Here is a 257,185-nt window from a genome sequence, read left to right on the forward strand (position 1 = left end):
GGGAGAGAGAAGAGGGATTTAGAGAGAGAGAGAGAGAGAGAGAAGAGGGATTTAGAGAGAGAGAGAGAGAGAGAGAGAGAGAGAGAGAGAGAGAGAGAGAGAGAGAGAGAGAGAGAGAGAGAGAGAGAGAGAGAGAGAGAGAGAATAAATCCTCAGATCTAGAGCTCGGTTTTTAAATCCTCTGATTTAAAAACAACAGTTTGTTGTGGTGAGGGTGAGGCTGGTACTTTCACTGGGTGATGAGCTAGCAGGAATTCCAGCCTTTGTCTGAGAAAATGATGCCTGCATGGTATTTCTCTATGAAGGTACGATTGATCTGGCCTTTATGATTTGACCTTATCTAGCATTCGTAAAATGAACTTTTTGGCCCACCTGTAAATGTAGTTTTAACTGAAAAATCTCTAATTGGAAATGGGGCTATAGCCGGACGTTGAGGTCAGGAATGGAGGCTCCTGATTGGCTGTAAGAGCAGACTAGACTGTAATGTGTTATAGGCTCCTGAGTCACCACAGCTCTCATTAGCCACATTAGGAAAAGATATTGCTCCACCGCTGCTTTCCCCCAGGCACCTCCGCAAATGGCACCAGGAATTATCTTCACATTTTATGCTTTTAAATGACCAGCCGTTCTTACTGGTGGTCTGGATCCAGCATGTGTGAATCTGGATTTGAGTGGAATGGGTAACACGGAGAGTCGGGACTCTCTGCTTCCCCAAAAAGCAGATTTAGCCCTCCCTTATAGTGGTTCGGGGTTAATTAAATTGGCAAGCCATTTACACACCAATTATTGACTCCATTGAGTGCTGAGTCATTGTGAGGCCCAGAGAGTCACTCTACCTCCTGGACAATGGCCACCCTCTCCCAGTCAACAGGAGGCTAATGCCAACACATGGGCTTTGTCCCAAATGGCACCCCTACTCCCTATATACAGTGGGGAGAACAAGTATTAGATACGCTGCCGATTTTGCAGGTTTTCCTACTTACAAAGCATGTAGAGGTCTGTAATTGTTATCATAGGTACACTTCAACTGTGAGAGACGGAATCTAAAACAAAAATCCAGAAAATCACATTGTATGATTTTTAAGTAATTAATTTGCATTTTATTGCATGACATAAGTATTTGATACATCAGAAAAGCAGAACTTAATATTTGGTACAGAAACCTTTGTTTGCAATTACAGAGATCATATGTTTCTTGTAGGTCTTGACCAGGTTTGCACACACTGCAGCAGGGATTTTGGCCCACTCCTCCATACAGACCTTCTCCAGATCCTTCAGGTTTCGGGGCTGTCGCTGGGCAATACGGACTTTCAGCTCCCTCCAAAGATTTTCTATTGGGTTCAGGTCTGGAGACTGGCTAGGCCACTCCAGGACCTTTAGATGCTTCTTACGGAGCCACTCCTTAGTTGCCCTGGCTGTGTGTTTCGGGTCGTTGTCATGCTGGAAGACCCAGCCATGACCCATCTTCAATGCTCTTACTGAGGGAAGGAGGTTGTTGGCCAAGATCTCGCGATACATGGCCCCATCCATCCTCCCCTCAATACGGTGCGGTCATCCTGTCCCCTTTGCAGAAAAGCATCCCCAAAGAATGATGTTTCCACCTCCATGCTTCACGGTTGGGATGGTGTTCTTGGGGTTGTACTCATTCTTCCTCTTCCTCCAAACACGGCGAGTGGAGTTTAGACCAAAAAGCTCTATTTTTGTCTCATCAGACCACATGACCTTGTACCATTCCTCCTCTGGATCATCCAGATGGTCATTGGCAAACTTCAGACAGGCCTGGACATGCGCTGGCTTGAGCAGGGGGACCTTGCGTGCGCTGCAGGATTTTAATTCATGACGGCGTAGTGTGTTACTAATGGTTTTCTTTGAGACTGTGGTCCCAGCTCTCTTTAGGTCATTGACCAGGTCCTGCCGTGTAGTTCTGGGCTGATCCCTCACCTTCCTCATGATCATTGATGCCCCACGAGGTGAAATCTTGCATGATTGATCGTCATCTTGAACTTCTTCCATTTTCTAATAATTGCGCCAACAGTTGTTGCCTTCTCACCAAGCTGCTTGCCTATTGTCCTGTAGCCCATCCCAGCCATGTGCAGGTCTACAATTTTATCTCTGATGTCCTTACACAGCTCTCTGGTCTTGGCCATTGTGGAGAGGTTGGAGTCTGTTTGATTGAGTGTGTGGACAGGTGTCTTTTATACCGGTAATGAGTTCAAACAGGTGCAGTTAATACAGGTAATGAGTGGAGAACAGGAGGGCTTCTTAAAGAAAAACTAACAGGTCTGTGAGAGCCAGAATTCTTACTAGTTGGTAGGTGATCAAATACTTATGTCATGCAATAAAATGCAAATTAATTACTTAAAAATCATACAATGTGATTTTCTGGATTTTTGTTTTAGATTCCGTCTCTCACAGTTGAAGTGTACCTATGATAAAAATTACAGACCTCTACATGCTTTGTAAGTAGGAAAACCTGCAAAATCGGCAGTGTATCAAATACTTGTTCTCCCCACTGTAGTGCACTACTTTTGACCAGAGCCCTAATGCGTCCCAAATGGTACCCTATTCCCAATATAGTGCAATACTTTTGACCAGAGCACTATGGACCCTGGTCAAATAATGCACTATATAGGGCATACTGTACAGTAGGGTGTCATTTGGGACTCAACCAGGATGTTGGATTCTGTGGAGCTAGCGGCGTTAGCATAGCTGTATCTGTCCAGTGACAGACAGAGAGAGGGTGTTTGACAGGCGACGTCAGGTCAGGGCAGCAAATAAATGTTTGAATGTGAGAGAGAGCACACGTAAAGAGCAAAGACAGACAAGCAGACAGGCTGACACCACCAGGGTAATGGACCTGCCAGAGGCTCTCCTCTGTTCTTCTCTCACAACACCTCACATACACACACAGGAACGGCCAAGCAGGCACACACACACACACGGACAGATATGCATGAATGAACACATGCACAAACACACACACGTAGGCACACACACACATTATTAACGGTTCGTAACGAGCTGCACTCATTCGAAAACAGATACCTGAGAGAGAGAGAGAGAGAGTCAGAGAGTGAAAAAAGATAGCTAGAGAGAAGGAGACAGAAGCTGAGGCGAGGGCTGAATTTACTGGAGTTCTGGAGGGGGCTCTGAGATGCACCTCTGCTTTAGAGAGGGCTGGTAATCTCTACTGTCAGCCCTCAGCTACAGGCTGTAATTTGATAAATCGCAGGCCTAAGATGAAGTGAAATTAGGTTTGGCAGCGCAGGGGCCTCCTATCCTCTGAAACAGATCATCTGATCCCTTTTTTATAGCACATTAAATATTGAGAGACCTGTTCTGCTGCTGCAGCTCAAATTAAGAGATGCCTCACTAACGATTTGTGCTGCCACAAGAAAGAGTGCCATGTTGTCACCGAGCGACAGGGGACATGTGGGACCTTAGGTGGAGAGGGTAATAAAAAATGATCTGAAGTACAAGTTATTTTGAACGCCTGTCAAAATATCTCCAGAGCACCAGACATATTCGTCACTCTGTATTGACGTCAGTGTCAACGCATTGGCAGACCAGGTAATGCACAGTTCAGACGCCAAATTTATGGCGAGTCGAACTGAATAGAAATGAATAGCAGGCTGGCACGGTTAGAGCTTTGCTTGACGTACAGATGTAGGATCTTAATTTGAGCCAGTTTGCTACAGCAGGAAAATAATCCTGTAGCAACAGGAAATGTGAATTATTATGTGGACTATAATGAATGAAAAACAATTTTAGGAGTTGATACATTTTTCATTAGGGCAAATCAAGTCTGACATTTTAAAGTGTAAATTCCTAACTTTAGAAGCCTTTTTAAACCTTAAATACACTACAAGTTTGCATTTCCTGCTATCCAGGAAAATTCTCAGCAACAAAAGACTGATCAAATTAAGATCCTACATCTGTACCGATTGGTTTCATGCAACATTTTAGTAATTTAGCAGACGCTCTTATCCAGAGCGACTTAATGCATACATTCTTTTTTTATACTGGCCCCCCGTGGGAATCGAACCCACAACCCTGGCGTTGCCAACGCCATGCTCTACCAACTGAGCTACATCCCTGCCAGCCATTCCCTCCCCTACCCTGGATGACGCTGGGCCAATTGTGCGCGGCCGACTACGACAAAGCCTGGATACGAACCAGGATCTCTAGTGGCACAGCTAGCACTGCGATGCAGTGCCTTAGACCACTGCGCCACTCGGGAGGTGCTAAACACTGCAGCAGACTTCCCCGTTGGTTTTGGGTTGAATTCAGGCATAACAGCGACCTGTTACAGAAGTCAACCACCTGCGAATCAGAGACCATGATTGTGCTTCCGTTGTGGTTGAGAGATAGACAACCAACTTTTGGGACTTGTACATATGTAGGATCTTAATTTGAGCCAGTTTGCTACAGCAGGAAAATAATCCTGCAGCAACAAGAAATTCGAATTATTATGTGGATTATAATTAATGAATTATTTTTAGTAGGGGTTGATACATGTTTTGTTACGGGAAATCAAGTCTGACATTTTTAAGTGGAAAATGCAAACTTTGGAAGCCTTTTTAAACCTCAAATACACTCCAAGTTTGCATTTCTTGCTGTGCAAGATATTCTCAGCAACAAAAGAGTAATTATTTGGATGCAATTAACATATGTTAATATGCATGTCCATTTATCCCGACAGTGGACGAACGGCTCTGGCGCACTGTATGAAACAGAGGCTTCACCCGCACCACGCCCAAAGAGCAGTGGTTTCAGACGGCACTATACCCTCTCTTCCCAAGAGAAAGTGATATATTTTTTATTTTGGAAGTATTAGACGTTTCCCCTCAAGGATGGTCTCTCTCTCTCTCTCTCTCTCTCTCTCTCTCTCTCTCTCTCTCTCTCTCTCTCTCTCTCTCTCTCTCTCTCTCTCTCTCTCTCTCTCTCTCTCTCTCTCTCTCTCTCTCTCTCTCTCTCACTCACTCACTCACTCACTCACTCACTCACTCACCAGGGTAGAGAGACTAAGTTCTGTCGCCTCTTAGAACAAGAGATGAAAGCTTCTCAAGGCCCTGTTCTTATTACATAGGAAAAGCTATCTGACACCAGGATATATCTTATTCTCTCTCTCTCCCCCTCTTTCTCTCTCTCACACACATGCATGCACACATACACACAACATTGCGTATCATTTATCAGTGTAACAAAAATCATTTCACGCCACTGTAGATACACACCACCCACCTTGCTCTTCTTTAATCTTGACTTTTTCTTAAATTACCTTTAGAAATCCCACACCTCCCACACAGCACATCTCTTTGAAAGATTGCCATATCCATGTGATCACTGTCTGATTTGTCCATACATGTTATTTTCTGTGTACAGCATCCATATGTTATGTTCTACAGTACATGTCTCTGATGTATTTCTCCAACATACTGGCTTTGAATGATGAAAAGGACACAGTATCATCTACCATACAGATGATCAGTAGAGCACTGAGTTAGTACCAGCAAACAGGAACACCAACATTTCATCAGAAGGACAGGTCTACATCATTCATTGGAACTGTAAAACAGCATGATTATTTTGTGTCAGTTGCTGTGATTTTATACCACCACCAAAGTGTGAACACAATACACCTGAGTGTTTGGGTTTCTCATGGTATAGCAACGAAAACATCTGTTCAGAGACACTAATCACGCCTGCCAAGGCATTCTACAGCACCAACCAAAGAGAGATGCTGTTCCAATAATAAGCGTTCACAAGACTTTTGGCACTGCCTCAGTAGTCAACAAACAACGGCAGAGAGGGAGAGAGAGAAAAACACAGCACATTTCCTCACACACCTGTTAGGTCAGACTGCATGAGAAGATGTCTCTGCCATGTCCGGGATCTGAGCTAGACTTTGTATTATGATTATACACTACCCAGTTAGCACATAACGTTCTGAAAACCACTTGTTTCTTAGAGCTTGGTGAGAGTGTGGTTGTCCTATGATTATTTTGCATACAACCCTCCCACAACGTTCTGGGAATGGTGCAAGATACCCACCTAGCCCATAATGTTCTGAGAACGTTCGTCTGTGGGAATTTCAGTATTCAGTATAACGTTTTCTGCAGGTTTCCTCATGGTTCTATTTAAAGTCATGTTCTCAGAACATTAAGAAAACTTTCCATAAAAACCACAAGAAAACATTAGTAACGTTTAAAGCTGGGACAGAGAGAATGAAAAACAGCTTCTATCTCAAGGGCATCTGACTGTTAATTAGCCATCAGTAGCACATTAGAGGCTGCTGCTGCCTATTGAAATCACTGGCCACTTTAAGAAATGGAACACTGTCAGAGCTAGAAGCACAAGCATTTCGCTACACCCGCTATAACATCTGCTAAACACGTGTATGTGACAAATACAATTTGATTTAATTTGAAGAACATTCTAAGGATGTTATTTAAAAACATATACATTTCATTCTCTGCATCAACAAAACGTTCTCTATCCTCTATCTTGTTAAGTGTGATCAGGTGTGTTGGCTGCACCCAGTAATTAGCCACACCTGATCAGTAATTGGCCACACCTGATCTTAATGTGCTTGTTTCCTATGGAATTTCCTTGTTGTTTCCCATAGTCTGTTTGAATAGACAAAAATGAACAGCTTTGTATGAATAAAAAAAACATGGCATGCTAGCTCAATCATGGTGGTGCAGTGGACTGATTCCATGGCTAGAGAACAAAATATCATATCATGACTAATGCCTTAGCAACTCAATTTTCATGTGTCCTATCTGTGCTTGGAGTTTGAAACAGTTAACCTAAGCTAGCAGAGTTATTAAATGTCTTATTGAAACATGTTCTCAGAACGTTATTTAGTTACCTTAAAATGACCTATAATTTTTGTTCTTAGAACGTTAATAAAACCTCCCAGGAAAACTTTCAGGGAACCATAATCAAATGTTTTTAGAACCTCCCCATGCAACCTAAAAATGTATGTTCCCAGGACAAGCGAAATCTTCCATTCCGGTCAGGAAACGTATGGCTTCGTTCCCAGAACCAATGGGAAACCAAAAACGTATGTTCCCACAATTTCCAAGGAACCAAATGTGCTAGCTGGGTATCATCTCTCCAGACAGAGGCTAATTAAAGACATGTTCCAGAACTTTGGCGACGAGTAACTTAAGTATTTTTTAAACCTCCCACTTTGGATGTGTCAATGTGTGGATCATACATGCATAATCTATGAGCAAAATGACCTTTCTACCTCAATTGACCACAACATTCCTCGTTTGAAAGTGACTGTTTACTGGAAGCTGTGCGGCACCATTTTCCCTACATTTTCCCACACATGGGCCAGCCCCCTAGGAAAATCAAGATCCAGCCAATGAGCTTTAGCCCCTCACCATTTGAGTGACAGCTAGCAAGATGCACACACAGCAGAGCAAGATATAGAGAGAGAGCAATTACATGGTGCACATATCTGCACATACAGTATGTGACTTAGTTGTGACTCAGCGGCAATACCTCAATTAGGATCTCAATAAGGCCGGCACCACGGGAATAGGAGTGAACCACAAGCATCTAAAAATGCTGCGATGAATCATTTTCCTTAATGAACTCTTCATTGTTTCTACGTCTCCCTTGACACTGCAGTGATTTTCTCAGAGGGCTGCTCCAAAGCAGTGCATTGTACACAGGGCTAGGATAAAGGCAGTCTCTTGTAGGACACTTTAGTGACTGTCTGCTTAGCTATGCCATGTTGACCCTGGGTAGAGATGCAATGTCGAGGGAGGAGGGAACAATAGCACAGTCACAGCTGCTTTAATTGCACTCGTCTATGTCATAACTCACCTCTCATACAAACACACACACACACACACACACACAGAAATACCCATTTGTACACACATGTATGTACACACACGCATACTCACCCACACTCTCTCTCACACACACACACACCAGCAGACAATGGAAATGCTGAAAGGGCCTGCCAACTCCGATAGCTTTCACATAATGCCTGTAGTATCCAACATCAATCCTGCCACTGATAGGAATGCAATATAATCAGAATCAAAGGGGGGGATTAAACATTTGTGAAATAACCATATCATGATGTACAGTGCCTTCGGAAAGTATTCAGACCCCTTGACTTTTTCCACATTGTGTTAGGTTACAGCCTTATTCTAAAATTGATTAAATTGTTTTTTCCCCTCATCAATACCCCATAATGACAAAGCAAAAACTGGTTTTTAGAAATGTTTGCAAATTTTTTTTTTTTTTTTTATGGAAATATACATTTACATTAGTATTCAGACACTTTACTCAGTACTTTATTGAAGCACCTTTGGTAGCAATTACAGCCTGGAGTCAACCTGGTGAAGCTGGTTGAGAGAATGCCAAGAGCGTGCAAAGCTGTTTGGAAGGTGAACCTTCGCCCCAGTCTGAGGTCCTGAGCGCTCTCGAGCAGGATTTAATCAAGGATCTCTCTGTACTTTGCTCTGTTCATCTTTGCCTCTCGATCCTGACTAGTCTCCCACTCCCTGCTTCTGAAAAACATCCCCACAGCATGATGCTGCCACCACCATGCTTCACCATAGGGATGGTGCCAGGTTTCCTCCAGACGTGACGCTGGGCATTCAGGCCAAAGAGTTCAATCTTGGTTTCATCAGACCAGAGAATCTTGTTTCTCATGGTCTGAGAGTCTTTAGGTGCCTTTTGGCAAACTCAAAGCGGGCTGTCATGTGCCTTTTATTGAGGAGTGGCTTCCGTCTGGCCACTCTACCATAAAGGCCTAATTGGTTGAGTGCTGCAGAGATGTTTGTCCTTCTGGAAGGTTCTCCCATCTCCACAGAGGAACTCTAGAGCTCTGTCAGAGTGACCATCGGTTTCTTGGTCACCTCCCTGACCAAGGCCCATCTCCCCCGATTGCTCAGTTTGGCCGTGCGGCCAGCTCTAGGAAGAGTCTTGGTGGTTCCAAACTTCTTCCATTTAAGAATGATGGAGGCAACTGTGTTCTTGGGGACCGTCAATGCTGCAGAAATGTTTTGGTACCCTTCCCCAGATCTGTGCCTCAACACAATCCAGGCAGAGTTGCAAAGAAAAGCCTTATGTCAGACTGGCCAATAAAAAGAAAAGATTAAGATGGGCAGTCTGAGATATGGCTATTTCTTTGCAACTCTGCCTAGAAGGTCAGCATCCCGGAGTCGCCTCTTCACTGTTGACGTTGAGACTGGTGTTTTGTGGGTACTATTTAATGAAGCTGCCAGTTGAGGACCTGTAAGGCGCCTGTTTCTCAAACTAGACACTCAAATGTATCTGTCCTCTTGCTCAGTTGTGCACCGGGGCCTCCCACTCCTCTTTCTATTCTGGTTAGAGCCAGTTTGCGCTGATCTGTGAAGGGAGTAGTACACAGCGTTGTACAAGATCTTCAGTTTCTTGGCAATTTCTCGCATGTAATAGCCTTCATTTCTCAGAACAAGAATAGACTGATGAGTTTCAGAAGAAAGTTATTTGTTTCTGGCCATTTTGAGCCTGTAATCGAACCCACAATTGCTGATGCTCCAGATACTCAACTAGTCTCAAGAAGGCCAGTTTTATTGCTTCTTTAATCAGCACAAAAGTTTTCAGCTGTGCTAACATAATTGCAAAATGGTTTTCTAATACTCAATTAGCCTTTTAAAATGATAAACTTGGATTAGCAAACACAACGTGCCATTGGAACACAGGACTGATGGTTGCTGATAATGGGCCTCTGTAACCTATGTAGATATTCCATAAAAAATCAGCCGTTTCCAGCTACAATAGCCATTTACAACGTTAACAATGTCTACACTGTATTTCTGATCAATTTGATGTTATTTAATGGACAAGAAAATAAATTGCTTTTCTTTCGAAAGCAAGGACATTTCTAAGTGACCCCAAACTTTTGAACGGTAGTATATATACAGTTGAAGTCGGAAGTTTACATACACCTTAGCCAAATACATTTAAACTCAGTTTTTCACAATTCCTGACATTTAATCCTAGTAAAAATTCCCTGTCTTAGGTCAGTTAGGATCACCACTATATTTTAAGAATGTGAAATGTCAGAATAATAGTAGAGAGAATGATTTATTTTGTCTTTTATTTCTTTCATCACATTCCCAGTGGGTCAGACATTTACATACACTCAATTAGTATTTGGTAGCATTTCCTTTAAATTGTTTAACTTGGGTCAAACGTTTCGGGTAGCCTTCCACAAGCTTCCCACAATAAGTTGGGTGAATTTTGGCCCATTCCTCCTGACAGAGCTGGTGTAACTGAGTCAGTTTTGCAGGCCTCCTTACTTGCACACTCTTTTTCAGTTCTGCCCACAAATGTTCTATAGGATTGAGGTCAGGGCTTTGTGATGGCCACTCCAATACCTTGACTTTGTTGTCCTTAAGCCATTTTGCCACAACTTTGGAAGTATCCTTGTCCATTTGGAAGACCCATTTGCGACCAAGCTTTAACTTCCTGACTGATGTCTTGAGATGTTGCTTCAATATATCCACATCATTTTCCTTCCTCATGATGCAATCTATTTTGTGAAGTGCACCAGTCCCTCCTGCAGCAAAGCACCCCCACATCATGATGCTGCCACCCCCGTGCTTCACGGTTGGGATGGTGTTCTTCAGCTTGCAATTAACCCCCTTTTTCCTCCAAACATAACGATGGTCATTATGGCCAGTTATATTTTTGTTTCATCAGACCAGAGGACATTTCTCCAAAAAGTACGATCTTTGTCCCCATGTGCAGTTGCAAACCGTAGTCTGGCTTTTTTAAGGCGGTTTTGGAGCAGTGGCTTCTTCTTTGCTGAGCGGCCTTTCAGGTTATGTTGATATAGGACTTGTTTTACTGTGGAGATACTTTTGTACCTGTTTCCTCCAGCATCATCACAAGGTCCTTTGCCGTTGTTCTGGGATTTATTTGCACTTTTCGCACCAAAGTATGTTCATCTCTAGGAGACAGAACACGTCTCCTTCCTAAGCGGTATGATGGCTGCGTGGTCCCATGGTGTTTATACTTGCGTACTATTGTTTATACAGATGAACGTGGTACTGTCAGGCGTTTTTTAAATTGCTCCCAAGGATGAACCAGACTTGTGGAGGTCTACAGTTTTTTTTCTGAGGTCTTGGCTGATTTCTTTTGATTTTCCCATGATGTCAAGCAAAGAGGCACTGAGTTTGAAGGTAGGCCTTGAAATACATCCACAGGTACACCTCCAATTGACTCAAATGATGTCAATTAGCCTATCAGAAGCTTCCAAAGCCATGACATCATTTTTCTGGAATTTTCCAAGCTGTTTAAAGGCACAGTCAACTTAGTGTATGTAAACTTCTGACCCACTGGAATTGTGACACAGTGAATTATAAGTGAAATAATCTGTCTGTAAAGAATTGTTGGAAAAATTACTTGTGTCATGCACAAAGTAGATGTCCTAACCGACTTGCCAAAACTATAGTTTGTTAACAAGACATTTGTGGAGTGGTTGAAAAACTAGTTTTAATGACTCCAAACTAAGAGTATGTAAACTTCCGACTTCAATTGTATGTGTATGTGTATGTGTATGTATATATATTTGCGAGAAGAAAAAAAAACATGGGGGATTGGAAGTTATGCAGACAATTACATTGATGGAAGTTACAATCTATCTGCAATATTAAAGCTGATCTACCCCCAATAAATAAATAAATAAAAAAGATACAGTATGTTCCAGAAACACTTTACTGCTCTTCAAATGAAACCCAAACATTTTGTATCGGTGCCTCAAACACACAGAGAATACACACAAGTCCAGTGAGTTGGATGGGGAGTCATTGCGTCCCCTTCTCTCTTCTTCACAGGTGCTGCAAGGGGCTAGTGCTTCATTTGAACATCATTGACATCTGGGTTGTTAAATGGGTACAATCATTTAGCTTGAAGGGCTGCATAGAAAATGGCACATTAACATGTAGTAAAACTTGTCCCAGTAATCATTAATTAGCTTGCCCTTTCAAAAAGGGGAGCCAGGCCTGTGTTCTAGGGAAGATATACTAATTGTCTAGGAGTGGTACAAAAGGCTTTTTAATATACTAGAGCTGGAGAGGGAGATCTTCTGTTGTAGTGGAATTGTAACATACACTATGAGTAGCATAAAAGTACATTACGGAAATAGTTGTGATACTCATTATTAGGGCCAGGAGCTTTTCCTGATCACATGATCTGACCTGGAAATACTCAGGCCCCCATAGGCTATAACATGTGTTTAGGAAAAAGTTCAAAAGATGGAAATAGATGTCATAATTCTGGTGTTGTAAAACAACTAATGGTTCAGCCAGGTTTGAAAGTAGTACTTTGGGAAGGCAGGCATCAGCATTACTTATTTTCCCAGCTTACTGTCTGGCAGATGCACTAACACCATCAAAGCTGACAGGAGGCCCATCTTGGTATTTGATAGAGTAGTCGTCTGTTTGCACAAACTCGAATGGTCGGTCGGATGGGTACCTCAATCTGCACAGATAGCTAGAGGGATGAATTAAACGTCTAGACAAATGAATCAAACAGAAACAGGAGAGAGAGGTATCACCTTTAGGTTTTAATCAATCCAGAGGCCATTCTGAAAACAGTAAGGGATGGACTTCTATGGATCTGACTGATGGGGAAGGAGGGGATGGGGATATGGAGGGAAATGGGGATAGGGAGGGGAATGGGGATAGGGAGGGGGATGGGGATAGGGAGGGGAATGGGGATAGGGAGGGGGATGGCGATAGGGAGGGGAATGGGGATAGGGAGGGGAATGGGGATAGGGAGGGGAATGGGGATAGGGAGGGGGATGGGGAGGGTATGGGGATGGGGGGGATGGGGGGGTGGGGGGGCAAGTCATGAGTTATGCCATGGAACCGATAACTATTCCATCTGGAACTCAGCAGCTCATGTCATTGGAGGGAAGTTTAGTGTATCCGTATACTACTATCCCTATACTACTATTCAAATTGTTGAAATTATGTCATAACAATGTTATTTCAACCAGTTTGTGGTTGTAATGATGTCATTTCAACCAATTTTCTCCACTGGGATACTATACTGATCTGCCCCAACCATTGGTACTGATAATAGACCTGAACTATATTGTGTGTTTAGGTTTTATGGCTCAGTGTTAGTGTAATAATCTGCAGTTATTATGTTCCTTCTGAAAGTGAAATAAATAGATCCAAAATGGGGATTTAACAAGATATCAGAAGTTACGCTCACCAACAATTACATATGTAATGTATGTTCTGAATTAAACTAATAACATTAGGAGTATAAAAACCTGCATGTAGGCTAAAGGTTTAAACTAGAAATTCAAATCAGTTAAGGGAATCATATAAACTACTGTGACAACAAAATAACAAAAATAATGTGACAAACAGTAAGGAGAAGACATTGGTGTTGATTTCTAATAATAAAGAGATTATGAAATAAAATAAAAATAAAAAAGTTAAGCAGAAAAAAAAATAAAGAAAAATAAAACATAATACCTGGAGCTCAGCTATAAAATGAATGTCATGTCTTTGACAGGGAGGTGTGTGAGAGATGCATGTGTCTCATAGGGAGGACTGCGCAGTATGTACACATTTAATTCTGACGGATCAACAGGAACTAAGACAGGCTTAGTCTTTGTTTTCAGTAACATGCATGTTGGTCTCCGGAGAAACATTTTTAAAGCAAAAAGAAGGACAGACTAAAGAAATATGTACAAAAATACAGAACACTTTACAAAATGTTGTCTCACGTACTCCAAACCAGTCTTTCTTCTCGACTTATTTACAGCTTTGATAGCTTTGAACACTATTCTCATAGAATCTATAATTGCTTAACACTAGAAAAGCAGAGAGCGTCATGTGGACTCAAAATGAATTTACATTTTGTATTACTATCTTAAAGATTCTAAGTATTTGCAGGACATGACTAGAAAAAAAGCAACCACATCATATACAATAGGATAAGGAAATAATGATTTAAAAAGTTAACAAAGAGAGCTGCGAGTGATAACAAAACGAAATACAGTGAGTTCGGAAAGTATTCAGACCCCTTTATTTTTCCAAATTTTGTTACGTTACAGCCTTATTCAAAAATGATTAAATTGTTTTTTTCCTCATCAATCTACACACAATACCCCCAAAAAATGGAAATATCACATTTACCTAAGTATTCTGACCCTTAACTCAGTACTTTGTTGAAGCACCTTTGGCAGCGATTACACCCCCGAGTCTTCTTGGGTATGACTCTAAGCTTGGCACACCTGTATTTGGGGAGTTTCTACCATTCTTCTCTGCAGATCCTCTCAAGTTCTGTCAGGTTGGATGGGGAGCGTCGCTGCACAGCTATTTACAGGTCTCTCCAGAGATGTTCGATTGGGTTCAAGTCCAGGCTCTGGCTGGGCCAATCAAGGACATTCAGAGACTTGTCCCGAAGCCACTCATGCATTGTCTTGGCTGTGTGCTTAGGGTCGTTGTCCTGTTGGAAGGTGAACCTTAGCCCCAGTCTGAGGTCCTGAGTGCTATGGAGCAGGTTTTCATCAAAGATCTCTCTGTACTTTGCTCCGTTCATCTTTCCCTCGATACTGACTAGTCTCCCAGTCCCTGCTGCTGAAAAAACATCTCCACAGCATGACGCTACCACCACCATGCTTCACCGTAGGGATGGTGCCAGGTTTCCTCCAGACGTGAAGCTGGGCATTCAGGCCATAGAGTTCAATCTGGGTTTCATCAGAGCAGAGAATCTTGTTTCTCATGGTCTGAGAGTCTTTAGGTGCCTTTTGGCAAACTCCAAGTGGGCTGTCATGTGCCTTTTACTGAGGAGTGGCTTCTGTCTGGCCACTCTAACATAAAGGCCTGATTGGTGGAGTGCTGCAGAGATGGTTGTCTTTCTGGAAGGTTCTCCCATCTCCACAGAGGAACTCTGGAGATCTGTCAGAGTGACCATCGGGTTCTCGGTCACCTGCCTGAACAAGGCCCATCTCCCACAATTCATCAGTTTTGCCGGGTAGCCAGCTCAAGGAAGAGTCTTGGTGGTTCCAAACTTCTTCCATTTAAGAATGATGAAGGCCACTGTGTTCTTGGGGACTTTCAATGCTGCAGAAACGTTTTGGTACCCTTACTCGGATCTGTGCCTCGACACAATCCTGTCTCGGAGCTCTACCACAGGTGGACTCCAATCAAGTTGTAAAAACATCTCAAGAATGATCAATGGAAACAGGATGCACCTGAGCTCAATTTCGAGTTTCATAACAAAGGGTCTGAATACTTACAGTACCAGTCAAAGGTTTGGACACACCTACTCATTCAAGGGTTTTTCTTAATTTTTACAATTTTCTACATTGCAGAATAATAGTGAAGACATCAAAACTATGAAATATAACATATGGAATCATGTAGTAACCAACAAAGTATTAAACATATCAAAATATATTTTATATTTGAGATTCTTCAAAGTAGCCACCCTTTCCCTTGATGACAGCTTTGCACACTCTTGGCATTCTCTCAACCAGCTTCATGAGGTAGTCAGCTGGAATGCATTTTATTAACAGGTGTGCCTTCTTAAAAGTCAAATAGTGGAATTTCTTTCCTTCTTAATGCGTTTGAGCCAATCAGTTGTGTTGTGACAAGGTAGGGGTGATATACAGAAGATAGCCCTATTTGGTAAAAGACCAAGTCCATATTATGGCAACAACAGCTCAAATAAGCAAAGAGAAACGACAGTCCATCATTACTTTAAGACATGAAGGTCAGTCAATCTGGAAAATCTCAAGAACTTTTAAAGTTTCTTCACGTGCAGTCGCAAAAACCATCAAGCGCTATGATGAAGCTAGCTCTGCTGCAGAGGATAAGTTCATTAGAGTTACCAGCCTCAGAAATTGCAGCCCAAATAAATGCTTCACAGAGTTCGAGTAAAGACACATCTCAACATCAACTGTTCAGAGGAATCAGGCCTTCATGGTCGAATTGCTGCAAAGAAACCACTACTAAAGGACACCAATAAGAAGAAGATACTTGCTTGGGCCAAGAAACATGAGCAATGGACATTAGACTTGTGGAAATCTGTCCTTTGGTCTGATGAGTCCAAATTTGAGATTTTTGGTTCCAACCGCTGTGTCTTTGTGAGACGCAGTGTAGGTAAACGGATGATCTCCACATGTGTGGTTCCCACCGTGAAGCATAGAGGAGGAGGTATGGTGGTGTGGGGGTGCTTTGGTGGTTACACTGTCTGTGATTTATTTAGAATTCAAGGCACACTTAACCAGCATGGCTACCACAGCATTCTGCAGCGATATGCCATCCCATCTGGTTTGCGCTTAGTGGGACTATCATTTGTTTTTCAACAGGACAATGACCCATAACACACCTCCAGGCTGCTTAAGGGCTATTTGACCAAGAAGGAGAGTGATGGAGTGCTGCATCAGATTACCTGGCCTCCCCAATTTAGACGGTTTGGGATGACTTGGACCGCAGAGTGAAGGAAAGCAGCCAACAAGTGCCTAGCATATGTGGGAAGTCCTTTAAGACTGTTGGAAAAGCATTCCAGGTGAAGCTGGTTGAGAGAATGCCAAGAGTGTGCAAAGCTGTCATCGAGGTGGCTTACTTTGAAGAATCTAAAATCTAAAATACATTTTCATTTGTTTAACACTTTTTTGGTTACTACATGATTCCATATGTGTAATTTCAGTTTTGATGTCTTCACTATTATTCTACAATATAGAAAATAGTAAAAATAAAGAAAAACCGTTGAATGAGTAGGTGTGTCCAAACTTTTGACTGGTACTGTATGTAAATAGGTTATTTCTGTTTTTTATTTGTAATACATTTGCAAAAATGTCTAAAAATCTATTTTTGCTTTGTCATTATGGGGTATTGTGTGTAGATTGAAATAATTTTATCCATTTTAAAATAAGGCTGTAACGTAACAAAATGTGGAAAAAGTGAAGGGGTCAGAATACTTCCCGAATGCACTGTAAGCTTTTCTTTAATTAAAGACAAGGGAACAGACATCTAAACTAATTCAAGTGACATTGAAGTTCACAAGTTCCCACATATCCAATGTGGTGTCATGGCACATTTTTCCCCCTCATTTATGATCCTCAACCATTACGACAGTTACCATGGAAACAACACTTGCTGGAATGTTCCATCTTGTTGTCATGGCGAGGTACAGTGCCAACCAGTTTCAGTAAAAAACACCCCCTCACTCCCTTCTTACTCTGAAGGCATTCGGGTGAGTTAGAGTTACTCATTTGTCCACAAAAAATACAATCCCCTCTATACAATGTTCTTTGTAGCATTCTCGTTCAACCTCTCCATGTAATTCCGGAGCTCTTGCGAGTCCCCCAGCTCGATGTCCGGACACACCCACTTAATGTCGGTGGTCTGTCCGAGTGCCAGCGGGCTCAGAACTGGGCATCCGTTACTGGGCTTGATGTTGGCGAAGGTGGTAAATTTGACCCTCTTCCTCTTGGTGGTGGGTGAGTTGATTGACTCGTTCCTGCCTCCTGGGCAGCCTCCCTGGGCACTGCCCTTCAGAACACCTCCGTTCAGCAACTGGCTGCCCTCTTCCAGGGTGCTGCCCAGCTCGTCCTGCTGCTGCTGCAGACACAGGCCCTCCTCTTGGCCAAGCCACACCCAGTCGTGGGCATGGGGCATTGCCTCGGGGGCCTCCAGGGGCAGCTCTTTGTGGCGGTACTTGAGGGCGTAGGAGATGCAATTGATGAGGAAGACCAGGATGGCCAGGCAGAAGACCCCCAGCAGGGCGTACATACCGATCTCCAAGTCAGTGAGACTGCGGCGTGACGACAACAGATCCTCGTCCGTGCTGCGGCCTCGCGGCAGCTCCTCCTGGGCAGGGAACTCAGAGAACCCCCCAGGGACTCCTCCGTCAGCCGACAGCCTGTCTCCATTGGGCCTCACCGGGACAGGCGCCTTGATTGTGGTGGCCCCCCGGTTCATGATCCCAGCCTCAATGTCAGAGATGGAGCCTCCGTAGTGGGGCGGGTCTGGTCGTGTTTTGCCTCCAGGGTGGCTGTACGGCTCCTCAGAGCGGCTAAACCTAACGCAGACATTTCCCACCCCGGCTGCCAGAATGGTGCGTCGCTTCGTCTTCTGGCAGATCTCTGATGATGTCATCTCCAAACGCACCAGTAACCCCTGACCTTCGCCGTTTGCCACGATGACCGGCCACTTCCACTCCGCGCTTCGCCTTACCGACACCACCTGCTCGTCCAATGAGGTGGCTGTGAGCACAAAGTGGGCGGGGTCGTAGTGGTCCAGAGGGGTCATGGAGCCATCGCTGAACTGAAGCCAGGCACTGATGAGGGACTCCTGAGGACACACACACACACAAACACACACATGCACACACAAAGACATCAGTGTTCTTCTATCATAAGGGTAAACTCCAAAACACCCTGTCTGAGCAGTGCTTCAACAAAACCAATCACCACCCACATGTCCACTCTATAACACCAACTCCCCATGGGACACATAACTACTGCAGGTATAAAAGGAATGCATGCTTCCCTGTCATAATATAAACTGTTACTATGTTACTACACAGAGGAAACCGGTATCAGCAGGAGTCTAATCTTTTCATCTTCATCAAGAGAGAAAAAGAAAGAAAGAGTGAGTGTAGAAGTAAAGAGAGAGAGAGAACCCCTGCAGATGTAAAGATATGTTTAATTAGCCCGTTTTAAAAGCAGAGGAGAACTTCAGATGAGAAGGAGTACTCTGCAGCTGTTCCTCTGAAAATATGTCATAGTTTCAGAAGCAGACCTCTTCATTGAGATTAGATCAATAATTTGACATTAGAAACACATCATATTCACTATAAAGGATCAAATGGCAGCCAATGTGACTCCACCTATTCCGGGTGAGAAAGTTACAGTTTAGCCTTACCGATTGCTTACATATCTCATATAATTCCCATATACCATTTCTATCTATGGGTGAACATATGATATATTTTGTGCAGTAGGTTGCTGAGGCATGTGTGTGTGGTAACCTGTTTGAGTTTCTGCATGACTTCCTGTGTGGTTGTCGTGGCGACGATGGCCCTGTTGCTCCCTGGGCTGAGCTGGAGGGACAGAGAGAGGCCAGAGACCAGCTGCACTCCCAGCTCTGTCACGCTCACTTTGTCATCCAGAACCCTGACCATCCGCTCAGCCAGGATCGAGTCAGACAGAGGAGACATCACCTGCAACATCATACACACACATTAGTGTACACACAGACACATACAGACCCCCCCCCCCCCCCTTGTATATATTCACATCACCTACACAAGCATTCACACTGAAGCCATTATGATTAATGATGGACAGGGAAGAGCTGGAGATGGGTTGCTGGAGATGTAAGCATGTAAATGTGTGTGATGTGTGATGAGAAGGGAAGCACTCCCATCTGCTCCCATTATGCCTGAGTCTCCTCTCCACCCTTATCCTCTTCTCCACCACCAGCCTCCACACAGACTGGAATGTTCCCCAATGCTGGAAGGGGGCTCAGAGTGAAAAAGTTTGGGAACCCCTGCTGTACAGGACCACAGGCTGGCCAACACACTTCCCCTCTACAGCACCGTACTGTTAGAGCTGCACAGCTGCATGCTCACCACACTGGTAAACACACTGGGAACACACAGGGCCAGCCGTGCAGATCTGTGTACTGTGGCACCTCTAGGGCTGGGTCAAAAGTATACATATGCTGTCATGATTATATAGGTAGAAATACCTTGTTGTTACCTTGGTGCTTTTAGGTCTCTTTAGGACTATTTTATTATCTAAGTGGGTACATTGTGTCACTGGTCAGATTAAGCCAAAAGCTTTATCCTAAAATCCAGCAGAACACCTACCACCACATTCTCATCCAATGTCTTTTAATCTACTCTAGAAGAAAGTGAAATAAAATAAGCATTAAATAAAAGTAACTAACCAAGTAAAGAGGCGGACATTATCTAAATTGGGATTTTGGCAATTACTCTATTTCCCCAGAGTCAGATGAACTCGTGGATACCATTTTTATGTCTCTGTGTCCAGTATGAAGGAAGTTAGAGGTGGTTTCACAAGCCAATTCTAACTAGCATTAGCGCAATGACTAGAAGTATATGGGTATCTGCTAGCATGCTATGACTTCCAGTCATTGCGCTAACGCTAGTTAGCATTGGCTTGCGAAACTACCTCTAACTTCCTCAATATCCTCAAGATTATCTCAATATGAAATAATATCTGGGTAACAATTAAGTAACTTACTGTGTTGGGAAAACTGAAAACTACCCATTATTGGCAGAGAAGTTTGGAACTCTCTTTCTTATTGGTTTAATAACTAATTTACTGCCTGGGGATGTCACCAGGCAGGCCAAAACTCCATCCCACCAAAACAGGCTGACATTTCAGGCGGTCTTTTCAAACAGCTCTTACACTAAAAGGGCATGATCATAATTTTCACAATTTCACAGTATTATTCCAACCTCATAGTGTGGAAATATATATAAAACACAGGAAAATCACATTTTTGACTGCACTGGGCCTTTAATTGCATCTGTTGGTGACATTGTAAAGACATGAATAGCAAAACAATGAACCAATCAATGCTGCATTTGAAGCTTTCAGTAAGCTTTCCCCTGCAGTAGTTACTAATGGAAGTGTTAGGTCTTTGGGAAAAGCAGTGATTGTGCCTCTTAAAGCTAATAACCGGTTTGTCTGAGGTAGAGTGATTTATCAATTTAGCGGCAGCTCAAACAGCAGGGCAGGCAGAGATGTATCTGACACATGAAATGGGTTGGATCTTTGGTTACCGTGGAGACCCAGGGCCATCTACTCCCCTTTCATCAGCATTCACTTTGATAGTTTGATTCCAAGACCCTCCATGCCAATTGCAGTGATTGCTCTGCTTTTTATCGAAATGTAATTCCAGACAATTGAAGACCCTCTTGCTTGTAGATGGATCTAAAATCACTCCAGTGAAGCAAGAGGCAATTTTGCTATCAAATAAAACTTCACAGCCTCTCTAACAGCATTGTTAATACTGAGGCTGCTGCATGTGGGTTTCTCTGAGTGCAGTGTGTGTGCGCTTCAGGGGGGAGAGGAAAAAATTAATGAAGAGAGATGGAAAAGCATAGTGTGTTCTGTTTTGTGTGTTTCTATGCATGTGAGTGATCAGCATATGAAGGAGGGGAGGATTAAAACATTGTATTTTTTTTACTTTGAGTGTTTATGTGTGTGTGCGTGTGTGTGTGTGCGTGTGTGTGTGTGTGTGTGTGCGTGCGTGTGTGTGTGGTGTGTGTGCATGCATATGCATACATGTGTGTTTCTCTGTGTGTGAGTGTGTGTATGTAATAAGCCACCTATAATAGCAGGACAGGGCAGGGACATGATGGCTTTGTAGCAGAGTGAATGATCACAGGGTAAACAACTTTGACTTCATAAAGTTCCTCTCCACTGTTATTGAGTCATAGTCATTCTCAAACCATCCAAAATAACACACAAATATAGGGACAACACAGTGCAACGATTTATATCATTTCCATCCATTTCCCAATATGATATCTTTGCTCTGTGTTTCTGTCTGTGGGCCAGTGTCTCCACTGGAAATGAGAAATGGTTCTCAACTGACCAACCTGGGTAACGTAAAGGTAATACACCAACGTACACCAACAACACACTGTAACTCACCAATGAGGAGAGGATATGTATGTCCATGGATCAGGCCTTGCAAGAGCTGTTGTGTTGTTGGGGAAAAACCTTGATCGATTGTATTTTACACCGTAAGAGGGCACCCCTCCTCTCCCTCTAGAGGAGCCTGCTGTTAGTAATCATCTACATGGGATGGGGGGTGTCTGGTGGTGTGTGTGAGAACACGCACTCTGAGACTTAGCAGCCTTTATTGGGCGTGCCGCAGGCTCACGTTGCTTTGTCAGTCCCTGATTGGCTAAGTGTTTGTGCTGTGCCGAGATCGATTCTGTAACCTTTTTTAAAAGCCTCACTCGCAAAGAGCCTCCGTTTACTTTGTGTTTTTACAATCGTTCTTCTTCCACTACCCATCCTCTATTATTTTGTCCAAGCAGGCGCTCTCTTTCTCTCACTCTCTCTTAATCATAAGGTTTCTCTCTGTCCCTAGCTCTCTCACACACACTAATGCTCTCATTACCACTCTTTCACCCCACCATCTCTGTCTCTCCCCCTTTCAATCACACTCTCTCGCCATTTCACTCACACTCAAATGTTCAGACTGCTGTATCACTCTTTAATCACTTCTCTCTCATTCCCTCCATCTCCCTCTCCCTCTCTGTCGCACCTGTAGTTTGGCTGTGCCAGTGCTGAGGCCCATCAGGACCTGTCCCTCCAGTAGATGGGCCACACGTTGGTCCTCCACCCTCAGTAAATCCTGGACCAGGTCAGTGACATCCACCTGCCAATCACTGCCCAGCAAGAAGTCCTGTTGGCCATGTCCATCAACTCCCAGGGCCACAAAGTGTGTGAGGACGCGCACCGTGGTGCTCTGGTACTGAGGGACACAGCCACTCTCTGTCTTCTCACTGTCCCTGTCATCACCATCATCCACACTCACCCTCTCATACCTGGAAAAAAATAAGGAAAAAAAACAGAAGCAGAATAAAAGGAGCATTTAAGTAGGAAAATGTAAATCAAATCAACAGTTTACTGCAGTTAACACAGACATATTTGGACGTGGGTATTCGTTAACTCCGAAGCAACAGATCTAATCATCTCAATGCAACCTAATTTCTGACTAAAAATATGTTCACATGCAAGGTCAAACTGTTATTTGATATTTTGAGAAACGTCTGTATTTTATATATCAAATAGTTCTCTACTCTATTCTATTCCTCCATTACTCTTACTTCTCTGTCTCTATCTTCACCTCCATTCTTTACCAGTGTTTGAATTGAACGAGGTATTGAAACCCTGTTACTTTTCCTACTAGCACTGGCTTTGCTGATAGCTACTTTATTGAGGGAAAATGTACTTAGTACGACTGTGATATGTTGTTGTCTCACCTAGCTATCTTAAGATGAATGCACTAGTTGTATGTCGCTCTGGATAAGAGCGTCTGCTAAATTACCAAAATGTAAATCTATTGGGACCCAGTGTTCTTCATCTACTGTGATTAGCAGCAGTAGGATGAGGTAAAGTACAGACCAGGGAGAGGCAGCCCTGTTCAGCCCAGTGACAGACAGAGCGTGGCCCAGGGAATCTAACCTCCTGTAAACGGCGGAGCACTGTGACAGACCGTCAACAAAGAGGCTATGGCCATTACCCTGACGCCACTCAACTCCATTCTCTCTAAACTCTCTACCTCCCATTCTCTCGCTCTACTTCTACCTTATGTGTTTTCTCATTCAAGTCTCTTTCTCACTTTCACTGAATTCATTCTCTTTAAAAACAACTCTCTCTCTCTTTCTCTACTCCCGCCCTCCCTTCCTCTCTGTGCTCTGGGCCAGGTCAGGTGGCCAGGGGAAGTGTGACACTGACAGCTTCCATTAGGTTAATGAGGTGTGGCCGTCCAGGCAGAAAAACAGGCTGACAGGTTAACATGCTGGAGCTGCCTGGCTTAGAGGCCCGGGCCCTCCATGCCTCCCCCACCACCCCATTCACCGGCGTGACGAACATGGCAGCCTAACTCAGGTGACATTAGCGGCGGGCAGCAGAAAAATTAAGAAAAGTAGGCGAGGTGTGTTCTCACGGACGGCCGTCAGGTCAGATAAGGTCTGGCAGTGTAATAAGCTCGCTTCCAGAAGCACGATATGACTCGACTGGCTCTCTCACCTCTCCTACCCACTGGACTAAAGCGCACAGGGGCAGATGTGTTAGAGCGCCCCCTGGTGGCCTGGCTACTGAAAAATCGATAGAACACATGCCTCAAGCTAAAAAACATATGCATCAAGCTAGGACATCATATTTCCTAGAAAAACTGTCCTTTCTATAACAACGAGAGAAAATGAAAGACAGACTCCAACTCTAGTCTTCTCTCTCTGTCTTCCTTGTTCAGACATGCCGTTGCCACCAATCAATCTCGCCTTCACGACAAACAGGAACAAGGTTGACTGCCTTTGTAAGGACATTTACAGAATGTTGAGGAGATGAGAACAGAATTGTCAGACGTGTTAGTCTTGCGTCTGGCTGACAGTAAGTGAGTCACAGAGAGAAGTGACTGAGAGTCACAACAATAATTGAAAGTCACATTCTTAAGCTGCTCACACCCCCTCAGAGAGAGCACCTGAGTCACCGGCGTCACCTGGGTATCCAGAGAACAGCGGTGGCAATAGAGAGGGAGCGTAATACCGGACAGACAGGTGTAGGCGTCATGATTAAGACATTAGCATCATCACAGTTATTCTAAACGTCCAGATGAGGATGGACTTATATGTGGGCAGACTGGTACATTAGGTTCCAAGGCAACTTCAAAAATAAGTGGTAAATATATGGGAGGTGATGGTACAACCACCTTAATTAACATGATGTTTGAAGATGATCCTTGAATGTTAGTTTTTTACTCTGCACTGCAATTATTGTGAACATCTGTTTCCCAAGCAGTATGAACCAGGTAACACATCTCACTGTCTGGTAAAACCACACACCTCTTGTTGCCGGTCGCCATTGGAACCCTCCAGCCTTTGATCTGGCTGAGCTCTGGGTCGGCCACGTCGATGAGCAGGGGGAGGCGTGGCATCCACACACTCATCTCCAGCTGGGCACTGAGGTAGCTGTAGGTGAAGTTGAGCACCATCCTCATCCTCCCTCTCGTCTCCTTCCCATTCACAAACACATAGTCACAACGATCCGACACCTGGGGGGGGGGATAGGAAAACATGTTATTAAGAGAAAGACAAAAGCAACTAAGTTCAACATGTAGGCTAATGCTTTATGAAAGAATAGGATGCAACATTACGTATTTTTCTTTTAAGGGCCAAGAGTTACAGCAAATTATTTCTATGCAAATATTAGTCATGCAAGTTTGTACAGCCAGAGGAATGTATTTATTTTATTCTTATATCCTTCAAAAGAAAATCTGCCATTTCTAAAGATTTTAAATCTCTCCCTCTGCTCTGTAATGATTTCGATGATAGACTTGGCATTTTTTGACCATGCCCTTGAAGTCTCTATTCAAGTGTGTGTGTGTGTGTGTGTGCGTGTGCGTGTGTGTGCAGCCAGATCGCTCAAGATTTACTTCGAAATTGGACGTCTGGGGCAACAGTGAGCACCATCAAGTTGTCTTGGGTTTTGCTAGGGCTTAGTGGACGGGGGTGGTGGATGGGCGTAATCCCATGACTCCCATGACTCTGGATCCGAAGATCGCGTTTTCAATCCCAGAGGAATACCTTTTTTTTTTTTTCCTATCCCAAACCTTTACCCTTAACTTAATCATTTGTTATGAATGCCTAAACTTTATGTTTTAACGTTATCCAAACCTTAACCCTTAAATTTAAAATACTTCAAAGTTTGACGTTTGGAGAAATGGATCGATGCTGTAGCTCCCTCTCCCTCTCTCTCGCACCTGTAGTTTGGCTGTGCCAGTGCTGAGGCCCATCAGGACCTGTCCCTCCAGTAGATGGGCCACACGTTGGTCCTCCACCCTCAGGGGGGCCAGTATGAAAACGTATGCACTCACTAACTGTAAGTCGCTCTGGATAAGAGTGTCTGCTAAATGACTAAAATGTAAATGTGTAAAAAACACTTCAAACCATGAGATAATGTTGGTGGATGTGTTTAACTATTCTTGTGAGGACCAGAAGTCCCTACAAGAATAGTAAACAAACAAAAATTTTACCAACTGGGGACATTTTGTTAGTCCCCATGAGGTCAAATGCTATTTTTAGGGGGTTTAGGGTTAAGGTTAGAATTAGTGTTAGGGTTAGAATTACGTCAAGGGTTAGGGTTAGGAGCTAGGGTTAGTTTTAGTGTTAGGGTTAGGAGCTAGGGTTAGGTTTAGGGTTAGGGTTAGGTTTTTGGGTTAAGGTTAGGGTTAAGGTTAGGGTTAGGGGAAGAGTAGGCATTAGGTTTAGGATTAGGGGTTAGGGATTTTGAATGGGACTGAATTGTGTGTCCCCACAAGGTTAGCTGTACAAGACTGTGTGTGTGTGTGTTTGTGTGTGTGTGTGTGTGTGTGTGTGTGTGTGTGTGTGTGTGTGTGTGTGTGTATACTGACAATGCCAGTGTGGAGAAATGGGCTGAAAATGATCTCATCAGATGGAGCAGAGAAAGACACAAATCCCAAATGCCAATCAAGAAACAAAACCTTAGCTTCAAGCCACTCCTCTTCACGATTGGCTGAATCCGCCTCGTCTCCTCCAATCAGCTCCAAAGCCTCTTACATACATTACCTTCAGAAAGTATTCACAACCCTTGACTCTTTTTCCACATTTTGTTGTGTTACAGCCTGAATTTCAAATGGATTAAATTGAGATTCTGTATCACTGGCCTACACACAATACCCAATAATGTCAAAGTGGAATTATGTTTTTCAAAATTTGTACAAATTAATAAAAAATGAAAAGATGAAATGTCTTGAGCCAATAAGTATTCAACCACTTTGTTATGGCAAGCCTAAATGAGTTCAGGACAAAAATTTTGCTTAACAAGTCACATAATAAGTTGCAGGGACTCACTCTGTGTGCAATAATAGTGTTTAACACCCTAAGGCCGATGTCCACGTCCCTGTGGAAATTAACTAGCATAATAAAAAATTCCCCTGAAAAATCTGTCAGTTTAAGCTAGAGATATCTGTTTTTTTGCATTGGATGCTTCTCAATCCACCGCATCCGCCTATGTCGCACTTCCGCATCTGGTGAAAGGTGACAGAGCTAGAGGTGAAAGGTGACAGAGCTAGAGCGATGTTTGTCAGACCATGAGACATCCCGAAAATCGGTCTTCTCACAAAATCGTCTATAGCGTCCGAATGATTTGACCTACAAACTAATGACCCCTCTATGGAAATATCAGACTCTCACGAACACGATGGTGTTTTCCGTTTTGCTCTACGACCACACAAGCGTCTTGGAACTTGTCTGAAGTCGATACAGTCGATCTTCCAACTTCTTTCTGTAGCGTCCAAACAGTTTGGACTACACACTAATATGACCCCTCTGTGTAAAGGTGAAACTCTCACGAACGCGTACATTTTGGTTCTTTAGGATGCCCACAGGCCTCACAAGATTAGCCTGAAGGTCCCCCAGTACCAGTTTAAAAAATTAATGGAAGTACAGTGCATTCGGAAAGTATTCAGACCTCTTGAATTTCTCCACATTTTGTTACGTTACAGCCTTATTCTAAAATGGATTAAATTGTTTTTTTCCCTCATCAATCTACACACAATACCGCATAATGACAAAGCAAAAACAGGTTTTTAGAAATGTTTGCAAATGTATAAAAAAAAAACTGAAATATCACATTTACATAAGTATTCAGACCTTTTACTCAGTACTTTGTTGAAGCACCTTTCGCAGCAATTACAGCCTCGAGTCTTCTTGGCAATTCTGCATTGTCTTGGCTGTGTGCTTAGGGTCATTGTCCTGTTGGAAGGTGAACCTTCACCCCAGCCTAAGGTCCTAAGTGCTCTGGAGCAGGTTTTCATCAAGGATCACTCTGTACTTTGCTCCGTTCATCTCTCCCTGGAAAAACATCCCCACAGCATGATGCTGCCACCACCATGATTCACCGTAGGGGGATGGTGCCAGGTTTCCACCAGACGTGACGCTTGGCATTCAGGCCAACGAGTTCAACATTGGTTCCATCAAACCAGAGAATCTTGTTTCTCATGGTCTGAGAGGTCCTTTAGGTGCCTTTTTGGCAAACTCCAAATGGGCTGTCATGTGTCTTTTACTGAGGAGTGGCTTCCGTCTGGCCACTCTACCATAAAGGTCTGATTGGTGGAGTGCTGCAGAGATGGTTGTCTTTCTGGAAGGTTCTCCCATCTCCACGGAGGAACTCTGGAGCTCTGTCAGAGTGACCATCGGGTTCTTGGTCACCTCCCTGACCAAGGGGTTAAATACATGTAAAAAAATATATACTAATAATAATAATAATATTTCCTGATCTTTCTTATATCTCTCTGATATAGAACAGACACTTCAGAACAAACTTCTCTTTCATTTTTTGTGGGAACTATCTGTTGTTCCGTGTAGTGAATCTGTTAAATAGGTTTTCATGGGATAATAGCAGTAAGGCCAAATAAAATGTTCATAAAATAATATTTTTATATACAGTGGGGGAAAAAAGTATTTAGTCAGCCACCAATTGTGCAAGTTCTCCCAATTAAAAAGATGAGAGAGGCCTGTAATTTTCATCATAGGTACACGTCAACTATGACAGACAAAATGAGAAAAAAAAATCCAGAAAATCACATTGTAGGATTTTTAATGAATTTATTTGCAAATTATGGTGGAAAATAAGTATTTGGTCAATAACAAAAGTTTCTCAATACTTTGTTATATACCCTTTGTTAGCAATGACACAGGTCAAACGTTTTCTGTAAGTCTTCACAAGGTTTTCACACACTGTTGCTGGTATTTTGGCCCATTCCTCCATGCAGATCTCCTCTAGAGCAGTGATGTTTTGGGGCTGTCGCTGGGCAACACGGACTTTCAACTCCCTCCAAAGATTTTCTATGGGGTTGAGATCTGGAGACTGGCTAGGCCACTCCAGGACCTTGAAATGCTTCTTACGAAGCCACTCCTTCGTTGCCCGGGCGGTGTGTTTGGGATCATTGTCATGCTGAAAGACCCAGCCACGTTTCATCTTCAATGCCCTTGCTGATGGAAGGAGGTTTTCACTCAAAATCTCACGATACATGGTCCCATTCATTCTTTCCTTTACACGGATCAGTCGTTCTGGTCCCTTTGCAGAAAAACAGCCCCAAAGCATGATGTTTCCACCCCCATGCTTCACAGTAGGTATGGTGTCCTTTGGATGCAACTCAGCATTCTTTGTCCTCCAAACACGACGAGTTGAGTTTTACCAAAAAGTTCTATTTTGGTTTCATCTGACCATATGACATTCTCCCAATCCTCTTCTGGATCATCCAAATGCACTCTAACAAACTTCAGACGGGCCTGGACATGTACTGGCTTAAGCAGGGGGACACGTCTGGCACTGCAGGATTTGAGTCCCTGGCGGCGTAGTGTGTTACTGATGGTAGGCTTTGTTACTTTGGTCCCAGCTCTCTGCAGGTCATTCACTAGGTCCCCCCGTGTGGTTCTGGGATTTTTGCTCACTGTTCTTGTGATCATTTTGACCCCACGGGGTGAGATCTTGCATGGAGCCCCAGATCGAGGGAGATTATCAGTGGTCTTGTATGTCTTCCATTTCCTAATAATTGCTCCCACAGTTGATTTCTTCAAACCAAGCTGCTTACCTATTGCAGATTCAATCTTCCCAGCCTGGTGCAGGTCTACAATTTTGTTTCTGGTGTCCTTTGACAGCTCTTTGGTCTTGGCCATAGTGGAGTTTGGAGTGTGACTGTTTGAGGTTGTGGACAGGTGTCTTTTATACTGATAACAAGGGTAGGTAACAACACATCTGCCACACTGATCCTCAACACGGGGGCCCCTCAGGGGTGCGTGCTCAGTCCCCTCCTGTACTCTCTGTTCACCCATGACTGCATGGCCAGGCACGACTCCAACACCATCATTAAGTTTGCCGACGACACAACAGTGGTAGGCCTGATCACCGACAACGATGAGACAGCCTATAGGGAGGAGGTCAGAGATCTGGCCGTGTGGTGCCAGGACAACAACCTCTCCCTCAACGTGACCAAGACAAAGGAGATGATTGTGGACTACAGGAAAAAAAAGAGGACTGAGCACGCCCCCATTCTCATCGACGGGGCTGTAGTGGAACAGGTTGAGAGCTTCAAGTTCCTTGGTGTCCACATCACCAACGAACTATCATGGTCCAAACACACCAAGACAGTCGTGAAGAGGGCACGACAAAGCCTATTCCCCCTCAGGAGACTAAAAAGATTTGGCATGGGTCCTCAGATCCTCAAAAATTCTACAGCTGCACCATAGAGAGCATCCTGACTGGTTGCATCACCGCCTGGTATGGCAACTGCTTGGCCTCTGACCGCAAGGCACTACAGAGGGTAGTGCGTACGGCCCAGTACATCACTGGGGCAAAGCTCCCTGCCATCCAGGACCTCTATACCAGGCGGTGTCAGAGGAAGGCCCTCAAAATTGTCAAAGACTCCAGCCACCCTAGTCATAGACTGTTCTCTCTGCTACCGCACGGCAAGCGGTACCGGAGTGCCAAGTCTAGGTCCAAAAGACTTCTCAACAGCTTCTACCCCCAAGCCATAAGACTCCTGAACAGCTAATCATGGCTACCCGGACTATTTGCACTGCCCCCCCACCCCATCCTTTTTACGCTGCTGCTACTCTGTTAAGTATTTATGCATAGTCACTTTAACTCTACCCACATGTACATATTACCTCAACTACCTCAACTAGCCGGTGCCCCCGCACATTGACTATGCAACGGTACCCCCCTGTATATATAGCCTCCCTACTGTCACTTTATTTTACTGTATATATAGCCTCCCTACTGTCACTTTATTTTACTTCTGCTCTTTTTTTCTCAACACTTTTTTGTTGTTGTTTTATTCTTACTTTTTTGTTTAAAATAAATGCACTGTTGGTTAAGGGCTGTAAGTAAGCATTTCACTGTAATGTCTGCACCTGTTGTATTCGGCGCATGTGACCAATAAAATTTGATTTGATTTGATTTGAAGTTCAAACAGGTGCCATTAATACAGGTAACGAGTGGAGGACAGAGGAGCCTCTTAAAGAAGAAGTTACAGGTCTGTGAGAGCCAGAAATCTTGCTTGTTTGTAGGTGACCAAATACTTATTTTCCACCATAATTTGCAAATAAATTCATTAAAAATCCTACAATGTGATTTTCTGGATTTTTTTTCTCAATTTGTCTGTCATAGTTGACGTGTACCTATGATGAAAATTACAGGCCTCTCTCATCATTTTAAGTGGGAGAACTTGCACAATTGGTGGCTGACTAAATACTTTTTTTCCCCACTGTATATTTTCTTATACTTCAAGGGGTCGTAATATTCAACATCAAATAACAAAAGGATAATTTGCATGACTTCCTTAAAACAATTCCATATAGCTTAGTAGAAACCCTCCCCCAGCGTAGACAGGGCTTAGACTGTAATGGGTTAACATGATTTTTGAAAGACAATAAGAACAATAACCTAAAACACAATGCCAAATCTACACTGGAGTTGTTTACCAAGAAGCCAGTGAACGTTCCTGAGTGGCTGAGTTACAGTTTTGACTTAAATCTACTTGAAAATCTGAAAATGGTTGTCTAGCAATGATCAACAACCAATTTGACAGAGCTTGAAAAATAATAATGGGCAAATGTTGCACAATCCAGGTATGGAAAGCTCTTAGAGACTTACCCAGAAAGACTCACAGCTATAATCACTGTCAAAGGTGTTTCTAAAAAGTACTGACTCATGGGGTGTGAATACTTATGTAAATGAGATATTTCTGTATTTCATTTTCAATAAATTTGCTACAATTTATAAAACATGTTTTCACATTGTGACTGTGGGGGATTGTGTGTAGATGGATGAGAAGAAAAAAAAACAATTTAATCAATTTTGAATTTAGGCTGGAATAAGTCAAGGGGTATGAATACTTCCTGAAGGCACTGTATGTGGCCACTGAACCACAGATGGACCAATGGCATCGCAGGGTTATATCACTTGATCAGGCATGTCTTCTTTCACAGAAGCCTGGGAGGACACATTTTGTTTTAGCGTCTCCATATTCAACAGCTTGTCAAAGCCTTCTACTAATAATAACAACCATTTTCCATTCATCTGAAGCTTTGGATGGCGTGATAATGAACATGGGCATCACTGTTTATCTCAGCATTAACCCACAGTTTGGATGTGCAATTAGTCTTTTATAAAACTAGTCAAAAGCAGACTCTCATCACTCTTCGCTGGACGTGTCTTGGCAGTTTGTCTACAAATTATTTCAGACCACCCACTTCTAATAGCACCAATCTGACAGCTCTCTGTGTCTCTCTCTTCTCTCACTCTCCTTCTTTCTCTCGCTCTCTCTTCTCTCTGCTTCTCTTCTCAGTCTTCTATCTTCATTTAACTGTCATAAAAGCAGGCTGTGCCTCAGAACCTACATTAACCTGGGTGAAGCTTCTCCTACAGCTTTTCTTTGTCAGCCTGTTTCTTCCTACACAGCCTTTCAATCCACTACTACTGTACTGTACAGTAATGGATGAACTTTGAAGAATTCGCCCTCCCTCTATATCTGTACGTGACTGTATGACTCTTTTCTCAAGGAAGGAAGTACTGAGAGACTGAGGCTTTGTCTCAAATGGTATCCTATTCCCTTTAGAGTGCACAACCTTTGAACAGGGCCTATCAAAAGTAGTGCATTATACACAGTACCAGTCAAAAGTTTTGGACACACCTACTCATTCAAGGGTTTTTCTTTATTTTTACTATTTTCTACATTGTAGAATAATAGTAAAGACATCAAAACTATTAAATAACACATATGGAATCATGTAGTAACCAAAAAAGTGTTAAACAAATCAAGATATATTTTATATTAGAGATTCTTCAAATAGCCACCCTTTGCGTTGATGACTGCTTTGCACACTCTTGGCATTCTCTCAACCAGCTTCACCTGGAATGCTTTTCCGACAGTCTTGAAGGAGTTCCGACATATGCTGAGCACATGTTGACTGCTTTTCCTTCTCTCTGACGTCCGACTCATCCCAAACCATCTCAATTGGGGGGATTGTGGAGGCCAGGTATTCTGATGCAGCACTCCATCACTCTCCTTCTTGGTAAAATAGCCCTTATACAGCCTGGAGGTGTGTTGGGTCATTGTCCTGTTGAAAAACTAATGATAATCCCACTAAGCTCAAACCAGATGGGATGGCGTATCGCTGCAGAATGCTGTGGTAGCCATGCTGGTTAAGTGTGCCTTGAAATATAAATAAATCACAGACAGTGTCACCAGCAAAGCTCCCCCCACACCATAACACCTCCTCCTCCATGCTTTATGGTGGGAACTACACATGCGAAGATCATCCGTTCACCCACACCGCGTCTCACAAAGACACGGCAGTTGGAACCAAAATCTCCAATTTGGACTGCAGACCAAAGAACACATTTCCACCAGCCTAATGTCCACTGCTCGTGTTTCTTGGCCCAAGCAAGTCTCTTCCTCTTATTGGTGTCCTTTAGTAGTGGTTTCTTTGCAGCAATTCGACCATGAAGGCCTGATTCACACACTCCCCTCTGTACAGCTGATGTTGAGATTTGTCTGTTACTTGAACTCTGTGAAGCATTTATTTGGGCTGAAATTTATGAGGCTGGTAACTCTATTGAACTTATCCTCTGCAGCAGAGGTAACTCTGGGTCTTCCATTCCTGTGCCGGTCCTCATGAGAGCCAGTTTCACCATGGCGCTTGATGGTTTTTGCGACTACACTTGAAGAAACTTTCAAAGTTCTTGAAATGTTCTGTATTGATTGACCTTCGTGTCTTAAAGTAATGATGGACTGTCATTTCTCTTTGCTTATTTGAGCTGTTCTTGCCATAATATGGACTTGGTATTTTACCAAATAGGGCCATCTTTTGTATATCCCCACTACTTTGTCACAACACAACTGATTGGCTCAAACGCATTAAGAAGGAAAGAAATTCCACAAATTAACTTTTAAGAAGGCACACCTGTTAAATGCATTCCAGGTGACTACCTCATGAAGCTGGTTGAGAGAATGCCAAGAGTGTGCAAAGCTGTCATCAAGGCAATGGGTGGCTATTTGAAGATTCTCAAATATAAAATATATTTTGATTTGTGGATAAGTTAATTAGAGTTAACTGCACCTCAGATTGCAGCCCAAATAAAACCTTCACAGAGTTCAAGTAACAGACACATCTCAACATCAACTGTTCAGAGGACACTGTGTGAATCAGGCCTTCATGGTTGAATTGCTGCAAAGAAACCACTACTAAAGGACACCAATAATAATAAGAGACTTCCTTGGGCCAAGAAACACGAGCAATGGACATTAGACCGGTGGAATTTCTGGTTCCAACCGCCGTGTCTTTGTGAGATGTCTCCGCATGCGTGGTTCCCACCGTGAAGCATGGAGGAGGAGGTGTGATGGTGTGGTGTGCTTTGCTGGTGACACTGTCAGTGGTTTACTTAGAATTCAAGGCTACCACACCATTTTGCAGCGACACACCATCCCATCTGGTTTGTGCTTTGTGGGACTATCATTTGTTTTTCCACAGGACAATGACCCATAACACACCTCCAGGCTGTGTAAGGGCTATTTTATTGAGAAGGAGAGTGATGGAATGCTGCATCAGATGACCTGGCCTCCACAGTCACCCGCCCTCAAATCAACTGAGATGGTTTGGTATGAGTTGGACCACAGAGTGAAGGAAAATCAGCCAACAAGTGCTCAGCATATGTGGGAACTCCTTCAAGACTGTTGGAAAAGCATTCCTCATGAAGCTGATTGAGAGAATGCCAAGAGCGTTCAAAGCGGTCATCAAGGCAAAGGGTGGCTACTTTGAAGAATCTCAAATATAAAATACGTTTTGATTTGTTTTGTTTTGGTTACTGAATGATTCCATATGTGTTATTTCATAGTTTTTATGTCTTCATTATTATTCTACAATATAGAAAATAGTAAAAATAAAGAAAAACCCTTGAATGAGTAGGTGTGTCCAAACTTTTGACTGGTACTGTATATGTCCCTCCAGACTTTGACACAGAATGTTCCACATCAAGTAACAAATGTAGACATTGTCATCACATTGATTTTCTCTGTAATTGTTGACATGGATATGTGAAGAAAATGATTTATTTTCCAGTATTCTTTGGCTAGAAGAGAATAGATACAATTAACATAATGCTTTGTTATAATTGTTAATAATTAAATTACCAACACGTGCTTGGAGAGAAGATGTGCATATGCATGTACTATACGTTGTGTTTTAGTAAGCTAGTGAAGAACCAAGTCTATGGTGAAGATCCGTCTCCGACAGAGAATATGTCTTTTCCAATGCTTTACAGTTTATAACAAAATGTCTCAGGCTGCTCTTGTGAAAATTACCATAGAAGGTTACTCAACTGGTTGGTAAGGATGACTCACTAGTTTATTATTGAGGAAAAGGTTGACAACATCCGCTACTCATTCACTCAGCCTATTGAGTCCACTGGTCTCACTCACACAGAACTATCTTATGCCTTGACCTCTTTCTCCCCTCTCGCTCCAGATGACATCCTGCGACTAGCGAGGTCTGGCCGCCCGACAACCTGCCCGCTCAACCCCATCCCCTCCTTCCTTCTCCAGACCATCTCTGGAGACCTTCTCCCATTCCTCACTTCCCTCATCAACTCATCCCTGACCACTGGCAGCATCCCCCTGACTTCAAAATGGCCTGGGTTGCTCCCCTCCTCAAGAAACCAACACTCTACTCATCTGACATCAAAACCTATAGACCTGTATCCCCTCTCTCTGATCAACTTTCTCGTTATCTCTCTTAGAACGATCTTCTTGACCCTAACCAGTCAGGCTTCAAGATGGGTCATTCAACGGAGACTGCTCTTCTCTGTGTCACGGAGGCTCTCCGCACTGCCAAAGCTGACTCTCTCTCCTCTGTTCTGATCCTCCTAGATCTATCCGCTGCCTTCGACATTGTGAACCATCAGATCCTCCTCTCCACCCTCTCAGGGCTGGGCGTCTCAGGCTATGCACACTCTTTGATTGCATCCTATCTGGCAGGCCACTCCTAACAGGTGACGTGGAGAGGATCTGTGTCTACACCACGTATTCTCACTACTGGTGTCCCCCAGGGCTCGGTTCTAGGCCCTCTTCTCTCTATACACCAAGTCACTTGGCTCCGTCATATCCTCACATGGTCTCTCCTATCATTGCTATGCGGATGACACTCAACTACTTTTCTCCTTCCCTCCTTCTGACACCCAGGTGGCGACACGCATCTCTGCGTGCCTGGCAGATATTTCAACTTGGATGTCAGACCACAACCTCAAGCTCAACCTCGACAAGACGGAACTGCTCTTCCTCCCGGGGAAGGCCTGCCCGCTCAAAGACCTCTCCATCATGGTTGACAACTCCACAGTGTCGCCCTCCCAGAGTGCAAAGAACCTTGGCGTGACCCTGGACAACACCCTGTCGTTCATGCTCTACAACATCTATAGAGTACGACTCTACCTCACACAGGAAGCGGCGCAGATCCTAATCCAGACACTCGTCCTCTCCCTTCTCGACTACTGCAACTCGTTGTTGGCTGGGCTCCCCGTTTGCGCCATCAATCCCTGCAACCTATCCAGAACACGACAGCCCGCCTGGTTTTCAACCTTCCCAAGTTCTCTCATGTCACCCCGCTCCTCCGCACATTCCACTGGCTTCCAGTCGAAGCTCGTATCCACTACAAGACCATGGTGCTTACCTACGGAACAGCAAGAGGTTCTGCCCCTCCCTACCTTCAGGCTATGCTCAAACCCTACACCCCAACCTGAGCACTCCGTTCTGCCACCACATGTCACTTGGCCCTCCCACCACTATGGGAGGGCAGCTCCTGCTCAGCCCAATCCAAGTTATTCTCTGTCCTGGCACCCCAATGGTGGAACCAGCTTCCCCCTGAAGCTAGGACAGCAGAGTCCCTGCCCATCTTCCGAAAACATCTGAAACCCTTCAAACAGTATCTTAAGTAATCCTCCTCCTTACCTCACCAGATCCTTTTTCCAATCAGAGGAAAAGGGCCCCTTAACACACTGGCATGACCTTTGACCTTTCTGAGCTGTGAGACAGCCAATAGGGAAGTCACAGTCCTCAGTAACGACACTGGGTGCAATTACGGTTGACCACGGCTGCTTTCACAATGCTCGTCAGAAAAGAAAGCCAGAAGGCATACAAAAATAGACTGGAGAGAGGGCACAGACACTCCCCAATCAACGCTGCTGGGGAGCTAATATGAGAAATGCTTAATACAGTGCCTTGCAAAAGTATTCATCCTCCTTGGCGTTTTTCCTATTTTGTTGCATTACAACCTGTAATTTAAATGGATTTTTATTTAGATTTCATGTAATGGACATACACAAAATAGTCCAAATTGGTGAAGTGAAATGTTTGTAGAAAAATTATAGAAAATAAATAACGGAAAAGTGGTGACTTCATAGGTATTCACACCCTTTGCTATGAAGCCCCTAAATAAGATCTGATGCAACCAATTACCTTCAGAAGTCATATAATTAGTTAAATAAAGTCCACCTGTGTGCAATCTAAATGTCACATGATCTGTCACATGATCTCAGTATATACAGTGGGGGAAAAAAGTATTTAGTCAGCCACCAATTGTGCAAGTTCTCCCACTTAAAAAGATGAGAGAGGCCTGTAATTTTCATCATAGGTACACGTCAACTATGACAGACAAAATGAGAGAAAAAAAATCCAGAAAATCACATTGTAGGATTTTTTATGAATTTATTTGCAAATTATGGTGGAAAATAAGTATTTGGTCAATAACAAAAGTTTCTCAATACTTTGTTATATACCCTTTGTTGGCAATGACACAGGTCAAACGTTTTATGTAACTCTTCACAAGGTTTTCACACACTGTTGCTGGTATTTTGGCCCATTCTTTCATGCAGATCTCCTCTAGAGCAGTGATGTTTTGGGGCTGTCGCTGGGCAACACGGACTTTCAACTCCCTCCAAAGATTTTCTATGGGGTTGAGATCTGGAGACTGGCTAGGCCACTCCAGGACCTTGAAATGCTTCTTACGAAGCCACTCCTTCATTGCCCGGGCGGTGTATTTGGGATCATTGTCATGCTGAAAGACCCAGCCACGTTTCATCTTCAATGCCCTTGCTGATGGAAGGAGGTTTTCACTCAAAATCTCACAAAACATGGCCCCATTCATTCTTTCCTTTACACGGATCAGTCGTCCTGGTCCCTTTGCAGAAAAACAGCCCCAAAGCATGATGTTTCCACCCCCATGCTTCACAGTAGGTATGGTGTTCTTTGGATGGAACTCAGCATTCTTTGTCCTCCAAACACGACGAGTTGAGTTTTTTAAACCAAAAAGTTATATTTTGGTTTCATCTGACCATATGACATTCTCCCAATCCTCTTCTGGATCATCCAAATGCACTCTAGCAAACTTCAGACGGGCCTGGACATGTACTGGCTTAAGCAGGGGGACACGTCTCCCACTACAGGATTTGAGTCCCTGGCGGCGTAGTGTGTTACTGATGGTAGGCTTTGTTACTTTGGTCCCAGCTCTCTGCCGGTCATTCACTAGGTCCCCCCGTGTGGTTCTGGGATTTTTGCTCACCGTTCTTGTGATCATTTTGACCCCAAGGGGTGAGATCTTGCGTGGAGCCCCAGATCGAGGGAGATTATCAGTGGTCTTGTATGTCTTCCATTTCCTAATAATTGCTCCCACAGTTGATTTATTCAAACCAAGCTGCTTACCTATTGCAGATTCAGTCTTCCCAGCCTGATGCAGGTCTACAATTCTGTTTCTGGTGTCCTTTGACAGCTCTTTGGTCTTGGCCATAGTGGAGTTTGGAGTGTGACTGTTTGAGGTTGTGGACAGGTGTCTTTTATACTGATAACAATTTCAAACAGGTGCCATTAATACAGGTAACGAGTGGAGGACAGAGGAGCCTCTTAAAGAAGAAGTTACAGGTCTGTGAGAGCCAGAAATCTTGCTTGTTTGTAGGTGACCAAATACTTATTTTCCACCATAATTTGCAAATAAATTCATTAAAAATCCTACAATGTGATTTCCTGGATTTTTTTTTCTCATTTTGTCTGTCATAGTTGACGTGTACCTATGATGAAAATTACAGGCCTCTCTCATCTTTTTAAGTGGGAGAACTTGCACAATTGGTGGCTGACTAAATACTTTTTTTCCCCACTGTATACACCTGTTCTGAAAGGCCCCAGTGTCTGCAACACCACTAAGCAAGGGGCACCACCAAGCAAGCGGCATCATGAAGACCAAGGAGCTCTCCAAACAGGTCAGCCCCGCCCCCCCCCCCCCCCAGGGATGTACATGATGGGGTGCTCCTCCCCATCGTGTCTCTGGGACAGAACGGCCCCTAGTCCCGTATCACATGCATCCGTCTGGACCACCATCGGCACCTGGAAATCGGGCGTTAAGAGAATCGGATGGGAGCACAGCGCTTCCTTCAGACGGCTGAACGCCGCGTCTGTCTCGTCCGTCCATTTCACTGTTTTTGGGAGGCGGGCCCTGGTTAGATCGGTAAGGGGGGAAGCTATAGCCGCAAAGTTGGGGATAAACCGGCTATAGTATCCTGCCAGTCCCAGGAAGGACTTGACCTGTGTCTTGGTGCGTGGAACGGGCCAGTCACGTACCGCGTGAACCTTCCTCTCCTGGGGCTTGACATTCCCCTGTCCGATCAAATACCCCAGGTACTCCACCTCCTCGAACCCTAGCTTGCATTTCTTGGGGTTTACGGTCAACCCGGCTTGTCTGAGCACGTCCAGCACCGCCTGGAGGCGCGTCAGGTGCTCCTCCCAACCTTGGCTGTGGATGATGATATCATTCAGATAGGCCGCTGCGTACTGCTGGTAAAGTCAAAGCACTCTGTTCATCAGTCGCTGGAATGTGGGCGGGGCACCTGGTACTGGTACAGACCGTCTGGTGTCGAGAACACCGTCTTCTCCCGGGAGGAGGCTGCTAATGGTACCTGCCAATATCCTTTGTTCAGGTCAAGGGTGCTGATGTACCAGGCCTTTTCCAATCGGTCGATTAGCTCGTCCATCCTCGGCATGGGGTAGGCGTCGAATATGCTTATGTCGTTCACACCCCGGAAATCATTACAGAAGCGGAGGCTACCGTCCGATTTGGGCACCAACACGATGGGGCTGCACCATGCACTGTGGGACTCTTCAACGACCCCCATCCTCAGCATAGCCTCAGCATAGCCTCCACTTCACGGCCTTCCGTCGGCCCTCCTTAAGTCGATACGGCCTCTTCCTTACCGTTTCCCCGGGCCGGGTACGGATGTGGTGTTCAATGAGGGTCGTGCGGCCCGGCTTCTCTGAGAATACCGCCGTGTTCCAATCGACAAGCTCCCGGAGCTCTTGCTTCTGGGCCGGGTCGAGGTCCTCACTGCTCGGGACCACCACTGGTACCGTTGGCGTCCTGGATCCCGACCATAACATGGCCAAGGCTGTCCTCTCGTGCCACTTCTTCAACAGGTTCAACGACCACCTCGTATGGTCCGTGCCATGTTGCCAGGAACATACTTTCGGTCGTGGGGATCAACACCCTGTCTCCCACCTGGAATTCTCAGGACTGGGCTCCCCGATTGTAGACCTGGGCTTGGGCGCGTTGGGCCTTCTCCATATGTTCCCTCACGACTGGCCATATGGCTGTCATCCGCTCCCGCATCGTCTCCACGTGCTCTACCACGCTGCATAAGGGGGTCGGTTGGGCTTCCCACACCTCCATGGCGAGGTCCAGTATGCCACGTGGCCTCCTCCCATAGAGGAGTTCAAACGGGGAAAACCCATTGGAGGATTTGGGTACTTCTCGGATTGAGAACATCAGGTGGGGTAGCAGCTGGTCCCAGTTCTTCCCGTCCTGCTCGATGACCTTCCGCAGCATCTGTTTGAGCGTTTTGTTAAAGCGCTCGACGAGCCCATCCGTCTGCGGGTGAAAAGGTCCGGATCTGCTTGATCTGCATGAGGGCACACAACTCTTTCATGAGGCGGGACATAAACTCTGTATTTTGGTCTGTCAGGATCTCTTTCGGGATGCCCATCCGGCTAAAGAGGTGGAACAGCTCGTAGGAGAATGGCCTCAGGATACCGGGTGGCATAGTCTACTATTACCAAGCTGTACCTGTGTCCTCGTGCAGTCTTTACCAGGGGTCCCACTATGTCCATCGCAATGCATTCAAAGGGCACCCCGATGATCGGTAGGGGGACCAGATGCTTTCGGGGCAGTGAGTTGACACTCCGGGCAGCTGCGACAGTAGTCTTCCATGGCCCTCCTCATCCCGGGCCAGTGGAACCAGGCGGTGATCCGTTCCCGGGTCTTCTCCATTCCCAGGTGCGCCCCCAACTAGTGGGTGTGGGCCAGCTGAAGAACGGTTTCTACGTACCGTCGGGGCAGCAACAATACCTCTCGAAGTTCCCCCTGTTGGCGCGACACCTGATACAAAAGGTTATCCTTAATTTGGAAATCTCCAGTCACTAACCCCCGGAAGTAGCTGTCCATCCACCGCCATCACTTGGTCTGCGACAGCTTTCAAATTCGGATCCTCCCACTGGGCCGTCCCGAATTGGCCCCTCAGTTGGCCCCCAACGGGGGTCTTGACTGGGCCCTCGAAATTGAGAAGGGGAAGGCTGGGCTCCTCCTCTAGTGGTTCCCCAGGGGGTTCGGGTTCCGGCTCCCCCTCCGACTCCGACTCTGACTCCGACTCCGGACCCGTAGAGTCAGGTTGGTTAACCGGTGGCGCCCCCCCCCCGCTTCGGCCGGATCGTATCTTTTTTTTCAACTCGTGCCCCCATAGGGCCGCGAACAGTGGACAATCCTGTCCCACTAGGATAGGTACTGGCAGCTCTGGTACTGCACCCACCATCATCTGGCAGCTCCCTTGTGGTGTCATGATGTTGGTCCATACGGTGGGATACCGCTTTGTGTCACCGTGAACACAGGAAATGGACATCTCCCTACCCCGTTCAGTCTCCTGGTTCAGCAGGCTCGTGGTTACAAGCATAACCATGTTTCCGGAGTCTAATAGCGCTTCCGTGTCATGTCCGTCAACCTTCACCGTGACCATGGGTGCAGTTGATTCATGGTGCGCCCAACAGGAGGTGACATAGTTCACGGCGTGACCCACCTGGCCTCCGGTGCTAGCTGATGGCATCGACTCCTCTCGAGCAGGGCAATTCCAGGCAATGTGCCCCTGGGCGCCACACTCAAAACACCTCCGTTGGTCTCCATCTACCTGGGGTCGTCGGTGGCGGGTCGGCCCTTCCCCAGCCGTCTCTCCACGAGTTTGCGGTCCCTTGGCCCTGCCGACTGATTAGGGGTACACCACGGTGTGGTTGTCCTTCCATCCCCTCGCACAGGTCGCCGACTCGTCCCGGCTCCCCCTCAGTAGGGCCTGAGTGTTCTGATGCTTCTCCACTGCTTCCAGGAGGCCCTCCAAGGTCTGGGGCGCGCATAGGCTCGCTGCCCTCTTCATGCCGTGGGGTAGCACCCGTACGAAGCGATCCAGGACCACTTTATTGAGGAGGGAGAGGGTGGATACGTCGGTTAGGAGCCATGCCCTGGTGACGCGCAGAAGGTCGCTCATCTGGGCTCGGGGGGATGCGTCGGGTACGAACCTCCAGTCATGGAACCGTTGAGCCCGAAGGGCCAGGCTGTACCCGTAGCGGCTGAATATCTCCCGTTTGAGTCTGTCGTAGTTAGCCACCTGTTCGCCTTTTGGGCATTCCCAGAGAGGAACGGGGCCAGCAGACTTGCCCACTTCGGCCTTGGCCATCCTTCCCGTAGCGCTGTCCGTTCAAACGTACAGAGGTATGTTTCAATGTCATCGTCTTCCGTTAGCTTGATTAAAAACTGGTTGTGATGGGATTCAGGAGATGCTCCTCCTTGCAGCTTCCTGACTTCCTCCACGAGGCAGACGTTTTGTAGTCGCTGTTCCTCCAGCGTTCGTTCCTGAACCGCCTGTTGTGCTTGTTGGGCCCGGACGAACTGAGCTATCAACTCGTCCATGCTGATGCTGTGTAAACGTCAACCCTGATCTGACCACGTTATCCAGATGCCCGCATTCTCCACCACTTGTGGCAGATCAAGGGGTTGGGTCAAGACGTTTACACAGATCAGACACGGACAGAGTATGAGTATCTCGGTTTCAGGGTGTTTATTAATAAAATAATCAAAAGAAAATGTTAGGTCTCCCCCATGAGACCCTCTCCAGGATACCATCTCCAACTACACGGAAGTTACCGTACTTCCCCCAGTCCTCTCCCATGTGCTGCCCTTCTGGCAGCTTAATGGGCCTTGCACAGCTGGTGAGCAATCCGCCCTTAATTACTCACCAGCTCCCAATCAGCCCCAATTAGTCCTGTCCGGGGAGCCCGTCGAGACCTGGCACGTCCAGTAGATGGAAACACCGCCTCATGATGTATACTCCATCTGTTACCAGGCCTCGACGAGTCTCCCCCTGGTGGCTGACCTGATGTATGCCACAATACGTACATTTACACTTTCAAATACTTTGAACGTTTGCTTGAGCCTGCCTGGAGGGACAGGTGGGCCAGGTTGCACTTTTTCCATTGGGTTTATTGTAACAGGCAAGCTCAATCAAGCACAGATATACTATTTGAAATGATTTCAAATAGTATTTGAACCCAAGTCTGGTAGACACAACCAAATGTGTTGTTTATTCTGTATTGTACTGTAGGGCACAGCTTTCACTCATCAAGGCCACGCTACAGATGTCAGATCTTAATATGACCCATTTCATCGCAGGAGGAAAATAATCCTGCAGCAGGAGGATTTGAATAAATATTGAAAATGTATAATTGCCGCCAGGGGACAGCTGGAAGCGGTGTTTGTAGACTATACAATGCAGTACCGTACCTAGGGGGCTATGGTGTGGGGAAGGCTCTGCAAACCAACCAACCTCATAAATCAAGTATTCTCATGGCTTGTTAAAGCTTTGTGAGCTGCTGTAGGGCAGTGGTCTGAGCAGCACACTTCAGCTATGAGCATCATGAGTTCGCGCCCAGTGCTGGGCTATTGTTTTGACACTTTGTATGAATGGAAACTAATGTTGGTGTAGCATCCTGTTATTATGTAACAGGTAGGCAGGTAGGCTGCTGCCTACCTGCCTCCAAAAGGCAACTACCCTAGTAGGTAGCACTTTTCCAGTAGGTTACTGCCGTTTGGGACGGGATTTGAAGGCAGTATTACGTGATAACGCATTCACATTCCACCAAGCGGAAGACGTTTGTAGCCACATTGTAGCCCCTGTAGCAGCGTGAGCAACTATTTCAGTAAACAAATATCCCAAAATGGAAATATTTGACACGAATAATAAGTAAGCAAGTAACAGAATTGATCTCCTCAGTACCTGTTAATGAATGAAGTTGACACCGACCTACGTTATAGGCTCCTCCTTACGCATATTGCTTGGTCTGCTGCTCCATCGTTGTGGACATTACCGGTAAGCTTGTATGCATGATATCATACAGGCAAAATCTATTTTATTTCTATAAGCTATTTCACTGACTGTTTAAGAATGATTCATAGCCAGAATAGTGGTGTTTCACTGTGAAGCTAATATTGTATTACAGCTACTGTTTTTTTCTAATGAGTAGGCTTGCATTGTGATTAATTCATACAGCTATCACACCCGTGCACATTATTAAATGACACCGATGTTCAAGATAACATGGTTTTATATTGGTTGATAACTAATATGTGACTAGTTTCAGGAAACTAGGTGTATGTCACGTGTCACTATTTCACAGGAGAGGCATTTGAACGTAAACATTTAAACAAAAAATCTAAATGTGGTTTTGGGCAGAAAGTTAAAGTGTACTGTTAGTTAGCTAGCTAGCTAGCTAACGTTACGTGTATGATCTATGTAGTAATATTATTAGTATCTCAGAGCCATTTGCATTGCTAGTTATAGCCTAATGTTAGCTAGCTAGCTAGTTGGTTAACTTTAGCTACCTTCAGATTCATGCAGGGTAGTAACGTTATAAATTGGGATTATGGTTCATTGTTTAGCTAGCTAGCTAGTTACATTTCTAAACAAAAAACTCCACTATGCAAGTAACCATTTCACTGTACCATTTACACCTTCTGTATCCTGTGCATGTGACAAATAAACTTTGATTTCATTTGATATAGTGTGTGCTTACCAGAGACGGTAATGTGAAGAACAACATAACCTCCACCAAAGTCAAATTAGGATATAACATTAGGCCAACGAGACAGCGTCCAAGTTCTAAAATTCTCCAGTAGAATGTCCTGCTTTTATTTAGTCACACTCACAACTGTAAGCTATTTTCTGTAATTAGCTTGTCATTAACTTGTAAATAATGATCTTGTTGTGAGTTTATTCTCCTGTAATAATGAACACAAATGAGCTCAAGTTAAGACGTTGTAAGCTATATGAAATGGTCATTATTTAAACTGGCTAGCCAGCTAACGTAACGTTAGCTAGCTAGCTAACAAGCTAGAAACAAACTAAAACATTGTTTAGAAAGTTGCTTTTAGTTGCCTGGTTTGCTAGACATATACTAAATTCATTTGTAAATGGATGGGTTTATTGTTGTTAAAATACACCAGTTATGCTATTTTGGTCCACCAGGTTGCTGATGTCATGCAGCCTGTCGTTTTTGTGTTTATACTTTTTCATAACGACAACGACAAGTTTGATGTCGGACAACAATAGAATGTTCATGATGTCACTACGACAACTGTCTACAGATATGTTGATAGATGTAGTATAAACCAGCCTTTAATCTTGAAATCTTTGGTTGTTTAGTACACTACCGTACTCACTCTGTTTAGCACATGGCCTCAGATGTATCCTTAAAGAGATGGGTGGGGCTAAGGCTTAAGAGGGTGTGAACGATGCTGAAATGATGTAGACAAAGTAGAGCTCTCCAGTAGGTGTAACAAAACATTCAAGGGCCATTTTCTCAAAAGTGGGGTTACAAGTTTATCAACTTTCAAAGCAGAATTACTCTCCCATTGTTCCTCAACTGTAGTGTATGATATACCATTTTATAGTCTGTACTTTTAAAGGGAAAAAAAACACAATTTCAAATTTTGCTACATTAGACCGAACCGAGCCGGTTGGTCACATATTGAAAGGTGGTATGATGCAACCTAAATAGATTAGAAGTTCTAGGCTACTTCATTTTAATGCAAGCTAAATGCATTGGATACAAAACAAATACTGGCATGTGATAAAGGATAACATGTCCAATATAATTATACTGTGTAAATGCATATCAAACAGGAATAAATATTCAATGAAATTAATACAGCATTGTAATATTATCGATGCCTTTCTCTCTCCCTGCAGGGGATTAGACAGATGAACTGCAGTCACCGGATGCTCAAGCCTCAAAACCAGAACATGTGGAGACATCAACAATTGTAATTTTGAATAAATGTTAACATTTTTATTTATTTTCCTGTATTTGTGCATGAGTCCTTAGAACACAGTCCATTGTGCAAAATAAGTAATTCCCAAGTGAGGGACATCAAGGAGATTAACCTCCAACATTCATAAGATTGTTCAGTACATGAGGGCAAAATTTGTCATGACAGTCACTGTTTTATACACAGGAGAGAAGTTTACAAGTTTTTGTTCCAGCCCTTCACTAACACCTTATTCAATTAATTGTGGTCTAAACTGAAAACTTGCACACAGTGCAATGTCTGTATTTTAGAATGAGCTTCATAAATTACAATGTCCTGACAAATCTGCATGATAAACAATAACATGGGCAAATCTATTTATATCTAACATTGTGATGTTGCACACTCCAGAATAATATCCTGGGATATGGTGATTCTCCTGGTGGCTGGGAGGTTCACAACAAGTTATTTACATCTGCAGGGTGTCAGGGTGGGATGTCCTTCAACCTGGAACAAGCAGAGACAAGGGGGGAGAAATTAACCTCACTGCTCAAATTTCAGTGCTGGTTCAAGTTGCTGAAGCCACAACTACTTTTATTAATGTGCAATAATTTGTTAACAGTTTTTATATTATTAGGCTTGGTCAAGTTGTTTACAGTAGAATAACTTAGACTCTAATTTTAACTAGTAACACCAACCTCAATGGTGCAACACAATAGGGGAAGGGAGAGTGGCAAGAGAAAGTTAGCTAACGTTAGCTAGGTAAACAGACACTGCAGGCAGCTAGCGAGCAAAACAGACTCATCAACAGAATGCACAAATAACTTGGCTGGCTAGCAAGATTGAACAGAACACAGCTGGCTGCATTTACTATGTTTTTCGTCAGATGTCTTACCTTCAAACGAGTTGGGCAGGACTATTTTCTCTTGCCAAGCCAATGCTAAGGAGTGAAACACAATCAGGTGCCCACTTTAGTCCCTGAAAACAAATGAAAAAAACAGATTTTCTACATGTCTTTAGCTGGCTAGCAAGTTCACCAATTAATGATTTAACTGTCCGGGTCTTCACAATTGACACATTGCTGAATCTAAGATTAGTTAGTTTAGTTCTTAATCTTTAAACAGTCGATAAGTAGGAGAGTGCCTGCTAGCTAGCTATCGCGTCCGACGGGCTGATAAACACCAGTTACTCAACATTTGAATTCACAATTCACATTAAAGTAATTTGTTGAACATTTGAACATAATTTGATGAATAAATAAATGTTATACTTACATTTCACGTTATTCCTTATTCTTCTGGAAAATGTGCTACATTAATTCAGAATCCTTTAAAAAATTTGCTGCGCCGGAAGGTGTTTTGGGATTGCCTCCCCAGCTAAGGATACATGGGATTGGGAGATTACATTTTTGACGTGCTGCCTAGAAATTCTGCCGACCGCGTTTACTACATGCAGCGCTCATGTAACAGTGTTGCTTTCGTCCCTCTCCTTACCCCCACCTGGGGTTGAACCAGGGACCCTCTGAACACATCAACAACTGCCTCCCACGAAGCATCGTTACCTATCGCTCCACAAAAGCCACGGCCCTTGCAGAGCAAGCAAAACAAATTATTAAAGGTCTCAACGCAAGTGATGTCACCGACTGGATGTTACTAACGCACACCACTAACTAGCTAGCCATTTCACACCAGTTACACTCACCCCCCTTTGACCTCCTCCTTCTCCGCAGCAACCGAGCAGAGTCCAACTGAGTGATCCAGGTCAACAGCATTAATGTAACAGTGTTGCTTCCGCCTCTCTCCTCGCCCCCAAACTGGGCTTGAACGAGGGACCCTCTGAACAAATTAACAACAGTCACCCTTGAAGAACCATTAGCTACCTATCGTTCCACGAAAGCCACAGCCCTTGCAGAGCAAGGGAAACAACTACTTCAAGGTCTCAGAGCGAGTGATCCGCACCTCTAACTAGCTAGCCATTTCACACTGGTTACACCCACTACATGCTACGCCCACTACGCATCACTTACTACATGCACTGCCATTGAGGCTGCTAGCTAGCTAGGACACCGGCACACAGTGTCGCTTGCCCCCGCCTGCTGTACACTGCTTTCCCACAGTTATTGCAACGTTACGGTGAGTGTAATCGCTGGTAGTGCCACGCAAGAGTTTGGTTGGCTACACTAGCTAGCTAATTCCCTCGCCGTAACATTAACAGAACTGCTGGAAAGCAGTGCTCGGCAGGTGGGGGCAAAGGACACTGTGTACCGGTGACCCCTAACTAGCTAGCAGCCTCCTTCTTCTGTGTTTTTTTTTTGGCGGTTGTCATCCAACGTTAATTACCGCCACCTACTGTGCTGGAGTGTGGGCCAGAGAAAGCTAACAAAATGTTTAATGCAACATGCAACAATTTCAAACATTTTACTGGGTTACAGTTCGTAGAAGGAAATCAGTCAATTTAAATCAATTCATTAGGCCCTAATCTATGGATTTTAAATGACTGGGTGCAGCCATGTGTTGGCCTGGTAGGGCATTGGCCCACCCACTGGCGAGCCAGGCCCAGCTAATCAGAATGAGTTTTTCCCCACAAAAGGGCTTCATTTCAGACAGAAATACTCCTCAGTTTCATCAGCTGTCCGGGAGGCTGGTCTCTTCACTCGCAGGTGAAGAAGCCGGATGTGGAGGTCCTGGGCTGGCATGGTTACAATTGGTCTGCGGTTGTGATGCCAGTTGGACGTACTGCCAAATTCTCTAAAACGATGTTAGAGGTGGCTTTTCATAGAGAAATTAACATTAAATTATCTGGCAACAGCTCTGTTGGACATTCCTGCAGTCAACATGCCAATTGCACGCTCCCTCAAAACTCGAGACATCTATGGCATTGTGTTGTGTGACAAAACAGCACATTTTAGGATGGCCTTTTATTGTCCCCAGCACAAGGTGCACCTGTGTAATGACCATGCTGTTTAGTCAGCTTCTTGATATATCGCACCTGTCAGGTGGATGGATTATCTTGGCAAAGGAGAAATGCTCACTAACTGGGATGTGTATACAAAATTTGAAAGAAATAAGCTTTTTGTCTGTATGGAACATTTCTCTGATCTTTTATTTCAGCTCATGAAACATGGGACCAACACTATACATGTTGCGTTTATATTTTGGTTCAGTATATTTGGCAAGAGAGAACATCATTTTGATAGCAAGCCCTGATCCCAATGACTAGACTGCCCCCGCATAGAGAGAAAGAGAACTGCTCATTTTCAGCCACTCACGACGCTCATTTGAATTGATGCATCGGGAAAATTCTCTGCGACAAAAGAGTGATCAAGTTAAGATCCGACATCTGTATATGGCCTTGTGCCTGTAAAGGATGAGAGACTAAAAAGGCATTATTGTCATACTGTATGTACTGTACTTGAACTCAAGTCCTATGTTGGGCTGAAAAGGATGTGTTCCACCTAGTCTATCTCCTCAAGGTTTTCTCTAAAGGTGTTCAAGGTTTCCTCTCAAGGTTGCAGCCTGTATAGTGTACACTCACCTTGACCACCTCTTCATCGGTCGACCGACACTCTACTGACTCTGTTACATCCGTAACTGTGCCATCTGTTCCTACGGTGACCACCTTTACTGGCACGGCAACCGTCCTCCCGGTGAGCACAGCTGTATTCAGAATCTCAGTGTCCTGAGCAGAAGAAGAGAAGAGGAGTTCAGAGTTAAGTTCTACTGAAGAGAGCAATCACACTGACATGCAGATGTGTTGTTTACTGTACATATTGCAATATAAGCTAAGCTCACATTGTCATCTAATTGGAATTATAAACTGGGTGGTTCGAGCCCTGAATGCTGATTGGCTGACGGCCGTGGTCTATCAGACTGTATACCACAGGTATGACAAAACATTTATTTTTACTGCTCTAATTATGTTGGTAACCAGTTTATTATAGCAATAAGGCACCTTGGGGGTTTGTGATATATGGCCAATATACCACGGCTAAGGGCTGTGTCCAGGCAATCTGCGTTGCGTCGTGCTTAAGAACAGCCCTTAGGCATGGTATATTGGCCATATACCACACCTCCTCGGGCGTTATTGCTTAATTAGCCTGCAACTGTCATAGAATTCAATAAATGAGTCAATATGTTCAATAAATGTTTGCACATCTGCTGTACATCCTCATTTCCCTGTGAATAGAGCACCAGCGATCCAGTCGAATCCCTATACAGTAGTTAAAGTTTCATTAACACCCCAGATTGCCAGTCTCTAATGATACAATATATCATGAACATTGTAATCATAGATACTGCAAATTACTGCTTTCTTTAAATGACGACAACAGTGATGATACGATAGTGTAATCTTGACGCTGTGACCCAGACGAAGCAGAAGGAAGATAATTAGATGAATTAATCTACTCGTAATCCCCCCGGCTCTGTGTTTGCTGCCATCATGTATAGGCGCACACACATACACACATGCAAGCACGCACACAGACACACACCCACATGCAGGAACCCACACAGACACACACACACAGACAGACAGACAGACACACACACGCTGTGTCACTTTGTTACTTCCGTTGACCCACTCCTTTTGCGCAAAAAATATAACATTATTTAATGCTCTGCTGTGGATAACGGAATTTCAGATCTGTCTTTCCCAGTCTCTCTATCTCTCCCTGCTGATTCCTCACTCCAGGATCCAGTCATTTTCCCTCTCTATCATTTCACCTCTAATGGTCTTTAATGGGAAGTAAATATATTGGTTCACCTCACTGAATTCAAACTGATGATTAGTAAGATCAAATATTATTAGCCTCCAAAGCTCTCCCCATAAAATAACTCAAAAGTATTGTTTCTCTTTGATTCCGATATTATGCTGATGTGAGTCAGATGAGCAGCCAGGGCCGGGTGTGCAAACACATTGATGAGAACTAGTCTGACATGAGCATATTTTAATTGCATAATGAGCCATTGATACCTGCATAATCAGCCTGATTAGTAGTAATAACTTTTTATTGGTTAGGGTGTTGGAGCTTGTGTGTATTATTGCAGTGACAAGGGGAAGTACAGAAAGTCTCTGTCCAGACATGTTCTAGCTTTTCTGGTTATTAATATTTCTAAAGAAAGTAGGCAAAGGGCAACAGTCGAGTCTCAGTTCCTGACAAGCTAGGCTAGACTCTGTGGAACTAGGGTAAGGAGAGATGTTGGACTCAACATCGAGGTCGTGGTGAGGACAACAGTTGAAGAGAGAAGAAACCTTTGGGAGGGGGGCCAGAGAGGCCCACCTAAAAACACTCTAACTGAAGTCTGATCTCACACACACACACACACACTTCCCCGACCATGAAAGTTCTGGGCTCAGGCCGGGCCAAGACAATACCAATAAGTGGAACACACTCAGTTCATGCCCAACAACAGAGAATGACTGTCTATCTTAGACATACAAGGAGATGACTCCGCCTAGTTGTAAATATGTGCTTGTGTGACTTGTATGTTGTGTTATGCAGCTGCGACATCCTGTTGGGTGTAATAAATCTAGTTTAAGCTTTCCTTGTAGTCCGTCTGGATTTGTCCCAGAACTTAGAACCTCACAACAGTGCCTGATAGTCTAACAAGGAGTTATCCACACTGTTTCATTTACTGTCAAAATATCAATTTAACCGGACCTGGGAAATGGCTCCGATAAAAATGGGTGGAGGAACCACCCTCCCTAGTAAATTAAAATCTAGGGAAGACAGTTAATTCAAAGCAATAGTTAAATTTTTTGACAAAGGCGATACTTTGAACTGTCAGTCAAAACATCCATTCAGGAGCTTTTGAAATTAACAATGGTTTTCAGCTATGGAAGATTTTCACCTACAGTATGAGACATCCCCCACAATGGGTTTGTTTGTGCTATGACATAATCATAGAATCAGTACTATTACATGATCCCTCTATGTAACCCATCCATGAACCTAGATACAGTATAATATGTTTCTCTAAGTCCATTGGAAACCAATTAGAGTAACAGCCCACAAGGGCAATACTGAAGCGGTTGTCTGTTTGTTGACAGGTTAGTTGAACTTCTGAGCGATAATCCAGATCCCATCTTCATGGATTCAGGGAGGGAAAGCGGAGAAGAATCAAATTAAATCAAATCAAATTGTATTTGTCACATGCTTCGTAAACAACAGGTGTAGACTAAGAGTGAAATGTTTACTTACGAGCCCTTCCCAACAATGCAGAGAGAAAGAAAATAGAGAAATAATAGAAAAGTAAAACACGTAATAATAAAAGTAATAATAAATACACAATGAGTCACGATAACTTTGCTATATACACGGGTTACCAGTACAGAGTCAATGAAGAAGCAGTTAATTAAGAAGAAGCAGTTAATCATATAACAATGCCCATATTGAACGCTCCAACGTATACGCTGAGTCATCAACATCAGAGCAGATTTACTGTTTGCCACGAAGGCTTTCTATACCCTGACTAGACTATCCTGTTGCACTATTCCATTGCATTACATCTATATCGCCTAATAATGTTTTCATTCTCTTTCAACTGTGAAGATAATAACTGCAATAATGAATTAAGTCTCAAATGCTCATCTGAGATCAGGTATAATTTAATGGATTGTAACAGCAATATTGTCAAATCAAATCAAATGTTATTTGTCACATGCTTCGTAAACAACAGGTATAGTATAACAGTGAAATGCTTACTTACAGGCCCTTCCCAACAATGCAGAGAGAAAAAAAAGAGAAATAATTGAAAAATTGAAAAATTATAACACAAGGAATAAATACACAATGAGTAACAATAACTTGGCTATATACACGGAGTACCAGTATCGAGTCGATGTACAGGGGTACAAGGTAATTGAGGTAGATATGTACATATATGTAGGGATAAAGTGACTAGGCAACAGGACAGATAATAAACAGTAGCATATGTGATGAGTCAAAAGAGTTAGTGCAAAAAGGGTCAATGCAGATAGTTCGGTTAGCTATTGGTTAACTATTTAACTAACTATAGTGAGCTCCAAAAGTATTGGGACAGTGACACAGTTTTTGTGGCTCTGTATTCCAGCACTTTGGATTTGAAACGATACAATGACTATGAGGTTAAAGTGCAGACTGTCAGCTTTAATTTGAGGGGTATTTTCATACATATCGGATGAACCGTTTAGAAATGACAGCACTTTTACATTGTCCCCCCATTTTAGGGGACCATAGTATTGGGACAAATGCACTTATATGTGTATTATTAAAGTAGTCAAAATGTTAGTATTTGGTCCCATATTCCTAGCACACAATGATTACATCAAGCTTGTGACTACAAACTTATTGGATGCATTTGCTATTTGTTTTGGTTGTGTTTCAGATTATTTTGTGCCCAATAGCAATTAATGGTAAATAATGTATCGTTTCATTTTGTGGTCACTTTTCTTGTAAATAACAATAGAATATGTTTCTAAACACTTCCACATTAATGTGGATGCTACCATGATTACGGATAATCCTGAATGAAACGTGAATAATGATGAGTGAGAAAGTTACAGACACACAAATATCACACCCCCAAGACATTTTAACCTCTTACCATTACAAAAACAGTGGAGGTTAGCATTTTTTGGGGGGTATGATATTTGTGTGTCTGTAACTTTCTCACTCATCATTTCTCACTGCATGCTAGGAATATGGGACCACATACTAATCTTTTGATTACTTTAATACACATAAGTGAATTTGTCCCAATACTTTTGGTCCCCTAAAATGGGGGGGACTATGTACTAAATGGTTCACCCGATATGGATGAAAATACCCTCAAATTAAAGATGACAGTCTGCAATTTAACCTCATAGTCATTGTATCATTTCAAATCCAAAGTGTTGGAGTACAGAGCCAAAACAACAACACAATTGTCAAAGTCCCAATACTTTTGGAGTTCATTGTATTTAGCAGTCTTATGGCTTGGGGGTAGGAGCTGATCAGGGTCCTGTTGGTTCCAGACTTGGTGTATCGGTACCGTTTGCCATGCGGTAGCAGAGAGAACAATCTATGACTTGGGTGGCTGGAGATTTTAGGGCCTTCCTCTGACACTGCCTAGTATAGAGGTCCTGGATGGTAGGGAGCGCGGCCCCAGTGATGTTCTGGGCCGTACGCGCTACCCTCTGTAGCGCCTTGTCGTCGGATGCCAAGCAGTTGCCATACCAAGCAGTGATGCAACCAGTCAAGATGCTCTCAATGGTGCAGCTGTAGAATCTTCTGAGGGCCCATGCCACATTTTTTGGGCCTCCTAAGGGGGAAGAGGCGATGTCGTGCCCTCTTCATGACTGTGTTGATGTGTGTGGACCATGATAATTCCTTAGTGATGTGGACACCGAGGAAAACCACAATCATCTTTTTTGTCTTGCTGACATTGAGGGAGAGGTTGTTGTCCGAGCACCACACTGCCAGGTCTCTGACCTCCTCCCTGTAGGCTGTCTTATCGTCGTCACTGATCAGGCCTACCACCGCCATGTCGTCAGCAAACTTAATGATGCTGTTGGAGTCGTGCGCGGCCACGCAGTCGTGGGTGAACAGGGAGTACAGGAGGGGACTAACCTCGCACTCCTGAGGGGCCCCTGTGCTGAGGGTCAGCATGACGGATGTGTTGTTGCTTACCCTCACCACCTGGGGGCGGCCTGTCAGGAAGTCCAGGATCCAGTTGCAGAGGGAGGTGTTTAATCCCAGGGTCCTTAGCTTAGTGATGAGCTTGGAGGGCACTATGGTGTTGAACGCTGTAGTCAATGAACAGAATTTTCACGTAGGTGTTCCTTTTGTCCAGATGGGAAAGGGCAGTGTGGAGTGCAATAGAGATTGCATCATCTGTGGATCTGTTGGGGCAGTATGCGAGTTGGAGTGGGTCCAGGGTGTCTGGGATGACGGTGTTGATGTGAGCCATGACCAGCCTTTCAAAGCATTTCATGGCCACAGATGCGAGTGCTACAGGGCGATAGTCATTTAGTCAGGTTACATTGGTGTTCTTGGGCACACAGACTTGGTCAGGGAGAGGTTGAAAATGTCAGTGAAGGCACTTGCCATGCTCTGAGTACGCGTCATGGTAATCCGTCTAAATAAATGTTAACCTGTTTACAGGTCTTTCTAACATTCGCTACGGAGAGTGTGATCACACAGCCATCTGGAATAGCTGGTGCTCTCATGCATGGTTCAGTGTTGCTAGCCTCGAAGCGAGCATAGAATGTATTTAGCTTGTTTGGCAGGCTCGCGTCACTGGTAGCTTGCGGCTTGGTTTCCCTTTGTAATCCATGATAGTTTGCAAGCCCTGTCACATCCGACAAATGTCAGAGCCAGTGTAGTAGGATTAGATCTTTGTCCTGTATTGACGCTTTGCCTGTTTGATGGTTCGTCAAAGGGCGTAGTGGGATTTCTTATTAGCGTCGGATTAGCGTACTGCTCCTTGAAAATGGCAGCTCTAGCCTTTAGTTCAGAACACAGCCAAGTTATCTTAATTCAGTGTATCCCCATGAGGTGTTTCACGTCCTGATTCATTCTGGGTCACGCCCCAAATAAATAACCATAATAAAACCACTTCATGCATGCTGTGCAGTTGGCTCATGCACATTATGTCCCCATGGTGATTTATATAGGTAAGGCTCTTGACTCCACACTGTTAAAATTAAGTGCTTTGTAACACCAAACTAGAAGCAACTGAGCTCCCACCAACGTCAAGGAGACGAAACATTAACTTTGCTGGAGTATTGAAACATCATCCTGAGATGTTTTAAAACATTCATTACATGGTGTGTTGTAACACCACTTAATTACTGCAGTGAGCTAAATCAGGGTCACACAGTGTTTCTTGGCAGTCTTAAACAAATCTACTTTGAAATCAAAGTATACACCTCACACACATGGTTATGGGCTTAGAAAAAAGAAGACACCTGTACTATGTCAGATATAGAGTTGAAATGTATAACATTTTTAGTTTGCATCCCATTATGACACTTTATATACATCACAGAAGACCAAAATATAACAAAACCGTTTGACATAGAAACAACCAATTTTCTGCGGGTTTTTTTTAATACTGTTTATTAATTTTGAAAATATGAAACAAAAGTATAACACTCCACCCATGAAGGCACTAGTCATATGACTGCAGGAAAGGGCTACTCAAGTGTTGAGCAACACCTTGCCAGGGACTGGGAGCACTACCGGAAAAGTTAGAAAATACTATTTTGGTGTTCCGAGTTATCATCAATTCATATTTAGGCTATAAACTGTTTGCATATCATAACCATTTGCTTGTATGAGAGACATGGTCTGGAAACATATATATTTTTATTTTGTGTTTTGATGCTGCCTTTTACATGCACTGAAACCCCAAAACACTCTCTTGAAAACACCAATATTCCGATTGAACAACCACTTTGGGTGTTTCAGAATACTTCTATTCTGTTTTAAAACACCTTCTGTTTATCATAACATTTACCATTGGTTTACATTCAAACACCCTCCAAACACCAGATTTCAGGTTAGGCATGCTACTTTTCATTGTTTCATTACACAATAATGGTGTTTTGAGTCTTTCTATTTTTACAGTGCAGGCTCTTACTATAGAGCAGAGATCATCAACTAGATTCAGCCGCGGGCCGATTCCTGAGCAGATGGTCGGTGGGCCGGAACATAATTACAAATCATTTGTAGACTGCAATTTCACTGCAAGAATCCCAAACAGATATACAGTGGGGGAAAAAAGTATTTAGTCAGCCACCAATTGTGCAAGTTCTCCCACTTAAAAAGATGAGAGAGGCCTGTAATTTTCATCATAGGTACACGTCAACTATGACAGACAAAATGAGAAAAAAAAATCCAGAAAATCACATTGTAGGATTTTTAATGAATATATTTGCAAATTATGGTGGAAAATAAGTATTTGGTCAATAACAAAAGTTTCTCAATACTTTGTTATATACCCTTTGTTAGCAATGACACAGGTCAAACGTTTTCTGTAAGTCTTCACAAGGTTTTCACACACTGTTGCTGGTATTTTGGCCCATTCCTCCATGCAGATCTCCTCTAGAGCAGTGATGTTTTGGGGCTGTCGCTGGGCAACACGGACTTTCAACTCCCTCCAAAGATTTTCTATGGGGTTGAGATCTGGAGACTGGCTAGGCCACTCCAGGACCTTGAAATGCTTCTTACGAAGCCACTCCTTCGTTGCCCGGGTGGTGTGTTTGGGATCATTGTCATGCTGAAAGACCCAGCCACGTTTCATCTTCAATGCCCTTGCTGATGGAAGGAGGTTTTCACTCAAAATCTCACGATACATGGCCCCATTCATTCTTTCCTTTACACGGATCAGTCGTCCTGGTCCCTTTGCAGAAAAACAGCCCCAAAGCATGATGTTTCCACCCCCATGCTTCACAGTAGGTATGGTGTTCTTTGGATGCAACTCAGCATTCTTTGTCCTCCAAACACGACGAGTTGAGTTTTTACCAAAAAGTTCTATTTTGGTTTCATCTGACCATATGACATTCTCCCAATCCTCTTCTGGATCATCCAAATGCACTCTAGCAAACTTCAGATGGGCCTGGACATGTACTGGCTTAAGCAGGGGGACACGTCTGGTACTGCAGGATTTGAGTCCCTGGCGGCGTAGTGTGTTACTGATGGTAGGCTTTGTTACTTTGGTCCCAGCTCTCTGCAGGTCATTCACTTGGTCCCCCCGTGTGGTTCTGGGATTTTTGCTCACCGTTCTTGTGATCATTTTGACCCCACAGGGTGAGATCTTGCGTGAAGCCCCAGATCTAGGGAGATTATCAGTGGTCTTGTATGTCTTCCATTTCCTAATAATTGCTCCCACAGTTGATTTCTTCAAACCAAGCTGCTTACCTATTGCAGAATCAGTCTTCCCAGCCTAGTGCAGGTGTACAATTTTGTTTCTGGTGTCCTTTGACAGCTCTTTGGTCTTGGCCATAGTGGAGTTTGGAGTGTGACTGTTTGAGGTTGTGGACAGGTGTCTTTTATACTGATAACAAGTTCAAACAGGTGCCATTAATACAGGTAACGAGTGGAGGACAGAGGAGCCTCTTAAAGAAGAAGTTACAGGTCTGTGAGAGCCAGAAATCTTGCTTGTTTGTAGGTGACCAAATACTTATTTTCCACCATAATTTGCTAATAAATTCATAAAAAATCCTACAATGTGATTTTCTGGATTTTTTTCCCTCAATTTGTCTGTCATAGTTGACGTGTACCTATGATGAAAATTACAGGCCTCTCTCATCTTTTTAAGTGGGAGAACTTGCACAATTGGTGGCTGACTAAATACTTTTTCCCCCCACTGTAATATTTTACTCAAATGTCAAACCTTGCTTGCATTTGTATATGATCATATGTATCTCTCTGTTATGCGTGGGAATACTTGGGAACAGATTTCCAAAATAAAAATCACTTAGAGCTGATTTCCTTGTGTGTCCAACAATGAAAATGCAAAAAAATTAAACATTTTTATTTATTTATTTTTGCTCATAAAACTTGGGGGGGGGGGCAAAATAAAACCACACGTGGGCCAAATTCGGGCCGCCTGTTGGGGAATCCTGCCCTAGAGGTAGTGTGCACGAATTCAAGAGTAGTATCAGTGTGTGTTTGTGTGTGTGAGTCTGTTTCAGAAAGCTGTAAGAGTGTGCTTATGTCTTCAGAAGAGGTGTGAGTGTGTTTAAGAACGGCTGAAGTGTGAATGACGGGGTCTGAGGCAGAGTGTGTGTTTCGACTCCCTTAGCATTCAGCTCTGCCTCCGTGAGGGCTCAATCTCCTTGCCTATCTGGTGGCCTTGGGGGTGTGAAATTAAGTGAGATTTGCTGTGACAGTGGGAGTTATGTGGGTTGCATGTGAATCAGTCTGGCTCGTCCTCGACTCTCCCCCTGTTCCCCCTCTCCTCCCTGGGGCCTGACCCTGCCGCCTGGGCCCTCCTGCGGCTGAGTGGCTGGTGGGCAGCATGCCTCATTCATGGCGCCTGGTATGACGCTCTGGCCCAGCAGTTGGTAAACACTCTGGTCCCCAGGCTCGTGTCTGATTAGCCTAAGCAATCCACTGCATCCAACCTCCTACTAACATACAGACAGACACACACTGATCATACCATACACAAACACCCTCCTCATTCCCCCCACACACAAACCCATCATCACCCACACACTCGGTTTGAGGAGCGAACCATATAGCATGTCCCAGCCCAGCATGAGAGGCTTGCCTCCTCACACACAAGTTTATCTTAGCCTGCACACTGAGAGGAAAGAGAGAAAGAGAGAGGAAGGGGGAGGAGGGAGGGAATCGATAAAAGGCCATTACACCTCTGAGCGGTTGGGGGGGTAGGACGGCTGATAGGGAGGTGGATGATTCGTTTGTAAGGACCAACCACGGCTCTGATATACGTAGTAGGCCTCAAGCTCAAGGACGGACACAGCTAGAAGGGCTTTAAAACACTCATACCCCGGGTGAACCATCCCAGGGTCCACCAACACTTCTGCCTTGCTAGCGCACGTGACCGCCCTCCTGAAGCATCTTAACTGTCGATGCCACGTGAAAAGCTTCACTGGCGCAAGTGGGGACACTTCAGGCTGAGAAGTAAGTTTCACACATCCCCATGTGTTACACATGCACAAACACACACACACACACACACATCAGGATGAGGAAGAAGGGTATTGATCTGTGCGCTTGGCTCCCTTTAAGCAGTGGGCTGTGTGTGTGCGTGCGTGATGATGGCAGGCATGCTTTAGACACACAGCCTCACTGACAGTCAAAATGAGATGACACACAGCGCTCACACAAATTTACACCACTCACACAGGAAGATGGGTATCGACCAGAGGAGTCTTAGGGACAGGGAAAAGACTGCCCAACTGCTGTTGAACCATTAAGGGGGTCAAAGGTCAACAAGAGAGCTCTCAGTGTCCGGAGGAGCAGGGTAATAACAGGCTTGTATTATTGCTTTGTCATTGTGTTATTGTTAGGCCTCCTACTGTGGAATGACTCTGACCTCCTTGTGGTTAATCTGACATTGGGGATCAGGAGAGCTGATCCTGGATCTGTGGTAAGGAGCTAAAGGTATAGCTCAGCCTGATACTATTCTCCAGGGCCAATCTCAATGTCTTCAGTATGCTTTAGTGTCCCTAACGTTAGTCAACTGGGGCCGTTCATATCCAGGCTTACTTTAGAGTTTATCTATGTCCATGACTCTGTCTGAATAGCCCTGCATTATTCATTGACTAGATACTATAATCCATGGAGACTCACAGCTCTGCATTGCTTCTTGACGAGCATTGCTTCTTGATGGATAGGATGCTAAGGTAAACTTTCCACTACCCAGAGGTCCCATGGTGGTCCACTTGTTCACCTGCATATCATTTTGTATCATTCCTCCAATTCATTTAAAATTGAAAATGAAATTTCATGGTCAGGTCACGTCAAGAAAAATGCAGGGCACTAAAATTACCAATTCAAAACCAAGTGCTTCAGGTAATTCAAATTCACAATGATCAAATAAAAAATAAAATGTTTTACCTTCTTCTATTCTGCACACATTCATTCACAATGACATTCTCACATAGCCTACACATTCACACACCTCTAACCTATGGCAATAACTGAAAGCTGAGGAGAGAGGAAAAAGTCTGTTTTCTGTATCTCCACACACCCCAGAGAAATAAACAGTGTTTCCAACCAGTAAGTCCAATACATTCTGAGAATGTTATCTTTTTAATGGTTATGGACAGGGATGGAGGCGGCATGCTCTGTTCATTATGTATCAGACACAGCAATGTATGGAGTAGAGCAGGAGGCTGGAAATGCATTGGCTGATAAATGGAATGACAAGAACCACATGTCAGCCAGGGAAAAGGCAGGAAAATGGCATTTCATCAACGACATCACTCACAAAGAACCGTTCTAGGGAAGGAAAGAGTAGGCTACTTGAATCATCAGTTTTCATAACAGTCTACATCAAATCAAATGTTATTTGTCACATGGTTCATAAACAACAGGGGTAGACTAATAGTGAAATGCTTACTTACGGGCCAATCCCAACAATAAAGAGATATATATTTTTTTATAATAGAAAAATAATAACAGGAGGAATAAATATATATACAGTGCATTCGGAAAGTATTAAGACCCCTTGACTTTTTCCACATTTTGTTATGTTACAGCCTTGTTCTAAAATGGATTAAATAAAAAATGTTCCTCATCAAAAACAGGTTAAAAATAAAAAACATAAATACCTTATTTACATAAGTATTCAGACCCTTTGCTATGAGACTCAAAATTGAGCTCAGATGCATCCTGTTTCCATTGATCATCCTTGAGATGTTCCTACAACTTGATTGGAGTCCACCTGTGGTAAATTCAATTGGTTTGACATGATTTCGAAAAGCACACACCTGTCTATATAAGGTCCCACAGTTGACAGAGAATGTCAGAGCAAAAACCAAGCCATGAGGTCGAAGGAATTGTCCGTAGAGTTCCGAGACAGGATTGTGTCGAGGCACAGATCTGAGGAAGGGTACCAAAAAATATCTGCAGCATCGAAGGTCCCCAAGAAAAAGTGGCCTCCATCATTCTTAAATGGAAGAAGTTTGGAACCACCAAGACTCTTCCTAGAGCTGGCCGCCCGGCCAAACTGAGCAATCGGGGAGATGGGACATTGGTCAGGGAGGTGACCAAGAACCCGATTGTCACTCTGACAGAGCTCCAGAGTTCCTCTGTGGAGATGGGAGAACCTTCCAGAATGAAAACCATCTCTGCAGCACTCCACCAATCAGGCCTTTATGGTAGAGTGGCCAGACGGAAGCCACTCTCAGTAAAAGGCACATGACAGCCCGCTTGAGTTGCTAAAAGGCACCTAAAGGACTTTCAGACAATGAGAAACCAAGATTGAACTCTTTGGCCTGAATGCCAAGCGTCACACCTGGAGGAAAACTGGCACCATCCCTACGGTGAAGCATGGTGGTGGCAGCATTATACTGTGGGGATGTTTTTCAGCGGCAGGGACTGGAAGACTAGTCAGGATCGAGGGAAAGATGAACGGAGCAAAGTACAGAGAGATGCTTGATAAAAACCTGCTTCAGAGCACTCAGGACCTTAGACTGGGGCAAAGATTCACCTTCCAACAGGACAACGACCCTAAGCACACAGTCAAGACAACACAGGAGTGGCTTCGGGACAAGTCTCTGAATGTCCTTGAGGGGCCCAGCCAGATCCTGGACTTGAACCCGATCGAACATGTCTGGAGAGACCTGAAAATAGCTGTGCAGTGACGCACAACCTCCAACCAGAGCTTGGGAGGATCTGCAGAGAGGAATGGGAGAAACTCCCCAAATACAGGTGTGCCAAGCTTGTAGAGTCACACCCAAGAAGACTCAAGGCTGTAATCGCTACCAAAGGTGCTTCAACAAAGTACTGAGTAAAAGGTCTGAATACTTATGTAAATGTAATATTTCAGTGTTTTATACTTTAAAAAATTGCTAACATTTCTAAAAACCAGTTTTTGCTTTGTCATTATGGGGTATTGTTTGTAGATTGATGAGGGGGAAAAAAACTATGTAATCAATTTTAGAATAAGGCTTTAATGTAACAAAATGTGGAAAAAGTCAAATGCACTGTACACAGGGTACCAGTACCGAGTTAATGTACAGGGGTACAAGGTAATTGAGGTAGATACTATAGATTGTAGGTTCTATCAATGTAATTGTTTGAATCATTTCTATTCCCCCTTATTTTTATTTTTATTTCTCTATACTTTTTCCCCCTACCCTAATTGGAGTAAACTAATGGACAACAATACTTTTACTGCTACTTACAGCTATTTCGCTCACATCTACGGTACCTGTAGTTAAATAATTAGACATATATTCCTAATTTCCTATTTTTTCAAGTGCTCGATTTTCCCCCACAGCAGCCAATCCACCATTCATTCTGATCTTAACTCTAACTCTCCGATTTCCACAGATTAACCCATCTTTCCCAGTATAATGCCATTTTGCTATTTCCTTTTGGAATACATCCCTCCATTTTACTGTGGAGTCTTACGAGGGTCCTGAACCTCCCTATTTGTAACATTTCTACCAATATTGCCCTAAAAATAAATACTTTACCCAAAGTATAATGATATTTTCCATTGACTGATTGTGTTTTTTCAGATCCCCGAACAATACAATTTGCAGGTCCATCTGAACCCTGATATTATGACATAACAACCATTCCTGGACCTGACTCCAAAAGCGAGCCACCGATGGACAGTACCTCGTGGCAGAGTCTGCACAAGGCTGACTGTTCAATGCCTCATTTTTGTAGCAAGTATTTTATATAATAGCTTAAAAAACAAACTGATTGTTGTCAATTGTTTTTTTAGATGTCCCGAAGCCAAGGTATTGGGACATCAAACACCTGTTCCCAACTGACTTGAATTTTATTAGGTATTGCTGTCAAATATTTTGACTTTAAGTGAAACTGATACATTTTTCAATGTATACTAATCATTTTCAGCCATTTATGATTTTTTATGGGTGGCAGACAGACTAATTCTTTAATGTCTTCTTTAAGTAATTGTCTCGTTCAATTTTGTGGCAGAGCTGCAATTGTCACGGTTTCGGCCGAGGCTGCCTCTCTTCCTTGCTCGGGCAGGCTTCGGCGTTCGTCGTCTCCGGAATACTAGCTGCCACCGTTGAATGTTTCTGTGTTCGTTTGCTTTTGTCTGATTGTTGTACACCTGTTTCTCGTTTAGTGTAATTAGTGTCCTATAAGTTCTCGTTGTGTTTTGCCTAGTGTTGTGTGTTATTGTTTCCACTGTCTTGGTTGTTGCCAGACGTATTGTGCATTTTGCTCGGTTGAGCTGTTCCTCCATAGTTTGGAGTGTTTTCGTCGCACCTGTTTGTGCGCGCGTATTTGTTTCGCCTGCGTGCGGAGTTTCGCCTTCGGGCTATTTAGTGTTTGTACTGTGAGTATTTTCACTAAAGTCTTTGGAATATACTTCTGCGTCCTGCGCCTGATTCCACCACCACACCCACCTACTACATCCTTGACAGAATAACACACCTTCAAGTATGGAATCAGCAGGAGCCGCAGCAGCCCAGGCGACGCTGGAGGAAAAGGTCCGGGAACAGAGTGACCAGATCCTGCAGATGGGGTCCGCCCTGCAGGAGGTGATCACCACCATCCGAGGCTGGGGAAGGCCTCCACCGCCATCCTCTCTGCCAGCACCATCGGCCAGTCAGCCCGTTCCCGCTCCGGAACCCAGGGGAGTTCGACTCTCGCTCCCGAGAGCCTACGACGGGACCGCGGCCGGGTGTCAGGGATTCCTTCTCCAGGTGGAGCTGTACCTGGCCACCGTGCACCCGGCGCCCTCGGGACATGAGAGCGTGTCCGCCCTGATCTCCTGCCTTTCCGGGAAGGCGTTGGAATGGGCCAACGCGGAGTGGAGGAGGATTGACGCGGACACCATCACCTACGACGAGTTCTCCCGCCGCTTCAGGGCGGTGTTTGACCATCCTCCGGAGGGGAAAGCGGCGGGGGAGCGTCTGGTCTTCCTCCGGCAGGGGAGGAGGAGTGCCCAGGAGTTCGCCCTTGAATTCCGTACTCTAGCGGCGGATGCAGGGTGGAATGAGCGGGCTCTCATCGATCACTACCGATGTAGTCTTCGCGAGGACATCCGTCGGGAGCTGGCCTGTAGGGACACCAGCCTCTCGTTCGACCAGTTGGTCGACATGTCCATCAGGCTGGATAACCTACTAGCTACCCGCGGACGTTCCAAGGGGGGTCCGTCCATTTCATCCTCCAGCGCCTCCGAGCCGTGCCCCATGGAGCTCGGGAGCGCTGGCGCGAGAGAGAGGAGGGGTCGGCTTACAAGGGGGTCCATCTCCTGCACCAACTGTGGTCGGGGAGGACACACCGCGGCTAGGTGCTGGGGATGGCCTCCTAGGGGAGACAACGACAGGTCCCGCACTGGGGATTCCTTCCAGGTGAGTAGGCGCCCCACTCACCCAGAGCTCTCTGTTGCACATTTCTGTATACCTGTGCGTTTTCCACAGGTAGCACCTCATTCCCAGCATAAGGCGCTGGTAGATTCAGGCGCAGCTGGGAACTTTGTTGATAAGAAGTTTTGTTTAGCCTTAGGGATTCCCCTTCTCCCTGTTGATGTCCCTTTCCCCGTTCATGCCCTAGATAGCCGTCCGTTGGGTGCGGGCTTGATCAGGGAGGTCACTGCGCCACTTAGGATGTGTGCGCAGGGGGGTCATCAGGAGATGATTCAGTTATTTCTAATCGACTCGCCTGCGTATCCGGTGGTGCTGGGCATGCCCTGGTTAAGTACCCACAACCCATCTATTTCGTGGCGGGAGAGAGCTCTGATGGAGTGGTCTGCCCAGTGTGTGGGTCGATGTTTTGTAGGGCCATTTAAAGTCCTGAGAAGGTTGAACGAGGTGTGTTACAAATTACAACTACCCGTTGAATATAAAAGTATTAACCCCTCGTTCCATGTGTCTCTTCTCAGGCCGGTGGTAGCTGGCCCACTCCAGGAAAGTGAGATCAGGGAGACTCCTCCGCCCCCATTGGACATCGAGGGGGCACCGGCGTACTCCGTGAAGTCCATCTTGGATTCGAGACGTCGGATGGGGGGTCTCCAATATCTAGTGGAGTGGGAGGGGTACGGTCCGGAGGAACGGTGCTGGGTGCCGAGGAGAGACGTTTTGGACCCGTCTCTCCTGACGGAATTCCATCGTGGGCACCCGACGCGCCCTGCTCCGCGTCCTCCTGGTCGTCCCCGAGGCCGGAGTCGGCGCACGTCTGGAGCCGCGCGTCAAGGGGGGGGGTACTGTTACGGTTTCGGCCGAGGCTGCCTCTCTTCCTTGCTCGGGCAGGCTTCGGCGTTCGTCGTCTCCGGAATACTAGCTGCCACCGTTGAATGTTTCTGTGTTCGTTTGCTTTTGTCTGATTGTTGTACACCTGTTTCTCGTTTAGTGTAATTAGTGTCCTATAAGTTCTCGTTGTGTTTTGCCTAGTGTTGTGTGTTATTGTTTCCACTGTCTTGGTTGTTGCCAGACGTATTGTGCATTTTGCTCGGTTGAGCTGTTCCTCCATAGTTTGGAGTGTTTTCGTCGCACCTTTTTGTGCGCGCGTATTTGTTTCGCCTGCGTGCGGAGTTTCGCCTTCGGGCTATTTAGTGTTTGTACTGTGTTGTACTGTATTTTCACTAAAGTCTTTGGAATATACTTCTGCGTCCTGCGCCTGATTCCACCACCACACCCACCTACTACATCCTTGACAGCAATGAGTTGGTTATAATTTTGTATTGAACATACACCTCCATACACTGTTGTTAGTTGCTTGTGTGAAGTAATTTACCATTCTTGTTTACAATATCTTTCATAAATATTATACGCTTCTTATACATTTTTTCCCAATTTTAGTTTTTCTCTATCAGTATATTGGAGTTTAGCCATATTATTTTCTGTAATATTAGATCTGCCTTTTATGGAGGATGAAATTGAAATTGTAGCCAACTCTGTATGACTTCATTTAAAAAGGAGGATACTTTAAACATGGATCCATTGTCAATCCACCAAAAATGTAAGGTTTTAATCTGAAAAAAGGCAAAGAGCCCACTCTAAAACATGGGATGGGCTTCTTTTAGTAGCTTGCTAGAAAACCAATGTGGATTTAGATACAATTTTGGTGCAATGGAGGCTTTAAGAGAGAGGTTTAATGCCTTAATATTTCATAGATTTAACCCTCCAAACTGATGTTCATTATATTAATATACTCATTTAACTTTGTCTAGTTTGCCATTCCAAATAAAGTTACATCTTTTTTGCTCGGATGATTTGAAAAAGGATTCTCCTGGAGTCGGTAGAGCCATGAAGAAATATGTAAACTGCGATATCACTACAGAATTAATCACGGTAATCTTCCTGTAAATGGATAGGTGTTTCCCTCCACGGTTTCAAGATTCTATTTTCTACATTTTCAATCAAAGTTAATATACTGAACAAAAAATAAACGCAACATGTAAATCCATCCACCTGACAGATGTGAAAGAAGCTGATTAAACAGCATGATCATTACACAGGTGCACCTTGTGCTGGGGACAATAAAATGCCACCCTAAAATGTGCAGTTTGGTCACACAACACAATGCCACAGATTGGCATGCTGACTGCAGGAATGTCCAACAGAGCTGTTGCCAGAGAATTGAATGTTAATTTCTCTACCATAAGCCACCTCCAACGTCGTTTTAGAGAATTTGTCAGTACGTCCAACCAGCCTCACAACCGCAGACTACGTGTAACCACGCCAGCACAGGACCTCCACATCCGGCTTCTTCACCTGCAGGATGGTCTGAGACTAGGGCTGTTACGGTGACCATATTACCGTCACACCGGCGGTCATGAGTCACGATGGCAGTCAAATTCCATGTGACCATTTAGTCATGGTAACAGCTCTGATGCTCTGATGGTCATTAGTAGCCTACCAAACTTGCTAACTGCCTGGTACTCAGCACTATTGTCCCTCTAATCAGTCTGACATCAATGAAAATGTAATCGAAAATCTAATCAAACACTTCATGAGAGTCTATGAGCTCATGTTGTGCAACATTTTTAAAGGCTATGCAGTTGTGTGAAAAAACAGAGTGATCCCATCAGCGTTTTTTCCCCCCTGCCCATTTCGAGACAGGTCCATTCTAAATCAAAATAAATGTCACACATATATTACTTATGTAAAGACAAGATTAAATCAAGAATAGTCTGATGGGTGACAATATTAGCCTATCACTTGTGAATTATATATTATCACTTGTGATTGATGCCCAGCTTGTGTGCTGTAAGGCAAGAAACAGCGCATTCCTTTTTTTTGTGACTTTTTCAAATCATAGTCGCACACCTCATGTAGCCTAGCCCATAGGCCTATATGTTTTGATAAGGTTTGTATCACATTAATCCGCTTTACAACGGGTGTAGAGCATAACTGGCATACATACGCAGCACCTGAGTTTCAAGTTTGGGGAAGATACTTTTCACCATAAAAATGCACCTTTAATGGAACATTCGCGCTTATAGCCTACTGCCATGTGCGCATTGCTGCGCTTATAATGTGAAGAAATAGTCTAATAGTTTATCAACATTTTAAGATAAACGTTCTGATCTGCTGTCAGCCTCATTGCTTAAAAAAGTTTTCTTGATGCTAGTGGTTGTATTAATTTGGGATCTATCCCATCCCACAACTGTCCCAGACTATGTTTGGAATATTTATTTATTGCACAGAATAGAATAGGTCAACTTTTGTACTATGGGGGATAGTAGATTAACGTAGGCTAGTGCTTTTGCTGTTCATTAGGCCTAATCTTGTTGGCTGACGAAAAGTAAATGTGGACAGTTCTTCCAATATCTTCAATATGCGCCTCGGAATTGGATAAGGACGCAAGCAGTTGCGGATGTGTCTCTCTTCACTTGTAGCCTGTGAGAAAGACCCGATCATGTGACAGAGAGCCATTTGAGTGAGAGGTGCTTTGGAGCATGCAGCTGGGAGAAGGGAATTATAATTATTATATACTGGCCGCAAAAGGCATAGATTATTTTAGGGGGCATTACGGCCACACAAAAGGGATGCCGCCGGGAAATCCGAGGCATTATCAAGTGCTTGTCAAATTGTGAATGCAACGAAAGACTGATGAAGTGTGTACAGCCAACTTTTTTCAAATCATCATTAGAGTCGCGTCATGCAACCTTAGAATGTCTTAAAAATCAAAACATATAGCCCAATGTTTGTATCACAACTAAAGTTACATAAATAACTCTAAATTAAGCATATGGGAGTACCTGTTTCTTTGTTAATCGCTCAACACAGAATAGCCGCATGTGCGCACTCCCTCAAATCATTTGGAGAAAATATCCTTTCTATTCTATTCAGCTATGTTCAATTGTATTCTTCATACTATAAACAATTTAAAATACTGCCACGGAATTCTAAGCAAATCTTGTCTGCTAAATGAACTAGTGTAGCCCACAGCCACATGGCATAGCCAAAACAGGGCCTAAAATGAGTATGCTATTTTGTTATTCGGAAGTAGACAACATTTTGTTCATATCATGTTTCTTCAGTCCTGTCTAAAATAAGTAATGGATTTATTGTGATGGTGTAGGCTATATTACATGGATTTATTAGACTTTTTAAAATGTAGATGTTCCAAAGGTCTGCATCAGTGGCTTGTAGGCTATGCATGGAAGCCAGGAGATGCTAAATGTGTTTATGTTAATGAACGGTCAATTACCGTAAGACCGGGAAGTTATTTGCTTGACAATCACCGGCTAAAGAAATGTCATGACTGCCACAGCCCTATCTGAGACCAGCCATCTGGACAGCTGATGAAACTGAGGAGTATTTCTGTCTGCAATAAAGCCCTTTTGTGGGGAAAAACTAATTCTGAGTGGGTGGGCTTGGCTCCCAAGTGGGTGGGCCTACGCCCTCCCAGGCCCATCCATGGCTGCGCCCCTACCCAGTCATGTGAAATCCATAGATTAGGGCCTAACACATTTATTTCAGTTGACTGATTTCCTTATATGAAACGAAATTGTTGCATGTTGCGTTTATATTTTTGTTTAGTAAAGTTGCAAGATCGCTAAACTTTTCCGGGATATGTACACCAAACACATTCACTTCACCATCCGCCCATTTAATCAGGAGACCACATGAAAAGGTAAAGTTTGTGTCTTTTAGAGACCCAATCCGTAATATAGTACACTTATCATAGTTGGTTTTTAGTCGAGAGAAACTGGAGAAATTCTCCAGGTCCTCAATGACGCACATCAAGGCTGAAGATTGAGGACTCGAGAGAAAACTAGAATCAATGGCGTACATTCATACTTTGTCTCTAATCCCTTAATTTTTTGCCCCTTAATTTTAGCATTAGATCTTTTTTGTGTGTGTTTTTTTTTTCTATCAATTCAACGGCCATAATAAATAGGTATGGTGAAAGAGTGCAACCTTGTTTTTTTACGCCTCTTGACAATTCAAAGTTATCAGAGAAGTAACTGTTATTTATTGTAAAATAAATGATTGTTGTACAGGAATTTTACCCATCTTATTAGCGATTCTCCAAAGTTGAACAAATCCAGGCACTTATAAACAGATTCTAGACGTACTGTATCAAATGTTTTCTCTAAATCTGTTATAAAGATAATGCCTGGTTTCCCTGCATTCCCATATGGTAGTTGTATAATGCTGTCTCCAATATACACTACATGACCAAAAGTATGTGGACACCTGCTCGTCGAACATCTCATTCCAAAATCATTGCCATTAATGTGGAGTTGGTCCCCCCTTTGCTGCAATAACAGCCTCCACACTTCTGGGAAGGGTTTCCACTAGATGTTGGAACATTGCTGGGGGGAATTGCTTCCATTCAAACACAAGAGCATTAGTGAGGTCTGGCACTGATGTTGGGCGATTAGGCCTGACTCGCAGTCAGCGTTACAATTCATCCCAAAGGTGTTCAATGGGGTTGAGGTCAAGGCTCTGTGCAGGCCAGTCAAGCTTTCCACACCGATCTCGAAATTTTTCTGTATGGACCTCGCTTTGTGCACAGGGGCATTGTCATGCTGGAACAGGAAAGGGCCTTCCCCAAACTGTTGCCACAAAGTTGGAGGCACAGAATCATCTAGTGTGTCATTGTATGCTGTAGCGTTAAGATTTCCCTTCACTGGAACTAAGGAGCCTAGCCCGAACCATGAAAAACAGTCCTAGACAATTATTCCTCTTCCACTAAACTTAACAGTTGACACTATGCATTCAGGCAGGTAGCATTCTCCTGGCATCCGCCAAACCCAGATTCGTCCGTCGGACTGCCAGATGGTAAAGCATGATTCATCACTCCAGAGAACGCGTTTCCACTGCTCCAGAGTCCAATGGCGGTGCGCTTTACACCACTCCAGCCGACGCTTAGCATTGCGCATGGTGATCTTAGGCTTGTGTGCAGCTGCTCGGCCATGGAAACCCATTTCATGAAGCTCCCAATGAACAGTTCTTGTGCTGATGTTGCTTCCAGAGGCAGTTTGGAACTCGGTAGTGAGTGTTGCAACCGAGGACAGATTATGTTTATGCTCTATGCGCTTCAGCACTCTGTGAGCTTGTGTGGCCTACCACTTCGTGGCTGAGCCGTTGTTGCTCCTAGAGGTTTCCACTTCACAATAACATCACTTACAGTTGACCGCGGCAGCAATAGCAGGGCAGAAATGTGATGAACTGACTTGTTGGTAAGGTGGCCACGTTGAAATTCACTGAGCTCTTCAGTAAGGCCATTCTACTGCCAATGTTTGTCTATGGAAATTGCATGGCGGTGTGCTCGATTTTATACACTGTCAGCAATGGCTGTGGCTGAAATAGCCAAATACACTAATTTGGGGGGTCCAAATACTTTTATATATATAGTGTATTTTCCTTTTAAGAATCCTGTCTGATCGTGATGAATAATGTCCGGTAGGAGCTTTTTTATTCTATGAGCAGTACATTTTGCCAATATTTTTACGTCACAACATTGAAGGGTTAGGGTCCACCTTTTTTTATAAGAGACTGGGTCTTTGTATTGTCACACTGGCTCCTGCTTCAGCAGGAGAGAGATCAGTCCCTCTTTTTGTGTGTCCGACAGCTTGCCATTTATATATGAGTATTTAGTACATGATAGTAATGGAGCTTTCAGTAGTTCATAAAAGTTTGATATCTCTATCTGAAAATAATCAGTTGCCAACCATAGATCTTCATGTGTAATTAGGCCTTCCCAATATATATTTGGTGTCGCAGATAGCTAAACATGATTTTTGGAGGGAAGGATATCATACAATTTATCGTCAAGAGAGGTTGGAGGAACTTGACAAGAGAACATTTGTTTAAAATATTTTATTTTCTCCTTCAAAATCTCTGTTGGTGAGATAAGTATTTCTCCATCATTTGTACAAAAAAAATGTAGATTGAAAATGTTGGAAAAACTTGGTGCATTTTTCGTCGTTCTCCATCCAATTTGCTCTGTTTTTTAGATAAATGAAACCCGATCTTCCTGAATAAATTCCTCAAACTCCTTTTGTTTTGTGTTTAGATTATTCAGTGCTTCTGTATTACATTTATCCACACCATTGATGTGCAATGTTAGATTTTCTATTTCTGCTGTAATCTTTTCTCTGTTGACCAACACTGTTTTTTGGGGGATGAACATTTAATTTAATAGCATCTAAATACACACTTAAAGGCATTCCATACTATAAGTGGGTCCACTGAACGTGTATTGTGCAAAAATAAAAGTATGTTATCAATTCCTTAGTTTTTGTTAAGAAAGTAATGTCAGTCAACAAACCCTGGTAAAATTTCCAACATCCCCGCCCTTGTGGAAAGTCTGTCATAGTTACATGGAGGGCTGTGAGCTGATGGTCTGATCACATTCGATCCTCAATCCATACTTTTTTCACCTTTGGCACCATAGAAAAGGATACCAGAAAATAATCAATCAATCTGACTAGCTTAATTAAGCCTCCTCTAAGTATATCTTACGAGATCTGGGTTTTTAAGCCTCCAAATATCCGTCAATTCCAACGTGTCCATAATATTCGTAATCTCTTTGAGCGCAAGAGAGTGATAGTTGGTAGTATGATTGCCTTTATGGTCCATTGACATACAGTGGGGAAAAAAAGTATTTAGTCAGCCACCAATTGTGCAAGTTCTCCCACTTAAAAAGATGAGAGAGGCCTGTAATTTTCATCATAGGTACACGTCAACTATGACAGACAAATTGAGATTTTTTTTCTCCAGAAAATCACATTGTAGGATTTTTTATGAATTTATTTGCAAATTATGGTGGAAGATAAGTATTTGGTCACCTACAAACAAGCAAGATTTCTGGCTCTCACAGACCTGTAACTTCTTCTTTAAGAGGCTCCTCTGTCCTCCACTCGTTACCTGTATTAATGGCACCTTTTTGAACTTGTTATCAGTATAAAAGACACCTGTCCACAACCTCAAACAGTCACACTCCAAACTCCACTATGGCCAAGACCAAAGAGCTGTCAAAGGACACCAGAAACAACATTGTAGAACTGCACCAGGCTGGGAAGACTGAATCTGCAATAGGTAAGCAGCTTGGTTTGAAGAAATCAACTGTGGGAGCAATTATTAGGAAATGGAAGACATACAAGACCACTGATAATCTCCCTCGATCTGGGGCTCCACACAAGATCTCACCCCGTGGGGTCAAAATGATCACAAGAACCACATTTTGTCTGTCAACTATGACAGACAAAATGAGATTTTTTTTCTCCAGAAAATCACATTGTAGGATTTTTTATGAATTTATTTGCAAATTATGGTGGCAAATAAGTATTTGGTCAATAACAAAAGTTTCTCAATACTTTGTTATATACCCTTTGTTGGCAATGACACAGGTCAAACGTTTTCTGTAAGTCTTCACAAGGTTTTCACACACTGTTACTGGTATTTTGGCCCATTCCTCCATGCAGATCTCCTCTAGAGCAGTGATGTTTTGGGGCTGTCGCTGGGCAACACAGACTTTCAACTCCCTCCAAAGATTTTCTATGGGGTTGAGATCTGGAGACTGGCTAGGCCACTCCAGGACCTTGAAATGGTTCTTACGAAGCCACTCCTTCGTTGCCCGGGCGGTGTGTTTGGGATCATTGTCATGCTGAAAGACCCAGCCACGTTTCATCTTCAATGCCCTTGCTGATGGAAGGAGGTTTTCACTCAAAATCTCACGATACATGGCCCCATTCATTCTTTCCTTTACACGGATCAGTCGTCCTGGTCCCTTTGCAGAAAAACAGCCCCAAAGCATGATGTTTCCAAAGAAGAAGTTACAGGTCTGTGAGAGCCAGAAATCTTGCTTGTTTGTAGGTGACCAAATACTTATTTTCCACCATAATTTGCATATAAATTCATAAAAAATCCTACAATGTGATTTTCTGGAGAAAAAAAATCTAAATTTGTCTGTCATAGTTGACGTGTACCTATGATGAAAATTACAGGTCTCTCATCTTTTAAGTGGGAGAACTTGCACAATTGGTGGCTGACTAAATACTTTTTTCCCCCACTGTATAACATTCATATACTGACAATCTCTGAAACTCACTTAGATAATACCTTTGATGATACAGTGGTAGCCATAAATGGTTTCAGCATCTACAGAAGAGACAGGAATGCCAATGGTGGAAGTGTTGCCGTTTATGTTCAGAGTCATATTCCTGTAAAGCTTAGAGAGGATCTCATGTCAGATGCTGTTGAAGTAACATTGCTACAGGTTCACCTGCCTCATTTGGCAAACGTACTGTAAATTGAGAAATCATGTGACTAAACTGAACAAAAAGAAGAAGAAACTGTACTATGAAACAAAGATAAATGATATAAATAATGATAGTAAAAAGCTTTGGAGCACCTTAAATGACATTTTGGGCAAAAAGGCGAACTTGGCTCCATCATTCATTGAATCAGATGGCTCATTCATCACAAAACCCACTGATATTGCCAACTACTTTAATTATTTATTTCATTTCAAATTCTGAACCTACACATCCATGCCTAGCTGACCAAATTATGAATGACAAGCATTGTAATTTTGAATTCCGTAAAGTGGGTGTGGAATAGGTGAAAAAATTGTCAACAATGACAAGCCACCTGGGTCTGACAACTTGGATGGCAAACTACTGAGAATGATAACAGATGATATTGACACTCATATTTGCCATCTCTTCAATCTAAGCCTACAGGAAAGTGTGTGCCCTCAGGCCTGGAGGGAAGCAAAAATGTCATTCCGCTACCCAAGAGTAGCTAAGCACCCTTTACTGGCTCAAACAGCTGACCAATCAGCCTGTTTCCAATTCCTTTGTAAACGTTTGGAAAAAATGGTGTTTGACCTGATACAATGCTATTTCACAGTAAACAAATTAACAACAGATTTTCAGCACGCCTATAAAAAGAAGGCCATTCAACATGTACGGCACTTACACAAATGACTGATGATTGGCTGAGAATAATTGATAATAAAAAGATTGTGGCAGCTTTTGACATTATCGATCATAATATGCTGCTGGAAAAAAACTTGTGTGTTATGGCTTTACATCCCCTGCTATATTGTGGATCGAGAGTTACCTGTCTAACAGAACACAGAAGGTGTTCTTTAATGGAAGCCTCTCCAACATAATCCAGGTAGCGTCAGGCATTCCCCAGGGCAGCTGTCTAGGCCCCTTACTTTTTTCTATCACAGCAAGTGAAATCACTGCAACACTTAACAAAGAGCTGCAGTCAGTTTCAGAATAGGTGACAAAAAAATAATTTATTCCTAAATATTTCAAAAACTTAAAGCATTTTATTTGGGACAAATCATTCACTAAACCCTAAATCTCAACTAAATCTTGTAATGAATAATGTGGAAATTAAGCAAGTCGAGGAGACTAAACTGTCTGGATTGTAAACTGTCTGGATTGTAAACTGTCATGGACACAGGGCCGGCGTTATGGGCAGGCCTTAGGGGGCCTGGCCTACCATACCTCCTTGCGCTTCCAAATAAAATGTTGACCTTTTGACCTTATTGGGTCCTGCTTTAAATGACGTTCAGCTTATAAAGGCCTCATAAAGCCTTCACAATGCCTTCATAAGCACTACATAAATGTGTAACAAAGCATCTATAACCGTATGTCATGCTTTATGAAGGTTTCATAAATGTGGAATAACTGTGTGACATAATCACCAATGTCAAATGTGACATAACCCACTATGTCAAATATGATCAAGATGTGCTTTATAAAGGGTTATATGTTGTGCTGAAAGATGGCACACGCTCTAAAGTGAAGTCATGTTAGTCACATTATACCTAATCTCGTTCCCAGACACTTCCGCCCAAATGCACGGAAGGTCTGGTAGACCAACGCATCAAACTTGGCCTTCGTTAGCCAATACAGAGTGCTGGGAGAAGCATTACTCATTGGCTTAATCTACCAACCGATCATCTCCCACAACACCTTCCCCCACGTGTCATGTGCACCTCTGTCGTATCAGTCCACAGATTTTAAGGTGTAGTCTTTCTTCTTCTCAATGAAGCCATTAGCTAGCTAGCTAGCTATGTCCTTTGATAATTAGCTAGCTGGAAGGTAGGGCATGTTTTTTTTTGTCCCTTGACTCCAGGGGGAATGGTTTCACTAGATAGCACAGCCACAAAGTCAAAATTGGCTAAATCGTAAAAAGTCATGAAAACAAAACAAAAATTAAGGTTAGGGTTAGGCATAAGGTTAGTAGTGTGGTTAAGGTTAGGGTTAAGGTTAGGTTTAAAATAACATTTTAAGAAGATAAATTGTGGAACTGGGCAGGGTATAGCCCTAATTATTACTTTGTGGTTCTGTTAACTAGTGAAGACCAGGGGGAATGCTTTTGCTAGCAAAGGACATAGCCTGATGATTAATACTTTACTCAGTAAGGTCACTCCCATAGAATTCTAGGGTCACTACCAGTAAGGCCAACTTTGAATGGTTGATATCCCAGGCTTATATGTGCTGTCTGCGCAATAGCCTGGGGACAACATTACACCAAGAAACATTTATCTTGATGAAAGCCACAAGCATAAGCAAATTGAAAGTGGCTTTCTTCTGGAACACCTCAGTACACAAACACGTACACAACAATGAAACGAGCCATACCGTGTGGTGCTGCACCCAGTCAGGTCTTTGACACATTCACACACTCCCCCACTGAAAGATCAGCCACAAAATGTTGGCACCATTGTAACAGGTTGTAATCAAGCCCTGGTCTCCAGTATGGGAACAGAAGAGGGAAACCTGGTGTGGTAGTCTCAGGGAGGACTACTCCAAATCATCTTGGCTCTGACACACATACACACACACACACACACACACACACACACACACACACACACACACACACACACACACACACACACACACACACACACACACACAAACAAACACAAGCTTTACATGTCCATCAACCCATCTAAATACCTCTCACACCCTACAGTAACCTGTGGATCATGAGATTACCTTCATAAATCAGCAGAACATTTATAACCTATTTAATGACACTTCATGTAGTGTCCTGTAATACCTCCTTTGAAGTGAGACACATTCGGTCAATCATAACACATACATAAAGACTCTATATCACATGACGCTGTACTTTAAAGTCAGACCCCTTTGGTCATTTATATCACATACATTAAATGCCTTGTGTCATATGATGCTGTACTTAGAATAAAGTCAGACACCATTTCCTGGTTGCTAAAATTCTAATAGTTTGCCTAATTTCAGTTTATGTGACAAAACAATCAATGTATAGTGTAGAGAATCATTGTATCTTTTAAACCACTGTGAAATATATTTTTAATAACCAAAAATATTGTATTTTCAGCTGTTTGAAGTTGTTGTACAAAACCGAAAGTAAAGGATGCAAAAACAAAACTTAAGGGAAGCATAGAAATAGCGCACATAGAACAGATCGACCGCTTCTTAAAGCAAGTCTATGAAGCAGTAGATCTGTTCTACGTGCGCTATTTCTATGCTTCCCTTTATTAAGTTTCGTTTTTGCATTTTTTACATTCGGTTTTGTACACCAACTTCAAACAGCTGAATATACAATATTTTTGGTTATTGAAAATGTATTTCACAGTGGTTTAGAAGGTTACATATTGCAGCTTTAAAGCCCCAAAAGTTACATATTGCAGCTTTAATGTAAACATACATGTATTAACACTTAGTGAATTATCACTAACAGCTAAAACAAATACAAATGTAAGACAAGTTTAAACCATACATTTCCTTTTATTTTGAAATGTTTAAAACAATACAAATACATTACATAAAAAAAATTCCAGCAATGCAATGACATTGAACACTACACAGGGCTGTGAATTGTGTAGCTGTCCCTGAGCTGGCAGACGACTGGTTCTTGCCTCTCTGCCTAATGGAGGTAATGCATGTTGGTTCCAACCTTAAAAGTAACAACAAAGAAAGTTAGCAGGTCTGTTAGGAAATGCCTTTGTCAAACCATCTGGATAAGTGCATTTCTGTATTGCACCAGAAATACTCTAAATGTCGAGATGGGAAACTCCTTTCCATTCCTATTATTATATTCCTCTCATTTACAAATCTAATGACGTGACTATGAGACGTGGCTGTTTCTAGGGGGATTATTATTTAGTTGAGCCTGCTAGCTAGCAAAATTTCGTATTGGTATAGCTAGCTAGCTAGCTTAGGCTGCTAATATTAGCTAGCTATCTAGCAATTGCTGTGAAGTCACCAAAATTATTTGAAATAACAATTGAGGTAGCTACGTAATCTAACTTAACGCTTAACAAACTCATTTAAATTACAATAAATAAAGGTTAACTTACTCATTTTTCGCTGTCCAGTGGCACCACAAGTGGGCATTTGATTTGCAAACTCCATCACGAGTGCTTACTGCACTACAGAAACATCTCTAACCAAACAACAGTGCATGTGCACTGAATTAAAGGGTAGCTACACTCAAAAATAAATTTGAATTTTCCCAGACCTCAACAGTGGTCACCTTATGCGGTTTAAGCATTGTTGTGAACACAGAAAATCAAATTTGGTTGTTTTTCTATAAAATAAAAGTGTGAAAAAACAGGGGGAAAAACAGAAAAATTGGGGGAAATCCGTAACCTGGAAAAACAAAACCGCGAAAATTGAATTTGGGAAAAGAAAAAACATACTATTGTATTTTAAAATGCCCTAATAACATTTTTTGCTGTGCATGACTGTACTTTAGAGCGTGCGTCATCCTGCAGCACAGCATTTTGGGGAATGTTGAAATCAGGTCCAATATTAGCTATGCATCCAAGAGGGAAAGATGTTGGGCCATCCTAGAAATGTTTTAGAGTAATATAGTATGTCATTTAGCAGACGCTTTTATCCAAAGTGAATTACAGTCATGCGTGCATACATTTTTATGTATGGGTGGTCCCGGGAATCAAATCCACAATCCTGGCATTGCAATGCTCTACCAAGATGCATGATAAGGTTATAAATGCTTTGTGAAGCCTCAATTTAATATGATTTATAAAGCATTTTCTAAGCAATGCATATGCCACCGTTATAAAGCACAGGTTTATGTCATATTTGACCTAGTGGGTTATGTCACATTTGACGTTGGTGGTTAGGTCACACAGTTATGCCACATTTATGAACCCTATATAGAGCATGATACATATGGTTATAGATGATTTGTGTAGTGTTTATGAAGGCTTCATGAAGCCATTATAAGCAGCACGTCATTTAAAGTGGACCATAATGGGTCATAATAATATATGCCATTTAACAGACGCTTTTTATCCAAAGCGACTTACAGTCATGCGTGCATACATTTTACTTATGGGTGGCCCCGGGAATCGAGCCCACAACCCCTGACGATGCAAGCACTATGTTCTACCAACTGAGTCACAGAGGAAGGGATTGATACATTTTTCGTAAGGGAAATTCAAGTCTGACATTTCAAAGTGGAAATTAAAAACTTCAGAAGCTTCAAACACACTTCAAGTTTTACATTTCCTGTATTGCAGAAAAGTTATCCTACAACAGGGTGATCAAATTAAGATCCTACATCTGTATAGTCTAGGGAGGATGGTATAAAATGCATGTACATTTGATTGGAAAATAAAATTACATGCAGTAATAGTAGGAAAGGAGAGACAGTAGCGATGGATCGCTGTGGAAAAAAATGTATTGGTTGTGTCCAAATTCCCATACAACATACTACATACTTAAACTGCAAACTATGTAGGCCTACTCATCGTCGCATACTATTTAGCACGTACCGTTAGGTAAAAAGTATGCAGTATGCCACAGCTACAACGCAGTAGCGGCTCCTGACTGGCTAAGTAGGTGGGGCGGGGCCAAGCGCGGGTGGATTTCTCCAAATTCAACAGATACAGTGGGGGAAAAAAGTATTTAGTCAGCCACCAATTGTGCAAGTTCTCCCACTTAAAAAGATGAGAGAGGCCTGTAATGTTCATCATAGGTACACGTCAACTATGACAGACAAATTGAGGAAAAAAAATCCAGAAAATCACATTGTAGGATTTTTAATGAATTTATTTGCAAATTATGGTGGAAAATAAGTATTTGGTCACCTACAAACAAGCAAGATTTCTGGCTCTCACAGACCTGTAACTTCTTCTTTAAGAGGCTCCTCTGTCCTCCACTCGTTACCTGTATTAATGGCACCTGTTTGAACTTGTTATCAGTATAAAATACACCTGTCCACAACCTCAAACAGTCACACTCCAAACTCCACTATGGCCAAGACCAAAGAGCTGTCAAAGGACACCAGAAACAAAATTGTAGACCTGCACCAGGCTGGGAAGACTGAATCTGCAATAGGTAAGCAGCTTGGTTTGAAGAAATCAACTGTGGGAGCAATTATTAGGAAATGGAAGACATACAAGACCACTGATAATCTCCCTCGATCTGGGGCTCCACGCAAGATCTCACCCCGTGGGGTCAAAATGATCACAAGAACGGTGAGCAAAAATCCCAGAACCACACGGGGGGACCTAGTGAATGACCTGCAGAGAGCTGGGACCAAAGTAACAAAGCCTACCATCAGTAACACACTACGCCGCCAGTGACTCAAATCCTGCAGTGCCAGACGTGTCCCCCTGCTTAAGCCAGTACATGTCCAGGCCCGTCTGAAGTTTGCTGGAGTGCATTTGGATGATCCAGAAGAGGATTGGGAGAATGTCATATGGTCAGATGAAACCAAAATATAACTTTTGGGTAAAAACTCAACTCGTCGTGTTTGGAGGACAAAGAATGTTGAGTTGCATCCATAGAACACCATACCTACTGTGAAGCATGGGGTGGAAACATCATGCTTTGGGGCTGTTTTTCTGCAAAGGGACCAGGACGACTGATCCGTGTAAAGGAAAGAATGAATGGGGCCATGTATCGTGAGATTTTGAGTGAAAACCTCCTTCCATCAGCAAGGGCATTGAAGATGAAATGTGGCTGGGTCTTTCAGCATGACAATGATCCCAAACACACCGCCCGGGCAACGAAGGAGTGGCTTCGTAAGAAGCATTTCAAGGTCCTGGAGTGGCCTAGCCAGTCTCCAGATCTCAACCCCATAGAAAATCTTTGGAGGGAGTTGAAAGTCCGTGTTGCCCAGCGACAGCCCCAAAACATCACTGCTCTAGAGGAGATCTGCATGGAGGAATGGGCCAAAATACCAGCAACAGTGTGTGAAAACCTTGTGAAGACTTACAGAAAACGTTTCACCTGTGTCATTGCCAACAAAGTGTATATAACAAAGTATTGAGAAACTTTTGTTATTGACCAAATACTTATTTTCCACAATAATTTGCAAATAAATTCATTAAAAATCCTACAATGTGATTTTCTGGATTTTTTTTTCTCATTTTGTCTGTCATAGTTGACGTGTACCTATGATGAAAATTACAGGCCTCTCTCAACTTTTTAAGTGGGAGAACTTGCACAATTGGTGGCTGACTAAATACTTTTTTCCCCCACTGTATGCATTGCATTAACCAGGCTGAGAATAGCTAATTTCCAATTTGATTCATTTCTCTAAACTCTGAATAGAATAGGAATGGAGTTGTAGGCCTACTCAGGCTGGTTATAGGCATACTATCAAATTTGACCGTAGTCCATATAGCCCATCTATCCTATTTAACCCTCCCAATGTCCTAGGGTCAAAATAATAATAAATAATATGCCATTTAGCAGACGCTTTTATCCAAAGCAACTTACAGTCATGCGTGCATACATTTTTATTGTGTATGGGTGGTCCCGGGGATCGAACCCACTACCTTGGCGTAACAAGCGCCGTGCTCTACCAGCTGAGCTACAGAGGACCACAGGACCAAAATGACCCGCCACTGTGTTGAACCAACTTTATTTAATTGTTATATTTTTTTGATCATTTGTGAGAAGGAGGCAGTGATACTTTCTTTAAAGTCTCACTGCCTCCTTCTCACAAATGATCCCAAAAATATAAAAATTAAATAAAGTTGGTTCAACACAGTGGCGGGTCATTTTGACCCTAGGACAACGGGAGAGTTAAAAAGGACTGAAGACAGAAACAAATAATTTGGTTACATTTCTACATATTGATTAGTAAAACCAAAGTTATGTAAAGTATTTAAATTAAATGAAATAGCCTAGTACACACCAAAACTTTTCAAATGTTCAAACATGGACAGTCGGGTTCATCGCAAATTCAGAACCACTGGACAGAAACATAATAGACTAAAGCACTGATCATTGGGAACTAGATCAGAATGACTACTAAGGCTTGATCCATAAACTCAGCAAAAAAAAAAACGTCCTCTCACTGTCAACTGTGTTCATTTTCAGCAAACTTAACATATGTAAATATTTGTATGAAAACAACAAGATTCAACAACTGAGACATAAACTGAACAAGTTCCACAGACATGTGACTAACAGGAATGGAATAATGTGTGGGGGTAAAAAGTAACAGTCAGTATATGATGTGGCCACCAGCTGCATTAAGTACTGCAGTGCATCTCCTCATCATGGACTGCACCAGATTTGCCAGTTCATGCTGTGAGATGTTACCCTACTCTTCCACCAAGGCACCTGCAAGTTCCCGGACATTTCTGGGGGGAATGGCCCTAGCCCTCATCCTCCGATCCAACAGGTCCCAGACATGCTCAATGGGATTGAGATCCGGGCTCTTCGCTGGCCATGGCAGAACACTGACATTCCTGTCTTGCAGGAAATCACGCACAGAACGAGCAGTATGTCTGGTGGCATTGTCATGCTGGAGGGTCATGTCAGGATGAGCCTGCAGGAAGGGTACCACATGAGGGAGGAGGATATCATCCCTGTAACACACAGCGTTGAGATTGCCTGCAATGACAACAAGCTCTGTCCGATGATGCTGTGACACACTGCCCCAGACCATGACGGACCCTCCACCTCCAAATCGATCCCGCTCCAGAGTACAGGCCTCTGTGTAACGCTCATTCCTTCGACGATAAACGCAAATCCGACCATCCTCCCTGGTGAGACAAAACCGCGACTAGTAAGTGAAGAGCACTTTTTGCCAGTCCTGTCTGGTCCAGCGACGGTGGGTTTGTGCCCATAGGCGACGTTGTTGCCGGTGATGTCTGGTGAGGACCTGCCTTACAACAGGCCTACAAGCCCTCAGACCAGCCTCTCTCAGCCTATTGCGGACAGTCTGAGCACTGATGGAGGGATTGTGCGTTCCTGGTGTAACTCAGGCAGTTGTTGTTGCCATCCTGTACCTGTCCCGCAGGTGAGATGTTCGGATGTACCGATCCTCTGCAGGTGTTGTTACATGTGGTCTGCCACTGCGAGGACGATCAGCTGTCCGTCCTATCTCCCTGTAGCGCTGTCTTAGGCGTCTCACAGTACGGACATAGCAATTTATTGCCCTGGCCACATCTGCAGTCCTCACGCCTCCTTGCAGCATGCCTAAGGCACGTTCACGCAGATTAACAGGGATCCTGGGCATCTTTCTTTTGGTGTTTTTCAGAGTCAGTAGAAAGGCCTCTTTAGTGTCCTAGGTTTTCATAACTGTGACCTTAATTGCCTACTCTCTGTAAGCTGTTAGTGTCTTAACGACCGTTCCACAGGTGCATGTTCATTAATTGTTTATGGTTCATTGAACAAGCATGGGAAACAGTGTTTAAACCCTTTACAATGAAGATCTGTAAAGTTATTTGGATTTTTATGAATTATCTTTGAAAGACAGGGTCCTGAAAAAGGGACATTTATTTTTCTTCTGAGTTTATATTCAATAATTAAATAGGTAACCTAGCCTACAAAACTGAAACAATCCATATGTTCAAATCAAAAGGTCTGATTAACATGACATCAATAATGCAGCAACATCCCGAGTCCCTGGTGCCGAAACATTCAGAAAACAAAAGATGGTTTAGTATTTAGTTTAAATGCTCTGACGAAGGCCAAGAGAAAAATAAACCCTTTCAATGAGAAAACAGAAATCCACTGTGGGTAAAAAGAAAGAAAGAAAGAAAGAAATACTTCTGTTTTCAAATATGTAGCCTACGATGCAGTACTCGTGTTCATTTTAAGGAGAACAAAAACTACTTTTGAGCACCACCGCAGAAGCTATGCCATTCGGAATCTTCCCAATTAAGTAGCCTAGTTTTGTTGTTTGGCAACTTGAAGAGAACTAGGGCATATCACTAGCAGCCCACCGCTTCCAATGCATTGTGGAAAGTGAGCATCAAATTCTACTAGATGAAGAGCCGGAATGAGTATAACATCCTGGCATTTAAACCATACGCGATTTTCAAAAATGCACATAATATAATACATTCTATTTTCGCGTACTGAGAATGCGATTGTGTTGTTTCCCGCTTTACGTTGTTTTCGGTAGCGCATCCCCACATCTACATTGATCATCCGGGTATTTAAAGTATACTTGATTTTCAAAATGTTGCATACTATTAAACTTTATTTTTTCGCATACTCAAATGGCCTACTATTTAGGAAGCAAGTATGGCTATTCGGACACGCCCATTGAGTCTTGTCAAGTAGTTGTGGGAGCCAGGTGTGATTCTGTCTGTTTGTGCCAATGCCCACACACCGAGAGAGACATGGTCAGGCTAAGTTTTTCTACTCCTATTAACGCACGCACGCACACACACACACACACACACACACACACACACACACACACACACTGACAGCACTGGTTCTGAGTTCACGGCCCATCCATTATTACTTTGAGACTCATCCCTGGCTTACCTCTTAAGGTAGACGTGAACCCGGTGGATATTACACTCTGAGAGCAGAAGATAAAGAGAAATCATCAGCACGATTACACTCAAATACTGACGGGAGCTGTCTGCTTTGGCAGGGGAAACAACTAGGTGACAATCACCCCTGCTTCTCTGGATATAAAGTGCCACCTGTCCTCTCTCACCAGTCAACCTGTTGGTCCTTTGCCTGTGTGCCTCCCCACAGTCACCCACTTCATTATCTGTCTGGCAGGATTGAGAGAAAGCGGGGGAGAATGAATGATAGAAACAAATTAGAAAGATACATTCAGGATCATGGACAGCACACTAAACAGCACACTAAACAATGAACATGCAGAGAGAGAGAGAGAGAGAGAGAGAGAGAGAGAGAGAGAGAGAGAGGGTAAGAGAGAGAGGGAGAAAAATAATCAGTTTCACTACCAGGCTTCAAAGAGTACATGTCCACGTCTTTGGACACTGGTCTCATACAGCATTCTGTGTCCTCCCCATGCATATTTAATTTCTAGTGTTGTGTGTCTCTGTTCTCTCATTAGAAGATACAGTGGCTTGCGAAAATATTCACCCCCCTTGACATTTTTCCTATTCTGTTGCCTTACAACCTGGAATTTAAATGGATTTTTGGGGGGTTTGTATAATTTGGTTTACACAAATGCCTACCACTTTGAAGATGCAAAATATTTTTTTTGGTGAAACAAACAAGAAATAAGACAAAAAAGCAGAAAACTTGAGCGTGCATAACTATTCACCCCCCCCCCCCCCCCCCCCCCCCCCCCAAAGTCAATACTTTGTAGAGACACCTTTTGCAGCAATTACAGCTGCAAGTCTCTTGGGGTATGTCTCTATAAGCTTGGCACATCTAGCCACTGGGATTTTTGCCCATTCTTCAAGGCAAAACTGCTCCAAGGTCGATGGGTTCCGCTGGTGTACAGCAATCTTTAAATCATACCACAGATTCTCAATTGGATTGAAGTCTGGGCTTTGACTAGGCCATTCCAAGACATTTAAATCTTTCCCCTTAAATTACTCGAGTGTTGCTTTAGCAGTATGCTTAGGGTCATTGTCCTGCTGGAAGGTGAACCTCCGTCCCAGGCTCAAATCTCTGGAAGACTGAAACAGGTTTCCCTCAAGAATTTCCCTGTATATAGCGTCATCCATCATTCCTTCAATTCTGACCAGTTTCCCAGTCCCTGCCGATGAAAAACATCCCCACAGCATGATGCTGCCATCAGACCAGAGTACCTTCTTCCATATGTTTGGGGAGTCTCCCACATGCCTTTTGGCGAACACCAAACGTGGTTGCTTATTTTTTTCTTTAAGCAATGGCTTTTTACTGGCCACTCTTCCGTAAAGCCCAGATCTGTGGAGTGTACGGCTTAAAGTGGTCCTATGGACAAATACTCCAATCTCCGCTGTGGAGCTTTGCAGCTCCTTCAGGGTTATCTTTGGTCTCTTTGTTGCCTCTCGGATTAATGCCCTCCTTGCCTGGTCCGTGAGTTTTGGTGGGCGGCCCTCTCTTGGCAGGTTTGTTGTGGTGCCATATTCTTTCCATTTTTTAAAAATGGATTTAATGGTGCTCCGTGGGATGTTCAAAGTTTCTGATATTTTTTTAGAACCCAACCCTGATCTGTACCCTGACCTTTTTGGAGAGCTCCTTGGTCTTCATGGTGCCACTTGCTTGGTGGTGCCCCTTGCTTAGTGGTGTTGCAGAATCTGGGGCCTTTCAGAACAGGTGTATATATACTGAGATCATGTGACAGATCATGTGACACTTAGATTGCACACAGGTGGACTTTATTTAACTAATTATGTGACTTCTGAATGTAATTGGTTGCACCAGATCTTATTTAGGGGCTTCATAGCAAAGGGGGTGAATACATATGCACGCACCACTTTTCCGTTATTTATTTTGTATAATTTTTTGAAACAAGTTATGTTTTTAATTTCACTTCACCAATTTGGACTAATTTGTGTATGTCCATTACAGGAAATCCAAATAATAATCAATTTAAATTACAGGTTGCAATTCAACAAAATAGGAAAAACGCCAAGGGGGATGAATACTTCTGCAAGGCACTGTATAGCCAGTGTGACACCTTATATCAGAAACACTACCATTAGCATTTCACTCTCAAAGCTTGCTTTCTGTCAAACACTAATATTAGCATTATGCTCACAGTTCCATAGCACTCTAATCACTACCATTAGCATTGCACTAACATTAGCCTTATGGACGAGGGCTATCATCTCAAATAACTGGGGTTTGCCCAAATGTGAGTGTTCAATGCTATATCTACATTGGTGACATTTATATTTTAGTCATTTAGCAGACGCTCTTATCCAGAGCGACTTACAGTTAGTGAATACATATTTTTTTATACTGGCCCCCCGTGGGAATCGAACCCACAACCCTGGCGTTGCAAACGCCATGCTCTATCAACTGAGCTACATCCCTGCCGGCCATTCCCTCCCCTACCCTGGACGACGCTGGGCCAATTGTGCGCCGCCCATGAGTCTCCCGGTCGCGGCCGGCTGCGACAGAGCCTGGATTCGAACCAGGATCTAGTGGCACAGTTAGCACTGTGATACAGTGCCTTAGACCACTGCGCCACTCAGGAGTATGACATGATAGGTAATGACAAAATGATGATGAGGACAAACATACACTCATCCCAATGTCAAAGCCATGTCCTCTAATGGTGAGGGGAGATGAGAGGAGAAAAGTCAAAAGGGAAAGCTGTCCAGTATCAGTCATTTGTACACACAACTAACAATCACATCACACCAGCCAGAGATGGCAGCCTCCCATCATTCATGCTGTCTCTCTGTCAGGAACTGTGTTTAGGTGATGACATAAAAGTCAGTCACTGGTAATAGTAACCTAGCTAGCTAGCAGAGTCGGGCTGCTAGCATGTTAATTATCCTCTAAGAATAATTTAATGAGATGACATAGCAGTCAGTCAGTGGTAATAGTGGCCTAGCTAGCAGAGTGGGGCTGTCCACTAGCATGCTAAGTAAGCTGTCCTCTAGGAAGCATTAGCTGTCATCATGTGCATTTAATACCCCTCAAAGCTTTATTAAGTCCTCTTGTGGATATGTTGTATTTTAATTCACTGCTCTATCTTCCTGGTATCGACAGCACTAATTATCTCTTTCTGGCTCATCCTCTCTTTCTCATATAAAAAAATATCTCTGCCCTTGCTCGCCCTCTCACGACACTGCTAGTCGCTGTGAGAAAAGCAAAGTAGGGAGGGAAAGTCAGCTCCCCTCAAACGCTCTCCAGATTCTGGGGAGGATTTATTTTGTTTCTGCTGAGAGGGCTTTACTGCTGCCCTCTCTCTCTCTGTCTTTCTCTCTGTCCCTCTCTCTCTCTGTCCCTCTCCGTCTTTCTCTCTCCCTCTTTCTCTGTAAGGCTTCTTTTAAAAAAAGGCAACATCTATGTGTGTCAAGATTCATTTCCAAGACTAGCTCTTTCTGTCTGCCTCTGTGTTTGTGTGGTTTGTGTGTTTGTTTTCATGCAAACTTTTGTTTGCTCTCCTCGTACTGTCAGACTCCTGCCCTCAGAGCAGCTCAGAGAACAGGGCCTGAGTACATTACAAGGAAGGACCCAAGTTTATTATATTCAAAAGGCATGCAGAACCGCTAAGGGTCCTCTGCAAATAAACAAGCTTGATCACAGACGCCCATTTTACCATATCGACTTTGGCATTTGTTCCAAACAGAAATTCTTGGGAAAGTACAGAGAAAAGAAAATAGAAGTGCTTTAACATTTAATCCCTAATAGGAATCAGAGACAAGTGGGTAACAAATACACAATAACCAAAAGCCAACCGATTATCAAGCCAACAACTTGTGTAATAAATCAATATTTAATTAATGGGAAAGGAATACATTACAGTGGGTCCTGATAAAATAATCAATACTGGTATTTATTACTTCTACAAATGGCAGAATGCCCCCAAAATAAATCATATTTTCTGATAACCAGGCAACTAAATTGTCTATTTTCAAGCAGTGACCAGTAGAAGGAGTCAAGGTACGGTACAGTAGGCTATCATATAGTATGTGAGTCATGTCATTTGTGAGAACCACAATCATTTCATAACAGATAATGTTTGCTATTTAATGGTCAAGAATCATAAAAATGTATTTATGTACATTTCTGTCTGTACTCTAGACTCTAGGCTGTCACTGGCTTCATTAGTATGTGCATCGGCGACGACATCCCCACAGGGACCGTACATATTCCAACCAGAAGACATGGATTACAGACAACATCCACATTGAGTAAGGCTAGAGCTGCCGCTTTCAAGGAACGGGACACTAATCCGGACGCTTATAAGAAATCCCGCTACGATCTCCGACGAGCCATTAAACATGCAAAGCATCAATACAGGACTAAGATCGAATCTTATTACGCCGGCTCTGACGCTTGGCGGATGTGGCAGGGCTTGCAAAGTATCATAGATTAAAAAGGGAAACCCTGCCGCTAGCTGACCAGTGACGCGAGCTTACCAGACAAGCTAAATACTTTCTATGCTCGCATCGAAGCAAGCAACACTGAACCATGCATGAGAGCACCAGCTGTTCTGGATGACTGTGTGATCTCGCTCTCCGCAGCGGATTTGAGTAAGACCTTTAAACAGGTTAACATTCACAAGTCCGTGGGGCCAAATAGATTACCAGCACGCGTACTCAGAGCATGTGCTGACCAGCTGGCATGTGTCTTCACTGACATTTTCAACCTCTCCCAGACCACCATAGTCCCGTAGCACTCACATCTGTAGACATGAAATGCTTTGAAAGGCTGGTCCTGGCTCACATCAACACCATCATCCCAGACACCCTGGACCCACTCCAATTCTCATACCACCCCAATAGATCCACAGATGATGCAATCTCTATTGCACGCCACACTGCCCTCTCCCACCTGGACAAGAGGAACACCTATGTGAGAATGCTGTTCATTGACTACAGATCAGCGTTCAACACCATAGTGCCTTCCAAGCTCATCACTAAGGTCAGGACCCTAGGACTGAACACCGTCCTCTGCAAATGGATCCTGGACTTCCTGACTGGCTGCCCCCAGGTGGTGTGAGTAGGCAACAACACATCTGCCACGCTGGCCCTCAACACGAGGGCCCCTCAGGGGTGCGTGCTTAGTCCCCTCCTGTACTCCCTGTTCACCCACTACTGTGTGGCCATGCACGACTCCAACACCATCATTAAGTTTGCTGACAACACGACGGTGGTAGGCCTTATCACCGACAACTATAGGAAGGAGGTCAGTGACCTGGCAGTGTATTGCCAGAACAACAACCTCTCCCTCAACGTCAGCAAGACAAAGGATCTGATCGTGGACTACAGGAAATGGAGGGCTGAGCATGCCCCCATCCACATCAATGGGGCTGTAGTGGAGCAGGTCGAGAGCTTCAAGTGTCTCAAGGTGTCAACATCACTAAGTAATTAACATGGCCCATACACACCAACACAGTCGAGAAGAACGCCTCTTCCCCCTCAGGAGGCTGACAAGATTTGGCATGGGCCCTCAGATCCTCAAAAAGTTATACAGCTGCACCATTGAGAGCATCTTTACTGGCGGCATCATGGCTTGATATGGCAACTGCTTGGCATCCGACCGCAAGGCGCTACAGAGGGTAGTGCGTATGGCCCAGTACATCACTGGGGCCAAGCTCTCTGCCATCCAGAACCTCTATACCAAGAGGAGTCAGAGAAAGGTCCTAAAAATGCCTGAAAAAGACTCCAGCCACCCAAGTCATAGACTGTTCTCTCTGCTACCGCATGGCAAGAGCTTCTACCCCCAAGCCATAAGACTGCTAAATAGTTAACCAGCTACCCAGACAAATACAACCTCTCAAGATGGCGACCATAAGGTAGTCAGGTGAAGGGAATCAATTTGTCATTGCATCTTTTTACTAAAATATACCCCTTAAATAGGAAAGAACTTGAATCTAAAATTAAGAAATAACTGAAACGTTATGTTGGCAACTGCATGTTATGGCAAATACTAGATCGAGAAATAGTCATACAAACACAACGAAACAACGCGACCATGGACCGAGTAGCTGCCGACTTGACTAAAGTGAGTTTAGAGACACTAATAACAGAAATTCGCACTGGCAATGAGAAACTGTCTAAGCATATGAAGAAAATATCAGATGATGTAAAAAAAAATCCTAACTGATATGACTGAGCTGGGCAAACGCGTGAAGGATGCCGAAACGGGCTTAACCATTGAGAAAATCGCATGAGAAAATCTTCGCTGAACAAAAATACGTCATTATGGGGCTTACAGAAAAATGTTACTTGATGGATGACTTCAATCGTCGTTCAAATCTTATTTTTTTAATTTTCCACAAATGCTGTGGAACAACCGGAATGGAAGAATTCCTGGAAAAAGTAATACCAAAACTACTGGGTGAGGAGAACTTCACACGGCTCCCATAATTGAACGAGCACATCAAACAGGCGGCCCAAGAGGGGACACGAGCAGCAAACCATGGGGCATAATTTCAAAGTTCCTTAACTATAGGGACCAAGATAAAGTTCTATGACTGGCCATCAAAGCAAAAAAGTCAGGAGTCTGAGCTTTGATGTATGAGGGCCATCGGATCTACATCAACACCGAAATGAGCAGAGACCTCTACATGAAATGGAGAGAATTCGACTCCATGAAGAATGATATATGGGAAAATGAATCCCGTTCTCTCTGGGTGTACCCCCCACAGCTACGGGTAAAATTGAAGGAAAAAGACATCACACTAAAATCAGCAAAATATGCTACCTGATTCCTGGACAACCTGGACAAGGAAACCGTAGGAAAGGGCAATTAATTAACTGTATAGGCTAGGACAGAATCTTAAATCGCTCCGCCATTTCCTGGTTGCTAAACTTCTAATAGTTCGCCTAATTTCAGTTTATGTGACAAAACAAGCAAGTACAGTATAGTGTAGAGAATCATTGTACCATCTAAACCGCTGTGAAATATATTTTCCATAACCCACAATATTGTATGTTCAGCTGCTTGAAGCTGGTGTACAAACCCAAAAGTAAAAGACGGGACACTGGACTATTGAACTGTTTAGGCTACTGAAATAAGGTGAACGATGGACTATTACACCCCAACACATCAGAGATACAAAATAGAAAGGTATGTGTTGTTAATGCCTTCACTTACACACCTATTGAAAATATATTCACAGCACCACTCAGGCGATCTGTCTAAATGAATAACACTTTAATGAATATTGGCTATGTAGCCTAAATGACAACCCATTAATTGGTAGGTTATAGCCATGATCTATTTGTTTAAGTAACAAACTGACAAGGGAACAGGACAACATGATGATTGCTATGATCTGGCAAAAAAAATAATCTATTGCCCCCCAGCCGATAGGCTTCAAAAGCCTGAGTAAGTGGGAATATTTTAAAAGACCTATATGTGAAAAAAGACTGGGAGAGGTCAAATGTTATACAGCCTAAGACGCTGAAATTGTACTCAGACAGTTTATTTTATTTACTTTTGCCCGATTAAGTTATGGTACCGGAGAAATTGACATGTATACAGTATATATTTTATTATTATTCCCAGCTCTTTGTTGGACAATTATATCAAAATGAATTCACTAACTGAATTCCAAGGTGGAATGTTAATGTTAGCTCTCTGTGTACACCCAAGGGCCAGCCATGCTGCCATGTTCTGAGCAAATTGTCATTTCCCGAGGTCCATTTTTGTGACACCTGACCACACGACTGAACAGTAGTCCAGGTGTAACAAAACTAGGGCCTGTAGGACCTGCCTTGTTGATAGTGTTGTTAAAAAGGCAGAGCTGTGATTTATTATGGACAGACTTCTCCTCATTTTAGCTACTGTTGTATCAACATGTTTTGACCATAACAGTTTACAATCCTCAACTCCAAGCAGTTTAGTCGCCTCAACTTGCTCAATTTCCACATTATTTATTATAAGATTTAGTTGAGGTTTAGGGTTTAGTGAATGATTTGTTCCAAATACCATGCTTTTAGTTTTAGACATATTTAGGACTAACTTATTCCTTGCTACCCAGTCTGAAACTAACTGCAGCTCTTTGTTAAGTGTTGCAGTGATTTCACTCGCTGTAGTAGCTGACGTGTATAGTGGTGAGTCATCTGCATGCATAGACACACTGGCTTTACGCAAAGCCAGTGGCATGTCGTTAGTAAAGATTGATAGTAAAATTGGTCCTCTGTAGCTCAATTGGTAGAGCATGGCACTTGTAATGCCAGGGTAGTGGGTTCGATCCCCGGGACCACCCATACGTAAAAATGTATGCACACATGACTGTAAGTCGCTTTGGATAAAAGCGTCTGCTAAATGGCATATTATTATATTATTAGAAAAGTAAGGTGCCTAGACAGCTGCCCTGGGGAATTCCTGATTCTACCTGGATTATGTTGGAGAGGCTTCATTAAAGAACACACTCTGTGACAGACAGGTAACTCTTTATCCACAATATAGCAGGGTGTAAAGCCATAACACATACATTTTTCCATCAGCTGACTATGATCGATAATGTCAAACGCCACACTGAAGTATTTTTATCATCAATTTCTCTCAGCCAATCATCAGTAATTTGTGTAAGTGCCGTGCTTGTTGAATGTCCTTCCGTATAAGAGTGCAAAAAATCTGTTGTCAATTTGTTTACTGTAAAATAGCATTGTATCTGGTCAAACACCATTTTTTCCAAAAGTTTACTAAGGTTTGGTAACAGGCTGATTGGTTGGCTATTTGAGCCAGTAAAAGGGGGCTTTACTATTCTTGGGTAGCGGAATTACTTTTGCTTCCCTCCAGGCCTGAGGGCACACACTTCCTTGTAGGCTTAGATTGAAGATATGGCAAATAGGAGTGGACATATCGTCCGCTATCATTCTCAGTAACTTTCCATCCAAGTTGTCAGACCCCGGTGGTTTGTCATTGTTGATAGACAACAATACTTTTTTGACCTCTTCCACACTCATTTTACGGAATTCAAAATTACAAGGCTTGTCTTTTATAAGTTGATAAGTTATACTTGGATGTGTAGTGTCAGCGTTTGTTGCTGGCATGTCTTGCCTAAATTTGCTAATCTTGCCAATGAAAAAATCATTAAAGCAATTGGCAATATCAGTGGGTTTTGTGATGAATGAGCCATCTGATTCAGTTAATGATTGAGCGGAGTTTGCCTTTTTGCCCAAAATTTCATTTAAGGTGCTTCAAAGCTTTTTACTATCATTCTTTATATCATTTATCTTTGTTTCACAGTATAGTTTCTTCTTATTTTTATTCAGATTAGTCACATGATTTCTCAATTTGTAGTACGTTTGCCAATCGGTTGTGCAGACAGACTTATTTGCCATTCCTTTTGCCTCATCCCTCTCAACCATACAATTTCTAACAGTTTTTACAGTCATTTTCTTAATGGGTTCATGCTTTTTAGTAACTGGTATAAGCAATTTCATAAATATGTCAAGTGCAGCGTCTGGTTGCTCCTCATTACACAGCACAGACCAACAAATATTATTTACATCAACAACATAGGAATCACTACAAAACTTCCTGTACGACCTCTTATACACTATATTAGGCCCAGCCTTTGGAACTTTGGTATTCCTAGATATGGCTACTATATTGTGATCACTACATCCGATGGATTTGGATACTGCTTTAAAGCAAATTTTTGCAGCATTAGTAAAGATGTGATCAATACATGTTAATTATTTCATTCCTGTGCTGTTTGTAACTACCCTGGTAGGTTGACTGATAACCTGAACCAGGTTGCAGGCACTGGTTACAGTTTTAAGCTTTTTCTTGAGTGGGCAGCTTCATGAAAGCCAGTCAATATTTAAATCACCCAGAAAATATACCTCTCTACCAGTGCCCAGAGTGAACGGTTGTTAAATTGAGGTTAGAAGTCATTATACCACCCCTCTTTTATTGATCCGCCCGCTCTGTCCCCCGGTGGATCAAGATGACTGCACCCCACTCCAGTGGTTATAGGCCTGCATCTGTTTGCATTCATTTCATTGGAGAATTATATGGAGAGTTGAACGAATTATCTTTAATATACTATAATGATGCTTAATGCCTCAATAACCAAATTAATTTTACTTTCAATTAACACAGTGATGGCAAGTGCTTTTATGTTGTTTTTCTCTTGTTATTGACCATGAGAGGGCTAACTCATTCCTTTCCTTTGGCAAAAAAGAAAGAAAACAAGAGGTAAACATATCACGCTGGCCAGGACAAATGATCAATGTATACTTTAGAAGTGTCTCATCTGGCTCAGAAAGCAGAACCAGCCTTGGACAGGATTCTTTAATTAGGACTATATTTACTTCACAAACACTAATTATTCTAGTTTACTGTACATAGCATGGACATATAGCATTGATATTCACTCTGCAGCGGTTGGGAATGGGTATGGCAGCTGAACACGCAGAAACCCAGACCCCTCTACTGTCGGAGATGACACATACTGGCAAAAAAAAAAAAGGGAAAAAAAGGTTTAGTCTGGTTGTGCAATATCTATTGGACTTAGCAATGGAATCATAAGTCATATTATTATATATACACTGAGTGTACAAAACATTAGGAACACCTTCCTAATATTGAGTTGCACCCCCCTTTGCCCTCAGAACAGCCTCAATTTGTCGGGGCATGGACTCTACAAGGTGTTGAAAGTGTTCCACAGGGATACTGGCCCATGTTGACTCCAATGCTTCCCACAGTTGTGCCAAGTTGGCTGGATGTCCTTTGGGTGTTGGACCATTCTTGATTCAATTGTTGAGCGTGAAAAACCCAGCAGCATTGCAGTTCTTGACACACTCAAACCAGTGTGCCTGGCACCTACTACCATACCCCATTCAAAGGCACTTAAATATTTTGTCTTGCCCATTCACCCTCTGAATGGCACACACACGATGGTCTGAAGTAAGTACCGTCGATGTGTCAACTTCTGTTTGGGAGAGTCCGAACCGTTTGGGCAACAAACTAATGGGCCTACCCAAAAACGGGGTTACATTTCCTGAGTTTTTTTAATATCTCCTCCTTGTTTCTTAAAATGTATTTTTTGGCTGTCTTTTTTTTGCCATTTATGAATGTGTTATTCAATGAGTTTCTATGGGCTTTATTAGTAAAGGCCAAAATCAATATTTTATCAAATGTTTTTTTATATTGTTTTGGATACCTAAAGGGGTCCTAAAATTCTAAATCAAATAGCTAAATGATCCATAGTATGACCGTCTGAAAACAATTCCATGTCAGCTAAGCAGGATTTTTTTGTTATTGTTATTCTTTGTGGGAGGGGTATTGGAGGACAACTGGAGGTCTATGGATAAGTATTTCAAAATGGTGTAAAGGACAGTGATAGGTATCTTAAAATGGAACCCATCATGGTAACTGTGGAATTACAGTACCTTCAGAAAGTATTCACACCCCTTGACTTTTCCACATTTTGTTGTTACAGCCTGAATTTAAAATGGATTACATTTAGATTTATTTGTCACTGGCCTAGACACAATACCCCAATTTTCTAAAAATTTATACAAAATTAAAAGCTGACATGTCTTGAGTCAATAAGTTTTCAACTCCTTTCTTATGGAAAGCCTAAATAAGTTCAGGAGTAAAAAGTCATATAATAAGTTGCATGAACTCACTAATGTGGTTTAAACAGACAGCTCGATGAATTCAACATGTCAATACTTCTCACAAATACAAGTCAATCTCTCCTCTACTTTGAGCCAGGATAGATTGACATGCATATTATTAATGTTAGCTCTCTGTGTACATTTAAGGGCCAGCCGTGCTGCCCTATTCTGGGCCAATATCACACCAAGGCAAGGTGATTGTCAAGGCCAGGAGAGAGTTGAAAAGATTTTTCAAATACTGTGAGGAACTATTATTATTCGCAAAGGATGTAAACAAAAAAAACAGACTTTATTGACTTACTGTTTGAGGTGAAGAAAATGTTTTATGAGAAGCTCAGCGTATTAGTGTTGGAAGTGGTGAGTTAAGACAATCAGAAATCAGATATCCCAAATGGGCTCTTTCATTTTACATTTTAGTGATTTTAGCAGACGCTCTTATCCATAGCGACTTACAGTTTTAGTGAGTGCATAAATTTTTCATACAATTCTTTCCTACATATGCACACAGCAGGCCAGGTAGGCCTACTTCTATGCATGCTCAGGCGTGCTCACTCCCTCTGTATGTTCCTAGAGAGAAACCAGACACATGCTCATTGCCCACATGGTGCACTCCAAACAAAAGACGATGAAAAACTCGTTATGAAAGCTGGTTATGAAATAAAGCCTTCACTTGTTTCTCACAAGTGTAGCAGGTTGTGCAAACAAAGCTGCAAACAAAGTTTCCACTCCGATAATGAGAATGGTAGGCTAAATGGCTGTAATTAATACATTAATTAACAGAAATTAATGTACAGCAGCCAAATGACTGAGGATTAACGGTACATTTACAAGGCATACTGTTGACGTACGTAATGGGGAATTTATCAAAAATATACAATCAAACGGCAAACAATTCACACAATGAAAGCGCAAAAATTGGCGAGAGACAGCTGAGCGCATTCTGGAGAGCTGAGTGAATGTATTCTGGAGAGAGATGTGCCATATCTACGCCACACACCCCTCTCCTTCTTCTTGTTGCAACATTTTAAATTATACTCAATACACATTATCTTTATACATATTTTAGATGCTTTTCACTGACAGCCGTAACTCAATCAACTAGGCCTATTGCCAAACGCGCTGTCCAAATTGGCATAGGCATACACACTTGCAAAAAAAAAGAAAAAAGAAGCTAATGATCCTCTGTGGCTAAGTCATGCTCTCTGGTGAAGTATTTTGAATGATTTTATTTAGACAGGAGTAATTATATAATTTAGGATCTTAATTTGAGCCAGTGAAATATGAATTATAATGTGGATTACAATTAATGAACATTTTTGTAATAATACATTACCAAATATTGATCATTTATTTGACCGAGATGCGCACCGACAGAAAGACGCATCAATCTCAGATAAAGCATCCGATCGATCGAAACAGCGACCCTCTGTCTTACTATATGTAGAACATGGATCCTACAGTGCATTCGTTAAGTATTCAGACCCCTTCACTTTTTCCACATTTTGTTAAGTTACAGCGTTATTCTAAAATGGATTAAACCGTTTTTTCCCCTCATCAATCTACACACAATACCCCATTATATTTCACAACACATTTCACAAAACATTAAGTGTGTGCCCTCAAGCCACTACTCCACTACCACATATCTACAACACAAAATCCATGTGTATAGTGCGTATGTTATAGTGTGTGTGTATGTGTGTGTCTGTGCCTGTGTGTGTGTGTGTCGCTTCAAAGTCCCCGCTGTATTTGTATCCGTTTTTTAAATCTGCCATATCACCAGAATAAGACCCTCAATATTTATTGAAAGGAGCATTAACCTCATCACTGTGCACTTTCACCACCCTGTGAAGTTCATCATAACTTATTTAATCTGTAGCCTAATAAATTGCATGCTTTCCCATGATGTGGTTAAATTTTTTATCAAACATGTAGGCTACTTTACTCGTATGAAAAGGTTGGATGGAAACCTGGTTAATGTGAAGCCATTTTGAGGATGCTGGAATTATATTTTTTATGAACGTGTGCATACCTACAGGAGACTTTTGAAGTATCCTAATCAGATTAAAACATTGTGACTGGTTGTGTTTATGCCACATATAAATGGCAATACATTCTAAAAGTTAAATGATAAATATTAAGGCTATATTGACGTGTTAGGTTCTAGGTCCGCAAGGAATAACAGCTTGGATTGGAGAGGAGGCAGAGCATGTGTTAAGCTTTCCTGAATAACTGGACCTGCCGAGAGTATATGTGGCCACATTATTATAGGACGACTTGGGAGAATGATGATCTACAACAGACAGCACATTCAGTATCAGAAGTAAAAATACAGCCAGACTGGCCTGCTACTGTGCCTTTCTAGACCTTATAAACTGTCTAGAGTAGACCCACAACTGATCCAAATCGAATGAAACATTCAAATCACAGGGCTTTTGCACCGTTATTCAAATGACATTTTCACTGCAGCCTAGAGTAAGCTAGAATGTTGTACTCACTTGAAAACAATAATGAAAAATTGCATTGTGGTGTTGTAGGCTAGTCAAGGTAGGATAATTGTATTGTCCATAAACAAGATCAATAGGGGAGATTTTTTAGCTGTGTGTCTCATGTCTTCACTGTTCTATCATGCGCAATGATGCACCTGGCCTCTCCGCTGCCTATCAGCTATTCCTATTTGTTCTTGTGGATTCATATAAAAAATGTATGCAGCTTTTAATGCTTTTATGTGTGGTATCATTGCTAGTTAGCCTATTGCAGATCTGGACAAACGATCCATCAACCACTATTGTCACTATGAATGGTGGATAGAAGACAGGATAGACCGTTAGACTGGTAGACTATACTGACCTGTGGTATAGTAAAAGTTAGCACATGGAAAAGCTTAGTGCATAAGGGAAGTACCAAAACACCTTGATATACTGTAGGGTAGGCGCATGCAAGCAGATGAGGAAATTAGGCTAGGATGGAAGAAATTATATAGTAAAAACTGCAAAAGAGCACATGAAAACCAGGTAAAAAACGAACTACCCTCCCCTGTGCCCAATAAAAAAAACACACAACCCTCCCCAAAGCAAAAAAAAGTTTGACAACCCTCCCCTATTTTGGACCACCCCTCCCTCCCCCGAGGGAATTGCAATCTGTCCCTTATAGCGATTCACTTTCAGTACGTGCATTATGTTGGTTTATTTCATTGCTATGGTCACTGCCGGCTGTCGCACTCATGTGTGAAGGCACTTTCCACTTTGACTAGAGGGACAAGTGGGTACTCGGCAAACCTCTGCTCAGCCCAACGCTCTGTCTGCAAAGCTCCTATATGTCACAGACCCCGGTAGTAGCTACAGAGGCAGGAAAAGCTAATATTTTGACAATAGGGGCCTAGTGGTTAAGAGCTCCTTAACCCTCCCGTTGTCCTAGGGTCAAAATGACCCGCCACTGTGTTGAACCAACTTTATTTCATTTTTATATTTTTTGGATCATTTGTGAGAAGGAGGCAGTGATACTTTCTTTAAAGTCTCACTGCCTCCTTCTCACAAATGATCCCAAAAATATAAAAATTTAATAAAGTTGGTTCAACTCAGTGGCGGGTCATTTTGACCCTAGGACAACGGGAGGGTTAAGAGTCTATTGATGTACACGTGTGACAATGTAAGTAACATAAAACAAATCTATCAGTTTAAGCTAAAGATATCTGGGTTTTTTGCACCACCGCATTCGCCTATGTTGGCCTTCCGCATCTGCGGTGGAGGGTGGCCAAGCTACAGCGGTGTTTGACAGACCATGAGATATCCCGAAAACTTCTGTAGTTTCAAAACGGTTTGGTGTTCTCCTTTTTGCTCTATGACCTCCACAAGCCCCACCGGACTCGTCTGAAGTTGATAATGCGGATATGCCAACTTTTGTCGGTATATCTCCTAGATATAGGACAGACACTTTAAAACCTAATTCCTTACGATACATTTTTTGACTGTCATTTTTGCCATTTATGAATGTATTATTCAATGCATTTCTATGGGCTATAGTAGTAAAGGCCAAATTCTATATTTTATCAAATCATTTTTACATACTTTTTGGGGGATACCTAAAGGGGTCCCAAAATTCAAAATCAAAAAGCTAAATGAGCCATGGTATGACCATCTTAAAACAATCCCCCCCCAACCCTAATTGCTCCTGTAAGTCTCTTTGGATAAGAGCGTCTGCGAAATGACAAAAAAATAAGTCTATAAATGTTAATGGGGGAAAATCTGACCTGGATGTTAGAGTGGGGCCAGCCAAAGGTTAAAGACAAAGTAGAAATCTACATGTTGCTGTCCTGGCTGAATACATAATTGTTTGTGGGGGTGAAGTGCTTTCTCACCAATTACCGTAATGAAACCCAGAGCTTAGAACACAATTTGCAATTTGGAAAATCAAATAAAAAATCTGACTGCAGCGTACATATTTATTTTCATAGAGAAAACTAAAATCCACAACCCAAACAACACTGAATGCCAAACAGTTGCAAACATTTTATCATAAATAAATATTCATTATCGTAATACATTTGGCTGTCTAGAGTCCCTTGCTGATGCATCCATCTGTTTTTTAAAAGGATTATCCTGGGTCCAAACTCAATTACCTTCTCAATCATGGAAAGTACAGAAAAGCTCTATTAGCCAAATTACAGCCAATTAAAAAGTGCAAGCTTAGTGTTTAACCCTAGCAGAGAGGTCTGGGCTTTCAACACGGGACTTCAGCTTGTTCACCTCACTACTCAAACACACTACTTTTAAAATGGCCTCCAAGCTTGACAGCCAACACACAATGACTTTATCATTAAGTTCAAAATTCCTCTCATTTACAATAACAGCAATTTGTCTTTCCTCTGCTTTTCCAGGCGCAAGCAGTAGAAAGAGACAAAGACATAAAAGAAAATCAATGACACAAGGGATTAGAATTGCAAAGAGAGGTAAAACAGCAGGTGTCAGCTTTGGAGAGAGGAGAGACAAAGTCTCCTGCAGAGTGCAGTCAGCCATGTGAGGTAAAGCTGCACACACACACACACACAGACAGATGTAGTAGGGCCCAGCCCCCGAAGTGACTCTTCTTATCAACTAACTGTATGCAAGGATTCCTTTGTGTTGTCTTAGGAATTCATCATTCTCTGTGTTGATCTTGCTAACCCCCATTGTCACACATCTGAGAAGCAGAGGTTCTGTTGTGATTACATCATGTAGGTCTGATATCTGATTGGAGGTTAACTTTCCAGTAACACTATCGGTCAACAACTTTGATTTTTAATCCAAACAACTCAGAACCTTATAAAAGGGTCTTAGATATATTGTTCTTTCTCTTATGTTCCTGACTTTCTGTGGTGAGATACCTACGCTCTTTCTTTCTCTCTCCCTCTCCCATGAGCTTTAGGTCATAGCACAAGCCATGGTTTCTTTCTCTCTCTCTCACGCTCTTCGACCATGCTTGGAATAATGCTTTGTAATGCGTATTCATTCTTTGTAATTTAAGCTTTATGCCTTGTATGTGAATCCATTCATTTTACAAAGTAATTAAATACACTTGTGTTTAGAATTCCATTCTCAGACATTTCTTCATTGCCTATTACTGTAACTCAACTATAGTGTTCTTGCATATTGCTATTTATCTAATGGAGTCATAATTGAATGGGCTAAATGCATAGTCTTAGTCTTATTATGAGTCGCATGTGAGGTGTATATAATATACATGATAAATCTTTCTACACTACAGTAAACAATTAGGAAATTGTGGATTATATCGATAACTTTGAAGGTACAGTAAATGGCGACTTCCGACTTGTTGTATCGTATGGATACTTTGGACTAAACTTGAGTTTATTCCATTCGATTCCCCAATATATAACAAATACATGCCTTACGTGATGGCAAAGATGCCAGCAATTTATATTTTTGAGTTATGGCAATCTCTTATTATTGATATGATCAAAAAAGATGAGAAAGGTCTTACATTTAATTTGACTAGGGATGAAATTCTTAATTACTGGCAATATATTGGCATGAATAAGAAAATTAATCCCAGAGGACATCAGAGTGCAAAATAGAGCAGTTGCAAGCAGAACTTGCAAGCAGAATTGATTTTACTAGGTCATTTTGACAAGATGCGCAGAGAGATTTGTTAGAACAGAGCTCAAATAGGCTCCAAAGTGATTTGTCTGTTTCGGATCCAGATAGTGGGATGGACACACAGTCAGTCCAACCTACGGGTGTGGTGTGCGCATCCATGCCGCTCTCTGGTGTGTGAGCGGGCCAAGCTACCAAAATAGCCCCATTGCAGTTATTGGGACAGGTACAGAGGCTAATCGCTAACAGCCCACAAAGTGTTGTTGTGATTTATGTAAAAAGAAAAGGCATATGGTCGGGCGCTATTGGAACCCAGGCAGAAGAAATCCTCCTGCACATTTCAGGCAGCCTGCTGGCCCACAGAGTAAAACCAATTATTTACACAGAACACAAATATAACAGCAACATGCAACAATTTCAAAGACTTTACTGAGTTACAGTTGATATAGGGCATTCAGTAAATGGAAATAAATAAATTAGGCACTAATCTATGGATTTCACATGACTGGAAATACAGATTTGCATCTGTTGGTCACAGATATGGTACCTTTAAAAAAAAGGTAGGGGCGTGGATTAGAAAACCAGTCAGTATCTGGTGTGACCACCATTTGCCTCATGCAGCGTAACACATCTCATTCGCATAGAGTTGATCAGGCTGTTGATTGGGGCCTGTGGAATGTTGTCCCACTCCTCTTCAATGGCTGTGCAAAGTTGCTGGATATTGGCAGGAACTGGAACACGCTGTCATACACATCGATCCGGAGCATCCCAAACACGCTCAGTGGGTGACATGTCTGGTGAGTATGCAGGCCATCGAAGAACTGGGACATTTTCAGCTTCCAGGAATTGTGTACAGATCCTTGTGACATGGGACCGTGCATTACAATGCTGAAACATGAGGTGATGGCGGCGGATGAATGGCACGACAATGGGCCTCAGGATCTCATCACGGTATCTCTGTGCATTCAACTTGCCATCAATAAAATGCAATTATGTTTGTGTCCGTAGCTTATGCCTGCCCATACCATACCCCCACCGCCACCATTCATTGTAGATTAATTGTTCTTTCTCTTATGTTACTGACTTGCTTTGGTGAGATACCTACACTCTTTCTCTCTCCCTCTCCCATGAGCTATGGGCTATGGCACAAGCCATGGTTTCTTTGTCTCTCTCTCGCTCTCCCTCTCTGACCATGCTTGGAATACTGCCTTGTAATTCTTGTTAATGCTTTGTCCAGTGCCTTGCAAAAGTACTCATCACCCTTGGCGTTTTTCCTATTTTGTTGCATTACAACCTGTAATTTTATTTTTATTTCATGTAATGGACATACACAAAATATTTCAAATTGGTGAAGTGAAATGAAAATAATTCTCAAAAATAAATAACGGAAATGTGGTGCGTGCATATGTATTCACCACCTTTGCTATGAAGCCCCTAAGTAAGATCTGGTGCAACCAATTACCTTCAGAAGTCACATAATTAGTTAAATAAAGAACACCTGTGTGCAATCTAAGTGTCACATGATCTGTCACTTGATCTCACCTGTTCTGAAAGGCCCCAGAGTCTGCAACACCACTAAGCAAGGGGCACCACCAAGCAAGCGGCACCATGAAGACCAAGGAGCTCTCCAAACAGGTCAGGGACAAAGTTGTGGAGAACTACAGATCAGGGTTGGGTTATAAAAAAGTATCTGAAACTTTGAATATCCCACGGAGCACCATTAAATCCATGATAAACAAATGGAAAGAATATGACACCACAACAAACCTGCCAAGAGAGGGTCGCCCACCAAAACTCACGGACCAGGCAAGGAGGGCATTATTCAGAGAGGCAACAAAGAGACCAAAGATAACCCTGAAGGAGCTGTAAAGCTCCACAGCGGAGATTGGAATATCTGTCCATAGGACCACTTTAAGCCGTACACTCCACAGAGCTGGGCTTTACGGAAGAGTGGCCAGAAAAAAGCCATTGCTTAAAGAAAAAAATAAGCAACCACGTTTGGTGTTCGCCAAAAGCCATGTGGGAGACTCCCCAAACATATGGAAGAAGGTACTCTGGTCAGATGAGACTAAAATTGAGCTTTTTGGCCATCAAGGAAAAGGCTATGTCTGGCGCAAACCCAACACCTCTCATCATCCCGAGATCACCATCCAGCATGGTGGTGGCAGCATCATACTGTGGGGATGTTTTTCATCGGCAGGGACTGGGAAACTGGTCAGAATTGAAGGAATGATGGATGACGCTAAATACAGGGAAATTCTTGAGGGAAACCTGTTTCAGTCTTCCAGAGATTTGAGACTGGGATGGAGGTTCACCTTCCAGCAGGACAATGACCCTAAGCATACTGCTAAAGCAACACTTGAGTGGTTTATGGGGAAACATTTAAATGTCTTGGAATGGCCTAGTCAAAGCCCAGACCTCAATCCAATTGAGGGGGGGGGTATGAATAGTTATGGGGGGGGGGTATGAATAGTTATGCACGCTCAAGTTTTCTGTTGTTTGTTTCACAATAAAAAATATTTTGCATCTTCAAAGTGGTAGGTATGTTGTGTAAATGAAATGATACAACCCCCCCCCCCCCAAAAAAAATCTATTTTAATTCCAGGTTGTAAGGCAACAAAATAGGAATAATGCCAAGGCGGGTAAATACTTTCGCAAGCCACTGTAACTCAAGCTTTATTCCTTGTATGTGAATCCATTCATTTTACAAAGTAATTAAATACACTTGTGTTAAGAATTCCATTCTCAGATATTTCTTCATTGCCTATTACTGTAACTCAACTATAGTGTTCTTGCATATTGCTATTTATCTAATGGAGTCAGATAATTAATTTAATGGGCTAAATGAATAGTCTTATTACGAGTCACATTTCAGGTGTATATTATATACATGATAAATATTACTACACACACACACAGGTACTCTCTTTCTGGTTCCTCACCATTGCCAGTGGCACAATGCCACCCAAGTCCTGTGGTGCCAGGTGGATGAGGGTCTGGACCTCGTCAGTGAGGGAGCTGGTGGGAGGGTACTCCACCTGCCACATCACCACCCGGCTGCCCAGTGGGTCCAGTAGCCCGTTCACCTCCAGATCAACCTGGAGGACCCTCTGGTAACCCGCCTCCGGCCTGGGGGGAGAGGGGAGGGGAGAGGGAAGGAGAAGGGGAGGGAAAGAGAGGTGTTTTTTATTTGTATGATCAATTGATCTTGGGTGTTTAGAAAAGGCATTAAGGATGTATTAGCATTAGCATCATCAATAACCACGTTTCCATCCACAGTTTCTATGCATGTAAAGTCATGGCGTATATAGAAAAATCACGGCAAGTGTGATGGAAACAGGAAGTGTCGGTCCAATCTTAGGAATGTCAACAGACAATTTGTTATTTCGACATGGTGAGATCTTTTTGTGTCGGTAAATGTATTATGCAATGTATTGCTGGGGAAACAATTTCTAGAGCAGTTGTTGATAGAATAACCATCATGTCGAGGTAAATTTGCAGACACAGGATGCTATTTTGTGTGGTCCTCCCACTGTGACTTGGAAAAGCATGCACAGTTTAGGCTACAAGGTGGTGACAGTGCACGGTGATGAGCTCGATGCTCCTTTCCAATAAATATTGAGCATTTGAATTTGTATGCTAGTGACATTATGATCGGTGCTTAGCTGCCAATTAAAAATAAAAATGATCTTGCTCTTATCCATCTCATCATATAACCTAACCTTTCCAGTGTCCACTTGTCTAGAGCATGCGCGAAAACCAGATTGGGCAAGTTTGTCATTTATCGCAACAGTTTGTGTGACAAAACTATTGGTAGAGTGGAAAATGCAATGGAAACACATTAAACTCATGTTTTGGTAACACTTTATTTAGATAGTCCATCTGTAGATGCTCTACAGACTATATACAGCATATCAGTAACATGTCAACTGCAAGAGCATCTACAGATGGACTATCCAAATAAAATGTTACCCATGTTTTTTATTCGGTCCATGAACAATTAAGCGCAAAAGTATTTTATATGTGCCCTACGTCATTACGCACATTATATCCGCTACATCTGGACATATTTTTTCATGTTGATTTGATAATATTCACATGAAAATCGGTCGCAACTCGGATGGAAACCAATTCAGACAAAAGGAGACGCAGACATAGGGAAAATTGAGTGCCAAACAGACAAGTTTTCCTAAAAAGAGGAGAGCTGTTAAATAGTATAACATGTATCCACCGCAACCCAACCTCTGTTCAGTTCAGTTCTGGCACACACTCCCCCAGAAGCATGAGGGAGAAAAAAGCAATTTACTTTTGTTCGTCCTCCATGGCACATTTCACAGAGAAAGATCTCATCTGAAAAACATTGTCTCTCCACTGATTGCGACGCAAACAAAGCAGGAAAAACTATGAATACAAAAATCCTAAACTCTGATTTCCCGAGCCTTCAGTTTGATCAGCCTGTCTGACTGTCTGTCCCCCTGGAATTCTCTATCTATAAAACTAGATACAAAAGTAAACATCCCCGGGAAACAAACAATGTACAAGGCATTGTGAAACTATAACTTGCAACCGGGATCTGAAACTTGCTGTCAATTCTGTGTATTACATACAAACAAACCCTCTTGTGTAACTGTATTTTTTATGTGTGTATAATCACAATTTAAGTGCAGGCTGAGATGCCACATAGTCTTCAAAGTAAGTGCAAACTCAGACAGGCATTTTACAATCCACAGGAGAATACGTTGGGTTGGAAACTGATCTCTGTATTGTATTGTACCAACTACCAAATTGTGTCCTTATAAGTGTCATGTGGTGCAACAGGGTCAATGCCCAAAATCCACAAGGCAAGAACACTGATCCAAGGTCTTGGAGCTGAACATTCTAGCTGAGCATATATTCCATTTAAGACTCCCAGAACTTGTTCTAGTTTACCATTTCGGAAAGTTACACCCACACTTCAAAGACTGGTGGTCGGTGAGATCAATGCATAATGAGAGCTTATGGGTGCAGAGTTTTGGAGGACAGACTGCAACGTATGACGACACCGCACTGCAAAAATGATTCCGCTCAAATCAACTCTGACAATTTAATCTCACAAACTGTGAATAATCTGTATGTTTGAATAGAGACGTATATTGCCACATTGACAAGCTAAAGGATTGGAAAAATATACAAAATAAATACTTAACAGACACGTATTACATTAGTTATGACTGTGAAATTTTCCACTTCTGCCACTCACACACACACACACACACACACACACACACACACACACACACACACACACACACAAACACACACACATAGTGTGTGTCCAGCAGAGGGCAGTGTGTTAGCTGGTGGCTGGTACTGCCACATAATGTGTTTGGGATGATAAATGGCTGCAGCCTGCTGGCCAGAGAGGTCAGCCTGCTTTATTCTGTGTCTCATTATAAACATAACCATACTGTGCCCTTTCAATGCAGCCAGAGAGAGGGAGCAACACTATAGTCTAAGAGTCAGCTACCTGCTTCTTTTTCTGCTGCTTCTGTTTCAAGATGCATGCCTGAGACGGACAAAGACTGAAATAAATAGGGTTCTAGCTAAGAATAAGCCACACAATGCCAAGTGTACTGTAGTTACTGTGTGAGAGTGATGTGTTAAGAGTGTGGATATTAAGGACTTTCCTGGATCTCTGCTCGCTCTGAGCAAACAGCAGTCAAGAAAAAACATATGCATTCATGAACATACACACCTGCTTACAAAAGCATGCGTACACACACGTAGGGACACACAAGAACTCACTGTTGGGCTTAGTGAGATTCCTCTCCAGAGGAGAGCTGCGGTGACAAAGGGCTCCAGGAATTAAAATTTGACAGAAAAAGATGAAATACTAAGATGTAAGCTACCCAACACAGAGGGCCTATGCAGCAGCTGTGTGTATTCTTTATGCCTAACACCTTTATGAATGGGCCGTAGAAACCACAGGAAGTAAGGCAACTTTGCTATGGAGACTCCTTTCAGGCACAGCAACGATTTGGTTAGCAGTGACAACAATGATACATGAAAAGAACAGAATCAATTTCAACACAAAGCTGCCGAGTGGAGCGGGCTGTTTCTGCAATGCCGCAGAAGGCCTGTTTGTGTGAGTGTGAGTGTGAGTGTGTGTGTGTGTGTGTGTGTGTGTGTGTGTGTGTGTGTGTGTGTGTGTGTGTGTGTGTGTGTGTGTATGTGTGTGTGTGTGTGTGTGTGTGTGTGTGTGTGTGTGTGGAAGAAATGAAACATTTGGGACCATAAAGGTAGAGGCAGATGAAATGTAGCTAGGCAGGAATGTGCGCTAATCCCTGGAGGATTCTCAATTCCTATAGTAAGGGCTTGTACTCTGTGCTGGGCTGGAAGTTGCCTGAGGCCCAGACCTAGTGGGACAGTAACCCAGACAGAGTGCTTCTGTCTGGGGCAGCTCTGGGAGGTACAGCCCCCCCACTGAGGAAGCGGAGAACACAATCAGGGAGCCAGCATGGGGGCCAAGACCTGGAGCTTTACAGGACGGAAGTGGGCAGTTGAAACACACACACACACACACACACAGGCACACACACATCACCACAGGACACAGTGAGGGAGCAAAGGAGGAAAGATCGGATTACGAAGGACAAAAGACAGTGTGAAATATTACCAGATACTGATCACTCTTTAATGAAGAGGATGGGACTGGATTCATAAAGATAAGCTTTTGAAGGCTAGAGCTTCTATGCGATGTGTGCTTGAGTGAACATACATTGAGTGTGTGTGTTTATATGCATGCAAGCGTGTAGGGGTAGTTACTTTGTGACAGAATAGCTGCCGGGTACAGGAAGTGACACTGCTATAGGGAAAGGCAGTTATTTCTAGAGGGAGTTCGCCATTCATTTATATTTTACATTTTAGACATCAGCCTGACACCTGGGAGGAAATAACGGTTGTGACTAGATGGAATACAGCTATGACCGGAAGTTACTTTTTCGTACCAGGTTAGGAGAATTTACGCAGCAGGTTAGGATCATTAACGTGGCAGGTTAGGAGACTTAGGTAAAGGTTAGGAAAAGGGTTAGGGTTAGCTAAAATGCTCTCTTAACCAGCTACGAAAAGTCACTTCCGGTCATAGATGTACTCCCTCTAGTCACAACCGTTATTTCCTCCCAGGTGTCAGGCTGATGCCTAAAATGTAAATTAAGGGCGTATTATACTGTAACGCTCTCTAAAGTACAAAAGGCTCCGGCCCTGAGGCATTTAAATTAGGCGGTATAGCCCACTGCGACCAAACAGCTTCGGGACAAAGAACATCCACACAGGTATCATTCATACACAATGGTTTAAAGAGGTCTGAATGAGGAGAGCGTCACCAAAGACATAGATTCTGGATTCTTCCACAACACTGGATTCAAAGCGAGCAAGGAATACTGCAAATCATGACTTCACTGCATATACCACATAAACATATAAACACACTTGATTAAATTATTGCTGCCTTAAATAGATAACTTTTGAGATTGTTGATTAGTATAATAATAAGTTAATTGTTGAGTACAAAGGAGGCTGGTGAGAGGAGCTAAAGGGGGACGGGCTCATTGTAATGGCTGGAATTTATTTATTTATTTTTATTTCACCTTTATTTAACCAGGTAAGCCAGTTGAGAACAAGTTCTCATTTACAACTGCGACCTGGCCAAGATAAAGCAAAGCAGTGCGGTAAAAACAACAACAACACAGAGTTACATATGGAATAAACAAAACGCACAGTCAATAACACAATAGAAAATCTATATACAGTGTGTGCAAATGTAGTAAGTTATGGAGGTAAGGCAATAAATAGGCCATAGTGCAAAATATTTACAATTTAGTATTAACACTGGAGTGATAGATGTGCAGAAGATGATGTGCAAATAGAGATACTGGGGTGCAAATGAGCAAAATAAATAACAAAGTAAATAACAATATGGGGATGAGGTAGTTGGGTGGGCTAATTACAGATGGGCTGTGTACAGGTGCAGCGATCGGTAAGCTGCTCTGACAACTGATGCTTAAAGATAGTGAGGGAGATAAGTGTCTCCAGCTTCAGAGATTTTTTCAGTTTGTTCCAGTCATTTGCAGCAGAGAACTGGAAGCAATGGCGGCCAAAGGAGGTGTTGGCTTTGGGGATGACCAGTGAGATATACCTGCTGGAGCGCATACTACGGGTGGGTGTTGCTATGGTGACCAATGAGCTAAGATAAGGCTGGGATTTTCCTAGAAGTCATTTATAGATGACCTGGAGCCAGTGGGTTTGGCGACAAATATGTAGTGAGGGCCAGCCAACGAGAGCGTACAGGTCACAATGGTGGGTGGTATATGGGGCTTTGGTGACAAAACGGATGGCACTGTGATAGACTACATCCAATTTGCTGAGTAGAGTGTTGGAAGCTATTGTGTAAATGACATCGCCGAAGTCAAGGATCGGTAGGATAGTCAGTTTTACGAGGGCATGTTTAGCAGCATGAGTGAAGGAGGCTTTGTTGCGAAATAGGAAGCCGATTCTAGATTTAACTTTGGATTGGAGATGCTTAATGTGAGTCTGGAAGGAGGGTTTACAGTCTAACCAGACACCTAGGTATTTGTAGTTGTCCACATATTCTAAGTCAGACCCGCCGAGAGTAGTGATTCTAGTCGGGCAGGCGGGTGCAAGCAGTGTTCGATTTAAGAGCATGCATTTAGTTTTACTAGCGTTTAAGAGCAGTTGGAGGCCATGGAAGGAGTGTTGTATGGCATTGAAGCTCGTTTGGAGGTTTGTTAACACAGTGTCCAATGAAGGGCCAGATGTATACAAAATGGTGTCGTCTGCGTAGAGGTGGATCTGAGAGTCACCAGCAGCAAGAGTGACATCATTGATATACACAGAGAATAGAGTCGGGCCGAGAATTGAACCCTGTGGCACCCCCATAGAGACTGCCAGAGGTCCAGACAACAGGCCCTCCGATTTGACACATTGAACTCTATCTGAGAAGTAGTTGGTGAACCAGGCGAGGCAGTCATTTGAGAAACCAAGGCTATTTAGTCGGCCAATAAGAATGCGGTGATTGACAGAGTCAAAAGTCTTGGCCAGGTCAATGAAGACGGCTGCACAGTACTGTCTTTTATCGATCGCGGTTATTATATCGTTTAGGTCCTTGAGCGTGGCTGAGGTACACCCATGACCAGCTCGGAAACCAGATTGCATAGCGGAGAAGGTACGGTGGGATTCGAAATGGTCGGTGATCTGTTTGTTAACTTAGCTTTCAAATACTTTCGAAAGGCAGGGCAGGATGGATATAGGTCTGTAATAGTTTGGATCTAGAGTGTCATCCCCTTTGAAGAGGGGGATGACGGCGGCAGCTTTCCAATCTCTGGGGCTCTCAGACGATACGAAAGAGAGGTTGAACAGGCAGGTAATAGGGGTTGCGACAATTTCGGCGGCTAATTTTAGAAAGAAAGGATTGTCTAGCCCAGCTGATTTGAAAGGGTCCAGATTTTGCAGCTCTTTCAGAACATCAGCTATCTGAATTTGTGTGAAGGAGAAGCGGGGGGGGGGGGGCATGGGCAAGTTGCAGCGGAGGGTGCAGAGCTGGTGGCCGGGGTAGGGGTAGCCAGGTGGAAAGCATGGCCAGCCGTAGCAAAACGCTTGTTGAAATGTTCGATTATCGTAGATTTATCGGTAGTGACAGTGTTTCCTAGCCTTAGTGCAGTGGGCAGCTGGGAGGAGGTTATCTTATTCTCCATGGACTTTACAGTGTCCCAAAACTTTTTGGAGTTAGTGCTACATGATGCAAATTTCTGTTTGAAAAAGTTAGCCTTTGCTTTCCTAACTGATTGTGTATATTGGTTCCTGACTTCCCTGAAAAGTTGCATATCGCGGGGGCTGTTCAATGCTAATGCAGTACGCCACAGGATTTTTCTGTGCTGGTCAAGGGCAGTCAAGTCTGGGGTGGACCAGGGGCTATATCTGTTCTTAGTTCTGAATTTTTTGAATGGGGCATGCTTATTTAAGATGGAGAGGAATGGAATAAATAGAACGAAATCAAACACATCAAAAATATGGAAATCACGTTTAACTCCGTTCCATTGATTCCATTTCGGCCATTACAATGAGCCCGTCCTCCTATAGCTCCTGCCATCAGCCGCCTCTGGTTGAGTAATACACCCAACATCACCGCACTGTCAAAATGTTTGCTGTGACCTCCCTCCACAAATACTGAATCATAACAGTAATGCTGTTCAGTGAAAGGACTGTGTTACATTCCCTGCTGCGTTAAACATGTCATCCAATATATATATATATATATACTACCAGTCAAAAGTTTTAGAACACCTACTCATTCAAGGGTTTTTCTTTATTTTAACTATTTTCTACATTGTAGAATAATAGTGAAGACATCAAACTATGAAATAACACATATGGAATAATGTAGTAACCAAAAAAGTGTTAATCAAAAATTTTATATTTGAGATTCTTCAAATAGCCACCCATTGCCTTGATGACAATTTTGCACACTCTTTGCATTCTCTCAACCAGCTTCATGAGGTAGTCACCTGGAATGCATTTCAATAAACAGGAGTGCATTCTTAAAAGTTAATTTGTGGAATTGATTTCCTTCTTAATGCATTTGAGCCAATCAGTTGTGTTGTGGGGGTATACAGAAGATAGCCCTATTTGGTAAAAGATCAAGTCCATATTATGGCAAAAACAGCTCAAATAAGCAAAGAGAAACAACAGTCCATCATTACTTTAAGACATGAATGTTAGTCAATACGGAAAATCTGTGCAGTCGCAAAAACCATCAAGCGCTATGAAGAAACTTGCTCTCAGTAGGACCGCCAAAGGAATGGAAGACCCAGAGTTACCTCTGCTGCAGAGGATAAGTTCATTAGAGTTACCAGCCTCAGAAATTGCAGCCCAAATAAATGCTTCACAGAGTTCAAGTAACAGACACATCTCAACATCAACTGTTCAGAGGAGACTGCGTGAATCAGGCCTTCATGGTCGAATTGCTGCAAAGAAACCACTACTAAAGGACACCAAAAAGAAGAAGAAACACGAGCAATGGACATTAGACCTGTGGAAATTTGGCCTTTGGTCTGTAGTCCAAATTTGAGATTTTTGGTTCCAACCACCGTGTCTTTGTGAGACATGGTGTGGGTGAACGGATGATCTTTGAATGTGTATTTCCCACCGTAAAGCATGGAGGAGGAGGTGTTATGGTGTGGGGGTGCTTTGCTGGTGACACTGTCTGTGATTTAGAATTCAAGGCACACTTAACCAGCATGGCTACCGCAGCATTCTTCAGCGATACGCCATCCCATCTGGTTTGGGCTTAGTGGGACTATCATTTGTTTTTCAACAGGACAATGACCCAACACACCTCCAGGCGGTGTAAGGGCTGTTTTATCAAGAAGGAGAGTGATGGAGTGCTGCATCAGATGACCTGGCCTCCACAATCCCCCGACCTCAACCAAATTGAGATGGTTTGGGATGAGTTGGACCACAGAGTGAAAGAAAAGCAGCCAACAAGTGCTCAGCATGTGTGGGAACTCGTTAAAGACTGTTGAAAAAGCATTCCAGGTGAAGCTGGTTGAGAGAATGCCAAGAGTGTGCAAAGATGTCATCAAGGCAAAGGGTGGCTATTTGAAGAATCTCAAATTTAAAATATATTTTCATTTGTTTAACACTTTTTTGGTTACTACATGATTCCATATGTGTTATTTCATAGTTTTGATGTCTTCACTATTATTCTACAATGTAGAAAATATTCAAAATAAAGAAAAACCCTTGAATGAGAAGGTGTTCTAAAACTTTTGACCGGTAGTGTAGATGAAAGAGAAAGAGATAGAAGAACAAGTGGAAGAGAGAGAAGATGACAAGCAGAATATTGGAAGTAAAGTCTGTCTGTACTGTATATGGGGGAATGTAGCCTACACTGCCTAATTTGACTGACAGCGTCTATCCAATGTAACATGATATTCCTAAACATATCTGCTATGTACATAAAATTCAATTCTATATCAATTCTATTTCTCAGGCTGCTGTGCATATACACAATGCACATCTGAAGCGTGTCTCTGATCTGCATGGGCCAGCCATGAGGCATGTCCTGTCACACTCTAGTGACTCTACCTCCAACCACTAGGCCAGGCTTGTCAAACGGGGTGGCTACTTTGAAGAATCTCAAATATAAATTATATTTTGATTTGTTTAACACTTTTTTGGTTACTACATGATTCCATCTGTGTTATTTCATAGTTTTTATGTCTTCACTATTATTCTACAATGTATAAAATAGTAAAAAATAAAGAAAAACCCTTGAATGAGTAGGTGTTCTAAAACATTTGACCGGTAGTGTATATGTGTATGTTTGTTCTATGTACTGTATGTGTAATATTGTCATATTGTAATATTTAGTATGTACATGCAATATTGTATGGGTTTGCACCCTGGCTGAAGATGAAGCCTGACTATTAGAGAGTCAGTATTTACCCAGAGCAAGATCCTAAAAAAGCTAATTCATTACTCCCCAGCATTTACTCTGACACTGAGCTTGAATTCTCCAGTTTTCAGCCACAGGACGACACTTATACAATACATTATTGATATTAGAACCAGTCAGTGTTCAAATGTTACCAGACATCACATGAATATGGACACCAAAGCAGGGAGGAAGCCAACCCCCCTCAGGCTATTGGTTGAGAGTGTAATGGGAGTGCCAATGAGCTATGGACTATGGAGGGTCTGAAGAGGGTGCAAAATGGCATCAACCAACCCCAGAACAACAACGATCCAATCCGGTTGTGTCTCCGGTGCTTGGTGGTGTCTCGGTCATGAGCAACTGTGAGATTCCAGTGAGATTCCAGTGAGACTCCAGCAATGTTCCCTTTAAGCTGCACTCGTGCACGGGCACACAGCTCCCCGGGACTGCCGCACAAAATAAATATCAGCCCCCGCAGAGAAGCACAAGATTGAACTTCACTCAACTTTCTAGAGTTTTCCCCCTTAGTTAACACTATCAACATTTCCCTTTACTGTGGGAATTGTGATCGAATCAACGCAATATTAGGCACTTTCAATGCAACATACCGAAACAAAACGAACTATGCAAGACTTAGAATGCAAAACTAACTATGCAAGAGATTTTGTTGTAGGCAGAACGCATCGGAGTAGGATTCTATTGCATTGACATGCACGACTCAGCCCGTACTGGGCACAGATCGGTGTGGCATAACTAATCAGAGCTGCAGTAGGCCTATATGCAAATAGACCATTGCCATATATGGATCTGTATCATTCACTTTGAACTGGACTGTGTTTACAGCATGAGCGGTTGTGAGTAGATCACTTGTTTTGAGATCAAAGCAGAGCTGCATGTATTCACGTGTGCACATATGTTCATATCCGTTGCTAGCTACTGAGTTATTAGCCCAGTTATAGATCATTTGTAGTCAGCAATGGGGGAGTGATTGCTTCCTACAAGAGCACAAAATGTGTACATTTCTAGACATCTTTGAAAATTGAGTCTGGTAAAGAGCTTTATTTTGTCTTAAAGGGGCAGTGTTTATTTTGAGACAGGCTTGAATAAGCTAAGTAGCTAATAGGCAGAGGGTAGCATAATTTGTCTGATTCTCCGTAATAATGGTATGGGAATAATAATGCATTTTATTTTGTAAAGTAGTTTCTTGCATCAAACAACAACATTTTCAGTCACCTCCTTGTCTGAAGGACAAATAGATAAACAGGTTAATGTTAAGCCCTGCATGTTTTTTTCTAAAGTCTCATGGGCCTACATTGTAGGCTGAATGATTGAACAGCTATCTCCATGTTAATATGTTATGGGATGCATTTTCTCCATTGTTTTTGATAGTAGGACACTCTGGTAGGCCTACATTATGATCAAATAGCCACAGTAGCCTACTTGACCACTGTCTGAAACTGTAACTTAAAGCAGGTACAGTCACAGTGTTCACAGTAAATGCGAGCTGGAAGTTGCACAGAATTTTCACAACGTTCAAGTTTGCGCTCAGCAGACCTGAAATTTGCTCAGTGCCGAAAAAAATTAGAGGGAACATTGGACTCCAGTGAGATTCTAGTGAGACTCCAGTGAGACTCCAGTGAGATTCCAGTGAGACTAGTGAGACTCCAGTGAGACTAGCTCTCATGTCTGCTGCAGTAATACGTGTGTATGGGCATCAAATTAGTATGCCAATGTTCCATGTTGTACGTTTATGTGTGCATGTACTGATAACAGCCAAAACAAAGGAAATGCCAACATAAAGTTTCTTAATAGGGCGTTGGGCCACCACGACCCACCAGAGCCGCCAGAACATCTTCAACGCGCCTTGTCATAGATTCTACAAGTGTCTGGAACTCTATTGGAGGGATGTGACCACATTCTTCCACAAGGAATTCCATAATTTAGTGTTTTGTTAATGGTGGTGGAAAACGCTGTCTCAGGCATCGCTCCAGAATCTCCCATAAGTGTTCAATTGGGTTGAGATCTAGTGACTGAGATAACCACACCCTTTAAATCCCCTATGCTCCTTTGAGACGCCTCTTTCCAAGTAACTGAGATCTAAGGTGACCACATTTAAAACACCCAAATGTGGGACAATATGATGATTTTGCGGGACAGTGTTGCCTACATGAATAAAAACATTTGGCAGCACCATCTCCCCCCCCCCCCCCAATCAGATTCATAGGAATATGCATTTAGATCTTCTTGAATTATTGTTTTGGGAGCAAAATAGAGCAGATGGTGTTAAAAAATTATATAGCCTTCCAGTATTGCTGTTTCAATCAAAGCACATTCTGCCTAGTGGCGCGCGCAGTTTTGGCCACATGATAATTTTTGGGGGACTATTCAGCAACCATCCTAAAATCTCATAAGAAATTAGGTGGTGTTTTTGGTGTAACAGTAACGTTATACTATACTATTATATTTGGTTCTGTTATGTAGAATACTAATGAATAATTATGTAATCTTCCAAGATATTGATTCAGCTTTTATCTAACTTTACTAAACAAGCACCATTCTGAGAAGTGGAAGAGCGACGCCTTGTGCAACATTTGGTGATACAGAGAGACCACGTGTGGCTGTTTTATGGAAATCTGGGAATATTTGGCCAAGGAAACATTTCTGGTTGGTCTCAGGGAATTTAAAACAGTTAGGATGCGAGACTTTTAAAACGTGATTGAGTACTGTAGCAGAAAATATGTTAAATGAGCAACTCATGAGCATGGAGAGCCTCACAACTTTTATGAAATTACCTTATATATTTTTGTCTTATATGGCTATTTACTTACTTTTGTAGCTTTTCATCAGAAGCACGCTTTTTGTAAATAGTTATGAGGCCTAACTGTCCTCTCCAAGTTTAGCTGGAAATTAGCCCGAAAGGATTTGAGAAATAAAGTATGATTGGTTGACGATAGGCCTATGACATTAGCCTACAGTACCTCTCATCTTGCGCTGCACAGAATATCAAATCTCAACACGATTGGAGAAGTGTTTAACATCACCATTAGGCTTAGGCTACCACATCCTTATGATATATATGTTTTCATAAACGCAATGTGACTGACTGCAAGAGACAGGTTGGAATGTGTGAAATACAGGACAAATTGACATTTTTTTCTAAATTGGTGGTGTTTAATTTTTTAAATAAAATGCAGGATATAATTGTTTAGTTGCGGGACATGGGACAAAGGGCCAAAATGCGGGACTGTCCAGCACAATCTGAGACATGTGGTCACCCGACAGATCTCTCCAAAATAATGGGCAACTGGGCATTTGACCCTAAGCATGATGGGATGTTTTAATTGCTTAATTAACTCAGGAACAACACCTGTGTGGAAGCACTTGCTTTCAATATACTTTGTTTCCCTCATCTACTCAAGTATTTCCTTTATTTTGGCACCTGTATGTACTTTATGTACCTACCTTCTCATTTGCACTGCTGGCCCAGCAAAATGGCTCCTTGTGCAATAAATAAAGTATTTTAAATTGAGTTGAATTGATGGTAATGGTTCAGCAGCAGTGGAAAGGGAAGTAACAGCAACGCCCCAGCAGCCACTCTCAGGAGAGCAGTGGAGGCTGGTGAGAGGAGCTATAGGAGGACGGGCTCATTGTAATGGCTGGAATGGAATTAATGGAATGGAGTCAAATGCTTTGTTTCCATGTGTTTGTTGTGTTTGGTAAAATTTCCATTGATTGCATTCCAGCCATTACAATGAGCTCATCCTCCTATAGTGCCTCCCACCAGCCTCATCTGCAGGAGAGTGTTCATGACACATTACTGTCCATATGTTCAGGCCTGTTCACAGTGAAATGGACAGACTGGGAGGAGAGGACTCCATGATGAGGCTAGGCCAGGGCAGCTAATGATCTTCGACCGGTGTTTTGGCTTACTGCCCTGCATACTGCTTGTATCCACAGCACTAAATTCCGAGTTGGTGTCTCCCACTTGTTTAGTAAAGTGCAGCCAGGATCCATAGTGAGTAAGTCCTCCGCCTTCTCTCTGTTCATCGTACTGGTGCATGTGTGATCAAGTCTGTGTTGCTTGTGTATGTTTGCCATTTCACTGGCGGAGCTTGTTTTCAGGAGGCAGGGTGTGGGTTGTGTTTGCGAACTCATTTTAGCTCACAAAAAGCTTGTAGCATGGCTAATACTAGACAGAAAAATGCTGCAAAGCTCAATGCGGAAGAGGAATACGTATCAAGCACTACACTCCATGAACTACTCGATCAACAAAAATAGTTCTATAAAGATCTAATAGATCTGCAGGAAAATAACTTTCTCTTTCCTGCAACTCTTTATGGATTCTACCAACAAAAGGGTTGATGATCTGTTTAAGGATGTAATGGAATTTAAACACAGTTTGGCATTTACGTAGTCAGAGGTGCAGGAGCTAAAGGACACGAATGTCACCAGCCAGACCGCATTCAAAATCATGTCTGAGGATTTCACAATTTTCCAAAAAACACTTGACAAGCACTCTTCCAAAGGAGACTACCTCGAAAACCAATCGAGGCGCAATAACATTTTAATCGATGGAATTGAGCATGTAAAGACTGAAACTTGGCATGACACAGAAGTCAAGGTCAAGAAATTCCTGGCAGATCAACTCAAACTGGACCCTAAACTCATCGAGGGCGCATAGGAATGTCACTTTCTTCCCCGATGAACGGCCCAGATCTATAGTGGTGAAACTGCTCAGGTCCAAAGACGAGGAGATTCTCAGGAGAGCCAAGTGCCTGAAGGGAACCAAAATCTTCATCAATGAAGACTTCTCTGAAAAGGTACACCTCAAAAGAAAATAACTGCTGCCACGACTAATTGAAGAACGAAAAAAGGGCAACATCGCATGCCTGAAGTATGATCAGCTGGTCATTACCCCCCCCCTCTCGTAGGCCTATGGCAAGTGACTCCGCTATAGTCCACTGATTTGACACACACATACACACACATATTTACTCTACTTTGTTCATATGTTTCACCTAACCTCATGACCAAAAACACACATTGCTCTAAATGTCATAACCCTCTGAAGTCTTCAGTGGTGTTATGTCGACTGTGTCAATGTGCATTCCATAGGAAGTGCAGCACTATTGATAAAACTAACACAAACGTATGGTTGTATTGGACATATGAGGCATGCACTTCTATGTTTCCGTTTCACTCTCTGGATGATTCCGACTGTGTATCTCTCTTTGTTGGGCAGGATATCAACCCTGATAACATGGTCTTCAACCCATTAGATATTAATGAAGCGAATGATAAAAATAATTATTGTGTTGATCTAGATTCAAATTTCCTGAAATTTACCAGAAATAAGTCTATCACTTGTGATTACTATAATATTAAGCAATTTAACAACCTGTATAGCAGTTTATTTAATTCCAAGACAAACTTATTTTCTAACTTTCATTTCAACGTTCGCAGTCTTCCTAAAAATCGTGACCACCTTGTTCATTATCTGTCTTCTCTCAGTCATTAATTTTCCATTGTTGCCCTTTCAGAAACATGGTTATGACACGTCTCCTTATAATGCTGTTCACCGCTGTAGAACATCAAGAGTGGGAGGAGGAGTGGCCATTTTTGTTCATAAACATGTTCAATTCTTTGGAAGAGAGGACCTCGCACTTAAATCTGATGACATTGATGTTGAATCTCTTTTCATAGAAATTCCCTCCTGTTCATTTATTGGTGGTAAAAAAGTGGTAATTGGATGCATCTATCAGCCACCAGATTCTGGTAGTTAAATAGTTTCACTGGTATCCTTGCATCAACCTTGGGTATAAAAATTAAGATAAAACGTGTTTTCTATTGGGTGATTACAACATACATTTATTTAAAAGTGAAAACCACTCACTGACATCTGATTTTTTGAATACGTAATACTCCAGCTATCCCCTCATCTGTAAGCCCACAAGAGTGACGAGTTCATTTGCCACCCTTATTGATATTGTTTTTACAAATTATTTGAATAATGTGGCTAATAGAGATATACTTTATACAGACATTTCTGACCACTTTCCCATTTTCCACTTCTCTTTGGCAGCTGGAAATGAACAGTTGGGATTGATTAGTAGCATTAAATGTAGAATATGTAATATGCTTTGTTTAACTGATTGAACAAACCTTTAAAAAAATGGTTTAAAATGCCAAGGACACCTGTCTTAGTGAGTGACTGGTACACCACTAAAGACAGTGTTGGAGTAATTTATGTACAAGTGAACATAAGGTATGGTGTTCAATCATGTCAGAGAGCTAAACAAAACACTGACAAGCTGTGTATCCTAAAGCCATCTGTAATCATACAACATCCAGATAACCCTTAGAGCAGTACCTTTCACCAGAGAAGAGAGAGACCTTAGACTCCAGACATTTTGCTTCCCATAAAAAGTAAGACATCATACTTCCTCCTTAACGCTACCATAAAGAGACAACAATAACATCAAAAACAAACAGCCTCTAACTCAACCCTGGTTATTGTGCTTTTTCAAACTAGGCCGGTGATTAAACATTCACAACATACCCCTTCTGCTATATGATGTGAGTCTCTCGGCTGTAATAATGTTTACAGATTCAGGATGAAATTGTGCTGTGGACGTCAGATAGTAGCCTAGCGCTGGCGTGGATATGAAGACATATGTGACTCGTTTCAGGAAACTGGGAATATGTTGCGCGTCACTACTTCACAGGAGAGGCATTTGAACGTAAACATTAATTTTTTTATCAAAATGCATTTTTTGGCATAAATGCCTTCTGGAACATCTGAACTTTCATGTGCCTTAATAACAAACTTGTATGCTATCAGTAAATATAAATACAATTGTTAAAATTCGAGCCTAGTTGGTTTAGCCACGGAAAAAGACAGGAACCTTCACGCTAGCCATGATTGGCTGAGATAATGGATGGGCTGGACATGCCGAGAGATGAGTTCGGATTGGTCTGCCATGTAGCACGCTTCTGTCTATGACAAAGGGCTGCTCAGTATGTGTAGGTAACCTTTTCTAACGTGTTTATTTTTGAAGATATCACGAATAACTGCAAAAGTAGACAGAGTTGGGCCTCCCGAGTGGTGCAGCGGTCTAAGGCACTGCATCGCAGTGTTGTGGCGTCACTACAGCCTCGGGTTCGATCCAGGTTAGGGAAGGGTTTGACCGGGGGGGCTTTACTTGGCTCATCATGCTCTAGCGACTCCTTGTGGCAGGCCGGGCGCCTGCAGGCTGACTTCGGTCGACAGTTGAACGGTGTTTCGGAGGACGCATGACTTGACCTTCGCCTCTCCCAAGCCTGTTGGACAGAGTTTTGAAATCAGTGGAATGCCCGGTGGAAGCAGAGTATGATAGCTAAGGAGATGGAGAAAATTCTAGCGTTTGATTGCAAATATGCGGAGGGAGAGTCGAAAAGAGAACACACCGAAGGCTGTTGTATAAAACACCTGTCTCCGGATTACATCTTCAAACTAATGGCAGCCATCGCATCCGTGACAGAGGGAGAAGCGTTCATCCATGTATACAGGTAAGAGAGTCTAGCTAGCTATATTTTCAGATATTATGAGTTTCAAATTTTGTCAGAAAGTCATTTTTATCAAGTTAAAGCGTACTGTTGGCTCGCTAGCTGGCTGGCTCGCTAGCTAACGTTACGTGTATGATCTGTGTAGTAATATTATTCGTATCTCAGAGCTATTTGCATTGCTAGTTACAGCCTAATGTTAGCTAGCTAGCTAACATTGAATCTACTTGGTTAGCTACCTGCAGATTCATGCAGGGTAGTAACGTTATGAGTTGGGATTATGGTTAATTGTTCAGCTAGCTAGCTAGTTACATGTCTAAACAAAAGACTCCACTATGCAAGGTACCATTTCACTGTACCGTTTACACCATCTGTAACCGGTGCATGTGACAAATAAACTTAGATTTTATTTGATATAGTGTGTGTTTACCAGAGATGGTAATGTGAAGAACAGCATGACCTGCACCAAAGTCAAATTAGGATATAACGTTAGGCCAACGAGACAGGGTCCAAGTTTTAAAATTATCAGGTAGAATGCCCTGCTTTTAATTCGTCACACTCACAACCGTAAGCTATTTTCTGTAATTAGCTTGCCATTAACTTGTAAATATTGATCTTCTTTTGAGTTTATTTTCCTGTAATAATGAATAAATAATGATTGTTAAAGTTAATACGTTGTCAGCTATATGATGTTGTTATTATTTGAACTGGCTTACCAGCTAACTTAACGTTAACTAGCTAGCTAACAAGCTTGAAACAAACCAAAACGTTGTTTAGAAAGTTGCTTTTAGCTGCCTGGTTTGCTAGATTGACATAAACAGTACATTCGGAAAGTATTCAGACCCCTTCCCTTTTTCCACATTTTGTTATGTTACAGCCTTATTCTAAAATGGATTAAATAAATAAAAATCCTCAGCAATCTACACACAATATCCCATAATGACAAAGCAAAAATAGGTTTTTAGCAATTTTTGCAAATGTATAAAAAAATAATAAACAATACCTTATTCACATAAGTATTCAGACCCTTTGCTATGAGACTCGAAATTGAGCTCAGGTGCATCCTGTTTCCATTGATCATCATTGAGATGATTCTACAACTTGATTGGAGTCAACCTGTGGTAAATTCAATTGACGGGACATGATTTGGAAAGGCACAGACCTGTCTATATAAGGTCCCACAGTTGACAGTGCATGTCAAAGCAGAAACCAAGCCATGAGGTCGAAGGAATTGTCTGTAGAGCTCTGAGACAGGATTGTGTCGAGGCACAGATCTAGGGAAGGGTACCAAAAAATGTCTGCAGCATTGAAGGTCCCCAAGAACACAGTGGCCTCCATCATTCTTAAATGGAAGAAGTTTGGAACCACCAAGACTCTTCCTAGAGCTGGCTGCCCGGCCAAACTGAGTAGTCGGGGGAGAAGGGCCTTGGTCAGGGAGGTGACCAAGAACCCAATGGTCACTCTGAGAGAGCTCTAGAGTTCCTCTGTGGAGATGGGAGAACCTTCCAGAAGGACAACCATCTCTGCAACACTCCACCAATCAGGCCTTTAAGGTATTGTGGCCAGACGGAAGCCACTCCTCAGTAAAAGGCACGTGACAGCCCTCTTGGAGTTTGACAAAAGGCACCTAAAGACTCTAAGACCATGAGAAACAAGATTCTCTGGTCTGATGAAACTAAGATTGAACTCTTTGGCCTGAATGCCAAGCGTCACGTCTGTAAGGAACCTGGCATGATCCCTACGGTGAAGCATGGTGGTGGCAGCATCACGCTATAGTGATTTTTTCAGCGGCAGGTACTGAGAGACTAGTCAGGATTGAGACAAAGATGGACGGAGCAAAGTACAGAGAGATTGTTGATGAAAACCTGCTCCAGAGCGCTCAGGGCATCAGCCTGGGGGCGAAGGTTCACCTTCCAACAGGACAACGACCGTAAGCACACAGTCAAGACAACGCAGGAGTGGCTTCGGGACAAGTCTCTGAAAGTCCTTGTTTGGCCCAGCCAGAGCCCGGACTTGAACCCGATTGAACATCTCTGAAGAGACCTGAAAATAGCTGTGCAGCAACGCTTCCCATCCAACCTGACAGAGCTTGAGAGGATCTGCAGAGAAGAATTTGAGAAATTCCCCAAATACAGACATGGCAAGCTTGTAGCGTCATACCCAAGAAGACTCAAGGCTGTAATTGCTGCCAACGGTGCTTCAACAAAGTACTGAGTAAAGGGTCTGAATATTTATCATAACAAAATGTGGAAAAAGTCAAGGGATCTGAATACTTTCCGAAGGCACTGTAGCTACTAAAATCATTTTCAAACAGATGGGTTTATTGGTGTTAAAATACACCAGTTATGCTATTTTGGACTATCAGGCTGCTGATGTCATGCATGTGAATCCTTAAAGAGATGGGTGGGGCTGAGGCTTAATAGGTTGTGAATGATGCTGAATGGGTGTAGACAAAGAGCTCTCCAGTACGTGTACCAAAATATTCAAGGAACATTTTCTCAAAAGTGGGGTTACAAATTGATCAACTTTCAAAGCAGAATTACTTTCCCATTGTTCCTCAACTGTAGTGTATGATATACCATTTTCTAGCTCTGAGTCTCTACTTTTATCCAATGTAAAAAAACACAATTTAAAATGTTGCTAAATAAGACCGAATCGAGCCGGTCGGTCACATATGAGGACGCTAAAACGCTAATTGCAGTCATTCACCGGCACGTTCCCTCTCCTTCACTCCGACAGAGCCGGGGATGAGACAGCGGTGGCCTCTCCCGGCACGCTAATTCATGTTCTCCGTGCCGTGAGCGGCAATGAGCTCCAATCGCCATCAGTGGCTGCAAGTAATTAAGCAGGGAAATGCACACACATGGGAATCACATGTTCGTGCTCTCAGGCACACCATGGCTAGAAGAGAATCTCCATTAAAACGGTCACAGTCACAGCGCTGCTCTGCACCTCCGCTCCTCCTCATCAGGCACAATAGTGGATCATCTACCATGCATGTCAGGTACTCAGATGCTGCTGCCTGCTTTATTTATTTTTAATGGAACCTAATACAATTTGGAGTTCTCTTTGATTGAGGGGAGGAATTGATAAAAAGGGAAGCGTGAGATGGAAGTTTGATCGGAAATTGTAGGAGTCGAACGTGACATCGGATGACTAATTAAAGGAACTGAATCTAATGGCTAAAACACATGGTTTTACGCACAGCACACTCCCCCAGCCAACACATATCGTGTTACACACAACTCTGCCCCCCAGACAACACACATAATGTTACACACAACTCTGTCCCCCAGACAACGCACATGTTACACACAACTCCCTCCCTCAGCCAACACACATCATGTTACACACAACTCTGTCCCCCAGACAACGCACATGTTACACACAACTCTGTCTCCCAGACAATGCACATGGTGTTACACACAACTCCCTCCCCCAGCCAACACACATGAAAGAGTGTTAAACACAACTTAGCTCTCTCCCCCGACCAACACAGGAACAGGGAGGTACTGGGATTTCACATTACTATATCGCTAATCTCGTCTCTCTTTCTCTGTAGCAATTGAGCCTAGGGATAAGGTTACTATATCCCTATTCGGACAAACATACACATACACACAAGCACATGGACACACATGCATGCAAACACACGCAAACACACAAACACAGAGACAGAAAGAGAGATTGAGAGAGAGAAAGCAAGAGAGAGAGAGACTATGCCAGCATACACGTCACACACATACAGTACCAGTCAAAGGTTTGGACACAACTACTCATTCAATTTTTTTTATTTTTTTTTAAACTATTTTCTACATTGTAGAATAATAGTGAACACATCAAAACTATGAAATAACACATATGGAATTATGAAGTAACCAAAAAAGTGTTAAACAGATGAAAATATATTTTATATTTGAGATTCTTCAAATAGCCACCCTTTGCCTTGATGACAGCTTTGCACACTCTTGGCATTCTCTCAACCAGCTTCACCTGGAAAACTTTTCCAACAGTCTTGAAGGAGTTCCCACATATGCTGAGCACTTGTTGGCTGCTTTTCCTTCACTCTGTCGTCCGACTCATCCCAAACCATCTCAATTGGGTTGAGGTCGGGGGATTGTGGAGACCAGGTCATCTGATTCAGCACTCCATCACTCTCCTTCTTGGTAAAATAGCCCTTACACAGCCTGGAGGTGTGTTGGGTCATTGTCCTGTTGAAAAACAAATGATAGCCCAAACCATATAGGATGGTGTATCGCTGCAGAATGCTGTGGTAGCCATGCTGGTTAAGTGTGCCTTGAATTCTAAATAAATCACAGACAGTGTCACCAGCAAAGCACCCCCACACCGTAACACCTCCTCCTCTATGCTTTACGGTGGGAACAACATATGTGGAGATCATCCGTTCACCCACACCGCGTCTCACAAAGACATGGTGGTTGGAACCAAAAATCTCAAATTTCCACCGGTCTAATGTCCATTGCTCGTGTTTCTTGGCCCAAGCAGGTCTCTTCTTCTTATTGGTGTCCTAGTAGTGGTTTCTTTGCAGCAATTTGACCATGAAGACCTAATTCACACAGTCCCCTCTGAACAGTTGATGTTGAGATGTGTCTGTTACTTGAACTCTGTGAATGATTTATTTGGGCTGCAATTTCTGAGGCTGGTAACTCTAATGAACTTATCCTCTGCAGCAAAGCTAACTCTGGGTCTTCCATACCTGTGGTTGTCCTCAGGAGAGCCAGTTTCATCATAGCGCCTGATGGTTTTTGCGACTGCACTTGAAGAAACTTTAAAAGTTCTTGAAATGTTCCGTATTGACTGACATTCATGTCTTAAAGTAATGATGGACTGTCGTTTCTCTTTGCTTATTTGAGCTGTTCTTGCCATAATATGGACTTGGTCTTTTGCCAAATAGGGCTATGTTCTGTATACCCCCCCTACCTTGTCACAACACAACTGATTGGCTCAAATGCATTAAGAAGGAAAGAAATTCCACAAATTAACTTTTATGAAAGAACACCTTTTAATTGAAATGCATTCCAGGTGAATACCCTCATGAAGCTGGTTGAGAGAATACCAAGCGTGTGCAAAGCTGTCATCAAGGCAAAGGGTGGCTATTTGAAGAATCTGAAATATAAAATACACTGCTCAAAAAAATAAAGGGAACACTTAAACAACACAATGTAACTCCAAGTGAATCACACTTCTGTGAAATCAAACTGTCCACTTATGAAGCAACACTGATTGACAATACATTTCACATGCTGTTGTGCAAATGGAATAGACAACAGGTGGAAATTATAGGCAATTAGCAAGACACCCCCAATAAAGGACTGGTTTTGCAGGTGGTGACCACAGACCACTTCTCAGTTCCTATGCTTCCTGGCTGATGTTTTGGTCACTTTTGAATGCTGGCGGTGCTTTCACTCTAGTGGTAGCATGAGACGGAGTCTACAACCCACACAAGTGGCTCAGGTAGTGCAGCTCATCCAGGATCGAACATCAATGCGAGCTGTGGCAAGAAGGTTTGCTGTGTCTGTCAACGTAGTGTCCAGAGCATGGAGGCGCTACCAGGAGACAGGCCAGTACATCAGGAGACGTGGAGGAGGCCGTAGGAGGGCAACAACCCAGCAGCAGGACTGCTACCTCCGCCTTTGTGCAAGGAGGAGCAGGAGGAGCACTGCCAGAGCCCTGCAAAATGACCTCCAGCAGGCCACAAATGTGCATGTGTTTGCTCAAACGGTCAGAAACAGACTCCATGAGGGTGGTATGAGGGCCTGACGTCCACAGGTGGGGGTTGTGCTTACAGCCCAACACCGTGCAGGACGTTTGGCATTTGCCAGAGAACACCAAGATTGGCAAATTCGCCACTGGCGCCCTGTGCTCTTCACAGATGAAAGCAGGTTCACACTGAGCACGTGACAGACGTGACAGAGTCTGGAGACGCCGTGGAGAATGTTCTGCTGCCTGCAACATCCTCCAGCACGACCAGTTTGGCGGTGGGTCAGTCATGGTGTGGGGTGGCATTTCTTTGGGGGGCCACACAGCCCTCCATGTGCTCGCCAGAGGTAGCCTGACTGCCATTAGGTACCGAGATGAGATCCTCAGACCCCTTGTGAGACCATATGCTGGTGCGGTTGGCCCTGGGTTCCTCCTAATGCAAGACAATGCTAGACCTCATGTGGCTGGAGTGTGTCAGCAGTTCCTGCAAGAGGAAGGCATTGATGCTATGGACTGGCCCGCCCGTTCCCCAGACCTGAATCCAATTGAGCACATCTGGGACATCATGTCTCACTCCATCCACCAACGCCACGTTGCACCACAGACTGTCCAGGAGTTGGCGGATGCTTTAGTCCAGGTCTGGGAGGAGATCCCTCAGGAGACCATCCGCCACCTCATCAGGAGCATGCCCAGGCGTTGTAGGGAGGTCATACAGGCACGTGGAGGCCACACACACTACTGAGCCTCATTTTTTCTTGTTTTAAGGACATTACATCAAAGTTGGATCAGCCTAAAGTGTGGTTTTCCACTTTAATTTTGAGGGTGACTCCAAATCCAGAACTCCATGGGTTGATACATTTGATTTCCATTGATAATGTTTGTGTGATTTTGTTGTCAGCACATTCAACTATGTAAAGAAAAAAGTAATTAATAAGATTATTTCATTCATTCAGATCTAGGATGTGTTATTTTAGTGTTCCCTTTATTTTTTTGAGCAGTGTATATTCTCATTTGTTTAACACTTTTTTGGTTACTACATGATTCCCTATGTGTTATTTCATAGTTTTGATGTCTTCACTATTATTCTACAATGTTGAAAATAGTAAAAATAAAGAAAAACCCTGGAATGAGTAGGTGTGTCCAAACCTTTTACTGGTACTGTACATCCAGGGCTGTCGTCAATCACAGTTTTTTCACGAAGTCAGAAACTCTGCAATATAAATAAAAATACATAATAACCCGCAAGGACGCTGTAGAATTCATGCAGGGACGTCTAACAGTGACATTTGTACAGCATTATAACAATTAATTGACTGTAGTACATAGGCTACACAACAATTACAAGCCATCAACAATACAAGACTCCAGAGAGTGCATGATGTCCCAGATGTCGCATAAACCTGCATCATGTCGCACGTGACATTACTGCACATTGTGAGCGAATACAGTTCTCTCAAAACCCACAGGTATTGTATTGTGTTATATAGTGTATGTCATTCTTATCCAACATAGCAGCCATCTGTCTCCAGATGTAAGACTGTGAGACTTCTCTCTGTGGGCCTATTGTGGAGCGGTCGGATTAAAGTGCCATGAACACGAGGGTAAGAAAGCCTGAGATTGTTTTAGACAAGACATTTACATACTGTCTGCTGCTGTACATGTCTAGTGAGAGACAGGGAGAACGGGTGGAAATGCCAGACAAGCAGTCTTTAATGTCAGATATTCTAGCGAGATGCTGTTTCTCCCCCCAGCTAACGGCGGAGCGGATGAAAGAGTGAGCCGGTTGGGTGTACCACAGCGAGCTCTGGATGGATAAATGAAGTGTATGAGTATAGGGATGAGTCTGTTCTGCTCTCTGTACCATGCTAACACACAATCAAACCGTAATGTGGGCACGCGCTGGTGGGCACTGGAAGCATCATCCTACTCTCCATCGTATCCATGATCTCATTACTGCTGTATACATAGCCCTGAAACGGCATGTACAATTTAACCCAATTTGATGGATTGTTCTCATGATATGGTAATACCGGCCCCGGGCCATGCTATAGAAAGCAATCCTCCTCCTGCGCATTGTGACAGCTCCCCTTCTCTTTCTCCTCCTCTCCTCTTCTATTCAGTTTTTTTCTCTCTCTCCTCACAAGAGCAGCTAGAGTAGACAGTCAGTGTGGTGTTCCTGGTATGGGAACCCTCCCGCCCTCCCCCCCAGTGCATTAGATTAGCAGGAGCAGAAATTCATAATTCCCAATGTGCCATGAGGAATGGGCACATAATGCTGGAAAGTAGTATGTTCTATATGAGGCCCCATGTGTATTTTTGGATCTGTGCGGTGTCAAATTAGCATGTTGGCATTTATTGGGATGAATTATGACTGGAGGCAGCACTGCAGGGTCGTCACTAGCTGGCACAGCCACAATGTCATAAAATCTGATTTTAAACCTAACCCTAACCTTAACCTTAACCACACTGCTAACCTTATGCCTAACCCTAACCTTAAATTAAGACCAAAGAACTCATTTTTGTTTTCATAACTTTTTACGATATCTAGCCAATTTTTACTTTGCATTTGGCCCTTCTAGTGGAAATCGCTCAGCTCTGCCGTCAAGACAAGATTAATCCCAATAAACGTCAACCTGCGTCAAATTAGCCATAGCTATAGCCAAAAACATACACAGGAAAGTTCAATAAAGGACGTTTCCCCCCTTTAATTTCCATTTACTGCATTCACAGTTTATAAATGTGTTGGTATTTACATCCATTCTGCAGATTACCCAACAATATCTGGATATAGCTGTGATCGCTGTGTTGTAGAGTCATCCGAGGCGATCCTCATTGACAGAACAATTGGAGAGGGGTTCGATATCCAGCCCTTTTCAGTTTATAAGGAGACAATCAGCCTTTCACTGTTGAGGCCACTGCGCCAAGCTCAACGCACACCGCCAAAGAAAACAGCCAATCAATGACAAGGCAAGCCTTTAACCACAAGGCCATTGGAGCCACATTTACTGCTGTGAATTAGAGCTAAATCAAACGTCTCTCAATGCAATCTGATTCCAATGACGACTGGAAGTGCTGTGCGTCAGCTGGGCGAATGGATGCAGAGATGTTAATGACCAGTAGTCAGTTAATCATAAAGGCCCCATAACGCAGATGACTTAAGCTGATGGGATCAAAATAAAAAACATTGATTATTTTATGGGGACCTGTCATCATTGATGGAAATCCTCAAAATGGCCGTCCATAGTTAATGTAATAAAATGCATTTAATCTCCCTCTGTGATACTGCCACTTCCCACTCAGAATATCCCCTGCCTCCTCACCCAACCTGGTCTCAGAGCATTTCACATTATTCTGTACATAAATCCAAGACACTCCATTTAGTATGATATGTTATGTTTCGTATGGTATGTATTAATTTGTGGATGTCCATCACACATTCGTTTTATATGTTACGAATTTGCAAACGTTTGATATGTTACGAATTCTAGCTAGGTGGCTAAAGTTAGCTAGCTGGCTAACGTTAGCTAGGCTAGGGGTTAGGGTTAGGGGTTAGGATTAAGGTTAGGGATAAGTTTAGCAGTTAGGTTAAAGGGTTAGGGTTAGGGTTAGAGGAAGGGTTAGCTAACATGCTAAGTGGTTGCAAAGTAGCTAAAAAGTTGTAAGTACAGCTCTGACACACACATGCCACCAGGGGCCTTTTCACAGTCCCCAAATCCAGAACAAATTCAAGAAAGCAGTATTATATAGAGCCATTATTATTTATATATTTTTATTTTTATTCTTAATTTATATATTTTTGTCATTTAGCAGACGCTCTTATCCAGAGTGACTTACAGGAGCAATTAGGGTTAAGTGCCTTGCTCAAGGGCACATCAACATATTTTTCACCTAGTCGGCTCAGGGATTAGAACCAGCAACCTTTCGGTTACTGGCACAACGCGCTTAACCACTAAGCTACCTGCCGCCCTTCCATTATTGCATGGAACTTCTTTCCTTTTCATATTGCTCAAATGAACAGCAAACCTGGTTTCAAAAAACAGATAAAGCAACACCTCACCACACAATGCCTCTCCCCTATTTGACCTATATATTTTGTGTGTATGTATTGATATGTAAGCTATGTGTGCCGTTTTTAAATGTCATCGTTTGTGTGGACCCCAGGAAGAGTAGCTGCTGCTTTCACAACAATACCAAAATACTTAAGATGCAGACCGGGTCTTTGCTCAGCTGGCAGTAAGATTGCTGTTTAAGTAGTTGGTGACAGCAGAAGCACAGCAGGTCGCCACTTAAACCCTGGTAGACATTCATTCTCTTGACTCACTCTGTCAGAGACCCTTGGCAAGTTTCAGTTCAGAAGCTTCACAATCTCTGTTTATCAGAAGGAGCACCACTAGCGCTGCTGGGGAGATTCCCCACAGAAATGTTGGAGATGACGGTACAGGAAGCAGGGGGCTGGTCCTGTGTGATTAGGAACTCCAGCTGGCCTTGGGAAACTTTGTTTGGCCTTCCGAATCTCCATATCATACATACCCTCACCCAGCTCTGGATCTTCAACACTTCATTAAATACAGCAGCATAGTGCTGATTAACTTGTGAAGATACACTCCATACTATCTCAGGAAGATGTTTCCTCCTTGGAGGAAGGCTACGTAATCAGTCATTTAGCTCTTCTCAATGCAGATTACAGCAAGGGAGTCTTCTATCTGCAGAAATCTGAATTATGGATTTCTCTGTTTCTCTATTGCTCATAAATACGCCAGGGACACTCTAGGAACATTTGCATATGAAGGTGAGAAGAAGCTGAGAAAGAAACTTCTAAAAACATTGCCCACCCTGTCCAGTAACTTATGCTAAAAAGCAAAAGGAAGAAGAAATTAAAGAATCAAGTGAATGTATGGACTTGTTTCTGAGAAACACACCGGGTAACTTCTTAAAATACTTAATTCACAGCATGCTAGTGACGCTGTGATGAGCTACACTATATATACAAAGTATGTGGACACCCCTTCAAATGAGTGGATTCGGCTATTTCAGCCACACCCGTTGCTGACAGGTGTATAAAATTGAGCACAGAGAAATGCAATCTCCATAGACAAACATTGGCAGTAGAAAGGTCCCGTGTGGCTGAGTTGGTAGAGCATGGCACTTGCAATGCCAGGGTTGTGAGTTTGATTCACACGGGGACCAGCATGAACAAATATGAAAATGAATGCACTCTCTACTGTAAGTCGCTCTGGATAAGAGCTTCTGCTAAATGACTAGAATTAATGTAGAATTAATGGCCTTACTGAAGAACTCAGTGACATTCAACATGGCACCTTTCTAATAAGTCAGTTCATCAAATTTGTGCCCTGTAGAGCTGCCCCGGTCAACTGTAAGTGCTGTTACTGTGAAGTTGAAACAATAACAGCCGAGAAGTGGTAGGCCACACAAGCTCACAGAACGGGACCGGCGAGTGCTGAAGCATGTAGAGCGTAAAAATCGTCTGACCTCGGATGCAACACTCACTACCAAGTTCCAAACTGCCTCTGGAAGCAACGTCAGCACAATAACTGTTTGTCGGGAGTGTCATGAAATGGGTTTCGTTGGCCGAGCAGCCGCACACAAGTCTAAGATCACCATGCGCAATGCCAAGTGTCGGCTGGAGTGGTGTAAAGCTCGCCGCCATTGGACTCTGGAGCAGTGGAAAAGCGTTCTCTGGAGTGATGAATTATGCTTCACCATCTGGCAGTCCGAAGGATGAATCTGGGTTTGGCGGATGCCAGGAGAATGCTACCTGCCCCAATGCAGTGCCAACTGTACAGTTTGGTGGAGGAGGAATAATGGTCTGGGGCTGTTTTTCATGGTTTGGGCTTAATTCCAATGAAGGGAAATCTTAAAGCTACAGCATACAATGTCATTCAAGAAGATTTTGTGCTTCCAACTTTGTGGCAACTGTTTGGGGAAGGCCCTTTCTTGTTTCAGCATGGCAATGCCCCCATGCACAAAGCGAGGTCCATACAGAAATGGTTTGTGAAGATCGGTGTTGAAGAACTTGAGTGGCCTGCACAAAACCCTGACCTCAACCCCATCGAACACCTTTGGGATGAATTGGAATGCGAGCCAGGCCTAATCGCCCAACATCAGTGCCCGACCTCACTAATGCTCTTACATTTACGTCATTTAGCAGACGCTCTTATCCAGAGCGACTTACAGTTAGTGCATACATTTTTCATTTTTTATTTATTTTTTCATACCCCATGGGAATCGAACCCACAACCCTGGCATTGCAAACGCCATGCTCTACCAACTGAGCTACCTCCCTGCCGGCCATTCCCTCCCCTACCCTGGACGACTTGTGCGCCGCCCCATTGATCTCCCGGTTGCGGCCGGCTACAGCAGAGCCTGGATTGGAACCAGGATCTCTAGTGGCACAGCTAGCACTGCGATGCAGTGCCTTAGACCACTGCGCCACTCTTGTGGCTGAATGTAAGCAAGTCCCAGCACCAATGTTCCAACATCTAGTGGAAAGCCTTTCCAGAAGAGTGGAGGCTGGTATAGCAGCAAAGGGGGGACAAACTCCTTTTTAATGCCCATGATTTTGGAATGAGATGTTCGACGAGTAGGTGTCCATATACTTTTGGTCATGTAGTGTATCTCTCCCTTTCTCTCCCTCTCTCCTTCCTTCTCTTTCCCCCTCAACATTCCCTCCCCTCTATATTCTTCCCTTCCTTTTTCCCCTCCTTTCTCTCTCGCTCTCTTTCTGTCCCTCCTCGCTCTCCATCCCTTTCCCCTCTCTCCCCCTCCCCCTCCCTCTATCTCTCTCTCTCCGGCAGGGAGATGTGGAGGTGGGTCCTGCGTCCTTGGCAGATTAATGAGGTGGAGAAGCAGTGGTAAGAGTCCAGGTCAGCACGTGGTCACCCAGGGGTCAGCAGCCTCATTAACCCTGTCCAGACAGCCCTGTTTAATGGACTGCACCAACAGGGAGGGAGTGTGTGTGGGGGAGGGGGTATTCAGAGTAACCAGGTGGACATGCTAATATTGTTTGTGACGGTGCATGTAAAAACAGAATGAATAGCTGTAGTTAATGTGAATGCTGAGGCTAGGACTTGACTGAGAATGACAGAGACCGAGAATGCTCTATAGGATTGGGCTTTCTCAGTTTCCTATAGACAGTATAGAATTCCCACAGGATACACTTCTGATGTGTGGGGTTGTGTGTGTGTGACACATTCTTCATTCACTAGGCTACAACATCCTCAGGTATTCTACAGATTTGCCCGGCATTGAGGCTATACCTGAAAGCGGTCTATTGAAGTTGTTAGTCTATCCAAACCCAACACTAGCCAAAAACCAGAGAGATATGATAATGTATGCAGACCATGGAAATGTGAGTTTGATGCTCAGCAGATGTTGGGGGCCGATGGGGAATGAATCATAGGAAGAAAATAAATGATGCTATACAAATAGGACTAAAAGACTGCAGTGGTGTGCTCTGTTTCTTTAAGAGAGCATATAGGGAACTCACCGAAAATATAAGAAATGTACACATAGGGATAAAGGATTGATGAGATGTGCTCTGTTTCTTTAAGAGAGTATAGGGCCCTATGAGAAATATAAGAAATGGGGTAGGCACAGGTGATTACATGGCAAATTTCGTCTGGTCCCACAAGCTAATGAGACATTCAGAGATGGATCGACTGCGGGAGAGAGAGAGACAGAAAGCGGGAAAATGGCAAGGGAGGGAAAAAAGAGAAGTGGGTGAAGAGAGAGAGAAAATCAAAAAAACAGTAGGAGAGGTCAAACCTGTCTTTAGTCAAAACCAAAATCATGTAAAAAACAAAAAAAGGTGACATCAAAGGTAGTCGTCATGGGAACAGAACAACAAATGAAAAGACAAGACAGCACAATCAAATCCATCTTGCCAATCGTCAATGAGGAGAAGAAAGAGAAAAAGAAAGTGAGAGTATCATACATGGTGTTAAAATGAGACTCTGATGGGGCTTTGCGAGCTGTTAGAGCCAGCTGAGAGATTAGGCATGCCCATTGAGTCCAGGATTAGACACAGCCTACAGAGCCCTGTGAGGATCTCACTTCAAGCCCTCTCACAGCATAAAGAATCAATAGAGAGAAAGCACTGAATGTGTCTAGGCATATGATAGTATATTGACGGTGGTGTTCGATGTAATGCACATCACACTGTTGAATGGATAGTCTGACTGTGGGGCTGTGTGGGTTCTGTGAGTACTATAACAAGAGGAGAAAATCATGTGTTTTATATTAAATGATAAGGACATCTCTGAAGAAATAATGAATGCACTCCGCTTAACGAATCACAGATATACTAATCAATTGCACATTGTGGCAAAATCCGTTGGACATTCTTACACTTCAATGTACTTCACATCTAATAATCAATTGGTTATAAGAATCAAATAATCCGCAAATTATGTCATTTTAGTAGGAGAAGGGAGCTGTACATCTGTAGGCTTATACACTCTTTAATATTTATATATTCCTGAAATAACTGTATTTTCCTTGGCTGCTCTTTGTGGTTTGACTGGTTGTGTGATGAGGGTAGGCCTGTGATTGATGCAGGATTGTGTGAAGGCACAGTAGCTTCCTCCTGGAGGAACTGATCCTTTCATTTCACACACCGTTCGAGAGGAATATGAAAAAACACCACGGAGAAGAACGAAATAGAACAGGAGAAAAAGAGAGAAAAATAAGAGAGAACAAGACAAGGTGGATGGGGTGTTGAGAGAGAGACTTTTAGGGAAAATACAGTAAACAAAACGATAGCTGTAAAAGAGCGTTTTGGGGACCACAGAGACACTGAGCGAAAAAGGAAATTTACAGTAGCAAAAGACTGGAATATTCTGGTCCTTTTTCTCCTCTGTGATAGTAAACTAATCTCCGCTGATGGAGACAGAGATGATATGGTCACTTTGATAATTCATGGGGGAAATCTCTACAGCACAAGTAAAAGTATGTGGAAACCTGCTCGTTGAACATCTCATTCCAAAACCATTGGCATTAATATGGAGTTGGTCCCCCTTTTGTTGCTATAACAGCCTCTACTCTTCTGGGAAGGCTTTCCACTAGATGTTGGAACATTGCTGAGGGGACTTGCTTCCATTCAGCCACAAGAGCATTAGTGAGGTTGGGCACTGATGTTGGGCGATTAGGCCTGGCGTTCCAATTCATCCCAAAGGTGTTCGATGGGATTGAGGTCAGGGCTCCGTGCAGGCCAGTCATGTTCTTCCACACCAATTTCGACAAACCATTTCTGTATGGACCTCGCTTTGTGCATGGGGGCACTGTCATGCTCAAACAGGAGAGGGCCTTCCCCAAACTGTTGCCACAAAGTTGGAAGCACAGAATCCTCTAGAATGTAATTGTATGCTGTAGAGTTTAGATTTCCCTTCACTGGAACTAAGGGGCCTAGCCAGAACCATGAAAAATAGTGTGATGCAACCGAGGACAGACAATTTGTACGCGCTACGCGCTTCAGCACTCAGCGGTCCCGTTCTGTGAGTTTGTGTGGCCTACCACTTCGCGGCTGAACCGTTGTTACTCCTAAAGGTTTCCACTTCACAATAACAGCACTAAAAGTTGACCGGGGCAGCTCTAGTAGGGCAGAAATGTGACCAACTGACTTGTTGGAAAGGTGATATACTATGACGGTGCCATGTTGAAAGTCACTGAGCTCTTTAGTCAGGTCATTCTACTGCCAATGTTTTTCAATGGAGATTGCATGGCTGTGTGTGTGATGAGGTGTGAATGAAGGAGTCAGGCGCAGGAGGTAAAACACCGAAGTTCAGAGTTTATTCCGTTTACATAAATAAAACGCACCAAGCGTCAAAATGAAACTATCACAAGGGAAATATTCCACCTTGGCAATAACAAATGGAAGAGTAGCTCAACCGAGCTACTCGCTCTCACAATGAAACAATCACTCACAAAGACAAGGGGAACAGAGGGAACACTTATACACATACTAATTAGGGGAATGAGCACCAGGTGTGTGTGATTGACAAGACAAGACATGACAAGTGGAGTGATGAGAATGGGATCGGCAGTAGCTAGTAAGCCGGTGACAACGAACGCCGAAACCTGCCCGAACAAGGAGGGGAGGCAGCCTCGGCGGAAGTCGTGACAGTGTCCTCGATTTTAAACACCTGTCAGCAATGGGTGTGGCTGAAATAGCCAAATCCACAAATTTAAAGGGGTGTGCAAGGGGGCATTGTCATTCTTCAAATAGCAACCCTTTGCCTTGATGACAGCTTTGCACACTCTTGGCATTCTCTCAACCAGCTTCACCTGGAATGCTTTTCCAACACTCTTGAAGGAGTTCCCACATATGGTGAGCACTGGTTGGCTGCTTTTCCTTCACTCTGCGATCCAACTCATCCCAAACCATCGCAATTTGGTTGAGGTCGGGGAATTTTGGAGGCCGGGTCATCTGATGCAGCACTCCATCACTCGCCGCCTTGGTAAAATAGCCCTTACGCAGCCTGGAGGTGTGTTGGGTCATTGTCCTGTTGAAAAACAAATGATAGTCCCACTAAGCCCAAACCAGATGGGATGGCGTATCGCTGCAAAATGCTGTGGTAGCCATGCTGGTTAAGTGTGCCTTGAATTCTAAATAAATCACAGACAGTGTCAACAGCAAAGCACCCAACACCATAACACCTCCTCCTCCATGCTTTACGATGGGAAATACAGATGCAGAGATCATCCGTTCAACCACACAGCGTCTCATAAAGACACAGCGGTTGGAACCAAAATCTCAAAATTGGACTCCAGACCAAAGGACAACTTTCCACTGGTCTAATGTCCATTGGTCGTGTTTCTTGGCCCAAGCAAGTCTCTTCTTCTTATTGGTGTCCTTTAGTAGTGGTTTCTTTGCAGCAATTCGACCATGAAGGCCTGATTCACACAGTCCCCTCTGAACAGTTGATGTTGAGATGTGTCTGTTACTTGAACTCTGTGAAGCATTTATTTGGGCTACAATTTCTGAGGCTGGTAACTCTAATGAACTTATCCTCTGCAGCAAAGGTAGCTCTGGGTCTTCCATTCCTGTGGTGGTCCTCATGAGAGCCAGTTTCATCATAGCGCTTGATGGTTTTTGCGACTGCACTTGAAGAAACTTTAAAAGTTATTGAAATGTTCCGTATTGACTGACCTTCATGTCTTAAAGTAAAGATGGACTGTCGTTTCTCTTTGCTTATTTGAGCTGTTCTTGACGTAATATGGACTTGGTCTTTTACCAAATAGGGCTAATTTCTGTATACCCCCTACATTGTCACAACACAACTGATTGGCTCAAATGCATTAAGAAGGAAAGACATTCCACAAATTAACAATGCACACCTGTTAATTTAAATGCATTCCAGGTGACTACCTCATGAAGCTGGTTGAGAGAATGCCAGGAGTGTGCAAAGCTGTCATCAAGGCAAAGGGTGGCTATTTGAATAATATATTTTCATTTGTATAACACTTTTTTGGTTACTACATGATAAAGAGAAACCCTGGAATGAGTAGGTGTTCTAAAACTTTTGACCGGTATTGTAGGTCGATGTTTATCGCTCCATAAACATGTCCAGTTATGATAAAGCAGTAAACGTTTGGTACGCTGTCCATAGCCCTGAAAGGTGCATTAGGCCTACTCTTTCTATTCTTTCTATTTCTCTCCTTTTTGTTTCTCCCTCTATCTTTCTCTCTCACACACACACACACACACACACACACACACACACACACACACACACACACACACACACACACACACACACACACACACACACACACACACAGACAGACAGACACACAGCTGTGTATTACACGTTTGGGGGACAATTGATTCCCATTCAAAATCAAATTTTCCCTTGCCCCTAACCCTAAACTTAACCATAAGCTTAACCCCTAATCCCTAACCCTAAACCTAACCCTAATTCTAACCCTAATTCTACCCCTATTCCTAAAATAGCCTATTTCCTTTTTAGGACCGGCCAACTGTTCTCACGTGTCCGAATTATCCTTGGTTTACTGACTTCTGGTACTCACAAGTATAGTAAAACAAAAACACACACGTCGGCACAACCTTACTCCCACTGACCATAGAACCCAATAACCACCATACTGCCTCTAACACCAACCATGGGAGTACGGTAGCAGAGCAATCTGGTAATTTACAGCACAAGTAAGGAAAAACTGTGGTTTTTTAGGGATATCCTTAGTGTCAGAGTGGGAGAAAACACAGAAATTAGACCTGAAATACAGCAACTCGTTGGAGAGACTGTGTCCCGACTGGGAACCTGCATCATATACAGTACAGTACCTCCTGTTACACGGTGACTAAGTTATAAATCATGGTATTTTAATGACCTCTGCTTTGCCTAGGTAAATTACCTCATTTTAGGGGTACAGGTTACCTGATGAATTCTGGGGCGAACTATGGAAACCGTAATAATTATACGAAGTCTAACAGTGCTTTAGGTCTAAACATTTCCTTACCCATTAGATTTAACTTAAGAGTCATTTGCAGCTCCCAAACCGAATAACTTATGTCGCTCGACAGGAAATTCAATTTAGAAGACACAGTAAAAACAACAAAATAATATATATCTTCTTTAGACATCTCCCCGCACAATGTGCTTTCAATGAGGAGAGGGAAAAAACAATCTATTAACAGTGCAGTATTTGAATATAACTTGTACAGAGGTCCACAGGCAAGGAGGCAAGCTTTGTTTATGTCCATATGTTTCCTCTCCTCGAGCACAAGAAAGCTTTGCCACAATGAATTGTACACTCTTAGAAAAAAAGGTGCTATCGAGAACCGAAAAGGGTTCCATGTAAAACCCTTTTGGGTTGCATGTAGAACCCTTTCCACAGAGGGTTCTACATGGAACCCAAAATAGTTCTACCTGGAACCAAAAAGTGTTCTACCTGGACCCAAAAAGGGTTCTCCTATGGGGACAGCGGGATGGTAATATGAGACACATAAGTGTGGAGGCGGTGTCAGAGAGATGGGCATAATGGCCTGTGTGTGGAGAAGTAGTTATAGCATTAGACGTTGGACTGGTGGATTGTGAGTAAGTAGTGCTGAGAGTTTGAGTCTATGATGGGTCTTAGAGGTAACACATCCCTGTTCATGGTTTAATTGAGATTAGATCAAATGGCTTGAGAGTGCACCAAGTAGAAACTGCATAACAAATACATCTGATTGGCTAAGATCAACAGTTTCAACCCACACAGCTTGATTAAAAACAGCCTGTCATAGTAGTATTCTTTGTTCTACCATCAAACAGTCCCATGCTTCTTCCAGTCCCACATGTTGGGCCCTTGAGTAAGACACTCAAGCTAAATTGTTTCGGAAGAAGCCCACTGTATGAATGGAAATTGAGTCCAAAGGGAGCCAAGTGCACTAAAGTTTAGCTCTGAAGTTCAGTGGCTCAGTTGTGAAATTGTTATCGTTAATGAGTGCTCCCTTTGGGGGGTGGGGTGGGGGGGGCTGTAACAACAGTATTATTATTCATGAACATCGTTGAACTGAGCCTGCTGAGTGAGCAGCACACCAGGACATTTGCGTAGCCCATAATACATAATTAGGGCCCTGAGTTTTTCCGGACCACATGGTCTGATCAGGAAAAACTCCTGGTCCTACCAATAATCCATCATATGTGCTATTACAGAACGTTGAATACCAATTAATAGGTGTTAATCTAACAATAACCAGGAGCCACTGACCTCTGACCGAAGGTGTTCTCATTGCGGTGACAGTGGAGAGTGACTACTCTGTGCCCCTCGCTCCTCACGTCCTGACTCACCGTCCACAGGACTGGGTTACTGGCCCGCGCCCCCAGGAATGCAACACCATCCTTCAACTTCACCCTGGAGGAGAGAGAGGTTAGAGGTCAGACAACAACATTAAATAGGCCTGATTACTATGTGGCATCTTAAATGGCCCTGGTCAAAAGTAGTGCACTATACAAGAAATAGGGTGACATGTCTTTAATGTGATGTCACTGGTCTAGCATACTCGGCTATGTGTATGTACTGCATTGTACATTCTGATCCAAATTCAGATTTCATACCATGGGTATTGAACAAGAGTTCCCGAAGTCTTACATACAGAAAGAGTTTACAGTTCACAATAGGAGAGTTGGCTCTGAATAAAGCCAAGGCTCACAGCCTGCTGTTTGCTAGGCTACGAGAAAATGTATGTGATTTGCAGCATACAAATTTAACACAAAGAAAACAGATGGCATGTCGGCTGTTTAAAACAATAAAGATGTAGGATAAACTTTGAATGAATCTTCAAGGAACACATTGTGGATATAATAAGTGGTTCACAACAAGCCAGGAAAACTACTTAAACCCAAGACATGTTTTACATCCTACAACAACAGGAATTGAATGCTGACTTCCAAAGGTGGAAAAAGGTGGTTCAGTCTATTATGTAATTTCCTCCACACCTGTGGTTTTAAAGGGGCAATCAGAAGTTGCTACATCCATTTTTGGACTTATAAATTAATGATATGTACCCATTGATTCTTGAAGAATATAACTTATCCATCAGAACCCAAAATATAACCTTGTTTTCCTCCAATGTTTGTAAACAAAGTAAATGTAAACACCATATAGCCTCTAAACATTGTTAAAACTATAATTTTGATATCATGGATGGTCAGTCCTTGCATCCATAGCTCTGTCAATGAATTTGAGAGTGGTAACATTTCTCCAGCCCTACCCTCAGCTTTTTACCGAAACAGGTTTGTTATTGTTTCTACTGCTGATTGCCGCTTTAAAGAGTATTCAGACCAGAGCTGCCCACTCTCATTTTGATCTGTGCTGTTACCCATGGATATGGCTGGCAGGCTGGATAGGAGCCCAGTCACTCTAACCTGCTCTTGTTCTCCATTCTAATGCATGTCCATTTAATTTAATTTAATTTTATTCTCTGCCTTGTCAAAGGAAATTGCACTGATGTGTCTAAGCAGCTCTCCCTACCTTTATCCATCATGACAAATTGCCCAGCTGTTACACAAATTAATCAGTGTCTTTAAATTAAAAATAAAAAAGAGTAAAGACGAGATACAATAGAACGACATTGAGGAAAATTGTTCCAATAGAACAACATTGAGGAAAATTGTTCCAATAGAACAACATTGAGGAAAATTGTTCCAAGATAAAACAGAATAAAAAAAGAGTGAAAAATCACTGTACACTGGGAAGAAACATGGTAGCTGGGAGAATTTCTCAGATAAAAAAATAATAATTAAAAAAACAGAGGAGCAGATTATCCTCGTTGCACCCCTGAAAACCGCGAAGGACTTCTAACGCGCCGAGAAAGTTCAGACATTATGGTGGATAATGACGTGACAAACCGCGCTCGGACCAAAGGGAGAGAGGGCGGCACACATCTCCCGACTCGGCCCGGCTTCTCCTTTGATCTTATCAGGGAGTTGCAGCAATAACTGGGCTGTGTTCAGTGTGGAGCTCCAGACGAGCCCAGATAAAGGCCAGCTACAGCCGACGCCACTGCCTATGGGGCTGAGGAGGTTACTGACAGCTCCCAGCTCTATGCATATGCATCCCATTTTCTCTCTCTCTCTCTCTCTCTCTCTATTACTTTTTTTTTTTTTGTACTTATGCAGATTTTACATGTACTCTGTGGTGTACTAGTGTGTTTATCCTCCCACTTGGATGGTTCTTCCGGAAGCCTTAAAATAAGGACCAGGTTGTAAGGATGGGTAATGTACCATATAAGTACACATTAATTACAAGTAAGTACCCTTCAAGATACACTTCATTTTAACTAGCTAAATCCTGTGTAACACCTAGTAAGTACATTGTATTATGCAGATATGACATGTACTCTGACTGTGGTGTACTAGTGTGTTTATGCTCCCACTTGTTCCTTTGTTTTGGGGGGGGTACCATACGCTATACATGGACAGGCAGTGCCCTTCTCTCGCTGCTTTTCTTTTCTCTCCTCTCTCCTTTTCTTTCCCTCATTTCCACCTTCTCTCTCTCTCTCTCTCATCTATCCATCCAACATGCAAACTCCAGCAGCATGGCAAGCAGAAAACAAGCATCAGGGGTAAATTAAAGAAAGGGCATGTTTTAAATAAGATTGGTTTGACTAATATGATTTCTGGGGAGAGGGAGAGAGGAGACACAGTAAAGGAAAGCAATTTAAAGAGTAGACCCACTTTCTCATGCATCAGCACATGAAGCAGCCTCATTAGTTCCACAGCAACCTGTGCATCAGTTAGATGAGTATTTACAGATGTCATGAGGGTGTCAGCAGAGACTGGGAGAGAGGCTGATCGCTCTCTGATGGATGTTCACAACAGACACACCAGGGCTATCAGTGGTCAAACAGCACGTCAACATGCCCGCTCCACGCCTAATGAAATACAGACATGCATTGATATTAATGACTTTCAGAAAGCAGGAAATTAAACATGAGAGATATGAATGTCCTGCCGTTAGGACTAGTGAGATTGATATACTGGGGTGTATAAATAATTTGGGAAAGCTATGTATAACATTGATATACAGTAGGCCACATCTGACACATTTCATACACACAACACACGCATATACACCACACTCAGGCACACACGCCCACACACATACACACACACACACACACACACACAGAGACTCACACACACACACACACACACACACACACACACACACACACACAGAGACACACACACACAGAGACTCACACACACACACACAGAGACACACACACACAGAGCTGCATGTACCAGTACCAGCCCCGGGCACAGATTAGCCCAGCTCCCACAAATGGCTTTTAATTGGTGGAAAAGACTGAGCCAGTGTATAACACGGAGCACGAGTTCACAAGAATATACCAAAAACAGGAAACATAAGAGGGGGAGAAAAGTGGCCTGAAATATCCATTAAATCTGTCAGCCCAGTCTTTTCAGCTGACAATAACACCTCATTTCATTATACAGAAACATTTTACAGCCCTCTAACCAATTGTACAATTATGTGTGTTTTTTCGCGTTATTTGTAATTTATTCTGTACATAATGTTTCTGCCATCGTCTCTTATAACCAAAAATAGCTTCTGGATATCAGGACAGCGATTACTCACCTCGTATTGGACAAAGATTTTTTCTTCAACGAGGCGGCCGCGAAGGATATCCTACAGACACCCGACAAGGCCCAAATCCCCGTAATTCGCAGGAGAAAGAGACGGAGATATCGTGGACGTAGGTCGGGGTGCCTCGTAAGGATCTGACGGCGAGCGAGTAAACTGCCTCTTCCATCAATCCTATTAGCCAATCTTCAGTCATTGGAAAATAAATTAGATGACCTACGATTACGCTTATCCTACCAACGGGACATTAAAAACTGTAATATCTTATGTTTCACCGAGTCGTGGCTGAATGATAACATGGACAACATACAGCTAGCGGGCTATACGCTACATCGGCAGGATAGAACGGCTGACTCCATTAAGACAAGGAGTGGCGGTCTGTGTATATTTGTAAACAACAGCTGGTGCACAAAATCAAATAATAAGGAAGTCTTGAGGTTTTGCTCGCCTGCGGTAGAGTACCTTATGATAAGCTGTAGACCACACTATTTACCAAGAGAGTTTTCATCTATATTTTTCATAGCTGTCTATTTACCACCACAAACCAATGCTGGCATTAAGATTGCACTCAATGAGCTGTATAAGGCCATAACTACAGGAAAACGCTCATCCAGAGGCAGCACTCCTAGTGGCCGGGGACTTTAATGCAGGGAAACTTACATTTGTTCTACCTAATTTCTACCAGCATGTTAAATGTGCAACCAGAGGGGGAAAAAAAACTCTAGACCACCTTTACTCCACACACAAATCTCTCCCTCGCCCTCCATTTGGCAAATCTGACCATAACTCTATCCTCCTGATTCCTGCTTATAAGCAAAAACGAAAGCAGGAAGCACCAGTGACTCTGTTAATAAAAAAGTGGTCAGATGACGCAGATGCTAAGCTACAGGACTGTTTTGCTAGCACAGACTGGAACATGTTCCGGAATTCTTCAGATAGCATTGAGGAGTACACCACATCAGTCACTGGCTTCATCAATAAGTGCATCGATGATGTCATCCCCACAGTGACCGTATGTACATACCCCAACCAGAAGCCATGGATTACAGGAAACATCCGCACTGAGCTAAAGGGTAGAGCTGCCGCTTTCATGGAGCTGCCGCTTTCAACCCGGACGCTTATAACAAATCCTGCTATGCCCTCCGATGAACCATCAAACAGGCAAAGAGTCAATACAGGACTAAGATTGAATCGTACTACACCGGATCTGACGCTCGTCGGATGTGGCAGGGCTTGAAAATATTACAGACTACAAAGCGAAGCACAGCCGCGAGCTGCCCAGTGACACAAGCCTACTAGACGAGCTAAACCACTTCTATGCTCGCTTCGAGGCAAGCAACACTGAAGCATGCATGAGAGCACCAGCTGTTCCGGATGACTATGTGATCACGCTGACCAACTGGCAAGTGTCTTCACCGACATTTTCAACATGTCCCTGACTGAGTCTGTAATACCAACATGTTTCAAGCAGACCACCATAGTCCCCGTGCCCAAGGACACTAAGATAACCTGCCTAGATGACTACCGACCCGTAGCACTGACGTCTGTAGCCATGAAGTGCTTTGAAAGGCTGGTCATGGCTCACATCAACACCATTATCCCAGAAACCCTAGAGCCACTCCAATTTGCATACTGCCCCAACAGATCCACAGATGATGCAATCTCTATTGCACTCCACACTGCCCTTTCCCACCTGGACAAGAGGAAAACCTACGTGAGAATGCTATTCATTGACTACAGCTCAGCGTTCAACACCATAGTGCACTCAAAGCTCATCACTAAGCTAAAGATCCTGGGACTAAACACCTCCCTCTGCAACTGGATCCTGGACTTCCTGACGGGCCGCCCCCAGGTGGTAAGGGTAGGTAACAACACATCTGCCACGCTGATCCTCAACACGGGGGCCCCTCAGGGGTGCGTGCTCAGTCCCCTCCTGTAGTCCCTGTTCACCCATGACTGCATGGCCAGGCACGACTCCAACACCATCATTAGTTCATCATCAGTTTGCCGACAACACAACAGTGGTAGGCCTGATCACCGACAACGATGAGACAGCCTATAGGGAGGAGGCCAGAGACCTGGCCGTGTGGTGCCAGGATAACAATCTCTCCCTCAACGTGACCAAGACAAAGGAGATGATTGTGGACTACAGGAAAAAAAAGAGGACTGAACACGCCCCCATTCTCATCGACAGGGCTGTAGTGGAACAGGTTGAGAGCTTCAAGTTTCTTGGTGTCCACATCACCAACAAACTATCATGGTCCAAACACACTAAGACAGTCGTGAAGAGGGCACGACAAAGCCTATTCCCCCTCAGGAGACTGAAAAGATTTGGCATGGGTCCTCAGACCCTCAAAACGTTCTACAGCTGCACCATCGAGAGCATCCTGACTGGTTGCATCACCGCCTGGTATGGCAACTGCTCGGCCTCAGACCGCAAGGCCCTCAAAATTGTCAATGACTCCAGACACCCTAGTAATAGACTGTTCTCTCTGCTACCGCACGGCAAGCGGTACCGGAGCGCCAAGTCTAGGTCCAAAAGGCTTCTCAATAGCTTCTACCCCCACCCCATCTTTTTACGCTGCTGCTACTCTGTTAATTATTTATGCTTAGTCACTTTAACTCTACCCACATGTACATATTACCTCAACTACCTCAACTAGCCGGTGCCCCCGCACACGGACTCTGCACCGGTACCCTCCCTACTGTTATTTTATTGTACTTCTGCTCTTTTTTTCTCAACACTTTTTTGTTGTTGTTGTTTTATTTTACTTTTTTATTAAGGAGAAAATGCATTGTTGGTTAAGGGCTGTAAGTAAGCATTTCACGGTAATGTCTACACCTGTTGTATTCGGTGCATGTGGCAAATAAAATTTTATTTTATTTGATTTGATCACATTACCATTATAACATTTATAGGATTCTGCAAGGTCTAGCTTAAAATAATACATTTCTACCAAATGATTAGACACTGTCACATAAAAAGACAGCGCACTTTTGGTTCCCATGGTAATGAGTGGAGAGAAGAGTTGGCTGAGACAAAGAATTGGCAGTAGAGAGGTGGGAAGGCCAGAGAGCACAGTGGTGATGGGCCCAGCTGAGAATTCAATGACGACTTGATGTAAAGGCAGTCTGAGTGGAATGGAATGCTTGGCATTCCCTGTACTGGACCAGCCTGATTGGAGAAGACAGGACCTGTCTGTGGTTAGACAATGTGAGGGCCCGGGAGGTCAGAGACGATTGGCTAGATTTAAAGGAGTGTCCTTCTAACTGTACTCCATCACACACAACATATAAATTACAAGTGGATCGTTCCATATGAATTCAATCCCTTTCTGATTGCACCCCCATTTGATTCGAACAAAACCTTCCATACTTGTTTGCCCATGGTAAAAGTGGTCATAAAGTGACTTTTTGGACCTGAATGCCATTTAGGAGATAGAGGTGCTCAAAGTTGACCAAATTTGCATACCCCACCCTACCCTGAGACATCCATTTCTTCATCACTGAAAAAAGATAAATGATTGAGTTGATATCATTTGAAAGCTCACAAACAGGGTTGTGAAACTATTTTATAATTTCTTGAAAAAAAAGTTTTTTAATAAAAATGATGTAATGTTTGAACCTTTAACGTCAATTATCAAAAAATGCGTAAACTCTGATTTATTTCATGTTCATTTACAGTAGGTTGAAGCGTAGGTGTTTGTGTTGTGCCCACCATTGGTTGAAACAATATGCTCTTAAATACAGGGTGGGTGTCATGTTTTGGCTGATAAATGCACACACACACACCTTTTTGTCTATCTAATAGAGCTAGCATACTGGGGAAGTGAGCCCTGAGACAAAGCTACCCTTTAGGGAAGATAAATGAAAGTGAGAACCCTCCTACTGATATCAGCCAGTACCAAGACACCATGCACCTTCTTACGCTTCATACGTCACACACTGGACCTACCATAGACAAAGCAACCCCAAAAAAGCACATGTGCCCCTGCCTCTGAGATTCATTAACATTAGTGCAAAACCTCCAGAGATCAACTCCTGTGGAATTACCATAATGATCAACACCTGAGATTTTAGCAATGGTGATTCTTCAGCCTAATTTGAACTACAACAGATAGTACCTCAGCAGATTCAACTCAATTTACTCCATATAAGCAGATGATAAATTGATTCAATATGTGATAAATTAAATACCATAACAAACAGCAAGTCTCCAGGAGCAACATATTTTCTTCATTTAAGACATGGGCATTCTTGTCGAGTTGCTGCATACCTTCCATTACCCCCATCCATCCAGTAATTGATACAGATTGGGCTGACAGTCTCACATGGAGTCAGACCAATGCAGCAGCACCCGTCGTATGCAGCTCATCAATACTTTAGTGATTTTGTCTCTGGGTGAACACTGCCTCTGTGAACCAGCGGGTAGCTGCAGGGCTGTTAAACACAGCCAAGACTTAAGTCTTCTCAGCAGGCGAGGATGTACTTGCTCCCCACGTCCCAGATACTCAAAAAGCCACTACGATGTTGCAGTCAGTCAAGCCTCTGAGAGACAGCCAATAAAGCTCAGTCAACAGAATTCATTCAGTCACTTATCCTTCGTGCAGTATGTCAGGGGGACATCTGGGAAGCGTGTACTGTGCAGGGCTATGTTAATTATAAGATAGGATTAGGACTAACGATGGAGAGCTGTGTGTCTGCTGCTCCTCTGCCTTCCTTCCCTTTATGTGTCAATATTTAGGCTGGCCCACTATGCCTCAGTCACTGTGGCTTTGGAACATGGGGAGTGTGTGATCATGGCTAGAGCCCCTCTTCCACCAGGGTTCCAGAGAGCCACTCAGCCCACTGACATGTTATGTGTTTTATGCTTAGTAAAACCGCTTACACTCCATTTACTGGAAGATAAACTGTGATGTAGACCCTCTGCTAAACCACTGGTTGGAATTGTCATGGGTGTTTGTCCATCAAATTGACCAGTTTATCTTACATTTTTACTTTTTTATTATTTCATTCCAGTCTCTATAGCAGTCATGCTTCAACTATGATCTCTCTCTCTATATATATCATATCATGTCACATAAGCTTTATTACATAAAACAAAAAGAAGGCTTCTGTTTCAATTAATCTAAGACTAAGTTAAGAATAGACAGCTCACAGTGGTTGATGTCAGTGCCTGTACGAGGATATATCCTAGAGGAGAAACTGTTGATTCTTATGAAGGTTCCGTACTGTAAACTGTGGACCTTAATTTCATAGGATCTTTATAACCAGGTTTCCATCAAACCTTTTTATGCGAGTAAAGTACATGTCAGATAAAAAATGTCATGACAGGCCTGATGGAAACAGAACATTTTTTGGTAAACTTTCCAAATGTAGACAAAACAAAATACGCTAGAAAATGTGGGATCTTTATGTATCGGTAAAATGAATTATGCAAGAGATGTCGGTGGAAACGCTTTTATGTGCAAATATTGATATAATAACCATAATATCGAAGCAAACTTGGGAGTCACGTGTGTGGTCCTCCCACTACTTGAGTGAAACTTGAGTGTGCATAACTATTCAACCCCCCCCCCCCCACACACACACACACACACACCTTTTGCAGCAATTACAGCTGCAAGTCTCTTGGGGTATGTCTCTATAAGCTTGGCACATCTAGCCACTGGGATTTTTGCCCATTCTTCAAGGTAAAACTGCTCCAGCTGCTTCAAGTTGGATGGGTTTCGCTGGTTTACAGCAATCTTTAAGTCATACCACAGATTCACAATTGGATTGAGGTCTGGGCTTTGACTAGGCCGTTCCAAGACATTTAAATGTTTCTCCTTAAACCACTCAAGTGTTGCTTTAGCAGTATGCTTAGGGTCATTGTCCTGCTGGAAGGTGAACCTCCGTCCCAGTCTCAAATCTCTGGAAGACTGAAACAGGTTTCCCTCAAGAATTTTCCTTTTGCAGCAATTACAGCTGCAAGTTTCTTGGGGTATGTCTCTATAAGCTTGGCACATCTAGCCACTGGGATGTTTGCCCATTCTTCAAGGTAAAACTGCTCCAGCTCCTTCAAGTTGGATGGGTTCCGCTGATGTACAGCAATCTTTAAGCCATACCACAGATTCTCAATTGGATTGAGGTCTGGGCTTTGACTAGGCCATTCCAAGACATTTAAATGTTTCCCCTTAAACCACTTGAGTGTTGCTTTAGGAGTATGCTTAGGGTCATTGTCCTGCTGGAAGGTGAACCTCCGTCCCAGTCTCAAATCTCTGGAAGACTGAAACAGGTTTCCCTCAAGAATTTCCCTGTATTTATCGCCATCCATCATTCAAGAATTTCCATGTATTTATCGCCATCCATCATTGCTTCAATTCTGACCAGTTTCCCAGTCCCTGCCGATGAAAAACATCCCCACAGCATGATGCTGCCACCACCATGCTTCACTGGGGATGGTGTTCTCGGGGTGATGAGAGGTGTTGGGTTTGCGCCAGACATAGCGTTTTCCTTGATGGCCAAAAAGCTCAATTATTTTAGTCTCATCTGACCAGAGTACCTTCTTCCATATGTTTGGGGAGTCTCCCACATGCCTTTTGGCGAACACCAAACGTGTTTGCTTATTTTTTTCTTTAGCAATGGCTTTTTTCTGGCCACTCTTCCACGATTTGCAGCTCCTTCAGGGTTATCTTTGGTCTCTTTGTTGCCTTAATGCCCTCCTTGCCTGGTCCGTGAGTTTTGGTGGGCGGCCCTCTCTTGGCAGGTTTGTTTTGGTGCCATATTCTTTCAGTTTTTTAATAATTGATTTAATGGTGTTCCGGGGGATGTTCAAAGTTTCAGATATTGTTTTATAACCCAACCCTGATCTGTACTTCTCCACAACTTTGTCCCTGACCTGTTTGGAGAGCTCCTTGGTCTTCATGGTGCTGCTTGCTTGGTGGTGCCCCTTGCTTAGTGGTGTTGCAGACTCTGAGGCCATTCAGAACAGATTTATATATACTGAGATCATGTGACAGATCATGTGACACTTAGATTGCACACAGGTGGACTTTATTTCACTAATTATGTGACTTCTGAAGGTAATTGGTTGCACCATATCTTATTTAGGGGCTTCATAGCAAAGGGGGTGAATACATACAGTGGGGAGAACAAGTATTTGATACACTGCCGATTTTGCAGGTTTTCCTACTTACAAAGCATGTAGAGGTCTGTAATGTTTATCATAGGTACACTTCAACTGTGAGAGACGGAATCTAAAACAAAAATCCAGAAAATCACATTGTATGATTTTTAAGTAATTAATTTTGCATTTTATTGCATGACATAAGTATTTGATCACCTACCAACCAGTAAGAATTCCGGCTCTCACAGACCTGTTAGTTTTTCTTTAAGAAGCCCTCCTGTTCTCCACTCATTACCTGTATTAACTGCACCTGTTTGAACTCAATACCTGTATAAAAGACACCTGTCCACACACTCAATCAAACAGACTCCAACCTCTCCACAATGGCCAAGACCAGAGAGCTGTGTAAGGACATCAGGGATAAAATTGTAGACCTGCACAAGGCTGGGATGGGCTACAGGACAATAGGCAAGCAGCTTGGTGAGAAGGCAACAACTGTTGGCGCAATTATTAGAAAATGGAAGAAGTTCAAGATGACGGTCAATCTCCCTCGGTCTGGGGCTCCATGCAAGATCTCACCTCGTGGGGCATCAATGATCATGAGGAAGGTGAGGGATCAGCCCAGAACTACACGGCAGGACCTGGTCAATGACCTGAAGAGAGCTGGGACCATAGTCTCAAAGACAACCATTAGTAACACACTACGCCGTCATGGATTAAAATCCTGCAGCGCACGCAAGGTCCCCCTGCTCAAGCCAGCACATGTCCAGGCCCGTCTGAAGTTTGCCAATGACCATCTGGATGATCAAGAGGAGGAATGGGAGAAGGTCATGTGGTCTGATGAGACAAAAATAGAGCTTTTTGGTCTAAACTCCACTCGCCGTGTTTGGAGGAAGAAGAAGGATGAGTACAACCCCAAGAACACCATCCCAACCGTGAAGCATGGAGGTGGAAACATCATTCTTTGGGGATGCTTTTCTGCAAAGGGGACAGGACAACTGCACCGTATTGAGGGGAGGATGGATGGGGCCATGTATCGCGAGATCTTGGCCAACAACCTCCTTCCCTCAGTAAGAGCATTGAAGATGGGTCGTGGCTTGGTCTTCCAGCATGACAACGACCCGAAACACACAGCCAGGGCAACTAAGGAGTGGCTCCGTAAGAAGCATCTAAAGGTCCTGGAGTGGCCTAGCCAGTCTCCAGACCTGAACCCAATAGAAAATCTTTGGAGGGAGCTGAAAGTCCGTATTGCCCAGCGACAGCCCCGAAACCTGAAGGATCTGGAGAAGGTCTGTATGGAGGAGTGGGCCAAAATCCCTGCTGCAGTGTGTGCAAACCTGGTCAAGACCTACAGGAAACGTATGATCTCTGTAATTGCAAACAAAGGTTTCTGTACCAAATATTAAGTTCTGCTTTTCTGATGTATCAAATACTTATGTCATGCAATAAAATGCAAATTATTACTTAAAAATCATACAATGTGATTTTCTGGATTTTTGTTTTAGATTCCGTCTCTCACAGTTGAAGTGTACCTATGATAAAAATTACAGACCTCTACATGCTTTGTAAGTAGGAAAACCTGCAAAATCGGCAGTGTATCAAATACTTGTTCTCCCCACTGTATGTACTCACCACTTGTCCGTTATTTATTTTTTAGAATTTTTTTAAACAAGTTTTTTCATATTTTTTCACCAATTTCGACTATTTTGTGTATGTCCATTACATGAAATCAAAATCAAAATCCATTTAAATTACAGGTTGTAATGCAAAAAAATAGGAATAACACCAAGGGGAATGAATACTTTTGCAAGGCACTGTAGTTGGAAAATGTGCATATGTGACTCGTTTCAGGAAACTAGGCATATGTCGTGCGTCACTACTTCACAGAGCATTTAAACATAAACTTTTTTTTTAATCAAAATTCTTTTTTTGGCAGAAAGTCCTTCTGGAACATGTGAACTTTCATGTGCCTTAATAACAAACTTGTATGCCATGATAGCTAAGGAGATGGAGAGTATGATAGCTAAGGAGATGGAGAAAATTCTGGTTTTTGATTGCAAATATGCAGACGGAGTCGAAAAGAGAACACACAGAGGCTGTTGTATAAAACGCCTGATTACAACCATGGCATCCTTGACAGAGAGGGAGAAGCGTCCATCCATGTATACGGGTAAGATAGTCTAGCTAGCTACATTTTCAGATATTACACGTTTATAATTTTGTCAGAAAGTCGTTTTCATTTCAAGTTAAAGTGTACTGTTAGCTAGCTAGCTAACGTTAGTGTATGATCTGTGTAGTAATGTTATTTGTATCTCAGAGCCATTTGCATTGCTTGTTATAGCCTAATGTACAAGGTCCATTTGCAATTAAAACCCAACGAACGGACCCTGGGTGACATCAAATCTGTGCAAAACCCATTGGCACTTGTGGTGCCACTAGACAGCGAAAACAGGTATGTTAACCTTTATTTCGTTTCATTTAAATTAGCTAATTATTTAGCTAGATACCTCAATCGTTATTTCATATACTTTTGGTGACTTCACAGCAATTGCTAGATAGCTAGCCAAATCAATACGAAAGTTAGCTAGATAGCAGGCTCAGCTAACATTAAATAAAAAATCTCCCTACTTTCTATCTCATAGCTACACTCTTGTCACAATATTTTTTTTAGGAAATAGGCCTATGTTGTCTCTATAACCTGTTATTGTTTTATTGTTACAGCCACTGACTGTGTGCAGGACAACAGAGTGGAAAATCAGTTCCTGATTTAAGATAATTACTGTCAAGGTGAGTCTAGCTCAGAAACCAGCTAGCTAGCTATACTAGCTAGTTATGCTGAGCAAAAATATAAACGCATCATGTAAAGTGTTGGTCCCATGTTTCATGAGCTGAAATCAAAGATCCCAGAAATTGCCCATACGAATGTTGAATGTTCATTTCTCTACCATAAGCCGCCTCCAACGTCGTTTTAGAGAATTTGGCAGTACGTCCAACCAGCCTCACAACCGCACACCACGTGTAACCATGCCAGCCCATGACCTCCACATCCGGCTTCTTCACCTGCGGGATCATCTGAGATCAGCCACCGAGACAGCTGAGGAGTATTTCTGTCTGTAATAAAGCCCCTTTGTTGGGAAAAACTCATTCTGATTGGCTGGGCCTGGCTACCCAGTGGGTGGGCCTGGCTCCCAAGTGGGTGGGCCTATGCCCTCCCAGGCCCCCCATGGCTGCGCCCCTGCCCAGTCATGTGAAATCCATAGATTAGGGCCTAATGAATTCATTTCAATTGACTGATTTCCTTATAAGAACTGTAACTCAGTAAAATCATTGAAATTGTTGCATGTTGTGTTTATATTTTTGTTCAATATAGGTCTATAGGTTTTGAAATGTATTAATTGCTTTGCATTGGTTTTTACTGTATTGGTTATTTTGTTGCCTTTACCTCTGATAAAGCTCTTCAGGTAACCAAAGAAGGTACTGAGCCCCAAGTTGTCCCCACAAACCCAAGTGCTTGAGATTTCCTCTTCCTCTAACTCATCCCATTCCTCAACAACTTCATCCCCAGACTGCTGCACTGACTGCTGACATTACTGACAGGTTAGGACAGTCAGAGACCTTTCATTTAAGACTTCAAAAAGTTAGGATTTAAACTTCATGTCATTGAGCATCTCTATCTCTTCACTCTTAGATATTGTTTTAAAAATATGTATCTTTTTGTGTTTTTTCAAATACAGGGGTGACCTGTGACTATGAGTGACGAAGTGTCATCGGACGTGAGTCGTTGTCTTCCAAAGGGGGAGAAGAGGGCAAGTGACCTCGCAGGGGATGCTGAAACCCTTCTAATGGTAAGACGATGTGAAGAATATACTAGGCCTATCATAATAATGTGTTTGACATCATACTTTATTCATTCATTATGGAAATTGACATGCTAATGTCCTGATCCAATATGTTTTCCTGATCACATCAATAATTTGAGATTTGCTTGAAATGTTGTTTTCCCCTATAGACCCATTTGGCGATGTGGCCCTGAAGGTCATTCCTGGCATCCTGCCTCAATCATCATACAGAAAGGATGGGGAAATGATACGACCCTAATATAACCTGTAAGTATACAGGCATATATAGATATGTTTTTTTTTTTTTTTTACATTAATGATAAATAACAATAAAATAAATAAATAGAATAATATAGATTGGTAATTAAGGACCTCTACCCTAGCTCCTAACCCTAAAACTAACCCTGGCTCCTAACCCTAATTCTAACCCTAACACTAATTCTAACCTTAACACTAAACCTCCTAGAAATAGCATTTGACCTTGTGGGGACCAACAAAATGTCCCCAGTTGGTCAAATGTTTGTTAGTTTACTAATCTTGTGGGGACTTCTGGTTCCCACAAGTATAGTTAAACAAGTCCACACACACACACACACACACACACACACACACACACACACACACACACACACACACACACACACACACACACACACACACACACACACACACACACACACACACACTTTAAATACTTTATTTGAATAAACCAATCAAATGTAAATTAAAAACGGATCCAAACATTTCAAAGGTCCCTGTATGCATGGGACTCAAGGGTACAGAAAGCACCTCCTTCTCCAAACAGCTAGGTTGCCCACGACAGCTGAAACAGAGCAGTACCCAGCCAAATGCTTTGCCCTAGTTTTTGTCAGGCCCCCAATCTGGATGCCACACACTGTAAGCCTGTGTACGTGGCCAAGACTGCCAAATATCAGCGCCACCAGCTTGCACCTACACCCAAGGCTGTCCAAGCATGCCACGAGGGGCTAGTACTTAAGCACACACACAGACAGAGCCAACGCTGCTGTCCCATGTTATAGAGACATTAAACCACTGGACACTTCCCGTTTCACACTGTGTATTTAAATACTTTATTCTTGACATAGCTCATTCTAATTTCCACTACTGTACATTACATTTTAGTTACTGTCTATACACAGCGCATATTTATTTTTATACTGGATTCTTGACATAGCTCACTCTAATATATATACTGCTGTACATATCATTCTTAGTATATCTTGTGTAAATTCATCCAGTGTATATATGTATAGATTGCATTTGGATTAACGTTACAGTGCAATTTGGGTTATTAATTGGATTCATTCCGACATTTCTTGATTTCTTTTATTTTTGTATGTATTATTTGTGTACTTGTTTGACATTTTACTGAATCGTTAGGTGCTAGTAACATAAGCATTTCGCTGCACACGTATAACATCTGCTAAACTGTGTATACGACCAATAAACGGATTTGATTTAATTAGATAACCCAATGAGTTGGGTTAAAAATAAATCTACTCAATGCATTGGGTTAAAATAACCCAACGCGAGGTAGGAGCTAAAATGACCCATGGTTAAGTTACCGGTTGGATTAGTGAGCGGTACCCATTTGTTTTTAGTGAGCAGCTAAACATCCTCTCCGATTCACCTCTCCCGTTTTTGTGGCTCTAGCTAATTCCCTCCCTTCCTTCCTTCCCTCCTCCCTACCCCTCCCCTCTGCAGCTCTCCACAGAACTGAATAACCCCCATTACCTGTGGGCAAAACTGAATTAGAGAATAACCAATGACAGCCGAGTGTAGGCGCCTCTGTTCAGATAAATAAATAAGGTGAAACGGTGTGTGTGCTGTCTTGTCCAGAGTCAATTAAATCCTAAGAGCTGTAGCCTAGCCGCCTACCTAGTAGTGGGAGTGTGGAGGAGTAGACATGGCCAGATGTGAGGATAAGGGGAGCTAATTTAATTAATGAGTTGGATGCTGTTCTTTTCATTATCAAGCCTAGTTAAACATACTGGGGCATGACAACACGGAAAATGGGAAAGGAGATGAACACTGTCAGATTCACAGTTCTCACCAGACTAAGCTAATCTCCAGCCAAGCGTAATGCGTACTACTGCCTCTCTCTTTTTCCTGTCTCTGACTCTCCATCTGTCTCTGTTTCTTTCTCTCTCTCGTCCACTCCCTCTCAGCTTCAGACTTCCTTCATTCAAACCTATTTCTATTTATTTTCTCTCTCTTTTCTGCCTCTTACTCTCTCCATGTTATTATTTTTATCCTCATTTGTCTCTCCATTCTATCTTCCTTAGTCCTTCTCCTTCCCACTCACCATCAACCAATCTCTGCCTCTCTCCTCCCTCTCTCCTGCCCCTTTATTCATTCTCTCTCTATATGCTGGAACAATGAGCAGTAAGCAACATTGATCTGAGAGAGAAAATGATATGAGTTTGCTCTGAACCCAAATCAACTGAGCCATTCCAAGCCAAAGCTAGGCCAACCAAGCTATTCTAGTGATATCAAGCCTAACAGAGCAGTTTTAGCTGGCTATGTCTGTGTTCTAACTAGTGTGTAGTGCCATGGTGCCTGAATACGACATTGAACAAATCCTCATTCCACTGATCACCTGAGAAAATCAATTTCTACTCTGCACTAAATATGGCTAGCATATCGAAGAGACAGAGGGTTGTGAGGGTCTACTGTTGAGGGGAGGATGATCAAGGTGAGTACTACTTAGTATTCTAACTCTGAGTGGATGGTATTGAGTGGTCCTTAATGGAGGAGATGCTGAGTGTCACCAATTTCCACCACTACAATCACCTTGATTTACCCAAGGGACTGCTTCATACTACTGCACCATACTCTACTGTAAGCCTATGACACACATAGGCCTACTAACCCCCATGCTGGTTATGGCTACACCACAGGAGGTTGGTGGCACCTTAATTGGGGAGGACGGGCTCGTGGTAATGGCTGGAGCATAATAGGTGGAATTGCATCAAATACATCAAACACATGGTTTGATGCCATTCCATTCGCTCCATTCCAGCCATTATTATGAGATGTCCTCCCCTGAGCAGCCTCCACTGGGCTACACACCTTGCTCCTTTCTGCAGGTTTGCTTGAAAAGTATTGCACTAGAAGTAGGGGAAACATGTAGATGCCTTTAATGATTACATGTGGGTGTAGAAGCCAGAGAAGACAGCGACATTTAATGCAGAGAAAGGAGCGATAGATGCCTCATCTCAATGTTCTCTTATCTAGCCCTCTCTCTTACCACTTCTTTCTTTTCATTTCTTCTTTCACCCATGCCTTTACTAAACTCTAAAGCAGGCTGAAAACTAACAGAGAAAGACCATGGGGGGGGGACTTCAAATGAGAAGAGGCTCAAACTGGGAGCTGTCTATGGCCTCATAGCCTCACTGCAGATCAAGAGTAGTCGTACAGGCTGGAGCTTGGAGCTTGGAGCTTAAAGACGGATGGACCGACAAGTTTACTGAGCTCTGCTGTCTCTTATTGGGAAGCCTGAACTTTAACTTTGTAGGGGGTCAAAGAAATGAACTGTGACTTTGGAATGGCACATACTGTACATTGAAAAATGAAAATGATAGCATTGTTCGAAGAGCCCCTATTTAATCAGCTATTCAATAAAATGTAGCATGTAAATGTTTTACCCATGTGAGGTTCTCAAAGTCAAGTGAATGGCTCATGCTGCGTCCAACTTCAGTGCTGCATCTCACATGACTTCCCACGTTGCCAGATTTGGATGGGCACTTCAAATTAGCTCATAATAAATATATATCTTTATTATATTATTATTATTATAATGTAAATGTGTATATCCTATATAAATTCCCTCTTACTCCACATTTTATGCACATTTTATCCCATTTTGTATATAATGTACAGTACAAGTCAAAAGTTTGGACACACCTACTCATTCAAGGGTTTCTCTTTATTATGTATATTTTCTACGTTGTAGAATAATAGTGAAAACATCAAAACTATGAAATAACACACATGAAATCATGTAGTAACAAAAAAAGTGTTAAACAAATCAAAATATATTTTATATTTGAGATTCTTCAAATAGCCACCCTTTGCCTTGATGACAGCTTTGCACACTCTTGACATTCTCTCAACCAGCTTCATGAGATAGTCACATGGAATGCATTTGAATTAACAAGTGTCCCTTCTCAAAAGTTAATTTGTGGAATTTCTTTCCTTCTTAATGCGTTTGAGCCAATCAGTTGTGTTGTGACAAGGTAGGGGGGGTATACAGAAGATAGCCTTATTTGGTAAATGACCAAGTCCATATTTATTGCAAGAACAGCTCAAAAAAGCAAAGAGAAACGACAGTCCATCATTACTTTAAGACATGAAGGTCAGTCAATACGGAACATTTCAAGAAGTTTTTTCAAGTGCAGTCGCAAAAACTGGCTCTCATGAGGACCGCCACAGGAATGGAAGACCCAGAGTTACCTCTGCTGCAGAGGATAAGTTCATTAGAGTTACCAGCCCAAATAAATGCTTCACAGAGTTCAAGTAACAGACACATCTCAACATCAACTGTTCAGAGGGGACTGTGTGAATCAGGCCTTCATGGTTGAATTGCTGCAAAGAAACCACTACTAAAGGACACCAATAAGAAGAAGAGACCTGCTTGGGCCAAGAAACACGAGCAATGGACATAAGACCAGTGGAAATGACCCAACAAACCTCCAGGCTGTGTAAGGGCTATTCTACCAAGAAGGAGAGTGCTGCATCAGTTGACCTGGCCTCCCCAATCCCCTTACCTCAACCCATTTGAGATGGTTTGGGATGAGTCGGACGTCAGAGTGAAGGAAAAGCAGCCAACAAGTGCTCAGCATATGTGGGACTCCTAATTCTAGGTGAAGCTGGCTGAGAGAATGCCAAGAGTGTGCAAAGCTGTCATCAAGGCAAAGGGTGGCTATTTGAAGAATCTCAAATATAAAATATATTTTGATTTGTTTAACACTTTTCTTTTACTACATGATTCCATATGTGTTATTTCATAGTTTGATGTCTTCACTACTATTCTACAATGTAAAAATAAAGAAAAACCCTTGAATGAGTAGGTGTGTCCAAACCTTTGACTGGTAGTGTATGTCAACTTTGTGTAGATTCCTCTGTCTGTCTGTATTCTGTCTCTAAATGTTGTCTGTTGCTAGCTGCATCATATCACTAAGTACAATTCTGAGTATGTGTAAATGTACTTGGCGAATAAAGGTGATTCTGATTCTGACAAGAAACTACAATTAACAGTGACAAAAATGGAGACTATGAGAAAATAGTCTCCATAGAAACAGAGTGCAAATAACTGAAGAAGGACAGGGAAGCATCTGCTCTTGTAAACATGAAAAGACGTTACAGAAATCTGTAAGCGCTACTTGGCAAGCGAATAAAATGTCATTACAATTTTGGGGGGAAATTATCTGTGTTGTTTTAACAATTGATTTTCCCATTATCAAGTGAAATTAATCATGTCCTTTTGGTTAGAAATAACCCAATAGTCCACAACTGTTTATGTCCTTGAAAACTTCCAGAGAAATTTTTTTAGCCAAATATTCAGTGTTTCTCAGTCAATTGCCCACAATTATAATTTATCAAAGACTAAATCAAAAGTATCTTTCTGTTGGTAGTAATGGATGACTTTGCATAACAATCACTGAAAAGGAGAGATTCTAATAAATGGAAACTAACAAAAGAAAGAGAAAATTGGACAAGGAGGTGACTGAGAGAACATAGAATTTTGAAAGGAGGTAAATAAGATGATGATACTAAGCTTTAGGACAGTGCAACACAGCTCAGTGACCCTCCACTACAGTGTAACCAAACCAACCCCTTAGCCATGAGATGAGTGATACTAGCTAAATCTTTATGTTAGAAAAACATTTCAAGTCTTGTAACATTCTGATCCTCATTGGAGTCAGACTTAGGATAAATGTACAGTTAATCTGCACAAGAACAACCCACATTTTAAAATGTGTGTCAACGTGGTGTTTTTCTCTTAGAATCAACAAATTATATTAGTGTAACTGTATGCCAAGGGACTCAAAACTTCCCCATTTATCATGCGCTTACTTGGTTTTAGAGACCATAGCCCAGCAAATCACCCAAAGGAATGACGTCATATCATATCCTGGCAGACAGAGGCTGGAGCCCTATGGACGCCAGTCGCACAGTTCCCTAGTCTTTTAAATCACGGGATGGGGGAAAACATACCATGCAGAGTTAGTCTTCATATGGAATCTGCTGTGATAGGATGGATCATCCCAGAGTGATCCAATATTTGGATGGGATGGGGACTAGTGGGATTATCACAAGATGTGGTGAGCCAGATTAGGGAGAGGACGTAAACCTGATTGAGAACGGGTTACAGAGAAACACTGCTGGTCAGTCAGTCTAGACTCAATTGAACTCCAATAGGCTACAGAGAATAATAACACCTCTACTGTATTCAGATTAGTTACATCATACACGCTCAGATTAGATGCTTATACAGCATTCTAACTGTCCTAATCTCATTAAATTGTATAGATGAATAAATTCCACTAACGTTAGGATATAGTTGTGAGTATGTTTCTGATAGAGCCACAGCACCAGTCAACATATTGTGAAGGTGATGGATCACTTTGATTTGACTTTGACAAATTCAATATTTAAGTTAGAGGTAAAGTTTCTGTTGATAATGCTAGATATACATGTCACGTATACACACACACAAACACAAAAACATTTATGTACACAAGCACGCATGCGCACACACACTCATTGCTTTATTCATTGTTTACCTAAACGGATTAGATTTCTCAGCCAGAACTTTACTTGAAAACTCGCTTCAAATGGAAAATGTACAACGGTGTCAAAAGCCAAACGAACAGCACACATGTCAAAGAGAGCACAAACAAAACAATCAGAATTACCATACATATGCAAATATCATTCATCGGAAGTCATTATTGCGACAATTTATCTTTGGCAATCACTGAACCATTTTAATCAGGATCGTTACAAATGGTTGATTATTCATTATGTCCTGTAATTAGATGGTAAATTGTATGGATATACTAGGTGAGGCTTTCGAAGGAGAGCACACACTGGAGTCAAATAGAAAACAAGCTAAGGACAAATATTAGGCATACAGGGACCAAGGCCAGATGGGGATATGCGTTCCTGTGCCAGATCTCCTTAGAGAGAAATTCATCTGATTGATCCATTGTTGTATAGACCTCACTGTTCATTAGGAGTGCAGGTGTGGAAGCTCAAAGGTAATTTACACATGGGCTGTCCTGTTGCCAAGATGAACAACAGTGGTGTTTGATGAGGTGTTTGTTTGTGGACTGTCAATAGCATGGAGGTCATTAGTGTACGGTGCTGTTGTACAGTATTATGTGGTAGTGTATACAGTTGGGACCAAGGGTGTGTGAGAGAGAATTCCAAGGACTTAAATCCAAGTGCTGCTTTATGATCACAACTTTACCTTAGTTCCCTTTTTACCATTTCTGATAGGGCTGAAGATTTGACTTTAGGAACAAGCAGATGGAGATAACATTGTCATAACCAGGGAATTACCAGCACAATGCATGTCAAAGTTCTCCGCTTCTGTCCATATGCATCCACATCAACTCTGCTCTGTCTGCCTTAGGAGACAGAGTAATGACCAAGCTGACCTGCTTGTGCCTGAGGCGGGCTGGTCATGGAGCATGCGTTCCATATTTCTGCTCGTTTCTCCTCTGTTCTGCTTTGTCTCTGTTAATGCCTCAGCGGGACCTACGGTAAATCAATTGAGGGCTGATCTTTAAAAGCCGGCACGTCAGCGAGCACATTAGCCCCATTTGCACTTCATTACGTGCACCGCTGGGCAGTGCTGAACACTCACAATCATCAGAAAGACCCGGACAGGGGCCCAGTCACAACATACACAGGTACAGATGTACTGTAGGAGAGGGATAAGTGAAGGAGGAGAAGGGGGAGAGGAGGAGGAGAGGGAAAGAGGGAGAGAGGAGAAAGACGGAGGGATGATTCAGGGGTTGAATAATTTACTTTGACAAAGGCCCCAAGGGAAAACTATGGGTGAGCTCTGATGGGTATTCTGCTTGACTTTGAAAAATAAACGAGCACAAACAAACAGCCAAACACATTTTCAAAAGTAGCATTTGTTTTGAAGCAGTCATACTTTTTGTTTTCTATCTTTTTTTTCCCTTCAAAATTGCTGATGTGATTCAGCACCCATGGCACTTATGTTTGTTTCTTAGATTTCTCTGATTCGTTTGTGAAGGGAACTTTTTTTTATCAAGTGTCACGATCGTTTACGAACGAGAAGGACCAAGGCGCAGCGTGATAAGCATTCATGTTTATTTATCTACTGAATAAACACCCGACAAAACAACAAACGAAACGTGAAGTCCAAGGTAGCATACAAACAACATACCTCACACGGAACATACACACCCTGACTCAACAAATACAAGTCCTCAGAGTCAGGGCGTGACAGTACCCCCCCCCCAAAGGTCCGGACCCCGACCGCGCCACATAAACATAACAGGGTAGGGGCCGGGTGGGCATTCCACCTCGGAGGCGGATCCGGCTCCGGGTGTGACCACCACTTACTCTCCACCTCCCCGTTGCTCCCCTGGTCTGGTCTGGACCTCGGCGCGCTGCTTCCCCTCTCCTTCCTCCCACGAAGTACCAAGCCCTGTCTGGACCCTGGTGTGGGAGACCCCGAACCTGGAGAGGGGCTGACGTCTGGGTCTGGACTGGAACCGCTGACTGGAGCTGGACCTGACTACGGTGGATCGAACTGCTCTGGCTCCAGGGTGGAGCCGCTGACCGGAACTGGATCAGGCACCGGTGGAGCGGACTGCTCTGGCTCCGGAGTGGAGCCGCTGACCGGAGCTGAACTGGACCCCGGTGGAGCGGATTGCTCTGGCTCCGGAGTGGAGCAGCTGACCGGTGCCAGACCAGGCACCGGTGGAACAGGCACGGGCCGTGCCGGACTGGACACACGAACCACTGGCTTGGTGCGGGGAGCAGGCACGGGCCGGACTGGGCTGACGACGCGCACCACTGGCTTGGTGCGGGGAGCAGGAACGGGCCGGGCCGGACTGGGAACACGCACCACTGGCTTGGTGCGGGGAGCAGGAACGGGCCGGGCCGGACTGGGAACACGCACAACATTGGCTTGGTGCGGGGAGCAGGAACGGGCCGGACCGGGCTGGCGACGCGCACCACTGGCTTGGTGCGAGGGGCAGGAACAGGCCGGGCCGGGCTGGCGACGCGCACCACTGGCTTGGTGCGAGGGGCAGGAGCAGGCCGGGCCGGGCTGGCGACGCGCACCACTAGTTTGGTGCGAGGGACAGGAACAGGCCGGACCGGGCTGGCGACGCGCACCACCGGCTTGATGCGAGGAACAGGAACGGGCCAAACTGTACTGGGAACACGTACCACTGGCTTAGTGCAGGGAGCAGGAACGGGCCGGACCGGACTGGCGACACGCACCACTTGATTGGTGCGAGGAGCGGGACTGGGTTCCTTCATTAACCCCTGCTCCTTCTGCTGCCTAACCAGCTCCTCTCGCCGTGCCTCTACACTTTCCTTCTGCTCCCTCTGAACCAATGGCCCCCCTAAACTGGTGGCCTCCTCTGCTAACCAGCGGAACCGCCCTATCGCGGCCTCCTGCTGCCTCGTCGTCCACGCCGTGTGCCTCCCCAAAACATTTTTTTGGGCTTGTCTCTCCACCGTGATCAGGGCCTCCATCCTTCTTGCCAGCCTCTCTCTCATCTCCTCCCAAGTCCATCCTCTCTGCTCCTCATCGGCACACTGCTTGGTCCAGGTATGGTGGGATCTTCTGTCACGATCGTTTACGAACGAGAAGGACCAAGGCGCAGCGTGATAAGCATTCATGTTTATTTATCTACTGAATAAACACCCGACAAAACAACAAACGAAACGTGAAGTCCAAGGTAGCATACAAACAACACACCTCACACGAAACATACACACCCTGACTCAACAAATACAAGTCCTCAGAGTCAGGGCGTGACATCAAGAAATATGTCATCAGATTGCATTGCGGAGCATGCAATCTACAAAAAGCTGCAGTTACCCCCTTTTCCCTGCTGTCTACCTCTTCCCTTTATCTATTCATCTGCTTGTTATTTTTACTCTCCCTCCTCCAGCTCTCTCTCTCTCTCTGCTCTCCCTCCATCTCTCCTCATCAGAGGCCCGACTGTACCAAGCAAAACCATATTTAATTATAACATCACTGACAGTGTGTAAACTGCATTAAAAGGCTTTTGATAAACCCAACACCTGTTACTGTAGGTTGAGTTAATAAACTACATTTGATACATAGCCTACTGTATCAAAACTGTGATAATGTTAAGTAGGTGTATCTGCTTTGAGGAATAAACATCAAAGTTGACTTTGAGAGGTATGTGTGAGTTATAGCTTATTTTGAGGGGACTGTGAAATCATAAGGATTGCTCGAGGCACATTGACAAACACACATGCACATTGCACACACATACTCAGATTAGTTCTGTTTACAAACACACACAGACACACACAAACACACAGCTTGAGATCCCAGCTCACCCCATCTCTCCTTAACTCGCCACAGTGGACAGACGGCAGTAATATGGAATCTGGGGGGGGGTGACTGGGCTGGAGGTTTTAACAAGGCAGCAGCCTACATCATAACAGTTATCTCTCAGCTAAGACCACGCTCTGCCCTGAGCACAGCTTACACTTCACAGGTTATCCACCTCGGCCACTGGATATTTACACTGATCCCTACTTCTATATCCCAGGTACCCTAGGGCCATAACACAGGAGCAGAGAGACAGGCTCTGCTAGGTCGAATCCCTATGGTCCTTCTCACCATGTTTGGACTGTGGAGTTGGGAGTGAGAGAAGTGAGAATGCACACACGCGCATGAGTTCACATACACCCACACCCACTGCTCAATGTCACACACACACACACACACACACACACACACACACACACACACACACACCCACCATGGTTTTCCAGAATTGATTGAAAGTTCACAGAATTTAGTAACCCTACACACACACACCCTTTGTCAAAAGCCCTGCTTAGTTTGAGAAGTGTGTTCACAGGAGGCCCTAACAACTACAGAGCACGGTATCTGACTAGAACCCAGGGGAGGGACTGTCAGAGAGACAGACAGAGGTTCCTAGACAGGAAACCCACTACAGAGACTCAGTGTGAGACTACTCCCAATGTGACCATAGTGCATTCCCTCTCTTTCTCTACCTGTCGCTCTCTTCTCCCCTCCCTCTTTCATGAGGTGACATGACACAGCAGGAGGCCTCACAGAGCTGTGACGGTTCTCTGAGGTGCTTCCTGTATGTGTGAGAGAGGTAGCTGTGACACACTTCTCCCAGAGTCCCAGTGCTCCTGGTGTTCTGTTGGTGCTGTTGGTGTTCCTTTTAGGCCACTATGCAGTGAGTTCCTCTCAGCCAGTGCATGCTGTATATGATATACAGTATATGCAGGGTCTAAGCAGGTTCTTTTGGACATGTGTTTCTCTGCCTGGGCCTATCAGCTGCTCAAATTCAGACTAACAGGATTGGACTGTTTATGAACAGCGTGATCGGACCACACAATCATCAATGTGCAGGTGATGGGGATACAGACAGAGGGAGGAAGGTAGAGTACGGGGGAAGGAAAGGGTGCTAAGGGGAGGGCTTTTGTTATCAGAGGATTCTGGAATTATTGGAGTTGACAAGGATCCCAACCAACATACACACATGGGTTTGGCACACACACACACACGCATGCACACATGCACACAAACACACAAACATGTATTTGTACAGACGCACAAACACACACATGCCTAACACGTGTACATGCACGTGAACACTTATGCACACACATACACACACACACGGACGCACACACACACACGCACGCACACAAACGCGCACGCAAACACAAACACACATGCATATATACAGACGCACAAACACACACACACCTAACATGTGTACATGCACGTGAACACATATGCACACGCATACACACACACATGGACGCACTCACACACACACACGTGGACACACACACACAACCCCCTGGGCAGATCAAGGCTTACAGGGGCAGCAGCTGATGAGGGCTTCTCTTCAAATCGCACGCTTATGATAGCAAATCAATGTCTGACCACCAATCAGGCCGGACCACACTAACCTCAGAGAAACACAGGCCAAGGATGGAGAACTACCTGAATAAATCAGTGACTATTACAGTGCTTCTATTCCACTTGACAAAAGAGATGGTGAAAAGCGTTGGTTTTAAAAATATGTAATTTTGCATTGTAAAATCCTCTTTAGTGTTACTTAGCATTTTCCTCGTCTTCCGTTGCACCTCTATTCACCCAGTTCAGGGTTGTTTCAAAATCCCTCAAAAAAACTATCAAATTCTTAAAGACAAAATATAACACACCAGAGAAAGACAGATCTATACTCTTAGAAAAAAGGGTTCCAAAATGGTTCTTCGGCTGTCCCCATAGGAGAACCATTTTTGTTTCTAGGGAGAACCCTTTTGGGTTCCACGTAGAACCCTTTTGGGTTCCATTTAGAACCCTCTGTGTAAAGGGTTCTACATGGAACCCAAAAGAGTTCTACCTGGAACCATAATGGTTCTACCTAGAACCAAAGAGGGTTAATCAAAGGGCTCACCTTTTTTTCTAAGAGTATATGATGCAGATTTCATTTTAGCACCTAACATCAACTCTTCTTTACTAGGACAGGGGGTGTAGCTCAGTTGGTAGAGCATGGCGTTTGCAACGCCAGGGTTGTGGGTTCGATAAAATAATGTATGCGCTAACTGTAAGTCGCTCTGGATAAGAGCGTCTGCTAAATGACTAAAATGTAAATGTAAATGTACAAGAGGGCTTCAAACTCTGGGGAACATCATATTGGTTCTTCAACTCTGTCTCTGTAGCCTCCAAGCCAAGTCTGCAGGGCAATTCAAAAATGTAAAGGAACTGGAGAGAAGTCTAAATGAACTCTGATCCTAGCATGGGCCTTGTACTGTAGCCTTAGAGGCTCTGGTCTCTGCATGTGTCACCATCACACCATCACACTTCACAGATGGACCCTCGATGGAGTTGGGCCCAACAGTGCCCTTGAACCACATAATGGGACTTCACAGAAGAGGAGTGGTGGAGTGAGACTAAACAGGAAGTCTTCACAAAAGAGCAGAGGGGGAGACAGGAAGTGGCACAAAGTGGATAAAAGCTATTTCAGGCCTTGAATCGTAAGCTCCAGGTATGCGTAATAGCCCAGACTGCACAATCAAAGGAGGAGAAGTAAGACATCATTATGGGGGAATGTGAGCGGGGAGATTGCTCGCTGCAGGGACAACCCGTGATTGCTTTGTGAAGGCATCTACATAGCACTAGCGAGCGAACATGTTCCCCCAGCGCAAAAATCACTAATTACTTGTTATTAATGAGGAGATGAGGAGAGTCTGCGCCTTCAAAGTAAACACTAGCCAGTCTTCCCCCGTAGAACAGAGGGGGGAGGGGGAGCACGGGGAGGAAGGGGGAGGAGGGGAAGGTTTGCTCAGTAAACTGAGACGGCAGCTAATCAGGTTTTAAGTATTTTTATTTTTATTTATTTTTTAGGTTCAAATCAAATTAAATTGTATTGGTCACATACACGTGTTTAGCAGATGTTATTGCGGGTGTTGCGAAATACTTGTGTTTCTAGCTCCGACAGTGCAGTATATCTAACAAGTAATATCTAACAGTTTCACGACATATACCCATAAACACAAATCTAAGTAAATTAATGGAATTAAGAATATATAAATAAATATATGGACGAGCAATGTCAGAGCGGCATAGACTAAGATACAGTAGAATAGTATAGAATACAGTATATACAGTTGAAGTCGGAAGTTTACATACACTTAGGTTGGAGTAATTAAAACTCGTTTTTCAACCACTCCACAAATTTATTGCTAACAAACTATCGTTATGGCAAGTCGGTTAGGACATCTACTTTGTGCATGACACAAGTAATATTTCCAACAATTGTTTACAGACAGATTATTTCACTTATAATTCAAGGGATCAAAACTGGCGCCGATGAAGATGGAGGATTCGCGACTAGCTCTTAGGAAACTTTGCAGTATTTTGTTTTTTTCTGTATTATTTTTGTACATTATTAGCTCAGAAAGTGTTTTGCATCATTACATACTGCTGGGAAAAACTATTGGATATCAGAGCGGCGGTAACTCACCAGCATTACGACCAGGAATACGACTTTCCCGAAGCAGATCCTTTGTTTGCTCTCCCCAGGGCTACTGAACTGATTCCAGCGGCTGACCCAAAACATCGCCGGCGGAGGAGAGGCACTCGGAGCGGCCTGCTGGTCCGACTTAGGAGGCACGCACACCACCCACCGCTTCCAAGTATTCTACTCGCTAATGTTCAATCTTTGGTTAACAAAGTCGACGAACTACGGGCAAGGATTTCTTTCCAGAGAGACATCAAGGCCTGTAACATACTCTGTTTCACGGAAACATGGCTCTCTTGGGATATTCTGTCGAAATCAGTCCAGCCAGATGGGTTCTCAGTTCATCGCGCAGACAGGAATAAATATCTCTCTGGGAAGCAGAAGGGTGGAGGTGTGTGTTTCATGATTAACGACTTGTGGTGTAATTCTAGTAACATAGAGAAACTCGAGTCCTTCTGTTCACCCGACCTAGAATATCTCACAATCAAATGCCGACCGTATTATCTCCCAAGATAATTTTCTTCGGTCATAGTTACGGCCATGTATATCGCCCCTCAAGCCGATACCACAACGCCCCTCAAAGAACTTCACTGGACCTTATGCAAACTGGAAACCACATATCCTGAGGCTGCATTTATTGTAGCCGGGGATTTTAACAAAGCAAATTTGAGGACTAGGCTGCCGAAGTTCTATCAACATATCGACTGTTGTACTCGCGCTGCTAAAATCCTCGACCATTGCTATTCAAACTTCCGGGATGGTTATAAGGCCCTCCCCCGCCCTCCTTTCGGCAAATCTGACCACGACTCCATTTTGCTTCTCCCTTCCTATAGGCAGAAACTCAAACAGGAAATACCCGTGCTAAGGACTATTCAACGCTGGTCTGACCAATCGGAATCCACGCTTCAAGATTGTTTTGATCACGCGTACTGGGATATGTTCTGGGTAGCTTCCGAAAATAATTTAGCCAGATACACTGAAACAGTGCCTGAGTTTATCAGGAAGTACATAGGTGATGTTGTGCCCACTGTGACTATTAAAACCTACCCTAACCAGAAACCATGGATAGACGGCAGTATTCGCGCAAATCTGAAAGCGTGAACCATCGCATTCAACCATGGCAAGGTGACTGGGAATATGGCAGAATACAAACAGTGTAGCTACTCACTCCGCAAGGCAATCAAACTGGCAAAACATCAGTATAGAGACAAAGTGGAGTCGCAATACAACGGCTCAGACACGAGACGTATGTGGCAGGGTCTACAGACAATCACGGACTACAAAAATAAAACCAGCCACTTCGCCGACACCGACGTCTCGTTTCCAGACAAGCTAAACACCTTCTTCGCCTGCTTTGAGGATAGCACAGTGCCACTGACGAGGCCCACTACCAAGGACTGTGGCCTCTCCTTCTCCATGGCCGACGTGATTAAGAAATGTAAGCATGTTAACCCCTGCAAGGCTGCCGGCCCAGACGGCATCCCTAGCCGCGTCCTCAGAGCATGCGCAGACCAGCTGGCTGGTCTGTTCATGGACATATTCAATCTCTCCCTTTCCCAGTCTGCTGTTTCCACATGCTTCAAGAGGGCGACCATTGTTCCTGTACCCAAGAAAGAAAAGGTAACTGAACTAAATGACTATCGCCCTGTAGCACTCACCTCTGTCATCATGAAGTGCTTTGAGAGACTAGTCAAGGATCATATCACATCTACCTTACCTGTCACCCTAGACCCACTTCAATTTGCTTACCGCCCCAATAGATCCACAGATGATGCAATTGCCATCACACTGCACACTGCCCTATCCCATCTGGACAAGAGGAATACCTATGTAAGAATGCTGTTCATTGACTTTAGCTCAGCATTCAACACCATAGTACCCTCCAAGCTCATCATTAAGCTCGAGGCCCTGGGTCTGAACCCCGCCCTGTGCAACTGGGTCCTGGACTTCCTGACGGACCGCCCCCAGGTGGTGAAGGTAGGAAACAACATCTCCACTTCGCTGATCCTCAACACTGGGGCCCCACAAGGGTGCGTGCTCAGCCCCCTCCTGTACTCCCTGTTCACCCATGACTGCGTGGCCAAGCACGCCTCCAACTCACTCATCAAGTTTGCAGACGACACAACAGTAGTAGCCTTGATTACCAACAATGATGAGACCGCCTACAGGGAGGAGGTGAGGGCTCTGGGAGTGTGGTGCCAGGAAAATACCCTCTCACTCAACATCAACAAAACAAAGGAGATGATCGTGGACTTCAGGAAACAGCAGAGGGTGCACCCTCCTATCCACATTGACGGGACCGCAGTGGAGAAGGTGAAAAGCTTCAAGTTCCTTGGCATACACACACCGACAAACTGAAATGGTCCACCCACGCAGACAGCGTGGTGAAGAAGGTGCAACAGAGCCTCTTCAACCTCAGGAGGCTGAAGAAATTTGGCTTATCACCTAAAACCCTCACAAACATTTACAGATGCACAATTGAGAGCATCCTGTCGGGCTGTATCACCGCCTGGTACGGCAACTGCACCGTCCACAACCGCAGGGCTCTCCAGAGGGTGGTGCGGTCTGCCGAATGCATTACCGGGGGCAAACTACCCGCCTTCCAAGACACATACAGCACCCGATGTCACAGGAAGGCCAAAAAGATCATCAAGGACATCAACCACCCGAGCCACTGCCTGTTCACACCGCTATCATCCAGAAGGCAAGGTCAGTACAGGTGCATCAAAGCTAGGACCGAGAGAATGACTGCATGACTGTAAGTCGCTTTGGATAAAAGCGTCTGCTAAATGGCATATTATTATTATTATTATTATTATTATTATTATTATATCTCAAGGCCATCAGACTGTTAAATAGCCATCACTAGCACATTAGATATTGCTGCTGCCTATTGAAATCACTGGCCACTTTAAGAAATGGAACACTAGTCACTTTAATAATGTTTACATATCTTGCACTACTCATCTCATATATATATACTGCATTCTATTCTATAATATTCTTCTGTATCTTAGTCCATGCCGCTCTGTCATTGCTTGTCCATATATGTATATATTCTTAAATCCCATTCCTTACTTTTTTGTGTGTTATGGGTATATGTTGTGAAATTGTTAGATAGTACTGCACTGTTGGAGCTAGAAGCATAAGCATTTCGCTACACCCGCTATAACATCTGCTAAACATGTGTATGTGACAAATACAATTTGATTTGATTTGATTGGATCACAATTCCAGTGGGTCTGAAGTTTACATACACTAAGTTGACTGTGCCTTTAAACAGCTTGGAAAATTCCAGAAAATGATGTCATGGCTTTAGAAACTTCTGATAGGCTAATTGACATCAATTGAGTCAATTGGAGGTGTACCTGTGGATGTATTTCAGGGCCTACCTTCAAACTCAGTGCCTCTTTGCTTGATATCATGGGAAAATAAAAAGAAATCAGCCAAGACCTTAGAAAAAAAATTGTAGACCTCCACAAGTCTGGTTCATCCTTGGGAGCAATTTCCAAACGCCTGAAGGTACCACGTTCATCTGTACAAACAATACTACGCAAGTATAAACACCATGGGACCACGCAGCTGTCTTACCGCTCAGGAAGGAGACGCGTTCTGTCTACTAGAGATGAACGTACTTTGGTGCGAAAAGTGCAAATCAATCCCAGAACAACAGCAAAGGACCTTGTGAAGATGCTGGAGGAAACAGGTACAAAAGTATCTACAGTGGGGAGAACAAGTATTTGATACACTGCCGATTTTGAAGGTTTTCCTACTTACAAAGCATGTAGAGGTCTGTAATTTTTATCATAGGTACACTTCAACTGTGAGAGACGGAATCTAAAACAAAAATCCAGAAAATCACATTGTATGATTTTTAAGTAATTAACTTGCATTTTATTGCATGACATAAGTATTTGATACATCAGAAAAGCAGAACTTAATATTTGGTACAGAAACCTTTGTTTGCAATTACAGAGATCATACATTTCCTATAGGTCTTGACCAGGTTTGCACACACTGCAGCAGGGATTTTGGCCCCTCCTCCATACAGACCTTCTCCAGATCCTTCAGGTTTCGGGGCTGTCGCTGGGCAATACGGACTTTCAGCTCCCTCCAAAGATTTTCTATTGGGTTCAGGTCTGGAGACTGGCTAGGCCACTCCAGGACCTTGAGATGCTTCTTACGGAGCCACTCCTTAGTTGCCCTGGCTATGTGTTTCGGGTCGTTGTCATGCTGGAAGACCCAGCCACGACCCATCTTCAATGCTCTTACTGAGGGAAGGAGGTTGTTGGCCAAGATCTCGCGATACATGGCCCCATCCATCCTCCCCTCAATACGGTGTAGTCGTCCTGTCCCATTTGCAGAAAATCATCCCCAAAGAATGATGTTTCCACCTCCATTCTTCACGGTTGGGATGGTGTTCTTGGGGTTGTACTCATCCTTCTTCTTCCTCCAAACACGGCGAGTGGAGTTTAGACCAAACAGCTCTATTTTTGTCTCATCAGACCACATGACCTTCTCCCATTCCTCCTCTGGATCATGCAGATGGTCATTGGCAAACTTCAGACAGGCCTGGACATGCGCTGGCTTGATCAGGTGGACCTTGCGTGCGCTGCAGGATTTTAATCCATGACGGCGTAGTGTGTTACTAATGGTTTTCTTTGAGACTGTGGTCCCAGCTCTCTTCAGGTCATTGACCAGGTCCTGCCGTGTAGTTCTGGGCTGATCCCTCACCTTCCTCATGATCATTGATGCCCCACGAGGTGAGATCTTGCATGGAGCCCCAGACCGAGGGTGATTGACCGTCATCTTGAACTTCTTCCATGTTCTAATAATTGCGCCAACAGTTGTTGCCTTCTCACCAAGCTGCTTGCCTATTGTCCTGTAGCCCATCCCAGCCTTGTGCAGGTCTACAATTTTATCCCTGATGTCCTTACACAGCTCTCTGGTCTTGGCCATTGTGGAGAGGTTGGAGTCTGTTTGATTGAGTGTGTGGACAGGTGTCTTTTATACAGGTAACGAGTTCAAACAGGTGCAGTTAATACAGGTAATGAGTGGAGAACAGGAGGGCTTCTTAAAGAAAAACTAACAGGTCTGTGAGAGCCGGAATTCTTACTGGTTGGTAGGTGATCAAATACTTATGTCATGCAATAAAATGCAAATTAATTACTTAAAAATCATACAATGTGATTTTCTGGATTTTTGTGTTTGATTCCGTCTCTCACAGTTGAAGTGTACCTATGATAAAAATTACAGACCTCTACATGCTTTGTAAGTAGGAAAACCTGCAAAATCGGCAGTGTATCAAATACTTGTTCTCCCCACTGTACATCCACAGTAAAACGAGTCCTATATCAACATAACCTGAAAGGCCGCTCAGCAAGGAAGAAGCCACTGCTCCAAAACTGCCATAAAAAAGCCAGACTACGGTTTGCAACTGCACATGGGGACAAAGATCGAACTTTTTGGAGAAATGTCCCCTGGTCTGATGAAACAAAAATAAAACTGTTTGGCCATAATAACCATTGTTATGTTTGGAGGAAAAAGGGGACAGCTTGCAAGCCGAGAACACCATCCCAACCGTGAAGCACGGGGGTGGCAGCATCATGCTGTGAGGGTGCTTTGCTGCAGGAGGGACTGGTGCACTTCACAAAATAGATGGCATCATGAGGAAGGAAAATTATGTGGATATATTGAAGCAACATCTGAAGACATCATTCAGGAAGTTAAAGCTTGGTCGCAAATGGGTCTTCCAAATGGACAATGACCCCAAGCATACTTCCAAAGTTGTGGCAAAATGGCTTAAGGACAACAAAGTCAAGGTATTGGAGTGGCCATCACAAAGCCCTGACATCAATCCTATAGAAAATGTGTGGGCAGAACTGAAAAAGTGTGTGCGAGCAAGGAGGCCTACAAACCTGACTCAGTTACACCAGCTCTGTCAGGAGGAATGGGCCAAAGTTCACCCAACTTATTGTGGGAAGCTTGTGGAAGGCTACCCGAAACGTTTGACCCCAGTTAAACAATTTAAAGGCAATGCTACCAAATACTAATTGAGTGTATGAAAACTTCTGACCTACTGGGAATGTGATGAAAGAAATAAAAGCTGAAATAAATCATTCTCTCTACTATTATTCTGACATTTCACATTCTTAAAATAAAGTGGTGATCCTAACTGACCTAAGACAGGGAATTTTTACTAGGATTAAATGTCAGGAATTGTGAAAAACTGAGTTTAAATGTATTTGGCTAAGGTGTATGTAAACTTCCGACTTCAACTGTACATATGAGATGAGAAATGCAAGATATGTAAACATTATTAAAGTGACTAGTGTTCCATTTATTAAAGTGGCCAGTGATTTCTAATCTATGTATATAGGCAGCAGCCGTGGTGTGAAGTGAAGGATATTTAACAGTCTGATGGCCTTTAGATATAAGCAGTTTTTAAGTCTCTTGGTCCCAGCTTTGATGCACCTGTACTGACCCCACCTTCTGGATGATAGCGGGGTGAACAGGCAGTAGCTTGGGTGGTTGTTGCCTTGATGATCTTTTTGGCCTTCCTGTGACATCGGGAGCTGTAGGTGTCCTGGAGGGATGGTAGTTTGCCCCCGGTGATGCGTTGGGCAGACCACACCACCCTCTGGAGAGCCCTGCGGTTGGGGTGGTGCAGTTGCCGTACCAGGCAGTGATACAGCCCGACAGGATGTTATCAATTGTGCATCTGTAAAAGTGTGTGAGGGTTTTAGGTGCCAAGCCAAATTTCTTCAGCCTCCTGAGGTTGAAGCGGCGCTGTTGAGCCTTCTTCACCACACTGTCTATGTGGGTGGACCATTTCAGTTTGTCAGTGATGTGTAGGCTGAGGAACTTGAAGCTTTCCACCTTCTCCACTGCGGTCCCGTCGATGTGGATAGGGGGTGCTCACTCTGCTGTTTCCTTTCCACGATCATCTGCTTTGTTTTGTTGACGTTGAGTGAGAGGTTATTTTCCTGGCACCACACTCCCAGAGCCCTCACCTCCTCCCTGTAGGTTGTCTCGTCATTGTTAGTAATCAAGCCTACTACTCTCGTGTCGTCTGCAAACTTGATGATTGTGTTAGAGGCGTGCTTGGCCACGCAGTCATGGGTGAACAGGGAGTACAGGAGGGGGCTGAACACGCACCCTTGTGGGGCACCAGTGTTGAGGATCAGCGAAGTGGAGGTGTTGTTTCCTACCTTCACCACCTGGGGTCGGCCCATCAGGAAGGCCAAGACCCAGTTGCACAGGGCGGGGTTCAGACCCAGGGCCTCAAGCTTAATGATGAGCTTGGAGGGTACTATGGTGTTGAATGCTGAGCTGTAGTCTATGATCAGCATTCTTACATACAGTAGATATTCCTCTTGTCCAGATGGGATAGGGCAGTGTGCAGTGTAATGGCGATTGCATCGTCTGTGGATCTATTGGGGCGGTAAGCAAATTGAAGTGGGTCTAGGGTGGCAGGTAAGGTAGAGGTGATATGATCCTTGACTAGTCTCTCAAAGCACTTCATGATGACAGAAGTGTGTGCTATGGGGGGATAGTCATTTAGTTCAGTTACCTTTGCTTTCTTGGGTACAGGGACAATGGTGGCCATCTTGAAGCATGTGGGGACAGCAGACTTGGATAGGGAGAGATTGAATATGTCCGTAAACAGACCAGCCAGCTGATCTGCGCATGCTCTGAGGACGTGGCTAGGGATACCATCTGGGCCGGCAGCCTTGCGAGGGTTAACACGCTTAAATGTCTTACTCACGTCAGCCACGGACAAGGAGAGCCCACAGTCCTTGTTAGCGGGCCGCGTCGGTGTCACTGTATTATCCTCAAAGCGGGCGAAGAATGTGTTTAGCTTGTCCGGAAGCAAGACGTCGGTGTCGGCGACGTGGCTGGGTTTCCTTTTGTAGTCCATGATTGTCTGTAGACCCTGCCACATACGTCTCGTGTCTGGGCCGTTGAATTGCGACTCCACTTTGTCCCTATACTGACGTTTTGCCTGTTTGATTGCCTTGTGGAGGGTATTCTGTATTCTGTATTCTGCCATATTCCCAGTCACCTTGCATTTACATTACATTTTACATTTTTGTCATTTAGCAGACGCTCTTATCCAGAGTGACTTACAGTTAGTGAGTACATACACTTTTCATACTGCTTGTCATCGGCAAGGACTAGGGAGTTTATGATAAAAAGTAACTGATTAGAGCTAAGCACAGTCAAAATCCTAGAGGAAAACCTGGTTCTGTCTGCTTTCCAACACTCTTAAAGGGTGTGCTCCTAATCTCAGCTTGTTACCTGTATAAAAGACACCTGTCCACAGAAGCAATCAATCAATCAGATTCCAAACTTTCCACCATGGCCAAGACCAAAGAGCTCTCCAAAGATGTCAGGGACAAGATTGTAGAGCTACACAAGGCTGGAATGGGCTACAAGACCATCGCCAAGCAGCTTGGTGAGAAGGTGACAACAGCTGGTGCGAATATTCACTGGAAGAAACACAAAATAACTGTCAATCTCACTCGGCCTGGGGCTCCATGCAAGATCTCACCTTGTGGAGTTGCAATGATCATGAGAACGGTGAGGAATCAGCCCAGAACTACACGGAAGGATCTTGCAATGATCTCAAGGCAGCTGGGACTATAGTCACTAAGAAAACGATTGGTAACACACTACGCCGTGAAGGACTGAAATCCTGCAGCGCCCGCAAGGTCCCCCTGCTCAAGAAAGCACATATACAGGGCCGTCTGAAGTTTGCCAATGAACATCTGAATGATTCAGAGGAGAACTGGGTGAAAGTGTTGTGGTCAGATGAGACCAAAATCGAGCTCTTTGGCATCAACTCAACTCGCCATGTTTGGAGGAGGAGGAATGCTGCCTATGACCCCAAGAACACCATCCCCACCGTCAAACATGGAGGTGGAAACATTATGCTTTGGGGGTGTTTTTCTGCTAAGGGGACAGGACAACTTCACCGCATCAAAGGGACGATGGACGGGGCCATGTACCGTCAAATCTTGGGTGAGAACCTCCTTCCCTCAGCCAGGGCATTGAAAATGGGTCGTGGATGGTTATTCCAGCATGACAATGACCCAAAACACACGGCCAAGGCAACAAAGGAGTGGCTCAAGAAGAAGCACATTAAGGTCCTGGAGTGGCCTAGCCAGTCTCCAGACCTTAATCCCATAGAAAATCTGTGGAGGGAGCTGAAGGTTCGTGTTGCCAAACGTCAGGCTCGAAACCTTAATGACTTGGAGAAGATCTGTAAAGAGGAGTGGGACAAAATCCCTCCTGAGATGTGTGCAAACCTGGTGGCCAACTTCAAGAAACGTCTGACCTCTGTGATTGCCAACAAGGGTTTTGCCACCAAGTACTAAGTCATGTTTTGCAGAGGGGTCAAATACTTATTCCCCTCATTAAAATGCAAATCAATTTATAACATTTTTGACATGCGTTTTTCTGGATTTTTTTGTTGTTATTCTGTCTCTCACTGTTCAAATAAACCTACCATTATAATTATAGACTGATCATGTCTTGGTCAATGGGCAAACATACAAAATCAGCAGGGGATCAAATACTTTTTTCCCTCACTGTATCTTAATACATTGCCTCGGTGTGTGAGAATTTCCCAGTTACAGTGGTGTAAAGTACTTAAGTAAAAATACTTTAAAGTACTACTTAAGTAGTTTTTTGGGGTATCTGTACTTTATTTTACTATTTATATTTTTGACAACTTTTACTTTTACTTGTACTTTGTACTCCATACATTTTCCCTGACACCCAAAAGTACTTGTTACATTTTGAATGCTTAGCAGGTCAGGAAAATGGTCCAATTCATTCACTTATCAAGAGAACATCAATGGTCATCCCTACTGCCTCTGATCTGGCGGACTCACTAAACACAAATGCTTCGTTTATAAATGATGTCTGAGTGTTGGAGTGTGCCCCTAGCTATCCGTAAAAAAATGTCAACAAGAAAATTGTGCCATCTGGTTTGCTTAATATAAGCAATTTGAAATTATTTATACTTTTACTTTTTATACTTAAGTATATTTAAAACCAAAGTTTTAGACTTTTATTCAAGTAGTCTTTTACTTGAGTCATTTTCTATTAAGGTATCTTTACTTTTACTCAAGTATGACAATTAGGTCCTTTTACACCACTGCCCAGTTACCTTTAATAATCATCTAATTTCTCATTAGCATGCATTAGCAAATGTCCCCCAGGGAACCTGCGGAAACATGTTTGATTGTTGAGTAAATATTACAATACAGCTGGGACTATTTATCTTCTGAAAAGGGTGTTAATTTGTTCACGAGTTAATAGTGTTTTCATTTGCATTATGAATGGGAAGTCAATCCCGTTTCAACCTGTTACAGCAGCCACTCTTGATCGCTAATGAGTCCATTCCACTGGGAAGCTTTAGCCTGAAAAACAGATCATGAATTTACAGTAGTCTCAAACGATGTGTGTGGTCTAAATTATTAGCATTAATGATTAAAATAGGAGTGTGTGTGTGTCTGCGTGCATGTTTCTTGGATGGAATTAAAGAGCTCTAATTCCATTCCTAGATTACAGTAGACTTGATTCTGATGCTGGTACAGTACATTAGAGCCTCCATAACAAATAATTAGAGGGCAAAAATTACACTTAATAAAAAAGCACCACAAGGACAATGACTACATTATAAAGATAGAGAGGGTACACTATGTACAGTACAGTGTAGATACTGTAGGACCACATTTCATCCATTTCATCATATGAAAGTCTTTCAAGTCAAGTATGAAATATATCATCGTTGAAATAATGACTAGAACATGCAGTACTATCTAGGAAGCTGCTGCGTTATCATATGCCCATGGATCAAGTCCAGTCCCAGAGATGCATGTCGATGCATGTGGAGCATATGCAGTAAGAGTAGCTGCCCTGAGAGATCTACTGTAGGGGAGGAGAGGGTTGAGGGTTGCCCCAGGGCCCATGAATAATGATGAAGTGTTACCCACTAGACACAGGACACTTAATAATGCAGATCCTGTACATAAATATACAAACACACGCAGCCACACGCACATGTAAAATACACATATAAAACAAAAAACACATGCGCACATACACAAGGCCAGAAACTCCAAGAAGTCTCTCTATGGCCCTCTCAAACAACCTCTGGAAAGCAGCCCAATATCACACACACTAGGCCCCCACTCCAGGGGGTAACGGCAAGAACTTGGCACGGCCACACAGTCACCTGTCGGGTACCAGTGAGGGAGATAAATCAAGTGTTCCCTTTCTAGAGCCTTATCATCTGACAGAACTAACACAGAATGGCTGCTTAGAACTACACAGTGTACCCCAGGACTGAGTTACCACATAAGAGGTACACACACTACAAACTACACACACTACAAACTACGTACACTACACACCAGCCATCTACACACTACACACCAGTCCGCCATCAAAGCCTCCATATCGGGCCTTTCTTTAAACAGCCTGATAACCAGGGGTTTCTCTGGAGTGGATGCACTGGAAGGCAGCATGTGGTTTTATGAAACTCTTTGATGTTTTATAATTGCTGATTAGTGAGTTTAGGTTGGACTTAAGTTCACATATAGCGGACTCCCTATGGAAACCAAATTCAAAACTTTTAACTTTGGAAAATATGAGCAGCATGACTGTAGAAGAATTGAAGGAAAAATATGATATACTGTACATTCAAGTAAAAGTTGTCAAAAATATAAATAATAAAGTAAAGTACAGATACCCAAAAAAACTACATTTACATTTACATTTTAGTCATTTAGCAGACGCTCTTATCCAGAGCGACTTACAGTTAGTGAGTGCATACATTTTTCATACTTAAGAACACTAAAGACATATTTACATACAAATACATCCCTGCTAAAGTGAATAGATCATAACAGCTCTGGGTCCATGTTCATACATAACATTACACATTAATGATTGTACATAAAGTACAGAACATTTGTAAAAAGTTCAAACAACCCAACCCTTGGCTTAAACAAACTGCCCCAGACAGACAGGCCTGTATAAAACACTTGCACTGTGAGGGGACTCTCTGCTTTAAATACTCTCAACCAACAAACTATTCAATACAGCCTTATTCAATACAAGAAAAAAATTACCCAACACAAGTCATACTATTTGGGTTGCAGTTTGATTGTGTGCCAAACTCACCTATCCTTAACCTGACCTACCCTGCGACCTTGCTTACTTTTCCAACCCCTTCAAAACAAAAGACAGGTACCCTTCACTGACATCCTATCTCTTTGAATGTTGTCAATTAATGTTGTCTTGGTATCCGTTTCAGATTGAACAACCCAAATAACCATTTTTTGGTACATGCCATGTCTTTAGCTGCCACTACATGGCGATGTAACTTTGTTGGTATCAAATAAGTAATTAAGAATCTATGATGTGCTTTAAAGTCTTAAAGATGAATGTTACATTTGCATATCAGTTACATACAAATCTTAATGCAATACAAAATGGTAGCTATATGATGACTATTTAGCTGAAAGATTCAAATTTACTGAGTTATTAGTCTATCGACGATATTGATATCGGCAATAAAATAAAGTCAGAGGAACACTATTTATATGTAGATCTTAAAGTAAAAGTTACTTTCAATAATGAAGAGGCAAGACAGATGGAAGTGTCTCTAGTTGCACACTGTTTGTTACATTTAATTTCTATACCTTAAAGTTAGCGGAAAACTATGTATCTGAAACCAGCTAAGTTGCTTCAATCGCAGTATAGGTTACAATGAATAATTATTGTCATCACAGACAAATAACAAAACCGATGTAGCCAAAAAGGGAGGAAATTACTATACACTTCTTTTAAGACTAAACCACAACCCCCGCCACTCCTAAAAGTCGACATCTTCATAATCTTCTTCATTGTTGTTACTCAGAGGGTGTCAAGCGGGCGGTCACTTCCTACTCTCCACAGGAAACAGGAAGTGGTCACAGCTAGTCGGTCAGTGAGCACTCTGACAGCGTGCGCTTCCCCGCCTCATGTTAATGGCCGTTACCACCCCGAATACCATCTGTCTAAGACAGGGCGAGCCATCCTCCATGTATTGGACCACCAACATGTCCACCTTACCATCACACTGCTCCAGGATCTCCTCTGCAGTGGTGTCGTAGTGGGCCAGGGGGTTGCTAGGGTTACGGTACTGGTCCAGGGTGTGAGAATTGGGAATCTCGTTCTTCAGATGCCAGGCCACGCCCACATGGGATTCCGGTGAATCAAAGCGTGCGGCGGTGGGGGTACGCACGATCTCCGCCCCCAAGGCTCTCAGCACATTCACATTCTCCATGCTCATCTTCTCAGGCATGATGATGATGCAGCGATAGCCTTTAACTGCAAAGGCCAGGGCCAGACCAATACCTGTGTTGCCACCTTATGGATGATAGTGGGGTGAACAGGCAGTGGCTCGGGTGGTTGATATCCTTGATGATCTTTTTGCCCTTCCTGTGACATCGGGTGCTGTAGGTGTCCTGGAGGGCGGGTAGTTTGCTCCTGGTAATGTGTTTGGCAGACCGCACCACCCTCTGGAGAGCCCTGCGGTTGCGGGCGGTGCAGTTGCCATACCAGGCGGTGATACAGCCCGACAGGATGCTCTCAATTGTGCATCTGTAAAAGTTTGAGGGTTTTAGGTGCCAAGCCAAATTTCTTCAGCCGCCTGAGGTTGAAGAGGCTCTGTTGCGCCTTCTTTACCATAATGTCTGTGTGGGTGGACCATTTCAGTTTGTCAGTGATGTGTACGCCAAGTAACTTGAAGCTTTCCACCTTCTCCACTTCGGTCCTGTCGATGTGGATAGGGAGGTGCACCTTCTGCTGTTTTCTGAAGTCCACGATCATCTCCTTTGTTTTGTTGACGTTGAGTGAGAGGTTATTTTTTACTTAAGTAGTACTTTAAAGTATTTTTTCTTAAGTACTTTACACCACTGTAACTAGGAAATTCTCACACAACGGGGCAACGTATTAAGGTAGTGTAATGGTTTAAAGTTAAATATGTAGATTTTGTCGACAAACTATATTTTATCAGGCAATTCCTCTATTAATGCAGAAACGCAGAAATGTTATGCTATCCATAACCACATCACAGCAGGGGTTATGCTGATCTTTAACACTTCTCAGAGTTACTGGTAATGTATCTGTACTGTTGGATACATGCCAGCAAATGGCTGAGAGATCACAGAGGAGAGAAAAGGTTGGAGTGAAGATGTTTCTACTCCGTGTATTATCGTTGCTGCACTCCTCCATGATTTGGTTCTCTGTAAAGGTCACCAAGATAGGATTTGCCTCCATTTTCATACTTATCTGGATTCTCTCTCTCTCTCTCTCTCTCTCTCTCTCTCTCTCTCTCTCTCTCTCTCTCTCTCTCTCTCTCTCTCTCTCTCTCTCTCTCTCTCTCTCTCTCTCTCTCTCTCTCTCTCTCTCTCTCTCACACACACACACACACACACACACACACACACACACACACACACACACACACACACACACACCGACAAGTAGATTAAAACGCACACAGAGCAAATTCTCTGGAAGTTCATCATCAGTCGGGTGAGAAAAAGCAACAAGGCTTCTTGGCAGATTTCCTGCTCACCCAGGTTTACTAATTGGTATGGGCCCCTTGTCAGAGCTCCACATTGAGCTCACTAGCATTTTCCTCCGCTGTGATTCTGATCTCAGGCATGAAAGTACACTAATGTAAATGCATATTTCCTTAATTTGCATGGCCAATGGAACGTCTTCAGTCGCTTTGTCACTTTCTAATTAATGCTCAAAGACCAATGAATCAATAACGAGCTAGCTTCCCTCTACTGCTGCACACTCAGTTCAACTGAATTATTCCTCAGTGTGGGACTGTTTTGATGTTAGGCACATTCAAAAGGTCTTAACAAACAGCAATAAATGGCTGTAAATTGCTCAATATATTTCTTTGTAGAATGTAAATCATATATATTTTTGGTACAATTATTAATGTTGATTCATGTTATAATTATGAGAATGACTATTAGCTAGCTGTATGCATATAGTCCACACAAGTTTCCAGAGGATAATATTTATTTCAAATACTTGGAATGAGAAGGAGGAATGATTTCAGTAGCTGTGTAACAATATGTTTGACTATTTCCTCTCACAAAGAAGATTACATGGGAATCAAATAACCTCTAATATTATCAGCTGGTGAATATCTTGCACAAGCATGACATTTAAAATCTAAACAGGGTGATCTGTGAACATACTTGATGTATCACCAAGACTAAAACTCCATGGAGACGACAGATACATATACAATTTCCTTGTAAATGTAATGGAAAAAAAAGCTTTTGGGATTTGATAGAATAGCACAGTTTGTGCTTTATGTGAGATCTCCCTTGTAAAAGAGGTCTTCTGACCTCAATGGGACCTCCTGGATGAATAATGGTTTTATCAAAATTCTTTACTGTGCCTCAGGGAGGCCAACTCACCTAAGGGTGAAGATCTGTACAGCTGACAGCGTGGAGAGAGCCAGGAAGGTGGAGACCGTCTCCCTCTGTCTGATGGGTCTAGAGGGCACCATCACCACAAAGTTACTGTCTAGCCTTAGCTCTGACATGGGCTGGAACAGACGCACGCTCCCAATGCGCTGCATGGGCGTGGGCCCCGAGAAGTACCCCATGGGCACCTGGTGCTCTGTGCGCATGGAACTCCCCTTCCGTAAGTCCTCTGAGCTGCACTCTCCAGTCTCTGTGGACTGTACCATGTAGTATAGCTCCACAGGGGTGCCCTGGGCCTGCTCCGGAGCTCTCTGCCTGCCATGCCTCACGGTAGGGGGGCTGAACCAGCTAACCAGAGGCTCCAGCTCGGCCACACACATCCCCAGCTCCCCCTTCAGACGACACATGCCCCGCACCTCCTGGGTCTCGTGGAAGGCAAACATCCGGACACAGGGAAGCCTGTGGATGGTGGTATAGTCATCCCAGTCCCTGCCTCCCACATAGAACAACACCTGCACCTTGGGCCAACTGGGGTGGATCCTCTCACTGATGATGAAGGTCTGGACCTTCCAGTTGTAGGTGAAAAGGGACGGAGAAGAGGAGGAGATGGATGATGATGGGGAGGTGAAAGAGGGTCCATTGAAGGGTCCAGGGCTCTGTAGGAGCTCCATGGGGATGGTTTGCTGGACAGACATGGGTCCATAGCTGGTGTTGATGGAGGGCATCCGGCGGGCCTGCTGGATGAAGAAGAGCTCGGTCCTGGCCTGCAGGCTGGAGTTCCTCATCAGGTCCTGGTTGGCCTCCTTCAGAAAGAAGGCTGCCTCGGCGTTGAGGACCTGGTAGCTGACGGGCAAGTAGGTTGGCATGGGGCCGTACCTCTGTAGACCCTCAAGAATCACCCTGCTGTCTGCCACTGGAACACAGAAGAGGGGAGAGGTTAACTATATACACATGTTAACCTCTATAACAAAGGGCAGAGCAGAGAGAGGATGAGACATTTAGTAAGAAAAGGAAGACAAATGACAAAGTCCTGAACACTGGAAATTGTGAACATACGATCTCTTTATCTCTATGCTCTCCTGGGCATACACATTTATATTACAATGTCCTATTAAGAAATTATTTGCTACAAAATGTTCATATGACATCCCCTTCATGCATTATTTATCACTATATGAAGTAGCATGTAAAATGACTTCCTGCAGTTAAACAGAGAGACTTGAAGACATGGATTAGGAATCGAATCTGATCTACAGTAATAATTTACTAAATAGTCACAGTTCCTTGTTAGACCCTACTCACTCACTTAGTCAACTCAGCCACACCTCTCCTCCTCTCCTCTATCTGAACAACTTGGTTCACAACCTCCACTCGCTCCTCCTGTCTGGAGTCTGAACCAGACCCTGTTATCGACCCCGACACACCCAGCAGGGTTTCAATGCCCCCTCCCTCCTCCCTCACCCCTCTTCTAACTCATCTACACCTTCCCCTTCTGTCTCTCCCTCCTTCCCCCTGCCCCCCCCCCCCCTCTCTTTCCCCTCTCTCTCCCTCCGCCATCAAGCTCCAGATATTTGGTCTGATGGAGGATCCCGGGAGAGGCCATTGATTTCCCGTTGTGGCCATGTGGCGGGGAGACATGGCAGTGATTTGTGACAGCCAATGGCAGCGTGACAAAGACGAGCCTGGAGGACCAGGCACAACAAGCTGTGGTCGGAATACCGAGGGCCATAAAGCACAGTGTCTGTCTGTCTGTCTGAACAGAGACACTTCAGAGATTTGAATAATGGTTGATACTCAAGTCTTATCTGAAAGTAGGCTAGGAATACTGTGTGATGTTACACAAAGGCTGAGTACAGAGGGAGAGCATGCAGATGTTTACATGTGCTGGAGTGTACCTCACAGAGAGTCTCTGTCTCTCTCAGGGAGAGTTTGCACACTGTCTTAGTTTTCACATACAGTAGTTCCATGATAGAGACACAAAAACTACTTCATTACAATCAAAGTGCTGTAATCACTTCCTAAATGTGGATTTAGATATAGAATGTTTTTCTTCATCTTCCAATGCTCAAAATGCAGTAAGTAAAAGCTCCCCATTCCCCACGGGTTGGCAAAAGTAGGATTTCATATCTGATGTTCTTACAAATCACATTAACTTCCAGATTTTGAAATACAGTTTCTACCAATGAAAACATGATTTGTTTCATATACTTGACCTGCTTGCCAAATCCTGCCCACTGTACACAGCCCTGAGATCAGTGAACACAACCTAACCCCAGAGGACATGGAATAAAGAGCCTTATAACATATTAAACAGGGAGATCTGCTCCACCACCACCACTGGACATATGAGAGATGTAATCCATGCATGATTTGGGAGCCAAAAACCTACTAGACACAGAAAATGTTGTATAATTTCTTTGTGACCAAATTTTTATTTTGTAATTTTTTCGTTGGCTGGGGTTACAGGTACAAAATATAAATTCATATAATTTCATATTCAGTTCATATCGTATTTTCCATTCATTCTTTTCATTTAGTTATTTTCCACATTAGTTATTTTCCTACTCTACCTGTGGGCTGGCACTCACCCAAAACATTATACATAAAAAGGTACATAACTACAAAGTATTGATCATTTTGATCATATTACAGAGTTAAAAAGTAATAATACATTTAGTATTAAAAGGAAAAGAAGCAAAAAGAAGTGAGCCTCCAATCCCAACCTCCCACTCCCCCAACCCCGCCCATCCAACCATGTTTTCCATCGCTTCCCAGCCCCCTAGCAACTAAGATTGCTTGTCAGTCATGCTATTTGGATTCCCAGTTACATTGTTTTTCAATTTTGCTCCAAACTGAAATGGTGTGAGCAATAATTGGACAAAAGCATAGTTTACATTGTTTAAAGGATATACAGTGCATTCGGAAAGTATTCAGACCCCTTCCCTTTTTCCACATTTTGTTACATTACAGCCTTATTCTAAAATGGATTAAATACAAAAAACCCTCATCAGTTTACACACAATACCCCATTAACGACAAAGCGAAAACAGGTTTTTTGAAATTGTTGCAAATTTATTAAAAATAAAAATCAGAAATACCTTATTTACATTAGTATTCAGACCCTTTGCTATGAGACTCGAAATTGAGCTCAGGTGCATCCTGTTTCCATTGATTGCAGTCCACCCGTGGTATATTCAATTGATTGGACATGATTTGGAAAGACACACACCTGTCTATATAAGGTCCCACAGTTGACAGTGCATGTCAGAGCAAAAACCAAGCCATGAGGTCGAAGGAATTGTCCGTAGAGCACATATCTGGGGAAGGGTACCAAAAAATTACTGCTGCATTGAAGGTCCCCAAGAACACAGTGGCCTCCATCATTCGTAAATGGAAGAAGTTTGGAACCACCAAGACTCTTCCTAGAGCTGGCTGCCCGGCCAAATTGAGCAATCGGGGGAGAAGGGCTTTGTGCAGGGAGGTCACCAAGAACCCGATGGTCAGAGCTCCAGAGTTCCTCTGTGGAGATGGAAGAACCTTCCAGAAGGACAACCATCTCTGCAGCACTCCACTAATCAGGCCATTATGGTAGAGTGGCCAGATGAAAGCAACTCATCAGTAAAAGGCAGATGACAGCCCGCTTGGAGTTTGCCAAAAGGCAGCTAAAGGACTCTCAGACCATGAGAAACAAGATTCTCTGGTCTGATGAAACCAAGATTGAACTCTTTGGCCTGAATGCCAAACGTCTCGTTTGGAGGAAACCTGGCACCATCCCTGCAGTGAAGCATGGTGGTGGCAGCACCATGTTGTGGGGATGTTTTTTAGTGGCAGGGACTGGGAGACTCGTCAGGACAGAAAGATGAACGGAGCAAAGTACAGAGCGATCCTTGATGAAAACCTGCTACAGAGCACTCAGGACCTCAGACTTTGGCGAATGTTCACCTTCCAACAGGACAATGACCCTAAGCACACAGCCAAGACAATGCACTAATGGCTTCGGGACAAGTCTCTGAATGTCCTTGAGTGGCCCAGCCAGAGCCCGGACTTGAACCTGATCGAACATCTCTGGAGAGACCTGAAAATAGCTGTGCAGCGACGCTCCCCATCCAACCTGACAGAGCTTGAGAGGATATGCAGAGAAGAATGGGAGAAACTCCCCAAATACAGGTGTGCCAAGCTTATAGTGTCATACCCAAGAAGACTCGAGTCTGTAATCACTGCCAAAGGTGCTTCAACAAAGTACTGAGTAAAGGGTCTGAATACTTATGTAAATGTAATATTACGGTTTTGCTTTGGCATTATGGGGTATTGTGTGTAGATTGATGAGGGGGAAAAAACTATTTAATCAATTTTAGAATAAGGCTGTAACGTAACAAAATGTGGTAAAAGTCAAGAGGTCTGAATACTTTCCGAATGCACTGTATCAGTGAAGACCACATCTTCCAGGGCAATAGGAGACACCATGGGTGTTTCTCAATACTTATACTACTGTGCTCCGAGCACGTAATCTGGAGCATGGGAGGGTCGGAGCAAATCAAAGTATGCGAAACGGAGCATAGAGGGCACTTCTCGGATGCGTACTCCGCTTGTACACATTTCAAAGCATGTATTGATGCAAGCTTCAATTAAAAGTATGGACAGAAATATTATTCAACCACGTAAAACAACGACGCAATATTTCTTGAAATCAATGCCAGCCATTATTTGAGCTGAAGCGCGATAAAATAAACTCAGACTTCAGAATGAAATGTTGCCCATTCACATCTCATACGTTGCCTGACTACAATACTGCATCTTGAAAACATTAATAAATACATTGTGTTAATTTTGGTATGTTTACCTGCCTACAATACCCACTGTAGTGTCCGTAGATTGCAAGCCTATAGTAAGTCAATAGGGCGAACTACTGTTAGCTAGCTAGCCACAAAGAATTGGTAGCTAGCTACCCATGAAGAAATGACATCTACCTGGCATAACATTAGTTTAAGGTCATTTGGCTGTTTAACTAGCTAGACTAATAAGATTCACATTTAGCTAGCTGATAATTATGAGGTAAAACGTTTGCTTTGTGTATATCTTGTTTAGTCTCTATTGCCTTTGTCCTGGCTGGAAGAAGGTTCAGTGAATGGGGAGGTGTAGGGTGTGTGAGGTAATACAGTAGGGGGAGTGCGAGTGCTTCTCAAATGTAATGTTTTATGCATTCTCCACACTCTAGTCCTCACAAGAACGGACTCAAGAGAATGTCCTCGGAGAATGCACTCGGAGCATGAGAGTGTGGAGTACAGTAGTATGTATATTGAGAAACACCCCATTTTCTCTCTATACTCAGCCAGGGGGCAAAATAATCATTTCTAAACCAATTTAGGATGGGGCGAAATGCTAGAGCCTACAAATATAATTACAAGTTTGGTACGGATAGTCCTCCTACGTCTTCCCTCTTTGTAAGTTTGTTAATTTTGTCCTGGATCGCTGACCTTGTCCTGCACTATGAGACACAGGGATTCTTGATTAAACAGTCCATACTGTACATAGGCCATGGGATTCCCACAGGCTGTTGGTATATACAGTAGTCTTTAAACAGCAATTTCAGCAACCAATCTCACTCCTTTACAAAACATATTATACATGATTATCATGGTTGTTCGACGCTGCATCACACCATTACGGGTAGTACCACAAAAAAGTAGGAACACAGTTCAACTTCTTCCTCCACTGCGAAATGCAGCCACAACACGGCGAAATATGAGCGGGTTAGGTTAAATTTGAGTGGGTGACATTGGATTCTTCAGTCTATGCACTAGTATGCCCTAGTACAGGGATATTCAATTCTTACCCTATGAGGTCCGGCGCCTGCTGGTTTTATGTTCTACTTTATAATTAATTGCACACTCCTTGGGTCCCAGGTCTAAATCAGTCCCTGATTAGAGGGTAACAATGAAAAAATGCAGTGGAACTGGCTTCGAGGTCCAGAGTTGACTTTGAATGGCCTAGTATGATTCAGTGTAGTATGATTTAGCCTTTTGACTGGCTGGGAGGCCTCCTACACTCTACTCTAGGTTAAGTAATACAAGAGTTAAGGAACATAAAGAAGAGTAATCCTAGCTCCCTGTGTGGCTAATCTAGCTGTGTCTCTGCTGCTGTCCACAGTCAACGAGATATGCCACATCAGGATGGAAACAGCAAGGTGAAAGAGAGTGGGGAATGAATGAGAGGGAGAAAGACCTTAATGCCCTACAAATTGGAGAGAGAGAAAGACTTTGAAAGAACATCCTCAGCTCCCTCAGCAACAGTTAATGAAAGTGCATGGACCAGTTTATATAGTAACTAAATTCAATTCCAAAGGAATAGTCACCAAACCCATGGCCATAATCTTAACATCAGTAGACCCCAACCCAAGCATCTGTTCTATTTTTTTTTTACATGGCCTGACAAATAATTTATCAAACAACGGAGAGGGAGGGAGGGAGGGAGGGAGGGAGGGAGGGAGGGAGGGAAAGAGAGAGAGAGAGAGAGAGAGAGAGAGAGAGAGAGAGAGAGAGAGAGAGAGAGAGAGAGAGAGAGAGAGAGAGAGAGAGAGAGAGAGAGAGAGAGAGAGAGAGATGGTGTTAGTGGGGTCTCTTCGTATGAGCTTTGGAAAAGCCCAGCATTCCCCACATGCCTCACCCATCAGCACACTCAACACGTCAGAGTGTATGCTATTACTAACATCTCTAATCATAGTAAATAAACTTTCCTCAAGCCTGCTTTACAAGCTGTGTACAAGAAACACACCCACTGAATACAAAGTGAATATGAGAATATGCAGGGAAATATACACAAACAAAAATGTGTATTCTTCCGTGTCAAACTAGAGTAATAGCACTTCGCAATCACTTGATGTGCGACTGGTCTACAAAGAAGAACATTTTGTTGGGCATTTGTTGTGCAAATGCCCTGAAAAACTCTAAAGGCATGTTAACATTAAGCCCCCTCTGCTCTACAAACAGAGAGAGAATGCTTGCTAACATTTGTCCCTCCATCCTCAAATTGTAGTCTGAAGTCCTATTGATAACTCCTAGTAGCCCAAAATGACATTTTGCAAAGCGTTAAACAAGATGCTCCATATGTATCAACAAAATAAAAAAGAGATGTGCTTTGATATGTGCTTTTTTAAGACCAGGCTCTTCCACTTGCCTATGAAAAGCCTCATTCTCTGTTGAGAAACTGCTTGGGGACCTTGAAGTCACCATCAATACTGTCAGTCTATATAAGTGGAAACATTTACCTTTTTAACCAACAACTTCAAAGGTTCAGTATAAAATTCTGCAGCTTTTAGCAAAAGCACTGTCATTGGCAAACTGGAGAAGTTTAAAAACCTTATCAAAGACCGTTACTGATAAGGCCTCCATACAGAAAAAATTACAAGATGGTATTTGAGGGTTTCTAAACCCATCGAGTATTATAAGTTACTCAGCTTGGTGTAGGCTGAAGAGAATGCTTGTTGTTACCAGACCACAGGGTTTCAGCAAACAACAGCAAGAGCTGATCGCAAACTTGGACTGCTTACAGAGTAATTTATTACACTTGTTACTCTTGCAACACTGCGAGACACTACCAAGTGTCATGTAGTCAGGACTAACAATCATCTTCAGTAAATGCTGGCGTAGACAGACACATAGCATCAGTGAAAGTGGCAAAGCTGTTGATGACTTTAAGAGAAGCGCCTGGGGAGAGTAGAGCCTGGCGCTGAGTCTCCAGCCCTCAGGGGTAGACAGCCAGTCAGAATCCAGTTTGGGCTACAGTAATTGGAGTGCCTTTAGGCTAGCCCACACTCCACTACCCTGCGTGGCCAGCAATATAATCTCAGTGTTAGTGAGGAATGTGAGTAGCCTGGGATAATAGCCGTGGCCAGAGAGAACAGATGACCATACTAATCGCTCTAAGTGCCCAGCGTGTGTACCTTGACATAATATGTCACAGGAGAGCCAGGGTAAAGCCGGGTTGGAGTAGAGGGGCATTTAGAATTCTGGGGGTTAATCAGATCACTTATAGAGCTGGGCTGCACTTCATCTTTCATCGCCGGGCAACACATTCATACTGCAATCAATACTTTCAATTATATTTCCCCTTTGTGAAAAATTGAGCAAAATAAGTCATTGTGACTGGGCCGAGATGGATGAGGTGAGTCTAATATATTTTATGGACAGCAATAAGTCTTCCCTTACGTTTTTCTCTGGATGACAGACTCAAGTTGTTTTCCTTCTGACAAGATCAGAGAAGGGCGGCCTATGACTTTACCTGCTGCTACTCTCAGTATACACACTGGGCCTTTACTTTGGTAAGCACATCATGCTCTCTCTCTCTGACCAAACATCAACCCAAATAGGACCAGGGCCAGACAGTGTCTGTCTGAGCATGTGCACTCCGGTCCAGATGAGTTTTTGAGGCTTGAGGGAGAGATGTGTGTGAGGAGTGAGGAATCATAAACCTCCATTCGAGGAAAGCAAGCCACAGACAGTCATCTCTCTCAGATGAACGAGCCTCCATCACATCGTAACACGACACACTCCTTACTTCCATACTGATGGTCATTATCTATGAGAAAAGGATGAGTCAAATACTAAGGCACTTATCAAGGACATTGCTAAAAGTATTTAGATGCAACAATTCTAGTTCTAGTCATCATATATTGTTATTTTTTTGTGTTACTTTTCATTTTATTTTTTACTTTAGTTTATTTAGTAAATATTTTCTTAACTCTATTTCTTGAACTGCATTGATGGTTAAGGGTTTGTAAGTAAGAATTTCACGGTAAGGTTCACCTGTTGCATTCGGCACATGTGACAAATAAAATTAGATTTGATTTGATACATGTCTGCAGAATATTTGTGAAAGATATTTCAGCTCATATACTGTATAATGTACGTGTTGGAAGTTGGAAAAGCAGGAAAATATGCAATAAGAAAATATATTTGCCATCAAGGACTTTACTGATGGACGAATTCTACTTCCATTAGTCACCTTTATCAAATCTCTGTAGAATGGAGAAAAGCTTTGAAAAAAAAGATAATTAACCAAAGTACATGAGATGGAGCTGAATCAAATAATTTCTTGTTGTTGTTGTTGTTGTTGTTGTTGTTGTCTCCACATTAAATTATTCACAGCACAAGCAGCCCCCAATTAGAGCTTATAGGTAAATGCTCTGAAGCAGGAGGATTCGAATTCATTCTCCTGCTTCCCCAGTTGGACATAATGTGTTTCCATCCTATAGGAATCTTTAAGAAACGCTAATGAAAAAAAACACCCCAGTCGGGCATTTGTCATGCTTGGCTGGGGAAAACTCTTTCAGCATCTGCCTAGCATCTCTTTATCCACGAGGAAGCGATTTTCAGCGTTAAAGCTTGCAGGGAGCCATCACTCCCTAGTGGGGTTACTGAGCAATGAACAGTGCACCGGCAGTCATGGCAGAGGGGGAAAAAACCTTTCCGCTTTACGACACATTGGGGACCCGAATGGGCTTTTTATGACACTTCAATCCTGTCCATTGCCTGTAAACCTGCTGCTGTGCATTGTATCGAGGTATCCAGGGAGGGGAATTGCAGTAGGCAGGTTGCCGTTTATTGTCAAGAGTCTTGTCCTGGAGGCAAAACTGAGCGATTTCCCCTTAGATAGGCTAGCTCCAAAGTCAACATTGGCTATATTGTAAAAATTCATTGAAAAAAATAACTTTTTGGTCTTCATTTAAGGTTAGGGTTAGGCATTAGGGTTAGCAGTGTGGTTCAGGTTAGAGTTAAGGTTAGGATTAGGTTTACAATCAGATTTTATGACTTTGTGGCTTTGCCAGCTAGTGACCACTCTAGAGCTGCCTCCAGAACAAGATTCATGATGAAAAACGCTAACCTGCTTGCAGTGGAGGGATCGACGCTGCAGGCAGCAACCGTTTAGCCGAGATGAAACAGGGAGGACTAACTCTCAAAGTGGATCGGGACAAATGTGCTAAACTGAGCAATGCAGCAGTTACCCTTCCTATAGGGGCAACGGAGCAGCAATCTAAAGAGTTCAACTTTTACTGGATGGCTCTGCTTGTCTTGTTTAGGGCCACAGATTGGGGAGAGAGCCAGGGAGCCTGTCCTCTTCCTCTTTCCCATGTCAATGTCAAGTGTTCATCAGATTTTGCTGTTCTCTCATAGCTGCCTGCATTCAAAGTGAGTGAAATAAATGTGGTGACAATGACAGATTACATGGCGCTCTGCTCAGACACGAGGCAGGCCCTGTGTCATAAATAACAGTGTCTGCAGGCACATGGTAATCACATCCAAGTAAATCCATTTCAGGTATAGATTATAGCCCCCGGCATGATGTTTCTTGGCAAAACTGGGAAATTAGATGCAGTGAATAAGGTTGGAATAATGCAATGGGTTGCAGGTAAGTGAGAAGGATGAATAATGTATCAGCATTTACTGCAAGGTTACTCTGAATGAGAGTCAATGGTCCTTGAGCATAAAGTAGGGATCCCATGATTTCGAAGGACGCAAGCTACAGTATACAGTATGGCCTGACCAAGACTAGATTCCACCTTGTCCAAGACGACTAGGGCCAGGCAGAATCTACACAAGCGGAATATAAATGATACATACCTTTGTAATTCACTTGAATCAAACTACAGACTATTAGACCTCTAAAAACATTGACAAAACAACACTGTTGATTTCCTCTGACCCAAATCATAATAAACAAGAGGTCCTTCAGAAGATGGTAGCCCTATTATCAAATTCTCCCGGAGGTTATGGTAACAGGAAGCTATCATTGCTATCAAAATACAATGAAAGGCAACTAATTGTCAAAACCAAGGCATCTTGCTGGAGTTTGTGGTGTTATAAATTGACTATTTCCCTGTATTCAAAAGGATACTGCACTTCTGAAAAATATTCTCTGTACTGCTCTGACTCTGAAAGAAGAATGAACGCTGAGGCGTTGAAAGCATACTCATGACGTTCAGAAAGATGCTGGGCTGCTGAGTGTATGAACTGAATGTATTTCAACACCAATTAAACCATAGCCTCCCCTCAATTCTCACTCAGCATAGAGGGAGCTGCTTTGTCCGACAGCAACAGCATGAGCCAAATTGCTCTGAAGATTTTACATTTACCAATTCATAAACGGGGAGGAAATTAGATGAAAATGATTGCTGCTGAGTGATTTTGAGTACAATAAAAATGTCGTTTGTTTTGGGGTTAGACTATTGAATGGTTTATTATTCTAGTGACAAGTGATGCTGCTGCTTCTGTTGAAGAGGGGGAAGATGAGACAGAGGAGGAAGAGGAGGATGATGATGATGATAGTGCATAGCTGTGTGTATGCGTGTGTATGTGCATACGTGCTGTGCGTGTGTGTGAATGCGTGAGTATGCCCCAGGCCACAGGCACTCTCTGTAAACAGAAATATAATATGAATCAAGGATGGGCAACTGACGGCCCATAGGCCCGCGGATCAATTTCCCCCCAGTTTTTAGGAACTCAGTCGGGGTCTTAATTTTGAGAGTTAGAATAGTAGAATACACAAGGTGCTATTTCGAAATTAGCCTATGTTAGCTAAAACATTTTTGATCGGTAAGTTAGTCTAGCCAGCTATCTAAGCTTGTAGTAATCATGGTCGAATTATCGACCGGGGGGGCCCCCATTGATTTTGTTAGTCACTCTCACTCAGATATCATATTAAAAACTGCAAACATTTCTCTCCACCCACCCTATGGCAAAATGTGTAGAATTGCAGAAAATTAGCTGTAAAACTGCCAAATTTTCTCTCCGCCCTACGGCAAAATTTGTAAAATTGCATGAAATTAGTTGTAGAAATTAATTGCTAAATATTCTCTCCACCCCATGGCAAAATGTGTAGAATTGCAGCAAACTCACTTTAAAATAGCAACATTTTCACTACGCACCATGGCAAAATGTGCAGAATTGCAGGATATGAACTCTAAAAATTGAATTTTCTCTCTCCGCTGTCAAGAGGGAGGCCGCTAAAATGTTTTGTTCGCAACAGAATTTCCCTTAGGACCCCCATGTATGGGTATGGATGTGAGTACACAGACCCGAGAGCCACTGCGGACCCTCGTGATGAGTTCATATTTTTTGTGGCCCCCACCCCCATCAAAGTTGCCCATCCCTGATATGGATGATCAAAAGTTTTGCCTCTAAAGCCTGAACTCTAATCTGTGAGAATAGTCCAGATCTATTTACCATATGGGTGTAAGTAAGCAGCCTCTGGCAGAGACAGGATTCTGTTCTTCAGTAATATAGTGGAGGTGTGGAAATATGCTTCCGACAGCAGCGTATAGTGATAAGCAGCACTGGGGATAGGAGCCTGGGCTAGGATGGCCCTGAGGAATTCAACAAGCACAACCAGGAAGAAGGAAAAGCAGCATTTCAGTACAGCTCTAAAATGAAATTAACTGATCTCAAGGTCCCCTGCATACACAGCTCAGAGCGCACACACTCAAGCGATATCCTCTCCCAAAGTGCCACAGAGAATTTGAGTCTCGCTTTGTTTTGAGGCTGGGGGGGGGGGGGGGGAGATGGGTAGAAAACGCCTCACTGTCATTTTCACTCAACTGTGAGGCATGGTGCTATTTATCAGGCCTTCCTCCCCCAGTCGCATGATATTGTGACTAACCGCAGGGAAAAAGTTTAGTCAGATAATTACCTCTCGCTGCCTCTGGTTTTACTGAGAAAAAGCTTTTCAAAGAGTTTTCCTCTTTTTATGGCCAGTCATACAATAAGGAGCCGCATCATAAAATATCTCTACTCTACCACCATGGCACTGTAAAAAGTTGTCTCTCCATGGAACATCACTCTTGGGTGAAATATATAGTGGCAGTGCCCAAGGTCACATGGCCCATAGGCAGAGAGTAAATCCTATAACTGGGAGATGAGGAATCAGCCATGTCTTGTCTTCTCTCTGCTTTGCAGAGCTTTACAACACAACCTGTCTTTGTTGAGCTCACTGAACTGAGATGTACCATTGAAGAGGATTACTGTCCATATCGTCATAATGGGCTCTAAAGCGTGCATCGATAAATTGAGGCCTTCAGAATCTTTTCTTAATTGTGGCAACATGATTCTCGTCCAGCGTGGTATTGGTCTGTCTCTTTATGAATATACTATACTTATTTTGTATTGTAGTTTAGAGACATATTCACGGTGTGGTACAAATAATTCTGCATATATCTGCTATGATTACACTTCTTCATATTGTAGTTGTTCAGGGTCACTTCTCAGGAAAGTTCATACTACTGTATCTGAAGACTGTGGAGTGCTGCTCCATAGTTGTGAAACTTGAAGTATATTGTGCTATAGAAAAGTATCGGAAAATCTTATCTGCAGTGAATCTCATCAGGGCAACCAAATGATCTAATCTCGAGTGTTCTAATGAAAAGAGTGGACAATAACACTTTGGTGTTTATTCTAAGGAGGGCCTCTGGTTTGAGTATGAACCCCTCCCGGAGATGCAGATCTACCACACTGTGACACTTGTTGGTCTCTAAGCAAAGTCAGCCCAATTAAATCCCATCTATTACTCTTAAAACCGTTAGTGTTTGCCTCTCCAGCGCAGCCAGACAGCCAACACAGTCGACTCATGTAGTCTTCAAGAGCCCACACACCGACTAGGGTCACCTGACTGTATAGCTGCAGGATATGCTAGCATCAAACTTCTCCCTTACAGAGGTCTCACATAAGGGCCCTGGTATCATCTCAGAGCGAGAGACCCACAACAAAGGCAATAAACATCAAACAGATCAGACTGCAGCCTACGGCAACACAACTGACACTTGTCAAATACCTTCAGAAAATCAACTAACAAATAATCACATATTTAGAGAATGTAGAAACATATAAATTCTGAAAATATGAGCTATATAAATATGTATGGAAGTGCATAGGATACTTTAACCTGCATAGCATTAACCTTCCAGTCAACTGTCAGTTACAAAAAGTAATTTTATAATTATGGATGATTTCTATAATTTTTTATAGGAAGTAATAATAGGTTCCATCATGTGTGCATATAAAAATGATTCCTATGACAACCTCACCACACACAAAGACAGCTTTGTGACATGGAAGAGAAGAGGGGGAAGAAAAAGTGGCACAATAAAAGCCTCTTCAGAGCACTGTAAATGACTTCAAAATGCCTCTGAAATGACAGCTCCTTATCAAGTAATAACTCAGCCTACAATACAGTATGTTGCTTGTTTTCCCTTTCTCTCAGGGCAAGAGAAGGGTCACCACAGGGCCAGCACACTCTCTTCCTCTTACTGGCATAGCAACAGTGTAGCAACAGATGAGACATGTTTGTGGAACAGTTTGTACTACAACTACAGTATCTATGAATACAGAGCAATAGCTTGTGATATGTTCACTTTCAATTCGATTTTAAATAGAGTGACAATTTCCCTTTTGTTTACAGTAGTGGTTGGAAGGATGTTAGAAGGTGGTATGGGGGGACATTACACATTGTGGCAGCAATAATAGCTATAGGCCTATAGACATGTTGACATAGCACCTTGGCTGCAACTCATTCCCACTGCCATTCTGTATCTGCCTTGCCTGTGCTTGCAGAGATCTATGAGAGGCAGTCCACTGATGAGACCAGATCAATACCTAAGCCCCCTATTATCATTTCAAACCAAATAAGGGCTCCAAAAGGAATGTCTCTATTCCAAGTTAACGACTTCTCCCGAATAACCCCATGGGAAAGGCCCCTTGTTTGTGTTTTTCTTCATATCGACCTGACACCAAGTGGATGGCCCGGACAAATCCATCTGATTCATGTTGGGCCTGTCAAAACAAACTCTTCCCCTGACGTTGATTGGTTCTTTCTTTACGGAAAAAAAGGAACATTGAGTATTCAACCGACCAAGCACAAGAGTTCCTCTTAAAACAAAACCAATACAGAGATTTCTTTTTTTATCCAGTGAAACTTCATGGTTTGACTTGTAGACCCTGTGCTCATTGGTGCCAATGTAACAAGCACCCAGTTGAGTGGCCAGAAAAGGACAGTTAGCCCTGGCAGCTTCCCTAACCACAAACAGGCTCTGCTGTCATACCTTCTTAACCGTTAGGTGAAAATGCAAAGTTACCCATAGATCAGTAAGGCAATGTCATCCTACTCCCTTTCCAAGACCACCTCAAACAACAGTCCAGGGTTTTTCAGGATCTTCCAACTAAACCAACTACATTTACACAATCTAGATGACCCCAAACCAAATCACACCTTCCCAAACTACCTGAAACCACCCACAAGTCCACAGCACCACACCTCAGCACTCCAACCCAGAGCTCTACAGGCACTCCAACTATTGTTTTGCTTTCTATTGTTTTGCCTTCTCCCCAGGCTCTCGTTCCCAACTCAGCGTTTGTGCAAACCCATTTCTGTGTCTCCCAGGTCATCCCGCTCATTCAGCCAGAGATGAAATGGCTTTGGGGTCACGCTGTGCCCTCACCAGGATGGCCTGTTGAGAAAACAGTGTGTGTCACATGCCTCCATTATCTATGAATAGAATCCCACTGTGAGCTGTGGGGTGTGTACAACAGACTCCCCATCGACACTAGCACCACTGTTCATGTTGTAGCTGTTATAGTGGCTTCTGCTGCTGCCAGAGAGCTGACAGCTCCCACTGTTCACTGGTCTGGATATGAGATTAAAATTGGACATATTCTAGGTGGTTTCTCAACACACACACACACATACTATTCTAACACTGTGTTCAAGCTGAGTGAGTGGGTCTGTTTGTGCACACAGACATACTACTGTGTGTATCTATGTATGATTGCCTGTACACCATTGTGCCTCTATAGACAATTCTCTGTGGTTGTGAGCCCCACGACTATTCAGTCCTGTTGTCTAATGGCGTTCTGTTCATTCCTCGTCATGTGTAGCACAGCACTTATTTCACATTCACTGTGGAGAGGGATTGAAAGAGAGTGATAGAATAGGAGAGTGATTGTTAAAAAAATATTATACTTTCAATGGAAAAGCAAGGGAGGGAAGGTGCAGGGCTTATGGACAGGCAATAGGGGTTCCTTTTTGACTTGTTGTTACTGACAGCATTGGTTGACTTGACTATGGGCTTTATTCTCCAGAACCATGTACTTGGAACTTGCTCTCCCTTGTCCATATCTCCTGCGCACCCCACCCCCCTCCCAACCCGCGCTTTCTTCTTCTGCCTCTCTCTCTCTTCCTCTTTTTCTCTCCCTCCTCTGCTCATTCTCACACACAAAATCTATCTTCTGTATAATGAGCACTGGGTCCCGGGGGGTGGAGGGGGGGGACCTTCCACCTGCTCAGTGGGGGAGTGACGCATGGCTCCTGCAGCAGCCAGCCACCGATACATCTCTCCCCCTCCCTCTGCCCCTGACTACGCCCCAGGGAAATGGGCCCGCCTGTCCCCCAGCTCCCCAGCTCCCCATCAACGCTACATCACAGACACACGTCTCAGACACAGCTCCTATCACCTAGTCTGAGTCTGTCATTCACAGTTCACACTCACTCTCACACGTACAGACATGAATTGTGGAAACACACACGTGCATGAACGCACACACACATAGACACACTCTCTCTCACACACTCATGCCACTGCACACACCAACAGAACCAAGCCTCAAGGAAAGGCGAGGTAGAGTTTTTTAGTCTGTGTTCTCACTGTTCGGCAGCTGTCACAGCTCCTGTCACACACACGCACAAACACACATGCACAGTCAATATTTACAGCATGCCAGAGGAGAGAGAGAGCAAAAGAGAGATAGAGTGAGCCCTGCAGCCAAAACCAACAATTTGCATGTGCCCGCTGCCTCGCTAATTGGACACATTCGTCTTTCATTTAGCATTGGATTGAAGTGCAGGAATAGCTCCAAAAGCACGCAGCCTACTTCATCTTAGAACAAGTTTACTGAGTGCCGACCAAAAGAATTGAAAGCATTCTATGGCTGGCTCTGCCTCTGAAGATATGAGGCTAAAAGGGCTTTTCTTGTGTACTGTTTGTTGGTCGCTCTGAGACTGTTAGAGGAAAAGAGGCAGACCCATAGGAAGTGAGATGATTGATTGAAGAGTGAGTCCAGGCATTGAGGGGAGAAAGATGGGCTGGATGATTGCTCTCCCTCAATATTGCCAAAATACCAGCAATTTACTGTGCTCGCCATGGGTACACCGTTGCCAGCAGTGTTGGGTGGCTGATATCATGAAGTTGACAGGTCTGTTGAGTGGCCAGTAATGGTCTAATGGAGGAACAAAACCAGGATAGAACCAAGATTCAGTTGGACTGAATGGGAGCTGAGTGCATGTCGGATGAGTGGATGGAAGACATGATCATGGTGCTATCAGTGGTTCCCAAATTGAGGTCCGAGGATCCATGGAGGTATTGCAGGGGGTCCGAGGCCAGATGTAAAAAAATATATATATATTATGTACAGTGGGGGAAAAAGTATTTAGTCAGCTACCAATTGTGCAAGTTCTCCCACTTAAAAAGATGAGAGAGGCCTGTAATTTTCATCATAGGTACACGTCAACTATGACAGACAAATTGAGCATTTTTCATTTCCAGAAAATCACATTGTAGGATTTTTAATGAATTTATTTGCAAATTATGGTGGAAAATAAGTATTTGGTCACCTACAAACAAGCAAGATTTCTGGCTCTCACAGACCTGTAACTTCTTCTTTAAGAGGCTCCTCTGTCCTCCACTCGTTACCTGTATTAATGGCACCTGTTTGAACTTGTTATCAGTATAAAAGACACCTGTCCACAACCTCAAACAGTCACACTCCAAACTCCACTATGGCCAAGACCAAAGAGCTGTCAAAGGACACCAGAAACAAAATTGTAGACCTGCACCAGGCTGGAAAGACTGAATCTGCAATAGGTAAGCAGCTTGGTTTGAAGAAATCAACTGTGGGAGCAATTATTAGGAAATGGAAGACATACAAGACCACTGATAATCTCCCTCGATCTGGGGCTCCACGCAAGATCTCACCCCGTGGGGTCAAAATGATCACAAGAACGGTGAGCAAAAATCCCAGAACCACACAGGGGGACCTAGTGAATGACCTGCAGAGAGCTGGGACCAAAGTAACAAAGCCTACCATCAGTAACACACTACGCCGCCAGGGACTCAAATCCTGCAGTGCCAGACGTGTCCCCCTGCTTAAGCCAGTACATGTCCAGGCCCGTCTGAAGTTTGCTAGAGTGCATTTGGATGATCCAGAAGAGGATTGGGAGAATGTCATATGGTCAGATGAAACCAAAATAGAACTTTTTGATAAAAACTCAACTCGTCGTGTTTGGAGGACAAAGAATGCTGAGTTGCATCCAAAGAACACCATACCTACTGTGAAGCATGGGGGTGGAAACATCATGCTTTGGGGCTGTTTTTCTGCAAAGGGACCAGGACGACTGATCCGTGAAAAGGAAAGAATGAATGGGGCCATGTATCGTGAGATTTTGAGTGAAAACCTCCTTCCATCAGCAAGGGCATTGAAGATGAAACGTGGCTGGTTCTTTCTGCATGACAATGATCCCAAAAACACCGCCCGGGCAACGAAGGAGTGGCTTCGTAAGAAGCATTTCAAGGTCCTGGAGTGGCCTAGCCAGTCTCCAGATCTCAACCACATAGAAAATCTTTGGAGGGAGTTGAAAGTCCGTGTTGCCCAGCGACAGCCCCAAAACATCACTGCTCTAGAGGAGATCTGCATGGAGGAATGGGCCAAAATACCAGCAACAGTGTGTGAAAACCTTGTGAAGACTTACAGAAAACGTTTGACCTGTGTCATTGCCAACAAAGGGTATATAACAAAGTATTGAGAAACTTTTGTTATTGACCAAATACTTATTTTCCACCATCATTTGCAAATAAATTCATTAAAATCCTACAACGTGATTTTCTGGAGAAAAAAAATCTCAATTTGTCTGTCATAGTTGACGTGTACCTATGATGAAAATTACAGGCCTCTCTCATCTTTTTAAGTGGGAGAACTTGCACAATTGGTGGCTGACTAAATACTTTTTTTCCCCACTGTATATAAATATTGCTAGCAACAACAGATTAGACGAATTTGGCCAAGGGGTCTGTGGAAGAAGTTGAGGGTGCAATACAATACAATGTAATCGTATTAATCTACAATATACCCTTAGATATACAACAGGGCCTGGGAGTCTCACAGGGATCCACAGCAGGCCTACTCCATAAATTATCCAGTTTTCAACTCAATACTTCTTGTATTCCCTAAAAATGTTGTTTTGAACATAAATGCACTGTAATTTAAGCTTTAAAACTGCTAAATTATCTCTCTGCCCCATGGGAAAATGTGGCCGGAGATTAGCTTTAAAACTTAAAGTAAAGAAATATCAGAGGGGGGCCTTTAAAATGTTCTTTCCATAATTTCATACTGACTATCACATGTATAGAATCTGACATTGAAATATATGCATTAAAATCCATATTATTCATGTAGCATGTGTCGGTAATGGAGCAAATAGGAGAGGCGGCTAAATTGCTCTGAGCAATTAAAGCTGCGAAATTGCATGTCCAAATAGCAGTGGACGGCGAGATCACACTGGGAACATGATTTAAAATAATTGCTCCTTATTATCTGGGAAATAATTGAGAGAAGGAGAGGGAAGGTGCTGTGCAATACGCAGTGAAATGGAGAAACGTGTTCTGGGCTGACTGGACAAAAGAGGCTGAAGTATGTGTTAATGAAAACATACAAATCAGATATACCATCCCAGTGATACACAAGGCAAGAAGAAAAGGAGAAGAGGAAGGAGGATGAAGAGAGAGAGGGAGAGAGGATGTTAGATTGTGTCAGGTTGCTATATGGAACAGTAAAAAAAAGAGTAGGAACTCTTGTCAAATGATTACTCTATTCAGATGGCGCTGCATGAGACTTGATTTTACAGCCCTCATTGGCTCATTGCACTCCCAGGAACCATGCAGTAAAAAGTTCATTCTAACCACATCAGTCTTCTCATTTAGTATCTCTCTCTCTCTCTCCCCCATGTGGTGCTGTTATGTGCTGGGGTACAGCCGCACTCTAGGGCCCCCGCCATGCAGTAACAGTATAACAACATCCCACCCCCTCCCCAAACCCCAGGGCTTTGACTCACAGCGCTAGATAATCTGTTTCAGATACAATCTATCCAGTAGACCAGACATTCCATCAGTCGATCACTGCTCCTTGAGTCGATATCACAGGGAAGCCAGAAATATTTCTTAAAGGAAGGAGGAAGCAGCAGATTTCTCAGTGTGGGCATGCAGGAGACAGAAATTGGTGCACTCGCAAACCTGGATGGATTCTGCACAGTTCATTAAGATAAAACTATTACATTCTGGTGAGACTGAGCAGCGATTGGGCCCGTGCTGCACACAGACAACTCTGATTAGCAGGCGAGCTCCACGACATTTTGATGCGAGACAATATTCCGCTTTTTCAATTACACACCCCAACAGCCCCCTAAGTACAAAAACCAACTAATTTGTATGATTGAAATATAATTATAGTATGCTGAAAGCATAGTTCTATTGTGTTTGCTATTACAATTGTTTTCATTTTGCCCAAAAAAAGTATATGTTTGAGTTGGGTTTTCTTTTTTTCTCCAGAAATGAATACACCGAAATCTATCTTTGACGAGGCACCTCAAGGTCAGGGAACATATCAAGAGAAAACTTTGAGTCAGAAGAAAATAGTCATTCTGATGAGAATAATTTCTTACAAAGTAGTGAGGCTGAAACATTTACAATTGCATAGAGAGAGAGTCTTATTCACAGCTCTGTCACGTTATTATCAAACAACTAAATGCTCTGAGCACGTTTCAAACTTTGTTATAGGCTGGTCCCTCTTCTCTCCTGCAAAGATTAGCCTGGAGACATAGAATACTCCAGTATGATAGACAATAGACAGAGCAGAGGGTTATTACATTGTCTTATCTATACATGGCTCGTTCAACAGCTGTTTAGAATTTGCACTCTGGTCATTTCCATGCTAAACACTAGTTCACTGAAACCGGTGTGAAGGTGACCTGTGTTCACCTGGCTCCAGATGGTGTTTACCCATCCTCTGGGTGCAACATTACCCACAGCTGGGTCTGCCGCCCGCCACTAAACCACGCTCTGCAAGTCAAATGTGTGTGTTTGTGCGTGTGTCGTTGCATTGTATTTATTACTGCTTGTGATGAACAGGGACACACACACAATCGGTTCACATGCATGCACAAAGTCATACTAACACACATTAATCATTGCCTGCTTAGAGCGGCCAGCTTCTGCCCATGATGGACTTACTTTCCCTTGAATAGCAAACTCAACCTGCCTCTAGCATTCCAATATCCCACATCAACAATATCAGTCAGCGGTGGTGCCAGGAGCGAGACCTGCACTCAAAGTGCTCCATTAATTTAATCAAAGCTAAGAATAGCATGCTGGCAATCCTCTTGCTGAGCCATGGAAGCAGTACAACAAGTTGTTGCTGGCCTAAATTATCATATAAAGATGAATAAAGAAATAACATTTTTTTATTGCATGCCGTTCTGACTTTTTCCTGCAAAACACAGCTGCATCAAAGCCAAAATCAATTTATTTTTGACTGTGCGTTATTGAGTCACCACATGTACAGTGGGGAAAAAAAGTATTTAGTCAGCCACCAATTGTGCAAGTTCTCCCACTTAAAAAGATGAGAGAGGCTTGTAAATTTCATCATAGGTACACGTCAACTATGACAGACAAATTGAGAAAAAAAATCCAGAAAATCACATTGTAGGATTTTTAATGAATTTATTTGCAAATTATGGTGGAAAATAAGTATTTGGTCACCTACAAACAAGCAAGATTTCTGGCTCTCACAGACCTGTAACTTCTTCTTTAAGAGGCTCCTCTGTCCTCCACTCGTTACCTGTATTAATGGCACCTGTTTGAACATGTTATCAGTATAAAAGACACCTGTCCACAACCTCAAACAGTCACACTCCAAACTCCACTATGGCCAAGACCAAAGAGCTGTCAAAGGACACCAGAAACAAAATTGTAGACCTGCACCAGGCTGGGAAGACTGAATCTGCAATAGGTAAGCAGCTTGGTTTGAAGAAATCAACTGTGGGAGCAATTATTAGGAAATGGAAGACATACAAGACCACTGATAATGTCTCTCGATCTGGGGCTCCACGCAAGATCTCACCCCGTGGGGTCAAAATGATCACAAGAACAGTGAGCAAAAATCCCAGAACAACACGGGGGGACCTAGTGAATGACCTGCAGAGAGCTGGGACCAAAGTAACAAAGCCTACCATCAGTAACACACTACGCCGCCAGGGACTCAAATCCTGCAGTGCCAGACGTGTCCCCCTGCTTAAGCCAGTACATGTCCATGCCCGTCTGAAGTTTGCTAGAGTGCATTTGGATGATCCAGTAGAGGATTGGGAGAATGTCATATGGTCAGATTAAACCAAAATAAAACTTTTTGGTAAAAACTCAACTCGTCGTGTTTGGAGGACAAAGAATGCTGAGTTGCATCCAAAGAACACCATACCTACTGTGAAGCATGGGGGTGGAAACATCATGCTTTGGGGCTGTTTTTCTGCAAAGGGACCAGGACGACTGATCCGTGTAAAGGAAAGAATGAATGGGGCCATGTATCGTGACATTTTGAGTGAAAACCTCCTTCCATCAGCAAGGGCATTGAAGATGAAACATGGCTGGGTCTTTCAGCATGACAATGATCCCAAACACACCGCCCGGGCAACGAAGGAGTGGCTTCGTAAGAAGCATTTCAAGGTCCTGGAGTGGCCTAGCCAGTCTCCAGATCTCAACCCCATAGAAAATCTTTGGAGGGAGTTGAAAGTCCATGTTGCCCAGCGACAGCCCCAAAACATCACTGCTCTAGAGGAGATCTTTATGGAGGAATGGGCCAAAATACCAGCAACAGTGTGTGAAAACCTTGTGAAGACTTACAGAAAACTTTTGACCTGTGTCATTGCCAACAAAGGGTATATAACAAAGTATTGAAAAAGTTTTGTTATTGACCAAATACTTATTTTCCACATAATTTGCAAATAAATTCATAAAAAATCCTACAATGTGATTTTCTCATTTCGTCTGTCATAGTTGACGTGTACCTATGATGAAAATTACAGGCCTCTCTCATCTTTTTAAGTGGGAGAACTTGCACATTTGGTGGCTGACTAAATACTTATTTTCCCCACTGTAGCTCCTAGTTTATGAAGATGCACATTATAATTAGTCTACAAAGACTCATTGAATATTCAGAATTCACATGATTCCTGGGACAATGCGGAATGAAAATAGTTGAGAGAATAATTTAAGTTTGTGTTGCTGGATGATTAGCATAGGGGAAGGCCCTATTACCATTCACATCTGACTGCAATTCATCTTGCTCTATTAAAGAAATGACATTGCTAATGACAGATAATGCACTAATTTAATGCTAATACCACATTTATCAGGATCTAAGCTTCAACCACAGTTAATGTCTCTTTAGTGTAGCTGCATTTGAGTCTCCTCTCTTTTGTCCTGTTATCTGTTATTTAGTGGAGTCTTATGAAAAGAAGGCTTTGTCTGTCTAAGTAATGGAGGCTTTCTCCCTGCTTAAACCCAGCAGTGTCACACTCAGGCCCAGTCTCAGTGTTTGGCCTGTCAGTATCATGTGACAAGCCATGCCCATCTCCTTGTACCAGCCCCCATCCCCGAAACCCAAGCCCAAAGCCGTGGGAAAGTGGTGCTTGGATTATCTCTAGAATCAGGGGCCCAACTTTGGTTTTAGAAGTGGGGGGGACATAACTTTTAATTTTTTTATCCAGTCAGATAAATACTCCAAACAGCCTACTCGACCGCTCGGAGGCGTCCGCATGGTCCTAAAGAACACTGTTGCCTCGTTTTGTATCACATTCCAATGATAAAACTGGGGGGGGGGGGGACAAAAATGCAATTTCAGAATATACCCTTTTACTAATAGATTCCCCAGTAAGTCCATCACTGCCCACTGGGCACACACTGGTTGAATCAACGTTGTTTCCACGTCACTTCAATTAAATTACGCTGAACCAATGTGGAATAGACGTTGAATTGACATCCATGCCCAGTGGCTGATTTCTTCAAATAGCCCAGTTCTACCACAGTCCCTCCCTCCCATAGACTCATCCATAGTCCCTTAGCTAAACAACATGGCAGAAGTTCCTTCCACATCCTAGGCCAAACACATCCCACATCCATCCATCAACTGATCCTATAAATTCAGAATGAGTCTTTGATTCACCCCTTCCAGTCCACAAAATTACACAGCACCCCTCCATCCACCATCTGATGTTGAATAACGAAGACGCAATTTTTGTAGAGCCACGGGGAGCCATTTTCTAGCTTTGATTAGCAGCCATGTCAGTGAGCTTCGTGGAGTGGTGGTGTGAGCTGGGCCAGGAAATGTCAGGTCATCAGATTCCTCACTGCCTGCTCCGCACGCAAACTGGAAGGTTCACAGGAGGGAGCGCAAAAAAATCTGCTCTAAATGTAAATCCAATCTGATGAGCTCACCACAGGGTAAATTAATCATTTTTCACATATGAAAGAGGTTCCGGTTGTACGACAACAGAATGAAAATAGTGCTAATTAGCCGTACAGAGGGGAGAGAGTTTCTCAGCGTGGCATACTGCCTACCTGGGTGAAGGAAAGGTGTGGATTAGTGGAAAACAAAGCAGCACCGTGTGAAACATTTAAATGTTTTGTCATTTAGCAGACGCTCTTATCCAGAGTGACTTACAGGAGCAATTAGGGTTAAGTGCCTTGCTCAAGGGCACATCGACAGATGTTTTATTTTTTACCTGGTCAGCTCAGGGATTAGAACCAGCAACCTTTCGGTTACTGGCACAATGCTCTTAACCACTAAGCTACCTGCCACCCCTGAAACCTACTTACAAACAAATGGAAAGAGTGCGGGAGAGAGTGGATGTAATAACATTGGGAGTAATCTCACATAGGGCTGAGAGTAAACATGCTGGAGTAAAAGTACAGCTTTAGAATTAGTTCTGTGGTGTGTATTATGGCAAGTCATCAATACGGTTGATCATGAAGCCTTTCGTTAGCGTGTGTTCATCAAAAAAGTATTTAAAATGTTTCCTCTGTGAAGTGTTCTCCAAAGGACTTTCTCAGCGTGTGTTCTCTGTGTGAAGCGGTTTGTTTGATGCCTATATGTGTTTATTTCTATAGCAGGCTGCTGTGCTGCGTTCCTTCACATACTGCCTTCCTCTCACAGCCAGGACATTAGTGTGAAGCTCTGTCTCTGGAAATGAACTGTGATCTGCTATTGAGAGAGAGAGAGGGAGAGAGAGAGAGAGAGAGAGAGAGAGAGAGAGAGAGAGAGAGAGAGAGAGAGAGAGAGAGAGAGAGAGAGAGAGAGAGAGAATAAAAAAATTACATTAAAAACATTTTCTCACCAAATTAGTGCACTAGGCCTTTATTACTCCTGTATGAGCGGAGATAAATACTTGTGACTTCCATTAATATCGAATCAATTAACTATGATTAATTGTTACTCGATTAAATTAATCATTTAACAATTAACTCATTAGGATTTGGGGCACCACGGAATAAGTTGTTTATAGAGTTACCATCTCCCGAATTAAACTCTTAAAGGTCTTTACCTATCACTATGTATAAAACAGTCAACGTATCAATCATTACCTCTTATCAGTCTCATTCTGAATGGTCATAGACTTCTTGGATCTACACAAACCCCAGCTTTGCTTATGATTCAGCACTACACAAATTGGCTTATTTATTTACTAGCTAACTAAATGATTACACAGAATACATACATACTTAATACATGAGAAAAAGTCCCAAGCGGACTAACAACAGCATGACGGCATGGTTATCAAAAGAGAGAGTCAAACTTATCGTTGATACATTTGGAAGCTACCCTCAAAATAATCATAATACTTTGCTCATGAACCACCGCCCGTTTTGGAGTCAGAAACCAATGAATGTGTTTACGTGTTTGCCGCTCATCTATCTCTGTTGACCCAAGCCCTCTTGGAAAGGAGGTTTTGGCTGGGTCTTCGCTCAGCTCACTTGTAAGGCTCTGATTGTCCACCAGAGGTCACAATGTCCTTCTTCGTTGTTCTGGCTTGTAGTGGAGTGTACTCAGAGCAGATACTCTGTGATTGTCTGAGATGGAATTTCCTCCTTTCCACCTTGTGTCTTTAGTCAAAGTTGTAGATCCCTTTACATGCACAGCTGCAGACTGGCAATGTTCTGGTCTAGTGAGTTTATCTTCTCCTCGTGTTGAGATTCAAAGGTCTAACTATTTTCAGCCGTGTAGCCACAGCTCCACGCTTTCTGGTCTAATGTACATTTCGTTACCAAGGCTTTTTATGCACTCTGGTAAAAGGGGCGTTTCTACTTGCTGACACTGTCTCTGAGCTCACTCGGGGCATGTCTAGTCACCGTGCATAGCTTATATGAAAACCTATCATCTCGTTAGAAAACTAAAATCACATTCCTATCTTAACAAAAATACTCTTGTTATTCTCCATATTATATACACAACATATTGGATATAAGCTTGACAGATAAAGTGTGTATACTTTCCAAATTACAGTATTTTCTTTATAACACAAAATAATAAACAATATGACATGATTCGTTTTTAGATCCCCACTGACCATTCCCCACATTCTGATGTTGGAAATATTGATTCAGTGATCACTTTTTGAACATAAAAGTTTTGGCGCCAAAAGTATTCTGGGGGACAAAGCACATTCCTTTCAATACTGAAGAGCAAGGGAGAGATTCCGATTCCTGCCTAATTTACGACTGAGTGTTAAGGTGTCAAAACCGTCCCAGCCCCCCCTTCCCCTCTTCTGTGGGTGAGAGGGTCTGGTTGTTGTCAGCCATTTGCCAAGTGGATCTGAGGCCTTTGGATCCTCAGCCAGGAGAGTCATGACACTCTTTAATACCACATCTACAGAGAAACCCTTAAGATTACAGCCAAAAGCTACATGTGGGCAGACCCATCCAGCGTGATGATCAGGTGAAAGAAACCCCTCTCTAAAACCCCCTACCTCGGGCTGAGAGAGTGAGAGTCAGCCTTAGTGTCCCCCTCATCAGTTACCGTAAACACATACGGCATCCCACCCACAACTGAAAACCCTTCCTGTTCTCCCACAAAGCATAAATACTGCATTTATGGAGATTACATGCACTGGTAAAGAGAGCCCAATTATGCAGCAGAAAGCAAAGCAGCCCTTGAAGCCCCCAGACCACAGCCTATACAGCCCCAGACCCACTCAGACCCGCAGCGAAACAAAGGGGATTTCACGGCTCAGTTTAAATCCACAGGCTTTGGCTGCGTCTCGGCTACCCCTGTGTGGGCCTTTTAAGTCCTGCCTTATCCTCCATTACTAAGCGCTGGGCTGGTCCAGGCAGGGCTGGCTCCGGGCAGGTCTACAGCAGCACAGCTACTGCGGCGCTAAGTGGGGATCTAGCAGGAGATCGGCCAGCGAAATAACAGCTCAATGAGATAAATAAGAAACCACTATGATTGTCCTGGATGAAAGATAAGGGAGACACTAGGCATGGATCAGATCACAGAAAACACACAAAGATCAGGCGTGATCAGTTTGGGGTCAATCTCTGGTGACCTGCCTCGCCAGTGCCAGAGGCTATTGTAACATTGACAAAACGCTGTGTGAACATCTAACCTTCCCTGATTGTGGAAAAGGACTAAGAAATATAATATAAATCTCCTCATGTTGTATGGTGGTGTATGGTCGTGTATCCACAGTGTGTGTGGACAGGCAACGGTGGGCTTGACGACCACTAGGGAGCCAATGGAGACAAGATGAGGGAGCAGCTGGGAGAGGAAATTGCCGGGTCGGTGCTCAGCGAGACGAGAGCTGCCTCCCTCGCTTTGTCTGTCGGCCGCGTCACTAGAGCCAGCCTGGGAAGGAGAGGATTGCCTATTCCTTTTCCATTTCCATTCATTCTGCTGGAGCTCCACGCTGCCCTGGTTACTTCTCGTAATTAAATTCTAGTGTGAGGTGAAGGGCAGGGAAGGGGAGAGGAGGGGGTGAGGGACTCAAGGAGTGGAGGGCAGGGGAGGAGAGGGGGTTGCAATACTATCTTATCAGGGTTCACAGACCTCGTCTTCAGAAAATAATAATGTAAATGATGCATGGGTCAGCAGGATTTTCCAATGACTGCCGGATGCCACTCGCCACAAAGTCTGCTCACAGAGCAGCCAACTACAGCTACTTTAGAAGGGGAAGAGGATGGAAGAATGGGAGATGTTCGGAGAGGGAGGTTGAAAGTAAGGACCTTGAGGTGAAGCTCTTGATTCCAGTGTTAGATTATGTGCTGAAGTGAGGCCTGCTTTCATTTGTTCAACACAGTCACATTGAAGAGGGAAAAGTCTTGCCCGCACTGTTGACTTCTGTACCCAATTCAAATTAATGGGCACAAAGACAAATATACACTCACATGCACACACACACACACACAATAATATTCAACTATCGAAGCCTGAAAACAGCTATTTCTCATTCCCTGATTAAATCTAATCCACGGCAGATTGCAATTTTCAGAAAAAATAAGGACTAGTGACTGGCCTCCAACACATACAATGCTAAGTAGAAATAGACAACTTGAGTTTTCTAGAGGCAATAGCATTTTCTTGAGACCAGACTGGCCGTGGGTGTGCATATCGATCAGTATCTACAGTATATCTTATTCTTATATCTAATGGACTCTACTGAGGAGTAAACACAAACAGTATAGGCTACACCAAACTACTGGTAAAAAGGCCTAGCACAAAACTCTAACCTCCATGGGTATGGTCTCATTGACAGGTGTTATAGGGTTCAACATACACTGAGTGTACAGAACATTAGGAACACCTTCTCTTTCCATGACATAGACTGACCAGGTGAATCCAGGTGAAAGCTATGATTTCTTATTGATGTCACTTGTTAAATCCACTTCAATCAGTGTAGATGAAGGGGAGAAGACAGGTTAAAGAGTCATTTTTAAGCCTTGAGACAATTGAGACATGGATTGTGTATGTGTGCCATTCAGAGGGTGAATGGGCAAGACAAAAGTTTAAGTGACTTTGAACAGGGTATGGTAGTAAGTGCCAGGTGCACCGGTTTGAGTGTGTCAAGAACTGCAACGCTGCAGGGTTTTTCCACACTCAACAGTTTCCCATGTGTATAAAGAATGGTCCACCACCCAAAGGAAATCCAGCCAACCTGACACAACTGTGGGAAGCATTGGAGTCAACATGGGCCAGCATCCCTGTGAAACGCTTTCGACACCTTGTAGAGTCCATTCCCCGACGAATTGAGGCTGTTCTGAGGGCAAAAGCGTATGCAACTCAATATTAGGAAGGTGTTCCTAATGTTTTGTACCCTCAGTGTAAGTATATTGAAGAAAGAGCTGTTTTGAATCCTTACAGATTTTAGAAAGCATTATCCATCACCCGTCACCTGCCTGGCACACACTATTATACAGGTTCTAATTGATTTGCCCATGCTCCAAATGCATATATGCAGTTAAGTTGGTTAACACATACAAATATAGGTTTATGGAGCAATAACCATTTCTAATATTGTTTGTATTGGTGGATGTTTCCTGAACCTCGAGGCAGTATTGCTAAAAATTGGTTAGGGAATTGCATCTTGGTTTGGGAATCACATTTTTAAAAGTGTGAAACAGCCTCCCTCGGGTCCCCAGTTAATTTCCTGAGCCTCTATCCAGTTTGAAATTTAAATTCACCTGTCTACATTTTCCTCCTCGGTACAAGAATGTGTTGTGGAGATTTGTTTAGTTAGGTTGAACTTTTGAAGGGGTTTTTATTTTTTTGTTCCCTGACATTTAATGAACCAGGTGGGAAATCGATCGATGGGAAATAGCTCGGAATTACCTGAGTCTAGGAACAAGACAATCAGAAAGAAAGTGTAACAATCATCACTGGTGTTCCACAGGAACAGACCATAATTTCATGCCAGCTATCAGAACCATTCAAGCCATTATCAATCACAAGGTCATGTTGAACTTGATGCCAGAAGCCCAATAACATCCTGCTCTGTGGGGATGAATAACATTGATAACATCAAATAAAATACAATTGTATTTGTCACAAGTGAAATCCTTACTTATGGGTTCATTTCCAACATTGCAGAGTTAAAGATAAGATGGAAAATGTAATACAAAATAGAAATAGTGACACGTGTAGTTGTTATGGGACTGCTGACATACAAGCACACCACAGGATCTATGTATAGTAAATCCTGGTTGTTTGTACTACTTCTACTTAGAAAATAACAGAAATATGTCTCCTTCAAAAGAAAAACGTCCTCTGACATGTTCCTCTAAAACTCATACATTTCACTTAAAGTCAAAGCGTCTGAGTCCAACTCAACAGGGAATTAAAACAACAAGGAAAGACAGAAGAGGGAAAAGATCAGGCGGCTCCTCAGGGATTAGAGCTGCCAGCGGAGGAGGAGAAAAAGTGATCCCTCCGTCATTCTTTCCAGGCAGTGCATGGGTTGTCTAAGCCCTGATTGGCTAATGTCTCCCTGTCTATTAGTCCTGATTGTGTAGATGTGTGGTGATGTGTGGTATCATTTTATATTTTAGTCATTTAGCAGATGCTTTTATTAAAAACGACTTACAGTAAGTGCATTCAATGTTTCCTCAATACAGAAGTTACCAGCAAATTCAGTGCTAGTAGGAAAAGAAAAGTGCAATTTCTTTATTTGATTTCAGATGTCTTATTTAAGATACTCTTTAAAGAGGTAAGGTCTCAATTGTTTTCGGAAGATGGGCTTTCCTAGATTCAGAAGAAGCTCGTTCCACCATTGGGGTGCCAGAACAGAGAAGAGCTTTGACTGGGCTGAGCGGGAGCTGACCCCCTGTATGAGTGGGATGACCAAGAGACCAGAGATGGCAGAACGGAGTGATCGGGTTGGGGTGTAGGTTTTGAGCATAGGCTGAAGGTAGGTAGGGGCACATCCCCTTGCTGATCCGTAGGCATGCATCATGGTCTTGTAGTGGATGCGATCTTCGACTAAATTAGAAGGGTTGCAGCCACGGGGTGGGAAACTTCTGTAAAACCTACAGGGAGAGGAGCGAACATGGATAGAAAACACACACACATAGTTGACAAAACGACAAAAGAGCTAAATGAGATAATCTGAAAACAACTAGGTAAGATATTCAGGTGAGAGAGTGATGTCAAGCCTTCCTTTCTTTTTTTTCCATCTTTTTTTTCTTCTTTTTTTTCTTCTTTTTGTTTCTGCTTTTTCTTCTTTTTTTAGGGGGTAGATCAGCTTTATTATTGCAGATAGATTGAAACTTCCATCAATCTAATTGTCTGCATCACTTCCAATCCCCCATTTGTTATTTTTTTCTCGCAAATATACAGTGGGGAAAAAAAGTATTTAGTCAGCCACCAATTGTGCAAGTTCTCCCACTTAAAAAGATGAGAGAGGCCTGTAATTTTCATCATAGGTACACGTCAACTATGACAGACAAATTGAGGGGAAAAAATCCAGAAAATCACATTGTAGGATTTGTAATGAATTTATTTGCAAATTATGGTGGAAAATAAGTATTTGGTCACCTACAAACAAGCAAGATTTCTGGCTCTCACAGACCTGTAACTTCTTCTTTAAGAGGCTCCTCTGTCCTCCACTCGTTACCTGTATTAATGGGACCTGTTTGAGCTTGTTATCAGTATAAAAGACACCTGTCCACAACCTCAAACAGTCACACTCCAAACTCCACTATGGCCAAGACCAAAGAGCTGTCAAAGGACACCAGAAACAAAATTGTAGACCTGCACCAGGCTGGGAAGACTGAATCTGCAGTAGGTAAGCAGCTTGGTTTGAAGAAATCAACTGTGGGAGCAATTATTAGGAAATGGAAGACATACAAGACCACTGATAATCTCCCTCGATCTGGTGCTCCACACAAGATCTCACCCCGTGGGGTCAAAATGATCACAAGAACGGTGAGCAAAAATCCCAGAACCACACCTTGTGAATGACCTGCAGAGAGCTGGGACCAAAGTAACAAAGCCTACCATCAGTAACACACTACGCCGCCAGGGACTGAAATCCTGCAGTGCCAGACGTGTCCCCCTGCTTAAGCCAGTACATGTCCAGGCCCGTCTGAAGTTTGCTAGAGTGCATTTGGATGATCCAGAAGAGGATTGGGAGAATGTCATATGGTCAGATAAAACCAAAATAGAACTTTTTGGTAAAAACTCAACTCGTCGTGTTTGGAGGACAAAGAATGCTGAGTTGCATCCAAAGAACACTATACCTACTGTGAAGCATGGGGGTGGAAACATCATGCTTTGGGGCTGTTTTTCTGCAAAGGGACCAGGACGACTGATCCGTGTAAAGGAAAGAATGAATGGGGCCATGTATCGTGAGATTTTGAGTGAAAACCTCCTTCCATCAGCAAGGGCATTGAAGATGAAACGTGGCTGGGTCTTTCAGCATGACAATGATCCCAAACACACCACCCGGGCAACGAAGGAGTGGCTTCGTAAGAAGCATTTCAAGGTCCTGGAGTGGCCTAGCCAGTCTCCAGATCTCAACCACATAGAAAATCTTTGGAGGGAGTTGAAAGTCCGTGTTGCCCAGCGACAGCCCCAAAACATCACTGCTCTAGAGGAGATCTGCATGGAGGAATGGGCCAAAATACCAGCAACAGTGTGTGAAAACCTTGTGAAGACTTACAGAAAACGTTTGACCTGTGTCATTGCCAACAAAGGGTATATAACAAAGTATTGAGAAACTTTTGTTATTGACCAAATACTTATTTTCCACCATCATCTGCAAATAAATTCATTACAAATCCTACAATGTGATTTTCTGGATTTCTTTTCCTCATTTTGTCTGTCATGGTTGACGTGTACCTATGATGGAAATTACAGGCCTCGCTCATCTTTTTAAGTGGGAGAACTTGCACAATTGGTGGCTGACTAAAGACTTTTTTTCCCCACTGTATATACATTTTATGGACACAGTCAATTTTAAAATAATTATATTTTGTTTGTTTTTACTCCTGAACTTCCTCTACCCTCAACCTCTCCGATCATTTTCATGATGTCCATCCGGTTTGCTTCTATATGCCATATCTTTCTAACTGTGCTCTTTCACAAAAGCTCGCAACCTATAACCTATATACTTATTATGGACACAGTATGCTTCCATTATTAGTTATCTTGTTGTTAATAGTTGTTGTTAGTTGTTATTAGTCCCATCCTTCAACTCCATTCAACACCACCCATCTATCTCTTAACACCATCCATATTGGATTTCTATTTGCCATATATTTTTCAACTGTACTGTGATGTTTTACAAAAGTTCTGAACATTCTATTCTCATTGTTTCTACAGATTGTATATTGAAAATAAACATTTTTGCTAAAAGTATTATTATATTATTGGTCGATTGACTATGACTTTTCAGATCACCCAGTAATGCTATCTGCAGGGTTAGCTCCAGGTAAATATTGCAATCCTTTAGCCATTCCTGGACCTGTGTCCAAAAACAAGCTACAAATGGACAGTACCAAAACAAATGATCTAATGATTCTGTCTCTTCGCAGCTAAATCTGCAGAGCTGGGAAGATTGTATCCCCCATTGTATATAATTGTATATAATAATTTAAATTGAAAAATTCTAAGCTTTGATTCTGGCGTCGTTTTGCGTATCAGTTCATAAACACTATGCCATGGGATCGGTACGTCAAAAATATCTTCCCAACTATTTTGCAATCAATATGGGACGGCTGTCAATCCTTTGGTCCTTAAATGAAACTGGTATACTTTTTTATTTATCACAGTTTTCTTTAACCAATTGTCAGTAGCTGAGTGTAGAGGCGGTGTGGAAATCAAGCGCAGGAAACACGGGCGTTCGTGAACAGACTTTAGTAAACGAAAGCAGCACCAAACAGGCGAACAGCCAACCCAACCGGGAGGCAAAATACAAATTACGCACAATAAACACAGTGCGTAAAACGACGATAGCGCACACAGTGCGGACTCTCGAAAAACAACAAAACACGAGAGTAAATACAGAGAGCAACAGCTTTACAAAAAACAATCACACATAACACCTGACCCAACACACGATAACTAAATAGGAAACAAAATCAAACACTAACAAGGGACAGGTGTACAAACAGACAAAACCAAACAAACATGAAACATCGAACGGTGGCAGCTAGTACTCCGGGGACGACGACCGCCGAAGCCTGCCCGAACAAGGAGGAGGAGCAGCCTCGGCCGAAACCGTGACAGTACCCCCCCCTTGACGCGCGGCTCCAGCCGTGCGCCGATCCCGGCCTCGGGGACGACCAGGACGACGCGGAGCAGGGCGCGTAGGATGACCCCGATGGAACTCGGTCAGCAGGGACAGGTCTAATATGTCCCTCCTCGGCACACAGCACCGCTCCTCCGGGCCGTACCCCTCCCACTCCACGAGATATTGGAGACCCCCCATCCGGCGTCTCGATTCAAGGATGGACCTCACAGTGTACGCCGGAGCCCCCTCGATGTCCAACGGGGGCGGAGGAGTCTCCTCTATCTCATAGTCCTGGAGTGGACCAGCTACCACCGGCCTGAGGAGAGACACATGGAACGAGGGGTTAATATTCCTGTAATCAATAGGCAGTTCTAACCTGTAACACACCTCGTTCAACCTCCTCAGGACTTTGAATGGCCCCACAAACCGCCGACCCAGCTTCCGGCAGGGCAGGCGGAGGGGCAGGTTTCTGGTCGAGAGCCAGCCTCGATCTCCAGGTGCGTATACAGGCCCCTCACTGCGGTGGAGATCGGCGCTCTCCTTATGCCGACGGATGGCCCGCTGCAGATGGACGTGGGCAGCGTTCCATGTCTCCTCCGAGCGCCGCACCCACTCATCCACCGCAGGGGCCTCGATCTGGCTCTCGTGCCAAGGTGCCAGAACCGGCTGGTACCCTAACACACACTGGAAAGGGGTTAGTTGGGTGGAGGAGTGGCGGAGAGAGTTCTGCGCCATCTCGGCCCACGGAACGTTTCTCGCCCACTCCTCCGGCCGGCCCTGGCAATAAGACCTCAGAAACCTACCCACATCCTGGTTGACACGTTCAACCTGCCCATTACTCTCCGGGTGGTAACCCGAGGTAAGGCTCACCGAAACCCCCAACCGTTCCATAAAGGCTCTCCACACTCTGGAGGTGAACTGGGGGCCTCGATCAGACACTATATCCTCGGGTACCCCGTAATGCCGGAAGACATGGGTAAACAGAGCCTCAGCGGTCTGTAGGGCAGTAGGGAGACCCGGCATGGGAAGGAGACGACAGGCCTTCGAGAACCGATCCACAACGACCAGGATGGTAGTATTCCCCTGTGAGGGGGGAAGGTCTGTAACAAAGTCCACCGAGAGGTGGGACCAGGGTCGTTGTGGAACGGGCAGGGGTTGTAGCTTACCCCTGGGCAAATGTCTGGGCGCCTTACACTGTGCACACACCGAACAGGAGGAGACATAAACCCTCACATCCCTGGCTAACGTTGGCCACCAGTACTTAGTGCTAAGGCAGTGAACTGTCCGGCCGATACCTGGATGTCCAGAGGAGGGGGACGTATGAGCCCAATAAATGAGGCGATCGCGTACCTCGAGCGGAACGTACGTCCGACCCACTGGACACTGTGGAGGACTTGGGTCGGTGCGTAACGCCCGCTCGATCTCTGCATCGACCTCCCATACCACCGGTGCCACCAGACAAGACTTTGGTAGTATGGGAGTGGGCTCAACGGACCTCTCCTCCGTGTCATACCGCCGAGACAGGGCATCTGCCTTCCCGTTCTGGGACCCAGGGATGTAAGTGATTTTAAACACAAACCGGGCTAGAAACATAGTCCAGCGGGCCTGGCGAGGATTCAGTCTCCTAGCTGCCCAGATGTACTCCAGGTTACGGTGGTCCGTCAAAATGAGGAAAGGGTGTTGAGCCCCCTCAAGCCAATGCCTCCACACCTTTAGGGCCTGTACCACGGCTAACAGCTCCCTGTCCCCTACGTCATAATTCCGCTCCGCCGGACTGAGCTTCTTAGAATAAAAGGCACAGGGGCGGAGCTTAGGTGGTGTGCCAGACCGTTGTGAGAGGACGGCCCCAATACCGGCCTCGGACGCGTCTACCTCTACCTGGAATGGTAAAGCGGGATCCGGATGCGCCAACACCGGCGCCGAGGTAAACAGGTCCTTCAGTCTCCCAAAAGCCCTGTCCGCCTCAGCTGACCACCGCAAGCGCACCGGACCCCCCTTCAACAGAGACGTTATGGGAGCTGCCACCTGTCCAAAACCCCGGATAAACCTCCGGTAATAATTCGCAAAACCCAAGAACTGTTGCACCTCTTTCACAGTGGTTGGGGTTTGCCAATTACGCACAGCTGACACCCGGTCAACCTCCATCTTCACCCCTGACGCAGACAACTGATAACCCAAAAAGGAGACCGACTTCTGAAAGAACAGACATTTCTCTGCCTTGACATATAGGTCATGCTCCAACAGTCTCCTCAACACTCGGCGCACCAGGGCTACATGCTCAGCTCGGGTAGAACTGTACACCAGAATATCGTCTATGTACACGACTACTCCCTGCCCCTGCATGTCCCGGAAAATCTCATCTACAAAGGATTGGAAGACTGAGGGAGCATTCATTAACCCATATGGCATGACGAGATACTCGTAATGACCGGAGGTCGTGCTAAATGCTGTCTTCCATTCATCGCCCTCTCTAATGCGTACCAAGTTATATGCGCTCCTGAGATCCAATTTTGTGAAGAACTGAGCACCGTGTAATGACTCCGTCATAGTCGCAATCAGAGGAAGTGGATAACTGTACTTCACCGTAATCTGATCGAGACCGCGGTAATCAATACACGGGCGCAAACCTCCATCTTTTTTCTTCACAAAAAAGAAGCTTGAGGAAGCGGGTGAAGTGGAGGCCCGTATGTATCCCTGTCTCAGAGACTCGGCGATGTAAGTTTCCATCGCCTTCCTCTCCTCTTGAGACAAGGGATACACATGGCTCCGCGGGAGTGCTGCTCCTAACTGGAGATCTATCGCACAATCCCCCTGTCTATGAGGCGGCAGCTGCGCCGCCCTTGTCTTACTAAACACCAGTGTCAAATCCTCATACTCGGGGGGAATATGCAGTGCGGGCATTTGATTTGGACTCTCCACCGAGGTCGCCCCTATGGAAACACCCAGACATAGCCCCTCACACTGAACAGACCACCCTTTAAGAGCTTTCTCTCACCACGAAATAGTAGGATCATGGGTAATCAACCAGGGAAGTCCCAGCACCACCGGATACGCAGGAGAGTCAATCAGATAGAGCTGAATCGTCTCCTCATGACCCCCCTGCGTCTTCATCCTAAGGGGCGCTGTGACCTCCCTAATTAACCCAGATCCTAACGGACGGCTATCTAGGGCATGTACAGGGAAAGGCTTATCAACGGGAAGGAGAGGAATCCCTAACTCTACACAGAACTGGCGATCTACAAAATTCCCAGCTGCGCCTGAATCTACTAGCGCCTTATGCTGGGAACGAGGTGCAACCTGTGGGAAACAAACAGGCAAGGTTATGTGAACGACAGAAAGCTCTGGGTAAGTAGGGCGCCTACTCACCTGGGAGGACTCCCCAATGCGTGGCCTGCCTTCACCTCCACCGGGGGACCTTCCCCAACACCTAGCCGCGGTGTGCCCTCCACGGCCACAGTTGGTGCAGGGAACGGCCCCCCTCGGGTTCCTACTCCTCCGTTCTCTAGCGCCAGCACCTCCGAGCTCCATAGGGCTCGGCTCGGAGGTGCCGGAAGGTGGAATGGGCAACCCCCACCCGGGACGTCCACGGGTGGCGAGCAGGGTGTCCAGCCGAATGGCCATGTCGACCAGTTGGTCAAACGACAACGTGGTATCCCTGCACGCCAACTCTCTCTGGACGTCCTCCCGGAGGCTGCAGCGGAAGTGGTCTATGAGGGCCCGCTCATTCCACCCTGCATCTGCCGCTAGAGTCCGGAACTCCAAAGCAAAATCCTGTGCGCTCCTCATCCCCTGTCGGAGGTAGAACAGACGCTCCCCCGCCGCCTTCCCTTCTGGTGGATGGTCAAACACGGCACGGAAGCGGCGGGAGAACTCCGCATAGGTAATAGTAGCGGCGTCTATTCTCCTCCATTCGGCGTTGGCCCACTCCAACGCCTTGCCGGTGAGACAGGAGATGAGGGCGGAGACGCTCTCGTGTCCCGAGGGCGCCGGGTGTACGGTGGCGAGGTAGAGCTCCACTTGCAGCAGGAACCCTTGACACCCGGCAGCGGAGCCGTCGTACGCCCTCGGGAGCGAGAGCCGAATCCCGCTGGGTTCCGGAAGGGGGACAGGAGGACTGACCGATGGGGATGGTCCGGTAGGTGGGGGCGTGGGTACCCCGCTGCTTTCCCATCGGTGGAGAGTGTTCATCACCCGATCCAGGGCGTGACCGATCTGGTTGATCCTGTCCTCCTGCCCACGAAGACGGTCCTCCATGATGTCCGTTGGCGCGGTTGCTCCTGCTGATTCCATGGGTTGATGTGTGATTCTGTCAGTAGCTGAGTGTAGAGGCGGTGTGGAAATCAAGCGCAGGAAACACGGGCGTTCGTGAACAGACTTTAGTAAACGAAAGCAGCACCAAACAGGCGAACAGCCAACCCAACCGGGAGGCAAAATACAAATTACGCACAATAAACACAGTGCGTAAAACGACGATAGCGCACACAGTGCGGACTCTCGAAAAACAACAAAACACGAGAGTAAATACAGAGAGCAACAGCTTGACAAAAAACAATCACACATAACACCTGACCCAACACACGATAACTAAATAGGAAACAAAATCAAACACTAACAAGGGACAGGTGTACAAACAGACAAAACCAAACAAACATGAAACATCGAACGGTGGCAGCTAGTACTCCGGGGACGACGACCGCCGAAGCTTGCCCGAACAAGGAGGAGGAGCAGCCTCGGCCGAAACCGTGACACCAATTATGTTCTTTAATGCAAGGCCGACAGACAAGTTCCTTACTTTTCCCCCTCTCCACTTTCCTCTTCCATTTTTGCAGTCATGCTGCAATTATTTGGTTGTAATTTTGGGTAGAGTAGACATTTCCATATGTTTTTGTTAGCTGCATGTGCAACATAACTCGCCAGTCCTACCGATTATATCATTTACGAAGATTTTTTATCAATTAGTATATTTGAGTTTAACCACAATATTTGTTGCATTATTTGTTCTGTCGTTTCTGGAGGATTACAATGAAATTGCAACCAACTTTCTATGGCTTGTTTTAGAAATAATGATATTTGGGAGATTATTTCCTTTTCAAATAACTGAAAGTGAGAGGTTGTAATCTGAATAAAGGGGAAAAGGCCATTCTTGAACATTGGGTGAGACAATCTTACTAATTTGCTAGAGAACCAGTTTGGATTTAAGTATAACTTTTGTATGACTGATGCTTTTAGTGATAGGTCTAATGCTTTAATATTTAATACTTTCTGTCCTCCGAATTCATATTCATTAAATAAATAGGCCCTTTTAATATTGTCTGGCTTGCCATTCCAAATAAAATAGAATATTATTTCTCATATAATTTAAAAAACTGTTCACTAGGCGTAGGCAAGAGCATAGGCAAATAGGTAAACTGGGATAATACTAAAGAGTTAATCAGGGTGATTTTTCCACAAATTGACAGGTATTTACCTTTCCATGGTAGCAAGATCTTATCTATTTTTGCTAACTTTCTATTAAAATGTATTGGAGTGAGATCATTTATTTCATTTGGGATATGCATTCCGAGTATATCCACATCACCATCAGACCATTTTATTGGTAAACTACATGGTAATGTAAAAATTGTATTTTTTACATTTTAGTAGACGCTCTTATCCAGAGCGACTTACAGTTAGTGAGTGCATACATTTTTTATACTGGCCCCCCGTGGGAATCGAACCCACAACCCTGGCGTTGCAAGCGCCATGCTCTAGCAACTGAGCTACATGGGACCTAGTGATACAATACGTAATATAATACATTTATCATAATTTGGTTGTAATCCAGAGAGGTTAGAAAATGTATCTAGATCCTCTATGAGGCTGTGGAGGGATTCAAGTTGTGGATTTAAAAGAAAACATGAATCATCAGAGTGCAATGACACCTTTGTTTTTAAATCCTGGATTATTGTTGGATCTGATTTTAATAGCTAACATCTCGATGGCAATAATAAATAGATATGCCGATATTGGACAACCTTGTTTCACTCCTCTTGACAGTTTAAAACTTTCTGAGAAATAGCTATTATTTACTATTTTACACCTAGAGTTAGTATACATGATTTTAACCCATTTTAAAAGAGATTGTCCAAAATTGAAATGCTCCAGACATTTATATACACTGCTCAAAAAAATAAAGGGAACACTAAAATAACACATCCTAGATCTGAATGAATGAAATAATCTTATTAAATACTTTTTTCTTTACATAGTTGAATGTGCTGACAACAAAATCACACAAAATGATCAATGGAAATCAAATGTATCAACCCATGGAGGTCTGGATTTGGAGTCACCCTCAAAATTAAAGTGGAAAACCGCACTACAGGCTGATCCAACTTTGATGTAATGTCCTTAAAACAAGTCAAAATGAGGCTCAGTAGTGTGTGTGGCCTCCACGTGCCTGTATGACCTCCCTACAACGCCTGGGCATGCTCCTGATGAGGTGGCGGATGGTCTCCTGAGGGATCTCCTCCCAGACCTGGACTAAAGCATCCGCCAACTCCTGGACAGTCTGTGGTGCAACGTGGCGTTGGTGGATGGAGCGAGACATGATGTCCCAGATGTGCTCAATTGGATTCAGGTCTGGGGAACGGGCGGGCCAGTCCATAGCATCAATGCCTTCCTCTTGCAGGAACTGCTGACACACTCCAGCCACATGAGGTCTAGCATTGTCTTGCATTAGGAGGAACCCAGGGCCAACCGCACCAGCATATGGTCTCACAAGGGGTCTGAGGATCTCATCTCGGTACCTAATGGCAGTCAGGCTACCTCTGGCGAGCACATGGATGGCTGTGCGGCCCCCCAAAGAAATGCCACCCCACACGATGACTGACCCACTGCCAAACCGGTCATGCTGGAGGATGTTGCAGGCAGCAGAACGTTCTCCACAGCGTCTCCAGACTCTGTCACGTCTGTCACGTGCTCAGTGTGAACCTGCTTTCATCTGGCAAATGCCAAACGTCCTGCACGGTGTTGGGCTGTAAGCACAACCCCCACCTGTGGACGTCGGGCCCTCATACCACCCTCATGGAGTCTGTTTCTGACCGTTTGAGCAGACACATGCACATTTGTGGCCTGCTGGAGGTCATTTTGCAGGGCTCTGGCAGTGCTCCTCCTACTCCTCCTTGCACAAAGGCGGAAGTAGCAGTCCTGCTGCTGGGTTGTTGCCCTCCTACGGCCTCCTCCACGTCTCCTGATGTACTGGCCTGTCTCCTGGTAGCGCCTCCATGCTCTGGACACTACGCTGACAGACACAGCAAACCTTCTTGCCACAGCTCGCATTGATGTGCCATCCTGGATGAGCTGCACTACCTGAGCCACTTGTGTGGGTTGTAGACACCGTCTCATGCTACCACTAGAGTGAAAGCACCGCCAGCATTCAAAAATGACCAAAACATCAGCCAGGAAACATAGGAACTGAGAAGTGGTCTGTGGTCACCACCTGCAAAACCAGTCCTTTATTGGGGGTGTCTTGCTAATTGCCTATAATTTCCACCTGTCTATTCCATTTGCACAACAGCATGTGAAATGTATTGTTAATCAGTGTTGCTTCCTAAGTGGACAGTTTGATTTCACAGAATTGTGATTGACTTGGAGTTACATTGTGTTGTTTAAGTGTTCCCTTTATTTAGCAGGCCTGGATTCCCAGATGTATCATAGTGTTCTATTGTTTCCAGTACTTGCCCTATATTATCTCCAATATATCTTCCATGTAAAAAAAAACCTGTCTGATTAGAATGAATAATGTCCGACAATACCTTTTTAATTCTATGTGCTATACATTTTGCTAGAATTTTTGCATCACAACACTGAAGTGTAAGGGGCCTCCAATTTTTTAAATGGACTGGATCTTTATATTTTCCACTTGTATCCTGTTTCAGTAACAATGAAATCAGACCTTCTTCTTGAGTGTCTGATAATCTACCATTTACATAGGAGTGGTTAAAACATGCTAATAACGGTCCTCTGAGTATATCAAAAAAGGTTTGGTATACATCGACTGGTATGCCATCCAACCCTGGTGTTTTCCCGGACTTTAATTGCATCCAGAAGTTCCTCCTCTGTAATTTTACCTTCACATGAGTCTTTCTGTATGGCTGTTAATTTTACATTATCAATAGAAAAAAATCTCTACAATTAGCTTCAGTTAGAGGAGATGGAGGCGACTGAAACGAAAACATATGTTTAAAGTACTTTGTTTCCTCCTTCAAAAGATAATTTGGTGAATCATGGGTGACTCCGTCATTTGTAACCAGTTTCAGTAAATTATTTTAGCATTCCTATGTTGAAGATTGAAAAATAATTTGGTGCATTTTTCCCCATATTCCATCCAGTTTGCTTTATTTTTATAATATATTACACTTGATCTTTCTTGAATGAATTTCTCCATTTCTTTTTGTTTTTCCTCTAATTTATTCTGAGCCTCTATGTTACAGTTTTTATTGCTATCTATCTGTTCTGTTAGACCTTTTATTTCCTTTGTTAGTATTTTTTTTTCGAGATGAGTACTGAATTGCATGGCCTCTAAAGGCACATTTAAAGGTAAGGAGATTTGCTGTAAGGAGATTTGCTGTACCTATGTTATGTCGGAAAAAATCAGTTATAAATTCCTCTGTCCTAGTTAAAAACAAGTTATCATCCAATAGGCTTTAATTAAATTTCCAATATCCTCGCCCACGTGGAAATTCAGTAAGAGTAATGTATATGCCAATTATATGATGGTCCGACCGCATTCTGTCCCCTATCAACACGTTTTTAACTTTGGTGCCAACGAGAATGACATAAGAAAGAAGTCAAGACCACTAGCTTGATTGAGTCTCCGCCATGTATATCTGACTAGATCAGGATATTTAAACCTCCATATATCTACTAGTTCTAATGTATCCATGACATTCACGATTTCCTTAAGAGCATGAGGGGGATAGTTTGTAGTGTGATTTCCTTTATGGTCCATTGAGCTATTTAAAACAGTATTATAATCTCCCACCATTATAATAGAGTCTTGAATTGCTAGCAGCATTGATAATTTATGATATATATTGTCAAAGAAGTGTGGATCATCATTATTTGGTCCATAAAGGTTAATGAGCCATATCTGTTTATGGTCCAATAACATATTAAAAAATAATCCATCTACCTTGCATATCTGTTTGGACAATTTGCACATTCGGATCGAAATTACTGTTAATTAATATCATCACCCCTTTTGAGTTTCTTTGCCCATCGGAGAAGTATATTTGCCCCCCCCCCCCCCCCCCCCCTGGAGGCAGCTCCTGTTTTCTTTGCGACTTGCGATAACTCTGTGGTTCTAAATCAATAGTTGTTTAGTGGTCAGAAAATTGAAACATTAACTTGCTTGACCATGCTGTAGGTCATGCAACTGTCTGTTACATGCAATATGCATAGTGGACAGAGGTTGCTATCCAGTTTTGTGATAAAACAAATGTGTGGTTGAATTTATTCTGCCACTGTGTCTTCTTATTGTCTCGGCCTTTAGGCCTATATATCACGGTCGCAAGGCATATGAATTAACAGGGCTTGGCTTCCCCAGTGATTTTACCCACGCACCACTACTGCAACCAAGGCTCTGTCTCATCTTACTGCCTGCATACAGTGAGGGAAAAAAGTATTTGATCCCCTGCTGATTTTGTACATGTGCCCACTGACAAAGACATGATCAGTCTATAATTTTAATTGTAGGTTTATTTGAACAGTGAGAGACAGAATAACAACAAAAAAATCCAGAAAAACGCATGTCAAAAATGTTATAAATTGATTTTTCATTTTAATGAGGGAAATAAGTATTTGACCCCTCTGCAAAACATTACTTAGTACTTGGTGGCAAAACCCTTGTTGGCAATCACAGAGGTCAGACGTTTCTTGTAGTTGGCCACCAGGTTTGCACACATCTCAGGAGGGATTTTGTCCCACTCCAAGTCATTAAGGTTTCAAACCTGCCGTTTGGCAACTCGAACCTTCAGCTCCCTCCACAGATTTTCTATGGGATTAAGGTCTGGAGACTGGCTAGGCCACTCCAGGACCTTAATGTGCTTCTTCTTGAGCCACTCCTTTGTTGCCTTGGCCGTGTGTTTTGGGTCATTGTCATGCTGGAATAACAATCCACGACCCATTTTCAATGCCCTGGCTGAGGGAAGGATGTTCTCACCCAAGATTTGACGGTAAATGGCCCCGTCCATCGTCCCTTTGATGCGGTGAAGTTGTCCTGTCCCCTTAGCAGAAAAACACCCCCAAAGCATAATGTTTCCACCTCCATGTTTGACGGTGGGTATGGTGTTCTTGGGGTCATAAGCAGCATTCCTCCTCCTCCAAACACAGCGAGTTGAGTTGATGCCAAAGAGCTTGATTTTGTTCTCATCTGACCACAACACTTTCACCCAATTCTCCTCTGAATTATACTCCTGAGTGGCGCAGTGGTCTAAGGCACTGCATCGCAGTGCTAACTGTGTCACTAGAGATCCTGGTTCGAATCCAGGCTCTGTCGCAGCCGGCCGCGACCAGGAGACTCATGGGCGGCGCACAATTGGCCCAGCGTCGTCCAGGGTAGGGGAGGGAATGGCCGGCAGGGATGTAGCTCAGTTGATAGAGCATGGCGTTTGCAACGCCAGCGTTGCGGGTTCCATTCCCACGGGGGGCCAGTATAAAAAAAAAAAAAATGTATTCACTAACTGTAAGTCGCTCTGGATAAGAGCGTCTGCTAAATGACTAAAAATGTAAAATGTAAATGAATCATTCAGATGTTCATTGGCAAACTTCAGACGGCCCTGTATATGTGCTTTCTTGAGCAGGGGGACCTTGCGGGCGCTGCAGGATTTCAGTCCTTCACGGCGTAGTGTGTTACCAATTGTTTTCTTGGTGACTATGGTCCCAGCTGCCTTGAGATCATTGACAAGATCCTCCCGTGTAGTTCTGGGCTGATTCCTCACCGTTCTCATGATCATTGCAACTCCACGAGGTGAGATCTTGCATGGAGCCCCAGGCCGAAGGAGATTGACAGTTCTTTTGTGTTTCTTCCATTTGCGAAAAATCGCACCAACTGTTGTCACCTTCTCACCAAGCTGCTTGGCGATGGTCTTGTAGCCCTTCCAGTCTTGTGAGGTCTACAATCTTGTCCCTGACATCCATGGAGAGCTCTTCGGTCTTGGCCATGGTGGAGAGTTTGGAATCTGATTGATTGATTGCTTCTGTGGACAGGTGTCTTTTATACAGGTAACAAGCTGAGATTAGGAGCACTCCCTTTAATAGTGTGCTCCTAATCTCAGCTCGTTACCTGTATAAAAGACACCTGGGAGCCAGAAATCTTTCTGATTGAGAGGGGGTCAAATACTTATTTCCCTCATTAAAATGCAAATCAATTTATAACATTTTAAAATTATAGACTGATAATTTCTTTATTTGTATTTTTGTTATTGTTTTTTGTAGATCAGCTTAATATTGCAGATATATTGTAACTTCCATCAATGTAATTGTCTGCATCACTTCCAATCCCCCATGTTTTTTATATATATACCCCACTTTTCAACCCCTGATCATTTCTTTGTCAGTGGGCAAACGTACAAAATCCGCAGGGGATCAAATCCTTTTTTCCCTCACTGTACATCTAACCCCAATCTGTTCCCCCAAACTGCTGGATCGTTTGAAACAAAGAATACAATTTTTCTTATCCTCTATTGGTTTATTCATTGGTGTCTCTAGGAAAATTAATGACAATGCTCTACAGTCAATCCCATTCTGTATCTAGGCCCTTTGTCATCTCATATTACTGTAGTGAAGCAAAGGTTTTACATTTTTGACATTCACCTTTATTTTATGAATCTACTCAGGATGTGTCCAAATAAACGCCACTCCTGTGTGTAGTTGTTGTTATTGACATTGAACAGTAAACTGGATGTTGTCAGCAGACCCACATTATGAAAGAGGTGATAACAGCCCTCTTCACTCTAACCAGGCCACACAGACACACACACAGCCCTAGAAATCACTTGTAATAGGTGTGTGGTGTGTGTGTATTTGTGTGTGTGTGTTTGTGTGTGTGTGTGTTTATCTCTACCTTCCCAACAGGTGGATGATACCGTATATCTAAAAGATCCATCACATTAAAGTAAAAATACATTGTCTTTTCAAATCTGATCTCATTTTCAGGGTTTACAGCAATCAGGCTGTGGAATCAGCATTGGGTTGAGGAACGGCAATCAGATTAATGTACGTAACTCTCCTCAAGATGCCCTCCAGTTGATGACATGTGTTTCCATGTTACAATGCTTATAAACTGCTCTATAGCGTACTGGTCCTAAATGTGCTGGTGCTGTGGATACCCCAGCTTTGTCCACTGATGCACTCTTCTTGATGTTATTACATACCTCCCTGCAGCTTTTTACAATGCTGCTTCCTAACCATGAAGTCCAATAAGAAGTATGGCTTGTTTTATTCTACTGTTTAGCCAGTCTTATCGGGCTGACCTCTGTTCTTCTGCAGTGAAAAAGTGTTTGTGTGTGTGTGTGTGTGTGTTTGTGTGTGTGTGTGTGTGTGTGTGTGTGTGTGTGTGTGTGTGTGTGTGTGTGTGTGTGTGTGTGTGTGTGTGTGTGTGTGTGTGTGTGTGTGTGTGTGTGTGTGTGTGTGTGCGCGCGCGTGTGTGTGTGTGTACCACTTTGCACAGCAAATTTTGCGGTGTTAAATCAACACTTAAGAGTTGACTTTACACTATCTCAAGGTACATATGGTCTCACTCTACAGAGTATATAAAGTACTCTGATTATAGCGTTATTTTTTGAGTGTTCATGTAACACTCTGTAGTCAAAAAAAAAATAACACTGCATTACACTTGCCAGTGTTAATCAAATGTGATGCTATGAGGTAATTAGCACAGTGTTATTTCTACTCAACACTATTTGATCTAGAGTTAACTCCTATTAGTGTTAAACATAAACACTGTTAAAGTAAGTCATTTTGGGCTTTCACTGTACGGTGTAAAATCTAATTTGCATATTTCCCATGGTCCCTTTTCTTTTCGAGTGAATTATAGAGTTACCACCAATGACTGTATTTGTTAGTGACAGAGACATGGTTGTTGAATTCTTTCCATTTAAATGCCTGTGGCTTTCACCTAATGAGTACCTAGGTGAACGTTATCATTAAAATATATGACAATACATTTCATTTACATTTTACATTTTAGTCATTTAGCAGACACTCTTATCCAGAGTGACTTACATGAGCAATTAGGGTTAAGTGCCTTGCTCAAGGGCAAATCGACAGATTTGGTTACTGGCACAACGCTCTTAACCACAAAGGCTACCTGCCGCCCCGTATACATTACATATATTATGGGCACACACGGGTTAAATCAAGATTGTTTCCACGTCATTTCAATTAAATTACTTTGAACCAACCTGGAATACACGTGGAATTGACGTCTGTGCCCAGTGGGTTACTTTGATGGCCTAGTTTTACCCTAACACAGTAATATTAGGAAACTCCTGGTTTACAGGGCACATCAGGCCTGCAAGTCAAATAATGCTGGCTTGCAAAGTGATGTGTAATTCCTATTGGAATCCAGCCAGAGTTAAGATATCCAAGAGCTAGAATTTTTATTCACCTGCAATCTGCATTCAGAAAGACTGTCAGGGTTAGGAAAAAAAAAAAAAAGACTACCTAAACCATTTAACCCGGAATAACCATTTCAATAGCGAGTGCAATATATCTAACTAACTGATTAGATTGGTTTAGAAAACTGTATGTTACTTATCTTTTTGTAGCATAAGATTAATCAATCAATACAAAAACATAGATATTAAAAACAATCTTAGAAAAATCTACCTGCAGTAGAGCATGCTGGGAAATATGATAATGATAGGTGTGGTTTTGATGGGACTGTTTTACTCTCCACAGTCTAAAACAATAACTCTGGTTATTAACACCAACACTGGGGGGGTATTTTACACCACTGAGTGTTCATTTCACTCTTACAGTGTGAAGTTAACTCCTGAATCAACAGAAATGTTACTCTGAAAAATCAACACTGGCCAGTACCCAAAAGGTTGCTGGTTTGAACCCCTGAGCCTACAATGTGAAAAAAAATATGTCTATGTGCCCTTGAGCAAGGTACTTAACCCTAATTTGCTCCAGTAAAACAACACAGAGATTTCCAGTAAAATTTCACTGCACCTGTCTGGTGTATGTGACAATAAAAACAGTGTATGTATATGATCCTAATCTCAAAAAGAGACCACCCAGCCCCCAGAGCTCCTCTACCCCTCCAGGGAGAGCTGTCTGTGGGACTGAACAGGGACATCCCCTGAGGCTCCACACACCAGGAGGCAGACAGCCAACTAAGGACAGAATCAATTGAGCCTTTTTCTCATTCCCACTGCCACATCCCAGGAGACTGACCAGATTTAAGGTATTGAACACATTAAGAATTTCATTACAAAACGCTATATATACATTTTCAGAATGTTGGTAAAATAGCTTTTTTGTTTAAAGAACTTACGAAAGAGATTGGTGTGTTTTTCCCCTATCTAGTCATGGAATTTGGTTGTTAAATGACAGACATTTGTTTGAAACCTATCACTAGATGGTTTTGCAAAATCCCCAATTGTAATACACATCTAAATATATGAATTCAAAATCTGAGGACAGCAACATTTTATACACACATAAAGGTTACTCTAAGCAATTCATTTCTGATGAAAAAACACAAATATGGAAAAATTGGTGGATACAGCTATCCACTATAGGAAAATAAAAATGTTGCGCTGGTAATATGGGTCAGATGTTGAGACCTGGTTGTGCAAGCCGTTTTCGCGTTAGTAATGGTGCAACCATGACACTAACAAATCTGCACTGGCTTGATTCTTTAGGACTCTTGTACAAAGGTACAGATGTTTTATCACTACAACAACTTATTGTCTCTGGGAGATTTTTTTCATAGTCGCACAGTGCTCCCAGAATAAAACTCCTGGTCGCACAGCAAAATATTTAGTCACATATTCATTTGGTCAGAATTTAGAGCCCTGCACACACCCTCTTCTCAACTGCAGGCTTTGACAAGCACCCATTCTGAGTACATGCTCAGACAGAGACTCCGTCTCAGTCCCAGCCCAGCATTAGGTTTATAGAACATGACTGGGGTTCAAAACCATGATGGGACACACCTGCAACAATTCTACAACTATGTCTAGCTCCATTCACAATCCGCACAATACAGCCCTTGAAATATTGATATTCTTCTCTGTCTCAATTTAGAATATTACACATTTAGTAGAGTGCAGTCACTACCAATGTCTAACACATTACTTCTTCCCTCGCTATCCCTGTCTTGATTATAATAATTCCCATTTATCTTATAAGCACATCTAACCACTCCTTCTTATTCCATATTTCAACTTAGTCATCCACTTTCCAGGAAAAAGAGTTAGACATTTATGTTACCCATGCCGATTCTTTGCCTTGTTCGTGATGACTCACATTGAGATCATATATTGTCATTAGAAAAGGATGACAGGAAGATAATTGAGAGAAAGTCGATATGATTGCTACTACATTCAGGGCAATTTAAATAGTGGATATAATGGACATGATGGATACTGATAACTGAAGACAAGATTGTTACCAGAAAAAGCCTGACTTAAATAATATGTGAATAGTTTTTACAGAATGCATCGCTTCCCCCTGAAAGAAAATGTGTGTATGACGCCCGTGTGCTGAAAGTGTTGTATAGCCTATTATTCTTATTCATGAAAGTGGATTAGGATCATTTCTCACCTCCGAAAAGCACGACCACGGTGAGCCCCAGTGTGAAGAGAAGAGTCATCTTTCCTTGCGATGATTCAGAAAGTTCCAGACGTACAGAAAGGGGGAAAAAGCGAGACAGCTTTGGTCACTACCGACGTTCCCGCTGGAAGGTGCCAAAACTTTGCGCACAACTTTTCTCTCCTCTCTTTCAATTACTAACAGGATATACGTTTTCCATTAATTAAACAAATTATGTATCTACTCAGTACAATTGCTGGAAGCTGATGAAAGTCCGACAGTCAACAGCCATCGCTGGCACGACAGGTACCCAAACAGTGCGACATGTCTTGTTCGAATGGTGCGGAGGAGGGAAATGAGCAACTCCTGGGGAATAACGGTCCGTGCCAGTATCCACCCCTCATGCAATAAAATATAATTTATCCTAAATTAATCCGTTTATTTGCTCTTTCTTTCCTGCAACCCGTTGAATTGGCTAACGGATTTAAGTGTTTTATTGGCCAGGTTTAGAGTTACCTAGTGTAGGTCGTATTGACCGTTGATTACAGGTGTGTCCGTTGCGCAGATTATGATTACTACATCACGGGTTGTGCCTCCCAACGCTGGTATTTGACATAACAGAGGAACCGTGCGCCCTCGCACGCTGCAGTTGTTTTTTGTATTGCAAAAAGAACTCATGAAAACTATCTCAAATTTAGCATTCATCAAAGATAATGTTCATTTTTGTAAAATGTCCCTCAATAGTTTTCTGCTGGATATCATTAGGTCCATTTTTAGTTGCGCGTCGAAGCCTACAGTATTTTATGCATAGGGTACGTCGAGTGTCTTTCCAAGAAATGCATATAATTTCTCCATAAGAATTCTTTCCTCTACGTTTTCAACAAGGTATGTCGACAGATTTTCAGCGGTAAAATGCTCTAGCTGAGTCGGCTAAGATTTTAGTGTCCAGCTAATTTGTGATTAATTAATTTCGCCCTCAAGGGTTAATCAATATGACAGTTATGCTATCATAAGATTACATCACGCTTTTAATAGTCCTACTTTTCGTGGGTAAAATAAGTGAATATTGTTGAATTCATCTCAGTAATCCTCTCACCACTCTGCAACTATGGCTGTTAGTGAGTCATGATCTGCGGGCTCGGAGGAGAAACCAAATGGGATAGAACACAAACTGGATTAGCAAATTCTGAGTAGGAATCAACAGTGCCCCCTATAGGATATAAGCTCATTGTACAAGCACTGACATCAACCGCTGTGAGCTGTCTATTCTTCACTTTGGGTGTTTTCACATATAGTCCTCTTTAAAAGAACCTGTGTCAGTCCTCTTTAAAGTGAAGGAAAGCTATTTGAATGAGGACTCACCTCTTTTGCCAGTTCACTTCACCTATTTTGTGCTCCGAGTCCTCTTCGCATTCACATTGCTATGTTTAGAAAGGAACCAAGATATTTTTCCAATATTCACTCAATGCACTCTGATTTATTTTTTAAATATTTTATCCCCTTTTCGATCTTGTCTCATCACTGCAACAGGCTCGGTAGGCAAAGGTCAAGTCATGCATCCTCTGCTTAACACCCGGAAGCCAGCTGCACCAATGTGTCGGAAGAAACACTGTTCAACTGATGACCGGGTCAGCCTGCAGGCGCCCGGCCCACCACAAGGAATCGCTAGAGTGCGATGAGCCCTCCTCTGACCAAAGCCTCATGATGCTGGGCCAATTGAGCGCCACCCTTTGGGACTCCCGATCATCACCGGATGTGATACAGCCCGGGATCAAACCCGGGTCCGTAGTGATGCCTCTAGCACTGTGATGCCGTGCCTTAAAAAAATAATAATAATATGCCATTTAGCAGACGCTTTTATCCAAAGCGACTTACAGTCGTGCGTGCATACATTTTTTGTGTATGGCCTTAGACCACAGCTCCACTCAGGAGGCCTCTGGGTTTTTTCAAAGTGCAGGACAAGCCATTCCATCAGATCATGTAATTGGACAGCTAGATATACTGTACCTACTTACATTTTGGAAGCTAATAGATTGCATATAGTTAAAAGATTAGACATATTAATTAGAATCAGAAGATTATATTAACAAATACATATTATTTGTCACAGAATAACCAGCAGTATAATACTGCAGATTAAATAATGCTGTAATGGCAAAGGTGCATAAAGATGGAGGAATTCAGATATGACATCTTTGTATAAGCACTATCCACAGACTTTTTAAACTAGGGCGACATGGTTCAATGTGCCTATAAATCAGCACAATCTACTTTTAATTTTTTTCAAATTGCCATCGTCCTGGAGCTAAAATTGGGATCTCCACTGAGCTAACTGGCAATTGTTAACCGTCACAGGAAGAATGACGTGTGTGAATTTGGAGGGAAAAGTGTTCTTTCCTTTCCTCTGCTCTCCTCCCATCGCTTCCATCAGCCCAGGGGCATTTACATGCAGTACCAGTCAAAACTTTGGACACACCTACTCATTTAAAAAAAACTATTTTCTACATTGTAGAATAATAGTGAAGACATCACAACTATGACATAACACCTATGGAATCATGTAGTAACACAAAAAGCGTTAAACAAATCAAAGTATATTTTATATTTTAGATTCTTCAAAGTAGCCACCCTTTGCCTTGATGACAGCTTTGCACACTATTGGCATTCTCTCAACCAGCTTCATGAGGTAGTCACCTGGAATGCATTTCAATTAACAGGTGTGCCTTGTTAAAAGTTAATTTGTGGAATTTCTTTCCTTCTTAATGCGTTTGAGACAATCAGTTGTGTTGTGACAAGGTAGGGTTGGTATACAGAAGATAGCCCTATTTGGTAAAAGACCAAGACCACATTATGGCAAAAACAGCTCAAATAAGCAAAGAGAAATGACAATCCATCATTACTTTAAGACATGAAGGTGAGTCAATCTGGAAAATTTCAAGAACTTTGAAAGTTTCTTCAAGTGCAGTCTCAAAAACCATCAAGCGCTATGTTGAAACTGGCTCTCATGAGGACCGCCACAGGAAAGGAAGACCCAGAGTTACTTTGCTACAGAGGATAAGTTCATTAGAATTAACTGCACCTCAGATTGCAGCCCAAATAAATGCTTCACAGAGTTCAAGTAACAGACACATCTCAACATCAACTGTTCAGAAGAGACTGCGTGAATCAGGCCTTCATTGTCGAATTGCTGCAAAGAAACCACTACTAAAGGACACCAATAAGAAGAAGAGACTTGCTTGGGCCAAGAAACACGAGCAATGGACATTAGACCAGTGGAAATCTGTCCTTTGGTCTGATGAGTCCAAATTTGAGGTTTTTGGTTCCAACCGCCGTGTCTTTGTGAGACACAGAGTAGGTGAACAGATGATCTCTGCATGTGTGGTTCCCACCGTGAAGCATTGAGGAGAAGGTGTGATGGTGTGGGGGTGCTTTGCTGGTGACACTGTCTGTGATTTATTTAGAATTCAAGGCACACTTAATCAGCATGGCTACCACAGCATTCTGCAGCGATACACCATCCCATCTGGTTTGCGCTTAGTTGGACTATCATTTGTTTTTCAACAGGACAATGACCCAACACACCTCCAGGCTGTGTAAGGGCTATTAGACCAATAAGGAGAGTGATGGAGTGCTGCATAAGATGACCTGGCCTCCACAATCACCCAACCTCAACCCAATTGAGATGGTTTGGGATGAGTTGGACGGCAGAGTGAAGGAAAAGCAGCCAACAAGTGTTCAGCATCTGTGGGATCTCCTTCAAGACTGTTGGAAAAGCATTCCTCATGAAGCTGGTTGAGCAAATGCCAAGAGTGTGCAAAGCTGTCATCAAGGCAAAGGGTGACTACTTTGAAGAATCTCAAATATTAAATATATTTTGATTTGTTTAACACTTTTTTGGTTACTACATGATTCCATATGTGTTACGGGCTCCCAAGTGGCGCAGCGGTCTAAGGCACTGCATCTCAGTGCTTGAGGCATCAATACAGACCCCCTGGTTTGATTCCAGGCTGTATCACAACCGGCCGTGATTGGGAGTCCCATAGGGCGGTGCACAATTGGCCCAGCATCATCCGGGTTTGGCCGGTGTAGGCCGTCATTGTAAATAATAATTTGTTCTTAACTGACTTGCCTAGTTAAATAAAGGTAAAAATAAGAATTTCATAGTTGTGATGTCTTCACTATTATTCTACAATGTAGAAAATGGTAAAAAATAAAGTAAAACCCTTGAATGAGTAGGTGTGTCCAAACTTTTATCTGGTACTGTAAGTAGACTTGAGGAGATGTTAAAAAACCTGGGCTTTCATTCATTGTTCGCGCAAACAACTGAGTGGTTATGTTGTTTGGTGTCCTCTTTCATCGAGCATTGAGAGATTCACTTTGTCCATTACTGTAATGGTAGCAGAGCTGCTAAACATTGCCTCACAAGAACCCTTGATCTGAAAAACATGAATGGCTTTGGAGTGGAAGGTTGTTCGCTGTGAGATCACATTCAAAAATAGGGAACAAATCCACACACACAGAGACAGACGCACACACACACACACGTCAACACACAACATAACTACCCATCATAAATCCTAATCCTCATCATGTCTTAATAGACATACCCTACTCAATGCATGCTACTCTGACAAACTTCATGCAGGATAAGTGACTGAATGAAGAGGACAGCCATCTTGATTCTGTTGCCTGACTCAGAGGCTTGACTGACTGCAGCATCGGAGTGGCTCTTGAGTATCTGGGACACTGGGAGCAAGTACATCTCCTGAGAGCACTTGGCTGTGTTTAGCAGCCCTGCAGCTACCCGCTGGTTCACAGAGGCAGTGTTCACCCAGAAACAAAATCATTAAAGTATTGATGAGCTGCATATGATGGGTGCTGCTGTATTGGTCTGACTCCATGTGAGACTGTCAGCCCAATCTGTATCAATTACTGGATGGATGGGGGGAATGGAAGGTATGCAGCAACTCGACAAGCATGCTGATGTCTTCGGATGTCTTCGAATGTCTGGAAAGGAAGACGTTTGATGAGAAAACTTCAGAGGCTTGAGGTCCTCATGTCATCTTACCACTGTACTCTCAATGTGTGGCAGACCGGGTATTGACTGGATAAATGGGTTGTCTTAACATCAAGACCAAGTTAACCCATTGAGCTAAAGCCTATGTATTACCTCAGGGAGCTAACACGAGCATTCACGTGTAAGGCAAGGTTACTCATTTTGCAACCATAGTAAAAAAAGTATCAAACACACACAGAGAGAGAGAAATACACACACACACACACACACAGCAATTCCCTTTCATGCCAGAGCACTCTGCTGCTTGTGTGCATGTACTCTGGCCTCTGTCTGCTCATGTCAGGTCCAGTAATTAACATTTATCAGTCTCTGACCAAGACCTTTCCCCACGAGCGGAAAGTGACGTCTAACCCGCCCTGCTCTTTTCCCTCCCGCTCTACCGCTCTCTGGCTCCCTCAGTCATTATAATGGCAGGCGGTCAGAGGGAGAGCTCAGATCAAGGCTAAACTGTCATCTGCAGTCATTACCTACTGTAAGACAGATAACCCTGAGTAAAGGATACATTTGGCTGCTGGTGTTATAGCATCGTTCATAAGGAGCCACATAGAATGCAAACAAGGGGTGTAAACAAGGTGTGTATAAACTAGGTAGGCCAGGGGACATCCTCCCTCCTCATCAATGTGATTTTATACCAGCATCTGGGTCTGGAGTGGTAAGACCCTGCTGACGATGGGTAAATAGGTTGAATCTAATATGTGGACGGACATCATATTAAGTCATTGATGTAACAGCTTGAGGACTCCCATACCAGCTCCAAATGAAGTGGATTAGCTTGGGCAGAGGGAAGCAGGGATCAAAGAACATTGATAGGATACCTGTGTAGTGGACAACTGCTGTGGGTTAAAGAGCAGTACTGATGGATAGAAAAGTCATAAGGGGCTGAAAGAAGAAAAGCTGATATTATTGTCATGACAGTGATCCTACATTACGAATATGAATCACTGGCTCCCGTAAGAGATTATTTCCTTTTGTTCCTTGCCAAAAATCTCTTTACTGGGAACTAAAAAAGGAACAGTATCTTGATGCCCAGACAGGCAGACAGCTTTTTAAAAAGGTAGATTATATCTCAATTGTAGGCGCGATCAAAGGCAAGAGACAACTCTGGGGAGGAAACGTTCATTAGTTCATGTCATATTGACATTAATACCCAGAGAAGCACCGTTACCATGGCACAGAATAATCATGCAAATAATCATCTGAATGCAATCAGGAAGTATGGTGATAATTGCCACTTGTTGTTTTGGCCTCGTCACCATCATCCCAGGGCGTCTGCTCACTCGCTTTGATAGACACGTACAGCACTAAATTAATTGAGGCCAGCAGGACTCAAAGCAAAGGAATATGTTTATTTTATTAGCCGCCAAAAATAACTAACCCTGGTGGCATAAGCTAATTAATATGGCACCCCTGCATCCAGAGTTGAATGTGTGTCTGGCCTCTGGCTTTGTCTCTCAACATGAGAGAAAGTGAGGCCATTAACAGCACATACATAGGTGTGTTTTCAGTGGAGAGAAAATACTAATCACCTATTCTTTAAGCCTCATATCATGTGCCCAGACTTGTTCCATACAGCCTGAGACGTTGCCAGACAGACAGCTTCAATTAAACATGGCAGATGAATCATTGTCAAGAAGTCAATCTCAGAGTCATAAATGAAAGCTGTGCCATTAGTACTTTTATGACATAAAGGATCAACAGCCATTCATCTGAGTGTCATTAGCATGCCCATCACATCACACACACAGTCACAAAGCCTCTCCAATGGAGAGGGGTGGACAGCTACCTATCATGTGAATTGATAATCCTTACAAATGCCATAACTGTCGGTCCATTCAAGACAGTGGATGAATACCCCTGAGACATTTAAAAATATATTTCCTCCATGGCTGGATTGGCTAAAACAACCACAATAGCGCTATTTTTTCTCCTTAAAAGGTGCATAGAGGTGCTGGGACTGCCAATGGTCCAGAGAGCTCCTTTTCAGCCTTGTCACAAGGGGATTAGCTGGTATATGGGTGTAGTGCTCTGGCGATCACCTCTACTCAGACACACATTGCTGTTGGTGAGGGTCTCTCTCTCTGGTCCTCCGCATCTTATGTATTCTATTCTAACTCTCAACAGTAAGTTGAGACCCCGACTGAGTTCCCCTCCAAAAAACTGCCCTGCGCGTGCTTCATAGCATTGACCCGAGGCGGCCCGAGGCTCAAACCTACAGGACACCTGCAGTAACCTTGAAACTGTGTACTCGCGCGCTGCCACGGCAGCCCAAGGCTCAAACCCACAGGGAATTGTGATACCCTGGACAAAATGCTGCCTAACATCGACCACGACGGCCAAAGTCCATAGACCCTACCGGTTCCGAAAAGGCTCACACCGAGACCTGAGGAGTCTGGAATGCCAGAACTCACATAAGTCCAAAACAGCAGGGCACCTGCTGTGACTTGATAATGCACATTCGCGCACCACCTCATCAACGAACCATGGCAGCCTAAGGCTCAATCCCACAGGGGAACTTTGGTAACCCAGATAAATGCGCAACCTGCACAGTACCTAACACACACTCCCGGACCCAGCCATAAGAACACTATGAGCCACAATGGGAGCAGTTACGTCCAAGTGATAAAACCTCACAAAGGCATGTGGGGAACCCCAACTCGCTGCAGTACAGATATCACCAATCGTCATGCCCCTGAACAATTCCCAAGAAGCCGTCACACCCCTAGTGGAGTGAGCACGCACACCGCTAGGCAACCCTTGTCCTTCTACTGTTATATACCAGGCCTCTACAATCCAATAAGAAAGACGGCGCTTAGAAAGCGCCCTACCCCAAGCTGGATTAACGAAACAGACAAAAACCTGGTCACAAATGCGGATATCCTTGATCCTATCCATATACGTGCATAAAGCAGGCACCGGACCCAGGCCATGCAACCTCCATTGTTCACTGGAAGCAAACGTAAGAACTATGTCGGCCCTGCCGAACTGGTCCCATATCTGGGCCACCACTGAGGGGTGCAGTCTCCACTCCGTAGAGATAGGACGCCCCCTGGAAAGTAGATCCGCACCCACGTTGAGAGTTCTGGGAAGATACGTCGCCCTGAGTGACAGGAAATGCACACTGCTCCATATGAGCAGATAACGGGCCAGGTTTAGGAGAGAGAGAGACCGCAACCCTCCCTGCCTGTTGATGTACGCCACCACCGTCCTGTTGTCAGCAATCACCCAGCGCTGAAACACACACATCAACAGAAAGTATTGGGTTTTTAGCCAACACAAATACCGATACCAAGACCCAAATATCGCAACATCTAGGGGGACGAGAACTCTCTCCCCACTAACAGACACCTAAATTGGAGCAAATCTAGTAGCCTTTGTTTGCTTGAAAAGTTTGTAAATTGCGTGACACGTTCTTCCTTCAGGTGAGCTGAAGAGTGAACAATTTAGGAAATGGATGTGAGCCCCGATATTATAGCCAGGAAGGTGGGGCTTCCGAGGACGGGCTCGGCATCCATTGGCCCGTTGGGCGTGATTACAGTTTGCTTCAGGTGAATAAGATAGTAGTATGTTATACTGTGTGACCGACTGAAAGGGAAGCAATATTTTCAAAAAAATAAGAAAGGGAGAGCATTGTTCACCTAACATATTATTCCCTTTGAAAAAGGAACAAAAACTCACACAATACACACTTATCAGCCATGTATTTTTATTGGGTCGGTTTGCTCCCTTTCAGTTTGATCTCACACCAATGGAGACATCAAACCAATATGGTCAGATCTTTTAACTTCAGAGGCCCTAGAGTGCAGCCGTGAGTCCGGCTGAAGTGTTTATCCACCAGTGGCTGTATCTGTCAGCGTGACATATGAAGGCGGTTAACCCCGTTAGCTAGAGAGGGGAGTAGGGGGAGGCAGAGGGAGGAGGGGATGTTTATAATGAGAGGGGAGCACCACACTGCAGCAGCGCATAAGCTCTGAATGTTTTACCGTGGGTAATAAAGACCCTCGCTGGCTAATCAAGTTCGCAGAGAAAAGATCATCCCTCAAGCAGTGACCACGACCAGTAAGGATCGTTTTTTTTCCTCTAAAGCAGATTATCTTTTGTTGTCTGAAAATTGTGTCTCTCGTCACGGTTTAAATATGAGTGTAATTGAGTTTTGAAGGTAGGCTTGCTTGATCTGCTAAAATGTGAATACATCTGCCCTTAATGTAGTAGGGGTAGTGCTCAGATAGTTAGGGGGTGGGGGGATAGGGATTAGTATTGAATGTCTGAGTGGTATTTGGAGTATCAAAACAGGTAATATTATTTTACATACACTTTGATCCCATCAAAGTCATATATACATAGCTTTTGCATTACCATGTCATTACAAACATTTCCATTATAGTCTATCTAGAATACCAGCCTATCCCTGAGGAGCTTGTTGTGATGCTCATCTGAAATCCAGCCTGGCCTATAACACTGGAGTCTGTGTTGTGTTTACAGTGACCCCTTCCCTCAGACTATGAGCTCATCCTTCACTTGTTTACATGCACCCACAGCCTTGCCATCACCATGACAAATTTGTGGGACTAATGACACCAGTGCGTGTGGATGAGCGCACCTTATGATTAATTTGGCTCTGAATGACAAGTGGAGGCCCTTAGGGAGCAGAACGAAACAGAGTCCTTTAGAATGGAGTGAACATGGCCATAGTCAGGTCTTTTCATCTCTGCTCCAATCCTGCTGTACGTTACAGCCAAACATTACTCAAGAAAGACACTCTCGGGGGATAATCTAAGTGATGTTCAATCAAACGGTGTGTGTTTCTATGTTAGAAAGAGGGTTTCCTGGCGTTTCCTGGTGACTGCCCACTGAGAGGGGTCCTGGGAGACAGACAATTCCCCTGACAGTATTTATTCCACTGACTGCTGTACCACTGACAGTATTTTTACTTAAATTAATTTCTGAAACTAATTTCAGTGATAATAATAATAATAACTTTATCTGTATAGCGCTTTTCAATACAGGTAACAAAGTGTTTCACATCATAAAATAATAAAATAAAAGTACTAACAAAGGAACAATACATACATTAAAAGCGTCTTCATAAAAGTGTGTCTTCAGCAGGGATTTAAAAAGAGGCACTGAATCTGCAAGCATAATCTCCTCTGGCAGACCATTCCAAAGTCTAGGGCAAATGTCCGGTTTCCTTTCGTTTTCAACCTAGACTTTGGACTGGTCAACAGTGCCTGTATAACTTTCTCCAGATTAGTGACTGAAATAAAATACTTAACTTTAGCTATATTTCTTAGATGATAAAAGCAGGACTGGACAACCTTTTTTACATGCAGCTTGAGGGTTAAAGAAGACAACAAGGTGATAAACACTGCTTTGTGCGGGACTTTAACAAAGGAAATCGGAGGAAAATATCCCGGAATTCCACCAACACATATCCTGTGTTACACATGGAGAGAGGACGCTTGACCATTGTTATTCTCCATTCCGGGACAACAACAAGGCCCTTTCTCGCCCCACCCACCTTCGGCAAATCCGATCACGCCTCCATTCTGCTCCTCCCCACCTATAGGCAGAAATTAAAGCCGGAAACACCCATGGTAAGGACTGTTCGACGTTGGTCTGACCAATCGGAATCCATGCTACAGGACTATTTTGATCACGTAGACTGGGATTTGTTTGCCTCTGGGAATAACATGGACAACTACAATGAAGTGCATAGAGGATGTTGTTCCTACAGTGACGATCAGAACTTATCCAAACCAAAAACCGTGATAGATGGCAGCATATGCGCAATACTGAAAGCGCGAACCACCACATTTAACCATGGTAAGGTGACTGGGAACATGGACAAGTACAAACAGACCAGCTATGACCTCCGTAAGTCAAACAAAGAGGCAAAAATACATTATAGGGAGAAAGTGGAGTCGCAATTCATTGGCTCAGACACGAGACGCATGTGGCAGGGACTTCAGACAATTATGGATTATTAAGGGAAAACCAGCCACGTCGAGGACACCGACACCTCACTCCCAGACAAACTTAACACCTACTTTGCCCACTTCGAGGAAAACAACACAGAGCCACCATCGGGGGCCCCTGCTGCTCACAAGGACTGCGTGCTCCCAATCTCTGTAGCCGATGTGAGTAGAACATTCAAGCATGTTAACCCTCGCAAGGCTTCCGGGCCGGGACGGCATCCCAAGCCGCGTCCTCAGTACATGTGCAGACCAGCTGGCTGGAGTGTTTAAAGACATATTCAACCTCTCCCTATCCCAGTCTGTTGTCCCCACTTGATTCAAGATGTCCACCATTGTTTCTGTACCCAAGCAAGCTAAGGTAACTGAACTAAATGACTATCGCCCTGTAGCATTCACCTCTTGCATACCACCCCAATAGATCCACGGACAACGGAATCGCCGTTGTCCTGCACACCACCCTATCCCACCTGGACAAGAGGAATACCTACAGTATGTGAAAATTTTGTTCATCGACTACAGCTCTGCTTTCAACACCATAGTGTCCTCCAAGCTCGTCACTAAGCTCAGGGCCTAGGGTCTGAACTCCTCCCTGTGCAACTGGGTCCTAGACTTCCTGACGGGCCAACGCCAGGTAGTGAAGGTAGGCAACAACCTCTTCACCATGCTTATCATCAACACGGGGGCCCCACAGGGATGTGTGCTCAGCCCCCTCCTGCACTCCCTGTTCATGCATGACTGCGTGGCTACGCACCACTCCAACTCAATCATCAAGTTTGCTGATGACACGACAGTGGTAGGCCTGATTTCCAACTACGACGAGACAGCCTACAGGGAGGTTAGAGCCCTGGCAGAGTGGAGCCAAGAAAATAACCTTACCCTCAACATAAATAAAAAAAAGTAACTGATCCTGGACTACAGGAGACATAAGAGAGCACACACCCCCATCCACATCGACGGGGCCACAGTAGAGAGGGTCAAAAGATAAAAGTTAATTTGCGTGCACATCATTGAGGACCTGAAATGGACCCACCACACAGACACTGTGGTGAAGAAAGCGCAACAGCACCTCTTCAACCTCAGGCGGCTGAATAAATTCGGCATGGCCCCTAAGACCCTAACAAACTTCTACAGGTGCACCACTGAGAGCATTCTGTCGGGCTGCATCACCGCCTGGAACGGCAACTGCACTGCCCTCAACCGCATGGCTTTCTAGAGGGTGGTGCGGTCAGCCCAACGCATCACCGGGAGCATGCTGCCTGCCCCCCAGGACATTTACAGCACTCTGTGTAAAAGGAAGGCAGAGAAGATCATTAAGGACCTCAGACACCCGAGGCACGGTACAGGTACATCTGAGCCGGGACCGAGACACTGAGAAACAGCATCTATCACCAGGCCATCAGACTATTTCTTGATTTCTTGTTTTGATTTATAAATGTTTTAATTCATTTGTATTGTATTGTATTGGCGAGACATTCTACCGCAATGCTGGAGTTAGTAACATCACAATTATGCTGCGCCTGCTATGACACCAGCAAATATGTGTACACGACCAACACAATTTGATTTGATTTGATTTTGAATTGTTTACAGATTGGTAGTGTTGGAAACTGACTAATTGACTTGAGCACGTTTTAGTATGTTTATAACTATATAAGTGGCCTAGCAGTAGTGATTAACGTGTTATGGGTTAGATGGAATGATCTACAGTACAAGTTCAAAGTTTGGACACACCTACTCATTCAATGGATTTCCTCATGAAGCTGGTTTAGAGAATGCCAAGAGTGTGCAAAGCTGTCATCAAGGCAAAGGGTGGCTACTTCGAAGAATCTCAAATCTCAAATATATTTTGATTTGCTGAACACTTTTTTTGGTTACTACATGATTCCATTTGTGTTATTTCATAGTTTTGATGTCTTCACTATTATTCTACAATGTAGAAAATAGTCAAAATAAAGAAAAACCCTCAAATGAGTAGGTGTTTCCAAACCTTTGACTGGTACTGTATATGAAAATGTATTTGTGGCAAAGTACGGAATGTCTGAGATGTTTCTATGAGGGTGATAGAGCTAATAAGCATGAGGAGGTGTTTTATAGCCTTCATTTTTGTAGACCCCAGCAGAACAGTGTCCCAAAGGTATAGAGTCAGGCTAAGGGAGAGTGGGAATCGTCATGTTATCAAACTTCGGTTTTTGCCATATATGATTATGCATAGCTTAACGGATACTTGTCATATTTTGTGTTTTCTTTTTCTTTTCAAGTTTTTTAAAAATCAACTTGGAATATTAATCATGTTGTATTTTCTGTTAATTTATAAGTAATTTCAAAGTTTATATGTTGAACAGTATGGAGTTACTATTCAAAAAGGAGGGAATGTTGGATTGTAGCTTGAAATATACTTATTCATGTTACCATACTATAACTTATTGATGACTTTACATGTATAATGAATGTATATGTTGTGGTCAATGGAGGGTGGATAAGAACTAGGTGTGTGGAACATTTCTGATTTAGACAATGGGGGGGGCAGGAAGTTTACATTAGGTCAGGTCAGATGATGTGAAAAGGAACAGTCCTATTGCACACATACTTACATGCCCACGAAGGTTCTAGCAGGAGGCGGGGCCATGACTACACCAGTGAGATAAACCAATTAAGTTCCTGACTAGCAACAGAGATGTATTGGCTGTCTAGATGTGCAAGGAGTTGACTCCGCTTAGTAGGAGGGTATAAATATATGTGCTTGTGTAAACATGTCTCTGTCTTTGCAGCTGTATGACCCAGTGGGTGAATAAACTTGGTTTAAGATTTTCCTAGTCATCCTTATTGGCCCTCCTGTAGCTCAGTTGGTAGAGCATGGTGCTTGCAACGCAAGGGCCAGTATGAAAAATGTATGCACTGCTAATTGTAAGTCGCTCTGGATAAGAATGTCTGCTAAATGACTAAAATGTCAATTGGATCAATAAAAAAAATCCTTTTGAGTTTTTACTCTGTTTGTTTAGAACCTAACAATAGAAAGCTCTGAGGTCATGAAAAGTTCAGTTGATATCTTAAGTTGTTCAGAGTTGAAAACTGTTAAAGCATGTTAAAGTTGACTTTGATGGGAATTGATCAAACTGCTGAAGACAAGGCTCCTGTGCCATTGATTTTGCAGTGTATACATTTCAGGTTTTTGGTTTCTTATTCTCATGCAAGACCAATTACAAACTACTACTGAAATAAATCAATAATGTTTGTCTACAATATGCAATAGAATTTTTAAAAAATACTTTGAACATACAGAATGTTTTAATATTTTTTTCTCCCAAGTGACTGAGACAGACGTCAACAAACTCCAACAAATAGGCCTGTGAGTAAAATGCACCTGATTCATCAGGCTGGACATAAATAACCCATTGTTGTATCTCCCTTGACAGCATCATATGTTCTGACTCAGCTCCATTAAGTTTTAAAGTTGAGCTTGAATAGCCCTCTCTGTGAGAATAAAAATATCCTGTGCAGTTGCTCACGACACTGTTGTTGACTAAGTCTCTGAACAATGAATGAAACCAGCTGAATACATGTTGCTAACCATGAAGGCTCTTGTTTGATGAAATACAATTGGCTCTGCAGTCTGCTTGGAGCACTCCCTCCATTGTCAGAGACTCTCAGTGCGCCCCAAATGGCACCCTATTCCATATTTAGTGCACTACTTTTGCCAGAGCCCTATAGGATTAGGGTGCCATTTGGGACGCACACTCTCTGTTCGTTTTTACTGGATAGATGGTGACATTGAAGTGACTCTGGGAGTGAGAGACAGGACTCGAGTGATAGGAGAACTCAGTGCTGCTGATAACAGACAGACAGCCATCAAGCCTTTATTTTTTCAACCCTCAATTCCACTTGTCTCCCCTGTTTTTTAAAGAGCTGTGAGAAAGAAAGTCTTAAGAACTGGGATTGGGCAGAAAAGAGGCTGGATCGGCATAAGCTGGCTGGTAGTCACTGTTGGAGTGGAGCTCTCAGCACATCCTTCCCTTAGTCTCAGAGAGAGGAAAAACTTGCAAGGGTCAAAAAGTGACTCGACAAAGCCACAGCTTATATCAGACTTAACGGATAGTGTTTCTATTTTTCAGAAGCCCCAACCTTACAGTCAACCCACCACAACAGCCCATTCTCCCACAACAGCAAACACTAACAATAATATTGCCAAGACTTCTCCTACAGCTGTTGGATGTCTTTGTTCCCATCTCTGGACCATCATCCCCCCCCCCCCCCCCCCCTCCCCCCCGCCTTGGCCCTGACAGCTGCCGTGGCTAGGCTGGAGCCATGAGATCCATCATCCCGCTCCATCCCCACCGCTCCGGCTGTCTGATCAATGATAGCGCTAATAATAACCGCCACACTGTCACCTCCGTCTTGCCAGCCTGACCGGCACAGCCAGTGGCAGCTATGTGCAGATTGCCTCCTCCGATTAGGACCCCATTAGAGAGGGTGTTTACCCACACTCTCCCCCAGGGGCTGTCACGCTTTGCTTGCCCATCAAAAGACAGCGTGGAGACCAAGGTGACCTTTTAGTCAAGTTGGAAGTGAATGTTATTTATGTATTGGTTAAATTGTCTGACAAATCCCAATTTCACCTTTTTCCTTGGCTGATGCGATGCAATTGTGAATAGCACCTTAGGTGATGCTATATCACAAAAAATGTGAACTGTTTCTGTGTGCAGCAAACGTTTTACTATTTATGAATGCTTAAGCATTATGCATGTGTATACACCTCCACAGCTCCACTCTCTGAAAGGTTAAGTGAGGATACAGGCTACTCATCCCCTGTTGCCTCAATCACTAGGCCACACTTCACTGAGTTGTGGTGGACACTGGACAGTAATACTCAGTTTGTGGGTGATTGGAGCAGAGGGACGCCAGGCTCTGTGCTCCTCTGTAGCCTCTAGCCTGTCTCTATGCCCCGGTGATGGGCAGAGACCCAGTAAATCACTAACCCTGGCACCCAACCCCATTACAGCACTCAGTTAAAACAATCATTAGAGAAAGAAGACATACAGTCTTGTCTATCCATCCCCACGCCCTGCCATTAGAGCTCTGGAATCAATCACTATTTTCTCCAGAGGAGGAACAGAAAGGAACAAAGATCTAATTTTCTCTCAAAATAAGAGGCGATTCACTTAGTTTTTCCCAAGGGTAAACCAGGAACCATTTTTAAAACAATGTCACATGGTATGAACCTTTGTGGAACATGTTTAACCAAAGACTTATAACACATACAAATGCAGAACGGCATGGATACCATATAGGGTTGCCAAACATAGAGTTTACTGAAAGAGGACGCTAGGGGAAAGGCAAGCACTACTGATGTAATATCATTACAGAGATGGGAAAAAGCGTATTATACGGTAAATACTAATGATCTATTATGATAATGTAGCCTCCACTGCCATACATAACCCACTTGGCACTCTAAAGTGTTTTCCATTTTCAATGCCACTCTGCCCTTACTCTGCTGAGAGAGAGAAACTACTGGAGTGAATCGCGTTCCTGGCCAGTCCATTATCAGGCAGCCTCTCTCCAGGTAATTTCACTGGCAACCAAGTAATCCCGATAGACAGAAATGAAAAGAAAAATGTCATATTTCCTCTTCACTCTTTAATTCATGAGTCTTCTCCCTTATCGGCTCACTGGAGTCCTGACCTGTGTAACTTCCTGCAGGTGTTCATTGTGTGCGAACCCCCCAGGTTCCCCTCCTTTCACTGACATCGTACAGTTCCTCTCCGCCCCTCACGGGTCTGATAACACGTCACACATACAGAGCTACAGTATGGAGATAAGGGGATGAGGGGATAGGGCTTCCCAAATTGCTTTCTTAAATTTAATTAGCATTTCACCACCTCCACTTACTTCTGTGCATCAAGGACAGGCCACGGCCTTGCTGTGCTATGCTGCATTCTGTACAGTAGATGTAGGCCATTTTATGCTGGAGTGGGATAGAGTGGGGACTTGAATTTGCACCAATACTGCACAGGTTAAATGCCACCAAGCATGCAATTTTAATTGTTTTTGCCATTGTGTCATCCATACTGTGAGTCTGATCACTGTGTCCAGATATGTTTGTAAGGTACATTCTCATTTCCATCACTCTGTAATGGAATTTAATAAAATCTCTGATTAAATGTGAATGGACTAATCAAATCGCAGTGGGTTAATTGAACTGTGATTGAATGTAATGCAGTCAAAGCGGAGTAGTTAAAACATAATTGAGAACAGGATTGGATTGTGGATGGGCTTTTGGTCGGGCCCATAACTCAGAGAATTGATCAGTGGAGATGCGAGAAAGTAAGCTGCCAAGCAACGATGCCAATGAATGATAGATCATAGGTCAGAGGTCACATTGAATCGCTGTCAAATGCACTTCTGTAATCAGAAGGAAAAAAATCTGTCCTTTTGACCTATGTGCAAATTGATTATTCAATTGAGATCATACTGGCGACCATCATGTCTACATCTACAGTTATTGGGCCTCCTCTAATTTTATACAGGAAAGACAAATTTATTGATATTTGAAACAAGATTGATAAAAACATAGTGTAGTATAATTCAGGTCAAGCATCATAGGGCCTTCATCAATCATGAAACAGGACCAAAATAAGGACAGTGTGGTATTGTTGATAATACAGAGAGAGAGCGAGCGAGAGAGAGAGAGCGGGAAAGAGAGAGAAAGAGAGAGAGCGAGTGCGAGAGAGAGAGAGATGGTAATCCACACTAACCAATGGTTTGCCCCTCTCCAGGTGGTCTGGTCTGGTTTGGGACTTGGAGACAGAAACAGCTCTGTCCTTCGCCGAATCCGCATCCTCTCCTTCATCCTCTCCTCTTTTTAAAAAAAGTCAAAGGTAATTAGGAGCAGAGGAAAGGAGAAGAAACATAAAAACAAATGTGCTTGTATGAAATGAGACTCTCCTTCTCCACTTGTGACATCAGGCAAATTACGTTTACAGGGGTGGAATCCCAAAATAAATGTGTAAATTGATGAAAACTAATGTATCTACTTGTGCAAAGTTCTATGAATAAAAAGATAAGTAGCGTATCGTTTTCAAATATGTGCATGCTTTTCTCCTTCGAGAAAACAACAGCTGATTCAAAGGGGGTGTGGCACCGGGAGGATAAACTTGTGCATTCTCTGCCGAAGTAGATAAACAAGGAGGTGGGCATACTCCTCCGTTCGCCTGCTAACCAGTGGAGGAAAAAGTACCCAATTGTCATACTTGAGTAAAACTAAAAGATACCTTAATAGAAAATGACTCAAGTAAAAGTGAATGTCACCCAGTAAAATACTACTTGAGTAAAAGTCTAAAAGCATTTGGTTTTAAATATACTTAAGTATCAAAAGTAAAAGTAAAAGTATACATTATTTCAAATTCCTTATGTTGAGCAAACCAGACTGCACCATTTTCTTGTTTTGTTTTTATTTACCGATAGCCAGGGGCACACTCCAGCACTCAGAAATAATTTACAAACAAAGCATTTGTGTTTAGTGAGTCCGCCAGATTAGAGGCAGTAGGGATGACCAGGGATGTTCTCTTGATAAGTGTGTGAATTTGACCATTTTCCTGTCCTGCTGAGCATTCAAAATGTAATGAGTACTTTTGAGTGTCAGGGAAAATGTATGGAGTAAAAAGTACATTATTTTCTTGAGGAATGTAGTGGAGTAAAAGTAAAAGTAGTCAAAAATATAAATAATAAAGTCAAGTACAGATACCCAAAAACACTACTTAAGTAGTACTTTACACCACTGCTACTAACGAATTGACACTCTCCTCGACCATTGACCACTTATGGAGGAGAGGAGGACGGACTTTTGCCCAATTGAGGATCTCCCCTCGTCTTTCCTGCTCTGGCTCTGGACGGAAATACCCCACCATTTTGTAGGAAACAGATGGAGGTGCATTCTCCAGAGTCACACCTGCAAACAATCAGATCATACAAACATCTAATTGAAATGGATCAATTGAAAAGCATACACATTTGACTGCTCTAATAAGGGCACCACACCACCACCCTTGTTTCAAATATCAATAAATTTGTCTTTCCTGTATAAAATTAGAGGAGGCCCAATAACTGTAGATGTAGACATGATGGTCGCCAGTATGATCTCAATTGAATAATCAATTTGCACAACCTAAACAGTATATTTGACCTCTCAGCTTCCCTATCAAATCAAAAAATTTCAAGCAGACAACCTAAGAAAATTAACAACAATGACAAATGGTTTGATGAAGAATGCAAAAACCTAAAAAAGAAATTGAGAAACCTATCCAACCAAAAACATGGAGAACCAGAAAACCTGAGCCTACGCCTTCACTATGGTGAATCACTAAAACAATACAGAAATACATTTACATTACATTTTAGTCATTTAGCAGACGCTCTTATCCAGAGCGACTTACAGGAGCAATTAGGGTTAAGTGCCTTGCTCAAGGGCACATTAACGTCATTTAGCAGACGCTCTTAGCCAGAGCGACTCACAAATTGGTGCGTTCACCCTATAGCCAGTGGGATAACCACTTTACAATTTGGGGGGGGGGGGGGGGGGGGGGGGGGGGGGTTAGAAGGAATACTTTATCCTATCCCAGGTATTCCTTAAAGAGGTGGGGTTTCAAATGTCTCCGGAAGGTGGTGAGTGACTCCGCTGTCCTGGCGTCGTGAGGGAGCTTGTTCCACCATTGGGGTGCCAGAGCAGCGAACAGTTTTGACTGGGCTGAGCGGGAGCTATGCTTCCGCAGAGGAAGGGGAGCCAGCAGGCCAGAGGTGGATGAACGCAATGCCCTCGTTTGGGTGTAGGGACTGGAGATGCGAGAAAGTAAGCTGCCAAGCAACGATGCCAATGAATGATAGATCATAGGTCAGAGGTCACATTGAATCGCTGTCAAATGCACTTCTGTAATCAGAAGGAAAAAAATCTGTCCTTTTGACCTATGTGCAAATTGATTATTCAATTGAGATCATACTGGCGACCATCATGTCTACATCTACAGTTATTGGGCCTCCTCTAATTTTATACAGGAAAGACAAATTTATTGATATTTGAAACAAGATTGATAAAAACATAGTGTAGTATAATTCAGGTCAAGCATCATAGGGCCTTCATCAATCATGAAACAGGACCAAAATAAGGACAGTGTGGTATTGTTGATAATACAGAGAGAGAGCGAGCGAGAGAGAGAGAGCGGGAAAGAGAGAGAAAGAGAGAGAGCGAGTGCGAGAGAGAGAGAGATGGTAATCCACACTAACCAATGGTTTGCCCCTCTCCAGGTGGTCTGGTCTGGTTTGGGACTTGGAGACAGAAACAGCTCTGTCCTTCGCCGAATCCGCATCCTCTCCTTCATCCTCTCCTCTTTTTAAAAAAAGTCAAAGGTAATTAGGAGCAGAGGAAAGGAGAAGAAACATAAAAACAAATGTGCTTGTATGAAATGAGACTCTCCTTCTCCACTTGT

At 43.3% G+C, this 257,185-nt stretch overlaps 1 protein-coding gene and 1 long non-coding RNA gene across 2 annotated transcripts; both read right to left on the bottom strand.

Moving 5' to 3' along the window:
- Window positions 1-17,113: 17,113 nt before the first annotated feature.
- Window positions 17,114-236,951, bottom strand: LOC311100056 (transmembrane protein 132C-like). The gene is made up of 9 exons (XM_084140799.1): window positions 236,673-236,951; window positions 186,489-187,410; window positions 142,340-142,483; window positions 105,798-105,984; window positions 49,762-49,905; window positions 24,616-24,824; window positions 22,314-22,596; window positions 19,030-19,221; window positions 17,114-18,350 (listed from the first exon to the last, which is right to left on the bottom strand). The coding sequence occupies exons 1-9, from the start codon at window positions 236,719-236,721 to the stop codon at window positions 17,295-17,297; spliced, it is 3,186 nt and encodes a 1,061-aa protein (XP_083996925.1). The 5' UTR covers window positions 236,722-236,951; the 3' UTR covers window positions 17,114-17,294.
- Window positions 46,228-48,384, bottom strand: LOC311100057. Its single transcript, XR_014609791.1, has 3 exons — window positions 47,502-48,384; window positions 47,123-47,205; window positions 46,228-46,734 (listed from the first exon to the last, which is right to left on the bottom strand). It is a non-coding gene; the product is annotated as an uncharacterized lncRNA (long non-coding RNA).
- Window positions 236,952-257,185: the final 20,234 nt, after the last annotated feature.

The sequence above is a fragment of the Coregonus lavaretus genome (genome assembly GCF_964263955.1).
Source record: "Coregonus lavaretus genome assembly, chromosome: 24".
In the NCBI taxonomy this organism is placed as follows: Eukaryota; Metazoa; Chordata; class Actinopteri; order Salmoniformes; family Salmonidae; genus Coregonus; species Coregonus lavaretus.

Coding starts and splice junctions, on each gene's coding strand:
- LOC311100056 (XM_084140799.1), bottom strand. CDS start 236,721: ATGACTCTTCTCTTCACACTGGGGCTCACCGTGGTCGTGCTTTTCGGA. Junction 105,985..142,339: donor GAGAACACCTTCGGTCAGAG/GTCAGTGGCTCC, acceptor CTCTCCCCCCAG/GCCGGAGGCGGGTTACCAGA. Junction 19,222..22,313: donor CTGGCACAGCCAAACTACAG/GTGCGACAGAGA, acceptor ATGATGTTGCAG/GTGATGTCTCCTCTGTCTGA.